Source organism: Bos indicus, chromosome 14, assembly GCF_029378745.1.
Source record: "Bos indicus isolate NIAB-ARS_2022 breed Sahiwal x Tharparkar chromosome 14, NIAB-ARS_B.indTharparkar_mat_pri_1.0, whole genome shotgun sequence".
Taxonomy (NCBI): Eukaryota; Metazoa; Chordata; class Mammalia; order Artiodactyla; family Bovidae; genus Bos; species Bos indicus.
Genome location: NC_091773.1, coordinates 38,931,583 through 39,219,940, shown reverse-complemented (window position 1 = coordinate 39,219,940; position 288,358 = coordinate 38,931,583). Strand labels below are relative to the sequence as shown.

The window sequence follows — 288,358 nt, the reverse complement described above, 5'->3', positions numbered from 1 at the left end:
CTTAATTGGGGAATACTTTAAATAATTTGATCAAAGTCAGATTACTAGGTAACCTAGTCACCATTTCAATTCACACAATTCAGGTCATCATCAGAGATTATGAGTGTTCTTGGCTCAGAAAAGGTGTTGAATAACAACAACAAAAAAATGCAGCTTAGTAGTAAAAATTACTCCCCACTCCGATATCCTAAAGAGTGATAGAAATAAAATTTAGTATTAAAACTTGTTTACTATTCTTGCATTTTAAAATATAGTTTGAAAAGAATGGAGAGTCTATATGAGACAAGAGGTCTGTATGCAGCAAAAGGAGGTGGGAAAGATCATTTACAAGTTCATGATAATTTTTGTTTCTTTCCGGTAAATGAGCCACTGTCTTGCATTTATCATTTCTGTAGAAGATGAACACTGATATTAACTGCTGTTTGAAAACCAGTATCAATACCACCTATAATAGTATCAGTATCAAAACAGGTTAGCATTAGTACACAGAAAAATATTTCTGATCATCAAAACTATAAACAAAAATGCACCATCCAATTATTTTCTTTGCTTTTTCTTGCATTTCTTAAAAATACTGCCAAAACATTGAGAAGGAGTGGTAAAAAAAATATGAATTCTTAACATGTGCCTGCCCTTTGAAGCAACAATAGTGATATTGTTATTATTTTTCATTTCTTTATATAAGTGTGAAGATTGACTCTATTTGTGTTTTGATGATTTACTATGTATGATTATAAAAGTGTAACAAGTTCATCATCAGTAACATTTGTCTCTATTTCAATTAGAAACTAAATGAAAAGTCTAAAACCCCCAAACTGTTATTACAACAATACTACCAAATGGAAGCAACTGGAGATTTTGAGACAATAAGTTGCCTTAAATGCTTTGGACTTAAAAAGCTTTTAGAATCTAAGACCAATTATATCACTGATTTTAACAACATGAATAGGTCACTGACTCAAATTGGAAAAGGTGGTATTGCTCCGAGCATGATTTATTTACTTTCCATAGATGAAATGTTATTTTATTTAAAAACATAAGGTTGCTTGAAATCTGGCTAGCTAAAGTTACAGTGAGCATGGTAGCATAGAATTAAGGTTACAGTGAGCAAGGTAATATAGAATTAAAGGATCAGAAGCACAGACAACCCCAGAGAATGAGAGAATAATGTTTCATCAAATCTAAGACACTGGGTGCATTTACATACTATCAAATATATGGGCTTGATGAATCCAGTTCCCTTTGTGTGTGTGTGTATTTCGACATGTCTTTGGTACAGATGCTGTTGCTGGCAAATGCACCTTTGCGTGCTCATGTCACAATAGTTGTGGAGAGGTATTGGCAGAAAGATCCTTAAACATGAGGATTGTATTTCCTGGGAAGAGAGTGAGGGAGGCTATTCTCTAAGCATTAGTTACTGTGCTTGCTAACTCAGAACTTCACTTTAAACTAGCTTTTGAAATTGTCCTCCCACCACCCGCCGTGGATTTAAGGCAGTTAATATAGATCCTTTGTTTTATGTCTAGTTTGTTCTTAAGTGGGGAAGAATATCCTTCAGTCTTCTGCGCGAAGAGTTTAAACTCCCCAGTTACCAGAAAGGTACTTGAACGAGGTTCACAGGAAACACTGCGTCCTCTTGCAAAACAAGGAACTAGGAGAAAACACAGTGCTTTATTTCTAGCAATATATAATTAGCAAACCGTTCTCCATAAAGCAAGCAAACAGAATATGAAATACAGAAACAAATGGAGTCCTCTTAAAAAAGGATACTCCTCTCATTTCTGGGTTTTTTAAACGAAACGCTTAACTGTATTTTTGTAGGTGATGTACAAGTGGCATAAATTGCATTATAAAAACCTCATATAAATGTATATACATATATGTGTACATGTATTTATACCCATCTAGATAGATTTGGATATCCATATGGATAGATACAAATATATATCCACCTAGATGGATAGATAAAAATTTAAATATAAATATACATTAAGAGAAGAAAGAGAACAAAAGAAAGAATAGAAGGAAAGAGCAAGAACGAAGGGGGTGGGGGGGAAGGAGAGAGAGACAGATTTTTATGAAGAGGGGATCTTGCAGGATCTGAGAACCACTTCATTTGCTTTCATACCCTTTGCTTCTTAGCAGCTACAGAGCTGAGTGGAGTATTCTCACCAGGCTTAGAGAAAAAAGGAAAATTTCTTGACTCTTTTTCTCTAACCCCTCCAATTAAATCCCCGCCAACAACCTGTACTTAGTCTCAAAGCATCTCTACATAATGCGGGGGATTACGCGGAACTATACTCTGAAATTGAGAATACCCATTCAATTGTGTATTTCCATATAGAGAAGACATTATAAAAATGAGACCAATTCAATCAATAGTTTGTATTTTAGAGTCTATAATAAAACATAGAACAACAACAGAAAAGGAAATGTAGATTGATACACAAATACTATTCAGGTAAATATAGATTGACATCACGGTATTTATGAAACACCAATTAAAAGATGCATGTTCTAATTGCGACGATGAATATTCCTTTCACAGAACATCATAAATGCTCAAGTTGTCCTCAACCTAAAGAAAAAAAATATAATTATATCGCCACCTAGTGGATACCACTGGCAAAGCAGGTGTAAGAAGTAAAAGTTAAAAAATTCTCACCACATAATAAAAAGCAGCAAATCACGCTTGTTATAAAAATCTCGAAAATGAACCCCAAATTAATTTGTGATGTCTTGGTGGATTTTAGGAATACTAGGGTACTCCTGTTTTCAATGTTTTGTATAGAACAGCGTTATTCTGTCTGGATTTCAGAAAACGGTGTCCGCTTCTCTTTCATAGGCAAGGTGTCTTCACTGAGCAGCATTAAGTCAACTTTATGTTATGCATTTGAACCACGCATTGAAGCTGGTCTTAGAGAAATGTGTACTTTAAATGGAACTGAAGATTAATTTGTTTGATGTGTTTTGGCAGTATATATTTCCTCTTAAATTTTTGTCTGAAGAACAATGAGTTTGATGATTATCACTGGAAGCCAAGGATATTCCAGATAAAGCAAAAAGTTAAAATTATAAAGAGATCTTTGCATTATATTAAGGACCTGGCTATTAGCAATTATTTTGACGTTGATGAGGGAAAAGGTCAGACAAACTCATTCAAAACTAAAGCTTTACAGAGAGGTTATTTGGTGCAACTTAATTTCTTAAAAAAAAAAAAAAAAAAAGCTGTAGCATTTTTTAACCAACACAAAAAATTTTACTGTAGGACCCAATGAAAAATTTTATTTTGTCTCTCTCCCTTAAGTGTTCAAGGGAATGTTATAAATATTTAAAAGCTGTGATTTACAGCTATAAGATCTAAAAGCAGTGGACTGAAATAATCTTCCCCATGTAATATGTTTAGCACAAAAATGTTCATCACAAAGACATATATCTGGTGTATGTTTTGAGGGGAGGGTGAAAATGCACTTACTGGAAAGCCAGTGAATAGATAGCAGTAAAATGCCATGATTTCTCAACATTCAAAAAGTACATTAAAATACATCATTGCTAGTAAACCAAGATCATTGATAGTTTTAAAGAAATTGTTGGATCCAAACTATGGATGACTTTTAAAAAACATAAATTTATTTTTTTTATAAAGAACGCAGGGAAAAAAGAATTGTTTAGAATTAAACAGTAAAAAGTAGTAGAGATTGTATATTCTCCATGGTAGACAGGGATGAAGATGTGTAATTTATGGACTAGATATTCTACATATCTAGAAAGGATATTATTAATCCTAGAAAAAATTATTCAACAATAAAGTTATACCACTAAAAATTATAGTTTTTAATAAAATAGCAGCAGGGAAAATAAAATTTCAAAATAGTCCCTCAACTGATATGCTAAGATTAATTTCATTTGTGCTTTTTTTTTGCTTGTTGTTTCTTTATATTTCTCTTTTGCTTTTGCTTTTACAGTTTCAGATCTGAAATATGTATTTTTAAGTAATGGAACAGCTTTTAGATAATATTTTCACCATGCTAGCACATTTAATATCCTGCTACCTAACACTACCATTTTCAAAACTGATACTAAAAACAATTTTCTAATTTAGTAACAAGTAAAAGAACAAAAACATATAAAAATTGTTTTCATAAAGATTCTCTCTTTAAAATTTGACTGGCATGTTTTTGATCCAAAGATCAGAAATTGAATTATGTATATCAGTATTTGGTATAATATTTTAAGTCTGTATCATGGTAACTGAGAAAGCTAATTTACTAATACAGCTGCTTCCAGCATATAATAACAGAAATGATACTCTTTTCTACAGATACATCCCTGCAAATGTTTTTGAAATTTTTCCCAGACCTTTGTCTCATTTCTTGTGAAACTAAATATAGATCCTATGCCTGCTGTTTTCCTTCTACTAAAGATTTAAATTTAAGAAATAATAGATGCCTGTCTAGACAACCCTAAAATTGTTTTACTTACTGATGTATGGATGACTGATAAATGTCATCTTTTCTGCCTGCAGTGCATTTTGAATCTAGTCTACTGACATTTGTCTGTAGTTGACCTGGGTCTGCATTTTAGATTTACATGAAACATTTAAGTTTTACAACTATAAACCTCTCAGTTTCATTGTTCCTACTCTACATCCAATACAATAAAACAATTAGATCCTCTACCATGTTTCTTCTTCCTCACATGGATGTTTTTAATTAAACCAGCAGGGAAGATTGTAATCAAACGAAAGGCAATGGAATTTACTTCATCCCTTACCTAGTGCAACAATTATTAAATTCCCTAGCTTCATATTTCTCATACCGATAAAATTAAATCTGCAGCTCTGCTAGGAAGAGTGGGGGAAAAAAAGAGCAGTGCCAAGTAATCAAAGCCTATAGGTCTTCAGAACAATAATGCAAAATATATAACTCTGCTGTCTGGAAAATTGTTAGCTTACTCCTGTAGATTTCATATCAGTTTTCCTCATTTTCACTTTATTGGGAAGTGTTCCTATATTTTACACATAATAACAGAACAGTAGCCCTTAGAAATGTGGTTATAAGACCTAATTAGGTTATTTCTGAACAATGTTTTTATAGAATAATGGTTTACCTTGAGTTGACCCACGGTTCTATTGAAAGAAATAGGTTTTTTGCTTATGTTATATTATAAACGTGAAATTACCAAGAACATGAATACGAAGAAGTGCTTTGCAAGCTGTGTGTCTATGAGTCTTTGTTCGACATCTCATTACCCTGATACACTGTGACATGTGACATTCCCACTTTTCACCTTTTACACTGCTTACAATGCTTGGACAAGTTTAAAAATTTATACAGAAAACAATCATCCTTACATTTTTAACATGTAGAGAAAACAATTTACATAATCCCTAGCCGATAAAGAAACAAAGAATTTGAGCAGCTAGAGAAGTGATACTTCAATAATATGAACAATGATTCCTGACAGCATTCCATCTAATTTAGGTTTGCACTAGACATTTAGCTGGCAATAACTGGTGAAAACGTTTTTCCTATGTCCATACTTCGTAGCACTTATCTCAAATATATCAGTCTCCATCACTTGACTATGAGATTAAAAGCAGAAAACATAACATTTGTCACTATCGAATGCTTCACTCATGATAGGCATTCAATCAATGTTAAATGGATTAATGGATTAATTAATATTAAAGGAATGAATAAATATGATGACAGTTGAAATGTTGATATTATGCCACCAAATCCAGACTCCATCCTCTTCAACATCAAAATATTAAAAAGCAATAGTTGTTGACTTTCTCCAGAATCATATAAAGGACCCTGAAAGTCATAGGTGAAGTTAACCAGCAGATAAAAGCATGAAGACCCTGAAAAGAAAAAAATAAATAAATACTGTCTGACTAAATTGTGTATTTGGATAAGAGGAAGAAAAAACAATTAAGATAAACATAATTGCTTAATATTTTAATTGTGAACTTGAAGCTTTAAGCTACATTAACTGAAGCCCCTTAATGAAAATTAGGCTGTAATTCTAACTTCATGATGCTCCTTTATGATTTATTTTGTCTGGTTTCAAAATGAGTCCATGTTCTGTGAGGAATGCAGACTCTAATTTATGAAGTGATTTATATGGACATATGCAGACAACTTTGGCTGAAACTGGTGTTTGGTCAGGGATCCAGGAAATAGAGTTATATCTGTGGCAAATGTGACTTTAGTCAATGCAAATTTTGCAGACAATAAAATTAGTAAGATGATAATGATTTTTGAAAGCAATTTACAAAGATAAAGTATGGTATCTTACACTGTTTTGGACATAGATTTGGATACAGGAAGTCAAGAAGAGAGTACAGGAAAAGTTAAAAAAAAAATCCTTTCAGAATAAAAAGAGAGAGAATATTACCAAAAGGGACATAATGAATGAAATTAGACAAAATGCAGGTGACTGCATTACTACTCTCCTTAAAGAATTATTATCAATTGACTTAACTATTATTGTTCCATCAATTTCTTGTTTATTTGCTGCTAGTTAATGTAAATGGAAAGTAAGAAAAAAGAATTCCTTAAACTTGCAATCAGAGTAGATATTTAATAGATTAGAAGATAGATTTAATGAATTTACCTGAATGCAATACAGAAAAAGAAAAACAAATATGAACCTGACTGAAATTTCAAGGCGAGAAGGCAAAGCCACTAAATACATCTAATAGATGTTGTTAAGTCTCACTTTTGATACAATGGAATAAGTTTGCAATGGACTTGACCTTCTTACAGGTACTTATTGCTTTAAACTCTGGGCAAAATACCATCAGATCAGATCAGATTAGTTGCTCAGTCGTGTCCGACTGCTCGCGACCCCATGAATCGCAGCACGCCAGGCCTCCCTGTCCAGCACCAACTCCCGGAGTTCACTCAGACTCATGTCCAGCGAGTCAGTGATGCCATCCATCCATCTCATCTTCTGGCGTCCCCTTCTCCTCCTGCCCCCAATCCCTCCCAGCATCAGAGTCTTTTCCAATGAGTCAACTCTTCACATGAGGTGGCCAAAGTACTGGAGTTTCAGCTTCAGCATCATTCCTTCCAAAGAAATCCCAGGGCTGATCTCCTTCAGAATGGACTGGTTGGATCTCCTTGCAGTCCAAGGGACTCTCAAGAGTCTTCTCCAACACCACACTTCAAAAGCATCAATTCTTTAGCACTCAGCCTTCTTCACAGTCCAACTCTCACATCCATACATGACCATAGGAAAAACCATAGCCTTGACTAGATGAACCTTTGTTGGCAAAGTAATGTCTCTGCTTTTGAATATGCTATCTAGGTTGGTCATAACTTTCTTTCCAAGGAGTAAGCGTCTTTTAATTCAACAGCTACCTTATGGGTTTGAAAAGTCAACAAAAGAAGGCCTCTTTTGAATGAGACCAGATGATTAGAAATATAAACTCTAAAGAGGTGATACCCTGTGGCTTTAGCCTCAGGGCAGGTTCAGTTTGCAGCAGAGCACAGGTGGACCCAAGCTCCTTTAGAAAACCTACTGTATTTCAGGCCTAAAAACTAGCAAGGCAGGACCCCAGGGAAGTCAGAATGTGAGGGAGATACTTGCACAAAAGAGACAGAAAAGGGGAGCCCAGTCCCTTGTGTAACATCTACCTCATCACAGACACTGACACCAAGCTAACACCAACAAGGGCCAGAAGCAGTCTATAAATAGTCTAGCTAATAAAAACCCTCAAACTGAACTGCCCGCTGCAAAAAGTTTGTAGTTTGCATCATCACCACGTGGATTCAATGCTAGATCAAAAAGCATTATAATTCTTGGAGGAAGCTAACAGAACCCAGAGACTCCACAACGTAATAATCAAAATTCAAGGAATACAGTACAAACTTGCTTGTTGAACAAAGGTCATCAACATCACCAACTGTGAGAGGACACAGACGTTGGTATGAGACAAGGGTTTTAAAGAAGCTATTATAGTTATGCTCAAAGAGTGAAGGAAAATATTTTTGTAATCAAAGAAAAGATAGTAAACTTTCCGTCAGAAATAGAAAATATAAAAAGAATTGTCGATTGAATTAAATCACGCCTCCCTCCCCTCAAGTATGTTGAAGTCTTAATCACTGGTGCTTGTTTCTCCTAATCACTGGTGCTTCCTCATTTGGAAACAGGGCTTTCGTTGATGTGTTGCTGTTCACTTGCCAAACCAAGTTTGATTCTTTGCGACTCCATGGACTGCAGCACACCCGGCTTCCCTGTCCTTCACTATCTCCTGGAGCTTGCTCAATCTCATGTCCATTTGTTGATGTAGCTAGTAAAAATGAGGTCCTCCTGGAATAGGGTAAGCTCTATATCCAGTTATTAGATTTTTATATAAAAATAGACTCAGACACAGAAGAGACAGGTGGCAGGATGCCTTGCAAAGGCAGAAGTCGAGATTGGAGTTTTGCTGCCACAAGCAAAGGAATGCTAGGGATTGCCAGAAGAGGTGAGAAAAAAAACTCTTTCCAAAAGTCCTTAAATGGAGCATGGCCCTGATGACACCTTAATTCCAGACTTCCAGCCTCCAGAACTTGGAGAGAAGACATTTCTATTATTTTAAGTCACCCAGTTTGGGGTAATTAGTTATAGCAGCCCTGAAAAACAAATGCAGTAATCAAATGGAAACTTTTAAACTGCAATTTAAAAATACAATTCACATATATACACTGCTCCTGCTGCTGCTGCTGCTAAGTCGCTTCAGTCGTGTCCAACTCCGTGTGACCCCATAGACGGCAGCCCACCAGGCTTCACAGCCCCTGGGATTCTCCAGACAAGAACACTGGAGTGGGTTGCCATTTCCTTCTCCAATGCATGAAAGTGAAAAGTGAAAATGAAGTTGCATCCGACTCTTAGTGACCCCATGGACTGCAGCCTTCCAGGCTCCTCCATCCATGGGATTTTCCAGCCAAGAGTACTGGAGTTGGGTGCCATTGCCTTCTCTGATACATACACTACCATGTGTGAAATAGACAGCTGGTTGGAATCTGCTATCCACAAGAAGCTCAACTCGGTGCTCTGTGAAGATCTGGATATGCAGGATTGAGAGGAGGGAGGGAGGTCCAAGAGCGAGGGGACGCATGTATGCATGTAGCAGATTCACTTTGATGTGCAGCAGAAACTAACACAACACTGTAAAGCAATTATATTCCAATACAAGATGAAAAATAAAAGAGAAAAAATTTTAAATACAATATAGAAAGTTTCAAAATGCACTAAATGGGCTTAATAGCAGAATGGAGATGATAGAGTAAAAGGTCAATAACTTTGAAACAAACCATTAGAAAGTACACAATCTGAAGAATATATGCTGACTTGCAAGAGTAGTGTAACTATTTTGAAAAAAAAAAACTTAGAGGCATAAAATAATCCAAATGAGTAACTTTTACTCTACCCACATATATGATTTTTAAAGAGACGGTAAGAATGATAAATTAAGAGAAAGTGTGAGAATTTACTTATAAATTTATAAACTTTTTATAGGGGCCAAGAAACCAATGATCTAAAAAGGAATGAAAACATATTTATATAGAAATGAATGTGTGGGAAATGTACCTAGGAAAAGAGGGTGGAGATGACACTTTCTGCACAATAATAAGGTCTCAGTTATGTATGAGCTGACAGATGATTGAAGTAGTTGAGAAAATTCACTGGAATATAAAGATTTTGGAAAATGGAATAGTATTAATAATAAAGCATTAACATAGATATTAAAATCACAGAGTTTATTGAGAGGGAATAGAGTGAAGAAAATAAAATAGATCTGGTTCTAAATTTTCTGAATAAACTCATTTAAGTAACACTTATTGAGCTTCTACTAGGTACTAGTCACTGTGCAAGAGAATGTCTTAGGGATTAAAGTAAATAGCTATGAGGATGTATATTAAACGGATGGGATAAATGTCAACAGAGTTAAGTTGCTGAGGTCTGGTGCAGCCAAAGTTCTGAAAGTGGGAATGGGAGACCTCCCTGGCAGTCCAGTGGTTAAGACTCCACACTTCCACTTCAGGGCCACAGGGTCAATCCCAGATGAGGAAACTAAGATTTCACATATCAGGCAGTGCATTCTAAAATAAAATAATAATTGAAATGGGGAGTGAGGAGTGTTCTCTTCCTGAATTTGAGGATCCAGAGGGAATTGAAGAAGCAAAGACTGCAATATTAAAGCGAAGTCCTAGAGTCAGAAGAACTGCAAATTAGCACTGAGGGACAAAAAGATGGAAGGAACAATTATTAATATTTTATTTCAGAGGTGACAGGAGAGACTGTCAGCAATATGTTAAAGGATGCATAGAATAGAAGGACCAATGGATGCAAGGAATTGGTCAAAGGTAGATTTTTAAAAGGACAAGATTAATCTGATTAAGACTGAGAGAAGTAGGAAGCAGATTTTTTTTAAGTGATGACTCAGTTACCCAATGGGGTATATCAGTCAGTTCAGTTCAGTTCAGTCGCTCAGTCGTGCCCAACTCTTTGCAACCTCATGAATCACAGCACACCAGGCCTCCCTGTCCATCATCAACTACCAGAGTTAACTCAAACTCATGTCCATCGAGTCAGTGATGCCATCCAGCCATCTCATCCTCTGTTGTCCCCTTCTCATCCTTCCCCCAATCCTTCTCAGCATCAGGGTCTTTTCCAATAAGTCAACTCTTTGCATGAGGTGGCTAAAGTATTAGAGTTTCAGCTTCAGAATCAGTCCTTCTAATGAACACCCAGGACTGATCTCTTTTAGGGTGGACTAGTTGGATCTCCTTGCAGTCCAAGGGATGATCAAGAGTCCTTCAACACCACAGTTCAAAAGCATCAATTCTTCTTTGTTCAGCTTTCTTCACAGTCCAACTCTCACATCCATACATGACCACTGGAAAAACCATAGCCTTGACTAGACGGACCTTTGTTGGCAAAGTAATGTCTCTGCTTTTGAATATGCTGTCTAGGTTGGTCATAACTTTTCTTCCAAGAAGTAAGCATCTTGTAATTTCATGGCTGCAGTCACCATCTGCAGTGATTTTGGAGCCCAGAAAAATAAAGTCTGACACTGTTTCCACTGTTTCCGCATCTATTTCCCATGAAGTGATGGGACCAGATGCCATGATCTTAGTTTCTGAATGTTGAGCTTTAAGCCAACTTTTTCACTCTCCTCTTTCACTTTCATCAAAAGGCTTTTTAGTTCCTCTTCACTTTCTGCCACAAGGGTGGTATCATGTGCATATCTGAGGTTATTGATATTTCTCCCGGCAATCTTGATTTCAGCTTGTGCTTCTTCCAGCCCAGCGTTTCTCACGATATACTCTGCATAGAAGTTAAATAAGCAGGGTGACAATATACAGCCTTGATGTACTCCTTTTCCTATTTGGAACCAGTCTGTTGTTCCATGTCCAGTTCTAACTGTTGCTTCCTGACCTGCATACAGATTTCTCAGGATGCAGGTCAGGTGGTCTGGTATTCCCATCTCTTGAAGAACTTTCCACAGTTTATTGTGATCCACACAGTCTAAGGCTTTGGCATAGTCAATAAAGCAGAAATAGATGTTTTTCTGGAACTCTCTTTCCTTTTTCATGATCCAGCAGATGTTGGCAATTTGATCTCTGGTTCCTCTACCTTTTTTAAAACCAGCTTGAACATCTGGAAGTTAATGGTTCACATACTGCTGAGGCCTGGTTTGGAGAATGTTGAGCATTACTTTACTAGCGTGTGAGATAAGTGCAATTGTGCGGTAGTTTGAGCATTCTTTGGCATTGTCTTTCTTTGGGATTGGAATGAAAACTGACTTTTCCAGTCCTGTGGCCACTGCTGAGTTTTCCAAATTTGCTGGCATATTGAGTGCAGCACTTTCACAGCATCATCTTTCAGGATTTGAAATAGCTCAACTGGAATTCCATCACCTCCACTAGCTTTGTTTGTAGTGATGCTTTCTAAGACCCACTTGACTTCACATTCCAGGATGTCTGGCCGTAGATGAGTGATCACACCATCGTGATTATCTTGGTCATGAAGATCTTTTTTGTATAGTTCTGTGTATTCTTGCCACCTCTTCTTAATATCTTCTGCTTCTGTTAGGTCCATATCATTTCTGTCCTTTATCGAGCCCATCTTTGCATGAAATGTTCCCTTGGTATCTCTAATTTTCTTGAAGAGATCTCTAGTCTTTCCCATTTTGTTGGTTTCGTCTATTTCTTTGCATTGATCGCTGAGGAAGGCTTTCTTATCTTTTCTTGCTATTCTTTGGAACTCTGCATTCAGATGCTTATATCTTTCCTTTTCTCCTTTGCTTTTCACTTCTCTTCTTTTCACAGCTATTTGTAAGGCCTCCCCAGACAGCTATTTTGCTTTTTTGCATTTATTTTCCATGGGGATGGGTTTGTTCCCTGTCTCCTGTACAATGTCACAAACCTCCATCCATAGTTCATCAGGCACTCTGTCTATCAGATCTAGGCCCTTAAATCTAGTTCTCACTTCCACTGTATAATCATAAGGGATTTGATTTAGGTCATACCTGAATGGTCTAGTGATTTTCCTTACTTTTTTCAATTTAAGTCTGAATTTGGCAATAAGGAGTTCATATCTGAGCCACAGTCAGCTCCTGGTCTTGTGTTTGCTGACTGTATAGAGCTTCTCCATCTTTGGCTGCAAAGAATATAATCAATCTGATTTCAGTGTTGACCATCTGATGATGTCCATGTGTAGAGTCTGTTCTATACACAATGGGGTATAGATATAAATAAATAGATGAAAAGAATTTTGTTGTAGGTGGGTGTGCATGTGACCATGAGCACGTATATGTTCGTGTGTGTGTGTGTGTGTGCGCGCATGCATAGGTACACACTTACAACTCTGAATAGTGAGACAAAAGTGAGGTTAAGGAATATAAAGACTGGAGAGTTAGTGTAAGAAGTATATTTTTCTTTTAAAAATTGCTTGGGCTTCCTGGTGGCTTAGTGGTGAAGAATCCACTTGCCAGTGCAGGACACATAGGTTCAGTGCCTGGTGCAGGAAGATCCTACACGCCATGGAGCAACTAAGCCCATGCACCACAGCTACTGATCTCTAGAGCCTGGAAGCCACCACTGCTGGGCCCATTTGCTCCAACTACTGAAGCCTGTGCACCCTAGAGCCCGTGCTCCACAACAAGAGAAACCACCGCCAAGAGAAGCCCACACGCTGCAACTAGAGCCTAGCTTCCACTCACTGCAGCTAGAGAAAAAGCCAGTGCAGCAATGAAGACTCAGCACAGCCAAAAATAAAGAAATAAATAAAATTATTTTCTTTTAAAGTGCTTGGATTAATTTAATGAAGTTTGGTTGGTGTGGAATAGAAGGAGGTATATTTCCAAAAAGCGCTGAAGACAATGTAATGTTTGTGTATGATAGAAAGCACTCTTAAAAGTAATTTGATTTTAAGAAGTTTGTGTTTTCAACACTCAGCCAACTATATCCATCTTGTTATTTAGATTCAGTGCTTTTTACTTGTATAGTACCCCTTGAACCAACATAATAACACTTCACAGTTATTTATATATGAACAGTATCTGCTTGGAATAAACTATTGTCTCTGTCTTCAGCAAGTACAATTTCACATGCCATTGTGAACTGAAAGTAAGAGCTGATGCAATGAGATGTAGAAGGGAAGGATAAGAGCAATCTCATAATTCAGTAAGCAATCACTATCAGCACCATTTTTTTTCTAACAATAAGAAGCAAAATACATTATATTTAAATGCAACAAAACTTGTTCTTGTCATTGTTGTAGTTTTTAAATCAAAGGCTACATACACCTCAAATTCAGCAGATCCCGTTTAGACACCTTTCTGCACATGGTGCTGTTGACCCCATTTCAATTACAGTGAATTGGATCCACTCACTCTTACTAACTTAGTATCTAAACTAGTTTCTCAAAGAAATGAAAACTTTTTAAAAAAGTTAATTGATGATTTAGTTGCTAAGTTCGACTCTTGTGATCCCATGGATTGTAGCCATCCAGACTCCTCTGTCCATGGGATTTCCCAAGCAAGAACACTGTAGAGGATATCCAGCCATTTCCTCCTCCAGGGGATCTTCCTGACCCAGGGATTGAACCCAGGTTTCCTGCATTGCAGGCAGATTCTTTACCAAGTGAGCCACTAATGTATACTCACCTAAAAACTGGAAAAAAGAAATTGAAAGAAATGTATCATAATATTATTCCAAAATAAACAGTATCATGATATCTTCTCATATTTTAGACATATTTAACAATGTCTGTCTTACTACATATATGATTGGCAAACTGATGTTTTTCATTTTCTATTGTATTGAAAAGCATTTCTTGGATTTTAGCCATTATCTAAATAATTGTTTCATATACCTGAATGCTCCATTACTTATTTGTAAAGGTATTTTTTTTTTAATTTGGGCCCTTAATGAAAAAATTGACTACAACATACAACACTCTCAATATATGTCGATTTGAGCATAGAGAAAGCAACTTCTATGCACACGATACATATATAAATATGTATGAACTATGGAATAGATCTGGTTCTCTGGTGATAACTGCTAAATCTTTTTCATAAAGATTAATAAATGTATCAGTCAACTGTAGTTCCGGTGAGTGTCTCTGTTCTGATTCTGGGCTGGGTCCTCACATTTTGTTGTTCCAACTTCTGGTCATCTATGTGATGCTGCATGCCTCACTGGTAACAATAGCAGTAAAATACATTTGTAGAGGATAACTTTCTAAGTTTATAAATGTTTAAAGATAGTTCTGTGTAAAATATATGTTATAAACACTATTTTTATTTTTAAAACTCAGCTATTTCTATTTCTGCTCACTACTGAACACGCCTGAGAGGTTCCAAGTTTCAGGATGTCCAGTGCAGCTGACTGGGGTTTTATCTCCCCATGCGACCTGCTGGGTTGTAAACAACTACAGCTGGTGTCATTTGGAAAACCTTTTTCTTCCTTTTTTTAATTAATTTTTATTGGAGTATAGTTGCTTTACAATTTTGTGTTAGCTTCTACTGTATAGCAAAATGAATCAACCACAAACATACATGTATCCATTCCCTTTCGGACTTCCTTCCCATTCAGATCACCACAGTGCATTAAGTAGTGTTCCCTGTGTTACGCAGTAGGTTCTCATGAGTTACCTGTTTTGTACATAATATCAAGAGTGTATTATGTGCATACTCAGTCTTCCAATTCCTTCTACCTCCTTTCTTCCCTGGTATCCATACACTTGTTCTCTAACTCTGTATCCCATTTCTGCTTTGCAAATAGGACATCTATACCATTTTTCTAGATTGAACATATACGTGTTTATATATGATATTTGTGGAAGAACCTTTTTTCAAATCCTGGAAATCTGTTAGTTACAGTCTGTATTGCATCACCAGCATTCTTCCCAGTGACTACAATGATTCTATAAAAGAGTTCAGATGTCACTTATGGGTTTGTGTTTGAACTCTTTAACATTGTGAATGTACAAATTAATTTACTTTGTAGTGCTCAGCAAAAATATTACTAAATGTATTCCCCAGACTACTATATAAGTATTCCCACTGTTATCCAGAATCAGAAGAGTCACATATGAATTGAGCAGCAGTGAATCTTTTAGATATTTAGTTCTCTCTGAAAGGATAACAGGGCTTCCCTGGTGGCTCAGATGGTAAAGAATCTACCTGCAATGCAGGAGACCTGGGTTAGATCCCTGGGCTGGGAAGATTCCTCGGAGGAAGGGATGGCAACCCACTCAAGTATTCCTGCCCGGAGAATCCTCATGAACAGAGGAGCCTGGAGCCATGGGGTTGCAAAGGATAACAAACTTTTTTTTATAGTTTTAGCCTGCAGTCAGTTATGGCTATTAAGGAATATCCAGTACTTAAAGGATGGATAAAATGATATATATAAGAAAGGGAAAATACTGTATAAATTTTTCTTGCTGATTTTGTATTTTTGGTTTGGAGCTTCATTGTCTGCCTGGTCTTATTATAAGAATTATCTGAAACTATAGCGTATTCTTTCAAAGTCTGTCCAGAGTCTGCAGTAAGGAGGGCTAGCTAGTCTGAGACACATGAGCACACTAATAAGGCTCATAATATGATATCCCTTCAAACAAATATTGTCAAACTACAATTTGACATTTTTTAAAATCAAGGAGATGCTGGGATATATTAAGAGGGAGAAGGGAAAACAAAGAATTGCAGATGGCCATATCATGCTGCCTTGAGGAATTCATATCCAAACTCCAAGTTACAAACATACATGTATTTTCCACTTTGCAGAAGACTAGACAGTTATCTCTTAAGTGTTTCACATGACAAGGAGGATCGGGGAAGTAGTCTATCTTCCAATTATTTACAGAACTTTCCCTGAAGACAGTTTTAGGAAACACCACCTTCTTCATCCTTTTACATTTCTGGAGATGTTGCAAGTGTTTAACCATCTAGGCTAGGACATTGAGCAGTTCTCCTTAAAACAGTTCTGATATTTTCAGTTTTATCATAGTTGTCTAATTTTGAGACATTACCTCCATGTATCATAAGCATTATAGACTTGACACATTTTTTTAATGTCTTTACTTCGTCTAAAAATAAATAGGCAAGTCTCATTAGAGACTGAGGAGATATATAAGTAGGACAATTCTAAACATAAGGGGAAATAAAGCTTCTTATACTCATCAGAGGGTTTCCATTTCTCCCTCCTTCCCTTATTCGTTCCCTCCCTTATTTCTCTTTCAGCAATCTTCCTTTTTTTCCTTACACAAAATCCCATATCAAAATTTCTTTTTCTGGCTTCATTTCCACATGCTAATTCTTTCAGCTAGAATTTGTCACAGCCTTATCTATTCCCCTGAAACCTATGTTTTGATGCCACGTCTTCTAAATAATAGCCATGCATATGATGAATGATGACACAAGTGATACAGATAGATTTCTTGGTAATTTGTATTATTGAATTAATTAACATAAATTTAAACTAGGCCAACAGTGAGGTTTTTTTTTTTTTTTCCTCCCAATGGGTAGACCATTTCAAAGCCCTTAAATAAGGTCAGGTAGGAAACTTACAAATACTCTAGGTAATTATTTATTTATGTAATGAATCTAAACACCTGCTCAAACATCTCTATTTAAATCCACGTAGCTTAGGATTCAGAATCACCTGTGAACATCATTTACTGACTGCTCTGGGAAGGTCATGAAGACACTCTAAGTCTCAATCTCCTCACCATAAAATGAAGATATTAATAGTATCTATTAATATAATTCAAACATGAGTTTGAAACATGCCCACAAAGTACTTAGTACAGTGTGTGGGAAATAGAGGCATGTAATAATATTATCTGCTATTATAGATATTATTTATCCAAGTAATCATTAAAATAATTAGGATCCTACTGGTTTACTGGCTTAATTTTATATAGTCTGTGTTCAGACATTACAGAATACAGAAGTAGCAGAGTCTATATATTATATTTAAAGTATCTTTATACCCTGGGGTCTAATAAACTGATTCATACAACTATGAATTATACTTTTCAATGTGTTCAGTAATATATAATTCTAAAATACCATATTATCAATGTACTTTTCAGCTGTCCCTTTTTTATTTTGTAGATTTTTAAACAGCAAACTGGTAGAACGAAAAGCAATTCTAGTGGCAATTTTCTTAATTTTTTTTTACTTGAATATCCAATATAATAAATGTGGGGGTGACTGTCTTATTGACTGAGTAAGTGAAACTAAAATCATCATTGAAACAAATGGAGGTTGACAATCCTGCCATCACTGTAGATGACATAATTGTTAAAGACCAATTCTTTGAGGGTGTGTTTGCTGTTGAGTCCGATTGACATCATTGAAGATGCCTTCATTATCTGGTTGCCCTGACTAGATGTTCATGCACTGAAACTTAAAAAATGCCAATAAACAGCAACAATTTGATAATTTTAATGTCTGTGCTCTTTCAAAACTCAGATTGTTTTTCTAAATGGCCAAAGGCAGTAATACCAGACAGGCTGTCCGATTATTTGGTTTAAAAATCAAACTGAACTCTTAAGTCCAGTTATCATCTTTTTGACAGATTTTGAAACAGACCACCAGAGCTATACTACAATCTGTCAAAAAACAAAACAAAACAAAAGTTGTGTTTCAATTCTATAGCTTCCCCAAGGCCTGGTTACCATTTGGTATTCTTAACTCACTTATTGAATTTTCACTCAAGTAGTTGATGTTTTCAAGAATTGTCAAGCTATTCCATTAGAAAGAAAAACTTGTTTGTAGAATGTAAATGTGGCTCAACCAGAATTATGTCAGTTCACTAATTTTCACCTCTCACATGAATATATATGAATATAATATTTGAATATAATTGTGACTTGGCTCAGAATAATCAATTTCTGGAGAGTTCTTGGCACAACTGAGTTCAGATAAATGAAAGACGAGTTTTAATTTTATGTTAAATTTAAATATTTTGTTTCAAATGAAAACATGTATGCTAAAAATTGTTTTACAGATTATATAAATAAGATGTCATGTTTCTAAACAGAGGAACCTTTTAGAACACATTTTTTTCTTAAAAAAGTGAGTGACAGTTGCAATTTTGTTTTACACATTCTTGACATATTTCATTTCCATGGTATTATTTATAGTTTCTTATATTCAGTTCAAAATGGAAGCATTATGGAACTACCTATTATTAATGGCCTTATCCCTGGGTCAGGAACATTCCCTGGAGAAAGGCATGGCAACCCACTCCAGTATTCTTGCCTAGAGAATTCTGTGGTCAGAGGAGCCGGGTGGGATACAGTCCACGGGGTCACAAATAGTCAGATACAACTGAGAGACTAACACTTCACACTTCACTTCACTTAGAAATTCAAGTAATGTATAGTTTATGAATAATCTAGATATGAATAAAAAACAAGCCACACTTCCACGTATGTGGCTAAGCATTTGATTAAAACTTTGAAATGCATTTTAGAGACTGAATGGCATAGTCTTCCCATTTTACAGATATAAGGAAACTGCACAGCAGAAGGTAATTATCCTATGCTTACTCTTGCCTGTGCCTATAGCATTATAGCCACAGTTATCCTGATTTCCAATCCTGTATGGTTTGCCATGCACTCATGCTACCAGCATGTAATCATTTATTAATCCTCCAGGGCAGGGGAAAATAGGATGACATATTCAAAAGGCTGAAGTAAAAATGGGTTAACTAAGAATATATTAACAAGGCTGTCATTCAGAAATGAAGGAGAGATATCAACTTTCCCAGACAAACAAAGCTGAAGGAGTTCATCCCCATTAGATCCATATTAATAGAAATGCTGAAAGTAATTCATTGAAGCTGAAAAGAAATGAAGCTAGTTAGTACCATAAAGGCTTATGAAAGCATAAAACATATTGATAAAGGTTAAATATGTAGTCTCATTCAGAATACTTTCTCATTTTAATACAGTGGTATGTTAATTGTTTAACTCTAATATAAATCTTAAAGGATAAATGAATTAAAGCATAACTATAGCTATAAATAATTTGCTAATGTAAACAATTCTAAAAACATATAAGTTATAATGTCAAAAGCAAAAAAAATAACAGGTAAAGTAGTAAAGGGGTAGAATTTTTGTAGGTGATTTCAGTTATCAGCTTAAAATACCCTATTATTACTGTAAGATGCTTTATGTAAGAATCATGGAAACCACAAAGAACAAACCTTTAGTAGATTAAAAGAGAAAGAAAAGGGAATCAAAACCACAGCACACAGAAAACCATCTATTTACAAGGGAAGACAACAAAGGAGGAAGAAAGAAACTATAAAATAGCCAGAAAATAATCAAGATGGCATTAGTAAGTCACTATCAGTAATTTGTTACTCTAAATATAAATAGGTTAAACTCTCCAATCAAAAGACATAGAGTAGTGAAATGGGTTTTAAAAAAAACAAGGCTCAAGTAACATTGTATGTAAGAGAACCACCTGAGACTTAAAGCAAACAGGCTCAAAGTGAAGGGATAGTAGAAGATATTTAATGCAAATCAAAACAAAAAAAGCAGGAGTAGCTATGGTTATATGACAAAAAAAGGCTTTAGGTCAAAAACTGTAACAAAAGACAAAGTCAATACATAATGATGAAAAAGTTAATCCATTCAAAGATCATAACAATTATAAATATATATGCACTCAACACAGGAACAACTAAATACTAACAGATGTCAGGAGAAATGGACAATAATACAATAGTAACAGGGGATGTCAATATTCTGCTTATAACAATGGAGAGATCATAGAGACTAAAAAGCAGTAAGGAAATACTGGACTTGAACTCTGCTGCTAAGTCGCCTCAGTCGTGTCCGACTCTGTGTGACCCCACAGATGGCAGCCCACCAGGCTCCGCCATCCCTGGGATCCTCCAGGCAAGAACACTGGAGTGGGTTGCCATTTCCTTCTCCAAAGCATGAAAGTGAAAGTGAAGTCCTTCAGTCATGTCCGATTCTTAGCGACCCCACGGACTGAAGCCTACCAGGCTCCTCCATCCATGGGATTTTCCAGGCAAGAGTACTGGAGTGGGGTGCCATTGCCTTCTCCAGGACTTGAACTCTACTTTAGTACAAACAGACATAGTAGAAATGTATAGAACATTGTATTCAACAGCAGCAGAATGCATATTCTTCTAAAGTGCACCCAGAACATCTTTAAAGAAAGATTATATGTTAGATCACAAAACAAGTCTTAGAAAATTTAGGAAGATTAACATCATAAAAAGTTGTGTATGATGTACACAATGTGGAAACCACATATCAATAACAGAAGTAAAACTGGAAAATTCACAAATAGGTAAAAATTAAATAACACCCTCCTGAACAACCAATGAGTCAAAGGAAAAAATGAAGAGAGAAATTTAAAAGCATCTTGAGGCAAATGAAAATGAAAACACAACAAACTAAAACCTACTAAATGAGACACAGCAAAACAGTTCTAAAGGAAGTTTATAGCAATAAACACCCATATTACAAAAAAAAAAAAAAAAACCCTCAAGCAAATGACCTAACTATATATATGAAGGAACCAGGCGAAAAAAATGGAGAAGGCAATAGCAACCCACTCCAGTACTCTTGCCTGGAAAATCCCACAGACGGAGGAGCCTGGTAGGCTGCAGTCCATGGGGTCACAAAGAGTCAGACACGACTGAGCGACTTCACTTTCACTTTTCACTTTCATGCATTGGAGAAGGAAATGGCAACCCACTCCAGTGTTCTTGCCTGGAGAATCCCAGGGACGGGGGAGCCTGGTGGGCTGCCATCTATGGGGTCGCACAGAGTCGAACACGACTGAAGCGACTTAGCAGCAGCAGCAGCAAGGGAAAAGAAGAAACTAAGACTAACGATTGCAGAAGGAAGGACATAACAAATATCAGAAATACAGACCAGAAAAACAGAGAAAAAAAAAATATATCAGTGAAACTAAAAGCTGGCTTTCTGAAGATATTTTTTAAAAACTGAAAAAAATTTTTACTAGATTTATCTCATTTACTAGACTAATTAATAAAAATAAGACTGAATAAAATAAGACATTAAAGAGGAAACATTATAACTGAAAACAAAAATACAAAGGATGATAAGAAAATACTATGAACAAATTGGATAACTTGGAAGAAATGGATAAATTGCTTGAAACTTAAAATCTATCAAGATTGGATCATGAAAAAATAGAAAGCCTGAACAGACCAAAAATGAATAAGGAGATTGAATCAGCAATCACAAACTTTCCAACAAAGAAAACTCTAGGATATGAATGTTTTACTAGTAAATTATACCAAACATTTAAAGAATTAAGTCCAATCATTCTAAATGTTTTCAAACATTTGAAGAGAAGGCAATAATACCAAATTCATTTTATGAAGCCAGCGTTACCAAAGTCAGAAAAAGACACTACAAGAAACTAAAATTATGAGCCAATATCCCTAATGAATATATGATCAGATGCAAATATCCTTAACTAAATACTAGCAAACAGAATTCGACAGCATTACTCAATACTGGTCTTGGCAATTTTTTTTTTGTATATGACAGCAAAAGCACAGGAAGCAAAAAAAGAAAAAGAAAAAACTAGTAGGACTACATCAAATTAAAAAGCTTCCGCAAAACAAAGGAGATAATAAAATGAAAATACAACCTATGGAATGGGTGAAAATATTTGCAAAAATATATCTGAAAGGGGTTAAATCTGAAATATACATATGGAAATCACACAACATAAGGCCAAAAAAGATCAAATAATCCCTTTTTGTAATGGACAAAAGACCTGAATAGACCTTTTCCCAAAAAAGACATGTAAAAGACCAATAGGTACATCAGAAGGTGTTCAACATCATTACTCATCAGGGAAATGCAAATCAAAACTATTAAAACCATGAGATATCACCTAGCATCCATCAGGATTGCTTTTATCAAAAAGACAACAGATAATAAGTGCTGGCAAGAATGTTGAATAAAAGAAAACTTTGTATATTGGTGGTGGTAATGTAAAATGAAGCAGCCATTATGGACAATAGTACTGAGATTTCCCAAAAAGTTAAAGTGGAACTACCATATGATCCAGCAATCCTCTTCTAAATATATATCCAAAGGAAACAAAATCAGTATTTTAAAAATGTGTTTGCACTTCCATATCCATTGCAACATAATTCACAATAACCAGATATGAAATCATAATAACCATATATGGAAATAAGTTTTCATTCATGCATAAATAGATTAAGAATTGTGATATATAAATGTACATATTATATATATGTGTGTGTATATATAAATTTATTTATCACGTATTTTTATACATATATTCCACTATAGTATATATACTATTTACTGTTTGTGTTTTTTTTTTTTTTTATTCTTGCCACAAGTTTTAGTTATACTCTCAAAAAGTCATTTAATAGTCTTAGCACATTTATTCCTCTATAGAAATGCAGCTACTCTTTGCTTTCATTTAAAAAAATTTTTTTTCAACAAAGTTTGGAAACATCTATGAGGGAGACAGTTAACCTATTTCAGTAAGCTATTATCAAAAACAGCATCTGCATTTCCAAGATTCCCTGAAAAAATCTCTCTCTCTGAAGTATATGTTACATTAGGATGTAAGAGGTTTCTATGACTAATTTAGAATGTTCTTTATTTATTTTGGCTTCCCTGGTAACTCAGCTGGTAAAGAATCTGCCTGCAATGCAGGAGACCCTGGTTCGATTACTGGGTGGGGAACATGCACTATTTGTTTCTCAAATAGTATTCTAAAAATAAGATAATAAATATTTAAAACATTTCTTTGATTAGTGCTTTGCATCATGTAGCTCTTCAGGGGATGTTTAATATCTAAGGATCACAAACTGACATAAATCCTTATAATGGAAAATTCAAATTAGATACAGTAACACGTACCTATTAAGACTGAGACAGAGTTAACTCCCAAGATGTTTTTTCTCTCCTTCCTTATGTTTGACTTGTCACATTTAATTATTTTCATTGATATACTCCTTAATTTGCCTAATTGTTTTTGAAGGACAATAACACTATGGCAAACTCATTGAAACCAGCTGATAGACCACTCTACAGAGCTGATACATAGCTCATCAGGCACTTGAACATATATTGAAATAGAATTGAAATGAAGTAGGATTGAAAATAATTTTCTATTTTATAATTTTCCATTGTCTGTCTCCTCTTATTAGGCATTCTAACATTACTTTTTGTTTCCCTTCCCATTAGCAAACGCTCTTTCTTTCTCTCTCATAAAATAATCAAAATTCCATTTATACCTTGACAAAACTGAATTTATTTACAAATTTGCTGTTGTTGCTTAGTTGCTAAGTCATGTCTGATTCTTTTGCAACCCCATGGACTGTAACCCAACAGGATCCTTTGTTCATGGGATTTCCCAGGCAAGAATACTAGAGTGGGTTACCATTTCATTCTCAAGAGGATCTTCCTGACCCAGGGATGGAGCCTGCCTATCCTGTATTGGCAAGCAGATTCTTTAACACTGAGCCACCTGGGAAGCCCTTATTTCAAAATATCAAATTAATATTATATCCTAGCCTTTTGAGTTCTCATGCTTTTTTCTCTGCTAGGATCAATTGCCACACTTAAAATGAGTTCTGTTTTCATTTGATCAAATAAAATATTAACTCTACCTATCATTTCATTGTTATCATTCCCTCTATTTACTTTATGACATGATAGCTTAAACCAAGTGTTTTTATCAAATATTTTCAAATTTCCTTTTATCACCTAAATTATAGACAAAATTTGGGCTTATGAGGATATATACATTAATATGAGTTCATGAATCATAGGATTTTCAAAGATTTTATGGTCTTCGATGAATATTTTATGTAACAGGGACTTGTCTTGTTAGGTCACTCAGTCATGTCTGACTCTTTGAGACCCCGTGAACTGCAGCATGCCAGGCTTCCCTGTCCTACACCATCTCCCAGAGCTTGCTCAAATTCATGTCCATTGAGTTGGTGATGCCATCCAACCATCTCATCCTCTGTTGTCCCCTTCTCCTCCTGCCTTCAATCTTTCCCACATCAGGGTCTTTTCCAATGAGTCAGTTTTTCGCATCAGGTGGCCAAAGTGTTGGAGCTTCAGCTTCAGCATCAGTCCTTCCAATGAATGTTCAGGGTTGATTTCCTTTAGGGTTGACTGGTTTGATCTCCTTGCAGTCCAAAGTACTCTCAAGAGTCTTCTCCAACACCACAGTTCAAAAGCATCAATCCTTCAGCACTCAGCCTTGAAAAACCAAAGCTTTGACTAGATGGACCTCTGTCGGCAAAGTAATGTCTGTAATTTTTTAATATACTGTCTAGATTGGTCATAGCTTTTCTTCCAAGGAACAAGCATCTTTTAATTTCATAGCTGCAGTCACCATCTGCAGTGATTTGGAGCCCCCCAAAATAAAATCTGTCACTGTTTCCATTGATTCCCCATCTATTTGCCGTGAAGTTATGGGACGAGATGTATTGATCTTCATTTCTTGAATGCTGAGATTTAAGCCAATTTTTTCACGCTCCTCTTTCACTTTCGTCTTTAGTTCCTCTTTGCTTTCTGCCATTAAGGGTGGTGTCATCTGGATACCTGAGGTTATTGATATTTCTCCCTGCAATCTTGATCCCAGTTTAAGCTTCATCCAGCCTGGCATTTCACAAGATGTACTCTTCATATAAGTTAAATAAACAGGGTGACAATATACAACCTTGACACACTCACACACTCCTTTCCCAATTTGGAACCAGTCCATTGTTCCATGTCCAGTTCTAACTGTTGCTTCTTGACCTGCATACAGGTTTCTCAGGAGGCAGGGAAGGTGGTCTGCAATCTGTCTCTTTGTTTTGTTTCTATGAACGCCACAATGAAAAATTGAATCTGTTCTCTATGTTAGTCTCTAACCTCTGTTATTATTTAAAGAGAGTTTAATGCTTGGAAACTTGTTCTGGGACAAATAACAAAATTTTGAACTGAAATGTCCCTTGATTAGCCATCTGATCATCCACTGATTCTACCAGTTTTCATCATATGCATCTACCAAAATTATTCCACAAATTATTTTTCTGACATGGAAATTACCTTCTTATTGGTATTTTTATTTTAAAAAATTAAAAATCACAAGTGAAAATTCAATACAGCAAATCTTACTATCAATGATATTGAGTATATAAGAAATCCCTAAGAATATAAATAATGAAAATAATAAAAAAAGGAACCAGAAATATTTTTCACCTTAATTTTGCTGAAAAATTTTAATGATTTATATAATGCCATATAAGTTTTTTTTTTTTTTGGTCCATGTAGGAACTATTAATGGGTAGCCACATTTTTTAGAAATATGACAATCTCATAGAGAATGTTAGTTTTTCCATTAGAACTCAAGCCATTAAATCCATTATCCATTTTTGTTTCCTTGTCAATGCAATCTGTCTCTTTGCTTTGTTCCTATTAACGCCACATTGAAAAATTGAATCTGTTCCCTAAGTTAGTCTCTAACCTCTTTTATTATTTGAAAGAGAGTTTAGTGCTTGGAAACTTGCTCAGGGAAATAGAATTCCCTTCTGAAAATTTTCCACAGTACAAACATCAGTATTGCAAGCATGCTCACTAGTGAGTCCCTTGCCTGCTCTTGAAGAACGGCTGAACAAAACGACTGAGGTCATTATAAGGCTTTGCAGAGGCTCAGCTAAATTATACATTCCAGGTAATACTGATCCCTTCAGATTAAGAGAAAAGCTATTGCATTCTAAAGCCCACTGTACATGAGGAATATAGGAGTCAGGGGATTGCTTGTCTGGTCCATGTGCTTTGGAACCTAAAGAGAAAAATCTTAATATACTTACTTGCCAGTTTTAGATACCTTAAAACACATTCCTTTTTTAGTCCAAGGTAAATAAAAATTTTCCAAGTTAAATTATTGTATTTATTGTTTGATAAAAGTATTGATGTTTATGAAATATAATTTGCCTATATTGATATGGATCAGCTAGAATAATTTGAGTGCTCAGCATTGAACGTGTACTGCAAATGAGGTCATCGAAAACACAAGTCAAGTTTTGTTTTCTAAAAATGTATGGGAAAATAGAACACACTAATCAGCAAATTTTAGCTACCTTGGCCATGCTGATCTCTGATCTCTGTCTCCTGGTTTCCAACTCAGTGAGACCACTCTGCCTGCTCTATGGATTTCTCTACTCTTCATCCATACAAAGAGACAGGTGGGTTGTAAGACACCGTGTCCTTTCAAAGTGATCACAGTCCTGCACTTTGATCCTCCAATGAAACTTCTAAAAGCAGTAGTTTGATGTATTTTGCCCAGTTTGCTGTTTTTGGTTTGTTTGTTTGTTTTACAGTGAAAGAATAAGTCTGTTCTCATTGACTCCTCATAGCAAGAAGCAGAAATCTTTTTTTATGCTGTGAGTTTATTACCAAATTGAAGTAGCTAGACTCGATGGACCTGAGTCTCAGTGAACTCCGGGAGTTGATGATGGACAGGGAGGCCTGGAGTGCTGCGATTCATGGGGTCGCAAAGAGTCGTACATGACTGAGCGACTGATCTGATCTGATCTGAGAGCTATTATAGTTATTATATAAAAATTTCCCTTTAACTTTCATGCTTTAATTATTTAACAACTTATTCTGATATAGAGGTGCAATCTTCTGATTCTACTTGTCACCCTACTCAAAATTCTGTACATTTTCTTTTTCTTTAGATAGAAGAGTGCTTTTTAACAGTTATTGTAAGTCAGGTCTACTGGTGATGAATTCCCTCTGCTTTTGTTTAATAGGGAAAAACATTTATTTCATCTACATATCTGAAGGATAACTGCTGGATTCTTGCCTGAAAGTTTTCATTTTTCAAAATTTTGAATGTGTCAACAAATTTTTTTGAATGTGTCATTCTACTCTTTCCTGGCCTATATATAGAGTTTCTGCAGAGAAATCTGCTGATAGAATGATGGGGGAGACCTTTGCAGGTTACCATCATTTCTTCCCAGACAGCATTTACAATTCTTTCTTTGTTATTGATTTTTTGACAGTTTTAATATAATATATCTTGAAGAAGGTCTTTTTGCATTAAGGTAATTAGGTGTTCTCTTAGCTTCATGGACTTGTATACCCAGTTTCTTTCCCATATATGGAAGTTGTCAGCTACTATTTCTTTAAATAAACTCTGTTTCCTTCTTTTCTTCTCCTCTGGGATAACCATTATCCTTATGTTGCTTTGCCTAAGGCAGTTAGATAGTCCTCGCAGAATTGCTTCGTTTTTTTAGATCTTATTTGTCTCCTCTCTTCTACCTGTATTACTTCTAGATTCTTATCTTCAAGCTCACATATTCTGTCTTCCATATTGTCTCTTCTATTTCTAATGCTTTCTAATGCATTCTTCATCTTATTTATTGGGTTCTTCAGCTCCAGAAGAGCTGGAGCTGTTTGGTTCATTTTTAGAGTTTCAATCATTTTAGTAGAGTATTTCTTTTATTCATAAAATCTGGAGAGACAAGTTCATCTGAGAAATATAGCAATTGAGATTGATTTACATGGAACAGAAGCTGCTAGAGCCATAAACTGGTAGGTGTATCAAAAATAAAATTTGATGAATTTTTGGAGGCTGATTATGGACCTGTTGATTTGTTAGAATCAAGTTTAAAAAGCTTTACTTACAGAAGACAAGTGTCAATGCCTAGATGTGCCAACAATGAAACAACATATGGAGCAAAAAAAAGAAAAAAAAAAGGTAGCATATTATCATAAAAGAAAACGATGGTTATCCAGAAACCAAGGTTAAAGTAACAGAAACTGTGATCTGACAGAGAATTTAAAATAGCTGTCACAGTGAAACAGTGAGCTACAAGAAAACTCAGAAACACATTTCAGTGAGCTCAGGAATAAAATTGCAAGTCAACAGGTTAGTAATTACTTTCTTTTGTTTTTCAGTAGGTGGTGCTATAGCACAAGTTTTGGTTTCTCTTACCGGGCTGTCTTGGAGAATCAGCACTTGGAGAATCAGCCTATGGAGTATCCGCCACAGGCTCTGCCAGAGGTATTATTGCTCAGTGTGCCTTTGTTACTTTTTATGCATCACTGGTTCCTTACTGCTGCTGGTGTTACTGCTGTTGTTGACGCTGTCGCGGGGCAAACACGTTTGCCATGTCCAGCGTCATTGAGTTTAGGGCTCTGCTTCCATGTAGGGTGGGGACGTCAGGACAGGGTCGGGGGTGGTTCTGCTGCCTCTGAGGTTGCTGGATTGGCAGGTGCTGCCACTGCAAGTGGTGGAGGCAACGTTGCAGGTGACTCGACGGCTGGAGAGCAGTCATTGCTGGCCCTGCTGTAGCCCGGAGGCCAGAGTTGTGCGTATTACCTCTCTTGCTTCAACCATGTTCTCTGGGGCCACAGGCTCAGCCATTGTTAGGGGCTAGGATCACAGGTGCCATCTCCGCTGTTACCCAGCTTCTGCCTCTGCAGTGTGATGCAGTCCACTCACCTTTAGAGCAAAAGGTGTGTGGGAGTCTACAGCATCCTGGAATGTTGGGCAGAGAAACTTTTGTTAACTTATGGACTGATTTTATGGTGTCCATGATTTTATACATTCTTCCTCTGATGAGTCCAGGAAAAGTTGTTGATAACTCAGTTTGCCCAGTTTTTTCTTGTGAGAGGAGTGATGACTTCCAATCTCTTTTTATATAATGAGATGAAGCTGAAAGTCCTTCTGTTTTCAGTCTTGCTGTAAGACAGTTTTGGGGGGTGAAATAAACATAAATCTATTTCTATTTCAGATAATTCTAGATTCAAATTCTGTTCCTCCACTTAATGAGTGACTTGAAAAATCCATATGCGAGTCAAGAAGCAACAGTGAGAACCAGATATGGAACAATGGCTGTACATTGTCATCCTGCTTATTTAACTTATATGCAGAGTACAGCATATGAAATGCTGGGCTGCATAAGTACAAGCTGGAATCAAGATTGTTGGGAGAAATGTCAATAACCTCAGATATGCAGAGGACACCACCCTTATGGCAGAAAGCAAAGAGAAACTAAAGAGCCTCTTGATGAAAGTGAAAGAGGAGAGTGAAAAAGCTGACTTAAAACTCAACATTCAAAAAACTAAGATCATGGCATCCGGTCCCATCACTTCATGGCAAATAGATGGGGAACCAATGGAAACAGTGACAGATTTTATTTTATTGGGCTCCAAAATCACTGCATATGGTGACTGCAACCATGAAATTAAAAGATGCTTGATCCTTGAAAGAAAAGCTATGACTAATCTAGACAGCATATTGAAAAGCAGAGATTTTACTTTGCTGACAAAGGTCCACTCATCAAAGCTATGGTTTTTCTAGTAGTCATGTATGGATGTCAGATCTGGAACCATAAAGAAATCTGAGCACTGAAGGATTGATGCTTTTGAACTGTGGTGTTGGAGAACACGCTTGAGTGTCCCTTGGACTTCGAGGAGATCAAACCAGTCAATCCTAAAGGAAATCAACCTGGATATTCATTGGAAGGACTGATGCTGAAGATGAAGCTCCAACACTTTGGCCACCTGATGCGAAGAACTGACTCATTGGAAAAGACCCTGATGCTGGGAAAGACTGAAGGCAGGAGAAGGGAACGACAGAGTATAAGATGGTTGGATGGCATCACTGACTTGATGGACATGAGTTTGAGCAACCTCCGGAAGTTGGTGATGGACAAGGAAGCCTGGACTCTTCAGTCTTCTTTCAGCCTCTACTCTCTCTTCTCTCTCTCTTCTCTCTCTCTTCTCTTCAGCCTGGACTTAGTCACAAAGAGTTGGGCACAGCTGAGCAACTGAACCAAACTGAAACAAATTACTCTACCTAGCATCAGTTTCCTCATTTGAAATTAGGCTAAAAATATGTATCTAGAGTGTCTATTGTTGGCAGTATTGCACTAGACATTTTCAAACTAAATCTTCCACTGACAACACTAGGGAAGAGAGGGAAAAGAGATACACTTTAAAAGTTTTATTTTAAGGCAATGAAGTAGTGAGGAATTGTATGCATACAAGCTGAGAAAGGAAGCCAAAGAGGGACTACTTTTTCCTTCCAGGTAATTACTAATTCCAGAGGTGGTAGCTGAGAAGCTAAGCAGAATTTTTGTTGGATTTGTAGATGGTGGGGCTGAACATTGAGTTCAAGGCCCTACAAGCAAAAGGGGCCAGGAAAATACTCTAGGAGTTCTGTTGAGACCTTGAAGTTTATTCACTACAGCAGGAAGGGTAACTGGATATAAACTAGGCTTCTTTAGGCCTTCATCTTCCATTGGATTAGTGTTATGTTGGGATTCATTCGTGTGGCTTTGAGTTAGCAGGACTTGTTAATTTTTATCAATTTTGCTTGAAGGTTATAAATTAAATTCTTGTACTTGTTAAGAGGCTAATAAAGGGGCATGTATATTATAGGGATGAGGAATCTCAAAAAGTTGTAATCTCATATTTCAGTGGGCAAAAGTAAAAAAGATTTTATCACACAGTGGTTTTGAAACTGGTGATTAATATGCAACTTTTTGCATATTTGACTCAGTCATTCTTCCTAATATAATTCAAGGTAACAGAATTATGAACAACACTGGTATGAAGCTTAAAGATTAACTGAACTGCAGGATTTTATTAGTGGGATCTAAATGCCTAACACTTGTTATGGAAGAAAATGTTCAGAAAGTTGAATTTGAGACATCCAGATCTCTAATGGAGATCATTTCTACTCTTAAACTTTTCCCTTTACTCCATAGCATCCAGGATCTAACTTCAACTCTCATTTTTATTTTGTTCTTCCTGTATGCATATTACCTCTGTGCTTGGAATATAATCTATATAGTTATTTTGTAAATAATCATAATGCATGTATAATACATACTTATATCTATAAACTTTTATAAATAAAGTAATATATATAGTTATTTATATAATCATACATATGACTTATAGATATCTCACATGTTTAGTCTCATAAATAAAACTTTAACTTAATTGAACACGATGTAACCCAAAGGTTTCACGATTGGGCACTCCCAAGTCCAAAGTCCAAACCCAACACATGAGTCAAACCGAATACCAAGAAATATCATTGGAAGTCTGTTAGTAAGCCGGTGATCCTTTTTTTGTTCTAAAACAGTAAATGCACTTCTTAAACTGGATTATGTCTATACATTAAACTAAGGCAAGCGTCTGATTAATAAAGGAAAATATTTTTATTATTGTAGATATTTTCAATGAAATCAATTAGAAGTTTTCATTGCTGCAGTGATTATCTAGGTTTTCTAATTGGTTTATGTAATCAGACATCCAGCTCCTACTCTAGAGCCCCCCTCACCCATCTCAGTCCATTTCCATTCCTGTTCTTAGTTTCTGTTATATTTTACCCTCCAAATTAGAAAATCCTCTACTGGGCATTAGTTCCTAAAGGAAACTCTGTCACCATGCAGTTTTATAAGAACAAACATTGATAACTCTCTTGATCAGACTATTGGTATGATACGTTTAGCCTCAAGCTAAAAAAAAAAAGATTTATGTAGAAGTATAAAGAGCTTGAAAACATCTTACTAGAGCTACAGAAGACCTATACTGTACTTCAACAGTCAGTTGGATTCAAGTGTATGACTCTGTACGTCATTCAGTGATGGAAATACAAGATATATCTGAAAGTGAAAGCTGGATAATAGTACAAGAGAGAAAATTATAGATTTAAAAAATAGTCTTGGAAAAACAAAAAGATAATATTTAACAAATTCTTCAGTTCAGTTTAGTTCAGTTCAGTCTCTCAGTCGTGTCCGACTCTTGTGACCCCATGAATCACAGCATGCCAGGCCTCCCTGTCCGTCACCAACTCCCAGAGCTTGCTCAAACTCATGTCCATTGAGTTGGTGATGCCATCCAGCCATCTCATCCTCTGTCGTCCCCTTCTCCTCCTGCCCCCAATCCCTCCCAGCATCAGAGACTTTTCCAATGAGTCAACTCTTTGCATGAGGTGGCCAAAGGATTGGAGTTTCAGCTTCAGCATCAGTCCTTCCAATGAACACCCAGGACTGATCTCCTTTAGGATGGACTGGTTGGATCTCCTTGCAGTCCAAGGGACTCTCAAGAGTCTTCTCCAACACCTCAGTTCAAAAGCATCAATTCTTCGGTGCTCAGCTTTCTTCACAGTCCAACTCTCTCATCCATACATGACCACTGGAAAAACCATAGCCTTGACTAGACGGACCTTTGTTGGCAAAGTAATGTCTTAATTAGCTAAAAATGAACTACTGTTAGTCAATATCTTCAGATATTATATTTTAGAATATGCTATTAAGAATAAATTTTCTTTCTTGTAAATCTTCTTTCTTTCCTAATTGTAACATCCCTAGCTTTTTCAGTTAGATACAGTTCAGCATTTGCAGTTACTTCAAGCCATTATGATTTCATTGTTTGCTAATTTCAATTTATATCCACTGTCCTTCAGTTAAACTCACACTGATGTTGAAAGTATCAAACATTTCTAAGTTGAAAGACAGCCAGTTTCAGAGACTATAGTTTTTTGGTTTTTTTTTTCCCTCTCCTCTAGGCTTGAGTACCAGTTTTACTGTGATTTATTAGATACCATCACAGTTTTGAGGATGTGTATCCAAGATTGTTGTGGCAAATTCTGTGTCTGCCAACACTGAAATAGTGTTATAGGCACATTGCTTATGTGGAATTAAACTTCCTTAAGATGGAAGGAAGCTGACCTGATACATTTTCTGAGCATTATGCTTCTTTGTAATATGTTCATTTGAGAAATACAATTCTATGACAGTAAGAAATAAATTAACTGTTAATGAAATTCCCTGAACATTAGACTTAAATTTACTAGTATTCCTAAATTCTTTACAGTAGTTTTCCCTATAGTTAATAAAAGAACAAAGAATCACAGAATATGAATCTGATTTTGAATATGTTTCATCAGATTTATTTAAGAAGTTTCTAAAATTTTCACATTTGAACTAACAAGATTTCCTGTTTGTGTATATTTGCCATAATAAAGCAATCAAAAGAATATTTTTAAAATTAATTGCAATTGAATGATAATAGAGTTAGTATTTACATAAAATAGCTATCAAAAAGAAGGAGAGATTGACAATGTCAAGTTTTGATGTTTATTAAAAAGTAGTATTTGCAGAAATAAAAACATAGATGTAGAGAACAAATATGTGGACACCAATGGGAAAAAGGGGAGGTTAGGATGAATTGGGAGAATGAGATTGACATATACACTACTGATACTATATATAAAATAAACAACTAATGAGAACCTACTATAGGCCTCAGGAAACTAGTGCTGTGTGATGTGATGGCCTAAATGGGAAGGAAATCTAGAAAAGAGGGGATATATGTATACACATAGCTGATTCACTTTACTGTACAGTAGAAACTAAGGCAACATTATACAGCAACTATACTCCAATAAAAATTAAATAATAAAAAGTAGTTCAGTTCAGTCACTCAGTCGTGTCCGACTGTTTGCGACCCCATGAACCGTAGCACACCAGGCCTCCCTGTCCATCACCAACTCCCAGAGTTCACCCAAACCCATGACCATTGAGTTGGTGATGCCATCCAACCATCTCATCCTCTGTCGTCCCCTTCTCCTCCTGCCCCCAATCCCTTCCAGCATCAGGGTCTCTTCTAATGCATCAACTCTTCGCATGAGGTGGCCAAAGTATTGGAGTTTCAGCTTCAGCATCAGTCCTTCCAATGAACACCCAGGACTAATTGTTGGTAAAAACCTACAAAATAACATTTTAAAAGACAATGTCAATAAATCAGCTTTTATAATTAATATTTTTGTCATAAGCATTACTGTGATGAAGACCACGAAACTGGACAAGATTTTTTGTCCATTTCAGCTGATATTTTTCAAAACTCTCTTGTCAGTGATGACACATCATATATGAAGAACTCAAATTAAACTACAGATAGGAGTACAGTGGGAATTAAGATATTGCCTTGCTATGGTCTTAAACTGAGTTACTGGAAGCACTCTGGCAGAAAATTATCAATTAGTATTTGCCTTTTTACCTGCATAGTTCCCTCATGGACACCTTCATTGTTATACATTTTTAAAAAGTTTTTGTTATATTGTATTTTAAAGCAGGATTAAGTCAACTTTATTTTTTAGTGCAATTTTAGATTCACAGAAAGATGGAACAGAAAGTTGAGAATTCCTACGTTCATCTTATCCCCATAATGAGCAATTTCCCTGCACTTTCACCATCTCCCACTACAGTGGTTCAATACTTTGATACAATTAGTGAACCTGTATTGATACATTGTTATCACCCAAAGTCCATATTTTACCTTAGGGGTCACTTTTGGTGTATTCTATGGGTTTTCACAAATGTGAAATGAAATGTATCCACACTCATAGTATCATGCAGAATAGTTTCATTGCCCTAAAAATCCTCCCTGCTCCAAAATCCTCCATGCTTTGCTTATTCATCCCTTTCTCCTACCAACCCCTGGCACCACTCATCTTTGTACTATTTCCATCGTATGTATTGCCTTTTCCAGAATATCATATAGTTGGAACTCTACAGTATGCAGCCTTTTTAGATTGGTTTCTTGCACATGGTAATATGCATTTAAAATTCCTGCATGTCCTTTCATGGCTTGATAACTCATTTCTTCTTGCTGTTAAGTCACTTCAGTCATGTCCGACTCTGTGCGACCCCAGAGATGGCAGCCCACCAGGCGCCCCCGTCCCTGGGACTCTCCAGGCAAGAACACTGGAGCGGGTTGCCATTTCCTTCTCCAATGCATGAAAGGGAAAAGTGAAAGGGAAGTCGCTCAGTCGTGTCCGACTCTTAGCGACCCCATGGACTGCAGCCTACCAGGCTCCTCCATCCATGGGATTTTCCAGGCAAGAGTACTGGAGTAGGGTGCCATTGCCTTCTCCCATTTCTTCTTAGTGCTGAATAATATTCCATTGCTTGGATGTATCAAAGTGTGGGACTTCCCAGGTGGTGTTAGTGGTAAAGAAACCACCTCCAATGCAGGAGATGTAAGAGAGGCAAGTTCAATCCCTAAGTTGGGAAGAACCCCTTGAAGAGGGCATGGCAACCCACTCCAGTATTCTTGCCTGGAGAATCCCAAGGATGGAGGAGCCTAATGGGCTACAGCCTATAGTGTTACAGATTCAGACACAACTGAAGTGACTTAGCATGCACACGTACAGGCTCACCAAAGTTTATTCATTTACCAACTTGAAGGATAGCTTGGTTGCTTCCAAATTTTGGAAATTATGAATAAAGTTGCTGTAAATATCTTTGTGCAAATTGCTGTGTGGACAAAAATTTTCAGCTTCTTTGGATACATACCAGGAGCAAGATTGCTGGATCATATGGTAAGAGTATGTTTAGTTTCGTAAGAATCTGCCAAACTGTAAAACTGGCTGTCCAGATTTATATATTACCACAATGAATGAGCAGTCCCTTTACATTATGTTCTTGTCAGTATTTGGTATTGTCAGTGAGCCAGATTTTGGCTACTCTAATAGGTGTATAATGATATCCAATTGTTGTTTTAAAATGCCTTTCCCTAATGACATATAAATGATATATCATTAAGAAAAGACATCATATGCTTATCTGTCATTTGTGTATTTTCTTTGGTAAGATGTCTCTCCAGGACTTTTGCTCACTTTTAGTTGGGTTTGATGGAGGGTGAATTTTAAGAATCTTTGTCTATATTCTTGGTGAGTCTTTTGTTACCATGTTTTACAAATATTTTCTCCTTGTTTGTAATTTTTCTTTCTAGTCTCTTGGCAGTGTCTCTCACATAACAGAAGTTTAGAAATTCAATTAAATCCAGTTTATCAATTACTTCTTTCATGAATTATGCTATTTGTTTTGTATTTAAAAAGTCACTAAAATATCCAAATTTATCTAGATGTTCTCCTACATTCGATCTCTGGGTTGGGAAGATCCCCTGGAAAAGAAAAAGGCTACCCACTCCAGTATTCTGGCCTGGAGAATTCCATGGACTATATAGTCCATAGGGTTGCAAAGAGTCGGACACAACTGAGCAACTTTCACTTTCACTTTCTCCTACATTACCATCTCAAAATTTATAGTTTTGAGTTTAACATATAGGTCTATGATCCATTTTGAATTGATTTTTGTGAAGGGTGTGCTATCTATATCTAAATTCATATTTTTGCATGTGGATGCCCTATTGTTCTAGCATCGTTTGTTGAAAAGACTATCTTTTCTCCATTATACTGGCTTTGGCTCCTTTGTCAAAGACCAGTTGACTATATTTATTTGGATTTTTTCCTAAGATCTCTATCCTGTTTTTCTGATCTGTCAGTTTTTTCACCAATATGACACTCCCTCCCTGGATTACTGTAGCTTTGTAGCAAGTCTTGTAGGATAGTGTCATTCCTCCAACTTTGGTTTTTTCCTTCAATATTGTGTTGGTTCAGAATGTATCTATCGTAGTGAATGTTCTATGCGAGCTTGAGAAGAATATGTATTCTACTGCAATTGGTGAAGTGCTCTATAGATATCATCCAGCTGATCGATGATGCTATTGAATTCAATTATATCCTTACTGATTTTCTGCCTGCTGGATCTGTCCACATCAGATAGAGGAATATCGAAAGTTTCCGACTATAACAGTACATTCATTCATTTCCTCTTGCAGGTCTAGAGGTCTTTATCGTGTGTGTTTTGATGCTCTGCATTCTAAGTTGCTTCAGTCATGTTGACTCTGCAAGCCCACGGACTATCGCCTGCCAGTTTCCTCTGTCCATGGGATTCTCCAGGCAAGAATACTGGAGTGGGTTGCCATGCCCTTCCTCCACGGATGCTCTCTTGTTAGGTACATACACATTAAGGATTGTTTTATTTTCATGGAAAACTGTCTCAATTTTCATGTATGTAGTGCCTCTTTTTATGCCCTATCATTTCCCTTGCTCTGTAGTATATATAATCCAAAATTAATATAGCTATTCTTGCTTTATTTCAATTAGCATCAGCATGGTATATGTTTCTCCATCCCTTTACTTTTGATCTATGTGAGACTTTATATTTAACATAGTTTTGTTGAAGGCAACATATACTTGAGTTTTGTTCTTTGATCTACTCTAATGATTTCTGTCTTAATTGGCTTATTTAGACCACTGATATTTAAAATGGCTATTGATATAATTGGATTAATAACTACCATCTTCATTATTGTTTTCTCGCTATTGCCCTTATTTTTATTTCTACTTTTGCCTTCTTTTTTTGCATTTTGTGGGCTTGATGAGCAATTTATATGATTCCATTTTCTCTCAGCATATTGTTCATACTTTCATTTTTTACTTTTTTCAGAAATTGTCTTAGTGTTTTCAGTATGCATTTAAAATGAATCTAAGTCAACTCTTAAGTAATACTAACGCCATTGCACAAGTAGTACAAGTACTTTGTAGGAACCCCAAAATTCCTAATTCCTCCCTTCCGTCTCTTATATCATTGTTCTCAATTCATTTAACTTATCAATTAGCTATAATAATGGAATAAAGCATTGTTATTATTTTCTTGAACAAACTGTTAATTATTATATCAACTGAACTGAACTAAGAATAAAAAGAATTAAGTTTTTAACTTACTTTCATTTATTACTTCTCTGATTCTCATCCTTCTTTATGTAAATCTGAGTTTCTGACTTACATCATTTTCCTTCTTTCCAAATAACTTCTCTTTTACACATTTTGCAAAGTAGGTATACAGATTTGTCTCTGATTTTGAAAGTCTGTCTTTTAATTAATTAATTCAAGTAAACTACATTCTATGTTATTCTATTAGGGCTACAATGATAATGAATTTGACATGGTTTCTTATCCCAATAGCTTAAATTCTAAATGATTGGTGGGGAGAGAAAGAGTTGGCAAATGAACAAAAAAATAATAATAAAATAATTGCTAGTTGAGGTATATGTTTAAAGGCTCTCATTATGGTAATGAGAAAAAAGATAACTCGAAAAACAAAGTAAAGTTTCTCTGAAGAGGTGATATACTAGCTGAAGCATAAACTTAATAATGTGATAACCATGTGAAGAGTATTCTAAATAGGAAAACAGCATGGTCAAAAGTGCTGGTTTACACTCAAGTAAATGATAATGATGATGATGGTGGTGATGGTGATGCAAGTCCAGCATAGTGAGTAAAGAGGACTGAATGGGAAATGATTATATTGGAGAAATAGGGTGTATATATTGGGTTTGGTGGAGCATGATATGGAATTGAATTTTTACTCAAAGAGTAATGGGAAACCATCAGAGGTTTAAAAGGACACTGCTATGATTATTTATTGTTAATTATGGCACACAAATCCAAACTTCCAACATAACACCTTTCTCATTCTAACCTAACATTTGTGCTCAATTTTACAATTTACTGGACACCTTTCTGTGCTAAATTATTAGAGGAAAAAATGACTATCTCCTTCAAAAGATATTTTTGAACAAACCAAAATATTTTCATGTCTTAATTGTAATTTCATTCATTGAAATATACCTTTAAGTAAATAGCTTTTTAAATATTTATTGGTATTAAAGTTTTATTGTTTTTTAGCTCTTAAAAAGTATGAGTTGAAGAAATTATTTTGTATGTTTTCAAAGATTTTTCTAAGGAAGACTTTTTTTGTATCTGGTTTTATCTGAATCCACCTGGAAGTTAGGAGACAGTCTTGGCCCCAGAATGAATTGCTGTGAATACTTGACCATGTCTCCAAATCCATGTGTGACTAGCACTTTGAGCCTTCTCTAATTACAGAAAATTCTCAACCTATAGGAACTAGAGTGATTCTCATTTACAGCACTCTTGCAATTGCACCTGTGTAATTATTGATGGCATATAGAGGAACAGGAGCACAGACTATCACTCAGGCTGTCTAGATCTTTTGTCTAGCTGTATTGCCACATAAAACTTGAATTTCTGGGTTATGTCCTTGGGGCCATTCTAGATATCTGGTTCAGATGCACCATCACTTCCTGGCAAAGAATTAACCACTTCCTTGCAAGTTATCATTTCCTTTCCAACCAGGTATTTCTTATCTAAAAATAAAAATATATATTATGGCTTCCCAGGTAGCACTAGTGGTAAAGAATCCACCTGCCAGTGCAGGAGATGCAAGAGACACGGGTTTGATCCCTGGGTTGGGAAGATCACCTGGAGGAGGAAACTAGGCAACCTGTTCTGGTATTTTCTTGCCAGGAAAATCCCATGGACAGAGGAGTTTGATGGGCAACTGTCCATGAGGCTGCAAAGAGTCAGACATGACTGAGCATGATAAAAATATATATCTAAGTAGATATTGTATATTCCCTTTAAATTATTGTTTATAAATTCAAAAAGCTTTCTGATACTATATATATAGGTATTGTTGGATCTTTTTCATAGTTCAATAATTATAATGTTTGTAGTCATGTTGATAAAATGTTAGTCAGTAGATCCTTGAGTAGTCTGTGTAACTCTCTACTGCAATGCTTTATCTGAATGAAAGAAGTAATATGCAATATTAAAATTTTAATTAAAAGTTTAAAATTTTCTGTACATATTCAAGTTATGGTTAATACAAGATCATGTGGATCACTTTTTAAAGGAGGACTATATCCTGTGTTGTTCACTGCAGCACTGTTTACAACAGCCAGGCCATGGAAGAAATCTAGATGTCCATTGACAGATAAAAGGATAAGGAAGTTGTGGTACATATACACAAGGGAGTATTACTCAGACGTAAAAGGAATGCATTTGCGTCAGTTCTAATGAGATGGATGAGCCTAGAGCCTATTATACAGAGTGAAGGAAGTCAGAAAGATAAAGACAAATCTCGTATATTAACACATGTATATGGGATCTAGAAAGATAGTACTGATGATCCTACATGCAGGCAGCAAAGGAGACACAGACATAAAGAACAGACTTTGGATATAGTGGGAAAAGGCAAGGGTGGGATGATTTGAGAAAACAGCATTGAAACATACACATTACCATATATAAAACAGATAGCTAGTGGGAGTTTGTTGTATGACACAGGGAACCCAAAGCCAGTGCTCTGAGACAATCTACAGGAATGGGGTGGGGAGGGAAGTGGGACAGGGGGTTCAAGAGGGAGGGGATATACCTATACCTGTGGTCGATTCATGACAATATATGGCAAAAACCATAAAAATATTATAATTATCCTCCAATTAAAAATAAATTAAAAAATTCTGTCATAAACCATAATGGAAAGAAAAGTCTATGTTTTACAAATGCTGATGGATTTTGAACTTTTGTGACTAGATCCAAAATAAGAACAAAACTCTTGAAACAATATACTTGATAAATATGATTCATTCTTCTATTTAAAAAAAAAAAGAAATGTGGATTATTCACCTAAGCTCCTAATAGAATTATTTAGATGATTCATCATAAATAGCCTGGATAAGAATCTCATGTTTTTCAAGAAGATATTTGAAAGTTTAATTCCTCCAAAATATATTTTAAGAAATGAAGGGAAGGGATATGCTGTGATGTGCTAAGTCACTTCAGTCATGTCCAACTCTTTGCAAACTTATGAATGCTAGCCTGTCAGGCTCCTCTGTCCATGGGATTTTCCAGGCAATCTTCCCAACCCAGGGTTGGAACCCCAGTCTCTTACATCTCTTGCACTGGCAGGTGGGCTCCTTAACACTAGTGCCACCTGGAAAGCTCTGGAAGAAAGGAATATGTCAATGTTAAAATATACTTAAAACAAATATCTAATATTTCCATTAGATCATAATTTTGCATCAGCTTTTGAAAATAAACTCTCAGAAATATTTCATAGTATTCAGTGTTTCAGTGCAAATATTTTTCAAGTTAGATTCCCTAGTGTTGGGAGAGTGTGTAATTTCCTTGGTTCTGTCTCGCCGCAGCAAAGATTTGAAACGGCAGACCAGTGTTACAGTTCAGTTACAGCTCAGTTTTATTTGACAAGCAAAGGATAGTACACCTCGAGGCATGAGGGTGGGCTGATCCCAAAGGAGAGGCTCAATCTTGGCTCCTCTTTTTATATATTTTGTCTCCTCCCCCTGAGCCTGCCCTATGTAAATTGGGCTAGCCAGGAGGGCTGTTTGTTTTACCTGAATTTCTCACTCCAGTCCTCAGATTTTCTTTTGTTCCATCTTCGTGGGCTTTTCCCTTTCTCTGTCTTTTAGCCACCACCATTTTGGACTCCTTTTTCCTATTCTAACTACACAACACTAAAAATTAGACTGAAATTAGCATGTCGAGTGTTTATTAGGAAAGGCTTTAAGGATCCCCTTTTCTGGGAGAAAATTAAGAAAGAAAGATAAGGGATTTTCCTGGTGGTCCAGTGGCTAAGACTCCACTCTCCCAAGGCAGGGGCCTGAGTTTGGTCCCTGGAGAAGGAACTAGGTCACACATGCCACAGCTGGGAGTTCACGTGTTACAACTAAAGATCCTGCACGCCAGGACCCAGCATAGCCAAATATATAAAAATAGATATTAAATGTAAATATTAAAAAAATTTTAAAGAAACATAAGTGGAATTGACTTGATAATGATACTGAACAGAACCCTGTGGGGTTCCTGGCACTAAAGCCTTTTGGGTCCCCTATTTTTTGATTACAGGAAACAGGCTTCATTCAGCCCCCTTGTTTCTGAGTTCCAAAGAGTGCATTCAAATAGTTGCTAATTAGGGAAAGGAGGGGAAATAGTCAAAAAAAAAAAAAAACAAGGGAGGAACAATTAAAAAAAACAAAAACAAAAGCAGACCTATAGTTCAGCCTTGGTCTAAGGTCCTGGTTCCCCCTCAAGTGATACATGTAATAATGACTTTAAGCTATTTTGAAGATACTGAAACCCTCATCAGGTGGGAAAAGTTAACAGCAGCTTGCATGTTGGCATGGTCCAGATCTTCATCTCAGGGATCTGAAGCTTTAGTTACCAAGCTCTTTTTAGGTGTTAGCTGATGCTTTTGTCCATTTTTCTTCACAATTGGGCGATAGAGTACTAAGAGATGGCCAATAGATCACCTGCTCTCTGGTCCCCCATGTAGCAGCAGCTCTATCTCCTCCTGATAATTAGGGGCAACTACCCAGGTTAGATTTCTCTAGTGGCTCAGATGGTATAGAATCTGTCTGCTGTGCAGGAGACCCGGGTTTGATCCCTGAGTCAGAAAGAACCCCTGGAGAAGGGAATGGCAACCCACTCCAGTGTTCTTGCCTGGAGAACCCATGGACAGAGGAGCTTGGTGGGCTAAAGTCCATGGGGTTGCAAAGAGTCAGAAATGACTGAGTGACTAACACTTTCACTTTTGAACCCTATCAGGATAGTGATTCTTCTTTTATATATCCTGATCTCTTTCCATATAAAATGGAAAATATTTGAAGTCTTATTCAGAATTATCTCTTTAGAACCAATACTTCTAATCACCAAGGACCTAGAGTTGTGGAGACAAAGAGTACAAACTACTTAAATGGGCTATGCTGCTGCTGCTAAGTCGCTTCAGTCGTGTCCGACTCTGTGCGACCCCATAGACGGCAGCCCCCCAGGCTTTCCCCTCCCTGGGATTCTCCAGGCAAGAACACTGGAGTGGGTTGCCATTTTCTTCTTCAATGCTGGAAAGTGAAAAGTGAAAGTGAAGTTGCTCAGTCGTGCCGGACTCTAGCGACCCCATGGACTGCAGCCTACCAGGCTCCTCTGTCCATGGGATTTTCCAGGCAAAAGTACTAGAGTGGGGTGCTGTTGCCTTCTCCAAAATGGGCTATAAATGACGGTAAATAGGACCATTTTTTCCACCATTTGATTTCCAGACCTAATTATTTTACATTTTGGGGTGAAGTTAGAATATATAATGTGTCCTAAAGAAATCTATCTTCAAAATTTAGTATCTGCAAGCTAGTTCCTCTTATGGGCCTTCAAGGAGTAATTTCTTCTGTCTATAAAGACAATTGCTTCTGACTGAATAGGAATCATTATGATACTTGACAAGTGGTGATGCTGATCTAGCTATCTTCAGAAAATATTATGGCAAAAAGCAATAAAGTCTACATAGGCTTGGATCAACTCTTTCAATGTAGAGCTTTGTCTGTTCCAGATGATAGGAAATTGTTTCCAATTCTGGGAGCCATGGAGCCAAGCCACCTGGGGGGCAGGGCAGAGCCAGGAAGCTAGGCAGACCCACAGACCCACAGACCAGTGGATCACAGCACCATCTCCTCCCAGGCTTCCCAGATGGTGCAGCAGTAAGAATCCACCTGCCAAGGAAGGAGACACAAGAGATGTGGGTTCCATCCCTGGGTCAAGAAGATCTCCTGGAGTAGTAAATGGCAACCCACTCCAGTATTCTTGCCTGAAAAATTCCCTGAACAGAGGAGCCTGGGAGGCTACAGTCCATGAAGTCACAAAGATCAACTGTGACTGAGCACGCACATCACCTCCTCCCTCCCCTGAGTCTTCTTTTGGACAAGAATGAAAAAGAATGCATTCATTAGATCAGTAGCCACATACCTCATACGTGTAGCCATGTTAATCCACTGTTATTGAGATTGTTATTTCACTGAAATTTGTGGTGAAAGTGAAGTTGCCCAGTCGTGTCCAACTCTTTGCGACCCCATGGACGGTAGCCTACCAGGCCCCGTGGTCCATAGGATTTTCCAGGCAAGAATACTGGAGTGAGCTGCCATTTCCTTATCCAGGGGATTGGTCTCCAGGATTTCACTGTCTTTATAGGATCCATTATTGATTAATCAAATGAAGATATATATAACAAGGACCACTATTCTTGCCGTTTATAGATTTTTAAAGGATAATACTTGCTTTCTCCCCATCTCCCATACCTGCTTCAAATAAGATATTCTTATAGTTACTTATGCTTTCTGCACAGTGGGAACATTTTCCTAGGTTTACTTCTGGCTTTGCCCCCTAAGATAGTTTTTATCCATCAGGACAAGGAACAGATGGTTGGATTCCAACAACCTCAAAGTATGTCCAATCTACTGAGGGACTAGAAAAATGATTATCAGATGGACTTTTGGACTCACTGTATCAGTCAAGATGCAATCATAGAAACAGAAACACCATAGTTTATATTCAATCATGAATTTATCTTCAGGATCAGCTATTACATGGTTTTAGGGCTGGTTTAGTACTCTGTTGCTTCTGTAAATAGTTCTATGGCCTGAAGTCAACAGGATATTAGTTGGAAAGGAAATATGGACACAAATATGGTAAAAGCATCGATAGACTAAAGTGCGTGAAGATGAGTTGGAATCCACGAGGGAGATCAGCATTCTTACTGATCACTCATTGCCTCCAAGAACCCCACTTCAATCAAGTAAATGACCTGCCTGAGGATCTGGTGTCATTTCTCCAGGAACTAACCTTGCTCAAGGCCTGGGAGTCAGAGAAACAATGGCAGCAAAATTAGCCAGAACTAAGGGAAGTAGAATGGCTACTTCTCCACACCAAGGTCAGCCAGTAATTAGATGACAGATGTATAAGCTGCAAATGCATCTGGCGCCTGTACTAATCTTTTGAGCATAGACAGACATGGATGCTTCTTCACTTATATTTTCCCAGTTCATACAAACAAATTTTCTCTTGTAGCCTAAACTAATCCAGAAATCCAGGGAAGGGAATATCTGTAACAGAATCCCAGTGAGTTATGTTGAAACCAATCCACTCCACTCATGGTGAGCTGATCTTAGGCCATGGCTCTATTTATTATCTAGCTTCCCTTTGCTACCAAAATTCTAACCAGGGTCTATGAAGATGTTTCAGGTTTCCAGGTATCAGTATCAAGCAAGAGTCTCTTGCAACAATTCCAAAAAGCTTATCTTTTCTCCTTCCTCCGGTGAACGTTTGAGTAAAGGGCCATAGGTCTGTTTGGAAAAGGACTGAGGGAATGCTTAAAATACACACCTGCTATAGAGATACAGGGCCTTTTTGTCTTGGGGATTCTTTTTCAGTCCATGGATTCTGGATTAGAAAATAGACCCAAGTCTGGGAACATGGCAAGACACTGCAGTTTTTAAAATCTATTGGGCAACGCTCAGCTCATTTTTTTTTTCTTCCTTCCTCTCTCCCTTCTTCTATCTCATTTTTCTTTTCTTTCTCTCCCCTCGTTCTTTTTTCCCCCGTTCTCCCTTTCTTCCTCCATTCCTTCCTTTCTTTCTGGCTGCATAGATTGAAAAATACCTTTGTTGGCTATGCATCTTGTGAGTCTGGTGGCCTCTTTGGGTCTAGTCACCATCCCCATAGCTCTTTGCAGGTCAAACCTCTTTAGCTACTATAACCTTGATGCTCATTAAAATGCTTATGCTTTTCTGCAACACCGCTCAGCCTCCATGATTTTAGGATTCTTGCCAAGAGGCTAAATTCTGTATACTAGTAGATTGTTTCCTTAATATAATTTCCCTTACCCAACTTTTTGTTATGTCCCTCCTTGATCCTATTCCCTGGAGTCTAGTTCTAACAGAACCAGCCTCCTGACTGCTGACATCTTATCTCATTTTGTTGGAGATTTAGATCCTTATTCTCTTAGCAAGCCTAGCAATTCCATGACCTGGCAGTATTGTGACTTAACCCTAGATATTGGTTTAACCAATGGGAGCGCAGGAGGGTACATGTCCTAAGGGACACATGTCTTGTCTGGAGAAAAGGCCTTTGCTTGTCCTCAAGCAGTGAGTCCTTATTATCAGAAAGTGTCTTACCCTCACTTTTTTTTTTTTTTTTTTGCAAGTAATTTATTTTCAGAACTCCCAATGCAAACATAATACACTGAATAGTGAAGCAAAATTATCTAAGATCATTATAAACAGGGGTCAATCAAGCTCAACTTCAATCAAGATGGATTTTAGAATTGTCTTTATTTTCTTTGGGGTAGTTAAGAGTATGACCCGACTTGGCAACTGAATAAAAATAAAACAAAAGGCCATTTCTACATAGTGAATTCCAGAGAATTTGAGATTTTCTATAGAAGTTCCTATCTCAATTTCCAGGTTCCATTTTCCCCCATCAGTACTCTAACCCTGGTGTAGCTGTCTTGTCTCACTTGAGAATTTAACCTTTCTGGGAATTCTTTCTCCACTTCTGACTAAATTATGGGCATGAATTAAGGCTTCTCTGTCTTCCTGATTGTTGTAGTGTTCTGAAGTTAGGCTCTTTCCATCCTTCCTGTAACCAAATGCAGCTCCTCTCATTTGGAAATTGCTGTGTCCCGGACCCTCCTTCATTGATCAGCCTGTCTGCCTCATGGAGATCAGATGAATCTCACTAGGAGCCCTCTACACTGGGTCACTTACCATAGTCCCTGCTGTTCTTTGACTCGACCTTCATTGACTGCTGCGTGCTCTTCCTTGGTCTCAGTCTCTCCTGTTACATCATTGAAGATTTTGTAGTCTCTATTTGCGGAATTTCGTATTGGTTTCTTTCTTTCCCAGAAACATCATTAAGCCTGTGCTGAATCATAGACTAGTGTGCATTTCCTTTACTCTGATGTCATCTGCTCCACATTTTGCAGGAAAGAAAAAAGGTTTCAATACCTGTATAGATTTTTCTTATTTTCAAGAAGTCTTTCTCTGGGCAATTCAGAGGGATTGGAGGGAAGGGAGGAACATAAGTTAAAATCACCATTTCAAATTACCAGGTTATAAAGGAGGCCAAATCATACTTAGGTATAGGGATAGGATAAACATTATTATTAATATACTTCATGTGTTTTCTTTATTCTAAGACACATTCCTTTTGTGATTTGGAGTGAGGACTATTCTTTCTCTTCTCATTTTCTCTGTAGGATTAGGATGTATTTCTTCTATTCTTCAGAGTATAAAATTTACTTATTTCATATTTTAAATGGTGGTTTGACAAATTATTTAAATAGTAACTACTATGTAAATAATATTGATTTATTAAGAAATTGAGAGAATGTGGTGGGGATGGAGTGGTTGTATATAAATAAGCTCTAAAAATGAAAAAAAAAATTGCAAAATGTGATAGAAAATATGCTTTTAATCCTTGCTGGAAAATATCAGCTAAACAGTTGCAGTATTTGAATATAGTTACTAAAGAGCAGAACATGGAGAGCAGGGGTGTGATGGGATGCAGGACTGCAGGTTTTCTTGTTATACCTGCAAAAAGAAACTATCTCCTGCCATATCAATAAACAAGAAATGTCACAGCCACCATCAATTTCTGGCCTCCAAATGTGAATGAGGGCTCCCAAAACTGTGATCCAATAGATGCTGCCACCTCCCATGGTGATCGCTGAGGAGTTGGGGGAATGCAAGGAGCAGCCATCTGCCACTCTTTAAGGTGAACAAGAAAACAATATTTGGCCCCTGAGGTGCATGTGAAAGGAATGAAATCAGTGAGCCCAGAGGCTTGCATCTTCCCATACATTGAGTGCTAAATTCCGTAACTTGATACCTGATCTTTAATGTTCAGATTGCCTGCTCCCTGTTTTAAACTTCTGTATAGCCTGACTTTTCCTCCTGCCTCCTTGGAGCAGTCTCTCAGAACTGAGGAGCTGTGTCCTGAGCTGCAGTCCTTATTTTGTCCCCAAAAAACTTAAATCACAACTCTCAAAGTTGTGTATACTTTTTACTCAGCACACCTTCAGTATAATTTGTGTTGTAAATGGGGTACAGGATACCCTGATAAGAGTGAAAATAAAAATAAAAGCTAGTAGAATTCTAAGCAGATCAGTCAGAGCCCACCCTTGGAGTCAAGTAGAAAATCAAAATGGTATTTTTGTTTTAGGAGGTTTTTCATAGGGTTCAACGTCATAGGAATATTAGTTCTCTTTCAGTGGAGGTATTGGTTTATAGCCTCTTTTTTCTTTATAGAAAGCTGGACTGGCTTTTTGGGATGTAAACATGTTCAGAGGCACTAAGGTTTAAAAGTGGGACAGCCTCCCTGACCCAGTGGCATGAAAATCATTACAGACTTCATAATTCTCCTATTTCTACAATGTGCCAAAAGTCTGTTAGGGAAGCACACTGACTGAAACCACCCATCCTGGCCAGGCGCCATAGTAACCCTTTGCATGAGTTGTTTTATGACAGGAGGTCCTGGTAAGGAACATGGAACTAATAAGCCACCACCAACCAGAAGAGTTCAGGAAAGGTCAAAGGAGACACTACATGTCCGACCACCTCCCAGAATCCTTCTCTCTGGCATCCATCTTGGCTGAACGAGGTGTGCAACACCAGGAAGGACTCTGAGTCAGAATGATTCGCTAAAGACAATCTGGAAACTAATCCCATCACCATAAAACCTGAGACTGCAAACCACATGGCAGAGCTGTTCACCTGGGTTCCCTTACCCTCCTGCTCTCCACCTGGGTGCCCTTTCCCAATAAAAGCTCTTGCTTTGTCAGCACTTGTGTCTCCTCAGACAATTCATTCCCAAGCGTTAGCCAAGAGCCCAGTTTCGGACCCAGGAAGTGGTCCCCCTTCCTGCAACAAGTCCATATCCCAGCATTTTGTTCATAAGAGAACTGATGCCATTCCTGAGAACTGGGTTCCTTGTTTCCCTTCATCACAAGGATAAAGAGTCCAGACTTTAATCACTCCATTGTCTGTTCCGTTAGATATAAAACAGTGGAAAATTTTGCAGCCACAGTTCACTTAAAACAGTTTCAGGCTCACTTGAAGTAATGTGAGTCTGGAATTCTAGGTGGTCATGAAGACAAACCCTTGCTACTATGCAGCAACACAACCAGACCTTTTTGGAGGAACAGGACTGAGTCTGGACCCAGGGGGACATCAATAAGAAGCCCTTCTCATACATATAGAAATCCAGGAGACCATCTGAGGGCAACACATGTTCTCAGTAATTGGAGGGTCCTCTCAAAATTCCGTGGCCTTACTTCGATTTTGACACCTGCACTGTGCCATTCCTGATGATTCCATTCAGGATCTGTATCATCAGGATGGGGCATGAGCCCCAGGACAACTCTTCCTGGATTTAAAAAAAAAAAAAAAGCCAGGTGAAAAAAATAAAATCACTGGTCTTGGTAGTATAAGAAATGTTACAAAAAAAGCCTTAAATGTGAATGACGGATACCATGAATTAAAACATTTAGGTTAAAATTTTACATCCAAATTTATATATGAAAAGTGAAAGTGTCAGTCCATCAGTCATGTCCAAGTCTTTGTGACCCCATGGACTGTAGCCCACCAGGCTCCTCTGTCCATGGGATTCTCCAGGCAAGAGTACTGGAGTGGGCTGCCGTTTCCTCCTCCAGGGGATCCCTCCAACCCAGGGATGGAACCTGGGTCTCCTGCATTGGCAGGCAGATTCTTTGCAGACTGAGCCACCAGGGAAGCCAACTTCAGGTAGTGTAGTAGTATCAAACCTTGTTTTAATCACATAAATTTATGTGTACAGTGTTTAATTCAATCTAGGGCATCTATTTTAATTATTGTGACAAAAATTTCAAGCAAAACTATATAATTAAAGTGCAAATGAGAAGCTCCCCCTTCAATCAGTGTCTAACTCTATGATTATTTGAAGATGTGCTAGTCAATTTTGCTCTAGACTCTAAAGACCAGTATTTGTAAACTCTATGTGAATTTAATTAAGTGACCATATAAAAGACATTATCAGTATCTCTCAAATTATGAAATCATTTTTGAACAATAATGAAGGACCACACTATATTTTTTTTTTCTCTCAATTTTTATTTAGAAAGTTCAGTGAAACAACATGGTATCACAGCTTAGAAATATTTTAATCTCATTATAATTTATCAATAAAAAATCTAACAATTTTTGATTTTAAACAATGAAATTTATAAAAATAATTGTACATTTATAAAATGAATCATTATTTCACAATAAATTATTTTTTTATTACCTGAAAAAAAGTGTTACATAAGTGTTTTTGTGTTATATAAAAGCAATAACTTCCCTTATCAATATATTGAAGATATGCTGAAAACTTCAGTTCCTCTTTGTCCAGCGTTCTTGGCAGTTAAGTATACAAAAATATTATATTACACATTCCCTGACCATGGTTATTAAAACAAATTTGCTAGCAATAATTTCTAAAACATGACTGTTTTAGTAAATAGATGTAGATAAGTTAGAAGTGTCACTAAAAATGAATTATATGTTTTATATTTTAAAGGTTTTTTTTTTTTTTTTTAGTATCTTTAAGAGCATAACAGAAAACTAAAAGACGTATTTCCATCTTAAAAAATCAAAAGCATTCTTATTTGTGAACTAGAGATACTAGCATAAATCTTTTTAAAAATGAGTTAAATTTTTTTTCTGTTCTCTCTCTCAAAGATATATTTTACAGTTTCCAGGTACCAGCTGTTAAAGGGATTTTATTGATTCTATTAAATCAATGCTAGCTTCTAAGTAATCATTTTTCCATTTTAAGAGTTAAGAAGTTAGAGTTAACAAAAGCTTTTTATTTGTAGGGTAAGTGGGGGCTATGAAATCAAAATCTTAGAAATTTTGAAAAGTTCTGTGAAGATCATTTAATTCAGTCTCTTGCAGCGTGGGGAACCCTTTTTATATCATTAATAAGTACTAAACCAGTTTTTCTCTGCTTCAGCAAACACAGTGTGTATATTTATTTGACAGAGAGAGAGAGAGAAAGAGAGACATCACTGTTTTTTGAGGCAGACTGTTAATTGTTTTAAAATAAGCTCCAGCTTTAGATAATATCAAATAATTTGGAGCTCCAAAGAACTATATTCCTCAGTCCACTGGATTTTTGAAACTATGCTGTCAGTGATTTTTAATTTGTCTGCACTTTCATCATAATCTACCTGCTATACATTTTATTTTCTTTGTTCAAAAGTTTTTAAAATCTTTTTATTTTAGGAAGAAGACTCATTAAAGTTAGAAGATTCATTAAAGATACAAAAGTGGTTTCTTATTCATGTTGCAACAAATTTACACTCATTTATATGTAAATATGTGTTAACAGGTAACACGATGGATAATATCCAATTATCACTCAATTGCATTTATTTAAAAAGCACAGTAAGAAGCTCACATTTTCATACCAAAAATTTATCCTCCTTAAAGTCCATTAGACCTGGGCTAGAGTGCGGCTTTCCTCCTCTTTAGGTTTAATGATCTTTGGTTATGTTATTTAAATCCTCTAAGCTAAAGGTTTCTTAATTTATAAGAAAAAAATAATAATACCTCTTTTACAGGAGGGCTAAATGAGACAATATGTGGGTGACAGATGGCTAATTTGTCTCCTGATATCAGAATCCCAGGGATGGACAGTTTTGTTGGCACGAGGCTTTCTGTCTAAAGACTACACTCCCAGTGTCCCTGAGAACCAGATGTGGGCATGTGCTAAGTTCTAGTCAAAGAATGGCTACTTCTAGATTTGTTTTCTGAGAGGGAAATAAATGCCTGTCTTGCTTGAGCCTCTTTTTAAGGGTTTCTTTAATACAATTTAGCCTGTATCCTAACTGATAAAGCTAACGTTTTATTTAACATACATCTTCAAATATAGGCAGATTTCAAGGAATACCCAGTCATCTTTGGAATGCCTATTTATAATTTTCTTATCTTTTATAGGCATATTTAACTATGGGCCAAAAAGATGCTTGTAAGTGATTCTTCAAAGAAATATACCCTATTCTACAGCAACTGCTTTAATTTTCGAATCTGCAAGTTTAAAACTTATTTAAAAAAAAAAAGAACTTGGCTCATTTAATATTAATCTGGGATTTCTGATCTACTGTTCTCAAAGAAGAACATTTAGTTCTTCATCACATCACCATAAAGCAATTATTTACAGATTTAAATTAATAATAAGACAACACAGGAAAGTAGTACATGAGATTCAGCTGGTTCAGGCACAGTACAGGTTTATACTATACAAACACATTGAAACTCAGTGATACATTGGTTGCATCGAAAGGTTTTAAACAATAGCAACAACAAACAAAATGAACATATAAACAAGAAAACAGGATACTGTCTTTATAACAGCACCATGAAGAAGCCTTGGCCAAGAGTCTGCCAAAAGTGCTATCCTGAGATATTTTAAGACCAACAACTTTTCACATTTATACAGTGCCATTCAAAAGTAAACATACTCTCACAATTGCTTTTGTTTGGAAAGAGACTGGTGTGAAATGACTGAAGCTTGATTTGCAGCTATTTTGTATGGTTCTTGTCCAGAGCCTTGAGGTGGAGAAGGAAGTGGGGTTTCAGGAGTTGCTAAAAAAGAAACAGAGAATTGTATGTGATGCTGGCAGTTACCCTGGCCCATCTCATTAAGTTTTACATGACACCAATATGCATTACTTTATTTTATATATGTTTTTAAAAGATCATATATAAGTAGTGCTTATAATACATAATCAGGTCACTGACATACTACTGGAGATGTACTCCCCTATTAGCATTAAACTAAGTCATACTTTAAAATGTTGATAGTCACTTTAAGATATCATCTGCTTTTATATAATAGCATTTATGGGCATTCAATTCTCTCATAAACTCAGCAGAAAAAAATTTTTAATGAAAATAATTAACAGAAAATTTTTTCCAAGTCTCACAATTCAAGTTTTACAATATTTGCAATCAAAAAACACATAATATAAAACATATTTGGTTTAGATTTCACTAACTCAAACGTTGTTGTTTAGTCGCTTAGGTGTGTCTGACTCTTTGTGACCCCATGGACTATAGCTCACCAAGTTCCTCTGTCCATGGGATTGTCCAGGCAAGGATATTGGAGTGGGTTGCCATTTCCTTTTCCAGGGGATCTCCCCAACCCAGGGACTGAACTATGTATGTCTCCTGCATTGGCAGGTAGATTCTTTACTGTGTGAGCCACCAGGAAAGCCAACTCAAACATTAGATGACATTAACAAAAATAATAACAAGGTAAGGTAACTCTTAAGTGCTTTGAAATCTATGTTGTTGTTGCTTAGTCATTAAGTCACATTTGACTCTTGTGAGACCCTCCATGGACTGTAGGCTGCCAGGCTCCTCTTTTCAAGGCATTTCCCAGGCAAGCACACTGGAGTGGGTTGCCATTTCCTTCTCCAGGGGATCTTCCTGACCCAGGCGGGTTCTTTACTACCGAGCCACCAGGGAAGCTCTTGTAGTTAAAAGCATCTGAAAAATACTGACTTTGTCACTTCAAAATTATTGTTACAATGATACTTAGCTGTTCCTTACCCATCAATACAAAGAACACTGAGTAATTTAAAAAATCAGTTATAGTTTGAATATTTCATTGTCTATGATAGTATTTCTATTGGCAAATTTTAACCATATTACAAAGTAGTCCAGGAGCCATTCTACAATTTTTAAAACTTGAAATATTTTAGTATTCACATTTATTATTAACCCATGAATAACCCAGAATAAATAGAAAATGTTTGATGATCAGACTAAGATATTGCAGACTTTATTGATTTTTTTTCTGGAATAGTTTTCAAAAATACAAAAAAGAACAGCCCCTTTTTGCCTAGTTTTCTTTAATATATTATCACATGGGAATTAGCAATGACTCAAAAACAATATTTTTAGATACAATTCAAGTGACAAAAAATTTACCAAACTTGCCTCAAAAATTATTTCTGGATATTTAGGATGGATCTAATACTGCAGTAGCCTGCTGTAAAAGACCAAGGAAATATGCATAAACTTTAATTTTTACGTGTGCTTGAGTGTAATGCTTTGCTTTGTGTCAAATATAAACTGTTTCAAATGACCATAAGCAAAGCAAAGTTTTCCTTTACAAATGAATCTCTTAAATAGTGTGCTGGAAGAGGGAAAATAAAAATGAAAAGTGTGATGATGTGATTCTAAAAAGATTAGGGTCAGCAAGTATGCTTTTAAAATACTAGAAAACTAGCATTTAAAAAGTAAAGGATTTAACCACCAGCAAAATTGTTAAACTTTCTTGCAAGTTGTTAGCTACAGCGTTCAATGTTTTGTTAATGAGTTTTATTTTCCAAGTTTATAAATAACTGATTTCTAAGAGAAACAACTTCATAGACTCTTTGGTATGGTATTGGGTTTGCCTCTCTCTGTTCTTGACTGTTAATTAAATGAACATGGTAACATGTGCTTTGCAAGACGGTCCCAGTATGGAAGTTCCTCAACTAATAAAAACTAGAACTACCACAGTATCCAGCAATTCCACTTCTGAGCATATATTTGAAGAAAACAAAAACACTAATTTGGAAAGATACATGCACCTCAATGTTCATAGCAGCTTTATTTACAATAGCCAAGATATGGAAGCCACCAAGTGTCCATCAACAGAGGAATGGATAAAGAAGACATGATACATACACACACACATACACACACACATATGAATATTACTCAGCCATGAATGAAATTTTGCCATTTGAAATAACATGGCTGGATCTGCAGGATATTACCCTTAGTGAAATAAGTTAAACAGAGAGACAAATACTGTATATTTTCACTTATATGTTAAATTCAAATAATAAATAAATATAATAAAGCAGAAACAGAGAACAAACCAGTCACTACCAGTGAGAAGAGGGGGAGAGGGAGAGAAAGCCATGGAAAGGAGAATGAGAGGCACAAATGATATGGTAGAAAATAAACAAGATATAGGATGTAATTTACAATACAGGGAATATAAGAAATATTTTATAATAACTTTAAATGAAGTATAACCTCTAAATCTGGATCATTACATTGTATACCTGAAACAAGATACTACTGTAAGTCAACTGTACTTCAAGGAAAGATAGAATGGTCCCAAATTAATGTCTTTAAATTACATGGGGACCCACAGATTAAATGTACTATATTGTACATTTGTATTTTTTCTAACAATTTCATTTCTGCTCTGTCATACACTCAAAGAACTTTGTGTTACAGACATTATTTACACATATATCTATTGCATCTGAAGGACAGCAGTGATAGCAGGCATTTTTGTGGTTTCTACTCTCCCTACCACTAGGGAGCAGTTAGATGGTACTCACTAAATTATGGTCACATTGCATTGAACTTTGGGATAAAACAACACTGCAGCTAGTTACTAAGGGCTATCGTAGATTCTGCAGGCAATACAGGTATGCATAATGATATCACAATAACTTAAGGAATCTGTGACACAGCTGGTTTAGTGTTTAGAGGCAGTAGATCAAAACTCAATTTAAATTAGTATAAATTCAGGAGCAATTAATTCTTGATATTTTTTCTTGTCAAGATTTTTTAAATCTCTGAGTTGACTTGTAAAAAGATAATGTGTTATATCTGCAATAATATCAGATCATCTACTATCAATCCCTTCAGTTCCGTTCAGTCGCTCAGTCATGTCTGACTCTTTGCGACCCCATGAATCACAGCACACCAGGCCTCCCTGTCCATCACTAACTCCCGGAGTTCACCCAAACTCACGTCCATAGAGTCCGTGATGCCATCCAGCCCTCTCATCCTCTGTTGTCCCCTTCTCCTCCTGCCCGCAATCCCTCCCAGCATCAGGGTCTTTTCCAATGAGTCAACTCTTCTCATGAGGTGGCCAAAGTATTGGAGTTTCAGCCTCAGCATCAGTCATCTCTAGTATATATATATAATCATTTTTGCTCCAAAGAACTAAAGAAAACCTAAACAACCCACAGTTTGCCCAATTATGATACACATAAATTCCACTCATCACTGCTTAGTTAAATAGCACTAGTCTTTCAAAAACCTGGTTCACATTTCAGTTAGTATGTTAACTCAGATTAACAGTGAGTGTTGCATAAACTCACAAACTTTACTGTATTGCAAACTTTACAAACTTCACAGCTAACTTTTTCAGTCTACAAATAATTACCTAAATAATAGATGTGCATTTTGATCAGTAACCAATCACACCACATCCTTCAGTCTGTTCAAGACTGTGTTTGGTCAACGAACATATTTCCTTCAGTTCACACACTGACAACAAAGTGTGTAGTTGTGTTGCCTCCTGTTTCCCTCCCAGTGATAAATTCACATGACATTTTGAAAACATGGACAACTGAAAGAGAATTGGCCAGAAGGGGAGAGTGGGCAGTAAAGAAACAAAAAATGATAATGCTGGAAGTGAAATTCAAATGGAACGTAAATGTAGTTAATAGAAGAAAACACTGACCATGGAAATGTTCACATTGTCATTGTTTGAGTCCCTAAAAGTACAGCCAAGAGCTTAAGCTGAAGGAAAACTTGTCAACATTAATAAGGAGCCCAATTCTTTGAAAGGATGGAGAGGTTCCAGAGGAAGTGAAACTGACAAAAAACTTCCTATCAAATGGTTTCTGAGAGATATTTCATGACATTGAAAATACAAAGGATAAAATATTGGAAAACAATCCAGACTTCCAAAAGAGTAAATTTCATCATAAATGCTCACTTCCTCTTGTAAGTCCTTGAAAAAGAACATGGCAAGCACTGCCCAAACTACTCTTCATATTTTTCTCAGTGTTTTTAATATTTTAAATTATGGTGTACTAAACATTAAAAATACTATTTTTAATTTCCCTATACATTTATAACTTATAGTTAAAAGAGCTCTTAATGTTTTGATAAACATGTTTAAGGGTCATCACTAATCTTAATTTTTCTCTTAATTATTAAGATTCCTTTGCGTGGTTCCAGTTTGTATGCAATTTTTATGGTCCTGCACTACCAGGCAAAGTGGAGCATCCTATATGTCCTTTTGCACTACCAAACCGATGAAGTAGAAAGATTTAGGCACTCATATCTCCATTTTAGGGAGAAAACTCATACATGAGAAGAACAAGTGACTTGTTTCACAATCTCCCACAATCAAATCCTGGAGAAGAAATTATATCCAATTTTTACAATTTCTGGGCACTAATAGATTCTTTCCCCAAATTTCACATTTTCTCAACTAGTTAAGTTTAAGAAATACTGTGTTTCACAAGTGGTCCAGATACTTACATATCTGGTCTGTATGCACCAGTGTTGACATTGAACCCAGAAGTATAGTCTGTCCAGTTAATGGATCTTGAGACAAATGTGGGTGCATTGGATGATGGAGATGGTTAGGCTCAGTGGAAGCACCTACAGAAGATAAAAAGATGCTTGTGTAAGGGATATTTAATCAGGAACAGCAAGTTTACCTTAAAACAAGTGTTTTGATTGACAGCTTAAATATTGCTATTTTTGCAAAGTGCTTTTTGGGAATTCAGAAATAAATTAATAGAGTCACTGCTACATTAAAGACAATGTCAGCTTTCACTGTACACTGGCTAGATTAATGTTGTATCATATTATGTTGTATATTAATAATGGACCTTCCGTGCAGTTTCCTGGAATCATTATGTTTGCTGCCTGTTGTTAAGGCAATTCCAAGAATCACTTACCTCAAGTTTATAGTATTTGGGATCACCCTAATAGCATAAACAACTTTTATTTCAGAAAGATATCATTAGAAACACATTAACCACTAGAAAACTAAAACTAAAATAAAATAAAATAGATTTTACAAGGAAATTTAATCTAGATCAGAACACAAAATAAATGATTCCTTAAGTTATTCCCGACATCTACTGCAGCAAAGAAATCTCATTTTCCCCTTCTCATTGTGTTGTGTCAGTTAATTTATTTCAGGAGCAGAATGTTTATTTTTAAGCTATTTACTCTATGTATTTTTGTTGTTGTTGTTTTATTTTGCCATCGGTGAGCTTTTAGAGGAGGAAAGACATAGAAAAAATATAATATACTCCAAGAAGTACCAACAATAAGAAATATATTTCCATTTACCATATTTGGGAGGATCTGAAAATTGAGGTAAGAGGGATGGGTGGAGTAAAGGCGGTGGAGGTTGAGTATGAAGAGGAGGGGAGGTTTGAATATGTTCAAGTATTTTTGTTCCCAGCCAATAGGTTTTATAGATTTTTCTAAATGCAAAATAAAAATTGAGTTCATTACATCATGGACAAAAAGTAAAAAGGTCAAACTTGCTCTAAGCACTGTAATATGATGCTAAGAAATAAAATAGAAATTCTTAAATAAACTCACCACCTAGTAACATCTCCTGAAGTAAGTTGTCAATTTTAACCATTCCAAAAAGTTTAACAAATTGTATTTGCTCAATCATTTGCCACGTGATGCTCTGCAGCGTGGGCAGAAGCAGAAGCAGCTCCCCAAATCTGCCCCGGGAGTCATACTGCCGGTCGTTGATGTAGTCCTCCAAACTCAGCTGCACTTGGAACCGCATGTTCTTAATCTTCACTGGATCACTTAGCCCTTTTGCATCTAGTGCAGGAATAAAAAGAGCAACCTAAATATTCTGTCTTACCAGAGTGTGAGAGTAAATATTCTAATATTTTAAAAGTTGGTGACTTTTAAACCACTTGGTGGTTTAGTGGTAAAGAATCCACCTGCCAAGGCAGGAGATGTGGGTTCGATCCCTGATCTGGGAAGATCCTTGCATGCCACCAGACAACTAAGTGTGTGCACTACAGCTACTGAACCTGTGCTCAAGAGCCTGGGGCCACAACTACTGAGCCCACGTGCTGTAGCTACTAAAGCCTGTGTGTCCTAGAACCACTGCTCCTCAATAAGAGAAGACACCACAGTGAGAAGCCTGTGTGGCAACTGGAGAGTAGCCTCGCTCACTGCAACTAGAGAAAAGTCTGCACAGCAAGGGAGATCCAGTGCAGCCAAAAATAAACAAACAGATAAAATTATTAACAAATAAAATAAAAGGAAGTTTAATTTTCACTGCAATCATTTTTACTGAAACTTTGGAAACAAACCTGGATCAAAAAACACAATTGCCTTCAAACAGGCATATTCATTATCATCAATCTGAATTTCTTGAAATGGTCGGACCAGCTCATCTAGAACCCGGTTGGCCACACGGCTAATCTCGACTTCACAGCTGTTGCGGTGAATAACATAATTGTTCCCTACATTAAAAAAATAATAATAGTTAAACCATCAACCCTCTCACACATGCAACATTGTCAGATTTTGTTTAAACTTTTATAAACAAATATTTTAAATCATTTTCCCTTGAAGAAACACGAATAGTATTTCCTCTCTCAGTAGTGTTGTTAATTATGTTAGGAAAAACTTAAGAACACTTACAGGATCAATAACATTGATAATATGATCACATGCATTTTAACAGCCTCGGTCACTGGTGATAATACTAAAGTACAGACTAATAACAAGCTAATTATTGACAAAGGAGAAACAAGATATAATGATTAGCTTTCCACTATGTCAGTTATCTGTTAGTGCCTTACTCATTAATGAGCATGATACAAAACCTAAAGAATCTCTCTTGCTTCTAGTGAAGTAAACTAGCATTCCTTCAGTGGTATAGGTATTTATACATATAACAACTACTGAGACACAATTTTAATAAGCTTAAGTAGACAAGGCTAATTTTTTTAAACTATCAGCTATACTCTTATGAGTTGCCTCATTAAACAGTAAATTCTCTCATCCTGGGCTTCTTTAAGAAGAGATGGGAAGATCATCTAATCACAAGGCTAACATCTGCAGCAGAATTCAAAAGAATTCAGAAATTGGATAGAAATCTGGACCACCTAATCTTTAAATATGTTCTACCTTAGAAAGTCTTGGGCTATAATATAACAATATTATAGCTTCTAAAATATTAGGAAATTGGAAGCTTATTTGAGCGCCTAAAATAACTGCTAAATTTTTATTTTCTGGTTTTATAAAAAGCAGAGTATTCTGAATTCTTTCACCAGGCAAAGACAATCTTCAGTATAACAACACATGCAAAAGTATTTTAAAAAGTGTAGCCCTGCTCCTCTTATGAAAAGTTGAATTATCTAATTATTTAGGATAAGACTACTTAGAACTATGTGGTAAGATTGTTTTGTTTTCTACGCTTATTATATTCACATTTATAAGGAGAACAGTATTGTAGGAGCGCTAAAATTGTAAGAGAAAATTTAGCAGAATTTAAAAGCAGTCATATTATGTGGTTTAGAATCTTGGCTCAATCCCTTACTTGCTTTGTGACCTCAGACAAACTTACTCTGCCTTCATTTCTTTACCGACAAAACAGGTTGAAAATAATAGTACATATCCCTCAGGGTTATTCTGAGGATTAAATGAGAGAGTGTATATATAGAGATATGTTAAAGCACTTAAAGGCATATATCTTAAACAGTAAGTTCTCAGTTACTATTGGCTATTGTGATATTATTTGGGACAAATATTTGGGACAAATATTTGGGACAAACTATTTGGGACAAAATATCTGTCTAAAAAATGGAATAAGACAATTTAGTTATCATTTTACTCAGCCAGAGGGAGAAAGAGCTTCTAGAGAGATTAGAGAGATTAGAGAGATCTCAAAAGCATTAGAGAGATCTCAACTCTCTCAACAGGAAGCCTAATTTTATAAGGTAAGTAAAGGGGAAGAATTGTTGCTTTTGAACTGTGGTGTTGGAGAAGACTCTTAAGAGTCCCTTGGACTGCAAGGAGATCCAACTAGTCCATCCTAAAGGAGATCAGTCCTGATTGTTCATTGGAAGGACTGATGTTGAAGCTGAAACTCCAATACTTTGGCCACCTGATACAGAGAGCTGACTCATTTGAAAAGACCCTGATGCTGGGAAAGATTGAGAGCAGGAGGAGAAGGGGATGACAGAGGATGAGATGGTTGGATGCATCATCAACTCGATAGACATGGGTTTTGGTAGATTTCAGGAGGCCTGGCATGCTGCGGTTCTTGGGGTTGCAAAGAGCCGGACACAACTGAGAGATTGAACTGAACTGAACTGAAGAGGGGGTGGATCAGAGTACTTCCTAAATGAAGACACACGCTTTTCCTTTGTGCCTTATCCCACTTGCTGTCATAATTTTGCCTGATTCAGCACTGCTATTTAACTATGAGAATTTTTCAGACATTGTTATGAAATTTTTTTTTAACTTGGGATTTTATAGCATATAATAGGCAATGAGATCCTAGGAGATAAACTAATCTTTAGAAGATTAGAAAATGATATATAGTATAATTATTAGGTAGACACTTAAAATGTATGGAATTCCATAAGATGGTGACACAAATCACTAATTCTTTGTCCTGAAATAAACATATCTTGATATTTTGTTTATTGAGCAACATTTCTCTTTTATTTAATGCATACTGAACATCTCTTCTGAACTTCCTTGCAATAAAGGAAAGGAAAAACAGAGCCTCTGACCACCTAAATCCACTGTGAAGTGATAGCATCATTTGACAGTATCTATGAGTGCCTGGTACATATAGAATAAACCCCCTGTAAGTATCAAGCAAGCATAATTTTTTAAAATTAAAATAAAATTAAAATTATTCTACCCATAGAAAGAGGCCCAAGTGATTTTGGACAAAGTTTATATAAAATTCAATGGAGTCTTATAAATAAGGCTGCTAGAGCAATTGGGCCATTGGACATGCATAGACAAAACAAATAAGCACAAATCTTATAGAAAAACATTATCTTCAAGAACTATGGTGAGGCAAAGAGTTCTTAAATTTGAAGAAAAAAAAAATTAAGATGAAAAAAAAAAACTTACCCAAAAGCAAAATATCTTTATACATCATGGATCTCTTTGTAGCTCCAAGCAGTAAATGTTCCCCTGCGTGAGCTCTCAACAGTGCCACCTTAATGAAAAATACCAAGTTTAACAATTGATTATAAAACATAATGATGAAAGGATTTATAATAAAGTCTGATTAACTTAGTGTTCTTTAAGCCTGGAACATTTTTTTGTTGTTGTTTGTTTTAACAAACTACAATATTCATAGATTCTTATTATTAAGCCTTCTATTTTAAGCACATCAATAGAGTTTTACTTTCAAAATTTCTAAAACTAATCAGGCAATAGGATGGCAGCAAGAAAAGAAAAAAAAAAAAAGAATAATTTAGTGTTTGGGAGTGAATGATATTTGAGAACAGAGTCTAACAAACTATAGTTCAAATTCTGGTTTCTCCACTTACTACATGTTTAAGCTTGGGTCAGTTAACCAGTATGTTTGGGACTCATTTGTTTTCATTTATCAAATGGAGATAGTGATGAAAATCTCAAAGTGCAGTCATGAGGACTAAAGAAGAAAAATATATGTCAAACACAATCTGTTACACATAATTAAACTGAACAAACAAAAGCAAAGGGTTTCCCACGTGGCACTGGTGGTTAAAGAACCCATCTGCCAATGCAGAAGACATAGGAGAGGAGGGTTTGATCCCTGGTTCAGGAAGATCCCCTGGAGGAGGACATGGCAACCCACTCCAGTATTCTTGCCTGGAGAATCCCATGGACAGAGGAGACTGGTGGGTTACAGTCCATGGGGTTGCACAGAGTCAGACATGACTAAAGTGACTTAGCACGCACCCACAAACAAAAGTAAAGCAAAGAGGGGTGATACTGTGAAATGAGTATGCGGGATCTGGGTTCTGACGCTTTCTAGACTGAACCTTTAACTCTGAACTAAACTCTCAGAGCAGTTGGATTCCCTGCTGAACATCACTATTAGAACAAATAGGAAGCATTTCAAGTTTAATTCATCAAAGTGAATGCTTCTCCAGCATCTTCATCTCCTCAGTTAAAGGTACAGCCATCCAAAATGCTTTTTCACATCAAAACCAAGGGTCCATTTGGATCCCTCTCTAATTGCACAGCACATCCTAGCAGGGCTTCTCCATTGCTACCACCAATGTCCAAACCTTGGTCATTCTTCACCTGGCCTACCAAAATACATTCCAAAGATCTACTAAGTATTCCTGCTTCCTTTCTGGTTCCTCCATCTTAAGTCCTTCTTGACAAACCTTCTAAAATGATATCTTGTACAATATTCATCAATTAATATCACTCCTCTGCTGAAATCTTTTTAACTATTTCTTACTGTCTTTAGAGCGAAATCCGAACACCTCAACCGTGGCCTCACCTGAGGTGATGGCTCAGTGCTTTGTCCCTCCCCATTGCTACCACCCACTCTGGTTTCTTCTCGCAACATCCTTTGCTCACTTTTCTCTAGACATTTTGCCTGCCCTGCCTCAGAGCCTTGGAATTCGCTCTTCCAGAAGCCAGAATGCCTTTTTCTCGGATCTTGACAGACTTAGTCCCTTGCTACTCAGGTCTCAAGAAAAATCTCTAAATCCCAATTTACTGGATCTGTTACCACTCCACCCATGACTATTCCCCAACAACTCATCCTATTTCAATTTATAGAACTGATCCCCACCTAGAATTATCTTACTCAGAATGTGGACATTTTTATTGTCTGTCTCTCCCCAAAAGAATGCAAGTTTTATGAGAATACTGATGCAATCTGTATTTTTCCTGCCATATAGTCACAGTTCTTAACACTGAGCAGTAGTCCTAATAACTATTTGTGTGATGAATATATTGAGTGGACTTAACTGATTTATGTCTCAGTTTTAGAAATTGTTAAGTGGATATTATAAAACATGCCACAGAGCTCCTGAGACTATTAAATAATGTAACATATAATGTAACTGAAAACTAATATCAAAATCCCTTATCCATAGTAGACTCTGCCAATCCACGGCTATTAATGGTATACTGTTAATATTAAACAGTTAGTAAATAAAAACTATTATTGACAAGTTACTGGATTTCAATCTCCCAATTTTTAAATCACTGTCTGCATATATGTCAGCAACTTTAAAGAGTGATAATAAAAATATAAAACTGATAAATAACATAATCCTACTTATATGGCTTGGGGTGAGACAAGTAAGTTTTAGCAATTTAGCATTATTCACTGTGAAATAGCCTTCTGAGCCAAGCTATCTTTATGATATGTCCATAACCATGACTCATACCAGGAAGGGAGTTACAGAACATTTAAAGAATGATTTCAGATTTCACAGTATTTTCTTTCTGTAACCAGGTGAAATGCTCTTCTAGAAATATAACTGCTAACTTCCTGTGATCACTTTTATTTTCTGGTGTGTAAATATTTTGCCCTTCTTTGATTTTTAGACAATCATACACATTTCCCTTTTATTGTTTCTTTATTTTTGTGTATCAATGATAAAAAGCTCTGGTAAGAGGGTACAAAAATAGACCCTGGTTATATTACATACTATTACATACTGTGCTTTATCTGGAGGAATTGGAAATTTTCAAATTATTTACATCTATAGAATATTATATACTACTTAGAAGAGTTAAAAATGAATTTGAAACTAATAATCCAATCTTCATAGACATTAGAAAATTAAACTTCTTAATTATTAACTAAAATATCTTAATATAAATATGACAAAGTATGAAATATATATTCAGAAAAGATCACTATATCTGAAATCTATTTTCTGTAGATTTCAGAGCACAATTCTACAGACATTTTTTTTTTACTAAATATATAATTTTTATATAGTAATTACCAGAATAAAATTGACAACATGAAAGGCACAATTTTATATGTTAATTGCATAAAAGTGCCTACAGAGACACCAACACAACCTGTGTGTTTTCTCTCTAAAAGAGGTCTGGTATATCTGAAGAATTTTCTATGTACTTTTAGTAAACACCAAGACATAATGGGTACCATCTGCCTCTGAGACAAAAGTATTCCAATACTATGTCTTACAATAGCAGTTACCTGCTATCTGTTTTTCTCCCATCCTTAAATATTTTATTCTATTAATATTATTTTTAAAAATTTTGGTCACACCCCATGGCATGTGGGACCTTAACCAGGTATTGAACCCACAACCCGTGCATTGGAAGGCAGAGTCTTAACCACTGGACCATTGGGGAAGTCCTTATTATAAGCTTTTTAAACTTCTAGAAGGAAGAACATAGGCTTGATCAACTCTTATCCAGTCAATAAATTTCTAAGACCCTTAAAGTAGAAGTTTAACAGTCTGCCTCTTAATAGAACAGGATAAGTGAAGAAGAAAACCAATTTTCTCTCATAAGACCATTTAACCTTTGTCACATATAGAAAATAAACTACAAATATAACTAAAAGAACACACAAACTTAGCAAAGTTCAAAAAACACTTTTTAAAGTTTTGTAATCTCTTATATACCTGATCGTCCAGTGGTAACTCACAAAAGGCAGGGATATATTTAGCCCATTCCACCAAGACTAGGAGCTGCTGTTTCATGGATTCACAGACATCACCAATGCTGGCAATTTTCTTAACATTTATGTCAGCGCTCGCACCAGGGCTTGAGACTGAGATCTATTATTAAAAACATTATATTAATCTGTCATTGAAAATAACACAAGTCCAATATATCTCTTTTTTCTGCCCCTGCAATAAGTAAACACCATTGTAGTGGACACTCTTATTATCACACTATCTTGAAATATACCAAACATTTTAAAATTGATAAATCAAATACCTATCAGTTCAAGTTAGACTGAGAACATTCACTGCCACAGTCTGGGAGCAGTATCTTATTTTTACTGGCCAAATCTGTAAAACAAGTTACCACAACTTTGGGGGAGTTTTTAATAATTCAAAATTATAATACAAAGAGCTGTGGAGTATCCACATTGAACTAATGCTGTGTGATTTTGTTTTTAATTAAAGATGATAGTTCCGGCCAGAAAGTCCACCTTTAATTTGTTATAATTTATGAAGGAAAGTTTCCATTGGTAAAGTTTACCAACTGAGGAGAATAGATTTAGATGAGAAGCCAGACTATGTTGCTGCATTCAATGGAAGCCCATTCAAATAAAGTTAAGACACCACCAATCTTTGACTCAGCAACTTGAAAAGCTTAACATATAATGATTAATTTTTAAATGATATACAATTTTGAACTATCTAAGATACAAGTAGTGTCCAAATGCCTTTCTTCTGGAAAAAAATCACTTTTTAAAAGTTCTTCTAAGCGTCATTTTTGAACATGTCTGTGTGTGTGTGTACGTGTCTTTCTGCTGTTATGTGCATTTCCTCACAGTTCCTTTAAGGCCATTCTCAAAATGCTTTATAGGACCATCAAGTAATCTTCAAGTAATGAGGATGATAATGGTGAAGTTAACCTCATCATATTACCCTTGTGTTATCAAAAACGAAAGTAGTTGCACTGACTCATTATAAGACCCGATTAATAGTTAGCTATTTCATAATTTGCTTTACAAGAGAAAAATATCATTAACATTTCTAATAGGGACACTGCTAAAATAAACTTTCTTCAAAAGGTTTATTTATTTGATTCTTAAGTGATTTACTTTTATTTATATAACTGGTCACTTACATATTTAACTCTAGAACTGGTGTTCTCGTTCAAGAAATTTCAAACAATAAACTTTTTCTTGTATTTTCTGAATTCTGGCTGTTCCCTGAAGTACCTGTTTCCAAAGCAGGTGCTAAGGTGAGTTCTTGAATCTAGGCATCATTTTCAAGAAAGAAAACTTTAATGATAGTTTTCAACTAAACACCCTAAAAGCTGTGGTAATTGATTTCCAGATTCAACCAACATAACAAGATACTGCCCCAGGGCATTGTGCTAAGCATTAAGTATTTTAAATCAACCTTGTAAACAAACTTTTAACAATCTTAGATTGAAATGTATCTCATTTTTTTTTTTCCACTCAAAAAATGGGGAATTGCCCAGGAAAAGTAAAAACGAAGTCAATAGTCCACTAATATTTTCAAAGTGAAACTTGAAGTTGCATTAAGTGGAGTTTATTATAGTAATAAGCACATGTGAATGAACTTAAATCAGTTTTGCATTATTCTTAAGTAAGCATCTGATCCTATTAAATAGGGCAGGATGCTGGAGCAGCAGTACCTGGCGAGACCGAACTTCCGCTTGTGCCAAGGTGTTGATGGAGGGGATGTTGCTGCCATCAAACGTGCTTCTTCTGGTGCTTATTCTATCACGTTCATTTTGTACAGCTAGGGGAGAAAATCACAGTATTTACTGGTTGGTTTTCTTCAACATAAGTCAGAATATATACTCTTTGAAGTAAAAAAAAAAAAAAAGTATAAAAGGAGAGAAGGAATATTTCTGAAAGACCTGGTGCGGGGTGCAGAGATAAGTCTGACTAAAGATATTTTTTTATTTGGTACCATTTTAAAAGTAGGAAGAGCCAAGCTTGTCACTAGAGCACATAAAATACTGCCTTTGGGGACCTCATGATGGTACACATGTTGCAAAGCGGTAGGTCAGCCGGTTCAGCCATGTTGTATTTTCAAAGGTTGGTTTTCCATTGTCTCAAGGTTAATAAAGCCATAAGATATCTAAGGGAAGAGTATCACCTATGAGATTGACCAGGTTAAAGATAAGAGTGTATTCACTGTCAGAAAATATGAGTCATATGCTCTGAAACTCCCATTTTTCTTTTTCTTCTAAAACAGCTGCAAAAACGGAAAGTACATTTATTTTGGTTAAGGTGATCACAATCCTATGATCTCTTATGAAGCAATATCTTTGGGACAGTTTAGAGACATTAACAAGGCAGGGGTTGCAGCAGGTAGGGGTCTTTCTTCAGAAAACAGATTTGAATATCAGCATTTTGGAACAATGAAGAAATATTAAGTATCATATGAAAGTCTTCTAAGAAAGAGCTAGATCTCTTTGTTTCAGAAGCAAACAAACAAAAAGAATAATGCTTATACCCAAATTTTAAATATAAGGAAGCAAAAGTGGGGTGGTACAGATTTGTATGTTTGTTATGTAGAGAATAATATAAATCAGAAGTCAAAGTTGGATTTCAAAACATAAAAGGTAAAATTGTCTTCTCTTAACCAAAAAGAATGGAAACAAAGTCTGTACCCTCTGAATTATGTACCCTAATGCTTTACCCAATTTTGCTGGAAAGATAAGACATTAAACTATCAGAGTTTATTTCTATAATTATTCTTTTTAAAAGAAATTCACCAATGTGTAACTAAACAAACTATTACCTATCAATTCCATTAATTTGAAAGAAAAAAACTAAACTTTTTGCCTTTAAGAGCATGCTGCAGTCCATGAGGTCACAAAGAGTCAGACATGACTGAGCGACTGAACTGAATCTTTAGTTGGAGTGAATCATTAATATTTTATTTTAAAATCATATTTACTGGTAGCTTACTTCCTCTTTCTTAAATACTGTCATTGACTTTCAGCCTAAACTGACTCATTTGGAAATGTGTATGTGGAGATAAAACATTAAAATGTAAGCTATGTTTTATGGATTTCATTATATGATCAATCTTTAGAAAATGCTAAAAGATATTGTGACATTTGTAATCTTCTTGCTGATACTATTTTTGACATAAAACCATATTTATGTATGTTTCCATTTAACTAACCTTTAAATTATGCTATTACTGTAAATAAGAAGTATATCTACTTTGAAAGCAAACAATTACTTCCTAATCTATTTAGGAAAAATTAAGAATGCTCAAACTACCGCACAATTGCACTAATCTCACATGCTAGTAAAGTAATGCTCAAAATTCTCCAAGCCAGGTTTCAGCAGTATGTGAACCATGAACTTCCAGATGTTCAAGCTGGTTGTAGAAAAGGCAGAGGAACCAGAGATCAAATTGCCAACATCTGCTGGATCATCAAAAAAGCAAGAGAATTCCAGAAAAACATCTATTTCTGCTTTATTGACTATGCCAAAGCCTTTGACTGTGTGGATCACAATAAACTGTGGAAAATTGTGAAAGAGATGGGAATACCAGACCACCTGACCTGCCTCTTGAGAAACCTATATGCAGGTCAGAAAGCAACAGTTAGAACTGGACATGGAACAACAGACTGGTTCCAAATAGGAAAAGGAGTACGTCAAGGCTGTATATTGTCACCCTGCTTATTTAACTTATATGCAGAGTACATCATGAGAAATGCTGGACTGGAAGAAACACAAGCTGGAATCAAGATTGCTGGAAGAAATATCAATAACCTCAGATATGCAGATGACACCACCCTTATGGCAGAAAGTGAAGAGGAACTCAAAAGCCTCTTGATGAAAGTGAAAGAGGAGAGTGAAAAAGTTGGCTTAAAGCTCAACATTCAGAAAACGAAGATCATGGATGGCATCTGGTCCCATCACTTCATGGGAAATAGATGGGAAAAGAGTGGAAACAGTGTCAGACTTTATTTTTTGGGGCTCCAAAATCACTGCAGATGGTGACTGCAGCCATGAAACTAAAAGACGCTTACTCCTTGGAAGGAAAGTTATGACCAACCTAGATAGCATATTGAAAAGCAGAGACATTACTTTGCCAGCAAAAGTCCGTCTAGTCAAGGCTATGGTTTTTCCAGTGGTCATGTACGAATGTGAGAGTTGGACTGTGAAGAAAGCTGAGTGCCGAAGAATTGATGCTTTTGAACTGTGGTGTTGGAGAAGACTCTTGAGAGTCCCTTGGATTGCAAGGAGATCCAACCAGTCCATTCTGAAGAAGATCAACCCTGGGATTTCTTTGGAAGGAATGATGCTAAAGCTGAAACTCTAGTACTTTGGCCACCTCATGCAAAGAGTTGACACATTGGAAAAGACCCTGATGCTGGGAGGGATTGGGGGCAGGAGGAAAAGGGGATGACAGAGGATGAGATGGTTGGATGGCATCACTGACTTGATGGACATGAGTCTGAGTGAACTCCAGGAGTTGGTGATGGACAGGGAGGCCTGGCCTGCTGCGATTTATGGGGTCGCAAAGAGTTGGACACAACTGAGTGACTGAACTGAACTGAATGCATTATTCAATGAGCAGCATAAGATATGCTTTAACTATTTAAAAAATAATTTTATTTAACAAATTGTAAAATTATTAATGGAAATGTAGAAGTGTTATTTGCTTTTCATATGGTAGGAACGAAGCAGAGATTCAAGTAAAAATGAATGAAGATAATTGATAATGTATATAATGAATGCCATAAACAACCAAATATGTCACTAGAAATAAGTCATGTTGAAATGAAAGTGTTATAACTTTAATTTTGTGAACTTTATTTTGCCTTCTTTTTTGAGACTAGCAACTAGTAAAACTAATGGAATTTTTTTTTATGTATTTGTACTATACAGATATGATTTGATTTAATTTTCTAATAGTATGTGAAATAGTTTTGAAAAATATCTCCTTGTATACGATAGTGAAAGGCACAAGCATATCGCAAAATGACAAGCACAAAATCTTATAGCAGCTTGTTGTTTAGTGACTAAGTTGTGTCGGACACTTTTGTGACCCCATGGACTGTGGCCCACCAGTCTCCTCTGCCCATGGGATTCTCCAGGCAAGAACACTGGAGTGGGTTGTCATTTCCTTCTCCAGGGCATCTTCCCAACCAGGGATCAAACCCTACCCTGTCTCCTGCATTGCAGGCAGATTCTTTACTGCTGAGCCACAGGGGAAACCCCCTTATAGGAGCTGCTGCTGCTGCTGCTGCTGATGCTAAGTCGCTTCAGTCGTGTCCGATTCTGTGTGACCCCATAGACGGCAGCCCACCAGGTTCCATACCTGGGATTCTTCAGGCAAGAACACTGCAGTGGGTTGCCATTTCCTTTTCCAATGCATGAAAGTGAAAAGCTAAAGTGAAGTCGCTCAGTCATGTCTGACTCTTGGCGACCCCATGGACTGCAGCCTACCCGGCTCCTCTGTCCATGGAATTTTCCAGTCAAGAGTACTGGAGTGGGGTGCCATTGCCTTCTCCGCTTATAGGATCTATTCCCTGCCAAATATTTAGATGTGCTAAACACATCTATTGCTAAATTAGCTGTAGTTAGAACATAGGATAGTATAATTAGATTATTTAATATGTTCAAAATGAAATTACTTCACATTGAAATACAGCATCTAGTCTATTGTCTCTGTTCTTAAAGAGAATATAAGCTCCCTGAAAGGGGGGATCATTTTGTCTATTATGTTCACTACATAATAGTGAACACTATTATGTACACTAAACCTTGGCACCAACAACAGTGTTTGGAGAGCAGCAGTGCACGATAAATTTGTTAGATAAATAAATTAATATGTGAAAAGTCAGTCAGTGTTCAGTGGATGTTTATGAAACAGATATTAAATTGTTATTGCGATTAAAAATGCACTTAAAATACATTAAAATGCATCCTATTAGTATATTTTGCCATTTATCTTTTGAAAAAGACACTGGAATGTTTGTTAGACAATAATTTTGTTGCCAGGGGTAATGCAGTAGTGGACAGAATGTGTCAAGTCCGTCACCAGGTAAAAAGACTGGTTCCATCACTTACCAGTAAGTATCAGTGTCCTTGAGTAAATTCTTAAACTCAAGGAATTGCAGATCCTTCATTGAGGAAAATCAGAACTCATGTAAAGATTATTGTGATTAAATGAGAACATGTGTGTATAGCATTTTTCATCAATAATTAATTATCATTATATTATATATTATTACCTTCTTTTTTCATTCCTGCTCTAAAGCATTTTCTTAATCGACAGTATCTACATTGATTCCTTTTGTCTTTGTCAACAACACATTGCCGACTGAACCTACAATGCCAAAAAAAAAAGATATATTTGCAGACAGTTATCATTTATCAAAAAAGCAAACAGACAGACTTTTAAAAGTATAGTTAAATTTAGATCAACAGAAAAAATGTATAAGGATAATTACGAATTTTCGAATCTCATGATCAGCATGAAAATACAAGCCTAACTTCTCATGCAATATTTCTAATAAAACAAAACTGAATGGTATCTCACTTTTGGCCAGTATCCATGGTCATTTCTAACTTGTGCCATGAAAGCCAAAGTCAGATGAAAAACTTTAGTATACAAATTCTAACGCTTACTACTAATGGTTTCAGTGTGATGGGGAACTTCACTCCTCTGCCCTTCCATGATTTTTCTATGTAAATATTCTTCTGGTAGTTTTACCTCATATCTAATTGGAGTTTACTCTAAATTCGAAATTATATATCAAAAGGCAGTTGAATAAAGCATTAAGAATACAGTCGCTGTACAATTAGGTACCACTTCACACCCACTACCATGGCTAAGATCAGGAAAAAAACAGATAATAACAAATGTTGATTAGGACATTGAAAAATTGGATGGCTCACACATTGTTGGCTATAATATAAAATGATGTGGCTGCTTAGGAAGAAAGTTTGGCAGTTTTCAAAAGGTACACAAGAGTTATCCTATGACTCAGCAATTCTTCTCCTAGGTATACCCAAGAGAAAGGAAAACATATGTTCACACAGACTGTTGTACATAAATGTGCATAGCAGCATTATTCACAATAGCCAAAAAGTGGGGACAACCCAAATGCCACCAGATGATAAACATATAATGTAAACAAAACGTTGTGTACTCACAGAATGGAATATTATACACTTGGCAATAAATAAGAATGAACTGATGATACATGCTATAACATGGATGAACCTTGAAAATACTATCCTAAGAGAAAGCAGTCAGACACAAAATGTCACATATTGGGTAATTTCACTTATATCAAATGTGCAAAAGATGCAAATCTATGGAAATAGAAAGTAGACTAGTAGTTATCCCACATTGGTGCGGAGGGAGCTGGGGGAAATGGGGAGTAACTACTAAACGGTACTAGAGGTTTCTTTATAGGATGCTGACATATTCTAAATTAATTATAGTGATGATTGTACAACTCTGTGAAAATACTAATAAACTAAATTGTGCACTTAAAAAAAAAAAGGACAGTCTCTGGAGTTGGACCTGAACTTGATTCCCAGTTCCACCATACATTGTCCATAGAACTTGGGAAGGTCATTTGACATCCCAAGTCAACCCACAATTATAAAACAGGGAGGACTTGCCAGCACAGGTTGTTATCTGAACATACTTAAAAGACTTTGAGATTAGCAAAGCCTAAACTTTAAAAAACATTTTTGCCCCTAAACTTACATCAATATAAAATTTTCCAAATGGAAAAATTCATAGCATTTGCTTAATATCGGTGTACGTAAAGAAGGCTAAGTTGGCAGCAGTATTCATGATGGTGTGTTGGGAGGAGTAAGGTTGTATGTGTTGTTGGCGTATTTTTTAAATTTCCAAAAGTTGTATGGAAACATTCCTTTCTCACTTTTCCCACACAGGAAGGGTAAAAATCTTGAAACCTATTTGTGTTCAAGAGTCATTCTCTGACTCTTAGAATTTGTTGTTGGAGTGCTCAACTCCATATTCTGTAATAATCTATCTGGGAAAAGAATCTGAAAAAGAATAGATATATGTATATGGATCACTTTGTTGTACACTTGAAACTAACACAATATTGCAAATCAACTACACTCCAAAATAAAAGAAAAAAATTAAATGGAAAAAAAGTCACTGTTTTTAGTTGCTTGGATAGCCTGTATACATATATATATATATATATATATATACACACACACACAACATATATATACATATACATATGTATACATACACATATACACACATATACGTTTTATCTTTGACAGCATATATGACTTAAAAATTGTAAAAATATTGTTTACATGTTATTTTGTATTTATTTCACTATTAATCTTTTAGAAGCATTCAATATTTGAGGGAATCATACAGAAAATGCTTTTGATGGAGTAAATCCACTTGATTTCCTTATACCTCTCAAGTTTGGCTGTATATAAAAGCAAGAAATACTTTTCTTTTGCTTACCAAGAAGGTTTTAAAAATAGTTAATTTACATTGTTAAACCTACTTTAAACTCTCTTATAAAAATTACTAGAGAACACTAGTTAGATATTTGTGAGTTATATATTAACTTTTCCACATCCCTAGAAGTCAAATGTCATCATAATGTGAGAGAGTTAACTTCTTCCTAAATATTCAACTTGTGCCAAAAACACTTTAACAATCCTACACATGACTTTCAAAGACAGAGCAAACAGATTTCTCCTGTTAAAATCAGTCACCTTTGAATAGCCCATACTTAATAGACCGTATCTGCATTCAAGAACTGTTATTCTGAACATTAAAGGCGAAATAGCTAAACCGAAATTGTGATGTGATGTTTACCTAGATATTATTTTTTTGAAAAAACCTACTAGAAATGTGACACATATAATTAAATAAATTTTAGACAAAACATTAAAATTAATGGCAAAATTGTCATGAGAAATATATTTAACATTTTAGAGCTGAAAATTTCATTTTATTTATGAACATCAAGAAGCTGCCAAAATCATCTGCACTTTTACAATTTTGTTTTAAAGATCAGGATGTGATGATGCTAAAATGATAAGCAATGTGCAGAAAAACACACAACCTGTGAAAGCATTTAAATATGGATTTACCTATGTCTACTGGTATACAATAAAAAACACAAGGAAAAGACAACACCAAATTTCAGATAGTAGTTACCTCTAGGAAAGGGGGGAGGAAGAAAAAGGGAGAGGGGAGGTGTCCACAGGAGGCTTCAACTGTATTGGTTTGAACTGGGTGAAAAGTATGTGGATGTTTTAATATATATTTTATAAGTCTAAAATGTTTCATAAAAAAACCACCCGTGTGAATGCATCGTATACACATCCACACGCACTCACTTTTTTCCATTGTTTTTTTTCCCCTTGTGCTATACACTAGTTATTACTAATAACTAATAGGCGTCATTGCTGCTGCTGCTGCTGTTGCTAAGTCGCTTCAGTCGTGTCCGACTCTATGCGACCCCACAGACGGCAGCCCACCAGGCTCCGCCGTCCCTGGGATTCTCCAGGCAAGAACACTGGAGTGGGTTGCCATTTCCTTCTCCAATGCATGAAAGTGAAAAGTGAAAGTGAAGTCGCTCAGTCATGTCCGACTCTTAGCGACCCCATGGACTGCAGCCTACCAGGCTCCTCTGTCCATGGGATTTTCCAGGCAAGAGTGCTGGAGTGGGGTGCCATTGCCTTCTCCAATATACAGTAGTATACGTTTGTCAATCCCGATTTCCCAACATATCCCTCCTCCCTGTCCAGGTGTCCGTATGTTTGCTCTGTACGTCTGAGTCTCTACTTCTGCTTTGTAAATAAGTTCACGTGTACTGTTTTCTTCTAGATTTCATGTATGTGTGTTAATATGCAATATTTGTTTTTTATGATCTACTTCACCCTCTATGACAATCTCTAGGTCCATCCACATCTCTGCAAATGTGACACAAATGCACAATTCTGTTCTTTTATAATGGCTGAGCAATATTCCATTGTTTATATGTACCACACATACTCACTTTTAATGGAGCTTATAAATTTTGTTCTTAGAGTTATAGAACTTCGAAAGCTCTTTATTCCCTTACTTTTTGCATGGCATTTTGAAACATCGCTAAAGATCACCTTTCTGGAAGGAGCATTTCAAGTACCTGCAGGAATAAACGTGACTCTTGCGGATGCTGCGTCTGAAGAAACCCTTGCACCCATCACAGCTGGAGGCACCATAGTGCTTTCCTGTTGCTCTGTCCCCACATATGGCACACAGACAGTTGACACCGTTGTCTGCGGTATTCATACTTGTTGTCTCTGGGACAGAACTATCTGTTAAAGAAAGAGGAGAATGCAAGTTAGCACTGAGTATTTCATATAGGAATGGTCCTGCTAAATATTCAGGGCTTCCCTGATGGCTGAGTGGTAAAGAATCAGCCTGCGATGCAGGAGACACAGGAGACTCGGGTTCAATCCCTGCGTGGGGAAGATCCCCTGGAGGAGGGCATGACAACGCACTCCAGTATTCTTGCTGGGAGAATTCCATGGATGGAGGAGCCTGGCAGGCTACAATCCATGGGGTCACAGAGAGTCAGACACGACTGAGTAACCAAGCAGGTGCACTAGTTATTCATGGGCATGAAATAGTCCATTCCTCAGCTTCTGGGATGCTCCACCCCAGTGCTCTCTCTTTAACCACTAGCTGCTTCTGCCAAGTCTCCATTACAATCTCCCCACTCCTATTTCTGAGGGTTAGACTTTGGGATACCACAGGTCTCAGCCCCTCAATCATACCCTTTCCCTAGAGAAGTTCATCCAGTCCCATGTCATTAAAAATCATCTGTATGATGAAAAATCCCCACATCTTATCTTTAGTTCTGATGTTTCCTATGGGTTTCAGTCTGAAATACCCACATAGCTCTTGAATAACTTCACTTTTGAGTTTAATAAGAACTGCAAATTAATGTATCAAAAATAGAACTCATTTTTTTTTCTTCTAGAACTCATTCTTCCATTAGTCTTCCCTAGTCAGTTAATGGTACCATCTGGTACCTACTGCCAGTAATCTTGGCCTCTTCACTGAATTATTTCCTTCACTGCTCATATCCAATCAACAAATAATATTTGAAATATATATTGCATTCACAAATTTTCACCCTTTCACTATAGCCACCCTTATTCAATTAAACATAACCTTTCCCCTGGATTATTGCAACAGCTTCCTATCTAATTTCTCAAATACTTCCAGCTTTGTTCCCCTACTGTTTATTGCCCCAAAGCCTCTAATGTGCTCTTGGCATAAGAAATTCACATCATCTTAGTCTTCTGCATCCAATCCTTAGGTATAGAATAAGCCTACACATCTTCCCATGGCCTGCAGAGCCCTGAGTGTAAAGGTCCCCCCTCCACCTCTCTGATCCCATTATTTCACACTATTTTTTATCCTGTTCCTTAGTCCTCAGTAATGTTGCCTGTTCCCCTGCCCAAGCCTTGAAGTCTGTTCCCATCTCAGAGCCTTTACACTTGCTGTTTGCTCTGCCTGAAAGGAAGCTCTTTCTCAAGAATTTCTATGACCTGGCTATTCAGTTTCTGCTCAAATTTTACATTTGCTGAGAAACAGTCTGCAAACGTACATCTAAAAGAGTCATCTACCATCTGCCCTCAAGTAGAACCCAGAATTCTGCTTATTCTTTAAACTAACCACTTCACTGTCTAAAATTATATTATGTTTTGGTATGTTCATTTATTACCTATTTTTCCCCACAGAATAAAAACTTCATGATGTCAGAGGATTTATCTTAGTTGCCCCTCTGTCTTCCAGCTCTAGAACTATGCCTGACATAAAGTGATAACTAATTGTTTTAAAGAAAGAGGCTTTTAAAAATATACATAGATATTTTTACTTATTTCTTAAATTAGTTAATATTGTTAACTACACAAGATGGTTGGATGGCATCACTGACTCAATGGACATGAGTTTGAGTAAGCTCTGGGAGATGGTGAAGGACAGGGAAGCCTGGCATGCTGCAGTCCATGGGGTCGCAAAGAGTTGGACATGACTGACTAACAACACATCTTTATGGGCTTCCCAAGTGGCGCTGGTGGTAAAGAATCCACCTGCCAATGCAGGTGACACAAGAGATGCAGGTTTGATCCCTGGGTTGGGAAGGTCCCTTGGAGGAGGGACTGGCCATGCACTCCAGTATTCTTGCCTATAAAATCCTGTGGACAGAGAAACCTGGCAAGCTACAGTCCATGGGGTCGCAAGAGTCAGACACGACTGACAACTGAGCACACATCTTAACACATCTCTATGTACTCAAAAGATATTGAATATATAAGAATATAAACTTAAATTGATCATAACATTATATAATAATATAAATATAATTCATTACTATATTCCCATTTTAAAAAGATAAAAAACTGTCATGTCCCAACTACATTCTGCGACAATATATGTATTCTACTTACTAATACTCCTGAGTTATGACATATATAACTTCATAAAACTAAAAAATATCTTCAATGAGAATATATTTAAGGCTAATCATGTGACATTTTAGAATTTAAATGCTAGGAATTTTTCTTTTCTTAACATAAATAGAATAGATATTAGAAATACGGCAAAAGTATTAAGAATTTATTGTGTTCTGGAAGATTATATGGAAATACAAAAAAATATTCAACTCTTGATTCCAGTTTATTGTCATATTTACATATTACTAACAAGAAACTTACACATTAATACAAGAAAACAAGTTAGACAACACTTTAGAAATAACCAAAAAAGTCAATTGTTTTAGTAAATATGGTAAGTCATTCCCTATTATTTAGTGATCTATAGCCTTTAAAAAATTCATGAGTCAACTGAAGTAAATACTTTATTAAATACTTCTAATCAAGTCTAAACATAAAGTTTCAAAATAGTGACTTCCTAATAGTTGTACTGAAAATTGATTTTAACTCTTTTGTGCTGCTGCTGCTGCTAAGTTGCTTCAGTCGTGTCCGACTCTGTGCGACCCCATAGACGGCAGCCCACCAGGCTCCCCCGTCCCTGGGATTCTCCAGGCAAGAACACTGGAGTGGGTTGCCATTTCCTTCTCTTTTGTGCTAAAATTTCATAATTCATCTTCTGAATATTTCTAGAAATCTTCCTACTAATAAATTATTGTTGTTTATTGTTAATAATACAGCTGTCACAGTCATCGAAATTGTACACCACAGTATAACCTCAAGGTATCCTGAGTACAAGATACATTTTCATTTCTGAGCTCAGCATACACATAAATACACACATACACACATTTTTCCAAAGCATACATAATTAGCACATTTTAGGAATTCTAACAATTATAACTGATCTTGGACAAGATTTTTACTTGAAAAATATACCTAAATTCAAAGTCAATGGTAAACTGTATTCTATTATATAAAGACATGAGCTCTAAACAAGTCATGTCTTATTTAAAGTTAAAATGTTACAGTAGATAAATACCAAGAGCTTTGTGAGGCTAAACATTAGCTTGTCAAGTACGGTTATAATATAAACTCTTCTTTCTTTACATATTTGTGTTCAAGGCAAAAACTTGATAGTAATTTTAAATACAGTTTCTCATCAGCAGTCATCAAGAACTAGAATAATAAAAGGAGGAAGCAACCAGTAAAACTCTCCAGGGTTCTAAGGAAACTTTTCTATATGTCATTTAAAATGTTGCATAGAAAATACACTTTACAGGCAATCTGCCAATATAACTCATTACTGTGATTTACAATAAATAAAATAACTGCTGAAACTACTCTTTTTACCTGGATGGCCCATGACAGAATCCCAAGGTTACTTTATGACGCATAACTAAGCTTTTTCTATCTCAAACATAAAATAGCCGTAGCAGTATTCATTTAAATTTTGTGATGAAGGGCAAAAGCCTCAAATTTGTGCACTGAAAAAGCAAACCCTGAATTCTCTAGCAGTAAAACGCAGAGCTGCCCCCTAGGAATCTCAGTTTTAATTCTCTCATTATACTTACTTTTCTTTTTATCGGCAAGCAGATGAGAACTTACCATTTGAATTATACAGAATCTGCATAGTGTCAAACTCCAAAGTTGTGTAAGTGGGGTCCAAGACTTCACTGTAATTTGCCATCTCCATGTCCAGTATCGGTTCCGATACCCTCATCATTGATTTAGAAACACACATACAAGTGGCACCACAGGCCCAGACTGCGTGATGGCTGTTGGGCTTCCAATCCGTGAGTGATAATCCAAAGTTAACTGTAACTGAGTGACTTATGTGCTGCAGTGGGAGGGGCTGTAAAACTGTAAACTCCTTCAGCAGGCCATATTCTGCTTACTTCTTTTTCTTTTATGGCAAGCAATTCCTTGTGATAATGTTGGAATGCTTCATGGAATAACCTTATCTGAAGTGCTTAGTGGACTAACATGATTTCCTAAATTGATTTCCAGTAGACAATAAATGATGTCACTAAGAGGATTAAAAATAGAAAAGAGAGTATCTCCAGTTTTGAACCATCATTAGAGCCTGATTTATCCCATTTAAGTGGCTGAAAATGCATGCCACAAGTTCTGGAAAAAAAAAAGGGGGGGGGGCTGATTTGTCATAAATTTGGTAAGTCAAAGACTACAAGTTAACACTTAACATAAGCACTTGATAATTTTAAGTTTTCTTACCCATCCAGCAAAGCTGACTTTATGTTGAGGAAAAACAAATTTGTGGTTTGAAATGATAAGGGATTTATTTATGATACATTCTAGTAGAAGCCTGGACATAGCCCTAATATGGCCTGAAACTATCAACTTATGATTCAGTGTCCCTTGAAGGTTTGTAAATGGGCAGAATTAGTACAGTTGCGAGTATCTTGCAGGCTTTCAATAAATAATTGTTAGACAACCCAGAGATGTTCAGAAGCTTGCCTCGGTGTGCCACCTGCATGTGTGCTAAATCGCTTCAGTTGTGCCTCTTTGTGACCCTATGGACCGTAGCCCGCCAGGCTCCTCTGTCCATGGGATTCTCCAGGCAAGAATACTGGAGTGGGCTGCCATTTCCTCCTTCAGGGGATCTTCCCAACTCAGAGACAGAACTCACATCTCTTACCTCTCCTGCACTGGCAGGCCACCTGAGAGCCCTTAAAAACTGCTTTCAGGAGACCCCTTGGAAAAGATGTGCTCGAGGCTGAATACTAGTATGCAATGAAGACAGGGAAGGAAAGAAAACTGGTTCCTCCTTCTCCATAGTGGAGAGTCCATGGATAACACTAAAACTAAAAACTCATGAAGCAGTATGTCACTTAAAGTCATGGGCTGCTGCTGCTGCTGCTAGGTCACTTCAGTCGTGTCCGACTCTGTGTGACCCCATAGATGGCAGCCCACCAGGCTCCCCCGTCCCTGGGATTCTCCAGGCAAGAACACTGGAGTGGGTTGCCATTGCCTTTTCCAATGCGTGAAAGTGAAAAGTGAAAGTGAAGTCGCTCAGTCGTGTCTGACTCGTAGCGACCCCATGGACTGCAGCCTACCAGGCTCCTCTGCCCGTGGGACCTTCCAGGCTAGAGTCATGGGCTAGTAGTGGGCAAAACAAAAAGAAAAAGGAAGGAGGCTAAAAGAAGCCCCTCTGAGAATGATGCCCACTAGGTTTTTTTGTTTGTTTTTTCTTTTGTAGAATTCTTGGGAGAAACATTGTAGAATTAGTTGATTCTTAAATGTGTGCTTCTATAACTTCAATAAAAATAAAAATAACAAAAAGTCATAAGTAAACAGTTATTCATGCATGAATATGGTTTCATTTCTTTTCACTTTAAATGGCAATTACATTCTCACAATCTAAGTAAGATTATCCCTAACGTGGGGATTTACACATTCCCGTCACCAACTTTCTCACATCTAACATCTCTACAGTACACTGTATCGTTTATGTGTATATGTGACAAGGAGAATTTAGAGAGTGGGAACACTGAGAAGACAATATTGAGATAGTGTCATACGGAGTGAAGTAAGGCAGAAAGAGAAAAACAAATATCGTATATTAACGCATATATGTGGAATCTAGAAAAATGGTATAGATGATCTTATGTTGCAAAGCAGAAATAGAGACACAGATGTAGAACCAATATATGGATACCAAAGGGGGAAATGGGGTAGGAGGAGTTGGGAGATTGAGATTGATATCTATACACTACTGAAATTACATATACAATAGATAACTAATGAGAACATACTTTACTCAGTGCACTGTGGTGACCTAAATGGGAAGGAACTCCAAAGCGGAGGGGATGTATGTACATGTATGGCTGACTCATTTTGCTGCACACTAGAAACTAACACAACATTATAAAGCAACTATGTTCCAATAAAAAAAATTTTTTTTAATGAAGTTACTGGAGAGCTAAAAAAAGATTATATTTCTATGTATATAAATATATTTTTTATTAAAAAAACATATTTTGAGAAGATGTTTACTAATTTTATCTTCTAAGAAAGAATTTCAGTCACATTTACATTATAAAAGAATTTTATTTTCCACATTTTAAAAAGATTACTGCCAAATAGTATTTCTTATTCAATTTCTCAATACCATAAACCTTGTGACTATTACATCTCAGAAATTATTATATTTTTCATTTGAGAAGACTGGCTTCTGAAATTCAAAGCTATGTGAAGAACTGTGAAGAAAAGAGCAGAGTCATTTTAGCAGTCTGAATCACTATATCAAACAGTGATCACTGGAATAGCCCTCTTGCCTTCATAGTCTGTAGCACTCGTAATTGTGAAGATAATATTTGGGGGAGGGAAAAATTTTAGGGGCTGATTTTGTTTACAAGTTTAACTGTAGTAATTCAGTTTTTGAAGGGAACAGCATGCAAATCCTGTGGTTTTCATTTGCATGAAGTAGTTCTCATTTGTGCTGAGGCAGCACAAACCTGTTGTGTTACCTGTAAACCCAAAGAGTGTATGGCACATTGCCCACATTCTTTCCCATGCATGCAGTGACTGACCAATGCTGAGGTATGTCACCAATGGAAGGGCACCAATAGAAGGAAAAGAGGAAAAGAAAAAGGTAGAGAACCATTCGTTTATAAGACTGCAAAATACTTAAGAGAAATGTGATAAAAAGAAACGTGAGGACATTTCTCACAGGAGAACAGGGTTGTCATAGTTCATTCAGATTTTGTTTTCCGTCTGCTCCATCCTGTGCTCATGGGTAGCATCATCATGGATCAGGGCATTGTCGTCAAAAGTGGAAGGAGCTTTAAATTCATCTCAGCACAAATCCTCAAATTTGGCTTTCAAGATGAAACCCATTTCCCATCTACATTATTGTAAATTATCTTTCTTATTTTGTGGAGTAAAAACTTGAGAATTTCCAGAAGATATAGTAGATCTAAATAGGAAGCATATCTCCTCAAGAGGGGGCAGTCTTTCTCCTAATGATATTCAGATGTGGAAATTCCTACAGCATTCAGCCAGCCTCACTCTAGGGAAGGAAAGACTCTTTCTTTTCTTTATTTCTTCAAAGAAATTACAAAGTAGAGTAGAATTCCTCTTTACTTAAGTTCTAGAATTAGTAATTTACTGAATTAGTTAGACAAATAAAGTAATTGAACACAGAATCATAAAAATGGTATATCCACACTTAATATGTGTAATTGCTACTGTTTTGTTAGATACCTAAGACCTTTTATTTGAGTAAAAATCCACTCTTTGGAGTTCTTTTTTTAAAATTCAAGTACAGCTGGTTTACTCATGTTCTGTTAGTTTCTATACACACCAAAGTAATTCAGCTTTATATATATATATATATATATATATATATATATATATATATATATATATAATTCAGTTATATATTATATATAATATATATATATCCTTTTTCAGATTTTTTCCATTATGGGTTATTACAAGATATTGAATATAGTTCCCTGTCCTCTACAATAGGACCTTATTATTTATCTATTTTATATAAAGTACTGTGTATTTGTTAATCCCAAGCTCCTAATTTACCTCTTCCCACCTCCCTTTCTCCTTTGGTAACCACAAATTTGTTTTCTATGTCTAGGAGTGTGTTTCTGTTTTGCAAATAAGTTCATTTGTATCATTTTCTCAAAAGTCCATATATAAGTGAAATCATATGATATTTGTCTTTCTCTGATTGGCTTACATCTCTTAGTATGATGATCTCTAGGTCCACCCATTTGCTGCAAACGGTATTAGCTCCTTCTTTGTCTTGGCTGAGTAATATTCCATTTTATGGATGTACCACTCTACTTTTTCCATTTACCTGTCAATGGATACTTAGTTTTCTTCTGTCTTGGCTGTTGTTAACAATGCTGCTATCATCATTAGAGTGCATTTATCTTTTCTCTCTTTTTTAAAATATTTTTTGATGTGGAACATTTTTAAAGTCTTTATTGAATTTGTTACAATATTGCTTCCATTTTATGTTTTGGTCTTTTGGTCCCAAGGCGTGTGGGATCCTAGCTCCCCACTCAGGGATCAAACCTGCACCCCCTGCATTGGAAGGCAAAGTCTTAACCACTGAACCATCAGGGAAGTCCCAAGGGTGCATATATCTTTTTGAATTAGAGTTTTCTCAGGATATATGTCCAGGAGTAAGATTGTTGGATCATGATATTTCTATTTTTAGTTTTTTAAGGGACCTCCATACCATTCTCCTTGGTGGCTATACCAATTTACATTTGAATTCTTTATTATTTGTTTTTTTATAAATCCCATACACTGCCTTTGATCTCTCATATTTTTTTGGAAGTGGAGAAAGAAGTCAAAGCTACTTATAAAGCAATCAGAATATGGAGGACTTCTAGAATTTTGTAGTTTTTGAAATACTTAATATATTTTGATCAACTTGCTTTTATTCACTTTCAAAGTATTTCCCGTAGTGTTCATAGGGAAATCTTTTTCTTTTTCCACTCATGTTTCGTTAAGTTATGCAAATTTAATTAAATTATAGAATTAAAAAATAAGAATAAATGACACTAACACACTAAGTAACAAATACAAGTAACACTTGATAACTATACAGAGTTGATGAGATGGTCAGAGGACACTACAGGACTATTCACAATAACCACAGTGGAAACGGTATAAATGTCCATCAGTGAATGAATGGATTAAAAAAAAAAGGTGTGGTATATAATGGAATACTATTCGGCCTTAAAAAAGGAATGAACTGATGATACATATGACAAAACGGATGAACCTTAAAAATATTAGGATAAGTAAAATAAGCCCATCACAGAAAGACAAATACTGCATGATTCCACTAATAGAAGATATCTAAAGTAGTCATCCCTGTAGATTCAAAGAGAGGAATAGTGGTTGCCTGGAGTCAACAGGACAGAGAAAGAAGGAGTTACCAATTAATGGATTTAAAATGTTAGTGAAGCAAGATCAATAAGCTCTAGAAATCTGCCATACAACATTGTAATAATGTATCACACAACTTGAAAATTTGTTAAAAAGGTACACACTCAGATGTTCTTAGCACAATAAGATAAAAAGATTTATGATGAAGAACTGAACTACAGCATGGGAAAATGACAAACCACACTAGTAAACAGAGAAATGTAAAATAAAACAATCAATATTCTTTAAAACAAAAAAGATACCTTTTCCTTAAGGAAAGTAACTTACCCTAGAAACTATTAATAATTAACATCTTCCACAAAGGAAGTTGAGAACCTGAGTCAATACAGAGAGCTGGCTAAGTAGATACCAGTTAGATTTTTTTCTTGAATTGATTTTAACATTAAATAATTTATACTTAAAAATAAATCTCTATTCTTCCATATGAAAAATCTTTCTACTTTTAAAATTCATCAGGCTTAATTCAAATATTTTTATTTGCTTAAAGAGGAGTAGGGAAGGACAATGAGGAGAATGAGAAAGAAAGGAAACAAAGAGATAATGTAAAAAAAGGTCACACAGAAATAATTTTAGTCATGGTTACGTTTGGATTTTTGATTATGCATCATAATCAAGCAAGTGTCACACTCTTTGATATTTTGTGTTTTCCCATTCAATACTGATTATGGCATTTTCATAATTTAGTAACTGATTTTGGGAAACATGTCACTAGGCACAATTGAACAAAATAAAATTATACAAATTAATTGTATAGAATGTAGATGCATAAAACAGTTATGGCATTTGCTTATATATTTTCATATTAAAATTCATTCATTTTCAAGAAAGGGACAGATGAAAAGTTCAGGGAGCTTTTCATAATTGCTTCATCAGGCACTTCTTTTGGATAAGTTCATTAAGGCTACATTTAAGTAGCTGTAAGAAAAAAAGTATTAATTTTATGCTTCGGTGATAAAGAAATAATTGTCCTTAATAAATGGGACTTATGTTATTAAACATTCAACACAAATTTATGAGCAATTTTAAATTTACTTCTTATGGTTTAATTGGGAGAGTCACCAAATATTCATGCTAATTTCTGACAGTAATTTGTAATAACATTTTCTAAAATAGAGATATATGAACTTAATCTACATGCACAAATATAAATATACATGGTAAACTATGATCTACTGAAAACTCTTTAAACAAAGGTCACTTTGCAATATCTATTTTGTACACTGAACAAAATGTTATGGTTTTTTAGTGTGATCTCATAGTTTGCAAACTAAAATGTACCTTCTTAGGCCTAGTCAGCTCAAGTACCTCAGAGAGAAAGAACATTATTTGTAGATAAAGGGTTGATTTTAAATAGCACAACTAACATTCTAGAAAAAGTTTAAAGCAAGTTTCGTAAACTGGCATGTGAAATATGGTATTTAAACTTCTTTAGAGCAATATAACAAGAGATGAAAATAGCATAGTATTTAAAGAAGACAACTCAATTTACTACTGACTAACTACTCAAGATAATAGCTGAAACATTTCTATCTTATCTGCAAGACTATTGAGCCTGTTAAACTGTTCTATACTTTATATTTAATTGAATCATTCCTTCTGACCATGATTTAACATAGAAAACAGGCTAATAAAAATTACAGTTATTTTTATAAAATAATTTTCATGAAAATAATTTGGAATATTAATATTAAAACATTTTATTTTAAAGTGAAAGTTGCTCAGTCATGTCTGACTCTTTGCAACCCCATGAACTATACATTCCACGGAATTCTCCAGGCCAGAATACTGGAGTGGGTGGCCTTTCCCTTCTCCAGGGGCTCTTCCCAACCCAGGAATTGAACCCAGGTCTCCCACATTGCAGGCGGATTCTTTGCCAGCTGAGCTACAAGGGAAGCCCTTTTATTTTAAAGTTTTGTTTAATAAAATTTGTTCTGTAAATGTATTCCTTTAAGATGATTTTTCATTACCCAAAGTACTATACTGATCCCAAAAGCACATTAATCGTTTTTTTTTTGTTTCCATGTTCTACTTTTCCAAGTATGAAGATCACTAAAAGTTACATGAAGAGTAGCAACCCAAATCAACCCAGTCTATTTTTCAATCTAAACAAGAAGCAAAGAGGAGAATGCTACTCAATAAAATGCCTTATTAATTCAAAGCAAAGCCACCTTTTGTGTCTCAAAAAAAGTCAATTAAAACATCATTATTTTCCTTGCTGCCACTGTCTTAACCTGACCAACATTCCTTTTCTGAAATAGAAATCTTGTCTCTTATCATTTCTGCTGTGGATGAGGGAAAACAAACATACCTAAAAATTAAAACAAATCAAAATATGTATTTTAATCTTCAAAGTAAGTTGCTATCACTGACCTGCAAAGAAGTTTGAAATGGGATGGGATTTTAGGTTTCAAAGAGCTTAATAAGTAAGTCCTTTCTTAAAGCCCAGACTATACATAATTTTTAGATAACCAAAAACAATTTTTCCTTGTCTTTCCCCTCCCCCCCCCCCCCACTACTTTGATCCAGCTGATGGTCATGCAATGACCAGGAAAATCATATAACTCATTAGGTATTTTAAACCAAAGTCATTACCAACATTAAAAATATCTATTATTATTATTGATATATACTCCTAACTTAGAATTGCTGGACAACATTTAAAATTTAACTGAACTTTCATAAATTTTGCTTACAAAGTTTTCTAATTCCCTTTAAATAATTAAATTATTCCATAGCTCACTGCTTAAGTCATAGTTTTTCAATTCCTGAAGGAAACAATTTTAAACCCTTATTTTAGATCCACTTTCAATGTGATCAATGCAAATAACTCACATCACTACTAAAAAAAAGGTTAAATAAATAAGCAAATTAGAGAAAGATACATAGTACCTTGTTAATAGGGAAATTAGATTAAAAAAATATTATTATTTTTATAATATTTACAGCTTATGTCAGCTATTCATTTTTTTCTATTTGCTCATTAAAACATCATATTTTTATTTAAAACTAGTTACACAATAAATGTAAAACTCCAAACTAAAGGAGAGTGAAAAATAATGTAATTAAATCAGTTACTGTTAGGATAGACAAAAGGAGGGCTGCATAGCTGAGACCTAAATTAACCAAGAAAATACTCTGAGTAAAGCTTAGAGGTGATATGAGAAATCTGCATATATTAAACCTACCTTCAAGGTCAGTTGCCTTGTGATTCAAAACAGACTCTCCTTTTCAGAAGATAAGGAGCTGATTATTACTAAATTATTAACTGGAATATAGATTATGCTAGTTAGGAAAATTTAAAAAATCAGTCTGGCTATAAGGAACATGTTAGGATTTATTTGACAGTCACTACTCTGCACTTGCATTTTACAGTCAGTGTTATCATTGTTGCCACTGCAAACTCAGCAAAGTCAGTCAGAATGTTTAAGATAGTGGTGGCACTCCGATACCAAAGATGCTGCATTATGCAAAATGATCTGGAGAAAGTTATCAGTTTGGGCCAGTACCTATCTCAAATATGTTCTAAAGAGGAATAATGTTTAATAAAAATAGCAGCAGCTCTACTATGCCGAGTACACTGTTAAACTTGAACATTTTGAATAAATGTATTATATTGACAGTAAACATGCATCTGGGAGCCCAATGCATACATACTCACACATACACATACATAAAAGTTTTACTGTTTCTTCATTTAAAAATGCAGTAATAGATTATGTGGGTGTATGGGCTCAGTTGGGTCTGACTCTTTGCCACCCTATGGACTGTAGCCTGTCAGGCTCCTCTGTCCATAGGATTTCCCAGGCAAGAATACTGAAACGGGTTGGGTTGGCATTTCCTCCTCCAGGGGATCTTCCCCACCCAGGGATCAAACCCACATCTCCTGTTTCTCCTTCATTGCAGGTGGATTCTTTACCACTAAGTCACTGGGAAGCCCCATAATAGATTATATACACAGTCATAGCATCAAGAATCACTCAACATTTCTCCTTAAAGCTTGTTTATATACAAAGGGAGAACAACAACAACATATTAATGTGATATTTGATTTAGATAAAACTAATTAAGATTTGCATCTCTATTTGATATAGTTTGGTATTTGGTCAACTCAACTGAAATGTTAAATATTTCATCATGTTTTATGTAAATTTCCTTTTGAAAAAAGCAATATTGAATTTTTTTTAAATACCAAAATGAAGTATATCTTTTGGAATAAAAATACAGACAACTAAAATGATATTAAAAGCAAACAAATATTAATTTGTTTTGAACCAAACATCATAGGTAAAGTCATGGCTTTTGGTAATGTGCTAATTTTCAAAATTGAAGTATCAGAAGCTATCATCACTCAAGTAATTTGGAATTGCTTAATATATTAGACCAGTGATTCACAAATCCTGCTGCATATTAGAATCATATGGGGAATTTTTAAAGATCCCAAGGCTAAAATTGTAGCAGATACCAGTTACATTAGAATGTCCAGGGTGGGAGTCAGGTATCAGTGTATTAAAGGCTTTAGGAGATTCAATGTGCAGTAAACACACATTTGTCCATTTTTGTTGAGCCAACCTCCAAATGTTTACGAGTCATCTTGTTGTTGTTGTTACAGGAAATTATATATTAACTTCAGTTCCAGGGCCCTAAAAGTAAAAACCCCATTTCCAAATCTTTAATTAAAAAATAAACAAACAAAAAACCCCTAAAAAGCCCTAAGCCAGTAATTGCATTGTGATTTTGGGTTATAATAGTAAATGAAATGCTTGTTCAGCTAAGCAGTGTTGCATTCACTTTGTTGTTGAGCCCCTAAGTCATGTCTGACTTGTTGCGACCCCATGGACTGTAGTCCGCCAGTCTCTTCTGTCCATGGGATTCTCCAGGCAAGAATACTGGAGAATTTTGCCATTTCCTCCTCCAGGGGATTTTCCCAACCCAGGGATCAAACCCACATCTCCTACACTGGCAGGTGGATTCTTCACCACTGAGCCACCAGGGAAGTTATATTCACATTAATCACAGAAATTTAATTAAAAAATAGGCATTATGATAACAGATATAATACTTTTCTAACTGTTCTCCCTTCAGTCATAGTAGAAAAGAAAAAAAGAAAAAACAACTTAAGTCAGGAAATGGACCTCTAGAAAAGTTTAGGTTAGTCATGAATGTGTAGAATTTAAATAAATTCAATACATATTTGTATCAAAATGCTAGGAGCAAAAATATTATGTCTTACTTAAGTGTTAAGAACTTAGAATAATTTTTATAGCATTACTACTATTTTTAAAATGAAATGAGTAAAAATAAATACCAAATAAAACCAAGTAAATATATATATATATATATGATAAAACTGTATGGTAATCAATCTGTTTTTTTCGTGGAAATGAAGCTTATACAATTTTGAGGGCTCTTAAGAAAGAACTGGGTCAGAAAGATCCCCTGGAGATCTGGACAGGCTACCCACTCCAGTATTCTTGGGCTTCACCTGTGACTCAGCTGGTAAAGAATCTGCCTGCAATGTGGGAGACCAGAGTTTGATTCCTGGGTTGGGAAGATCCCCTGGAGAAGGGAAAGGCTACCCACTTCAGTGTCCTGGCCTGGAGAATTCCATGGACTGTATAGTCCATGGGGTCGCAGAGTCAGACATGAAAGAGTGGTTTTCACTTTCACTTTCACTTTCAAGGAAGAATAAATTACTAGACACACTGCCCTAACCAGGGCTTTAGAAGGGGCTCAGGCAACTGATGAGTCTTGAAATTTAAGTTTCATTAGCTTCACTTGAAATTTACCTCTGACTTACCAAACACAATAACTGGTTTTATTTAAAATTCTGTTATCGTGATTCCATCTTTACCTGTGTGGCAACTCCTTTTTGTCCTTCTTCATCCATCTCATAAATGCTCATTCTTTATCTTGTTGCTATTTTCTTTTGGAATCTCATGCATTTAAAATTACTATCACTATTTAGAAACATAAATCCAAATTTTTATTATAGCAATTAGTCCATTGCAAAGTGTAATTTTATATCCCCAATTTCTGATTAACCTTTTTCTCTCTGGAATTCATTTTTGTCATATACAGTAAAACCTCACTGCAATAATGTAATGAGTGAAAGTCGTTCAGTCATGTCAGACTCTGCAACCCCAAGGACTATATATAGTCCATGGAATTCTCCAAGCCAGAAGCAGGAACCAAAAATAGCCAGAATTACTGGTTTCTGATGACTTACAGTCAGCCTACGTTTTAAGGAAATGTCTTGGTAATCTTTTAACTAAATTTCATATTCTCTTCTTATGGACTTTAGAAAGATTTTTTAAAAGTTACTGGATCTCTTTAGTCTAAAATACTTGCAACAGTTCATTAGTTACATCTGCCTTCTTACAGACTACTTTCTACAAGCTTGCTGGTACATTCAACATACCCAAACTAAGATTTACACAGATACTTTCCACTTTTTCATTTATTGTTCATTATTAGAGTCCAATATATTGGAAAATTAGTGTATTATACATCTAGCAGGGAGGTCAATGTGTCTGTATGAATGAGGAAAGAAGAAAATGAACTCAATGATTAAAATTTTTTCTACATGAAGTCATTGCAGCAACAGGGAGTTCTTAGATAGTCCATGTGATAATGATAGAATGTTCAAATGCCCTGATTATAGAAATTGAATTAGAATCTAGGTAAAGCATGAAGGATAAGAAATTAATTATCCTGTGGTTTCAAGGCTTATTCCCTTGTATTATCTACATAGAGCAGAGATTTCAAAACAAGCTTTTCTGGTTCCAAAAACTTTGCTTCTTCTCTTACACACTGTTTGGAGTTATGTTTCAACTCACTTTGTTAAGAAAGCGAAGTCGCTCAGTCGTGTCCAACTCTTTGTGACCTCATGGGCAGTAGCCTGCACCAGGCTCCTCCGTCCATGGGATTTTCTAGGCAAGAGTACTGGAGTGTGTTGCCATTTCCTTCTCCAGGGAATCTTTCCAACCCAGGGATCGAACCCAGGTCTCCCGCATTGTAGACAGATGCTCTACCATCTGAGCCACCGGGGAAGTCCTTACTTTGTTAAGACAAGTAACCATATTCCAGTGAAAGTATTTATATTACATAGGCATGACATAATTCTATATTTACACTAACTTGTATGAAATACTGCTTCACCAAAATTTAGGTGGCATATTAAGAAAGTAACCAAGCTTATAGCAATGGTCCTCAGTGAAGGGTAATTTCCCCTCAGCACAGAAATTTACAAATGTCTGGAGACCTTTTTGGTTGTGACAACTGAGAAACAGTGGTAATGCTGATATATAGTGGGTACAGGCCAGGAATGCTATAAACAAATAGAGTCATTATGTCAAATATCAATAATGCTCTGCCTGAGAAACTTTGACCTACATATAGTAGACCTAGTTCATGTGTCCTCATTTAAAATTCAACATATTTTAAATGAGGATCAATTGTGAAAATGATCATTCTTTTTGAAAATTATAAGGCTCAATTGTGATAACATGTTTCAGCCTTTTGGAGATTAAAAAGAACGGCTTAATCTTTACTTACTTAAAACTTTACTTATTGAAATGTTTTTATAAAAATAATGTTCATCAAATACATTCTGGTATAATCTAAGTATGCAGACACAATCTTTTATACTTCATCATAACCCCAGTATTTCCATAGTCAACTAATAATATGCACATTTTAAAAAGTTTGTTTAATTAATGAACTAATATACTAGCATAACAACTGTAATTCATGGGGCAGAATCTTTTACTCAGGATAAAAAGAAATTAGTGAAAATTAACACCAAGTAGAAAAAAACTGGGCTTCCCAGGTGGCCTAGTGGTAAAGAATCTGCCTGCCAATGCAGGAGACACAGGTTTGATCAAACCCAGGTCTCCTGTATTATAGGCAGATTCTTTATCTTCTGAGCCACCAAGGAAGAACCCAACACTTGTATAATAATAAAAGGGTCATTTTTCAAGAAGGCATAACAATTCTAAATATATAAGCTCTAAAAGATCTCCAAAATATGTAAGGCAAAATTCATAAATCTGAATAAAGAAATAGCTAAATCCACAACAGCACTCCTTTCAGTAACTTATTGAACATGGGACATCAGCTTAATAAAACATAGATGACTTAAACTACACAATCAACCAACTATCTAATTGAATTTATTGAATATACTCCCATCCAACATCAGTGGAAAACACATTCTCTTCAAGTGCACATGGAGTATTCACCAGGATGGACAATTTTCTGGATCACAAAATAAACTTTAACACATCTAGAGAGTAGAAATCATACAGAGCATGCTTTAGAAATATAACAGAATTAAACTAGAAATCAATCATAGAAAGATACCTGGAAAGAATACTCTATAATGTTTGGAAATTAAACAACACATTCCTAAATAACCCAAGGTCAAAAAAGAAGGTGTAGTGAAAAAAAATTTTTTTGAACTAAATGAAAATACAACATATCAAAATTGTGGAATGAAGCTAAGGTAGAACTTAAAGGAAAGTTTATGATATTAAGTACTTATATTAGAAAAGAAGAAAGATCTAAAATCAGTAACCTTAGTCTTCATTTAGATATTGAGAAACTAAAAACTGTAGAAAAAAGATCAAAGTTCAAACAAACAACAGCAATGAAATAAGAAAGGTGCAAGAAGTCATAGAGTTATAGAATCAAGGCAGTATGGCTCTAGAATCTGTGTGCTTAACTAGAATTGGAACACTGAAAAGACCAGTAAGCAAAGTTATACATAAACACTGATAAGCATGAACTAAGATAAATTAACTAAAGTAATAACCAGCAATAACATTTAAGTTAAGAAGGAGGCAATCCTTAAAGAATTTTAAAGGCTTATACAATTTAGATGACAGGCACATTTATTAATTTCAAACTTAAGTCGAGTAAATAAGTTGTTTTTAATTTAATAAGAAAAATAATATAAATATAATAATAGTTTATAGAAAGCTAAGGTTAAAAAGTGGGGAATGGTAGAATAGAAAGTAATTAATCAAAAAGAAAGCAGAAATAATTTGGAATAAAAGACTAAACAATCACAAAATACAATAAAATGTATATGTAATCATTATAAATGTCAGTCATTTATAGAAAATCAACAAGTTGATAAATTTTCTAAAAAAAACAGTAACAAAATTTTGCTTTAAGCTGTCTAAAAGAGGCAATTCTAATCATAGAAAATTTGAAAGTGAAAGAATGAAAAAATATAGTAGGCAAATAAGACAAAAGAGAGGGCTATGCTAATATTAAATAAGATGAAATTTAAGAGGAAAAAAAAGGCATATGAAGATGAAAGAGGACACTATGCAATAGTAAAATGCTAGAATTCATCAAGAAGATGCAAAATTTCTAAGCCTATATAGAGCTAATGGCATAGTCTTGAATATATAAGGCAAAAGGAGCAAGAAATAATTATAAAATATTATATATGCATCATTTTGCAGTTGATAGATGAAGCATGAAACATTTAACAAACTAATTGACATGAATAAATAGAAGTCCAACAATAAAAAATGTGCATTCCTGTCACTCATTCATGAATGTTTATAAAATTTACCATATAAAAAGTGTTAAAAATAAAAGTAATATTAAATAGATCATATTTCCTGAGAAATATGCAATAAAACTAGATATCAGAAACACAGAAATAATAAAGAAAACCTCACTTTACTTCAGAAATTTATTTCAGAAATTTTAAAAATATTCTAAGTAACTCAGAATTTGAGTTCAATATTATGAAGCAAATTAGGGGAGGATATCTACTTCATATGAAACTAAGCTATAGTCAGGGGACAATTTAGAGCTTTGGTGTCCCATTTAAAAAGTCAGAAAACAAGCAGCTGGAAAAAAATTAGTAATATTAAATAGTGAATGAAGCATTTATTGCTATTAAAATAAAACAAAGATTAAACAAATAGGTTCAAAACAGTCATTTGTTTTTTGAGTAGATACTAAGCTGGAAATGAACATCTGCCAAGTCTTATGAAGAAAAGAAAAGATACAAAGTATATTAGGAACTAAAGAAAGCAATAAAGTAGTTACATCAGATATTTTAAAATAATATGTGAACAATTTTATGGCATTGATCAGAAAATCTAGACCATACAAGCATTTCCTAAACAAATCCAACTTAGTAAATTTGATCAGAGGAAATAGAAAAGCTGAATAAAGTCATTATTATCTTGAAAATTATATCAATTTATTAAAATCCACAAATAATAAAACTTCAGACTCCAGAAGTTTTTCAAGGAAATTATGTCAAACACTTAAAAAGCACAAAACCTAAATGTTTAGTACACTATTTTAGAACATAAATAAAGAACCTCCACTAATATATTCTTAATTCTGAAATCAGGCCACAACAGGTTGCTAAGTCTCTTCAGTCGTGTCCGACTCTGTGTGACCCCATAGACGGCAGCCCACCAGGCTTCCCCATCCCTGGGATTCTCCAGGCAAGAACACTGCAGTGGGTTGCCATTTCCTTCTCCCATGCATGAAAGTGAAAAGTGAAAAGTGAAAGTGAAGTCACTTAGTCGTGTCTGACTCTAGCGACCCCATGGACTGCAGCCTACCAGGCTCCTCCGTCCATGGGATGTTCTAGGCAAAAGTACTGGAGTGGGGTGCCACTGCCTTCTCCGCTATATTATTCTGTGTAAGATTATACTGTAAGATTAATTTTTTTCATTCTTTTGTTTGTTTTTTATGTATTATTTGTATGAAAAGTATCATAAGCCTATTACAATACAGTATTATATAGTCAATTGTGTTAGTTGATTACTGAACTAAATTTGTTGGACTTATGAACAAATTGGACTTACGAATGTGGTCTCAGAATGGAACTCATTCATATGTAGTGGACTTACTGTTAATATTTGAAAATCTATTGATGTTATTCAAATTTAATTTGAAGATTAAATTAATAAAGATTATAAAGTGAAGTAGAAGTCATTTAATAATATGCAGTATTCATAAACAATAAAAAGTCTTAAAAACTACAAATACTAGTGAACTTTTAAAATAAAAACCTTACATCAAATATTATTCTTAACAGTTATTAAGATCATTACTTTTAAATTCATGAAAGAGATGAGATGGCAACTATCATTCCTTTTTCTTAAATTAGAGGATAATTGCTTTACAATATTGTGTTGGTTTCTGCTCTACAACATGAAAGTGAAAGTGAAATTGCTTAGTCATGTCCACCTCTTTGCAACCCCATGGACTATACAGTTCATGGAATTCTCCAGGCCAGAATACTGGAGTGAGTAGCCTTTCCCTTCTCCAGGGGATCTTCCCAACCGTGGGATCAAACCCAGGTCTCCCGCACTGCAGGCAGATTCTTTACCAGCTGAGCCACAAGGGAAACCCAAGAATACTGGAGTGGGTAGCCAGCCTATCCCTTCTCTAGCGGTTCTTCCTGACCCAAGAATCCAACCAGGGTCTCCTGCATTGCAGGCGGATTCTTTACCAACTGAGCTATCAATCAGCTATAAATATACATATATCCTTTCCCTTTTTACTGCCCCCATCTCACCTCTCTAGGCTATCGCAGAGCACCAAGCTGAGCTCCCTGGTTGTACAGCAGTATCTCACTAGCTATCTATTTTACGTATGGTAGTGTACATATGTCAGTGCTACTCTCTTAGTTCGTCCCACCCTCTCCTTCCCCTGCTGTGTTCAGAAGTCCATTCCCTATATCTGCATTTCTACTCCTGCCTTGCAAATAGGTTCATGAGTACCATTTTTCTAGATACCATATATGTGTGTTAAAATATGATATTTATTTTTCTCTTTCTGACTTACCTTACTCCATATAGCAGGCTTTAGATTCATCCACCTCACTACAACTGACTCATTCATTACTTTAAATGGCTGATATGTACCACAACTTCTTTATCCCTTCACCTGTCAATGGATATCTCTGTTGCTTCCATGTCCTGACTATTACAAACAGAGCTCCTATGAACATGGGGGCACATGTGTCTTTTTCAATTATGGTCTTCTCAGGGTATATGACCAGTAGGAGAATTGCACTTCTGATATCTCCTATATTGGCAGGCAGGTTCCTTACCACTAGTACAACCTGGAAAGCCCACATGGTACTTTTATTACCAGTTTTTAAAGAAATCTCCATACTGTTCTCCATAGTGGCTGTATCAAGATCGTTACTTTTATTTGATCTTGTACTAGAGGCTCTAATCAGGAGAGGAATATAAGAAAAAAACACCATAAAAAAGTCCAAACAACTTAATTGTCCAAATAGAAAACCCAAAAGAATTTATAAATACATTATTACTTTTAATACAGTCATTCAAAAAGTTTGCTTATACAAGTATTAATTGCATTAATATATACTATACTGGCAAAAACTGATAAAAGAAAAAAAAAATTGGGTTCTGAAAGAAAAAAGAAAATTCTCATGCACCAGAGCAACAAAAATGTTAGTGAACTTAGGAATGATGAAAGAATATTATAAAACTTTAGAAACTCATTAAGACATATACCATGTTCATGGATATGAACACTGCTCATTAATCCACAACTTTAAACAATTTTAACACAACTTTCACCCATAGCCAATGCGATTTTTATAGTATTTGAACAAATGATTATATAATAAATGTAGAAGAGGAAAAGGTCCAAGAAAGCCCAGATATTTGAAGAAGAACAAGTAGAAAGGACTTCCCCAATTAAACATAAAGGCGTACTTGCATATTAAAAAAGGAGTATATGATATTATTACAGAACAGTTAACATACAAGTAGAATAGAATAAAACACTGAAATTAGAGCTATGTCTGGATGAGAAGTTGATATCTGAATGCCATTCTGGACCAATGGGTAAATGATGGATTACTTAATAAATGATCCTAAGCCAACTAATTATACCTATGGAAATCATACAGTCAAATCCCAAACACAGTATATACATAAAGTAGATAAATGACTTAAATATAAAAGCAAATCCTTTAGAAAAATAAGAAACAGTAATATCAAATAAAAGACAGAAATGGTAGGGACCCAACTGAACCAGAAGATATTAAAAAGAGATGGCAAGAATACACAGAACTGTATAAAAAAAGATCTTCATGACCCAGATAATCATGATGGTGTGATCACTCACCTAGAGCCAGACATCCTGGAATGTGAAGTCAAGTGGGCCTTAGGAAGCATCACTACAAACAAAGCTAGTGGATGTGATGGAATTCCAGCTGAGCTATTTCAAATCCTGAAAGATGATGCTGTGAAAGTGCGGCACTCAATAGGCCAGCAAATTTGGAAAACTCAGCAGTGGCCACAGGACTGGAAAAGGTCAGTTTTCATTCCAATCCCAAAGAAAGGCAATGCCAAAGATTGCTCAAACTACTGCACAATTGCACTAATCTCACATGCTAGTAAAGTAATGCTCAAAATTCTCCAAGCTAGGCTTCAGCAATATGTGAACCGTGAACTTCCAGCTGTTCAAGCTGATTGTAGAAAAGGCAGAGGAACCAGAGATCAAATTGCCAACATCTGCTGGATCATCAAAAAAGTAAGAGAGTTCCAGAAAAACATCTACTTCTGTTTTATTGACTATGCCAAAGCCTTTGACTGTGTGGATCACAAGAAACTGTGGAAAATTCTGAAAGATGGGAATACCAGACCACCTGACCTGCCTCTTGAGAAACCCGTATGCAGGTCAAGAAACAACAGTTAGAACTGGACATGGAACAACAGACTGGTTCTAAATAGGAAAAGGAGTACATCAAGGCTGTATATTGTCACCCTGCTTATTTAACTTATATGCAGAGTACATCATGAGAAAGGCTGGGCTGGAAGAAGCACAAGCTGGAATCAAGATTGCTGGGAGAAATATCAATAACCTCAGATATGCAGATGACACCACCCTTATGGCAGAAAGTGAAGAAGAACTAAAGAGCCTCTTGAAGAAAGGGAAAGAGGAGAGTGAAAAAGTTGGCTTAAAGCTTAAATTCAGAAAACGAAGATCATGGTATCCGGTCCCATCACTTCATGGGAAATAGATGGGGAAACAGTGGAAACAGTGGCTGACTTTATTTTTCTGGGCTCCAAAATCACCACACATGTTGATTGAAGCCATGAAATTAAAAGATGCTTACTCCTTGGAAAGAAAGTTATGACCAACCTATCTAAGCAGAGACATTACTTTGCCAAAAAAGGTCCATCTAGTCAAGGCTATGATTTTCCCAGTGGTCATGTATGGATGTGGGAGTTGGACTATAAAGAAAGCTGAGCGCCGAAGAACAGATGCTTTTGAACTGTGGTGTTGGAGAAAACTCTTGAGAGTCCCTTGAACTGCAAGGAGATCCAACCAGTCCATCCTAAAGGAGACCCGTCCTGGGTGTTCATTGGAAGGACTGATGTTGAAGCTGAAACTCCAATACTTTGGCCACCTGATATGAAGAGCTGACTCATTGGAAAAGACCCTGATGCTGGGAAAGATTGAGGGCAGGAGGAGAAGGGGACGACAGAGGATGAGATGGCTGGATGGCATCACAACTCGATGGACATGAGTTTGGGTGAACTCCGGGAGTTGGTGATGGACAGGGAGGCCTGGCGTGCTGCAGTTCATGGGGTCGCAAAGATTTGGACAAGACTGAGCGACTGAACTGAACTGAACTGAATATTAAATATGTTTATTGTCTTAGTACAGGAAATGGAATCATAATAAAAGATTAAAAAAAAACACAAACCATAAGGAATTATACATCTGATTATATTAAATAAAAAAAAACTTTTTGTTTGTTTTATAATATCAAAAGATATCATAAGCAAAGCAAAAAGACAAAGTGCTAACTGGAGGAAACATTAAACAGCAATATAAGATGATGATTATGTGAAAATGTAAGAATACTGTGATGAAGTATTAATTTCAAATTATATTTAGGTACATAGACTTCAATTATATAAAACACACACAAATACACACATATAGATGATATATGTAGACAGATGAGAAACAGGAAGAGAGAGACTCACACAGAAAGAAAGAGAGATACTCACTAATGGGGCTTATCTTTCAATTTTATCTTGCCACCATTTCCAAATGAATCATGATAATACATGTCAATATATCAGTCTCTTATGGCATCACTGTATGATAGGCGATAGAATGTTCAGGTTTTTCACCCTTAACCTCAATTGCTGAATTCCTGTTAGTCTACTCAAACCTGACTAAACACCTCTACTTAACCACAGCCCATATATGGAACCCAGTGTGACTCCCAAACTTTGGCAGTTTTTACTTCTTTCTCATGTAGTTTCAGAGAAGGCAACGGCAACCCACTCCAGTACTCTTGTTTGGAGAATCCCATGGACGGAGGAGCCTGGTAGGCTATAGTCCATGGGGTTGCTAAGAGTCGGACATGACTGAGCGACTTCACTTTCACTTTTCACTTTCCACTTTCATGCATTGGAGAAGGAAATGGCAACCCACTCCAGTGTTCTTGCCTGGAGAATCCCAGGGAGAGAGGAGCCTGTTGGGCTGCCGTCTATGGGGTCGCACAGAGTCGGACACGACTGATGCGACTTAGCAGCAGCAGCAGCAGCATATAGCTTCAGTCCTTTGCTCTTCTCAGTGAAAATTTTCTCATTACACAGAACTCACTAAAACTGCAAGTAAGACCCTAAAACCCTAGCTACAAATATCTCATGCTGCTTCTTTTTTGATGCTCTCTCACCTGATTTATATGTGAGCAGATTCCTGGAACAATGTCTGCCTCCACAGTACCTTGTAATCACCCTCTAGTAAGAGTTAATATACTCTCTCTTTTTGGTGGGTGGGGGGTGGGGACAAGGCTGCATGGTTCTGCATTTGGGATTCTAGTTCCCTGACCCAGGATTGAACCTGTGTCCCCTGCACTAGAAACATGGAGTCTTAATCACTGGAACTTCAGGGAAGTCCCTTAACATACTCCTTATGAATTTTCTGTCTGTGTATCTTTTCAACTTGACTTTCAGCCCTATAGCCTCTTTTGCTCAGTTCTGTTTGGGAGAATATTTTGCTTTTTAGCTATCAGTTATTATGCTCTGTAGTTTGGCAATCTTATCTTCTCTCTTGATTGCAATTATATATATATATGAAAATTATTCATATGAATAATTTTCATATATATATATATATATATACACACACACACATACATATAAACACACAGATGTATATAAGACAGAGAGATTGGGTTAGGTACAAAGAAAGAGACAGGGAGAAATGGAGCCAGGCCAACCCAGACCCACTCTCTCATCTATCATTATCTTAGTATCTCAAACTTAATGTGTTCTAATGGAAATTATCCCCTTCACAACATTCTCACTATACTCCTGAGTAAAATCTGCTTCTCCAGCACTCTCTTACTCCATAACTGGCACCATCATCAGCCCAGGAGCCCAACATAAAATCCTAAAATTTATCATTTCTCTCTCTCCTATCTTCTCATCTATTCAATAATCAGTTCTTGGCACATCAATTTCACTTTTATCCTTTTTCAAAATGAATGCTTTACTCTGTTTATCATATCAAAATTAACTTTAGAATCCTTTTGACAAGCTTTTCTCAAACTATTAATTAATTAAAAACCTTCTGAATTATTTACTTAGGTTCATTTTCTTACTCAGGAACCTGGCAATTCCATTCATTCATTTTTGTTTTCTTTTAAATCACTTAAATTTATAATTACCTTGAAATTGACACACCTCTGCTTCAATTATTTCTAAACATCATGTATTTTCAAAAATACATAATAATTTTGACGGAATTAGTTAATACATTTTGAATCCCAGTTTTGTAACTTTATTATAAATGTTAGTTTTGTAAAATATATTCTTTCTAAAGAGAATAATAATGCTTTCCATCACCACTTCCCTAGCACATTTAATTATAGAGCTCATATAAGCTTGATTGAAAAAAAAGCGGTTTATAGTGTAAATAAATGACAATTTAAAAGTCAATTCTTCCCCTTCTCAGTGTCAGTCTCCACTGATAGGGATATAGACACTGTAAGAAATAGGAAGGTAAGTAAATAAGGTATATTAAAAATACATAATTACCTACCTATAATTTCTATATATGATATATACAGAAATATATACAAAATATGTTTCACAAACATTCATACATACAATATACATACACACGTAAAATTTTCTATACACATAACCTTTTCAAATGCCTATAGAGATTTTCAGCCCAAATAAAATGGTAGTGGTCAACCATTAGGACATGAATAGTATTCTACCTTTATATATGAAGATCTATCTCAATTTTAGTCACTGCCTGAAATATATATATACATATATATGTATATATATTTGTTTGTTTTGTTTGGTCAAAAGACATTTCAGTGGTTTCCACCTAGATCACAAGAATTTGGAATGGGGAAGTAAACCTTACAGATTATCTTTTGGTTTTATATAGGAGAAGAAAAATGGAATTTAGGAACAGCCAGTGCATAAACAACATATTTGGGGCTTGCCTGGTGGCTCAGATGGTGAAAAATCTACCTGCAATGCAGGATACTCAGTTTCAATCCCTGGGTCAGGAAGATCCCCCAGAGAAGGAAATGGCAACCCACTCCAGTATTCTTGCCTGGATAATTCCATGGACAAAGCAGCCTGGCAGGCTATACAGTCCATGGGGCCACAAGGAGTCAGACATGACTGAGTGACTAACACTTTCACTTTCAAACAACATATTCAGAAAATATTTAGGAATGGTAATTAACTGGTAGTGAGCCAGTTCAATCATGAAATCTACTAAGCTGTGAATTAGAAAGAAGGTCAAAGGGAATGATATTCTATTAATCAAGGCACACTACCTTGTAGGAACTAAGGAATACAAGAATGAGGTTGTTAATTATTTTCTCTGATTAGGTAACCTATTTCTCCTCATGTGCATTTAAATATTAATCAGAGATTCACTTTAGTACAGGATTGTTCAAAAGGATAAAATGAGGGAAGAGTTCAAGTATAAGATAAAGAGCCACTTAAAGAGGATGATGAGTCACCTGCTTACTAAACCTAGCATTTAATAACTACTAAAGCTCCTTGTAAACTTTATGATAGATTTCATTTTTGCTGTCTTATAAACAGAACTTTTATGCTAGTGAAATTAGTTTAGTGTTTGACTTTCAAACTCTTATAAAAATTGTTAAATCTTCTACTTTGAAACCTATTATTACTTAAGTTTTAGGCTCCACAGTTTCTAATATACTAGAAGATTGGTATGCATTGGTAGAAAGAACAGGCACAATTCTCTATGATAAATGTCTGATCTTCAATTTACATAATCACTTTTAAAAGCACATCCAGGTTTTTAAAATGCAAAACACTTTCTTTTTCATTAAGAGATAAAGTCACTAAACTAACCAATTTTAAAAGGGTAATTTTACCTCCAAGAATCTTAAACTCTGGAGATGTCTTTCCCAAATCAAAAAAATTAATTAGAGTGGACTGTGTTAGTTATTACAAGCAGACTGTCAAGGGTCATTCCACTTAAATCATTGAGTAGTAAGCTGAGTTAATTATTCAGAGTTCTTGTATGTAGAAAATATTTAAAATGTAACTGGGAGTTAAATGGATTCATCACATTCTTTCTCAGATGATTTTTTAAAGTAGATGAAAAAGTGGCAAGAACTCACAAATGTATATATTAATATTTGCAGCTCATATTATGTGCTTTTTGTAACTCATATTAAGGAAATTGCAAACACACACACAATATAACTATCTCTAGTGTAAAGGCCAGAGAAGGCGATGGCACCCCACTCCAGTACTCTTGCCTGGAAAATCCCATGGACGGAGGAGCCTGGTGGGCTACAGTCCATGGGGTCGCTAAGAGACAGACACGACTGAATGACTTCACTTTCACTTTTCACTTTCATGCATTGGAGAAGGAAATGGCGACCCACTCCAGTGTTCTTGTCTGGAGAATCCCAGGGACGGCGGAGCCTGGTGGGCTGCCGTCTATGGGGTTGCACAGAGTCAGACACGACTGATGCGACTTAGCAGCAGTAGCAGCAGTGTAAAGGCACCCTTATATTTGCATATAAGAGACAGGAGAGTGAAACGGACTCAAAAAGATTGCAAGACAAATGTTTTTAAATTGTATTTTGATAGTTTGCTTTATCTTTGTCCATAATTTAATAAATAAATATAATTTCAAAACACTAAGATTTTGAGTTTCAAACATGTAAGAACTTTGTTCTGTTTATCTTGTGCTTGAAAAGGATTAAAGAATAAGACAGGGAGAAAATCCAACTCAGTGTAGACCACAAACAATCTTACATTCACTTGGGAATTTCAAAGGGGTATTTGAAGGCAAGAAATGATTAGTATTAATGAATAAGCATGCACAGCCAGTATGGAGGCTAATTCTTCATTTGCAGTTGAGGAAACAAAGAGGTTAAATGACTTCTCAAAGGTTCACCAAGTTAGCAGAAGTATCAGATTTACAAATCAGTAACTAATTCAAACATTTAGTGGGTAAAAATCCATGCCCGCACTTAAAAACTAACATATTTTTAGAGAATATCAGCATAGAAAAACAGAAACTTTTTCTCTCTAAATCACTAATAAACTACTTATAAAATCCTCTGAGAAGAAAAAACTTTTCCTAGTGATAAGTCATAAAAATTGTCAAGAGTTGAATGTATCCCAGATTCTGGTAGACATTTCTATAACTACTTACATGAGTGAGGGGATATATACCCCCCTTTTCACTCATGGATCACCAAATATACCTGGTATAATTCAAACTCACAAATTCTAGAGTCAGATAAGAGGCTCAAACTAGTTTTCATTGTTCATAATTCACTCAATAAGATCCCAGAGTACTTATATACAAACAAGAGATCATGTTAATTTATAATAAAAACATCATGAACCTAATAAATCATTTAAGTGGAACATAAATATACAATTTAGACAACGGGAAATATAAATAGAATATAAATATAAATATGGGAAAATATCCACATTTGGTAATAACCAAAGGGCTTCCCTGGTGGCTCAGTTGGTAGGGTCTTCCTGCAATACAGGAGACCTGGGTTCGATTCCTGGGTTGGGAAGATCCCTTGGAGAAGGAAATGGCAATCCACTCCACCATTCCTGCCTGGGAAATCCCATGGATGGAGGAGCCTGGCAGGCTACAGTCCATGGGGCCGCAAAGAGTAGGATACCACTGAGCGACTAACACTTGCACTTGCACTTTTCAGAGGACATTCATTCATTTGAAAACATAATTTTATGCCTAGGAAGTTCATTTCATAAATGATAACATTATATACTGCAGATAATTGATATGATTCACATAATGCTGATAATAATATAAATTGCCCTCCTCTTAAGTGTATATATACATATACGAATATGTATATATCAAGAGCTATTAAAATGCTTGTAAATTTTGACCTAGTTCTAAATTTTGGCCAGTTCTAAGATGTCTTTCTTGAGATTTAATACACAGAGAGGCATTGTAAAAGCAGAAACACTACTGTTTAATATAAACAGTAAAACTGTTTTCTTTCCTGATCGTGCCCAGAATTTTACTGACTTTTAGGATTATGAGAGCAACTTTAGGCATATGTATTCTGAAAATAGTCTATAGTGATTCCTAGGTCCTTAGGTCACCTAGAACTTTGTGTTTACTGACTTTAAAGTAGTTCCCATCTGTAGCAGAGGATTATAACTTGTGATGATATCATTTTCTCATATGTGGCATACTCCCATGGGCGCACCCTGAGTTGTCAACAATTCGTTATGACTGAAAGCAACACCACCCCTTTCTATTCAAAAAATCATTTCACAATTCCAGAGAATGAGACAGTTTTTTATAGGCATAGCACTGATTCAGGTCTAACATAAAGAAGCAATCCTCAATATTTGATAAAGTATTACTCACAAGAAACACAACATTGACTGTCACACGTCAGCTTGTCATGGCACCACGTACAGGAAGTTCTGACTTAGATCAACAGCCATCGTGAGAATATCTCGACAATATCTGTCACTGGAAGCCAAAAACTGTACACTGAATTTTGATGAGTTACTCTTACTATTATAATAAAACAATATATGGCATTTATTAGATGATTACTCTTTATTAGGACCTATGGCATCCCCGATGGCTCAGCAGTAAAGAATCTACCTGCAATGCAGGAGATGTGGGTTCCATCCCTGGAGTAGGAGAGATCCCCAAAGTAGGAAATGGCAACCCACTCCAGTATTCTTGCCTGGGAAATCTCACGGACAGAGGAGCCTGGCAGGCTCTAGTCCATGGGGCGGAAAAGAGTAGGACTGAGTGACAGCAACAACAAAAATGTTACTTTACATACTTTATCTTGTTTAACACTTACAATAGTTCTGTAGGTGGCCATCATTTTAATCTTTATTTTACAGAGAGGAAAATTGTACTTATGTGTAAGTAATTGCCCAAAATATAATAACAAAACCCAATACAAATATAGGGCTACCAGATGTCAAAGTAGTCCATGGAGTCACAAAAGAGTTGGCCACAACTTAGCGACTAAACAACGTCAAAGTCTGTTCTCATAACCAGTGCTTTTTATTTTTCCCACATGAAATTTCTTCAAGTATTGAGAATTACTTGCTATGCAGTCTTCTGTATGGCAAATAATGTGCTTCTCCCTCTAGATTCCAAACTGTGCATTCTAGCCACAACTATTTTGGAATTATTAGGAATCTGTGTGGAGAAAATCTACATATTTTTAAAATTATGTGTGTGTGTGTTTGTGTGCTTTTAAAATATAAACAAATTGAAACCTACATTATGTTTCTCAAATGTTTTCGTTTTCTTAAGAACCTACCAGGAAATGTCCCATAGCATCACACACTCTCAGTGGACAGGTAACCTGTCTCTAGGTGTTTGCTGCTACAGTCTCATCAGAAAGAGTCTGCAAACAGCTTTGCCATTAATGTGTCAGTCGTTCTAGAGACAATATCCCTGAGGCAACAGGTACGGATTTTTTTTTTTTTTCTTTTTGAGAGAAAAGGTCAAATTACTTCAAAGTCATTGTAATCATTTATGCACACACCAACACTATATGGCAATAAAAGGCCTGTTTTCCCACCATCTCACTGATAACAATATTAACAGAAATTTCTATTTTGGCTAAAATGAAGAGTAGAAATATTACCTTATTGTTTTTACTTGCATTTCTTTAACTATTGGTAGAGAGCAGGCATTTTACCATATGTTTAAAAGTTTATTTTTTTCTTTGAACTACATGCAACTATATATTTGCCTGCAAAGCTATTTGCTATTATCTTGATTCATAAAAGTTATTTATGTATTAAAATTAATATTCATTTAAAATATGTTAAAAACTACTATTTATGACATGCATATTTTTTAAAAATTTCATATAGTCAAATTACATTATTTGCTGCATTGTATACTTTACTGTATTTATTGTATACAGGAGTTCTTACTAGTTTAAAGAAAAAAATATTCTTTATTTCTCACTTCTTCCTTTGTACAAATTTTGTAACTATTATTTTTCATTTACAAATGTATTTCATCTGAGATAAACAACAAGGTTCTACTGTATAGCACAGATAACAATATTCAATATCATATGATAAACTATAATGGAAATAGTATTAAAAATATATATATGCATAACTGAATCACTTTGCTGTATAGTAGAAATTAAAATTGTAAATCAAGTATAATAAAAATTGTTGTTTAAAAAAATATATAAAAAAAAAACAGATGCCCAGGCTCAAAGCCTATGTCCATCTGAGAGTTTACCATATATATAGATGTATATTTATTTGAATAGTACTTCTGACTCTGCAATGCTTCTTCATTTTCTTGATACCGTTCTTTGAAACACAAAGATTTTTTATTTTGATAAGTCAATTTTTTTTCTTCTGATGTTTATGCTTTTAGCATTGTATCTAAAAACTCATTGTTTAATCCAACTTTATGAAGATGTAAAACTATGCTTTATTCTAAGGATTGTATAGTTTAAGCTCTTAGATTTAAGCTACTGATCATTTCGAGCATATTTTTGATTATTTTGTTAGGTAGGGGTCCAATCTCACCTTCTTGAAAATGAATTTCCAGATGCTACAACACAATTCATTGAAGAAACCATTCTCTTCCCATTGAACAGTCTTAGTACTCTCATCAATATCAATTGACTATAAATGTATGGGCTTATATCTGGACTCTCAGTGCTATGTACCTCATTTTGATTCCAGTACCATACAATTTTAATTACTGTAGACTTGTGATAAGTTGTGGTATGTTTTCAAGTCAGGAAGAATGGGTCATCTAACATTTATTCAAGCTGGTTTCAAAAAAGGTAGAGGAACCAGAGACCAAATTGCCAACATCCACTGGATCATCAAAAAAGCAAGAGCGCTCCAGAAAAACATCTACTTCTATTTATTGACTATGCCAAAGCCTTTGACTGTGTGGATCACGATAAACTGTGGAAAATTCTGAAAGAGATGGAAATACCAGACCACCTGACCTGCCTCTTGAGAAACCTGTATGCAGATCGGGAAGCAATAGTTAGGACTGGACATGGAACAACAGATTGGTTCCAAACAGGAAAAGGAGTACGTCAAGGCTGTCACCCTGCTTATTTAACTTATATGCAGAGCACATCATGAGAAACGTTAGGCTGGAGGAAGCACAAGCTGGAATCAAGATTGCTGGGAGAAGTATCAATAACCTCAGATATGCAGATGACACCACCCTATGGCAGAAAGTGAACAAGAGCTAAAGAGCCTCTTGATGAAAGTGAAAAAGGAGAGTGAAAAAATTGACTTAAAGCTCAAATTCAGAAAACTAAGATCATGGCATCTGGTCCCATTGCTTCATGGCAGATAGATGAGGAAACAGTTGAAACAGAAGCTGACTTTATTTTTCTGGGCTCCAAAATCACTGCAGATGGTGATTGTGGCCATGAAATTAAAAGATGGTTACTCCTTGGAAGGAAAGTTATGACCAATCTAGACAGCATATTAAAAAGCAGAGATGTTACTTTGCCAACAAAGGTCCGTCTAGTCAAGGCTATGATTTTTCCAGTGGTCATGTATTGATGTGAGAGTTGGACTATAAAGAAAGCTGAGCGCCAAAGAATTGATGCTTTTGAACTGTGGTGTGGGAGAAGACTCTTGAGAGTCCCTTGGACTGCAAGGAGATCCAACCAGTCCATCCTAAAGGAGATCAGTCCTGGGTGTTCATTGGAAGGACTGATGTTGAAGCTGAAGCTCCAATACTTTGCCCACTTGATGTGAAGAGCTGACTCATTGGAAAAGACCCTGATGCTGGGAAAGATTGAGGGCAGGAGGAGATGGGAACGACAGAGGATGAGATGGCTGGATGGCATCACCGACTCGATAAACGTGAGTCTGAGTGAACTCCGGGAGTTGGTGATGGACAGGGAGGCCTGGCGTGCTGCAATTCACGGGGCCGCAAAGAGCTGGACACGACTGAGTGACTGACTACTGAACTGAACTATTTTTGAAAATTTTATAACTGAAAACTGAGACACCAAGATAATATTAAATGCAATTTAAGTTTAGATTCTAAATCGATTTTGTATATCATAGCATAAGACTCTTCCTTTAATAAAAAAAAAAATCCAAGAAATCCTATGAATAAATTCATAGAGTAACAAAAGCAAGGAACAGAGAAATACCTAGAGTTTCTTTCATTACTGTAAAGAAAACAAATACACCTAGGAAAGATCAGGGAGCAACCAGGAAGGAAGTAGGTTTGATAATAGGATTTAAGATGAAATAAAGATTTTCTGCCCTGAATTTATAATGATGTGCTCCTCTTCAATAGCTATAAGAAATAATGTTATCTTTTTTCTCTGTAAGTTATTTACTAGGTATATAACTTACCAGGATTTTTATCTTTTAATTTCTCTATTATGTCCAGTAGTTAGGAATCCCTTCTGCAAGGACTCAGATGTGATATCCTCTGCCTAATGAAGTTAAATTTGCTTTAACAATGCACAAATACAAACACATTTCTTTCTGCCAGTAGAGAGAATAGACTTTGCTTTAAAACTGCTGTTCTGTGTACCTAAGGGCCTTTAAAGTAGATCCACATCCAAATACACAGCTCTGTTTGGTTCCCAGTCATTAAACTCTTCTCATCTATACAGCATTTATATACTCAGTGAAATCTAGTGGGAAACAAAGGGTTGTGGACACTACTTAACCAAGCTATTCTGTATCACAGGTCAATGGAACTGAGAACACACACTTCCTATAGTAAAATTTGTACTTGCTTGATAAGGTAATGTTTCTAAATCTAGTAAACACTGCTGCATTCCATTTTCCTACTGTAAATCTCATAATCACAAAATTTTATGCTGGTCATCTGAGACACAGCAAGCCTTCTTTTAAAACTTATTTTAATACTATTTACTTGGATAGTGATAATGTATTTGATGTTGCTCCACTGTAATATAATTTTCACCTACAACATCATTTTTGTTTTCTGTATTTTTTTCCCCTCTTTCAACTGTGGTAACAGTCCTGTTGATTGTCATGGAACAAAAGCCAAAATTTGTATGAACTTTTCAGAAGAAAACTGTTATATGTTATTGAATGTTGCAGGAGAGGGTCTCTGTATAAATTAAGCAGTATGAACAAGTGCAGGGGTCTTTAAGAATTCTAACATTTGACAGTAAATCCCCTCCTAATGTTATAAGAGAATTCTAGTGCAAGCTGCCTAAAATAATTAGGAGGCTGAAAAATATCTTAAAAAAAAACTATAGTCATATCAAACTTTTGTTTGACTATTAATAGTTAAAAGTTGAAGGCTGCATGAAACATAAATCAAAATAGCTCAAGTCTTATGAAGGCAATGAAACATGTATACAGTTGAAAAAATTAAAATATTAAGATATATTCAGGAAGCTATCAGAAACCTGTAAATAGGTGTCAGGTAGAGTTCATGACAAAAAAGAAAAAGACTAACAGTGACCAGAATAATATTTTTAAAATATTAGCTACCTTAAAAAGTAGATGTTATTGTAGTTTTGCTTTATTTTGTAATAATTTTTGTACTGTCCACATTTTATTCATATAATTACAATATTAAAAATAGATTTAAAGATAAATTATTTTTGAAGAAGTAACAGAATTTTACATACTAGTTTGATATTAAGTTCTTCTTCCCATGGAATTTCATACATCTTTCAATTATACATTACTAATAGTACATTCTTATAAAAATAAATACAAAGGCTTTATTGAGGAGGCAGGGAATGTTTATTGATAAATTTTTTAAAAGGGCAAAGAGAAAATATTGTTATTGATAATATTTCTTAAGCAGGGAGGTGGCTATGGCTTCCCAGGTATCTCAGTGCTCTCCTGCCAAAGCAGGAGATGCAGGAGACATGGGTTCGATCCTTGGGTTAGGAAGATCCCCTGGAGAAGGAAATGGTGATGCACATCAGTATTCTTGCCTGGAAAATCCCATGGACCTAGGAGCCTGGTAGACTGTAGTCGATGGGTTACAAAGAGTCAGACACGACTGAGTACCCATGCACACCCATGAACGGCTTCCCAAGTGGCAATAGTGGTAAAGAACCTGCCTGCCAGTGCAGGAGATGGAAGAGACGTGGGTTTGATCCCTGGACGGGGAAGATTCCCTGGAGGTGGGCACGGCAACCCACTCCAGTACTCTTGCCTGGAGAACCCCATGGACAGCAGAGCCTGGTCAGCTACAGTCCATAGGGTCTCAAAGAGTCGGACACAACTGAAGCGACTTAGTACACAGGCACTGGGAGGTGGCTATACCTTTTTAGTGTTATTCTTTATGCTTCATATATTACATGTTTATGTGTCAAATAGTTCATTCTAAAAATGTAAAATGTTATGTCTTTATGGAAGTTATTGTATCTCCCTTATACAAGTTCCAAAGTTGACAAATGCTCAAGTAGAAACATTTAAAAATCAAGAAACTGCCAGCTCCTCAGCCTAGTGAATTCTGAGGCCTACTGTAATATTACTGGTTGAAGTCCTGTTTAAGAACAACCTCACATCCTTAACAACGTTAATAAAAGTGATAATAGTGAATGCCATCACAAGGGGATATTACAACTGTAGATTTCTGAGATATGACAATTTATTAAAATTTTCTTTTATCTTTAGATGTTCACACAAACAAATATGCACACACTGCAGTCCAACACCACATGAGGAGGAGACTAAGGAAAAACCATGTGGTAGAAGGGAAGATTTATTTGATAGCATTTCATATCAAGGAAGAGGACATGATTAGAGGGGTTGGAGGGAACTATTTCATCTTTAAATATTAAAACACATAATCTGTGAGTCAATTGCCAAAGCACAAATAAAATAAGCAAAAATTCATTTTACTCCAAAATCACAATGTTATTTGGTAACATATACAGGCTTACTGGGCTCTCCTGGTGGATCAGACAGTAAAGAATCTGCCTGCAATGCTGGAGACTGGTGTTTGATCCCTGGGTTGGGAAGACTCCCTGGAGAAGGGAATGGCAACCCACTCTTGGATTCTTGCCTGGAAAACCCCATGGACAAAGGAGCCTGGTAGGCTAAAATCCATGGAGTCACAAAGAATTGGACACAACTGAGGGACTAATACTTTCACTTTCACAGGCTTACTACTGGATCTTAATTACTCATTAATGGAGACCAAACTTCATGAAACTATACAATTTCTTTAACACTGAAAACACTGCCTAGCACGTAGCTGAGAGGCCATAATTTACAATCAATTGAAGTTAAAATTGCTATTGTCATCTTTTTAAAGTAGTTTGTTGTTACACTAAAATATATTTTTTTCATGTATTTGAGTGCATGTTTATTTATACATACTTTGAGTTAATGACATTATCTAAAATTTGGCCCTTTCAAACATTACATTTTACTACTATTCATATATTAAAAAAAATAATGACCATTTTTATGTTCTAGGCACTAATCTAGGCAATAACTTCAAGGATTAATAAGTCATAGTATCTGCACTTGATAAAATTGTTTCTAAATACATATGATTTATAATATTTTAATATGTAATCTTTATTTATTACATTATTCAGTAGAAACAAATTTAATCTCTAGTCAGTGGCAGTATTCTCACTGGTCACAAATTAAAGACCAATGTATGCAACTATAAAAATGCCTTATTAATGTTTGTCTTATTATTTTAGGCAATAAAAATGACTTAAATTTTCAGTTATCTGCCACATAATGTTTCCTTAGTCTCCCTCTACATTGTCAGCCCTGTGGGGGGATGAATGTGTGTGTGTGTGTACGTATGTGTGTGTGTGTGTGTACGTATGTGTGTGTGTGTGTGTGTGTGCATGTGTGCATATATTGGAAGGGTGAAAGAGAGGGAGAATGCTTTTTAACCACTCCCTGCAAAAACACTTTTTCTGACTTTATTATGTTATTTATTTCATGTTGTCTGTTAATTTATTGAATAACCTCATTGCACTCTGTTTTTTCACAAAGGTTAAATATTTTATAAAACTCAGATTTTCCCAGTTTTTCCAACAAAGTATGAACTTGATAAATTTTCATAAATGAACTCAAAAGTTTATAACTGTTTAGTCAGCAGTCCTAAAATATACTATTACTTAAATATCAATACAGTGCTGCTCAGAGACCTCAGTCACATTTTTAAAATATCAATATAGTGATCGTAGATTATATTATTTAGCATTGATGACTATTCTGCATATTTGTTTAGAGTGGAAAATACAGCAATAGAGAAAATTAAAGAAAATGTACCTCCAATTACTTGGGACAAATTTTCAACTATTTCTTTTGGAAACAAATCACAATAAAAACATAATCGGGCTTCAAGAAATTAGTAGGCACAGTAAAGAATTTTTCTAATTTTTATTAACATCAGTGGGAAGTATATATGCTTCTTAAATGTTGTTTAAACAGGTGAAAAACACCATGAGGCTTATATAAATGGATTTTAAAGCCACTGTCGTTAAAATAGACATTACAAAATGTTAAGAATATATACAATTTTGAAAAATAGGAAACACAATTACTAAACAAAGATGAAGAAAATTTCACCCTAAACTGAAAATTATAAAGAGCAATTGTTTTTTACATTTCAAATCAGCCTTTTTTTTTTTTAAATTACAATACTCAGTGTTAATAAAGATGTAGCAGAATGGACAATCTCTTATACTTCTGTTGGATATGCTCATTGATACAAACATTTTGCAAAGCTGCCTTTATAACATTTCTCTTAAATGACTCATTTTATGAGAAAGAAGGCCATTTCTAGAAACTCTTCAGGGTGGAGAAAACACAGCCTTCCTCTTTCTTCATGGGACATGAAAGAGTTCCCCTCGTACAGTTCAGTCCAACAGCTCCTTTCCCTTCAGATATTTACATTGCTTTCTCCTCTAAAATTTTTCAACATAAGTCTTCTGGCCTATTCCAATGATGAGATTTCTCATTCAATCTCAAATTTCACTAAATACGTATTGTTTAAATAGTTAAACAAGGAAGCTGGCAGACTGAAGTGGCTCTACTGCTTGGATGACTTATCAAATCCTGTAAATGCCTCAATATGAAGAAATAAGAAACCTAAGGACAACCGATCACAAACAGCTATAGCTATAAAGCTTGGCTAAAAGCTATAGCCAAGCAAATGGCTGCCTTTATTTGCATCTTCTCTCCCCATTATCTCTGTCTTTCCCTAGCTCTCGCCTGTGTAGTGCTTCCAACCACTTCCGATCTGTTTTATTAGAGAACTGATTTTTGCTCAAATAAACTTAAATTTTTATTATGCCTTAGTTTATCTTTTAACAATATAAGCAGAGGTAGATACACATTTTTCACACATTTTAATAATATATATATGAACATATATGTGTATATGTGTTTGAACATATACACATAAATATATATATATATATATATAAATCATATTCCAACTCTGTTCCCTCATGCATCTCTTGCAGGCACTAAGTCAGACCGGTTTTTTGTGTCAAACCAGTCTTGTTCCAAGAACCATCCCTTTCCTCACCTCCAAAAGCAAGAGGCAGAGACTACTTAGGATGGGTGGTTCTTCTCTTTTTTCCAGAGAATTCACCTTCATTGCTTATGAGTTGAAGCTAGAAATGTCTTTGTGGCCTTCCTCATATGGTTCCTGTGAGGATAGGTCAGACCATTCTGAAAGTCAGCTGGGGTTGGCAGAAAAGTAACAAACTTCAGGGGGACTCTGACAAATCATAAAATCTCTTGCAGACTTTGGTTCTTCTCTACAAAATGAGACTCATCTCATAAGATTGTTTTGAAGAATTAGCAAAATAAATTATGTGAAAGTTTTATGTACTCTATGAAGTAGCATGGTAAAGTGAAAGTGAAGTTGCTCAGTCGTGTCCAACTCTTTGCTACCCTGTGGACTGTAGCCTACCAGGCTCCTCCATCCATGGGATTCTCTAGCCAAGAATACTGGAGTGCGTTGCCATTTCCTTTTCCAGGTGATCTTCCCGACCCAGGGATCAAACCTGGGTCTCCTGCATTGCAAGCAGACGCTTTACCCTCTGAGACACCAGGGAAGGCCTGTTATTATTAGGTGAGAACACACACACATATATAATGAAGGGACAATAAAAGAATCTTCTTGACCCTGTGTGTTTTCAGCTGGGACAGAGATTAGCATCTAATCTCAGATGTTAGTGATTCAAACTATCAATGCTGTAAAAATTTAGAAAGAGAAGAAACAAGTAGGTGGGAACAATAGGGACAGATTGAGGGGGAGGTGACACTCCAGATAGGTCTTGAAACATTGGAAATAACATTAAGTGAGCATTTCAAACCAAAAGTAGAGTATGAAAATAAGTACACAAAACTCCTTTGAAAGGCGAGTTCCTTCAGTGGGCAGGAAAAGAATGAAACCAGTTCATAACAATACATGTTGGTATAACGCAGGTGGTTTTATACCAATGTTGAATATTCATTGAAAGGACTGATATGCCAAAGCTGAAGCTCCAAAACTTTGGCCACCTGATGAAAAGAACTGACTCACTGGAAAAGACCCTGATGCTGGGAAAGATTGAAGGCAGAAGAGGAAATGGTGAAGGACAGGGAAGCCTGGTGTGCTTCAGTCCATAGCGTCACAGAGAGTGGAACACAACGCAGTGACTGAACAATAACAGCAAATAAAGCAATGGACAAGAAAATCAGCACTGCCCTGGGGCAAACCTTCCTTGGAGAGGATGTCATTGAAACAGGTTTAAATGTCTGGCCATATGACTTCATTTGTCTAAAGCTGCTCACGGGTTTCCAACTTTGCTCTTCCTGGGCCATCTCTTTCCCATTGCTGCCTTCCTCTGCTTGGAAATCCTCAGAATGGATCTAAACATTTGTCTCCTAACAGATTTACATTGAGAATTACAGTTATCTTAGAAGTATTTTTTCACACTCCTCAAATCTCTATAATTAGGAGCAACTGCCTAAAAGATGTTATGGTCTTTATGTACAGTTGTAAACTGCATATTTTCTATATTCTCAACACATATCTATTGGGGTTATATAAAAATGTAAACATCATAAAATTAAGTTCTTTAGCAAAGCTTATATATCAGTAATGTCACAACCATTAGAGAACCATTCAAATGTGCTCATGCTAAGACTCTATGTTGTCATTTATTGTTTCAATAACCCTTTGATGATGTTATTTTTTATTATTTGTTTTGTAGTAGAAGAAATTGTTATTCACAAGGACTAAGATACTTTCCTCAGTCACAGAACTCATCAGTGGCAAAGATATGATTGAAAAGCTTATACTCTTTAAACATAAATGAATTTTAAAGAAGGGATGAAATGAGTAGCATTTGGATTTCCAAATTATAAATGGTGCTATAATAACTCCATCCTTAATTTACGAAGTGTAAACTGGTCCTGTGTCCACTAATGTAGAAAGCCGGGGGAGGAAAGGGAGAAACTCATTAAGTACAGACCTCTTTCTGTTGAGTATTTTCACACGTGTCTGTGTGTAGTTTCAGTCAGCTTGTGACTGTAGACAGTCACAATCTTCAAATTCCTTTGTTTGCTGGACACAGAAGTGTCTCTTATTATCTAAATTATAATCATTAACAATCTTACAGTTCACAAACTCACAAAAGAAAATCTAAGAGAGAAGAGTTAAGAAAAAGAAAGCATTGGCAATTTTTTTCAGAACACTGAAATGTACTCTACTACATTAGTGCAAGTGAATTAAATATGTGCATGTGCTCTGATAAGCAATTTTTATGAAAGGAACCTGTTTCCTCCATCATTAAACAAACATTCTTCCAATACTTTATAAACTTTTTAGCTTGAAAAAGTGCTAATTAATCGTTCAGTGCCGGGCTCCAAACTGCCATCCTGTCTAGTGCTCAGTATGGAACACGGGTTTATAAGCTTTTAAGATACTTTGCAGGGACTGTATAAGAAACAGGAATGACAAAAGGCGTAATTGTAATATGGGTAGAAAAAATCAGGTTTGCAGTATAAGACAGGAAGAAAAGGAGTGTGGTGAGAAGGTTGTGGTCAGTATATACATTGAGACTTTCCAATATATACGAGACCTTAGGAATCAAAAGCAAGTCAGGCAAGAAGAAAAGGGGTCTTTACAAAATGTCCAAGCAATAAATAATTTACAAAGCAATTTAGAAACCTCAGCAGTCACCACTTACAAGGCAGCGGTAGGGAATGGAGTCTATATTTGTAAAGAGTGGAATCAATACAAAGAGTACGCTGTCAGTTTTTCTATAGTGTCAAAATCTCAGACTGGCTGCATCCGTGGGTGCTCCCATGGAAACAATTTCCAAAAGTGTAACTATTGAGTGACATGCTGCATGGATTAAACGATTTACTTTAATTTCTGAACCGGATATTGAAAGACTGATAGCCCAAAAGGAATGCTAGACATCCTTAGGACAAAGCAACCTATAATAACAGTGTGATTTTGGAATGTTTTATACTTAAGAAAACCCCAGTGCCACAGCAAGTTCCATTGAGAACAAGAAGTAAAAATGAGAAGTGTCCATGACAGACTTTAAATATCTGGTTACCAGGAGGATCATTCACAATGTTGAGAGGTCTGATTAAACAGATTTATTGGTCAACTTTCCAGTTTGTAAGTCATCAGATAAAATGGTGATTAGATCTCAGAACTGCAATGAGCTGTCTTAACTGTTCCCTTTCCGTTTGCACTTATGTGATAAAGATCTAGTAAAAATTTTTGGAGAGTCTTATCAAGCTCAAACAGCATCCTAGCACTAAATAATTAGGTATAAGAAGGACTAATTTCATTAAGTCGGAAGGCAATAAAATGAAATTGACTGTAAGTATAAAGCAATGGAAAGCTTCAGAGAGTAGTGTAGCAGGAAAACACTTCATCTCTAGCAATGAAGTAGGTTTAAAAGAGATGACTCTCCCAACCTCACTACTGAGTGACTTTGATTTTTTTTAATGAGAACGTGAGTTCAGTTTACCTCTAGTCCCTTCCAGCTCTAACAATTCATTATTATTAACGTCAATTACAGATACCACACATATCTCTGTGAGGTATGTGTAAATGTTTGATCTTAAATTGAAAGGCACTGAATTATTGGGATTAAAAAACTAAGACGTAAATAAAAGAATGGGCTTCCCTGGTGGCTTAGACAGTAAAGAAACTGCCGGCAATGCAGGAGACCTGGGTGCGATCCCTGCGTTGGGAAGATCCTCTGGAGGAGGGCATGGCAACCCACTCCAGTATTCTTGTCTGAAGAATCCCTGTGGACAGAGGAGCCTGGTGGGCTATAGTCTAAGGGGTCACAAAGAATAGGACACGAATGAATGACTGAGCACACAAAAATATAAGAATAAGTTTTGTTATTATTTTTTTTTTTAGCTTTTCCAGATCAGATTCTATCACTTAGGAACAGTCATATACATTTATAAGGTGAAAGAGACTCAGAAGCTTCACTGTTTCTGCAGCAGTAGCAGGTAAATAAATGCTTAGGCATCACCATATAGGAGGTAGTTTTGTGAGCCCTTTGTTCTTTGCATGAAATACCTTTCCGCTTCAAATTCATAAAGTGGTTTCTCATTTTCTGACCGAAGCACAGATGACAATGTCTTTTATATTTTGTTAACACACAGAAAATGTCATAACACCTATGTTCATTTTAACGTTTGAGGAAGCAGAATCAGAAAGGATATCAAAGACATTGAGGTAAAGACTATTAAGCTTGTCTGATCTGGGACTTCCCTAGTAGTGGTCCAGTGGTTAAGATTCTGTCCTTCCAATGCAGGGGGCATGAGTTTGATCCCTGGTCTGGGATCTAAGATCCACATGCCAAGCAGCGAAAAAAAGAAAAACTGGCTTATCCATACTGCTCTCATTTGAATCTCAGTTTTCTCATCTGTAAAATTAAAAATTTTGTATATTAATCCCAAAGACCCTTAATGTTTCAAAACACTAAGATTGTGTGATTTTTAAGTTTACTGTTCAAAATGTCCAATTGTATTATATGACAGTGGCAATTTGATACATGGCTTCTATTCTTAAGGAATCAATCTATCAATACTTGTAGAGAGAAAAATTGGTAAGGATAATTAGCATGAATAGTGAGAAATGAAATTATTCTAACTCCAGTCACTTCTGAAATTCAGAGGAAAATTCCTAATTAAAGATTTGGATGATCATGATATTAATAGTAGATCTAAGCTGGGCTTTACAGAGTAAATAGATTCTGATTGGTGGACAAAAGAGGACTTTGGGGTTGAAAGGATGTGTGGGCCATGTGATTGGATTTGAAAAATGGGACTATATTATAGAGAGTTTAGATGTTAAGACAGAAATTTTCAGACTTGTTTCCAGGCATGATTGGAAGCCATGAAAGATTTTTTTTTAAGTAGATAAGTGATATGTCTACAAATCAAATGGCACATAAAAATATATATCAATCCTGGATGTCTTAAATGTAGCAGGTCCTGAAAGCAAGAACATGTTATAAATTTTAATAATATAACAAAATTTTTAAAAATGGGTGATCCACACATACAATTATATGTAAAAGGACAATCCATCTGTGAGTTGGCAAAAGGAGACTGTCCCACCCAAGGTTAAGTATTATCGTGAAGGAAATTAAAGTTTGTAAAAGTGTGAGATGTAAAAAGTGTGAAAATTATTATTCAGGAAAGAGTGAGTAAACAAAACAAAACAAAACAAAAATGGGATATCAGGTTTTTCCATTTGTTAAATTGTTGAGATGTTAAGTGGGATTATGAAATTACTCACTTTTGAATTCACTTTCAGAGAGTGAATTTTCAAAATCAACTTTAAAATTTTAAGCCACAAAAGGTTTTTAAAGTTTTGTTTGTTGTTTGCTTGACTTGGGTCAGGTTCTATTCACAACGGTATGGATAAGCTGTATGGTTGATTCTGCAAATGAACCACAGTAAATTATCACTAATTTAACTAAAGTAAAAATGCTATTAGACAAGGATGACTATTTTCATGTATTTTGTCTTCCATCTCAAGGCTTAGCTCTACTATATACTTAACAAAAGTTCAATATACATATGATCAATGACGGAAAAAAAGATGGTCAAAGTAGGTTATTAAAATATAATAAGATGTATTGTCAAGGCTCAGGGAGAAAGCATGTTGGAATCTTTGCAAAAGGGACAATGGAAGTTACACTTAATGACATGTAGAGAATTTTAGGAAAAATAATGGAGCAAAGGCTGGTCCTAGAGAGAATATCAAAAAAAAAAAAAAGGATCATCAGATTCATTTGTAACATCAAGGCCAAGAAGTCCAATGTGACGGTGAAGAAACAACAGCTAGATATTAGGAATCCAGTTAAAATAGAGGCTGTCCATTCTTTCGTTTATTCATAAGATTGGCAATAAGCCATGAAAAAAATAGGTCCTGTATAATCACTTTGTGTCATATCTGATGCTTTTGATCTAAGGCATGATGGGCAGCTGGAGCAGATCTATGGGGAGGTAGCTGTGACAACTTTTAGAATCTACGTGTAGGCAGCATGACTTAATTCTATGCCTATCAAATGTTGCATCCCAATAAAGAAGATGTGGTACATAAATATAATGGAATACTGCTGCTGCTGCTGCTAAGTCACTTCAGTTGTGTCCGAATACTACTCAGCTATAAAAAGAAAGAAAGAATGCCATTTTCAGAAACATGGATGCAACTAGAGATTATCATACTGAGTGAAGTAAGTCAGAAAGAAAGACAAATTCCATATGATATCACTTACATGTGGAATCCAAAATATGGCACAAATTAACATATCTAAAAAACAGAAATAGACCCACAGACCTAGAGAACTGACTTGTGATGATCAAGGGATGGGGGTGGGGCAGGGGAGGGAGATGGAGAGGGATGGACTGGGAGTTTGGGATTAGTAGATGCAATCTATTAATATTACATTTAGAATAGATAATTAACAAGTTCCTACTGTATAGCACAGGGAACCCTACCCAAGTAGGGTTGACTTGGGTCAGGTTCTATTCACAATGGTATGGATAAGCTGTATGGTTGATTCTGCAAATGAACCACAGTAAATTATCACTAATTTAGCTATAAACCATAACAGAAAAGAATGTATATATGTGTATAACTGAATCACTTTGTTTTTCAGCAGAAATCAGCACAACATTGTAAATCAACTATAATAAAAAATAAATTAAAAGTTGTTGTTTTTTTTTAATGTTTCATCCTAAGGTACTTGACACTGTTCTATCAAAAGTATGTAATAAACTAGGTTGTCTGAGCCTAGTGTTATTCAGAGTCCTGGCTCATTTGTACCAACTTCAAAGGCAGGGATAATCAAGGGAGCAATCAGAAGAGAATTTTTTTTCAAAATGTACAATGAAAACTACAGAGATAAGTGTTACCTTGGTGAATTTCAGGAAAAATAATTCACTTTTGAAAACCAAGTTTATCTTAAATACAAACGTTGGTAAGAAATAAAACATGTATCTTTAAAACTGGATGCTATAAATTTGATAGCTGGCAGTATCTGTGATAGAAAACAATAGAAAGAATGAAAGACATATATAGAAAGAAATATGCCCAACCAGCTCAAAACCTGAATAGTTCTATGATATAGACCTAATGTGGCTTCCTGTTTTGCAGTCATGGATTTTTACAAAGAATTTCTAATTAAAATTTTAAAACAGTATTTTAGAGATTTGACTTTGTATTAAATTATCTGGAAAAGTTAATCAATTGCTAATTATATGCCAATTCACAACATGGTTATAACTTTGTAGTGCAGAGAACTCTGATCCTTCTCTTTCACGGTCTGTTTATCCAATGAAAACTCTTTGGGATTGAATGTCAAAAGATCTTGACTTGAGAACTATCTCCACCATTCAGGGATGAGTGGATTTTAATAACTGCTTTCCTTTTTACAGAAAATGATAAAAACAGTGTAGAAAATCTGAAAAATGTAAGACTGCAAAACAAAAACTTCTGCAGTTCTAATGCTGTATTTATTTTTATATATTTTTTAAAATTTAAAATGCTTATAAATTCATTATTATTAATAAGTTAATATAAAGTTGGTGATATTTCACTATCTTTGACCTACAAGTATGAACATTTAATACTGTTCAACAAGATACAGTAGACTTATTAGTTATATTAAGCGCAACATTTTCATCATCTGTGTCTAAGAGCGTGGGCACTATATTCCAAGACATCAGGTTTTGATTTGAGCTGTTCACTGACTTACTATACAACTTTGGACAATTTTCTCTAAGATTTAGTTTCCTTATTCATAAAATGTGATAGAGATGGCCGTCACTTTGTAAGTTTTGTGAAGAATCTTACAGGGATTAGGTAAACATTCCTTAGCACTGTACCTTGCATTCCTTCCTTCATTCATTCACTCATTTCTTCAACAAATGTCTGCTGAGTTCATACCATGTCCCAGTCGCTGTACTAGGCATTGAGAAACAAGGCTGATGCAGTTCCTGCTCAAATGAATCTTCTAGTCTATTAAGGAAGACATTCAAAAGATTCTACAAAGTGATTGTCACCATAATAAGCATTAAAGTGTTAGGAGAAGATATAACTGGGGTACACATCTGGTCTGAAGTGACCCTGAGGATCAGCAAATGCTTTCCTGAGAAAATAACATTTAATCCAGAACCTGAAGGAACAGTAGTCAAGCAGAGAGATGAATCAGGACAATTCAGAGAGGGCCCTGAGATGGATAGAAGCTTTGTGCAGTGGAGTATTCAGGTTTGGGATTCAGAGATATGTTTCTATAATTACAGTCATACATATTATGCCTTTGTATATCTTGCTTTTATTCACATTATTAACCTGTGAACATTCTCTATGTTATTAGAAAACATGATTTGTAATAGTTGTTTAATGCTTATCATGAAGATAATAAACTTAACTATTTTCCTATTAATCATCTGATTTAAGTTCCTTGTATTTTTTAAAGAAACGTTAAGCTAAAAGCTCCTATTTACTTCAGATTATTTTCTAACAATGACATATCGGGTCAAAGGGAAAATACTGTCATTTTTGCCAAAATTTAATTTCTTTAAAAGAGTAAACATTCACATATTGAAAAGTAGCCATTCACTTGGTTTCCTTAACTTGACTCTTTGTTAACGTTAGTTTTGAGTCTTTAATAATATCTGTATAACAATAATATTAATAATAGGGTTATGATAATCCATTGAAGTATTTCATATGAAAGTGTCATCTGTATAGAAATGTGTACTAAGAGGTTAGTTATTCTGTTCATCAGTGTTGTTAATTATTATTGAACAAGTATATTAACACAGAAATAATCATTCTAAGCAACTATGACTAATAATACTTATTAAGATCTTCGACTATTTAATCCTGCAATAGATATCATTAAGATAAAATTTTAATGCAAATATCTGATCTATACTTAGTTTTAAAAATGTTATCTACTTTCTATTTAAATACAATCACTTTCCTTAGTTTTAAAGAAAGTAGATCTATCATTGATAAACCCAGCTTTACATCAATGATATTGAACTTTAGTGAAAAGCAGCAGACTACGTGCTTTTTAGAGAGAATAAAAGATGAGTGACCTGAACGGTTTAGACTGTGAGGCCACTTGGTGAGACGCAGGGGGCAGTGTAACAAAAGCTGAGGAAGGAAATGGGTGAACCGAAAGTGTCTGAGCAGGGAGGGGGCCTCGCACCAGCCAGAACTTCCGTGGGCAAAAGAGGTGTAGTTTTAACAAGAGAACACCTCTGCTTACTTTGTTAACAAGAGTGTTCAAAGGAAAGGTGCTAAACTCTGAGCCATCAAAACCACTTCAAGAATTACATTTGTGTCGGAAAGAGAAAATGAACTTGTCTTGACTAAGAATTAGGGAAATTTGTATCTGTTCTAATTGAAATAAAGGAATAAATATTTTAATCCCTTAACACACTATGTTTAGAAACATAATCAATTTCATACTTATTCTAGTAAAATGTTAACATGATAAACAATTGAAATGTTATCATTTTATCATAACATAGCATTTCAAATTTGGGGTTATAACAGCCTGTGCCTGTTTGGTTCACATGTCATTGAGTCAGAAGTGTTCTGTCATCCCTCCTGAATTCCCAGTCACTACTGAACACTCTGCTACTTAGTCAAAAACAGAAAAAGCAATCAGATTAAAATTATAACTAGAATATGAAAAATCAATTGGGAATAACTTCACACAGGAAATAATAATAAAATGATGATCTAAATCTATTAGAAATACTGTCACTCTTACAGAGAGAATTAAAATATGAGCGTTTCAAACCGTATAGTTTAAAATTCAAACGTTTTTGATGGGAGACAGAAAGAAGGATCACTAGCACAGCAATATCTAAAAGAATATAAACTTACCAGAATTCTCATGTATTTAGCAAGCACATAAGGCGCTCAGAAAAAGCAGCAAAAAGGAAAACAGCTCTAATATATATTATCTCTTTCAAGATTAACACAAGAAGGTCACTTTAAAACCCTCCCAAATTTCCAGATGAGACTTCTGATTTCCTCTAGGCAAGTGGCTAATTTGTCTGCTTTTTAATAACTACAGTACAACTGTGAAATTTCCCCTAATCTCTTTGTTCTGGAAGGCATTTACATCACACTGTAGAGCATCAAATAGGGAATTCTGAGGTTAGGATTTTACCTTTGAAGGTACCCGCTTACAAATTGATCATCTTGAAAATATTGTCACATTGATTGCTCTTTGAGAGTCCAGTTTGTTCTAGTTTTTAATCAATATCATATTTTTAGTCAAGTCTATATAAAAAGGCTGTCTGAACATGTCCAACTAGATTCACTAAACTTTACTCAAAAATTTAGTGATTTTATTCAAAAATTACATGAACAAAGGTGCAAGTAAACAGACCGGGTTCATGTTAGGCGGTGAAAACCCGAGTATGTGTGCGATTCAGAGGCATAGAAAGTGGATATCACATGCTTTTTGTGGTTCTGGCACTTTTTGGTTTTTATTTTTGGATGTTTCCAAAAGTTAAAATTTTCATGAAAAATTCAGAGGTACAATTTTTATCAAAAAATAAATAACATGGAGCTTACATTTCCCTGCGGACAGTCTCCGGGAAATCCCATTAAGGCTGTGTGTTGTGTGTGTGTGTTTAGTCTCAGTCATATCCGACTCTTTCGTCACTTCATGGACTGTAGCTCAGCAGGCTCCTTTCCATGGGATTTTTCAGGCAGGAATGCTGGAGTGGGTTGCCGCTTCCCTCTCCAGGGGATATTCCCGACTCACAGATCAAACCCACATCTCCTGTGTCTCCAGCATTGCAGACGGATTCTTTACCTGCTGAGCCATAAGGCTATGCTCCCATAATGGTACATGTGCTCTCCAGAGGTGCTCTCTCATTGCGTCATTAGCTTCTACCCACTCCCGTACTCCAGCTAGTCCCTATCGGAATAAGAGATGGCAACTCTTCAAATATATAAAAATCATGATATAATGAGGAACAGGTATATACCTCAATAACAATGCTAACATACTGTTATTGAAATTCCAAGGAAGGAGAGCTTTTCCTGGCTATCACAGAGACATCCATGGAGTTGGACCTTGAAGAAAGTGGAATTGTGACTGTGGGAAGGGGGCAGATGGGCATTCCCTCTGCAAAAGCCTGGAATGCAAGGCAGTGGTGATCTTGTGTTTGATTCTAGCAGAGGAATTGAAACAAATGAATCATAAAATATGTTACAGGTGGGAGGAATTCCAGATGTAATCTAATCCAGGAGCTTTTCAAATCTTTACCTTCTGGAAATACTTTCCAAGGTAATTTCAAGCATGTAACCATAGGTAAAATACAGTTTTTAGGAGACTTTAGGAGACTAAAGCACTTTAGGAGACTAAAGCACTCCTGATTTGTAGAACTTGGCAGAACATGGAAAATCAACAGCCTAATTCCATTCCCCATGAGAAAGGAGATCCAGAGAAATGAAGTAACTCAATCAAGTTCATTACAAGGTTTTGAGAACAAGAGTCCTTAACTTACTTTGCAGTGATGTGTATAACTCGACGAATTACCTCAGCTATATTTTCCGGCAGAGTTCAGGAAAAATAAGGTAAAATATTATTCAAATATCATACTTCAATACAAAAAGATTAATAACGATGGACAGTTTTTACATTCACCTGAATTTTGTTTTATTTTATTTTATTTTTTTTAATTTTATTTTATTTTTAAACTTTACATAATTGTATTAGTTTTGCCAAATATCAAAATGAATCCATCACAGGTATACATGTGCTCCCCATCCTGAACCCTCCTCCCTCCTCCCTCCCCAAACCATCCCTCTGGGTCGTCCCAGTGCACTAGCCCCAAGCATCCAGTATCGTGCATTGAACCTGGACTGGCATCTCGTTTCATACATGATATTTTACATGTTTCAATGCCATTCTCCCAAATCTTCCCACCCTCTCCCTCTCCCACAGAGTCCATAAGACTGTTCCATACATCAGTGTCTCTTTTGCTGTCTCGTACACAGGGTTATTGTTATCATCTTTCTAAATTCCATATATATGCATTAGTATACTGTATTGGTGCTTTTCCTTCTGGCTTACTTCACTCTGTATAATAGGCTCCAGTTTCATCCACCTCATTAGAACTGATTCAAATGAATTCTTTTTAATGGCTGAGTAATACTCCATTGTATATATGTACCACAGCTTTCTTATCCATTCATCTGCTGATGGACATCTAGGTTGCTTCCATGTCCTGGCTATTATAAACAGTGCTGCGATGAACATTGGGGTACACATGTCTCTTTCCCTTCTGGTTTCCTCAGTGTGTATGCCCAGCAGTGGGATTGCTGAATCATAAGGCAGTTCTATTTCCAGTTTTTTAAGGAATCTCCACACTGTTCTCCATAGTGGCTGTACTAGTTTGCATTCCCACCAACAGTGTAAGAGGGTTCCCTTTTCTCCACACCCTCTCCAACATTTATTATTTGTAGACTTTTGGATCGCAGCCATTCTGACTGGTGTGAAATGGTACCTCATAGTGGTCTTGATTTGCATTTCTCTAATAATGAGTGACCTGAATTTTGTTTTATTTTAAATCTACCTTTATAATCCACTCTTGATTTGATTGCTGAAAATGATTTTTTAATGTAAAAGTGAAAATCAGACAGAAGACCTATACTTGCTTTCACGCTGCAGGATTTGGCCTGTTTTGCTGTCTGAAATTTTCAACATTCATTCTAGGAGGCTCCATCATGGTTGCACAGCTGAGTAATCAAAATGTGGCGCTGTGCTCAAAGAAGTAGAGATTATTTTCCCCAAACTTAAATTTAATTTCACTATACATATATGATACTTATCAATTAACCTAGGAAAGCATTGTGTTGTCATTAATTGTGGAAAATCACTTTTTATTATTTAGATTAATAAAGTAAAAAATGCCTTATTTATTACTTAGATCAATGGACAGCAAGGAGATCAAACCAGTCAATCCTCAAGGAAATCAACTCTGAATATTCATTGGAAGGATTGATGCTGAAGCTGAAGCTCCAACACTGTGGGCACCTAATAAGAGACAACTCATGAGAAAAGACCCTGATGCTGGGAAAGATTAAGGACAGGGAGGAGAAGGGGGAGACAGAGGATGAGATGGTTGGATGGCATCAGCGAATTAACGGACATGAGTTTGAGCAAGCTCCGGGAGTCGGTGATGGATAGAGAAGCCTGCTATGCTGCAGTCCACAGGGTTGCAAAGAGTCAGACAGGACTGAGTGACTGAACAACAAGGCAGTTAAGCATGCGTTCACTAGAAATTACACTGTTTTCAAATTCCACAGTATTTTTGCAAAACTAAAACTCTTATCTAAGCACACACACACAAAAAAAACCTAAAAAGAATATTAGGAATTGAAAAGAGTATTTTAATGTTTTTCAGTTTATTATAATATGTTCTTTTACATCTGCATCCATGATAGTTAAGCAAATATAGACCATTTGTCATATTTTTTTTTGTTATCCAGTTTCTGAATCAAAATATTCATTCAACAAAAAAGTACTCATACACGTACAAATGTTTCTTTACACAAAACATACACATACCTAAAGTCATTAAAAACAAGTGATGGAGCCTCGTTGATGACATAGGCTGGTAATATTTTTTAGACCAATCTTATCTCTACTATTTACTGTGGGGTCAATAAATGTACAGCTCTAAACAATCTCCTGAAGTTCAAATTCTGGTTCCACCACTTGCGTGACTCAGGGAAATATACCCAAATTCTTTTTGCCTCTATCTCCCCCTGTATACGAAAGGAACAACAACCAAATATAACTAAGCAGTAATATGTTAACACATGTGTACTGCTTAGTACGGTGGCTGACATCTTTAAAACAGGGTGAGTTATTACTATTAGTCTGAAACTATAGACAATGAAAAATTTGTACATGTTCTTTCAAAGGTTCTTCTTTCTGGATGTTTAGAAGAACATCCAGACAGTCTACATGAATTACAAAACTGTAAAGAATGTAGATTAAAAAAAATCTTAAATGCTTAAACCACGATACAATGCTGTTTTCCCCCTCCTTGCTTTCTTAGAGGAGGAAAATCTGCTGAATTCTGACACCTCTTGAAATATAATCTTTAGGTTACAGTAGAATTGTGTTATCTGGATAAAAGAGACAGAAAGTATCAGAAACTGCTGGAAAGTCTCCACAGAAGAGACTACTAAAACATTATCCTCTTCTAAAGACAGAGCACCTGATTCTATACAGTTTGCATTTGAAAACTGCATCATCAGTGAAATATGCAAGGAAAAAAACGGCTTGACTTCATCCAACGTAGCCTGCTTTTTAGGTGCATGAATCTGCTGACTGTTCAATCATTTCTATTTCTTTTAGGTAAAAACAATCATTTACCTTCATTCATGAGAAAAGCTGGGAGATATAATCTAAGAGGTGGACTTATCTGCTAATAGGGGTTGTAGCTTGGAAAGAGACAATTTAGAGAGTTGCATTTGAGAGGAGAATATTGTGCTTAACAGACACTGAGGGATAATTCTGTGCTGTGCATTTTGCAAGGCCTTTTTCTTATTTAATCCTAACCAGATTTTATACAGTGATGGGTTATTGTCCATTGTTTTACAAATAAGAAAACAGACTCAAAAAGGTACAGTAACTTGAGGAAAGACATAGACTATTCACAATACTAAGATCCTAACCTAAATTTATCTGGTACCAAAATGGATTCTCACATCACCACACCACATTTGGAAATCCTAGAGTCTAATAAGCCACATTCTTTAATTTTTAGAGTGAATTCATAGCTCCTGCATTCCCAGACTCAGCATCCAGCTCTTGCTTAGCTATGAGTTTCACTGTCTTCATTGAAAGAAACATATATGTTAGAAACTCCACTGTGTAAGACCTGGATTTTGGAATCCATACCACAACAAGTTTTAAAACCTTAGAATGCCTGGGGAAGTCTCAGTGGACCTCTAATATCCATGAATCCCTTAAAAGATTTTCATCCTTTGTCCTCAGAATCATTTGAATTTCAATATATATTTATGTAAACTCATGAACCATCAGAACATCTTTTAATAATTTTTATAGCAGTGCAAATGGTTATACAAATCAAAATGCAAGGTCTAATGGAATCATGAACCCTCAGTTTGGTTTCATTTAACTTGGATATTGATCATATTTTGAACATTTATATACTCAGAAAATTATTTTTCTTTCTTGAATATCCATTGCCTTTCTGCCCCATGTACATTATGTTTCCAAATTCAGTCAAGTGGATTAACTGTTTTTCAATTTTTACACATACAAAGAGACTTGACTTGAAGGATTTGATTCTAAATATATATAATGCAATAGGACATCCCCTGGTGGCACAGTGATAAAAAAAAACCCACCTGGCAACACATCTCAATGCAGGAGATGCAAGAGATGTGGGTTCGATTACTGGGTTGGGAAGGTCCTCTGGAGGAGGAATCCACCCTGGTATTCTTGCCTGGGAAATCTCATGGCAGAGGAGCCTGACAGGCTACAGTCCATGGAATAGCAAAGAATTGCCCATGACTGAGCAACTGAACATTCACATGTGCATACATAAAGAAATTTACAATAGTAATAGTACTTCTCCTCTCCACAGTGTGATTTTAACAAACGTTTTAGCACTGAAAGTCCCCGGTTCAAATCATTAACCTAAAAATCTTTTCAAAATGTAAAGGCTGGCTTTGACCTCAAGGAACATATGCACATATCAAGTCAGGTGGCTTCCTTTTCAATTTCAGGACAATCTAAAAAGACAAAATCTATGAGATTCTTGAAGTTTAACCTGGCAAACAGTTCTGTTTTACCTTACAAACCCTAAAAAGGTGTTATCAGCAAAACTGACAAGGTGTTGATAAAGCCAGTAGATTTGAGGAGGGGCGCACAGAGTCAGACACAACTAACGTGACTTAGCAGCAGCAGCAGCAGCAGCAGCAGCAATTAACTTTATAGCTAAATACAAAGTCTTTAATTTCATTTTGAAATAGATAGGTCAAATCATCAAGCACTACATTAAATAAAACTTTTATGTTTAGTTTTCAAACTAAATCGGCTCATGAATATTAGAAATATTAATACTTTGGTGAAAAAGGTTAAAGTGTTAGTTGCTCAGTCGTGTTACTTGTGACATGCCACTTGTGTTATGTATTAACACTTTGGTGGGGGTCACTTACTCCTCGCCCATTATGTTTCTGTGAAACTGAATTTGTCTCTTTATCGCAGGCCAGGAGAAGAGGTGAAGGGACTTAACTGGTAGGCAAATTTGGGAAGAATAATCAGGGGTGTATAGCCCCAATCATGCCCTCTTTTGGGGGGAGCAAGCTGCCTACAAGTTTCCATAGAGGGTCACACAGAAAGGAATTCCTACTATCTGAATTCTTGATAAATTATGACATGAATAAATTACAGTATATATAAAACAGCAAAGACAAATTTAAAAAATTATGCTTCAATATGTTATCTTCTCACAAATCCTAAAACACATAACCAGGTTAATTTTGCCAATGAGTTCAGCCTAACAAGTGTAAAAAATCCATAAGCCCAATATTGATGTTGATAGTAAGATATATACTCAAACTCAGAAGCTGAAAAATTTGCATTAGAAACTAAAAGTAAATTAGAAAGTCGCACACAAAGCACCAGCTATATATGCTTAACACATATTTTAGTTTCTAGTCTACAGTTTATTGTAAATGAAAAATAAGACTGGGAACTGGGTATTACCTTCTTGGCACTTTACAATAAAAACAATAAATGAATAAATAAAAAACCTCATTGAAGCTGTAGGCTTCCAGTGCTCATCAATATAACTGATCCATGAGCCATTAGTGGGTCATAAAATATGAAAGCTCAATAAAATAATCATAATCTCATATGTTTATTTAGTTCTGAGACTTAAATGATGGACCTTTGTACCTGACCATGCCTAGAGACAGTTTCATTATATATACACACACACACAAATGCACACACAAACATGCTTATGCTCATGTCTCTCTTTCTCTTAATTGTGTAAACTCACATACACACATCTTCATGGGACATCTATAAATACATCATAGCTTTTCTTTCATAAACAACAAAGGGATGTTGTTTAGTTTTCTTTTAAAAATAAATGGTTTAATTTTTATGGATTTTATTTGTTTAATTTTATGGATTTAATTTTTAAATGGATGCTATTTAAATCATAATGTATAATTCTTGACCTCTGAATTGACTCTGAATGGCAGATAAACCCACATGAAAAAGAAAGGTTCATCTTAGGTGAACACACTTTGACGCCTTACATTTCTAGTACCTGAACTTGTTTCAACATTATCAAGTTCTTTTAACTAGGTTTTCAGGACATGAAATTCAAGATTTTCATATGATAACTCAGTCTTCTTTCTACCGTCCTGACACACAGCATGGTATATATAATTATAATTTCTCAAGTAACAGAAGAGTTTAAGACAAGTTGAGGATGAATCAGGACATGCTTCTTACAAAGAAAATTAAATATCTTTACACACTTAAAAGATGTCTCTTTTTAGTAACACAAAATTAATAGGCTAATGCCACATCGTGATTTAAACTGTTTTCCCTGGCTAATCTTCAACTCATAAAAAGCAATGTTTATTGACTGTCTTTCTTCAAGTTTCTCTTATCCACAAGCAGTAACTGCTCCCATCCCTTCTGGTCTTAATCATTAGATTTCAGAAAAAAAGAATTATCTTCCTTCACAGGTAATCTCTTTCACTAGAATTTTGGTTCTTCTTTGGATTCATTTCTAATCTATATCTAGAAGCCTTCTCTGTTGACTCACCCTAGTTGACCACAAAGATTTTCATCTCCTCCCTACCTTAACAAAAACTTTGTAACTCTATTATCCTACCTTTTTGTCCTTAATATTTTTTTTTCCTCAGACAGAGGTTCTAAGAAATTGTTTACTATTTGGGTTCCATTTAATCGTCACCCACTCACTCGTTTTTAACCTCTTTCCACCCTAGTCATGCCAAGAAACTTTTCCTTTACGGTTGTGCCACAATTTCCTTAGCCTGTGCTGACTTTTTTACACAGTCCTCAATCTGGTCTTCCCAATTGCAATTCAATTTATTCTTATCTGATAGATTAATCTTTCTAATGTATAGTTTGGTAAAATCTTCTTAATGTTGAGACAGTGGAGGACAGAAGATTCTTAATGATTTTTCAATAGCTAAAGATCCAGGAATTCATGCTTTTGAACTGATCATGTTGGAGAAAACTCTTGAGAGTCCCTTGGACTACAAGGAGCTCAAACCAATCAACCCTAAAGGAGATCAGCCCTCAACCCTGAATATTCACTGGAAGGACTGATGCTGAAGCTGAAACTCTAATACTTTGGCCACCCGATGCAAGGAACTGACTCCATGGAAAAAGCCCTGATCCTGGGGAAGATTGAAGGCAGAAGGAGAAGGGGACGACAGAGGATCAGATAGTTGGATGACATCACTGACTCGATGGATATGAATTTGAGCAAAGCTCCGGTGATTGGTGATGGACAGGGAAGCCTGGTGTGCTGCAGTCCATGGGGTCGCAAAGAATCAGACACAACTGAGCAACTGAACTGAACTGAACTGAAAGAACCAGGTGTATGTTTCTTCCCCTAAATAAGCTTTATCATGATTAACTATTCTTAACACTTCTGTTTAGCAAAACCATTAAAATTCTATAAAGCATTCACGTATCTTCCTCAAACTTTACCATCCCTTTTGTGTAAGACAGTATCTTTCAAACATCTTTAACTATGATCTACAGTGAGACATACATTTTAAGTTGTGACCAAGTATCCACAAAATTATACACATGTACTTTATATCAGTATCACATAAATCTACACGATTTTCAGGACATAATGACACTCTGTAACTTTGTATAGGTAAATCATGATCCATTAAACTTATTTCATCACCCAGTAATGAAGTGCAACCCACTGTTTAAACACCCTGGTCTAGATCATCTAAATCTGTTCTCTTTTTCTAGATTTGATTCAGTTGTATACTTCATTAAGCCACTCATTCATTCCATTTAAGAAGACAAGTAGTAATCCCAGTTGGAAGTCAGGCATTTCTGTATGCACTGGAAACAAAATGACAATGACTTTCAAACAAGCCCCCCTCACCCCACCTCAGGGAGTTGGCCATGTCCACCCTCAAAGGATAACAAAGTATTATCTATTCTAACCATTTCACAGCTATATCATGTGCCTTTATATTTCCTCATCTTTTATTTCTAAATTCCATCTCCACAAGTAGACAGTGATATCCTCCAAGAGAAGAATTTTAATTATGAATATTGCCTTCTGGACCATCACAAGGTAAGGGGAACAATACAGTAAGGGCAAAAAAACCACTGAGTGCAATCCTTAGCTTATCACTTACCAATCTGCAAGTTCAGGCCAGTCACTCAACTTCTCTCAAATGCAGTTTTCTCATCTGTAAAATGAGAGGGTGGAGCCACATAAGCAGTTTTCAAATTTTACTGCACAAAATCTCCAGGACTCAGTGGAGATTCCAAAGTGTGACAATAAAGGGTCTTTACTCAGAAGAGAGGATCCCTGTCTCCTGCCTCAAGTAGAGCTTACAATTTTGTTTTAAAAAGAGTCTTAATGCTTTAAAAGAAAAGTCAGTTTGCTAAACCCCAAGATTTTGCAATCACGTGCTCATCTTGTCCATAGTTCAAGGAAGAATAAGGTAGGAAGAAAAGAGGGACTGCAGGAGGGAGAGAGGAAAGAAGAGAAAATAGTTTTAACAGAGGGTGAACTACTATGTTTCAGGAACTATGTTAGGATTGGCATAAATGCTACCTTATTTTTTTCTATTCAACAATTTCACAAGGTAGGGATTTACTAGGCCCCTTTTGCACACAAGGAAAATGAAGTTCAGAAAGGTCAGAAAACTTGATCAGGTACCTAATATAGAAACAGTGAGGCCAGAATCTATTCTTCTTCCATCATTTCAAGTTTCCGTTAAAGGAAGCTAACACAGATATTACATTTGTTTTTTAAGTGTTTTAAAAACTTTCTTTAGATTTCATCTGACTGGATCCTCACAACTTTGAGGAATATACTTCAGCATTATCCTTATTTTGCCAATTAGGAAATCATGCTTCAGAGGAATGAAAGTGATCTGCTTAAAACTGAATTCAACAGGGGCGAAGATGGAATGAAATAGCTGAATTCATATTCTGTGCTCTTTCCATACACCAAATTGCCTCCTTTAAAAGAAACAGAAATAGGGAAACAATAAGAGGGAAGGAGGCAGAAAGGATGGGACAGGTGGAGAATTACAATTCCACTGCTTACTTAAGATGGCTAGTGAATCAGATAATTTAATGGAAAGCACCTTGAAAAATCTGAATCACTGTATCAATGTGTCATCTTTATTAACTATTCGTACAATGTGCATTAAAGATGACATTTTATATGTTGGTAAAACTCCATGTGGTAATTGCAAATATATAAGAGCTATGTAATGAATTAATTACTTAGACATACAATAGAAACTCATATAAAAGAGGGACAATCTGACACTCTCGAGATTATGATACAAGAATTGGTTACCTATGCTTGCTTTCTGTTCATGATATACAGTCCATACTGGCAGTAGAATAATTCAAATTTTCAATTTTTCTTGGATTTCATCACAAACTCAATCAAAGCATGAAAGTCAGTATTTTAATATCCTTGCACCATGTGAAAAATAATAGCATGCTCTACTACCTGAACTCTTAGAGCATTTTTTATTTTGATTGTCTTCCCATTATACTGAGAGACTGTCAGGACTTTATCAGGAAGATCATCCAAACAAACTAGAACATTATTAAGGTTCCAGCAGCGCAGTAACTCACTGAATGTATGAGTGATTAAAAGCCATACAGTTGTGACAAGGACCATAAGGAGATCAGACAAAGACGCTACATGTCTTTAAAAGGGAAAAAAAAAAAAAAAGAGGACTAGAATGATTTAACCCCTTGTCTCGTCTACCAGTACTAAAGCTGCAGTATTATTTGATCAATATTTAAAGCCTTGTGTGACTTGATTCCTTACAGCAAACAATTTCCAAAGGTCAAAACAGGAAAATACAATTAGCACAGAATCACAGCATACCTACTGGCTTGTCGAGTTGCCAGCATTCCAAAAATCATATTTAACATATAACATGATGCTGTGACATTAGTAAAACATTACTGCCTTTGTAATTTATCACTGACTATAGTTACACTTTTTTATTTCATTGAATTATTTGTACTTAGAAATATATTCCCATTTCATTTGACATTCAGAAAACTATGAACTAAATACTTCCTACTTGCCAGACATTGCATTGTTCATGGGAAATACGGTGGAAACTGAGAATAGATGCTCTTTGGAGGAATGAACAATTCAGGGTAAGGGAGAAAGAGCTAAATTAATTTTTAAAATAGAATATAATTGAAAAAATGCCTATGCCATATAGTTAAGTAAACCAATCTTTAAAAACAAACACAGTACCAAAATGTTAACTGTATTTTCTTAAGCAGAGAATGGTGATTGTTATAGACTTTATTTTTTTCTTTACATTATATATGTCACTTTATTTTTATAGAGTCTTTTTTCTTAATACTTTTATAATCTAAAGTAAAGAATCCAAGAAAGAAATTCTTTAATGGATATTTGGGTAGAATGCTATGAAAACCCCAGAAGACCCGTGACTGTGAGTCAGGCAAAGCCTGAGGGCAGAAGTGACATATAAACTGGTTCTGGAAGGTGAATTGGGGTCTACTAAGTAGAGGAGACAGTAGATGATGGTCAAGGACATGAGAGAATCATCCAGAAGGTTTAGAAGTCAGTATTCCACATAGTTTGAGTGGCAGATAGAGAGGAGGTGGAAGCTGGAGGTTCCCCAGGTAAGAGATCAAATTCTAAAGAGCTGTATGTATGCAGATGCTATCCTAGAAACTTTCAGATTTCGGTCAATGCAGAGCCAGGGTCCTAGCAGTTGAGGCCTCCAAATGTGGGACACTCCCAGATTCTTTTCTGTAAGGTGCTTTGGGCACCAAACATCTGTGAGGAAAAACTCTTGATTAAAGATGAAAACTTCGAATGGAGTAAAAATGGAGTGAGGGGATTTGAAAGGTGCACTGAGTTGGAACCAACAGGATCTGTTCACCAGGGATGCTAAAGAAGAAAAACTTGAAGATCACAGAGAGATCTGGTGATGGGAAATTAAAGAGCAACATAATTAATATAAGTGAAGAACTGATGAAATAATAGCACATACTGAGGATAAGGTCTCTGAAGAATATTGGCTGGACAATTTGAAACACAGATCTTATATTCATGAGGCAGTCTGAAGACCTTTCCCATTTAATTTTCACCACTACTAAGGTAAAGTGACTAACTAAGGGCTTCCCTGGTGGCTCAGCAGTAAAGAATCCACCTGCCAAGGCAGGAGACACGGGTTCAGTCTCTGGGTTGGAAAGATACCCTGGATAAGGAAATGGCAACCCATTCCAGTATTCTTGCCTGGAAAATTACACGGTCAGAGAACACTGGCGGGCTATAGTCCACAGGGTTTACAAAAGAGTCGGACACGATTTAGTTACTAAACCACAAAAGAAAATAAGTAACACTTTTAATCTTGTAAGTGAAACTCTTTAAAAATTCTTGTGAAGTTTCTGATAACAGCAAAACAAACAAACAAAAAGGCATATGCATCAAGAATACTTGTATTTCTATTCATATACTTGCCTCCTGATATAAATTGGATTATTGTCCCAATTATTCGGTTTCTTACACTAGGATCTTACACCCTGTGCTGTTTAATTTTACAGTGCCTCCCACTGTGGGGGAGATATACTTCCTCACCCCACTCATGTTGGACTTGGCCATGCAATTGCTTTGACTAATAGAATGTTAGTGGACATAGTGTAACAGAAACTTTAACTGATGGCATGGCTTGGCTTGCTCTCTCTTGCACCTATGATCTTCCACAAAAAGAAAACATGCCACTCTTCTACTGCTCCTTCAGCCTGGACCTCAGGCCTGAAACCTAACCAGAAGCCCGAAGTGTAGACTTAACCCAAGGGAGCCTCGCCTAGATCAGCCACTTTACACCCCCGGGAGTGTAAAAATATATAAAACAAGAATAAGTCACTGAGCATTTTCTGATTTTGTACTGTAATAATAGCTGATTAGTACAGCTTTTCCTTTACCTCCACGTAAAGAAAACGAAGGTTTTGTTTTTTTTTTCTCCCCTTAATATTTTGGTAAAGACTCTGCCTCCAATGTAGGAGACCTGGATTCAATCCCTGGATCAGGAAGATCCCCTGGAGAAGGGAATGGCAACCTACTCTAGAATTTTTGCCTGGAAAATCCCATGGAAGGAGGAGCCTGGTGGGCTACAGTCCAAAATGTAGTTTGGATATGACTAAGTGACTAACACACATGTAAAATCATAATATACCTGTTAAGATATATATTATGTGAAACAATCCCATGCAGAAAACCCCGAAAGTTTGAAGATAATCCCAGCAGATAAAGGTATACGTCATGTTCATGAATAAGATTATTCAAAAATCAGGGCTTTCACCTCTTTGCAAATTAATCAACAAAGTTATAACATTTACAATGAAAATGCAAGCATGATATTTTTGTGAATATCAATAAGGTCATTCTAAGTATTTTTAAGTTCATTCTAAGTATACAGTATTGAAAAGAATAAGATTAGCTAAGACAGTCTTGAAGACAATATCTTATTGATTTTATGCATAAATAGTATTTTTATAGTTTAAAAATTAATATAAATTTAAAAATATAAATAATTACAGAACTAGAAAGAGACCTTAAAGATTAAACATACAATAACCAAAACATAAAATGCACCTGAAGACTAAAAAGTAAGCAACAAAATATTTTTTATGCAAAGATTAAAAGTGGAAAAGGAATAAAAGACAGGAGATGAAAACTAATCTAGGACATCCAACTAATAGAGATGAGAATGAGAAAATAAAAACAAAGAAATGGGAAAAAAGAAATCATTAAAGAAAAAACTAGAAAATATCCCCAGATTAAAACAAGACAATAAGTTTCAAAATTCAACAGGCCTATGGGGATTCAAATGCCATGAGTGAGAAAAGGCCCACATCCATATCCTTTTGAAATTTTGGGCTATTGCATTCTGAGACTGATAGAAAAACATGTAGAGCTTCACATGGGAAATTTTCAGGGGGGGAAAAAAACCTCTGAGACTTTAAGGGGAAAAATGAAATAAGGATAAGGTAACAAAATTGGAGAAGGAAATGGCAACCCACTCCAGTGTTCTTGCCTGGAGAATCCCAGGGACCGGGGAGCCTGGTGAGCTGCCGTCTATGGGGTCGCACAGAGTCAGACACGACTGAAGCGACTTAGCAGCAGCAGCAACAGCAAATTAAGAAAAACAAAACACAATTCAGGATTAAAAATAAACCTGTAGGGAAAAGTTAAGGCCCAAATGTAAATTTGGAATGATGTCAAGCAATGGACTTAAAAAATAGACAGAAAAGAGAGTCTATGTGGACACGGTGAACTTTTTTCCAAGTGTGTCCTGGGCTTCCTGGCACTGGCCTCTATCTAAGAACACAGCACACCAGTTGTGACTTGGTGTTACACAATGTTTATGGAGTGCCAACACTGTTTAAAGGGCTTCCCTGATGGCTCAGTTGGTAAAGAATCCACCTGCAAAGCAGAAGACCCCAATTTGATTCCTGGGTGGGGAAGATCATTAGAGAAGGGATAGGCTACCACTCCAGTATTTCGGGCTTCCCTTGTGGCTCAGCTGGTAAAGAATCCACCTGCAATGCAGGAGGCCTGGGTTCAATCCCTGGGTTGGGAAGATCCCCTGGAGAAGGGAAAGGCTAGCCACTCCAGTATTCTGCCTGAAGAATCCCAGGGTTGCAAAGAGTCAGGGAAGCCCAAGAATACTGGAGTGGGTACCCTATCCCTTCTCCAGCAGATCTTCCCCATCCAGGAATGGAATTGGGGTATACCAACTGAGCTACCAGAGAAACCCAGAAAGACAGGACTGATCAACTTTCACTTTCAACACTGTTTACACATTTATACATTTCCATCATTTAGTCAACATGTTTTTTAAAAAAAGACAGTCATAGAAAGAATATAAATATAAACACCTTGACAATATAAAAGTCAAGCTGACTAAAAACATTAGCCTGAGGGGAAAGGAGAAGTGGAGAGCTGGGTAGGAAGTGAACAGTATAGATTTGTTGGGAAAAAAAAGAAATAAACGTTTACCTACATTATTTTGAGTTATAAATTAATTGATAGAAAAACAAAACTAAAAATATAAATGTCAAATATTGAGAGGAAGGACAAAGAAAGGTGGGATAAGCGAAGTGAGACAGATCCTCAAGTTTCACATCAGAAGTCAAGAATATCAGTTCAAAGTTGATGGTCATGTGATCAAGAATTGTGGAGTAGCAGTCCAGAGGAAAACAACTTAAAATCCACAGGTAGGAATTAACCTCTGAGAACATGATTAGAGTGAGGGAATGATAAGGCAAAAACAGTACTTGCCTTATAACTCTCCTAAAACATGAGATTGTGATTTATCTTAATAAAATATTTTTAAAAGACTGACACATTTCCTCTGAAACTACTAGCTATACACTTACAATAACAAACAATAAGAAAACTTCATCTTAAAAAGCTAAGTACCTAAAATGGGATGAGATAAAGCTAACATCAGGTTAATGAATTAATTCAAAATGCCCAAATTTAATATTATAGTAAAAAAACAAAGCAGGCTTCAATACTAAAAAAAAGAGAGAGAGAGAATATCGAGCAGCAGCAAATTATTTGTAGACCATCTACCAGCTAACTGTTTAAATAGGCTTTCAGTTGTTATAAGGGCTTCTCTGGTGGCTCAGATGGTAAAGAGTCTGCCTGCAATGCAGGAGACCTGGTTCCATCCCAGGGTAGGGAAGATCCCCTGGAGAAGAAAATGGCAACCCACTCCAGTATTCTTGCCTGGAGAAATCCATGGACAAAGGAGCCTGGCAGGCTACAGCCCATGGGATCACAAAGAGTCAGACACGACTGAGAGACTAACACACACACCCACACCAGTTGTTATAAGGATAAACTTTGGTATAATTTCAGTTCAGTTCAGTTCAGACACTCAGTCATGTCCAACTCTTTGCGACCCCATGAATCGCAGCACGCCAGGCCTCCCTGTCCATCACCAACTCCCGGAGTTCACTCAGACTCACGTCCATGGAGTCAGTGATGCCATCCAGCCATCTCATCCTCTGTCGTCCCCTTCTCCTCCTGCCCCCAGGGACTGAACCCAAGTTTCCTGCACTGCAGGAGATTCTTTACCATCTGAACCACCAGGGAAGCCCTTGTGAAGCAGAAATGATGAGGAATCTTTAAATAAGGAGATTATCCTAGATAATCTGGGTGGGCCTAATGTAGTTATAAGAGTTCTTTTTTAAAAAGTCTTTATTTTATATTGGAATATAGCCAGTTAACAGTGTTGTTTCAGGTGGACAACAAAGTGACTCAGCCATACATGTATCCATTCTCCCCCAAACTCCCCTCCCATCCAGGCTGCCACCTACCACTGAGCAGAATTCCCTGTCCTATATAGGTAGGACCTTGCTGGTTACCCATTCTAAATATAGCAGAGTGTACATGTTGATCCCAAACTCCCTAAATATCCCTTCTCCCTATTCTTCCCCCCAGCAACCATAAGTTTGTTCTCTGAGTCTGCTTCTATTTCATAAATAAGTGTATTTGTATCATTTCTTTTTAGATTCCACATATAAGGGGTATCATATGGTATTTCTGTTCTGTCTGACTTCATTCACCATGACATTCTCTATGTGCATCCATTTTGCTTCAAATGGCATTATTTCATCTTTTTAATGCCAGAGTAATATTCCAAGAGTTATTAAAACATGGGACAGGGAGACAAGAGAGTCCAAAAAGAAGATGTAATGACAGGAATAAAGGTTAGAGTTATGGGGTTGTTGGTTTTGAAGATGGAAGAAGGGACCATGAGCCAAGGAATGGAGGAGGGCCGTAGAAGCAGAAAAAGGCATGAGAATGTGTTTTCCCCTAGAGCCTCCAGAGGAATGCAGCCTTACTGACACCTCAAATCTGGTTTAGCCCCTTATGGGACTTCTGACCTCCAGAGCTGTAAAATAATAAACCTGTGCTATTTCAAGCCACTCAGATTGTGTTAACTTGTTACAACAGAATTAAGACGCTAATACAGAATCTGCTCCAGAATCAGAAAAGATCTGGGCTTAAGCCTTTTCTCTGCTATGTGATTTTGAGCAAGATTCCTAACCTCTATAAACCTCTGGCTTCTTTATCTGCAAAGGTGAATTTATAAAAGACACGTATTCAAGCAAGTTTGGTGACCATTAGTCTACAGTTAGAGTTCATTAAAATATTAGTATTAAGTACTAATTGTAGAAGAAAAAAGTAAATTTTTAAGAAAAAAATAGTTGATTGCTTTTTGCTTCCAAACCCCCAAAGTTAGCTAGCTAGTGAGTCTTCATAACATATTGTCTACAAGTTGAAATATGAAGAGGGAAATCTCCTCCAATATTGAAACCACTTCATGATTTGAGCTCATTCAGTCTACTCCTTTAATATCCAGCCTCTTTGGGGAAGAGGCAATATCCTTGACTGGCTATAAATTTATGAGTGTAGTTGTTTTTATGGCTCTGAATGTAATAGAACCTAAGTAAATACTGATAAGTTCTCTATTCTTCTGAGAAGTTTCCACCCACACAATATTGTCCTATCATTGGAAATCCCCACAGTTTTGATAAGAATGAAGGTAAGAACTCTTTTATATATAACACTTGTCAATTAGAATCAGAACAACATTCATCACTTTACTTGGAAAGGCTATGGGGTTTTTAAAAACCCACTTGAAGGCTATATAATGAAATTTTGCCCTTATTGTCTTTTGAGCGACTTCAGCTGGTTTGGGAGGTTAAGGCTGGTTTTCAAGTTTATTTTTTTTCAAGCATCCTTTAACATGGTTTGCATTTATAGATTAAGTGGTAAACTGAATTAAAGGAAATAAGCATTTCCATCACCACAATCTCCCCACGTAAATAGACTAAATTTGAAACCACATTCATTTTCCAATATAAGGCTAGGTACTGTCTTCATGAACTAGGCCTGTAGGGAACTATATTAACTTCTTTCAAACCACTTAGTTACCAGTCATTTCAGGAATTCACAGTGTTCCTGTGAATTGGAACACAGTGTTTTTAAAGAGATTTTTTTTTTTCTCAGATGCAATGTATTGATTTAACCTTTCCGTGTACAGGATCATAACAAGGCACAAGTTAATTAGTATCCAGGAGACCTCACAAAGAGGTGAATTCTCACTGAAAATCATGATCACTCTAAAAAGTACAAAATATGACTAAGGAAAAATTATTACAAAATTCCCCCAATTTTTCATAGCATATGGCTTTTTAGTTGCAAGACACCACCTATGTCATCTGTAAAACAACTCTTTAGGGAACCATTATTGATATTGACCAAAAGATCTTTCAGATCTTACATGGTTATTTTGCTGCAGCTCTAAAAAAATTTCTGCTTTGGGTGTTTCTTATCTAGGATGTGAGGATGAATTTCATACATCACCAAACAGAAAAGTCCCTGTATCCTGTATGAAGCCAATAGGTGCTCAATAAATAGTTACAGAGTTTCATACACTTATGCGGCCATATACATGTAAACACACACACACACATTTACTAATTTAGAGATGGGGAACTTACTCTAGACTGCTAGCACTCTGAAGACAAGTGCCGGTCAATCTCACCATCAGTATCTGGATCACTCCAATGGATAGGAGGTGTTATAGACTGAATGTTCATGCTCCTGAAATTCAGATGTTGAAACCATAATCTCCATATAATGGTATTGACAGGCAAAATCTTTTGGAAGTTATTAGGTCATGAAAGTGTAATATTTATGAATGGGATTAGTGTCCTTCTAAGAAGAGGCCAGAAAACTGGCTAGTTGTCTTTCTGCCATGTAAGGATACAGCAAGAAGTCAGTTGTCTGCAACCCTGAAGAGGGTTGCCATATGCTGGACTTTCAGCCTCCAGAACTGTGAGAAATAAACGTTCATTGTTCAGTCACCCAGTCTACAATAATTTGTTAGAGCAGCCAGGAGGCTAAGACAGGAGGTTATGAATAAACAGCATATGATTAAATGTATAAATGAACAAACATTTCCTGAATGAAGATATACATGAATTAGTTACTTGATTTTTAAACAAGGACACAGCAGAATTTATTTTTCTTTGCTAATATGAAGCCAAAGTACACAGTTCATTTATAAACACTACTACATAAGCAACATTATGAAGTAAAGACTAGAATAAATATTTTATTATCCAGAATCCCAACAAAGCAGCTATTTTTTCACACTCCCATTGATTTCCTGATCATATTTTATATTGTTTATTTGTTTAGTGCAGGGAAATTAGAATTTTCTACATAATGAGGAAAATTCAGACACAAGTTTAAAATTTTGCACATAAATTAGGTCTTAAATTCTTGACAGGCTGCAGTGATCTCTCCTTCCTAAGAACTCATGACACTCATGAATATTATACTAGTGAGGGATGCAGTCACATACATACTGCTACAAGACACATTTGATACTATTTAGCCTACATTCTTGGAGAAGGTGATGGCACCCCACTCCAGTACTCTTGCCTGGAAAACCCCATGGACAGAGGAGCCTGGTAGGCTGCAGTCCATGGGGTCGCTAAGAGTCGGACACGACTGAGCGACTTCACTTTCACTTTTCATTTTCCTGCACTGGAGAAGGAAATGGCAACCCACTCCAGTGTTCTTGCCTGGAGAATCCCAGGGACAGGGGAGCCTGTTGGGCTGCCATCTATGCGGTCACACAGAGTCAGACACAACTGAAGCGACTTAGCAGCAGCAGCAGCAGTAGCAGCAGCCTACATTCTATTCAATTTTATGTTATTCACCGAGCTATTGGGCTGGCTAAAATGTTCACTCTGGTTTTTCAGAAAAACACAAACTAACTTTTTGGCCAACCCAATACTATGAAGCTCCTTCTCATTAAAGAACAGGAATTATGTATCTATTTATAATGCCACCCTGCCTAGAAGTATGTGAATGATAGGCAGATGGGTAGGCAGATAGATGACAGATAGGCATATACATAGATAAACATTTGTTGAATGAACATCAAATGAATGTAGTCATTGTAAGTGGCTACAAAAAAATAATGGTAAAAATTAAAAATATGTAATATTTTATATTGTTGTATTTTGAATATAATTACTACAGCTTGTTTCATAATTTTAAGATAAAAAAATCATTACTGTTCCTTAAAGTTATACATTTTAATATAATCAGAATTTTTACATTCATATTTTATTGAGTCATAATAGCTTCAAATACCAAAAAGTTATTAGGAAAATAAAATCAAGTAAGAGAGATTATTATTATTCTCTGTAACTTTTGCTTTTGACTTAAAAACATAGGTGAAATAAAAACTGTTCTTAACTTTGACCCACTTACTACGCTGAAGCAACATGAACTCTGCCCCCGAATGCCAACCAGTAAGTGGAGGTTATTGCCTCTTCCCATGAGGGTGTAAATTCAATCAAATAAATGTAACACATATAATGGGCATTTAGGAAACAAATAAATAATGAACAAACAAACAAACAAATGAAGAAGATATAATTCCTGCCTTCAAGGAGCTTACAGGATACTGGAGACATTCATATATTAATATATCTGAATGGTCAAAGTTAGAATAGGTTTTTGTTTTGTGTTTCAGTAGAAATCACCAAAATTTGATCCCTGCTTCCTTTGGAAAAATGAAGCCTTTGAAAAACAGTCTCTCTTTTCTTCTCTGTGTTTCCCTTATTTTGACGACTATCTCTCCAAAAGTAGGTAAAGGGTAGTTTATTAAATATACACAGTGGCCTTCTTTATCCTGATTATTTCCTTCCTTCCTTTTTAATTATTTTAAAATTAGGACATTTGAGTTTAATCATGTTTTCCTAATAATATAGGGCTTCCGTGGTGATTCAGAGAACCAACTTGCCAATGCAGGAGATGTAGATTCTATCCCTACCCCTGGAGGAGGAAATGGAAACCCACTCCAGTATTCTTGCCTGTGAAATCCCATGGACTAGGGAGCCTGGTGGGCTGTAGTCCATGAGGTTGCAAAGAACTGGACATGACTGAGTGACAGAGCATGCACACACGAACACACAGGCACGCACACATGTGTATACATACATACGTGTATATATATACACACACATATAATGCATACATATGTATATGTACACACATACATCTATATGCATATATGCTTTTAAAAACATAGCCATTCTTTCATTTTATATACTGCATCTGGCACAAACTCATTTTGATCATTACTCAGGAAGGAGAAACTAATTTCTGCTGCAGTAATATCAGTAATGGCAAGTGTTTATTTTCTTAAATATTTCTACTGTCTAATGGGCTTCCCTGATGGCTCAGATGGTAAAGAATCCGCCTACAATGCAGGAGACCCAGGTTCGATTCCTGGGTCAAGAAGATCCTCTGGAGAAGGAAATTATAACTCACTCCACTATCCTTGCCTGGGAAATCACATGGACAGAGAAGCCTGGCAGGCTACAGTCCATGGGGTCACAGAGAGTCAAACATGACTCAGCTACTAACATGAGTAACACTACTTGGTAATTCTATCACTAGATTAATAATCCCATCCTGAGGCTTTTGAATCCTGCCTAGAGATGATGCCAATCTCTCCAACAACTCCTGAGGGCCCATGACCTAAAGGCCCACCTGTTCAGCTCTCATCTTAGTTCTCTTCAAGTCAAGGTGACCTGATTGTGCTAAAAAAGGGTGGAGTGGCAGGGGGTTAATGCACATCCTTTTCTTCTCACTTTCTCTTAGATCAAGGGGCAGGTAAGAGATACAGTTCTGCATCATGAAAACCAATGCAACATGTATTCTCTTTATAACTGGCCAGCAGAACAGTTCATCACTATAATATAGGGCCTTGAAATCCACTCTGAATACTTCAGATACTTGGTAAATGGCTAAATTAATTAATTAGTCAGTGGATCTCTTCTGGAAATATCAGAGACTTGGTAAATATTTAAATTAGTTAAAATCTAAGATATTTAAATTAACTGATTCTTTATCCTATGTGCCTTTTATAAAGGGTGTTAATTTTATCATTTCAGAATAGCAAGAATGGATTGAAGTTATCATCCCAGTAAGAACTATATTTCCTGTACTTTCTAAGGAAATATTGGAATCAATTCTTTATGTTCCGTTTTCTAAAAAAGGAATTAGGCTTAAAGATGGCCCAGATAAGATATACCATCAAGTAAAAACTTGAAATGAAAGCTAAGCAATCCAAGAAAACTCAGAAAGTGTTACATTTTTCAGAGGACTGTGCTTTATGGAAAATAGAAATAGGTTTAAAAAAATCTCAAGCATACGAATCATCAAATGCTATCACAGTCCTGTAAGTCTCTCCTTGAACTACATTACATCTCTGTGCTCATACCACCCTCAAACTTGGGAGTTTGGGAGGTGCTCAATGCATTCAAAATTAACCTTCTACTTTTTGTTTCGTCCCTTAGTAATAATATGAATGTTTTCTGAATAATTCAATTAAGGTCTTAGAATAAGAACTCAAAAATGTAGAAAATGAGTCTTGTAGGTATATGAGGTTATGGGCAGGTTTATAAAATATTGTGTCCTTCAGGACAAAGAAATGTCAAATAAAAATACATTTTATAGTTTCCACAACCACTTGGTCAATTATGTTCAGAAAACAGAAAAGTTTGTATAACTTTCTACAAACCAGTTCTGATTTAGAATACCTAATTCCACAGACTTATTACTCTATTCAATTAGGACTTTTTGTTTTTGGTTTTGGTTTGGTATCAGTTTTTTAGGGAGATGAGATTAAATCTGTTTTCATAGAGAAAATATGCAAATATTGCAACTGCTAGTGTTTTAAAAGCAGCTGAAGTAACTTACAGATGAAACTGTGTTAACAGTGCATGCTGGTCACTTTTAAAAATCATCTTAACATCCAACCAGAAAATATAGAGGCAATTACCACCTCTGTGCGCTTTTTCAGTTACTTCAATGATAACCGAGTCACATGGTGGATATGTCTGCAAAAATCAAACACAGAACTGAAATAATTTATCAAGATAAATGTTAGTAGAACATTTTCTCAAATTACTTGTACATTTCATTTTGCTATAGTTTAAACTGACTTATCCAGAAAATTATAGTTCAATGTTCCTACATAACAGGAAACTCCAAGTTGTAGCAATTGATTTAATTGTTCTCTGGAGCATACATTACTTGAACATTAATCACTGCTTTGTTGGCACTGTTGAGTATGTGTGTGACTAAAGATACTAATATTTCATGAAACATTTTTTAAGTATCAATCATTTCCTATCTGTCTAGAACAATGTGATTACCTAAATACAAATAAACAATATATCTCTAATTAGAGACATATGGAAGAGTTATATGCGATATAACACCTAGGTTAAAAAAAAAGTTCATAAATTTTCTGTTCTCAAAAACTACATTTTGTAACAGAAACAGATGCACAGACTTTGAAAATGACCTTATGGTTGCTGGGGGGATGATTGGAGAGAAGGGATAGTGAGCTTGCGATGGACATGTATACACTGCTACATTTAAAATGAATAACCAACAAGGACCTACTAGAGCACAGGGAACTCAGTTCAATAATGTTATGTGGCAGCCTGGATGGGAGGGGAGTTTGGGGGAGAATGGATACATGTATATGTAAGGCTGAGTCCCTTCCCTCTTCACCTGAAAGTATCACAACATCATCTGCTATTTGGTTATGCTCTGATACAAAATAAAAAGCTTACAAAAAAGAAACAAACTATATTTTGGGTTCTCACAAATAGTATAGTTAGCTGGTATTAATTTTTTTGGAAGTCTCTTACTGTCAGTGTTTTATTACTCTGACGGTTGATATACTTAATTTGGAAGATGAATTATTTGTTTTTTGATGAAATAGAAAATGCATTTGAGGCATATGTTATTTGCACAAAACAGACAGGTGTGGGAGTTAAATAGGGAAGGAGGGACTCAATACCAGTATTTCATTTTTCACATATGATTGACAATCTTATGTTGTTCCTTCCAAAATCCTAATGTTTATACTAACATACATATGTACGAGTGTTTCTAAGTAGTTCACTTTTTGATAGCGGTACGTTCTTATATGATTCCTTTCATTCAGGCAGAAAATAGGTGTTTCAAGATGCCATGGGCAAGGTTCTCCTCAAAGTGCTGTGGACAGAGCAGTGAATAAGGAGGACAAAGCACCTGCTCTCATGGACCTCATTTTTGTGAGCAAGAAAGTGAAAATGTTAGTTTCTCAGTTGTGTCTCACTCTTTGTGACTCCATGGACTCTAGACCACCAGGATTCTCTGTCCCTGGAATTGTCCAGGCAAGAATGCTAGAGTAAGGTGTCATTCCCTTCTCCAGGGGATCTTCCTGACCTGGGATAGAACTCTGCTGAGGCTTCTGTGTTAGCTCAGTAGGTAAAGAATCCGCCTGTAATGCAGGAGACCCTGGTTTGATCCCTGGGTGGGAAAGATCCGCTGGAGAAGGGATAGGCTACCCACTCCAGTATCCTTGAGCTTCCCTGGTGGCTCAGCTGGTAAAGAATCCACCTGCAATGAAGGAGGCCTGGATTCGATCCCTGGGTTGGGAAGATCCCCTGGAGAAGGGAAAGGCTACCCACTCCAGTATTCTGGCCTGGAGAATTCCAAGGACTGAATAGTCCATGGGGTCACAAAGAGTCAGAAATGACTGAGTGACTTTCACTTTCTCCTGCATTGCAGGCAGATTCTTTACTATCAGGGAAGCCCCGTGAACAAGAGGGGTACTATAAAATCCATATCAAAATATTAGTGCCTACATGGCTTCCCTGGTTGTTCAGTCTGTAAAGAGTCTGCCTGAAATGCAGGAGACCCTAGTTCAATCCCTGGGTCGGGAGGATGCCCTGAAGAAGGACATGGTAACCCATTCTGGGAAAGCCCATGGACAGTGAAGCCTGGTGGGCTACAGTCCGTGGGGTCGCAAGAGTCGGACACAACTAAGCAACTAAAGCTACCTACCTAAATACAACAAAGAGAAATGAAACAATGACATGATAACATGATGAAGGCTATTTTCAATGTAACTAGAGAAAAATTTTAAGAATTTTATAATTGGCAAGAGATCTCTGCAAATAACTGGGGAGCAAAGGGCTCCTGGGGAGAACTCTTTCCATGGTATGCAGCAGCTGCACTGAAGCAGTGGGAACTTCAGGTAGGCCAAAGTGACTGAAGAACAAGAGGGTCGTCAGCTGGAGTTCTTAGGATGTCCTAGGAAATGTACCAACCATTTTACATTTATCTGAACCTCAGTACCATCCTAGGTGGCATACATTATGTTCCTCTTTTTACAAACTAAAACATGAAACACATAGATTAGAAATATGAAATAACTTGCCCATGATTGAGGTAGAACAAGGAACAATTCTAGGAAGTTGAAATTAATCGTATTAGTTCCTATGCTATTCTGCTTCTAGCAAAGAGTAAACGCAGTCAGAATCGACAGTTCTGGAACAAGGAGTTGACTGCAAGTATTAGAACAGCTAGAGTAGAGAAGAGAAAGCTTAAATTGAGGGGGCCTGACATTCTTGCCATCCTGCTGCATGATAGCAAGCCATCATTTCATCTCTAAAATTTAATCTGTATAATCATTCATTTCCTTGTTAACTCATTCTAAATGTATCTATTAAAGGGCTAATATAAATTAGGTAATATGGTCAAGAATTATAATGAATGATAATCAAATGTGCCTTCAAGAATCCTCATTCAAGTGGAAGACAAATCTATGAATGTATCCTTCAAGATAAAAGTCCAATAAGCAGTTATAAAAAAAGTGCAATGAAAATGTCAAGCCAGGAACAACGTTGTCTGGCTGTCAGTTTTCTGTAAAATCTTGAAATGAAGCTGTGTGATCACACTAGGCCTTCCTCACCTTTAATATTTTATTCTGTCTGTGATTGAGCAACATTCTATGCGTTCTGTAAGAAAGCAATATTATATAAATTCCCATCATAAAGTTTAAAGATTTTTTTGGCAGACATAAGCCTATACTGGGTTCCTCTTTCTCTCCTGCCTATAACAACTATAATTCTAAATGATTTTTCTAAAAAATATGCTTAGAAATCTTCACAAGTCATGAGTTTCTTCGCTGGTAACAATAACAAGTGGAAAGAATACCACCTAAGTATATAAGTACTGCTGCTGCTGCAGCTGCTAAGTCGCTTCAGTCATGTCTGACTCTATGTGACCGCATAGACGGAAGTCCACCAGGCTCCCCTGTCCCTGGGTTTCTCCAGGCATGAACACTGGAGTGGGTTGCCATTTCCTTCTCCAATGCACGAAAGTGAAAAGTGAAAGGGAAGTCTCTCAGTCGTGTACAACTCTTAGCGACCCCATGGACTGCAGCCCACCAGGCTCCTCTGTCCGTGGGATTTTCCAGGCAAGAATACTGGAGTGGGGTGCCATTGCCTTCTCTGATATAAGTACTGGTCACCACTCAAAAATGAAACATGTGCAAAGGGAAACATTCTGCATATATGACTTTGCTTTAATACTTAAAAAGTAAAGTCAGGTTTTCACAATATAATTTTAGAGGAAATAAACTTGAGCTCAAACTTAAATAATTGTTGACATGCATTTCTATTAAAAACAACTGTATATATTGTATATCCACATAGCTTTTAAAGGTTTGAAAAAGTCCAAGAATAATCAAGGAGCTGACCTGGGAATAGGTATATGCTGGGGCTGACATAATAAAACTCTTGATAAGTTGTAGGAACAAGTCATTGAACCAGAGGGTGAACTAAGCTGAACCCAGTAACTCTGTCTTGAAACAGCTTTGTCTTTCTAAAGTATGACATCCCTCTTGAGGAATTAAAATCTCATTTCTCTACTACAGTGCTTGAAAAACAAAGAGAACATGCAAAACTCTAAGAAATGGATAATCTTGAGCCAGAAAATTTAAAAATTTAGATCAATTAGGAAGTAAAATGTTAAATTTCAAGTTGGACTTTTGACATAAACTTACTAATGCTCCAAATGGAAACAAGAAAAATCACTTTGTGCAACCTCCACCTACTTCAAAATAGGACAGAATATTACCATTCTAATAGAAAGAATCAGTAAAATCAAATATTTTAATAGAAATGCTATTAAAAGGGGGTTGTGATTACTTATTAATTGAATAACATATCTTCCATTTGAACATTAAAATTGACTGCTCATACCAACACTTATGTTGACCAAGAGTCTAAGTTTGCACAAGAAAATGACAGTTTTTGCAAAAAGGAAAAAAAGTTAAATTTTATATCTTTTGAAATAATATTTGGTGAGCCATTGTGCAGATGACACCACCCTTATGACAGAAAGCAAAGAACTAAAGAGCTCCTTGATGGAAGTGAAAGAGGAGAGTGAAAAAGTTGGCTTAAAACTCAACATTCAAAAAACTAAGATCATGGCATCCAGTCTCATCACTTCATGGCAAATAGATGGGGAAACAGTGGAAACAGTGACAGACTTTATTTTCTTGCGCTCCATAGTTTTCCATAGATGTATTATAATGTCTATATATTATATCTACATATTAAGATTTATATCTACATATTAAGATTTATATCATATAAAATATATGGCCTGGCGTGCTACAGTCCACGGGGTCACAAAGAGTCAGACACAACTGAGCAACTGAACTGAATGAATTTTTAAACATTAAGGTCTGTTTCAAAGCTCTTATATTGTTCCACTGCTCTAGCCTTCTTTTCTCAATCAGTATCACAGAGCTTTAATTATTATAATTGTAAAATTCAATGAATATCCAATATGGCAAGTCATCTACTCATTCATACTTTTCTAACTTTTGCAGGGGATGGAAAGAAGGATGCTTTGTAAAATTTTATCATGTGATATATATAAAATAAATTTTCATTATTTAAATATATTACAGCTACAAGGAAAGACTGACATAGATATTCACAACACAGATGGAAAAAAATCACACTACAATATTATGAATGTCATATTCAAAAGAAAACCTGCAAAAAAACCTTATTTCATAGGATCTTTTACTAGCATAAGGGTAAGACAAATACTTTTTGTCTACTAATGTATAATATAAAACATGTTTTCTCTCAGAGTTTTGGCAATAATTCTGGGAAGTTTTTAATATGATTGTTCTCTTAATTTTAGATACTAGAAAACCAGATAATGCAGTTAAGTGTTCTGATTAAAATCAGGAGGTCTTACTAAGTAGCAGGGTGGAGCTTTGGCATCCCTGTGTACAAGCGCAATTTTCAGTCACATGGATCACAGCATTCACTCTACAAGTGTCTAGCCAAGTCACTGAATGTAGACATTATATTACATATTTTTTTAATCTCTAAACAGTTTAAGAACAAGGTTTTTATGTTGCTGCAATTAAATCCATACACTGAAACTCAGCATAGAATAATGACCTCCTGTCTCTCACATGCCTTTGGGTATTTGTGGGTATTACTTTTTGAATTTTATTACTTTTCTGATTGGAATTGGGTCAATGTACATATGCACATGGACTCAAAGCTTTATAATTCTGAGCCTTCCCATTCAGGAATATCTTCCTATTTACATGGTTTATAGGTCTCTCAGAAAAGTCCTAATTTAAATCTTGCATATTTATAATTTTAGTAATTTTATACCAAATCTCAATACATACAAAATAAAATTTAAGATATATTCCTTTTAATAATAATAATAAAATAAATATATATTTGTCCAGTACTGTTTATGATGTAGAACATAAATAGTGACTTTGAAGGCCCTTGGGTATATTTCTTTATGGAATCCCCACCCCTAGAGTTAATTACTAGGCTATCTTAATATTTCCTCACTTTTCCTTGACTTTTATCACATATATTTGAATTAATAATAATGATATACTATTGTTTCTGTTTCAGTCTTTATATAAATGAAACATGACTATAGCATATTCTTTGATGATTTTTTTCTGAATATTGTATTTATGAGATTTATCTATGTTGATAGATAGAGGAGTGATTGATTTACATTCCTTCTAATCGTTGCAAAAAAATACCAATCAAGTTGATTACTCATAAGACAGGTCTAATGAGAAAGATAAATAGATACAGAAGACAGTGTTGCTTCTGTAACTCATCTCTCTCTCTCTCTCTCTCTATCTATATATATATATGTACATATATATACATATATATGTACATAGTTTTCACTTTTGAAAGCATAATACACATACTGAAAAAAATCAAAGTAAATAAGAATGAAAAGTAGGGAAAAAATGAAAAATAAGATGAAACAAATGAAGTTAAACTATTTCTAAGGAATATAATAACCATGTTGAAGGACGAAGAAGGAAGGAAGGAGAGGAAGAGAAAGAAGCAAGGGAGGGAAGGAAGAAGGGAAATTTTAAAAACATGGTTTCTTTGTCCTGGTCAGCTTGAGTAGCTTTCTCAGGTCTAATCAGCAGTTGAACTGCTGGCTGCATGCTATTGCTTAATTTTATCATTAATTTCAAACAGTCTTCTAAAGCATTGTACAATGATACACTTCACCTGTCACAATGTATGCTAGTTCCTGCTGCTCACTAATGCTGATGTGGTTATTTATTCCTGGAAATATGGTGAGGTGTAATAGTCAATGCAGTTTAAATTTGCCTTTCCATTATTAGAGATTAGTGCCAATGTGTATACAAATATTTATTGGTTATTTTTATTTATTTTTTATGAAATGTTATCCATGCCTTATTCCTGCTTGTCTACTGGTAATCTTTTACTTATTAACTGATATAACTTGTATATATTCTAGATTCTAAGTTGAATTGATTATGAGCAGAACAAACATTTCCTTCCAGCTTTTAGACAACAGTTTTTATAAAATCAGTGCCTTGCCATGGACAAAGCTCATAATTTGAATGAAGTGAAATTTATCAACCTATCTCTTTATGGTTGTGATTCTTTCTAAAAGTAATCCTTTTCATGGAGAAGAAGATCAGAAAGATATTCTATTTCTTTTCAAAAGTTAATTTATTAACCCAACTGAAATTGATTTTTATGTTAAGTATGAGGTGGGATTCACTTTTAAGTATGAGGTGGGATTCACTTTCATCTTTCCCATATGAATTGCCAGTTTCCCTAACTCTTGTCCAGAAGACTAAACTTTCACCACTGGTCCACAATGCTGACTAAAAGAAAAAGTTTCTATATATGTGTGGGTCGTTTATGAGCAAAGCATTCTGTTCCAGCAATCTATTCTTGAACTAACACACTGTAATAATTATAACAGGTTTAAAGTAGATCTTGATGTCTGATAGAGCAAGAGGCCATTCCTTGTACTTTTTCAGAAATGAATTAGCATTTTTGTCCATTTGATCTACCATATATGTTAAGATGAGCTAGTCAGTCTTCATGAAAAGTCTTGTCGATACTTGGTAGAATTCCATGAAATCATAAACCAATTATGGAAAATTATCATTTTAAAAATAGTGTTTTCATGTCCATAATGTGATTCTCCATTTATTTGAGTGTCTTTTAAGGTTTTTCAATACAATTTTATAATTTCAATGAAAAGAGCTTTTTTTTCATTATTCTGAACTGTCTTATAATTCATGTCACTATTAGAACATTTTTCCAAAATAAACTATTAACCAATTATTAATATATAGAAATGTACTTAACTTTGTTTTTTGTTGAAAATGATTAATAACTTTTAGATTTTTTCTAAATAGGAAATCATATCATCTATATAACAAATTAAATTTTGTTTTTTTTGGTCTTAAAGTTTACTAAATTTTATTCCTTCTGTCTTATTTTTGCCCTGGCTATAATGGGCAGTACAATATTGAACTGATGTGAAAATAGGCATTATTGACTTCACTCTGGACTTTAATGATTCACCACAGAGTGAGATGTTTATTAAAAACTTTTGGTAGCTTCACTTTATAGCTGACTTTTTCTGTACTTATAAGATGATATTGATTAATTAATATGATTAATACATTAACAGATTTCTAACCAGTCCATTCTAAAGGAGATCAGCCCTGAGTGTTCTTTGGAAGGAATGATGCTAAAGCTGAAACTCCAGTACTTTGGCCACCTCATGCAAAGAGTTGACTCATTGGAAAAGACTCTGATGCTGGGAGGGATTGGGGGCAGGAGGAAAAGGGGACGACAGAGGATGAGATGCCTGGATGGCATCACCGACTCTATGGACGTGAGTCTGAGTGAACTCCAGGAGATGGTGATGGACAGGGAGGCCTGGCGTGCTGCGATTCATGGGGTCGCAAAGAGTCGGACACGACTGAGTGACTGAACTGAACTGAACTGAATGTTGAGTCAACTTTGCATTTCTATAATAAACCCAAGATTGCTACAATGTGTTATATTTTGTAATCATTATTTGGCTGCATGACATTAGTCTTTTAAAATCTGAAAATTTTCCATATACTTACTGTTTTAGTGACTGGTCAACAGAAGAATTACTAAGACAGTTATGTTAACTCTCTCCCTATAATAGTATATTAAAATGCCTATAAATTAGGACATAGTTTATTCTGAAAATATAGTAGGAATCATGAAAGCTTAAAGTTATATTAACTTGTTTAGTCGAAATTCTATCTTAGTGTGTAAGTTATATGTTGTTGCATAATAAATTACTTCCAGGTTTAATAGCTTAAGACAACACTGAAAATTATTAGTTCACAGTTTTTCTCGGTCAGGAATTTAGGAGCAGGTTAGGTTGGAGGTTCTGTCTCAGAATCTCTCATGGTTACATTCAAGTTGTCAAGGATGCAAACAACTGAAGGCTTGACTAGGGAAGAGGATTTGCTTTGAGAATAGCTCACTCGATTGGCTGGTAAATTGGTACTGTCTATTGGAAAAAGGCCACAATTGTTTAAATATCTACTTCTCCACAGGGCTGTGTGAATGTCCACAAAGCATTGCAGTTGATTTCCCCAGAGCAGTGCTCCAAGACAGCAAAGCATAGAGGCGACATTGTTTTTCATAACCTAATCTCAGAAGTGCTATATTGCGGTTTCTATTAAATAGAATACCTTACTAGTTAAACAGAGCATGCCTATACATTCTTGGATGAGACTAAACAAAACCATGAATATCCCCACAAGGACCAGTGGGGGCCACATCAGATGCTATCTACTATATAGAGCAATACTTTTTGCTTTAAAATTTCCTTTCTCTGTTATTTTTAACAGTTTCTGTATTCTTTAGTTTAGGAATATCTCCATAAACAATAGAACTGAGATTTCCTCCCATGGGTTTTATTTTGTGCCTGATAATTTCTCTTAACTAGAAATTTTAATCCATTTATATTTATTGTGACATCGATACATTTGGATCTGTTTCTACCATCTGCCCTATGTTTTTCTCTTAACGTTTTTTCTCCTTTTCTCACCTTGCACAAAGTTTGGTGATTTCACCACAATATATCAAGGTGGTCTGTGGTTATAATACTATAGTGTATAATTGGCTTGATGTATGTTTTACTTTGTGAATATGAAAACTGATGACTTTCATTAATTCAAAAATCATTTCATCCATTATCCCTTTGAATATTGTTTCACCCCTATTTTTTCCATTCCCTCTTTCTGATTCTCCAATTAGATGTGTTATACTTTCTCTTTCTATCCTCCTTATCTTTTAAAGTCTCTTTTATATTTTCTAGCTTTGTCTCTCTGTCCTATATTCTATGTAACATTTTCAGATCTATCTTCTATTTTAAACATAATTAACTTTATCATTAATTTATATTCTATAAATAAAAGTTCCAATAGCTACCATCTTTTTGGATTTGTTGCTTCTAATTACTTAATGATTATATTTTAATGCAATCTCAAGCTCTTTGAAATTTTATCTGTGGGAATTAAAGCTTTGTTTTAAATTGTTTTCTTTTCCTCCTCACATTTTTGCTTGCTTCTGCCAAGTATACGGGGCTATGACCAACCTTAAAACTGAAATTTTATCTGTAGATGTTTTTACATTACATGTGAACCTGAATTACATAAGGGTAAGGTTAGGAATTTCATTCTGTTGAAACTTTATGTTTCTTCCACTTTACTTAGAACCAAGACTAAAAAAGTTATCTATTCTCACTCTCTCGATAGTGTTTGCTTGCTCACAGTCCCTATGTCTTCTCTTTCTCTCTTTCACTCTATTTTATTTGCTTAATATAACTCACAGTAAGAGTTACCTTCTAAAGATCCTATTTATGCAGAGGATTTCCAGTCTAACCTACCAATTTTTGCCAGCCAAAATTTTTTGCTTATCAAAAAATGCTCCCTTAAATCCTGAAATTCCATGAGGAATTGCCAAATATCCCCAAGAAAAATGCCTGTTTTAATGCTTGCTTACTTTTCCTGATTTGTGATTTCATGCTGTTCATGAACTCTGAGAAGTCCCCTTACTTTCCCACCAACTCAGCTATGCAATTAAATAATTTAAATATACATATATTTTTTCTGAACTATATATCTATGTAAACTTCTAGCTGTAAGATAAATAAGTTACTAGGGATATAATGTACAAAATAATTAATATAAGTGATACTTCTGCATGTTATAATAAAAGTTGTTACAAGAGCTCTCATCATAGGGAAAAAACAGCTTTTTCTTTTCCTCTTATTTTATATCTATATGAGATAATACATGGTCACTAAATGTTTAGTGGTCATCATTTCATGATGTATGTAAGCTATAGCTCAATAAAAATTGAAGAGAAAATAAAACAATAAAAATAAATTTAAAAAATTAAAAATTTATATATAGAAAGCATATAATACAGTGTATACATATAGTAGCCAGTTAATTAAATGGTGACTCTATATTTATAATTTAAAAAATCAAAGAAAGAAAGAAAAATATATTCTGTCTGGCAGTTTTTGGTTTTTACCAATGAGAAGGTTTCTCTGGACATATAATCTACCATATTGTCAGAAATTAAAGAATAACCATTGGATTTCTGGTTGAAAATCAGAACAATGAAGTTTTATGATTGTAGCTTTCTTTCTTAAACTCATACTTTTGGTCCTGATCGCCCTCTGCTCTTCAAAACAACATAGAGCTACCCTTCAAATTACCACACTTCTATGAAATGCTGAGAGATTCCTCAATACTGGGACAAGCCTAACATTAGACACTACTACCTTCAGTATCAAGAGAGGGTATTATTTTAATCATGGTGAGCAGCAAAGAACCAATAATCCTCTCCTATATTGAATCTAAGTCTGAGATCCCTATGGGTGATGGTTGGAAATTAAAATGAAAGAAAGGAGATAATAAAGACTTCTTTTATATTAATATATTTCTGTTGTCTAAAAAAGAAGAGAGAAAAAAATGGTCTTACACCATACTGAAAATTCAGTTCAAGACAATACAAATATAGAAACATACTTTCAAAAGTCTAAATTAGATCACTATCTGCTCTCAGAGGTCTAAAATGCACACATTTAATATGTACAAATCTGAATAAACAATGTAGCCTATGGCTTCTTCCTATATTCCTTCTCACAGTTAAGGGTACCACCAGCCATTCATTTAGGCAATCTAGAAACTCAGCAATCATTTTCAAAGTATCACACCCCCATATCCAATCCATTACCAAATCCCTTACATTTGTCCTTAAAAATTTTCTGAAATCAATTTTTATCTTCTCATCTTCCCTACCAGCACTTTCATCCAAGCTATGTGTTATTGGGACCACCACATTTCTGGGCTGATCTACTCATATCTGGGCTTCCCTAGTGGTTCAGATCGTAAAGAATATGCCTGCAATGCAGAAGACCAGGGTTCGATTTCTAGGTCAGAAAGATCTCCTGGAGAAAGGAATGGCAATCCACTCCAGCATTCTTATCTGGGAAATCCCTTGGACAGGGGAGCTTGATGCTCTACTGTCCATGGGGTCTCAAAGAGTCAGGCATGACTGGGCAACTAACACACACTCGTATCTACCTTTGCTCCCAACCAATCAGACATCACTGACTCAATGGATGTAAATTTGAGCAAGCTCCAGGAGATGGTGAGGACAGGGAAGGCTGGCATGCTGCAGTCCATGGGGTCACAAAGAGTCAGACATGACTGGGCAACTGAACAACAACAGTCATTCAACTGCAGCCAGTGACATATTCAAAATGTAAAACTGTTCACATCATCTTTCTACTTAAAAATCTCAACTTCCTCACTCTGAGGAAAAACAAAAGCCTTAATATTATCTACAAGATGCCGGTTTGACACCTACATACCTCTTGAGTGATATTCTTCACAATATTCATTTTTCCCTTTGCAACACTTACAATGATTATGCTTTCTATCTTCATATGCACAGTGCTTCTTCCTGCACCCAAAAGCCTTTGCTTATATCAGTTTCCCTACAAGGATACTTTTACCTTCCTTCCTTCCTTCTTTTCCAAGTTAACTTTGACTTAGTATTTAGATATTAGCTCAATTCTCTCTTTCTCAATGAATCCCTTTCTGCACTTCCTTGATTAGATCACATCACCTATTTCAGTCTTTTAGCACCACATACTTCTCATTCAGGAAGCCTAGAGTAACTGCAATTATTGAATTAATGTCTACCTTTACTCTAGCTGAGGCTCCAGAATACAAGGATATTGCCTAACACACTACAGTCTCTAAGAAACAGTTTATTTTATTTTGATTGTAAAATGTATTAGAAAAGGAAGCATGTATATAATTCATGCATTAACAACAAATCAATGCTATTAATAATTATGTATATAATCCATTCATTAATATTAATAAATGAAACCCTGAGAAACAATACACAAATGAAGAAAGAGAACACTGACAGTCTGAAAACCTGATTTGTGCTTCTTTCCAAACATACACCCACCTGCCTAGTATATACTGAATAACTAAGCACTAACTGGAATTCTGATCACTATTCTAACTCTTCCCTTTACAGAATACAATTAATAATATTAACATTTATGTGTTATGTAGAAAGTGTTTATATTTTCTAGCTTTTGAAATCATGTGAAAGGAACCACACTCAATACATCCTTCTCGGATTTGCTTCTTTGTTATGATTCTGAGATTTAACCATGTTGATGGTGTACCTCTAATTCATTCATTCTTACTAAAATATAGCATTCCACTGTATAAGGCAGTGCTTTATTTGTTGTACTAGTGATGGACATTGACACTGTTTGTTGATTTCTGCTATTAAGCATTGCCGTACATGACTCTTCATTTACATGGGCAAAAGCTTGTCTGGAGTACATGGGTAGGAAAAGAACTGCTGGCTTAAAGTGCTACATAAACCTTCAGAGTTCACCTAAATTGGTGAAGTGTGAGTTACACGCCATACTATGCATCCACTGGAGTGTTATATAAGTTTTACTTATTTTCTACATTCTTTTCAATATAGCCCTGCTATTATCTAAATGGTCAACCTTCCAAAAATTTTCTTATATCCCAAATATAGTCATTCATTAATCAAATATTTATTGAGACATCCACTATGTGTTAGGTACTATACTAAATGATAAAATATTCTTAATTTCATACATCCTTATCCAATAGTGAGAATCTGAATGCTTTTTAGATGCTCAGCAGCACAACCCACTCATTGATCAGAAGGAAAGGTTCTTTCTGATACTAAGAAACAGAGTGTGAGCATGAGTACAGAAATACCTGCAAACAGCCAGTATGTGGCATGTTGTAAATTGCTGATAAAACTGTCCTAAAATAATTACTTTTTATTGCCTCACTTCTCATGTAATAGCAATATCTTAAAACATTAACTCTAAAGCTTTTTTTTCCCAACAATAAAATCACTTAACAGTTTGGAAAAAGAAAACAGATTTTAAAATGTTTATATCTGATTTTTGTCTTATTTTAAAAATAAATCATTGCATTTCTCTCCTATCAGCTCCCCTCCCCCTAAAGATGACCCTCCCCTTCCCCACAAGCCTGGAAATAGCTTTACATGACAGAGTTTGAACAAGAGACTGTAATACTCCCGAGTACTAAAATAAACATTAACACAGTTCGATCAGTGTCAGAGTTTTCCACAGTACTTAATCTTTATCACTTCCCATCTACTGTTTTCTCTTCACATTCTTTTACCTTCCAATAAATAAGAAGCGCAATAATGGAAACATTGTGTGACCTGCACCTCAACGATGTTATTAAGTTCTAAACCGTCACTGTAATTTGGGTGTCACAGAGAGAAGATATTCATGGCTGACACACCCTAACAAATAAAAGCTGCTTAATAACAATGCATAAAGCCTGTGTTGAAGGAGTTTTTTTGCACTGACTTCCTGATTCAGAGGTCTAAGAGACGATATAAAAGAATCATCAGAATCATTTCGAGAAAATCTGACTATAAGATGAGCAGAACATAAAATTTGTAAGAATAGTTTAAGTTCTTTAAAACTTATTGTTCTCATAACCCTACTTAAATAAAAAGTATGTTTTCAAAATCATGCTCACTGCTGCTACTGCTGCTAAGTCACTTCAGTTGTGTCCGACTCTGTGCGACTCCATAGACAGCAGCCCACCAGGCTCCCCCGTCCCTGGGATTCTCCAGGCAAGAACACTGGAGCGGGTTGCCATTTCCTTCTCCAATGCATGAAAGTGAAAAGTGAAAGTGAAGTCACTCAGTCGTGTCCGACTCTTCGTGACCCCATGGACTGCAGCCTACCAGGCTCCTCTGTCCATGGGAGTTTCCAGGCAAGAGTACGGGAGTGGGGTGCCATTGCCTTCTCCACAGCTCACTAATACCCAATAAAACTCAGGATTTGTGTGTGGCAGTCTCCATGTATGCTGCGTCTACCTGAACAATTCATGTGAACTCTACATTAAACAAAGTGCATGGGTATGGTTTCATTGGGTTCATTAACATAGACAAATACTTACCCGTCAATTTCTGCTGTGCAGTCAGTACTCACTAAGTGTGAAGTGATACACAGAGCACAATGGAGAAACAAACAGAATACTGATGGTGTGATTCTGGGTAGACACAATGGCACGAGAAAAATCCAAGAACGGAAGAAAAGGGTATTTACAGCCAATATAGTAATGATAGTTATACATCAATTACATCTCAATAAAAACAGTAACAAAAATAAGTCTAACACTTTAAGGACTTCCCTGGTAGTCCAGGAGTAAGACTCAACCCTTCCACAGCAGGGGCCATAGATTTCATCCCTGGTCAGAGAACTAAGATCCCACATGCTGCACAGCAGGAAAAAAAAATTAACAGTTTAGAAATTCATTTCATGAGCTAACAGATACACAGTTTCATGCATGATTAAATTAATACAGGAAGAAAAGGAATCACCAAAGGTAAGTGAAACTTGCTAAGTTTTGCCATCAATGAAAGATGGTGGCAAACCATCTAGACTCAGTTCTGTTACTGCTTTCCTAAATAATTCTTTCCTTTTGTATGACAATATAATATTCTGATCAATTTATAATCTAGAAATAGTTTACTAGTATTTTAAATAAATTTTAAACTTTAAGAAGTTAATATCCTTGATGATCAGTAATTTCACTCTTGGGAATATACCCTTCAGAAATGAAGGCTCAGGTCCCACAAAAGGCATATAAAGTGTGTTTTAAGGCAGCTTTATTGTAGTAACCCAGAAACATTTGAAAAGAACCCAAATGCCCATCAATAATAGACTTAGGAAACTGCTATGTACTCATCCAAAGGCATACAATAGAAAAGCAAAGAACAAGCGACATACGCAGTACACAGGAAAACAGGCACAATTAATCTATGCCTGAGTAGAAGCCTAATGACAGTTTTTAAAAACTGGAAAAATTCTATTTTAGATGGTAATGGTTATAGTTGACATATGTAAAAAAACTGAGCTTACACTTTAAGATTTGCTACAACTCAATAAAAAAATCTTCAGTTAAAAGCAAAAGCAATTTAACAGTATGTATCAAAAACTAGAAAAAGGCTGACTCGTTGACTTAACTTATATAAATTAATAGTACAAAAATAAATCATTTGTTTAAAAAGCTGTGTTCATGCACAAACATTCATTACAAGAGTGCAAACAAGAAATAATTAAAATCAACCTTTCAACAGTAGGAAAACGGCTAGGTAGATTTGTGTTATTTCAAAGTAACAATATTTATGAGATACTACAAAGGTAATTCTAAGGACTGCTCTAAAAAGAAGAAATAATGTAATCCACTAATCAGTGAAAAAATCCAAACACAATTCACTCATGGTGGGTAAATACAAAATGTATGTGTCCCCACAAACAAACACGTACAAGAGACTGGACACTAATATGCAAAAAAGGAATGTGCATGCATTGAAAAGTGGGTGGGTGATTTGAATTTCATTTTAAAAATTCCTTGAATGTAGTTATTATTCTGTTTTGATAATTAAGAGCGAGTAGAAAAATATTGAAGAGTTTCCAGAACTAATTAAGGTAAAATGTTACTAAAGGACAGACATAAGGAAAAAGAAGAGGACTTATACTTTCGGAAAAGCTGAATGGCATAGAGGAGACACAAAGGGAAGTAAAAGTACTGAATGATGTGAAAGAGAAAAAATTCCAGGAAAAAAATTCAAATGGATGTGTAGCTGGATATAAATTTGGATGTGTAATTGAATATAAATAGAATGGGGGAAGATCAAGGAAGAGAGGATCATGTCTCAAAAGAACAAATTAAGACAGCTGAATCTCAAAAGAGAGGACATAATACATCAGTTAAGAATTTCAGAATATCATCCGTACTAACTGACTGTGTAACATCTATCTGTAAAATAAGATCAATAATAACAGAATCATTAGGTCGTTACAAGAACTAAATGAGTTAATGCAGGCAAAGCATTTAGATCAATGCATGCCAATAAAAACAGCTCAGTAAGGATTAAATAATGCAACAGAAAATTTTAAGTTTTCAGAGAATAGAGACAAGATTAATTTCACTTCATTTTTAAAATAAATTTAGCCTTTAAATTATTTTTCAAATTCATAGCTTTATCAAGGTTATATTTAGTTTGATAATAATTTTTCTCATCACACAGAAATTTCACACTAATTTTACCTGGAATTCACAGAGGTCTGAGTCACAAAATTGCAGCTTTGTAGAAAGTCAACATAACACAGTACAAGCATTATTCTTTTCATATAAACAACTTAGAATGACTAGAAAAACAGTGGGGAAAATATTTGACTTTGGGTTAAGTATTCGTTTAACAGAATTATTATTGCTTCAGTAAAAGTCTATCATCTCGACATAGAAGACAGATACTGTTCCCCACCTCTCAAAGCAAAAGAGGTAAATAAAAATAATAGTCACAGATAGATTGTGCTGCTCCCTGATCTTTTTTTTTTTTTTTAGTTCTTAATTTTAGTATTTTATTTTATTTTTTTGATGACTCTTGCCTCTTACACTTTTTTTTAAATTTTTATTTTATTTTTTAACTTTACAATATTGTATTGGTTTTGCCATATATCAAAATGAATCCGCCACAGGTATACATGTGTTCCCCATCCTGAACCCTCCTCCCTCCTCCCTCCCCATACCATCCCTCTGGGTCGTCCTCCCTGATCTTAGTGCTGTTTCATTAAGAGTTTCCTTTTTGAAATCTGTCTTTGGTTCTCTCCTGCCTCCCCTCTAGGGCTCTTTTTGCCCCTTGTTTCTTCAAATGGAATACAGCATTATTATGAATGGATAGGTGACCTCCTCCATCCACCATCACCCCCAGGCCCTTCCCTACCACCTCCACACAAACAGAAACAAACAGTTTTCAGGGTTGGCATCACCAGCCTAGGAAGAAATGAAAAGTGTTGCTCCGGGCAATTGTGGGGCAGGATGGGTAAGGGGAGAGGATGGGGGGAGGGTAAGGTGATCTCTGCCAGTAACAGCTTCCACCAGCTGCAGCAGCAGCAGCACCTGGAAATGGAGATTTTCAACCCCATCCTGGACCTACTGAGCCACAGTCTCTGCGTTGCAGCCCAGTACTCTGTTGACCACTGGCTCTTAGGTGAAAATGATGCCTCCTCCACTTGGACAATCCCTGACATGTGCCATTCTCATATCAACTGCTTCACAATTAAATCTTACAAGTAGCAGAGCATCTGGCAGCATCATCAGCTCTCCAGTGTAAACTAACCCTCGTCAACTGTACTTCTCTTCAAACACGATGAAGAGAGAAGTGATAGGTTTTGTGTTTCCAGAAAGGTGAGACAATATTTTTCTCATAAATTTATTAAGAAGTCTTTGAAAACAGAAAGCTGATGTATCTAACCTAAAAACAAAAAAAACCCAACAATTCAAAGTTAGATTGTCACAAAATTAAATTAAAAAATCCTCCCACATGATGAAACAGGAGTATGGATGGTAATCTCTTTCGAATAACCTTTAAATACACACTGAGCATCCACAGAGCATGCGGCCACTGAGCACTTGAACTGTGACTACTGGGAACTGAGATGTGCTACAAGCTTAAAGAATACACCAGAAACCAATGGCTTACTATGAAAAACGATGCAAACTATACCTCTTAACTTTTACGTTTATATTGATCATATATTGAAATTATTATACTTTGGATGTATGCGTGCGTGCTCTGTCGTTTCAGTCGTGTTCAACTCTTTGCGACCCCATAGCCTGTAGCCCACCAGGCTCCTCTGTCCATGGGACTCTCCAGGCAAGAATACTGGGGTGGGTTGCCACACCCTCCTCCAGGGGATCTTTCCGACCCAGGGATGCATCCCTTGTTGCCTGTGTCTCTTGTATTGCAGGCGGATTCTTTACCCACTGGGCCACCTGGGAAATTGGGTTTAATAAAAGAGGTTATTAAAATTACTCTCCCTTATTTCTATTTACTTGTAATATGGCAAGGTGAAACTTTTAATAATACACATAGGGTTGCATTATCTTTCTACACAGAGTGTTGTTTAGAGTTCTAAACTCTAGCAGTTAGTAATAATTATATCTTAATACAAATAAAAAAATTATGTGATGAAATATGTTTTCAAGTTATATATAGAATAATGTCAGACTTCTTTTTTAACCTCATTTCTTTTTTAACCTTTCTTCTCTTGCTCTCTTAGCCTTTTGTCTTACCCTTTATTTCAGTGTCTACTCAGGCTTCTGCTGCTAAGACCTCCCATCCAGCTGAACTGATTGATTATCCCCAGTCAACAATAAATATGAAAGAAGGCACATTTACAAATCAGAGGAAACTCCAAGAAATCTCTCTGTGGAGGCAAAATTTAAACTGAAAAGTAAAGATGAAGACAGTCATGTGATGTTAATGTGTGGGAGGTGGATGTGAGTTTGGAATGAGTATTGAATGCAAAAGGCAAAGGCCCTGAGATGAAAAATAACTTGACATTTTTTGAAAACTGAGAAAATCTGGATGTGGCTAGAACCCAAGGAGTAAGAGAGAGTTGCAAGAGGTAAGAATGAGAGAGACAGGAGGAGCCCAGAACTTCAAAAGCCTCAAAGGGACAAAAAAGAGCCTGCATATTATTTCTGATACAATGGAAAACCAACTGGATGGGTTTAAGCAGGGAGATGACGTGTTGTCATTTACATTTTAAGAAGATTACCTATGACAGTCCACTCACAAAGAGTTGGACATGACTGAAGCAACCTAGCACCCACGCATGTCCATTTATTAAGTCACTCACAAATACCAGAAAATGGTGCTGGGTGGTATCTTATATATGTTGTCTGATTTAAGATTCTCAGGAACCCGATGATAGTTGAACTATTATCCCAGATTAGAAATGTGCAAAATAAAGCACAAAAAGTTTAACTTGTCAAGTGTTACTCAGTAGCTCAGTCTACTATCAACTCCCTCTGACAGAAGTGCTTTATACACATCATACCATGCGAGGACAGATAATTTTCTGTAAATCAATGAAATGACTATCCCTAAGATATTTATTGCGAGACAGCTAAAGACATAGTACAACTAATCTTTCACAATTTTAAAATAGGCTCACCGTAGTGAACACACTGTTCTAAACGCCCATGATTTGCAGGTATAACTGCAGTGAAATTAAAGTTTTGCGAGAGTGAATCATAGAGCTTTTACTGCAATCTGAGTTGTTCGGACTCTATCTGAGAAGTTCTGAAACAATCTGTTTAATGCATAACTTCAAATGCAGAAACTGCCCCTTTGAACCTGAAAGGCTGAATGTGTTTATCTCTTTCAACCAGGGAAGAGGAGACTAACCATTGAGAGCATCCCTCAAAATTAGTTTGACATTCTGGCACTTTTGCTATCAGCATGAATAGTGCTTTGCTGTATGTCTCTTTTCCATTAACTCAAGAGATACACAGCTTAGCAGTCTCTGAATTATTGTATATACTTCTGTATAATTTCCACACTTTTATATGACCAAATTAAGGTGAGGCATAAATGCCTACACAATGTCCTAGACCCAGCAGGGAGTAATAAGTTTGAAGGAAAGATATATTTAAAATATTTTTCCAAAATTGCAAACATATCTGCCCTGCTTTGGAATTCAGCTTAATTTGGCTTTGTTCTTTGACTTCTGATAGTCTCAGTGACATAGACATGCACACCCAGAGGACTTCCTTCTATGGCTACTTAACCCAAACATACCCATTATTCAAAGGCCAAGATGTGGAAATACTATGAACATATGAAACAGATATAGGAATGTATTTTTTAATATCAAACATATCTCTAGATTATTCAGAGATTTTCTTTCTATATATTATTCACTGAATCTAGATACTACCTCAGGTCACACCAATATGTGCCATTTGTCCTGGCCAGAGGGACTGCTCAAAAGGGAGGAAACATCAAGGGACCAGAGCATAGATGAGAGGAAGTGTAGAGAGAGGAAGGCTTTTTAGAGACCAACATAAATGATTTGGGTTTTGGACTCAGTTGACTTAATTTAGAGACTAAAACAAAAATATACATGAGCCTTAAGGAAGATCTGAATATCTAAGATTATAATAAACTAAATACTTTGTTACCCTGCTGCTTCAAACTGAATTGCATCTCCCCAACCCTCAAAGTTTATAAGTCCCAACTTCCAGTACCTCAGAATATAACTGTATTTGGGGATGGAGCTTTAAAGAGTGAAAGTGAAAGTGTCAGTCACTCAGTCCTGTCGAACTCTTTGTGACCCCATGGACTGTTGCCTGCCAGGTTCCTCTGTCCATGGAATTTTTCAGTCAAGAATACTAGAGTGGGTTCCCATTCCCCTCTCCAGGGGATCTTCTTGACCCAGGCATGGAACCTGGGCCTCCCTCATTACAGGCAGATTCTTTACTGTCTGAGCCACCAAGGAAGCCCCTTTAAAGAGTAGTTAAGATAAAATGAGTTCCCATGGGTGCATCCTCCATTAATCCAATACGACTGGTGTCCTCATGAGAAGAGATTAAGATACCATCACTCAGGAAGGGAAGACCATGTGATGACACAGTGAGAAGATGGACATCTACAAGGCAGAAGAAGAAGAAACCAGAGTGGCAGAGAGAAAGACGGCAAAGCCTTGAGCAGGACAATGGGAAGAGACTATATGGAATGAGAGGATTATGTTTGAGAGCTTTCCATTATCTTTGAACTTCTCATGAGAAACTAAACAATTAAAATTCAAAAATGAAGAACTTGATTATACTGTTTTCTTCTCCCTTGGCAAATTAACTTATATGCATGTAAGACAAATGCAATACCTTATTCACTTAGAATCAGGACAACTAAAAGAATATTCACAGAATCTAGAAAATCCTCTGAGATTTTGGCAATTTTGTCAAATCATTCTATGGTAACTGTGAAAGGTCATTTCCCCAACCTCTTTCAGGGTCTATTGGACCATCTACGGGAGCTCAGCAGGACCTTGTCCCTCCCTATCCGAACAATGAACACTGTAAGTGTTCGCCTGTCCCTGCAGATCAACCCAGCTATCATTTCACACAGTAAATGTACATACACACACAAGCCAAAAAACATTTGCTCAAAACCCCCAAACCCGTATTTAACATTGTGTACACTTATCTCCCAGTCTCAGTGTCTTCTCATGCTTGTCACAAGACAAATATGTAGAGGGACACATTATAAATTCTGCATATGAAAGAATTTTATAAACTGTGAAGCCTCAAGTATCATCAACATTGTTATTGTACAGATATTAATGTTATTGCTCACACACCACACACACACAGAGACACAGAATCTGAATTCCAGAGTAGGACATCAAAAAGCCTCTATATTCAGGTTTCCTCTTACTTTCGTGAGCTCACTTTCTACCATCTTTTTCTGTTTTACACTGGAGCCTCATGAAACCACAAAATCAATGCTATTCCTATTTAAGACTAAAATATCCTTTATTCTTCTCTTCTTTCAGTCAAATCCTACCCCTTGTATAAAAGTAAATTCATATAGGGAGACAATATTTTAAAATCTCATATCTGAAAAAGGACTTATAATATACATATAACTCTTACAACTCAATAATAATAAGACAAACTGCTCAATTTTAAAAAGATGGGTGGGGGAGAAATTCCCTGGTGGTCCAGTGGTTGGGACTCCATGCTTTTACTCCCAAGAGTCAGGGTTGCTTCCTGGTAGGGGACCTAATATCCCACAAGCCATGCAGCACTGTCAAAATAAATAAATAAAATAACAAAAAGATGGCGGGGGGGGGGGGGGGGGGGCACAGATGCATACGTTTGAACCACCAAAGAAAGCAGCTTAATAGTACCTAAGCTCATGAAAAGATGCTCAGCATCCTAGTCATCAGGGAAATGTAAATTGAAATCACAGTGAAATCTCATCACATACTGTTCAGAATACCTAAAATTAAAAGACCGATCATACCAGGTGTTCTTAAGGATGTGAGGACACTGGAACTCAAGCATTACTGATGGGAACATAAAATGGTACAACTACTGTGGAAACCTGTTTTTTCCATAAGATCTACCCATTATACTGCCATGTTATTACATAAAACAAATGAAAGCATTTATCCCCACAGACTCTTTTTAAAAGAAGGTTCAGAGCAGCTCTATTTGTAAGAATCAAAAACCAGAAACACTCCAGATGTTTAGCATTAGGTGAATGGATAAACAAATTGTGGCACAGCCATACAATATAATGCCATTCAGTTAAAAATATTTTTTTTAAAGAATGAACAGCTGATAGATGCAACAAAATGTACAAATATCAAAATAATAAAGTTGAGTGAAAGAAGGCAGACAAAAAAGAATGCTCCATGATCACATAGATGAGAAAGTCTAGAAAATGAAAACTAATTTTCAAAGGCAGAAAGTAGATCAGTGGTTGTTTCAGGACAGAGGACAGGGAGGAACAGGAGGGAAGGAACTCAAAGAAACCTTTGGTGATGTTGGCTGTATTCACTGTCTTTACTGAGGTGATTATTTCATGGGTAGACACACATATCAAAACTTTTTAAATTCTGCACTTTAAATATGTACAGTTTATTATATGCCAATTGTACCTCATAAATCTGTTTCTTTAAAGAGGAAAAAGCTTTACTCCTTTATTCCTGGATATGCACAACAAGATGGAACACTCGCAAAATTATTACATGAAGTGAAAAAAAAGACACAAAAAGCCACATACTATATGATTCCATTTATATATTCTGGAAAAGGCAACCCTAAGAAAAGAAATAACATGGGTAGTTGCTGGGGGAAGGTGGACGGGGCTGACTGCAAAAGGGATAAGGGAATTGGGAAGAGGGGCTTGCAGAAAGGTTTTACATTCTCAGGTCAGTTGGCAGCGATTTTATGATTGCATACATTTGCCGAAACTCATTGAAGTGTATGGTTCAAAAGGATGGATTTTACTGAATGTAAATTAAATCTCAATACACTTTCAGTTCAGTTCAGTTGAGTCGCTCAGTCGTGTCCGACTCTTTGCGACCCCATGAATTGCAGCACGCCAGGCCTCCCTGTCCATCAGCAACTCCCGGAGTTCACCCAAACTCATGTCCATCAAATCAGTAATGCCATCCAGCCATCTCATCCTCTGTCATCCCCTTCTCCTCCTGCCCACAATCCCTCCCAGGATCAGAGTCTTTTCCAATGAGTCAACTATTCGCATCAGGTGGCCAAAGTATTGGAGTTTCAGCTTCAGCATCAGTCCTTCAAATGAACACCCAGGACTGATCTCCTTTAGGATGGACTGGTTGGATCTCCTTGCAGTCCAAGGAACTCTCAAGAGTCTTCTCCAACACCACAGTTCAAAGGCATCAATTCTTCGGCACTCTTCTTTCTTCACAGTCCAACTTTCACATCCATATATGACCACTGGAAAAACCATAGCCTTGACTAGATGGACCTTTGTTGGCAAAGTAATGTCTCTGCTTTTCAATATGCTAGATAGGTTGCTCATAACTTTCCTTCCAAGGAGTAAGTAAGTGTCTTTTAATTTCCTGGCTGCAGTTACCATCTGCATTGATTCTGGAGACCCTCAAAATAAAGTCTGACACTGTTTCCCCATCTATTTGCCACGAAGTGATGGGACCAGATGCCATGATCTTTGTTTTCTGAATGTTGAGCTTTAAGCCAACTTTTTCACTCTCCTCTTTCACTTTCATCAAGAGGCTTTTTAGTTCCTCTTCACTTTCTGCCATAAAGGTGGTATCATCTGCATATCTGAGGTTATTGATATTTCTCCCGGCAATCTTGATTCCAGCTTGTGCTTCTTCCAGCCCAGCACTTCTTATGAGGTACTCTGCATATAAGTTGAATAAGCAAGGTTACAATATGCAGCCTTGACGTACTCCTTTTCCTATTTGGAAGCAGTCTGTTGTTCCATGTCCAGTTCTAACTGTTGCTTCCTGACCTCCATATAGGTTTCTCAAGAGGCCGGTCAGGTGGGCTGGTATTCCCATCTCTTAGAGAATTTTCCACAGTTTATTATGATCCACACAGTCAAAGGCTTTGGCATTGTCGATAAAGCAGAAATAGAAGTTTTTCTGGAACTCTCTTGCTTTTCCCATGATCCAGTGGATGTTGGCAATTTGATCTCTGATTCCTCTGCCTTTTCTAAGACCAGCTTGAACATCTGGAAGTTCACAGTTCACGTATTGCTGAAGCCTGGCTTGGAGAATTTTGAGCATTACTTTACTAGCATGTGAGATGAGTGCAATTGTTCAGTAGTTTTAGCATTCTTTGGCATTGCCTTTCTTTGGGATTGGAATGAAAACTGACCTTTTCCAGTCCTGTGGCCACTGCTGAGTTTTCCAAATTTGCTGGCATATTGAGTGCAGCACTTTCACAGCATCATCTTCCAGGATTTGAAATAGGTCAACTGGAATTCCATCACCTCTACTAGCTTTGTTTGTAGTGATGCTTTCTAAGGCCCACTTGACTTCACATTCCAGGATGTCTGGCTCTAGGTCAGTGATCACACCATCGTGATTATCTTGGTCGTGAAGATATTTTTTGTACAGTTCTTCTGTGTATTCTTGCCACCTCTTCTTAATATCTTCTGCTTCTGTTAGGTCCATACCATTTCTGTCCTTTATCAAGCCCATCTTTGCATGAAATGTTCCCTTGGTATCTCTAATTTTTCTTGAAGAGATCTCTAGTCTTTCCCATTCTGTTGTTTTCCTCTATTTCTTTGCATTGATCACTGAGGAAGGCTTTCTTATCTCTTCTTGCTATTCTTTGGAACTCTGCATTCAGATGCTTATATCTTTCCTTTTCTCCTTTGCTTTTCACTCCTCTTCTTTTCACAGCTATTTGTAAGGCCTCCCCAGACAGCCATTTTGCTTTTTTGCATTTCTTTTCCATGGTGATGGTCTTGATCCCTGTCTCCTGTACAATGTTACGAACCTCATTCCATAGTTCATAAGGCACTCTATCTATCAGATCTAGTCCCTTAAATCTATTTCTCACTTCCACTGTATAATCATAAGGGATTTGATTTAGGTCATACCTAAATGGTCTAGTGGTTTTTCCTACTGTCTTCAGTTTAAGTCTGAATTTGGCAATAAGGAGCTCACGATCTGAGCCACCGTCAGCTCCCGGTCTTGTTTTTGCTGACTGTATAGAGCTTCTCCATTTTTGGCTGCAAAGAATATAATCAATCTGATTTCAGTGTTGACCATCTGGTGATGTCCATGTGTAGAGTCTTCTCTTGTGTTGTTGGAAGAGGGTGTTTTCTATGACCAGTGTGTTCTCTTGGCAAAACTCTATTAGCCTTTGCCCTGTTTCATTCCGTATTCCAAGGCCAAATTTGCCTGTTACTCCAGGTGTTTCTTGACTTCCTACTTTTGCATTCCAGTCCCCTATAATGAAAAGGACATCTTTTTTGGGTGTTAGTTCTAAAAGGTCTTGTAGGTCTTCATAGAACCATTCAACTTCAGCTTCTTCAGTGTTACTGGTTGGGGCATAGACTTGGATTACTGTGATATTGAATGGTTTGCCTTGGAAACAAACAGAGATGATTCTGTCGTTTTTGAGATCGCATCCAAGTACTGCATTTCGGACTCTTTTGTTGACCACGATGGCTACTCCATTTCTTCTAAGGGATTCCTGCCCACAGTAGTACACTTATCTCAATGCAATTATACCTCAATATCAATAAATTATATCCCTTGACTTAAAAATAAATAATTCATACATCCTGTGTAACCTAATCCAGGAAAAATTAGTGGGCCTTCTGCTAGGTTACTACAATACTTCTCCAGCACTCAAAACTTGCCCTTATAATAGTGGGCACTGCAAGGAGATCCAACCAGTCCATTCTGAAGGAGATCAGCCCTGGGATTTCTTTGGAAGGAATGATGCTAAAGCTGAAACTCCAGTACTTTGGCCACCTCATGCGAAGAGTTGACTCATTGGAAAAGACTCTGATCCTGGGAGGGATTGTGGGCAGGAGGAGAAGGGGATGACAGAGGATGAGATGGCTGGATGGCATCACTGACTCGATGGACATGAGTCTGAGTGAACTTCGGGAGTTGGTGATGGACAGGGAGACCTGGCATGCTGCGATTCACGGGGTCGCAAAGAGTCAGACACGACTGAACAACTGATCTGATCTGATCTGATCTGATTCTTTAATGCATATCCATAACCAGACATGAAAATTTTAGGAGAGAATTTCCAATCATTGCTTAATACCCAAAATAGAATCTAGCTTGAAAATTAGGTTCTCAACAAATATTTTAATTCTACTATTGATATTTCACTTTCCTTCTTAAAGCGGGATACCAGACCACCTTACCTGCCTCCTGAGAAACCTATATGCAGGTCAAGAAGCAACAGCTAGACTGAACATGGAAAAACTGACTGGTTCAAAATTGGGAAAGGAGTACGTCAAGGCTGTATATTGCCACCCTGCTTATTTAACTTGCAGAGTAAATCATGCAAAATGCTAGACTGGATGAATCACAAACTGCAATCAAGACTGCTGGGAGAAATATCAACAACCTGATATACACTGCTGACACCACTCTAATTGCACAAAGTGAAGAGGAACTGAACAACCTGTTGATGAAGGTGAAAGAGGAGAGTGAATAAGCTGGTTTGAAACTCAACATTCAAAAAACAAAGATCATGGCATCCAGTCTCATCAGTTAATAGCAAATAGATGACGAAAAAATGAAAACAGCAGCAAATTTTATTTTCTTGGGCTCCAACATCACTGTGGACAGTGACTGCAGCCATGAAATTAAAAGACACTTGCTCCATGGAAGAAAAGCTATGACAAACCTAGACAATGTATTTAAAAAGCAGAGACATCACTTTGCCAACAAAGGTCTGTATAGTCAAAGCTATGGTTTTTCCCATGGTCATGTACGGATGTGAGAATTGGACCATAAAGAAGGCTGAGGGCTGAAGAACTGATGCTTCTGAATTGTGGTGCTACAGAAGACTCTTAAGAGTCTCTTGGACTACAAGGAGATCACACCAGTCAATCCTAAAGGAAATCAACCCTGAGTATTCATTGGAAGAACTGATGCTGAAGGTGAAGAACTAATACTTTGGCCACCTGATGTGAAGAACCAACTCACTGAAAAGACCCTGATGCTGGGAAAGATTTAAGGCAAAAGGAGAAGGGGGCAGTAGAGAATGAGCTAGTTAGATAGCATCACTGACTCAATGGCCATGAATTTAAGCAAACTCCAGGAGATATTGAAGGACAGGGAAGACTGGCATGCTGCAGTCCATGGGATCACAAAGAGTCGGACATGACTTAGCAACCGAACAATAATCTCCATTAAAGCTACTCATTCATTCAGTGAACACAAGCTCACTGAACCTCAACTAAATGCCCAAATAAAGAAGTGAGCAAGAATAACATATTTCTTATTCTCAGAGGTCTAACGCTCGAGCCTAAGAGAATCATCATCGAACATGCAACCACAGTGTGTGATGAAGGTGGTAAATATGACAGGGAAAGAACAAGATAGAATTAAATTGGTATATTGGGGCAGGAGGTCAGGAAAGGTGGTATTTAAGCAAAGACCCACAAGAAAGGTGAAAGGTGACTAGAAGGCAGGGAGGGAAATGATGATGACAATGGCAGAGAGTTTTCCAAACAATTGATACAGCACTTTTGAAGGTGCAGAGCATGGTGCCTTTGAGGAAATAGAAGAGATTTCAGCTAAAAACTAAAGTAAGAGATGTCAAGAAAAGAGAGATGAAGCTTGGAGTGGAAATCACAGACCAAGTCACACAGAGTCTAGTGATGTCAACACACTTGGAGTTCATGATAAGGGTATTAGGAAGTGAATGAATGGTTTTAAGTAGAAGAAAGAAGACCATGTCAGACCTGTTTCCTCTATATCATTCTAACTGCTATCATGAGAAATGATTGGAGTTAAGACTAACCAGGAAGGGAGAACAGTTGGTTGCTGCAAAAATTCACATTGAAAATAGTAATGCCTTTGCTAGAGAAACAAATCTTCTAGACAAGAGAACAAACTAGAGAAACAATCTTCTTCCTAAGTACTTGACAATCTGGCTCAAATGGCCAAATGAGGTCTAGTTTTGCCATACAAGCTAGCTTTTAAAATATGGACAATTTTTAGGACTATAATAGTTGAAAAATTACAAATCTATAATGACCATGATCAAATCAAAACTTCCTGTACTATCCTAGAGATTTAAGGTCTGCTTCAATCCTTCCTACTGTCTCATCTTCCTTATTCTACAGTTCTTAAAGTCAACTGAAAGAGCTTCAAAAGATCTCTCAAGTCTACCTTATCCTCTTCATATCTCCTTTCCATTGGGCAATTGAGGAAGTTTCCTACAATTCTCCTGTCTCTTATCTGTGCCTCTGTGATCCAGCCTCCAAAATGTTGCCAATCAATTTTAAAAAAGAAAAAGGAGACAGAAAGCTTTCCTAACTCAACCTACTTATAGACTTTTAATGCTCCCCCTTACCTACAGGACGTAGCTCAAACTTTTGTTATCCACATTCAGGATTGTCAGAATGGCCCAGGGCTCCTTCCCCCAGTTCATTTCTTGCCATTCCACTTATTTCAAATGTAATCTCTGCCCCAAACCCCTTTCTGATTCTTCTCTCTTCAGCAAGAGCTAATCGGAAAATCACTTATTCTTCCATGAAATCTCTCTAGGACATTCAAGCTAAATGTATCTTTTGTGTTTCCCTTTTCCATGGTATTTCTATTTACTGTACTAATACAAGAGTTATCACCCTATGTTACAGATGGTTATATGTGTTTGTCTTCCAAGTAGATTATCTGTGTTTAAGAGTGGGGACACTGATTTATTTATGCCCCTATTCCAGGTATCTAGTACAGTGCATATAATTCCATTCCATTTAAATTAAAATACAAACTTTATTTGCAACCTATATCCATAATATCAGAAACAAGAAAAGCAAAAGCAAAAAAAATAAAATAAAAATACTGGGACAGATTCCATAATCTGACCAAGAACACACACAAAGTACAACACACTATGCAAGCCAAGAGGGATAATAGTCAAAGATTAAAAATATTTTAAAAAATACTAAATTACCAGACCCAGATGGTGGTATCAGTAGATACTTTTAAATGAGATGGTAATTCACTATCTAGATGTCTGTAACAATTTTTCACTATCATCTATAAATGTGATTTTTCTATATTGAAATAGAGTGCAGAGAAAGGGTCAAATGTTCAACAAATAAAATGCTTGACTTAAGTAATACAAGAATTAATCCACATATACTTTAAGAATAAACTGTTATTTTTACTTTAAAACTATTTAAACTGAGGCACAGAAATGTTAAGCAAGCTGGCAAAGGGCAAAACTGAGGTTTGCATTAAAGTTTTGATTCCTCAGCCCATGTTCTAACCACTGAACTATATACTCGGGATGTTCCTTGTCTACACTGTTTACCTAAACACTTCATGAATTCAGGGACTATGTCTCTTACTCATCACTGATCTCTGAGGCCTATTAGAAGGGTTGGCCAGGGGTGCAGGGGCCACCATAAAACTCTCGAAGTCTTATGCAATTTGTGTGAGTGCTCAGTCACTGATGTTGTGTCTGACTCTTTGCAACTCCATGGACTGTAGCCCGCCAGGCTTCTCTGTCCATGAAATTTTCCCAGCAGGAATACTGGAGTGGGTTGTCATTTCCTCCTCTGTGGGATCTTCCCAACCCAGGGATTGAACCCACATTTCCTGTGGCTCCTGCATTGACAGGTAGATTCTTTCCTGCTAAGCCACCTCGGAAGCCCCTATGTATAATTCCTTTAGAGAGAGGGTCAATAAAAGCGGGTGACACTTATTAACTTATTCACAACAATCAAGTAGCATTGTAGATGAATTATCTCATTCTATCACAACAATAACAGCAATGCAGAATACATGTCAGGTACCTAGTATATTCCAGGCATTGGTCTAAATGTTTACATGTATTACTAACATATATAATCATTATATTAATTTTATGAGACAGATGTTATAGTCACATATACTTCAAAAATGAGGAAACTAGGTTTCAAAGAGGTTAACTTGCCCAAGTGCCCCAGCTTTTGTCCCCGTTTTAGTAAACAGCTGGGCAGGAATAGAAGCATCCCTATGTGACAACAAAGCAGTCTCTCTAGGCTTACATCCCATGAGGTGGTCATCCTCAAAGACCTTCATGTCCCCCACAATGTTAAGAGAATCACAAAAAAAGAAAAAAAATTAATTCCATATGCATTTTCCATAGGGTCATCTTGAAAAAAACCAAAGGTTTTCACAGCAACACAATATCAGAAGCCATGAGCTAATTCTCCCATATAGAGAGCATTCTGTCCCCTTATGTATTAAATACAAGGTAGGAAGTACAAGTATAGCAGAGGATAAGGTGGTTGGATGGCATCACTGACTCAGTGGACATGAATTTGAGCAAACTGGGAGATAGTGAAGGACAAGGAAGCCTAGGGTCTCAAAGAATCAGGCATAACTTAGCCACTAAACAATAGGAAGTCCATATCGTAAAGGGAAAGTTTTCCTTAAGGGTTATCCATGATGAATGGGTAAGATAGTTCTGAATTTCAAAGTTACTTATATAAACATGCAAATATGCATACATGGAGCAGGGTTGTTGCTGTTCCTTACAGACTTTTGTGACCTAGAAGTGCTTTCTCCCAGGAATACTTGGTCAAGAACGGGAGACATGGCAAGGCCTGTGGGGTCTGATCAAGGTATCATTCCTCATGTCTGCTTCAGCTGGGCAGTCCTGTGCAGTGAACAATCGAGGACTTCTTGAAGGTGCCAAGGTCACTCCTATGGCTTAGATTCACAGTGCCTGGACTTGAATCCCCAGTTTTATCCTCTGTAGATGTGTGACCTTAGTCAAGTTTTTACATTTCTCTGCCTCATTTTTCCCATCTGAATATGGGGAGAATATTAGTATTAGCTGCATAGATTTGTTTAAAGAATGTAAGAGAATAAATTCATAAGAATGGCTTAGAACAATATGTAACACATATTAAGGATTCAGTAAGTTTCAGCAAAAAACATATGTATTAAGATTCCTAAATAGTTCTCCCAAGTGTAAGAGGAAGCCATATTTGAAGCACTTTATGAGTCTATGTATGAGCTGATTGATACCAATAGGGGAAAATTTCTATGGGGAGAGTAGACAGAGCAATTCTGCAAGGATGTATGTATGTACGTACAATGACGTATCACTGTATACTCAGTTGTTCTGTTTACATGTATAGTTTCCTAAGGATTCCAAACTGCAATATCTCACTTAAAATTATGTTTCATTTCTAGGGATGTGAATCCTCTTACAAAGGTAGCAAACACATAAGTCAAGAGCCACACAATCATAACAGCAACTATTAGGCTCACCAGAGTCACATGTTTGTAACATCAAAATTCTCACTTAGCATGCACCAGTATCTCTAGCCATTCAGTAAACGGATAGTGACGAATAGAGTCAAATAGAGTCTTTTACAAGCTCAAAATAAGAGTGATATTTTAAAAAGTATTTAATTCCTTTTCCACTTTATTACTATATTCTCAAAGCAAAATTCTCAAGCTCTTCAAGTTAGATGTTACAGGGCTGGTTATATAATTTCCAAATATCCAACTCTGTCAATGAGAAATCCACGTTTCAACAATCACACTGACAACATTTTAAATAGATCATTACTATTCAGTGTTGGCAAGAGTAAGGTAAGGACACTGTGGGTACTTAGGAAGGGTCTTTACAATATCCATCGAATTTAAAGTGAACGTCCCCCTGGAACTGGTAATTCTCTTCTCAGAATAAATCTTCTGTAGTATTCTTGCAGAGACAATGTACACAGATAACCACTGCATCACTCTTTGTAATAGTAAGAAACTGGAAAATCCAAGTGAATATTCTGGGGGATGTTGGTTGGATGGTTACATTAGGCACATATGTTTAAAAAGAAATCTTCACATACTGACAGAGAAATATTTGAGAAATATTAAAAGAAAGCAAATTTCAGAACACTGATAAATGAACTATTATCCAATTATTTGAAATAATGAAAGATTCTTGTGGTTATACATGGGAAGGAATCCCTGAAGGCTCAGAGGTAAAAAATACACCTGTCAATGCAGGAGACCAGGGCTCGATTCCTGGGTTGGGAAGAGCCTCGGGAGAAGGAAATGGCAACCCACTCCAGTATTCTTGCCTGGGAAATCCCATGGACAGAGGAGACTGCGGGCTACAGTCCACAGGGTTGCAAGAGTCGGACACAACTTTGCAACCAAACCACCACTACCATACACATGAAGGAACACAAGTCCAAATCAACAGCAGTTACACGTACGGAATGGAATAGGAAAGGGGGTTCACTTTATATTTTACTATAATTTTCTTGCTGCTTTATAAGCAAGTCATACTTTTAGAATTCAAAGAAAATAACAAGAATTTTCAAAAGAAACAGGGAACGAAAAGTTATTATTTGCATTATTATTTGCAAGTGTAAAAAAAAAAAACTTAGTCATCCCCCAAATTAATTTCTGCTGTCCCATATGCTTAAAATGACAGCTGAAGAATAAAATGCTTATGAGATCTTAATAGACACACTCTAGTTAAAAAGGGCTTCCCTGGTAGCTCAGACGGTAAAGAATCTGCTGGTAATGCAGGAAACCAGGGTTTGATTCTAGAGAAGGGAATGGCAAACCACTCCAGTATTCTTGCCTGGAGAATTCATGGACAGAGGAGCCTGGCCAATTAATGCATGGGTTCACAAAGAGTCAGACATGACTAAGTGACTAACACACACATACCTTTATAAAGCATGATGAGAAACATTCCCTATTTGTAGGCCTATGAATGGAGCTGAGGAGGAATGGGAAGAAGAGAACAGCCTTCCACCTACACTTTTGAAAAGTGAAAAATAAGTAGTTTACCACCACTGGTCACCTTCTTTCTCCACCTTCTCACCCAAATGGTACCAGAGAGGAGCCCAACTCTTCTAGGCCACTGACTTCAAACTCACACTAAATAAATAGATCAGGTGACTTGACTGATAGTACTGAGCACAACAGATGAAAACAGAGGGAAGTGTGCTGAGAGGGTGGGGACAACAAGGTTATTATGAAAAAACTGGTGCTAGCTGGAAGGGAAGAATATTGTACCAATGAAGAGAATATACATATGAAATGAACGGAAAAGCAGGAGAAAGTAACAAAACAAAAGCAGAAAATGTTACTATTTATGAGGTGTTTAGTTTTCAGGACATCCCATGAAGTGGACAGCGCTGTAGTCTGCATTCTCTAGGGCTGCCCTCATAGGAAAGCTGACTGAAGGCAGGTTGCTTGTTGGAGAGGGGTCCTGTAATTGTTTAGAACAAGTCTCAGAAGAGCAGCACATCAGGTATGAAGCCCATTACATTCAATTCGAAGATCTTATCACGTGCTGGGCTATTCCCGTTAGACATGGAATGATTATTGCTTAAACTGTCCATTGTTTAAACAAGCTTCCAAAGGACATTTCTTCCCAAAGGAAGCTAAGGTGATTTAAATTGAATTATGTATTATATAATTCTATATAAAGATTATATATATACATATATGCACATACATGTATAGACAGAAAGAATGACATAGACCTACATTCTTCATATAATCGCCCCAGAGGCATCACCTGAAGATACCTACTCTCAAAATGTGTCTAACAGAGAACTGGTAGAGGCTGAGACGGGAGCAAAGGCCTCGGGTGATGATCTAGGGCCAAACACCTCCCTACAAACCTCCGAGGTCCATAGAATATCCCAAAGCCCTGGCCTGGCCCCAGGCCACAAAAAAAAAAAAAAACTCCACCGAAGCCCCCAGAGACCAGGCAACCACGTGACTCGCCGACAGACACCGAAAGTTCCTCTGCCAAACATATCCAACTTTTATTTTCTCCTTTTCCTGAGTGACCGGCTGGCGCATGCCCCCGCTGCCTCACCTCCGGCCCTTTCTTCTTTCCAGCACTTCGGGCTATGGGAGGCCTCGGGGTATCTGCTTTCAAGCTCGACTGGCCTAGGGGGTCCTAAGGCTCAGCCCCTCCCGGGCGCGCGTCCCCGGTGCAGCCGCGGGAGGGGAACCGAGCGTCCTTCGCTCCTACCCCGGCCGGAGCTCGGCAGGCTGGGACTCAGCCGCTGGGCTCGTGGGGCGCGGCGGGGAGACTTACCTGCGCGGAGCGGCTCCCGGAGCTCCCGCGTCGCCGTAGCCGCACGGCCGCCGCCGCATGTCCCGACGACAGGTCCCCCCCTACCCGCCCCGGCTGCGGGGGTCCCGGGCCGCACTTTTCCCAGCCTGGGAAGGAGGTTTGCGAGCGCCGAGGTGGAAGATGGGGGTGGGGCGGGGTGATCGGGGAGACGAGGCGTAAGGATGTTGTTTTGTTGTTGTTTTGTTTGTTTGTTTGTTTTTCCGGATCCCTAGCAGAGACTTTAGACCATATGCTGGGAGGGTATTAGCCCGGCTCAATGGCGACAGAACAGCGGCCTGACTCTCACCGTCCGATCGATTTACTAAACAAACTGAAACGTGGGTGGGGATGTTAAACAGTAACCAGCTGCCTCAATGAAAACTGAAAGCTGCGAGGCCGCCACCGCCTCGGCGCGCTCGTTTCCCGGTTCCCAAGGCCCCGGGGCGAGCGGCGGGCGGGCTGGCGAGTCCCGGAGCCCTGCCTGCGTGGACCCGAGCGGCACTCCCCGGGCCTCCCGGAGGCCTCCATCGCGCAAGGCGCACGGCGGCTGGACCATCGGAGCCGGGTTCCCTCTCTCCGCCTCCAGCCTCCTGAGGACCTCCCGGCCTGAGGCCAAGCGCGGCCCCCGGGACCGCCGACACAGTCCCCCTCCCAGCCCCGGGTCACGCCTCGCCCAGGGCGGTGTCAGCCCTGGGCCAGTGACTCTGCACAGGCGGTAGCGCGGAGAAGCCTGCTGACCCGAGAATGCTCCTCTCATTCCGAGCCAATGAGGTCCAGAAAAGGGCCGGAAGTATTATTAAAGGGAATTAAGGAGGTTCCTAGGGACAGCACTGCGGCCGCACCACTAGGGGAAGCCTCATCGATTTCGTTAAACTGCATCTTGGGCCGCTGGGATTAACTTCTGCCCTGCGGCTTGTGACCACCTTGCTCGGCCAGAGTTCTGGGAAGTAGAGGGAGCCCGGTTTTCCATTCCCGGTTAACCTCGCCACCTGTGGCTTCGGTCACTTAGTACCTCTTTACAGATGTATCTGATGGAAAACTTCCTTTCTTCCTCCCACACACTAGGAACCGTCACAAACTTGAGACTTGGAGTAGTGATGCCCAGACCCATCCGAGATGCGATGGTCATCCGGATCAGGTTTTTGTTAACCAAGCGATATAGCCAGAAGCAGTGGCTCTTAAAAACATCTCAGCAATTTAACTTCGTGGTTTCAGGAATGAATGACTTCGGGTCAAACAAGTAATTATCTTCATGAGATAAATAGTTACTTAATCCCTAAGGTTTTTCTTTTCCGACCAGGGGGGTGGTGGTTATTTTAAGACTGTAATAACAATGCCATGGAGATCAAAGGGCTAGGTATTTTTTCTTTTTCTTTTTAGATCGGGTTTACTAAACTTTCTGGGTTTCCTCCTTCTGAATCTCTTGCTGAAAGGCTCCTTTAAAAACGAGTAGTTGGTGTTTCACAAATCAGAACAAAGAAGAGAGATCATATACTACTTTCTTTAGGTCTACCTTCTTGAGCAAAACACATTCTTTTGGTCTCATTGCCCACGTGGTCTGCAAACCAGGTCTCCAAAGTGGCCTCCCTCTGTCCAAATCCGCTCCAGGAAACCCTCCGGAGACAGCCCAGGCATGAGAATAACAATTAACTGGCTGTATTTATTATGCAAATATTTCAACGATGTGTTGTTTAAAGATCATCCATGGTCATTCTCAAAAAATATTTCCACATACTTGGATAATGAGTGTAGGTTGTCTTACTCTTGCCAAAACAGAAATATACAGTTCCCGTAAAAGGCTGAAAAGTCTGAAGTTAGAAACTGTCCATATCTGTTCTCAGAAATTTTGATGCCATTTGACACCTGTAGTTCCCAGCAGAGAAACCAGAGTCTCCGTTTATTTCGCTCCTAACAATCCCTAATGTCAGTGGGTTCGATTTGGGATGATCAATTTCTCATCCCTGTGTAGTAGAATCGCTAATCTACCAGGAAGTGATCATCATATATTCTGTATCAAAAATTATTTTGATACAATATGTAAAACCTTTGCCAGAGAATTTTATTGTCACAAGGATTTTAACTAATAAGAAGGGAAATGACAGTACATTCAAGGAAGTATATAAACTCTTAAGACTTAGTTATTATCTAAAGGAAGTATTGGGGCTTCCCAGGTGGCTTAGTGGTAAAGAATCTGCCTACCAAGGAAGAGAGGAGGGTTCCATCCCTGGGTGGCGAAGATCTCCTGGAGGAGGAAATGACAACCCCCTCTAGTATTCTTGCCTGGAGATTCCTGTGGACAGAGGAGCCTGGCGGGCTACAGTCGAGTCACAAAGAGTTGGAGGTGACTGAGCACGCACAGAGGAAGCATTGCATCTGTTCAACTTAGAAAAATCCCTCAGAGTGTAACACTGCCAGTCCTCTCTCACTCGCAGCAAGTAGGGAGTGGTTTCAGGTAACTAAATAAATAGACAAATAAGTGACTCTGTGAACTAAAGGAAAGTATGAGAGGTTGACTCAGCTACAGCTTTGGCAGTTTTTACTAAATCAACCAATGTCAACTGACCCAGCTTTAGAGCATCACTTACATTGGTCCTGAAACTAATTTATTACGATTCTCCATGGCATGGGTTTATGATGCTGAGAATGAAAAATGTGCTCCATGGAGAGTAGTCTCCCCTGACCGTAGGGGTGGACGGAACAACAGGAGAAGAGATCGGAATAATTTTTTAGGGCAACGTTTTCCGAAAATACAAAGTTCTGTTTCATTAGTCAGTATTTAGGGAGAAATCACACACATATGTGTTTATGCCATATCTGCTTTTAATCTGAAATTAAACACCGCAAAGTGGCGTCATAAAATACTTTGCCTGGCTTTCCTGTTAAATGTCTCTTTTAACCTGGGCTTTTCCTTTTCGCTTTGATCAACTTTTTTATACGATTTGTCCCCCCTTCCCAATGCCACCAAACCGTCTGGATAAAAATTCCGGGTTTTCCCAGGAGCGCTTCTGATACTATGAATGGAAAGCTGTGGCCTCTGGCAGAGCTGTGGGGAGGGCGCGTGCTGGCGCGCGGAACCTGCGGGGAAAAGGTCTTGCAGATCTCAGCTCCTAGAGGCCCTGTTTCCGAGGGCAGCTCCACGCCCTCCGCCTGCACAGAAACCTTCCCCAGACGGGAGGTGTCCACTTCCTGCCCAGGTGCTCCACCTCTGTTGACCCGGTGTCACAGCCGTCGCACCCACATTGGAGCCGGCCACCGCCTGGGAGGGCGCAGTTAGCGGCGACGACCGCCCACCCGCACGCACGCTTCCCCGCCGGGGGTTAAAATTAAAAAGGAAAACTAAAAAACTCGCACAGTTCTCCACCTGCCGATCCTTTCTAGATTGGGCAAAGCTCACAGACCCCTTCTAAGCCACTCAGATGTAAAGGACCGCGGGCGGGATATGGCCACGGGGGTTTCAGGGGCAATTCAAAGCCTGGAGCTGAGCTCAGCGCATCCCCCACCTCAACCTTTGGGGCGAATCAACGGATAAAGCAGCCTCCGCCAGAATTTCAAAAACTCCCTGGACTCCACTGAATGTTTTTTGCATCAGAAGTGAAGGATTCCAGTCACTGGGACTGGCGTGGGGGTCGGGGGTTGGGGAGAAGAGGGTGCTGCCGGTGGAGGTGGGGTGTGTGTGTGTGTGAGAGGAACATTCTAAAGCCATCCTGTCTTGGAGTGTAGGGCCCGGGGCTTTTTCTCCCGCCGCCGCTCACTGCCCTGTAACCCAGTCTCTCTCCGGAAAAGCACAGCCCTTTGGTCCCTAGCGCAGTCCAAAGCGAGGCACTGCCGAAGCTTTAAAGCTGCGAGGCCCCCGACTGTGGGAAAGGGGATGCTAAGCCATTTCATAGCCGCCGACTCTACATAGTAGCTTCAATGAGGTCTGCCCCTCCGGGCTGGAGCAGTAGCGGAGTTTGTCTCCGAATCCCGGGCTTTGGTACCCTCGTCTGTATTTGGTTTGTCGGACTTTTCACCGGGCACTCATCTTTAATGCCTTGAATTTCAAGTGGTAAAACACTCTCCCCTTCCCTAAATCCGCAGAATGGGCAGATTAAACACGGAGGAGGGGGCTGATTAGTGTTCCCCCCAGCCGCAGCATCACCAACACGGTGTAGATCCTAAAAAGCAACCTCCAGACCCTTGCCTGGCTCTTTGGAGAGCTAGGCTCTTAAAAACAGACTTCAGAAAAGCTACTGGCAAGGCCTCCACAGCTAGGCACCCTACTTGCCCACACATTGGCCCACATAAAAATTAGCCTTTCTTTTATGGCCTCATCACAGATGAGCACCTAGAGTAAACCCATGTAAATAAGGCCACAGGGGTGTTTCCATTACCTGTTAATCTAAATGAAAAAACCAACATTTCAGATTAAGTGGCTCTGTGGACACCTCTGGCTGAGACACTGTCAAAAATCGAACATTCACTAATTCTCAATGTCAACCTAGGGTTCCTGTGCCAAAAAAAAAGTAAAACTGCTAGGCTGGATCTCTTCCCCAGCTCCTCTCTTTGTAGATTTCCTGCGAAGTATTGACTGCCAAGGTCTCTGCATGATTTGCAAACTTTTACAGTCATTTATGGTACATGCAATAAAAAAGAGGTGATATGAACACGCTAGTTCAAGGTGTAATGCAAAGATGTATTCCGTGCCCTTGGCAACTATCTGTGGGACCTATTTGTCTTTGCAGAACACACCCTTCTCTGAAATGAACCCCTCTGGAACAAAGATTGGCCCTTTACATTTCCAGGGCCTTGGCCCCTCCATGGAAAGGCATGTGTTCAAACCAGAAAATTTGATTCTTTCTACTCATTTTAAACCGGGGGGGGGGGGGGGGGGGGGGGGGTAGATTCCAATAAAAACTGGGGGGAAAAAAAAGAAAAAGAATCTTCAAGTTCTCTACTTCCCTACTCTCTCTTATCATAAAGAAGATAGGGAGGGAAAAAAGAAAGAAAGAAAATTGATTGCCAAGTTATAATGTAATCTCCAACTGCCCCTTCCATAACAGGATCCACAGGAACTTCCTTGTTGAGAAAATAAAAGGATTTAGATTATTCAGAGAAAACACACCATTTTAGACTGTAGGTGCCCAAAAGAGAAAAAAATTGTAAATGTTTTTGCAAAAATACATAACCAGTCAAAAACAGATTTGTTGCTGGATTTTAGTTATACAGTTTTCAATAAAGAAAATAAATTTGCAAGCGTTCTGTTCTACTCTGTAACTGTAGATAAAGACATAAAAGCCTTATTAGAAACTCTACACCCTTTTACCAGTTTTACCAGTCCTTTTTTTTTTTTTTTAAGGCTATGTGTGGGAGATTGAGGAGGGTGAAAGAAAAAGAGACTCATTTCCAAAATGTCCTACTTTGAACCAAATCGGTTTTCTCATCAAGTGTTGCAAATGAGAACAGCTTACACATAGCTTCTGAAAGGTATTCTGAATCCTCTACCTGCCATCTAGTGGACAGAAGATAAAATGCTGATTCTAGACATCCTTAAAAGTTTTAAGGGTCTTTAGCTGTTTTCTTATTTATAAACCAAAACAAGTCTAAGAAGTGAAAAAGAAAATATAACTTTAAAACTTAAAGGAAATAAAGCAAATAGTTGTGTTAGGGATATATAAAATAGCCACTCAATTGTGTTCCATTTCCTTCTGTTTTTAATAATCAGTGGGGTTATCAATCTTAGCTGAGACAATCAATTTATTATTATACTTGCTTTTCTTCTGCATATCCTCTGCACATAGATTTTATGCTGTTTGTCTTCTTTTCAATTAAACTCATTATCAGTTTTTCACCTAGTTGATATTAAAATTTTTTAAAATTCAAAAAGAACTTAATAATATTCCATTTCTATTTGGACTCTTAAAATAGAATATCCACAAAAAGGATTCTCCATTTTGTAAGACACAGTGAAAGAGAGAGAGGAAAGAAAGGGATAAATGAAGGAAGAAAAAAGAGAGAGAAAAAAGATTGAGTTAATTGTACACTTGCTTTTGACACTGTGGTAAGTATTATACTCCTTCAAAACTTAACTTTATCCAGTACCAAAAAATAAGTAGGTTAAAATCTAGTTGCTTTATGGCAACTTACATTTCCTTGAGGTTCACATTATAAAATATTGAGCATATGTAGGAGGTTTGCTGTATGAAATGTTCATTAAATATTAATATCATCACCATGTTTTCATAATAGCTGACTTTGGGGGAATGTTTGCACTATACTATGCATTGTCTTATGGGCTTTTAGTCAGTTTACACATTGAGTACTTTACAAAAACTCTAAAAGATTTGTATTATTAATATCACTATAGGTGAGGAAGATGAGGAACGGAATTATGAAGCTGGTAAATTCAGAGCTAACCTGGTTCCAAAGTCAAGGCCAGTATCTTCCTTGTCATCCTGACTCTCACAGAGAAAAGAAGCAAAAAGAGACCACTGCAATTCACATTATAAGATAAAATAGATATAACATACATATATGAGGGAAGCCCTTATATGTGTATATGTATATATCTTATATAAAATAAAGATACATTTGTTTGAATATTTAAATTTGGTATGCAAAATATCAGACATTCATATGAGAAGAAAAAACTTAATTACCACTCATAAAACTCAAGTACTAAGAATAATATATACTTATAAGTAAATAGCATGTTCATTTACCTCATCCGTTTAGTATAATTTAGTATAATTTGTGACAGATATCATGCAAACCGTTATTTCAGCTTTGTCCTACAGTCCATGCCTACTTGTACTTTAAGTAATGAAGTCAAACAGTCCTCGCAAAGCCCTCCAAGCATACTACCAAAGATAGAGCCTTGAATTTAATTGGCTCTGTCAGCCCAATTATATTTGCTCCTTGTCTCATTATAATTTCAACTTCCATTTCCTAAACAAAAATGTATGTACTTTCTAAAAGTATATTTTCCTCTCCTATACTTTTGCAATATATTCTGCTCTTTTCAGAACAGCCATTTTACAAATGAACTAGTTCAAGAGTCAAGAATCTTAAATCATCACAATTAAATGTATTCCCATTCTCTCCATAACAACTCTATGTCATGCGATCAAGCTTTCTCTTCTGGAAGCATATTGATCATTTCAGAAACTGTAAGTGAATGATCTGTCTGACCCACAGGGTCTTCTGTTTGTTTTTTTCAATCCACGACATTTGAAATACTAAGTAGCATTCTATCATGTAGGTATGGCTTTAAGATTAGTAAATGTTTTCGGGCTTCCCTTGTGGCTCAGTAGTAAAGAATCTGCCTGCCAGTGCAGGAGACACGGGTTGGATCCCTGATCCAGGAAGATTCCAGATACCTCGCAGCAACTAAGCCCATGCGTCACAACTGTTGAGCCTTTGCTCTGGAGCCTGGATACCTGAACTATTGAAGCCCATGCTCCCCAACAATAAAAGCCACAGCAATGAGAAGCCTGAGCACCGAGCACAGCAATGAGAAGCCTGAGCACTGAAAATAGAGAGCAGGCCTCACTCGCCACAACTAGAGAAAGACCAGTGCAACAACAAAGATCCAGCACAACCAAAAATAAAACAAATTAATTTCTTTTTTTAAAAAAAAGTACTGAATGCTTTCAAAATCTGACAGCAGGTGCTCAGGATTCCTGCCCTGGTTTCATACTCACAAGTGAAGTCACCAGTTCTGCCTTCCTGATCTCTTACATACCTCCAATCAAGACCAGATATCAGATAAAAGCTGGAGACTACAGTAGTCAGACACTTTGTGTCTCTCTTGTGTATCCACGTAGATCTAAGTGCATCTTCCCCGTGATGCTATCACAGGAAGAAGAAATTCAGCTCCCATTTAAGATTAATCCCTCCACCTGTGTTCTTGATCCCATCCCTTCCTGCCTATGCCTGGCCTTGTTCTATCAATTATTTCTCCTTATAACTTTAAATTCTCTCTCACCAATGGCTTCTTCCCTGCAGGCTATACACACATTCAGATCTTACTAATAAAGTAAAAAAAAAAAAAAAAAGAAGAAGAAGAAGCCAAATTTGTTCTCTATTCTGTTCCCTTCAGGTGTTGCCTTATTTTTTGTCCTTTGCAGCCAGGAATCACTAGCCAAGACAATTGACAGTCTCTTTATCAACACCTTCAATTCACTCCTCTGCCTGCTATAACCTGGCTTTCACTGGTTCCATTCTATAGACTGTTCTTTGGAAAGGCCTTACGACTTCTGGCTGATAATCCAATAAGGACATGTTCAATCCTTACATTAAGTTCACCAGAGTCTATGTCTAACCTTCTTGAACATTCTTTTATCTGCATTTCTTACCCCTTTGCTCCAATCATCCTGTAACTAATTTCCCAAGATTTTCCCTTTAGCGTTCTTGTGTTCTTACTCTGTATACTTCTCCTGGGCAATGCCAGGCACTCTAACAGTCTTCCCTATCACAAAACTGGCTATTGGTTCTTTAAATTATATTCAAACTCAAATCTTTCTCCTAAGTAACAGCACTATAGCAGCTTCGGGTGTTCCAAATACCTCCTAAACAGTAGCTATTAGATTTCTCACATGCATTTCAAACTCAGTATTTCCAAAACTTTCCTATCTCCCATTTTTTTTTTTTTTTGAATACACATACACACAAAATGGACATAAGTTCCTCCCATTCCTGTAAGCACTGGGACTGCACCATGCTTTCATGAGGAAGTAGACTCTGGAATGCAGATAAAGTGAAGGAAGTATACTGCAACCAGGAGGATGAGAGTCCCACACTGAGGATGGTGGGATAGGAATACACAAAGAGCTGGAGCCCTGGAGGCACTGCCTTCCCAACTGGAAACTACTTACCTTCAGACTTTTCATTACATGTGAAAAACAAAACCTTGATTTTAATTCACTGGAGCAGATTAACTGAAATACTAACTCAAGGTAATGAAACAGCAGAATCACTAATGGTCTTTATGTCACTGGCTTAGGCAACTGGGGGAATAATGGTTTCATTAATTAATGCAAAAAGAAAAGCAGGTTTGGGAAGAATATACCTTAGGAGTGTTTTGGAAATAGTGAGTTTGAAGGGCATCTGGAATATCCCCTCCTTTCTTATCTTTCTGGTGAACATTTACTCATTTTTTGAATATTGCTCTTTCTGTAAACAATCTTTCCCTGTAGTCCTCTTATTAAGCTCCTTCCAACAGAGTTTATCAGTTTTTCCTTCTATGCTATCTCAGTCTTCTTATATATACATACTTGTCTTATTTCTGTGTCACTTGAAAGTAATTGTTGATATGCATGTAATCCTCGATAATACATTTTGTGACTACAAATTAATAAATTTGGCTTTCACTATCAGAATATTTTATTCTTCCATTTTTAGAAGATATACTTGAAGTTCTTCGTACATTTCTTTTCAACAGAATTTTGTGATATGTAGTAGAGGTTGTTCGCCTTTTGACTGCTAAAGCCTTCCTTTCAGAAAGTACCTCGTGCTCTCAAATTTATTGGTTCACCTTAGTTCATAGATAAACTGTTGACAGAAAGGAGAAATTCACTTATAATTACAAATCTTTTAATGCTTCATTTCTTCCAAAGATATCTGCATTTTAATAAGGTCAGGAAAAGATGTTAAATGGAGCAAATAAATCTTGAATGGTGGAAATACAGGTATCATCAAGAGTGAGGGCAATGGTGAGACTACATTTGTGTCTCACTCTTTCTTCTCTCACCAAAGTTATCAATAGTCCCATTTATACACTGCTGACATGGTAGATTTAAAAAAAAAACTTAAGGGACCAGTGAATATTCACAGGGCTAACTGTCAATTCTTACAGATGCATTTGTGGTACCCCCAAAATAGTATTCCTGCTATTACTACATCTCCACATTTCATAATGTTAATAACTATCAATCAAAAACGTTTATGGTTCAGACACTGATTAAGCACTTTATATATTATTTCATTTAATCCTCATAAGAGCACTATGAGGTTGTGTTAAAGATGCAAAAGCAGAACTATCAAGGATTAAACGACAGGCACACGTGAATATAGTCAAGGTTTGAACCCAGCAATCACACTTCGTTTCTTGTAAACAGGGTTGTTAATGTGACTTGTTCCTGTAAAGATTGGATCTGACCATGCAGGACATGATAAAACAAATCAGATTCTCTCCAACCCCTGGCTACATCAGTGGAGACAATGCTCTATGGCCCTCATCATGCTTGGCCAACATTTTATGTAGTTCAGAAGAATCTTCAAGCTGGTAGAAGTGTCTTTTCACTTCCACTATGGCTTTAGATTCCTGATGCTCGCTTCTCTCCCAATTTAGTAGCCATGTTATTCTGCTACATTTGACTCCACAGTGAGTCTTCTGGGGATCGTTCTCACCAGAACCTTAATCTTCTTACTTCTTGGCCTTTGGTACTGACATTTATACCAGTTTAGTCTCTTCTACTCTCTGTACATTTCCTTCCTGGCCTCAGAACTAAAGGTTCTTTCACAAAAGCAAGCTTCACTTCCATACCATAAATGGAGGATTCAACAGAGCCTCTGAAGGTATGCATTTCTGTATTTTTCCTTTGTGGTCACTCCAGGTCCCCACCAACCTATTGAAATGTACAGCCTCAACCTCTGACACAGTGATTCATTCATACAAACATTTTTATTTACCATTTGTGCCTCAGTCACCTTGAACCATGTCCCATATTTCTTTGGCCTGACTTTCTTTGTAAAAAAAAAAAAAATTTAATATTTATTTTATTTGGCTGCATTGGGTCTTAGTTGTGGCATGCAGGATCTCTGCTGCGTCATGCAGGATCCTATGTTGTGGCCTACAGAGAGTTGCGGCACATGGAAACTCTAGTTGTGGCCTTTGGGCTCAGTAGTAGCAGCGTTTGTGTTCTCTAGTTGTGGCTTGAAGGCTCCAGATCATGCAGGCTTCAGGAGTTGTGGCATTCAGGCTTAGTTGCTCCACAACATGTGGTATCTTAATTCCCTGATCAGGAACTGAGTCCCTGCATTGCAGGGCAGGTTCTTAACCATTGGACCACCAGGGAAGTCCTCAACCTGACTTTCTTGAATTCCAACTTTATATTGCTATCTACTTGGGAACATCTTCATCTGATTGCTCTCTAGCATCACCTAGGGAGAACTCTGAAATAGTCTCTCTCCACAAAATTCCTACTTCTAAGAAAGTTACCGTTGTTCTCCTTACCATTCTTGCATGAAATCTCACGGTGGTTGCTGTTGTAGTTTAGTCCCAAGTTGTGGCTGACTCTTTTTTCAACCCCATGGACTGTAGCCCGTCAAGCTCCTCTGTCTATGGGATTTCCCAGGCAAGGATACCGGAGTGGGTTGCCATTCCTTCTCCAAGAGATCTTCCTGATCCATGGATTGAACCAGCATCTCCTGCATTGGCAGTGGGTTCTTTATCACTAAAACCTCAGAATAATCTTAAATATTTCCCTATTCCTGGCTTTTCATGGCCACTAACTCACAAACTTGCAGTGTTTTTCTACACAAAAGCTCTTACATCTGGTTTATCCTTTCCATTAAATCAATGGAGGCCATGGCAACCCACTCCAGTATTCTTGCCTGGAGAAACCCATGGCCAGAGGAGCCTGACAGGCTATGGTTCATAGGGTTGCAAAGACCCTATGGTTCAAAGGGTTGAACCCTATGGTTCAAAGGGTTGGACACGGCTGAAGCAACTCAGCATGCATGGACTGGTTTCTTTGCTCTGTTTCTTCCTTTCCCAAATCAACCAATATATGGCTAGTTTATTTTGTCCTAAAACAAAAATATACTTTGTTTCACTTTGTGGTTTCAGTATTTTAAATGACATCCAGAATTTTAATGACTAAAGACAAATATTACAATATATAAGAAGAAACATACATGAATATCCACATTTGGCCCCAACCTATTTCTACAGCTTTTCACCCTATATGAATTAGGGTAGGCTGAACCTGTTGAAGTAAAGTGAAGTGAAAGTTGCTCAGTCTGGTCCAACTCTTTGCAACCCCATGGACTATACAGTCCATTGGAATTCTCCAGGTCAGAATACTGGAGTGGTTACTATTCTGACCAATGTAGCTCTGAGAGCTTGCTATTTCCTGTGAATTTTTATAGAAACTTTTTTTCTGTGTCATTCTTTCTGTGCCAAGCTAGTTATTGATGATATTCTCTGAATATCTCTAATTCTCTGTCTTCTGTACTTCCTGTATGTCTTTAGGTAGATAGGACTGTGTGACTAGCTGTGAGCAGAAGTGGTGTCATTTGTGGGCTGAAGCATTTAATTGATGCTATGAAACCCTTAAGGGCTCTCTTTCTACTTTAGTTCATTAGGTGTGATCTAGACAGTGGATACTCCATCAGCCTTGGTTGTAAAAGTGAGTGCAGTATGGACTATAGTGTCTAGTTGCTCTACCAGAGATTTTTATATAAATGAGGAAAATAAAACCTTTGTGTTTAAGCGGAAATCTGTGAATTTGTTAACACAGTCTAATCTAGCCAATTTGAACTGAGACAATTGGTAACAGAAGTGAGATGCTACTGTGTTGCGGTTGTTTAGTTGTCAAGTCCTGTCTGATTCTATGGGACCCCATGGACTACAGCCCTCAAGGCTCCCCTGTCCATGGGGTTTTCCAGGCAAGAATACTGGAGTGGGTTGCCATTTCCTTCTCCAGGGCATCTTCCCAAACCAGGGATTGAACCCACATCTCCTGCATTGGCAGGCAGATTCTTTACCATTGAGTCACCTGGGAAGCCCGGGATGCTGCCTTACAGGTAAAGCCTGTGGAAAAGTTAGAGGGCTGGGCATTCATGTGTGGTAAGGTTCCAAAAACGGAAATCCATCAACTGTGTCAGTGATACATGTGGTGAACTGTTGATTCCATTAACTAGGAAGTTAATTTGATCACCAAGAAGCACAATCAGAAAGTAGATGTTAGAAACAATGTTTGTTGCCATTGGCTATGTTTGACAAGCTATTGCAAGAAAAAGATAAGAAAAATGATTTTGCTGATTGCAAAAGTGAAAGGAAAAATATTTAGGGGACTTGTAGTGTTGGAAAATTCAGATACTTCTTAACTCCAAAGAGTGAAAAATAAAACTAGTTCACCTGGCATCTGGCAGGTGAGGACACCAGGCTGGCTGGTAGATGTGTGTGTGTGTGTGCACACGCATGTGTGCTCAGCTGTGTCTGACTCTTTGTGACCCCATTGACTGCAGCCCACTGGGCTCCTCTATCCATGGGATTTTCCAGGCAAGAACAGAAGAGTAGGTTGCCATTTCCTACTTCAGGGGATCTTCCCAACCCAGGGATTGAACTTGCATCTCTTGCATCTCCTGCATTGGCAGGTGGATTCTTTATCACTGTGCCACCTGGGACGCTGGTAGACACAGTTGAGGTAATGCTTGGCACAAAGCAGGAGAAGAATTGCTCAAGATTTCACCAGCAGTGACTGGGGAATTCCTTCGTGGCTCAGATGGTAAAGCATCTGCCCGCAATGTGGGAGACTCGGGTTCAATCCCCAGGTCGGGAAGATCCCCTAGAGAAGGAAATGGCAACCCACTCCAGTATTCTTGCCTAGAAAACTCCATAGATGGAGGAGCCTAGCAGGCTACAGTCCATGGGGTCACAAAGAGTCGGACATGACTGAGTGATTTCACTTTCCTTTCACTTTCACCAGCAGTGACTAGGGAAAGGTCCCAGTGGAAGGAAATCTTATGAAAGATATGATAATGATACAGGTATTTGTAAAAATAAGGGGGGGGGCAATGTTTGCAAGGACAGCTGAGGTTACTTCCTTCTGTTAAGCTGTGTCCATACCCTGCAGAAGAGTGATGAGGCCCTGAGGGCTGATATCAAGCAGTTAGTACCAAAGAGCCTCGATCTTAGCTTATGAAAAGGCCCTTATCACCTGTAGTGAAAGGGCAGATACAGTTCAGGGAGGCCTGAAGACCTGCTAAAATTATAGGGCTGCAGAAATATCTGACAGCTTAGTCATGGCAGGTCTGCTACACAGAGGTCAGGACACCAGCGAGGGTAATGTGGAATCCTGAACATGGTGCACACGATACTTGGTACACATGGAATAGCAAGATGCATGGCCTTCAGAATGCTGACTCCGTAACCACGCTGAACTCTTTGGGGTTCAGTGATTTTTGTAGTTGAGCGTTATTATTATTTTTAATCTAGCAACCAGGTATTTGAAACCTGACTGATTAAGGCAGAAGGATTTAATGAAAGATCACTGTCATTAGGTCCATTTTTAAGCTGCAATAGACTGATAGATAAGGAAAGCATACATTTTCTTAACCTTTATGTGAGTAAACCTGTTCAGGAAAATGTCACATACTACCAATTACTGTTCTTCTATCAGCCAGCATTCAGTACACACAATGCCAGCACTCTTTCATTCCCTGTTAACATCAGTAGAGCATAAATTAGTAATTGTGTGGTAACTATGCAATTCACTCGAATCACCACTGTACCTTTTCATTAGCATCACCAAGAGTAGTATTACCCTCGCAGTGACCTCAGCAAAAGTGATAACATCCTTAGCTGTTAAAGTGAAAAAAAAAACTTAAGTGAGTTTAGTGTTGTGAAGGGTGATGGAGTGACAGCCTTAGAGACTGGAGCCCCTTTTATTTATCACATGGCACAAATAGTGAAAATGTAAGCCTGTCTAAGTAGCCTCATTAGTACATCTCACCTCTTTTCTCTAAGAACAGAATGTTTCTTACTTATCCTTTTACTTGTGGAGTTACCTATAGTGTTCATGATTTTTCCCATGAAGGGTGATGGCTGTGAGAGCTCTGCTAGAGTCATCGGTTTCATTTGCCCCACTTCAGACAAGACTCAGGTGAACAGCTACACGTGGTATATACATTCTTTTTTTTTTTTTTTTTTTTTGTCCCTGGAAGTGAAGAGAAAAAAAAAACAGTATATTTTGGACTTAAAACTCTCCTGTGAAATTACAAATGTGTGAACTTTTTATTATTCCAAATAATTGCAATCTTCCCTCTTCCCTCCTCCCTCCCCATACCATCCCTCTGGGTCGTCCCAGTGCACTAGCCCCAAGCATCCAGTATCGTGCATTGAACCTGGACTGGCATCTCGTTTCATACATGATATTTTACATGTTTCAATGCTATTCTCCCAAATCTTGCCACTCTCTCCCTCTCCCACAGAGTCCATAAGACTGTTCTATACATCACTGTCTCTTTTGCTGTTGCGTACACAGGGTTATTGTTATCATCTTTCTAAATTCCATATATATGCGTTAGTATACTGTATTGGTGTTTTTCCTTCTGGCTTACTTCACTCTGTATAATAGGCTCCAGTTTCATCCACCTCATTAGAACTGATTCAAATGTATTCTTTTTAATGGCTGAGTAATACTCCATTGTGTATGTGTACCACAGCTTTCTTATCCATTCATCTGCTGATGGACATCTAGGTTGCTTCCATGTCCTGGCTACTATAAACAGTGCTGCGATGAACATTGGGGTACACGTGTCTCTTTCCCTTCTGGTTTCCTCAGTGTGTATGCCCAGCAGTGGGATTGCTGGATCATAAGGCAGTTCTATTTCCAGTTTTTTAAGGAATCTCCACACTGTTCTCCTAAAGCACAACTTTGGAAATCCTTATCACTGATTCTCATTTGTTAAATGTGTACTTGGGGTATAAAAAAACCTATTCAAAGTTAAATCGCTTTTACAGAAAATTCATTTTTACATTAACCATTGGCCAGGTTTTTGATCTTAAGGTTCCTGTTCTTGCTGAAAATTAAATTGAGAACAGATTAGTATATATTCAATAGGGTAGCCTTTCTTGAAGCATGAGGCATAGGAGAAGGAAACTTAAGTTTGAGGCTGGTGGGTATCCTATGATTAAAAGCACAAGTTTGGGAATCAGATTCACCTGTATTTGGACTGGGGTGTCAACCTCAGTCTTCAGTGAAAGCATGTTAGAATGCTGAGGTATTAAGAAATGCTTCCCTTAGAAAACGTTCTTATTTAACCTGTGACAGAAGAGAATTGGGCATGAAAGAGATCTAGGCACAAAGAAGAACATTCTAGGCAAAGGAACTAAGAAACTGGTATGTGAAAAGGCTCTCTTATGAGAGAGAGCCCAGCATTCCCATGGGTTCTAACTGTGCGTGTTGTATATGTATGTGTGTGCATGTATGTGAATATGAAGGAGGAAGTGGGAAATGAAAGGTGCAGCAGAAGATTTTAATAAAATTCGCACTTTTGAACAATTACACTGATTACACAGCATAGATAACAGGACAAGATCTATGTGACAGGGTCAATTTAAATGTTATTGCAAGATTTTAGGCAAGAGATACGGGCGGTCTTTATTAGGGTGCTGGCAGTGAAGACGGAAAGATGGGCACAGATTAAAGAGTGTTTAATAGTTTGGAGGCAAACTGATGGGCCCTGGATATTGGGAAGTGAAAAGAGGGAAGATCATGAGTGATTCTCAGGTTTTAGCTTATGGGACCAGATGGTTCTTTACTCGCATGGGGGACACTGCAATACACCAGATTTGTGTGAGAAGACCTGAGATTTATCAAGGTGAGCTTGAGATCTCTGAGTAGATCGTGAGTTCACAGTGTCTTCCCAGGTAAAGAACAGCCTGCCAGTGCAAGAGACATAAAAGACACGGGCTCCAGCCCTGGGTTGGGAAGATCTCATGGAGAGAAGGAAATGGCAACCCACTCCAGTATTCTTGCCTGGGAAATTCCATGGACAGAGGATCCTGGTGGGTTATAGTCTGCCTGGAGAATTCCATGGACAGAGGAGTCTGGTGGGCTACAGTCCACGGGGTTGGAAAGAGTCAGACACGACTCTTAGGAACTTAGCACCAGTCACCACAGTGTCTTGTACCTACTTTTATAGTACCTTGTATTCACCTTTGTCCTTGCCTATTCATTTTCCACAGTGAGCCTGGAGACATCTTACAGAACACGAAATTTGATTATGACACTTTTCCTGCTGATACCTTTAAATGACTTCTCACTGCACTTCAGATTTTTTTTTTAAAAAGATTTAACAATATGAAGAGTTAACAATACAAAAAGTCTATCTGATCATACATTATTTTATTTTGCATGGCAAAAGGGACTTTGTAGATTTGAATAAGCCAAGGACTATGGGATGGGAAGATAATCCTGGATAATTATCCAAGTATTCTTGTCAAATCTCACAGGTTCTAGAAGTGGATAAGCTTTTCCAGCTATGGTCAGAGAAAGAGATGTGGTAACAGAAGAGGGATCAGAGATGCTACCTTGCTGATGAGAAAGGGGACACAAGCCACGTATGCAGGCAGCTCCTAGAATCTGGAGAAGACAAGAAAACTGATTCTTCCCTACAGTTTGAAGAAGAGAATTCAGCCCTGCTGCACCTTGATTTTAGCTCAGTAAGACTTGTGTTAGATTTCTGACCTACTGAACTATAAGAAAATAAATCTGTGTTATTTTAAGCCAGTGTTTATGGTAATTTGCTACAGCAGGAATAGAAAATTAATAAAGATGCATTGTTGAATTATATTTGTACTACAACTAATTCCAGATATATTTCTGGCCCATAGGTTTCTAATTTAGGAATTATGTTGTTAAATCATGATGAAATTAATCTCCTGAAAATATAGTATTTTGAATTAGCAATATGAAAAATGATCTTCAACTCTGATCTTCTTAATTGAATTCACAGTAGCATTTCAAATAACATCAAATGTTTCACTTCAGAAAAAATAAACTTGCAAGGCTCTGCATTGATTCCATAAATTGTTTCAAGAAATTAATGCATTATTAAAATTAGCTTAAAAAAATAAAATTAGCTTATATGATTATTCCTTTTAGTTCTGATATAAAATTGGCATCATTTAACTCTATCAATGTCTTCTTTTGCTAATGAAGCCAATATACTAACAGCAACCATAAGTCTACAAGAAATCATGACATTGAAAGGAGTAAAATTAATTCATAAGGGCAGTTATTTGATCTATGTGAACAGTTATACATCAAATGTGATAGGTAAATGTACCTTCTGTAGCCACACTTGTTCAGTCTTTGTTTGTAAGCACAGTGTTTTAAAACTGACTGATGCTTTTTTGAAGCAGTTGTTGATGCCTCACTATCAGATCTATTTCTGTTTTTTGCTTGTCTGTTCATTTTGTCAGTGGTATCATTATAGCCCCATAGTAGATGGCAGGGTCAGCACACATTTTAAACCAGTTACATATTCATTATCAATTCTCTTAAGAAACGAACTTTAGAATTAAGTTTTTACAAAAATAATCTTTATTCCTGCTTTTTTGTTGCCAAAAAATGCTTAAAAGAAGTGTATTTTATGACATGATTGTGCATATTCTATTGCACATTTCATGTAGGTATAACCTTAAAATCCCCTTGTTGCCCGCTAGCTCCAATGATGAGAGTCCTATAAAACAACTGGCTGGAACACCAACTGGTGATCAGGGAGACCAGGCATCAAACAGACCCCCACCATCACTAAGATAAGAAGGAATTAGCTGTCCCCAGCCACTTTTGCCCATCTATGAGTTATGTGGACTTTGTACTCAAAATTTCCCTGGGCCTGTCCTTTGACCAAGTTGTGTGGTTATATTCTTTAGGATGAATATCCGAGGAGCTTTTGTCCTTTGTCCCTTTGTCCTTTTGTCCTCTTTCAAAGCTTAGGAATTTTGTTACAAGAATGAGCAAGGCACACCTCTTCATCAGCACTTATTTCCTCCCAGAAAGCATTTCTAACCCTAAACCTGTGCCCCCTTGACAAGAGTTCATTCAAGCCTGGGCATGTCTGTTTTTCACAATTTGAGTGCTTAGAACCCCTGCCGTCTTGCTTTTCCTCAGCACTCTGTGTTCCTAAGTCATTTTCCAGAATAATAGAAACTTCCCAAGTTCAGGGACATTCAATACTTGGAGAAATGTCCATGATTATCTGTTCTCTTGAAATAAATGTGTTTTCCCGATGTATGAATATTAACACCAAAGGTAACAGCCCATAAAACCAGTTGTACCTGAAATGGATGCTTATATCTGATAGTGAACTGAATGTCTGTTTTGTTTTTAATTTTTTGTTCTGTTTGTTTGTTTTAGCTAGCACTCTTAGCTTGTAAGATTTTAGTCCCATGATCAAAAATTGAACTTAGGCCCTCAGGAGTGAGAGCGCAGAGTCCCAACCACTTGACTGCCAGGGAATTCCCTGAATGTCAATTTTGAATCACTGATCTCTCGACAGAAAGGTAACCTTAGTCAATTCCAAGTAATCTTGGTTAATTCAGGATGCCTTCTCATTCCTCTACCCTCAACTCATCAAAGTTCTCAGTAGCTTTCTTAATGCCGAACACTCAGCAATAAAGGGTCTGAGGTGCCCCACCATCCCTGTTGGCTTCTCCCAACATGCACCTGGTGCTGGAAGAATCTTGGTCCTTGGTCCACCCAGGATTTGCTCCACTTTTTCCTGATCCTGCCCCAGGTCTGCTCTAATTCACTCCCTCAGTTATTTCCACATTTCTCTCTGGGCACAGGGTCTATCTGACAGTTACTCTGTGCCACTCTGTGAGGTTGCCACAGGTCCTTATTTTAAACACACTAGACCTTTTCTTCCATCTCTGCTCCCTACTGGCCAAGGGGAGTGGGGGTTTTGACACAATTATAGTAATAATCAGATATGTCCAATCAGTACTTTGTGGTCAAAACAGTGGAAAGGGAAATGACAGAGGCCACGCTTGAAACTCAAAAAGAACCATACTTTTAAGTCATCATGAGGCTAAACTTTCAGTTCAGTTCAGTCACTCAGTAGTGTCTGATTCTTTGTGACCCCATGAATCCCAGCACGCGGGCCTCCCTGTCAATCACCAACTCCCTGAGTTCACTCTAACGCACATCTATCAAGTTGGTGATGCCATCCAGCCATCTCATCCTCTGTCGTCCCCTTCTCCTCCTGCTCCCAGTCCCTCCCAGCATCAGGGTCTTTTCCAATGAGTCAGCTCTTCGCATCAGGTGGCCAAAGTATTGGAGTTTCAGCTTCAGCATCAGTCCTTCCAGTGAACACCCAGGACTGATCTCCTTTAGGATGGACTGGTTGAATCTTCTTGCAGTCCAAGAGACTCTCAAGAGTCTTCTCCAACACCACAGTTCAAAAGCATCAATTCTTTGGCACTCAGCTTTCCTTATAGTCCAACTCTCATATCCATACATGACCACTGGAAAAACCATAGCCTTGACTAGACGGATCTTGTTAGCAAAGTAATGTCTCTGCTTTTCAATATGCTATCTAGGTTGGTCATAACTTTTCTTCCAAGGAGTAAGCATCTTTTAATTTCCTGGCTGCAATCACCATCTGCAGTGATTTTGGAGCCCAGAAAAATAAAGTCCGACAGTTTCCACTGTTTCCCCATCTATTTCCCATGAAGTGATAGGACAGGATGCCATGATCTTACTTTTCTGAATGTTGAGCCTTAAGCCAACTTTTTCACTCTCCTCTTTCACTTTCATCAAGAGGCTTTTTAGTTCCTCTTCACTTCTCCACAAGGTTGGTGTCATCTGCATATGTGAGGTTATTGATATTTCTCCTGGAAATCTTGATTCCAGTTTGTGCTTCCTCCAGCCCAGCGTTTCTCATGATGTACTCTGCATAGAAATTAAATAAGCAGGGTGACAATATACAGCCTTGACGTACTCCTTTTCCTATTTGGAACCAGTCTGTTGTTCCATGTCCAGTTCTAACTGTTGCTTCCTGACCTGCATACAGGTTTCTCAAGAGGCAGGTCAGGTGGTCTGCTATTCCCATCTCTATACTGCATTACAATAAAAGAGCCACTAAATATCTACATGACTCTATTGTTAGTAAACATGTTCTGTGTTGGAATTTCAGTTAAGGCCAATTTTTCTCTCTTGTCACTGCATTCTTGGTTCTCTATATTTGGAATCAGAGATGTTGCATTTTTCTTACTTGGTTTATTTGATTTTTTCAAAAGTGTTTTATAGACAGAAAAGTTATGTGATCTGAATTTGAAAGTATGATAAAATGTCGAAGAAAGCGAACTTGCTCAGTTTGGTTGCACAATGTTATAAATTTATTCAGTGTATTAGCAAAAGCCACAGAAGTAGAGCCCTTGTGAAAAACAAAACAAAACAAAACATATGCCCCATTGTTACCTTAATAACGGCAGACCAGCTAAAATTTCTTTACATTGGGCTGGTATTTGGCTTCCATCTTCAACAGGCACTGCCACCCCAATGATTGGAACCAGCTCTTCTGAGGGTCAGAAAGATCCCCTGGAGAAGGAAATAGCAACCCACTTCAGTATTTTTGCCATTGAAATACCATGGACAGAGGAGCCTGGCAGACTACAGTCCATGGGGTTGCAAACCTAGCCACTAAACAGAAGCAGAAAAGGCAGAGGAACTAGAGATCAAATTGCCAACATCTGATGGATCATTGAAAAAGCAAGAGAGTTCCAGAAAAACATCTATTTTTGCCTTATTGACTATGCCAAAGCCTTTGACTGTGTGGATCACAATAAACTGTGGAAAATTCTGGAATAGATGGGAATAGCAGACCACCTGACCTGCCTCTTGAGAAACCTATATGCAGGTCAGGAAGCAACAGTTAGAACTGGACATGGAACAACAGACTGGTTCCAAATAGGAAAAGGAGTACGTCAAGGCTGTATATTGTCACCCTGCTTATTTAACTTCTATGCAGAGTACATCATGAGAAACGCTGGACTGGAAGAAGCACAAGTTGGAATCAAGATTTCCAGGAGAAATATCAATAACCTCACATGTGCAGATGACACCAACCTTGTGGAGAAGTGAAGAGGAACTAAAAAGCCTCTTGATGAAAGTGAAAGAGGAGAGTGAAAAAGTTGGCTTAAGGCTCAACATTCAGAAAAGTAAGATCATGGCATCCTGTCCTATCACTTCATGGGAAATAGATGGGGAAACAGTGGAAACTGTCAGACTTTATTTTTCTGGGCTCCAAAATCACTGCAGATGGTGATTGCAGCCATGAAATTAAAAGGCGCTTACTCCTTGGAAGAAAAGTTATGACCAACCTAGATAGCATATTGAAAAGCAGAGACATTACTTTGCCAACAAAGGTCCATCTAGTCAAGGCTATGGTTTTTCCAGTGGTCATGTATGGATGTGAGAGTTGGACTATAAGGAAAGCTGAGTGCCAAAGAATTGATGCTTTTGAACTGTGGTGTTGGAGAAGACTCTTGAGAGTCTCTTGGACTGCAAGGAGATCCTACCAGTCCATCCTAAAGGAGATCAGTCCTGGGTGTTCATTGGAAGGACTGATATTGGAGCTGAAACTCCAATACTTTGGTCACCTGATGCAAAGAGCTGACTTACTGGAAAAGACCCTGATGCTGGGAAAGATTGAGGGCAGGAGGAGAAGGGGACGACAGAGGACAAGATGGTTGGATGGCATCACCGGCTCGATGAACATGGGTTTGGGTGAACTCCGGGAGTTGGTGATGGACCGGGAGGCCTAGCATGTTGTGGTTCATGGGGTCGCAAAGAGTCGGACATGACTGAGCAACTGAACTGAACTGAACTGAAACAGAAGCAACAGCTTCTGACCCCATAACTTTCATGAACCGTGAGCCTAAATTTAATTGAGGAAAAAACTGTAACACAAGTGCTGTTTCAAGGAAATATACAGATTCTTTTTCCAATTTCAGCTATATTGGCAAAGTAGATTTTCATTGTATTTTGAAAGAATCCTTTTATTTTATATTATTTGTATCCTGTCATTTTCACCACATAATTTACATTGTTGTTCCAGTCTGAATGGGGAAGAAGAAAATTATCTGGTCCCTTTGCTATCTTAAAGATACATTGATGGAAGTTAGCAGAATTTCTATCCATTCCTCTCTCCTGATTATTACACCCCCTTGTGGCAAAAATTCACCATCTATTGAAGACTCAGGGCCCTGACATTAATCCTCTTCTTTTTCAGATCTCAATGAAGATTGTAAAGACTTGGCAATAAATATAAGAATGCATATTTAGTAGACATTATACTGTTTTCTTAAAGTGGTTTCAAAGCAGTAACAAGATATATCCTGCTGGAAGTTCTTAACATTCCATTCTGATTTTTTACTGTCCACAAACTTTAGCTGAAAAACTGTTCAGAACTGTGATCAGCATTATTTAGATTTAAAGAGAATCAGAAGGCATGTCACTTTCTGTAGAAAAATCTATAAGCTATGTGAGACAGCCAAGACATATTTATAAGAAAAGAGTAGGGAAATAAACATCCCAATATTCTGTGATTTCAAAGGAATGATCAAATTTCTACTTTGTGGCAGTACAAAACAAGTAAGCAGAGTAGGGTCAGTGAAAGGAGAGGTTGATGAGGACTGAAATTTCACAGATTACCAAGACTGAAAGGGAGGAGCATAAGTTAGGCCTGGATTTATGCAAAAGATTTGGGGAGACAGATAAAAGAGGTCTTTTCAATTCATCACTAACATAAATATATTTTCTAATTCTTTGTCACCAACTGATATAAATCTTTAATCAGTTCAATTTAATATCTTTAGATCATACTTCAAACATCCTGTCTTTTTCTGATTATTTAATACCATATCTATTTCATCACTGTTTTAAAAAAAGGAAAACAATATCATTTTAATTCAGCCCAAACATAACTACAAAACAAAACAAAATATATTTTAAAACTACAGCTTTAACCATTAGATTAAAGCCAAAAGACATTTCCTCTCAAGAGAGGCCCTCTGAAATCACCTTTTCCGTTCAGAGGAGAATATAGGGGGAAAAAGACACTAAAGGATACACTACAATTCCTGATTTCCAGGAGGTTGTTTCCAGATCCTTGGGGCTCTGATAGGTTATGACAGGTTACATATCAAAATGCTCTGCCTGAGCCTATCTCATTCTGTAGCCAAAGAGAAGAAATATCTCAGGCTGTGCTAATGACAGTTCTACATCCTCTTGGTCATAGTATCCAAAAGATGGATATGTGATCCAAACTGGGACAATCTGAGTCCTTCTTTGAATTTGTAAATTGGTGTAAAAATAGCTTTTTGCTTTTAAATCATAAGCTGTTGAGATATAAACACAGATGAGTTCCTCACTACACAGAGGTACCTGAGTCAGACACACAAAAACAGAAGTGTAGGCTAGTGATGGTTGTGGTGAGTGAAGAGAGAAAGAAAAATAGAGAGACAGTGCTGATGCTGTTTGAATTCCAAACTCCAGCGTGTGTTACTGAAATGTACCCCAACTCACTTCTGTCTTTTTATGGTTTACTTATACAAGCTGATACATTTACTTTTTAAAAAAATAAAATGGGGTATGTTGCTTTACAATATAGTGTTAGTTTCTGCTGTACAATGAAGTGTTACAATATAGTGTTAGTTTCTCCTGTACAATGAAGTGAATCAGCTACATGTATACATATATCCCCTCCCAGTTAGACCTCCCTCCCACCTGCCATCCCACGGCTCTAAGGTCATCACAGAGCACGGAGCTGAGCTCCCTGTGCTATACAGCAGCTTCCTGCTAGCTATCCATTTTACACACGGCACTGTGAATACGTCAATCCCCATCTTCCAGTTCACCTCTCTCCCCTACTTCATGTCCACCTGTCCATTCTCCACGTCTGCATCTCCATTCCTGCCCTGCAAACCCTAACTCTCCGAATGAGAGAAAGCATATGCCAATGAAACAACTGAAAGGGATTAATTTCCAAAATATACAAACAGCTCACGAAACTCAATATCAAAAAAGCAAACAACCCAATCAAATAAAGGGCAGAGATCTAAGTAGGCATTTCTCCAAAGAAGACATGAAGATGGTCAAGATACATTTTCTTTTCTATTTAACTATTTTAAATTGGATTTCTATCACTTGCATCTGAAAGTTTCATAATACAAGATTTAAGATGTGTGAGTTATAGAATATGATAACATACATAATAAAATTATTCAATTAAATTCAACAAAATTTCATAGAAATGAAGGTTATATGTGGCACAGAATCATAAAAAAAAGAATTATGGAGTAATAAATCTTGATCAGGATTTTGAAGGAGAGATATGATTTTACTGTCAGAGAGGGGAAGAAAAGGTTCTCTTTGCTTATGTAAGTGCCTAAGCAAAGATGTGGAAGAAGAAAGACAATCTGAAATATACATACAGATTTCAACTCTGCTGCTGCTGCTGCTAAGTCTCTTCAGTCGTGTCTGACTCTATGCGACCCCATAGATCGCAGCCCACCAGGCTCCCCCATCCCTGGGATTCTCCAGGCAAGAACACTGGAGTGGGTTGCCATTTCCTTCTCCAATGTATGAAAGTGAAAAGTGAAAGTGAAGTTGCTCAGTCGTGTCCGACTCTTAGCGACCCCATAGACTGCAGCCTACCAGGCTCCTCCATCCATGGGATTTTCCAGGCAAGAGTATGGGGTGCCATTGCCTTCTCCAATTCTACACATGCTCTTTGAAAAGTATTAGTTAATTTTGTCAAATATTCTGAAAACTCATTGATCTGAACTTAACTTGGAATAATAAGTTTTCTAAAAAATATTCAGGCTTTGTTTAGATGGTTATTAGTCATTGCACTATGGTATAAATTAATGTCATTATTTCAATTTAAGATATAACTGATATCAACCAAATTGAAGGAATGGGTGCTTTGATAAAGAGCCAAGATGCCAAGAGAAACTGTGGCACTCTTGAGGAAGAAAAAGAAGGGAACATTGCCCTAAGAATTATTAATACTTACCCTAAAGCTTCAGTAATTGAAATAGTGAATTATTTCTGCAGCAATAGAAAAACAGACACATACACTTAGTATTATCCATTAAGTTAAGCATTATTAAACTATTGATAAGTGGAATTTTCTAAATTTTTATTATAGAGCTATATGAGAAATGTTTGCTTCCATGGCAACAGCAAGGTAGACTCAGACAAAATAAAAACCATAACATGCTACACTACTAGCAAATAGTGAATACAAGGAAGGCTAAATGAACTGAATTCCAGATAGAATAAGTCTTTTATATGTGAGCAGAGAACCATGGTGTCAGCTTCCATCACCGGCACTGTGTATCTAGATGGGGTGAAGACCGAAAAGGCCCATGGTAGAAACAGAATAGGAATAGGAGAGACGGTATGCTGGAGAGATGACATAGACTCTAAAAGAACCCAAAATACAAAACAAATTGCTCCACGTGACAACTCTTTCCTCCTGAAAGGTAAACTTTTACCCCTTACCAGAAAAAAACAAGTGGTTTTGGAGAAAAATGAAAAGATAACAGAGAAAACAATATTTAATCATGGATTGTCACATGTATATCAAGTTTTGGTCCAAAAATATCTGAAACTGCAATTTAACCCATCTTCATCTCAAATATGGATATGATCAAAATGGTAGCAACTTGGAATGCTGGAAGTTCTCCTGATCATAGGCAAATTCAATTGAATTTAAAGCTATAACCCAATCCCAGTTCAAATCAACTTTAGAAGATACTTAAATAATTAGCCCTTCACCCTAAATGCCAGGCAGAAGAGGCTTGAACTTTTTAGAAATAAACAAAACTAAATAAAAGAAAATTATATCTAAATCTTCACCATTCTTCTATACAGAATATCTAGTATACAATTAAAAATAATTACATAGTAAATAAGCAGGAAAATGTGACTCATAAAAAAAGGGAAAAAAAGTCAGTGCAATAGAATTTCTTGATGATATAATTATTAGAAATAGCAGAAGAAATATTTATCAATGCCAATGCAGGAGACATAAGAGATGCAGGTTTGGTCAGAAAGATCCCCTGGAGGGGGAAATGGCAACCCACTCCAGTATCTTGCTTGGGAAATCCCATGGACAGAGGAGTCTGTAGGTTACATTCCATGGGGTCACAAAGAGCTGAACATGACCGAAGCAACTTAGCACACGTAATTAAATCAACTACTTTAAATATGTTAAGAAATTTAGAGGGAAAGATGAATATAGTGAATGAAAAGATGAGGCATTCCAAGAAATGAGAATAGTAAGAGAACAACAAATGTAAATTTGAAAGTGGATATATTTCGAATATAGGGCTTTCCTGGTGGCTTAGATGGTAAAGAATCTGCCTGCAATGTGGGACACCCGGGTTTGATCCCTGGGTTGGGAAGATCTTTCGGAGAAGGAAATGGCAACCCACTCCAATATTCTTGCCTGGAGAATCCTATGGGCAGAGGAGCCTGGTAGGCTGGAGCCCATGGGGTCACAAAGAGTTGGACATGACTGGGAGTCTAACACACATACTTAGAATATATATATTATAAAATAAAAATGCATTCAATAGTTTAATTACTGAAATAGGATAGTACAAATCATCCAAATTGAAACTAAGAAAAAAAATTGAATAAATGAGCAGAGCATCAGTGACCTGTGAGAGTTCATCAAGTAGCCAGTATATTTAATTGAAATTCCAGAGAAAAGAGAGAAAAATGAGATAAAATCAATTTAAAATTTGTGAGCTATTGTATTATTTTTATGGAAAATGCTATTTATACAGATCCAAGAATCTCAATGAATCTAAACAGGATAAATACAAAGAAAATCAACACCAGACCATATCATTGTCAAGTTACTAAAGACTAAGTAAAAATATTTTTAAAATATAAAAAACACAGAGAAAGGGAAAAGACACACTGCATATTTTATGCAGGCCAGAAGACAATTATGTGGCTTCTTTAAAATTTTTAAAGGAAATGAACTATCAGTGTGGAGTTGATAATATTCAGCAAATATTAAAAAATAAAGTCAAAATAGTATCCAAAATATATATGTAATCTGCATAAATCAATAAGAATTAAAAAGACAATATGCAAAAGAGGAAATGTAAATAGTCAACAAGCAAGTAATTGGGAAAGGAGTATGACAAGGATGTATATTGTCACCCTGCTTATTTAATTTATAAGCAGAGTACATAATTCAAAATACTGGGCTGGATGAAGCACAAGCTGGAATCAAGATTGCCAGGAGAAATATCAATAACCTCAGATATGCAGATGATACCACTCTAATGGCAGAAAGTGAAGAGGAACTGAAGAACCTCTTGATGAGGGTGAAAGAGAAGAGTGAAAAAGCTGGCTTAAAACTCAACATTCAAAAAATTAAGATCATGGCATCCGGTCCCATCACTTCATGGCAAAAGAAGAGGAAAAAGTGTAAGCAGTGACAGATTTCATTTTCTTAGCCTCTTACATCACTGCAGACAGTGACTGCAGCCATGAAATTAAATGATGCTTGCTGCTTGGAAGGAAAGTAAACCTGAACAAACCTAGACAGCATATTAAAAAGCAGAGACATCACTTTGCTGACAAAGGTCTGTATAGTCAAAGCTATGGTTTTTCCCATAATAATGTACAGAAGTGAAAGTTGGATCATAAAGAAGGTTGAGCACTAAAGAATTGATGTTTTTGGACTGTGGTATTGGAGAAGACTCCCGAGAGTCCCTTTGACTGCAAGGAAGCTAAGCCAGTCAATCCTAAAGGAGATCAGTCCTGAATATTCATTGGAAGGACTGATGCTGAAGCTGAAGCTCCAATACCTTTTGCCACCTGATGCAAAGAGCCAACTCATTGGAAAAGACTCTGATGCTGGGAAACACTGAAGACCAAAGGAGCAGGAGGTGACAGAGGATGAGATGGTTAGATAGATAGCATCACTGGCTCAATGTACATGAATCTGAGCAAACTCTGGGAGAAAGTGGAGGACAGGGGAGCTAGTGTGCTGCAGTCCAGGGGGTTGCAAAGAGTTGGACATAACAGTGACTGAACAACAACAAGAATCCTGTTTGTGATCAACGAAATGTAAACTTTAACCCACAGTTTTATGTTACCATATTACCTGTATATAGCCAAAAATTGAACATTCTGACTATAATATATTTTGGAGAGGGTGTGTATGCAGCAAAGGGAATTCTCCAATTACTACATATTAGATAACTACTTTGGTATTTCAAAGTCCAGCCTTACAGTGAAGTTGAAGATGAACAAAACCCACACAACAGCAATAGATGTTCTAACAGGCCTATATCTGTCAAAGAAATTCAATCAATCATTAATAATTAATTAATAACCTTCCAAGACAGAAACCATCAAGCTCAGATGTGTTCAAACATTTAAAGAAGCCATTGTACCAATGCCCTAAAAATCTCTTTTAGAGGATAGTAGCAGAAGGAATACTTCCTAACTCATTCTTTGAGGCAAGTATTATCCTATTATTAAAATCAGACAAAGATATTAGAAAAGAAAATTACAAACTAATGCCTATCAGGAGCATAGATGCAAAAATCCTCAAAGAAACATTATCAATTGAATGCATCAATGTATAAAACAATGATACACCACTACCAAGTAAGATTTATCCCAGGCATGCAAGGTTGTTTCAACATTAAAAAAATCAATTAATGTAACCCATCACATCAAAAGGATAAAGAAGAAAAACATCCCTTGATCAAATTGATAGATGAAGAAAAAGCATCTGACAAAACCCAATATCCATTCACAATAAATAGTCTCAGAAAACTGGAAATAGAGGGGAAAGTCCTCAACTTGATAAAGAATATCTACAAAATTTATACAGATAACATAATAGTTTGTGATGAGAAAATGGAATTTTCATATTAAAATCAGGAACAAGGCAAAGATGTCCTCTTGAAGCACTCCTTTTCAACACTGTACTGTAAGTTCTAGCTAATGCACTATGACAAGAAAGAAAATAAAAAAGTATGAAGATTGAGAAAAAAGACATAAACATTTTCATTTACAGAGGATATGATCATTAATGCATAAAATGACAAAATAATTAACCAAAAAATTCCTGGAACTGATAAGCAAGTATAGCAACATTGCAGATAATAAGACTAATATACAAAAGTCAGTCACTGTCATATATTTCAGCAAAGAACAAGTGGAATTTGAAATAAAACACACTATCATTTATATTAGCACCTAAAGAATGAAATACTTTGAAATAAATTTAACAAAATATATATATATGATTATATGAGAAATATATACAAGATTATATGAGAAAAGGTGTAAAACTCTGATAGAAGGAATCAAGAAACTAAATAAATGGAGAGATATTCCAGTTTCATGGATAGAAAGATTCAATATTGTCAAGATGTTAGTTCTTCCTACCTTAATCTATAGGTTCAATGAAATTCCAGTCAAAATCCTAGCCAATTATTTTGAGGATATCAACAAACTTGAATCTAAAGTTTATAAGGTGAGGCAAAAAAAAAAAATCAACAGAATATTGAAGAAGACTAAAGTTGGAAGATAGACACTACCCAACTTCAAGACTTATTAAAAAGCTACAGTCTCAAGACAGTGTGGTATTAGTGAAAGAGCAGACATAAAGACTAATGGAACACAATAAAGATCCTAGAAACTGACCCACATAAACACAGCCAACTGATTTTTAACAAAGAAACAAAGGCAATTTAATGGAGAAATAATGATAATTTTTCCAACAAATGGTATTAGAACAACTGTATTTCCATGTGCAAAGAAAAAAAAATGAATCTAGATACAGACCTAACACCCTTCACAAAATTAACTCAAAATGGATTATAGACCTAGTTGCAAAATGCAAAACTATAAAACCCCTAGAAAATGGTTTTGACCTTGAGTATGATAGTGAATTTTTACAATATCAAAAACATGATTCATGAAAGAAATAAATGATAATCTTCACTTCATTGAAATAAAAAACTTCTGCTCTTTTTTCTCTTTTTTTAAAGTTAATTTATTTATTTTAATTGGAGGCTAATTACTTTTTACCATATTGTAGTGGTTTTTGCCATACACTGACATGAATCAGCCATGGGTGTGCACGTGTCCCCCATTCTGAACCCCCCTGCCACCTCCCTCCCCATACCATCCCTGAGGGTCATCCCAGTGCACTGGCCCTGAGCACCCTGTCTATGCAATGAACCTGGACTGGTGATCCATTTCACATATGATAATATACATGTTTAAATGCTATTCCTTCAAATCATCTCACTCTCACCTTCTCCCACAGAGTCCAAAAGTCTGTTCTTTACGTCTGTGTCTCTTTTGCTGTCTTAAATATAGGGTCATCGTTACCATCTTTCTAAATTCCATATATGCATTAATATACTATATTTGTGTTTTTCTTTGACTTGCTTCGCTCTGCCTACAAAGCCAGAGACCCGGGTTCAATCCCTGGGTTGAGAAGATCTCCTGGAGAAGGAAAACAGCACCCCACTCAAATACTCTTGCCTGGAAAATCCTATGGATGGAGGAGCCTGGGAGGCTACAGTCCGTGGGGTCGCAGAGAGTTGGACACAACTGAGCGACTTCACTTTCACTTTCACTCTCTGTATAATAGGCTCCAGTTTCATCCACCTCATTAGAACTGATTCAAATGTGTTTTTTTAATAGCTGAGTAATATTCCATTGTGTATATGTACCGCAGCTTTCTTATCCATTCTTCTGCTGATGGACGTCTAGGCTGTTTCCATGTGTTGGCTATTATAAACAGTGCTACAATGAACATTGGGGTACACGTTTCTCTTTCAGTTCTGGCTTCCTCAGTGTGTATGCCCAGCAGTGGGATTGCTGGGTTGTATGGTAGTTCTGTTCCCAGTTTTTTAAGGAATCTCCACACTGTTCTGCATAGTGGCTGTACTAGTTTGCATTCCCACCAACAGTGGAAGAGGGTTCCCTTTTCTCTGCACCCTCTCCAGCATTTATTATTTGTAGACTTTTTGATAGCAGCCATTCTGATGGTTTTGATTTGCATTTCTCTGATAATGAATGATGTAGAGCATTTTTTCATGTGTTTGTTAGCCATCTGTGTTTTCTTTGGAGAAATGTCTGTTTAGTTCTTCAGCCCATTTTTTTATTGGGTCATTTATTTTTCTGATATTGAGCTGCATGGGCTGCTTGTATATTTTTGAGATTAATTCTTTGTCAGTTGCTTCATTTGCTAATATTTTCTCCCATCCTGAAGTCTATCTAAAAGACACTGACAAGAGAATGAAAAGGTAAGTCCCATATGGAAGAAAATATTTGCAAAAGGTATATCTGATAAAGAACTAATATCTAAAATATACAAAAAATTCTTAAAGCTTAACAATAATAAACAACTCAGTAAAAAATGGACCAAAGGCCTCAAAAGACACATTACCAAGGAAGACATACAAATAGTATATAAGCATACGAAAAGATATTCCACATCATATGTTTTCAGGGAAATGAAAATTAAAACAACAATGTGATATCACTACCTACTCATTAGAATGGCCAAAATGTGTTTGCAACAGGAACTCTCATTCATTGCTGACAGGAATGAAAAATGATATAACTACTTTGGAAGAGAGTTGGCAGTTTTTCACAAAATCAACCGAACCCTTATATACGATGCATCAATCAAACTCCTTAGTGTTAATATTAACCCAAAGGAAGTAAAAAGTTCAGTTCAGTTCAGTCACTCAGTCGTGTCTGACTCTTTGACACCCCATGAATGGCAGCACGCCAGGCCTCCCTGTCCATCACCAACTCCCGGAGTTCACTCAGACTCACGTCCATCGAGTCCGTGATGCCATCCAGCCATCTCATCCTCTGTCGTCCCCTTCTCCTCCTGCCCCCAATCCCTCCCAGCATCAGAGTCTTTTCCAATGAGTCAACTCTTCGCATGAGGTGGCCAAAGTACTGGAATTTCAGCTTTAGCATCAGTCCTTCCAAAGAAATCCCAGGGCTGATCTCCTTTAGAATGGACTGGTTGGATCTCCTTGCAGTCCAAGGGACTCTCAAGAGCCTTCATGTTCATACAAAAACCTGCACACAGAAGTTTACAGCAGCTTTATTCATAATTACTTAACTTGAAAATAACCAACATGCCTTTCAGTGTGTGCTGTGTGCTTAGTCGCTCAGTTGAGTCTGACTCTTTGCGAGTCCATGGACTGTGGCTCTATCCATGGGATTCTCCAGGCAAGAATACTGGAGTGGGCTGCCATGCCCTCCTCCAGGGGATCTTCCCAAGCCAGGGATCAAACCCAGGTCTCCCACATTGCAGGCTGATTCTTTACTGTTTGAGCCACCAGGAAAGTCCAGCCTTTCGATAGGTGAATTAATTAATAAACTGTGGTACAGCCCACCTATGGGCTTCCTAGGTGGTACTAGTGGTAAAGAATGCCTGCCAATGCAGGAGACACGGGTTCAATCCCTGGGTTGGGAAAAATCCCCTGGAGAAGGAAGTGGCAATGCACTGCAGTATTCTTGCTTGGACAATCCCATAGACAGAGGAGCCCGGCAGGCTCCAGTCCATGGGGTTACAAAGAGTGAGACATGACTGAGCATGCACGTGGTACATCCAGACAATGGAATGTTACTGAGCTCTTAAAAGCAATGAACAGTCAAGTCATGAAAGACATGGAGGAAATTTAAATGTATGTTACTACGTGAAAGAAGCCAATCTGAAAAGGCTACATAGTATATGACATTTCAGAAAAGACAAAACTGTGGAGACAATCAAAAGATCAGTTGTTGAGGGAAAGAGGTAGGGGGATGAAAAGATGCAGCCCAGAGAATTTTTAGGGCAGCGGAAATACTCAGTATGATATTGTAACAATAGATACATGTCATCATAAATTTTTTGGAACCACAGACTGTGTAACACCAAGATTGAACCCTGATGTAAATTAAGGACGCTGGATGATTATGATGCATCAGTGCCGGCCCTTCACCAGCTATTCCACTTTGGGGGAGGATGCTGATAAAGGAGGCTATGCTACTGTGGGGTCAGAGGGTATATGGGAAATCACAGTACCTTCCTCTCAATTTTTCTATGAACCTAAAACCCCCAGTGCTCTATGATAATCTAAGGGTAGGACAGGGAGTGGGTGGGAGAGAGGTTCAGGAGTGAGGGGATATATGTATATTTATTGGAGAAGGAAATGGCAACCCACTTCAGGATTCTTGACCGGAGAATCCCCATGGACAGAGGAGCCTGGTGGGTTACAATTCATGGGATCTCAAAGAGTCAGACACAACCAAGAGACTTTCACTCACTCACTCACTCATGGTTGATTCACGTTGTACGACAGAAACCAACACAACATTGTAAAGCAATTATCCTGCAATTGAAAAGTTAAAAAATTTAAAAATGAAGTCTTTTAAAACATTTCTGTTTTCATATTTTTTTTCTTGGTTTGAGGAGAACAAAATCACACTTAAGAAGTCAGGAATTGAGAAAACTAGCCTTAATCATCTTAGCTATGCATTACTTCCACCTGAATGATTTTAAAACTTGCAATTTTTAATAAGGACATTATTCACATTAATATTACTAAAATAAAATGTTGGCATTGAAAAGCAACTGTTGATGTGTTTTAAAGTTTTCCTTGGTTTTCAGATGACTGTCTCCTAAACTTGCATCTTCTCCTGACTAAAACATTGTATATTTCTTCTTCAAAGCTTTATTTACTGAAAACTTAACTACAGGCTTACCTTGGAGATATTGTGGGTTGGGTTTCACACCACTGCAATGAAGTGAATATCACAAAAAAGTGAGTCACACAAAATTTTTGGTTTTCAAATGCACAGAAAAGTTATGTTTAAACTATATTAGCATTATGTCTAAAAAAATACAACATACATACCTTAATTAAAAATATTCTATTGCTAAAAAATGCCAAAACAATGACAATAGTAACATCAAAGATTACTAATCACAGATTACATCACAAATAAAATAATAATGAAAAAGTTCTGAAATACTGCAAGAACTACCTGGGGTGTGACACAGAGACATGAAAGGAGCAAATGCTGTTGGAAAAAATGATATCAAAAGGCTTACTTAATGCAGGGTTGCCACAAACCTTCAATTTGTAGAAAAAAAATAATAAATAAAGTAAAACACAATAAAATTAGTTAAGGCTTTATTCATAAAATTGGTAATGAAAGCACTCAGGATAAAAACATTACACCTTTGAAAATCAATTCTAAGCAGGATTTTCACCTTGGTAATGTGTGCAGATGAGCCTCTGTATTTAAGTGAATATTACATTAAATCTCATACACTATGAAGCCATGAAAGTCTAGTAAAATGCTCTAAGTGTGCTATTTACAAAATTATGTAAATAACACAGCAACACAATTACTGTGTTATGCAAATGCACTCAATATATTTACTTTTTGAACAAATGTTACATTTTAATACATTGAGAATATGGTTGTCTTTTGGGAAAAACACATCACATGTACTATTTTTCATAACTTTTAATTTGTTTTTCCTTTTTTCTTTTTCATACAGACATATAAAAATTCATCTGGTAAATGTATACATTTGTTTTGTCTCTGACTACAAAACCTAAGAATATAATATTTTTTTTCATTTCATCAAGGCCATATTAAATTATAAAATTGCTTTTATTTCACTGCTTAGGAAGAGCTATATTGAAAAGAAAGTCTCTTTTTCTAAAATACATATTCAGAATTTTTACAAAAGTATGTAAATGATATGCATATAGTGAAAGTAAATTGTGAAAGTGTTAGTTGCTCAGCTGTGTCAGACTCTTTTCAACCCCATGGACTATCTCACACCAAGCTCCTCTGTCCATGGGATTCTCCAGGCAGGAACATTGGAGTGGGTTACCATTTCCTTCTCCAGAGGATCCTCCCAATCCAGGGATCTGAACCTGGGGCTCTGCATTGCAGGCAGATTGTTTACCATCTGAGTCACCAGGGAAATGGATATACAAATAAAAGCAATACAATACATAGGCAGATTTTTTTTTCTGCAAATACCTTTTGTTAGAGGTACACATGACCTTTCTCTGATTTTTTCTTAATACTTTAATGAAATTCAACAAAGTGAGCATATGTTTATGCATTATTACTCGGTTTCTTTTTCATGTTATTTATAAAAGTTGGGCTATGCTTTTCATATTATTATGAAGCCCAGCATTTAATTACATATGTAATATTAGTTGAAAGATTTTATATATAAATATGAGTAATATATATGGGTATTTATAATAAGAGAGTTAATGATTATTCAGCTCTAAGTGCTTAGTCTATGTAGGGCTAATATTTAAGAACAACTATTACCTTGAAAATTAACAATGCCATAATTTACAATAAATAGCAGAAGGCAACAATACATTTACTAGCATCAGAATGGGAAAAGATTTATGCTTTAGAGAAAAAACATAAAAGAAAGTATAAATTCATAAAGAATTAAAATGTTTTAGATGCTTTTTATAAGTATATAAACATTAACTTATTTTATAGGAATGATTTATATTATTTAATGTAACAATTAACAAATAACAGTGATGGGAAGATTCAGATGTATTTCCTTAAGTAACCACCAGATGGCTATATGGGCTCTTTCTTGATCTTGAAGTTTAGTTTTCGTTTTTTACCTACAAAACTAAAGATTTAAGCAATTCTTTACATAATTTTTATGGATTTTTGAAATAACTGAAGTGTGATGATATAAAAGATATGAATGCAATGACATGAGTGTGAGAGTAATTGTTTTTTCTGATTTTACTTAAATATTGAAGACTAATATGGTAAATTTTAAAGAATCCTTTGATCATGGAATTTTAAATATTTAGCTCTCTTTTAGTCCAAATTTTTAATTTTACAGGTTAAGAATCTTATATGTAAAAGATCTGCATCTCTCTATCTTTCGGGCTTTATTTTCACTGGCAAAGTAAAATCTACATGCATTAACCAGATGATTCAAATGCAGGATTGGGGAAAGGACATCAGAACTACCTGTAGGGCTTCTCTGGTGGCTCAGTGGTAAAGAATCCTCCTGCCAATGCAGAAGACAAGGGTTTGATCCCTGGTCCAGGAAGATCCCACATCCCACGGAGCAATTAAGCCCATGCATCACAAGTGAGCCCACGTGCTACATCCTAAAGCTCTCATGCCCTAGAGCCCGTGCATTGCAACTAGACAGCAGCCCTTGCTCTTCTCAACTACAGAAAAGTCTGTGCAGCAGTGAAAATCCAGCATAGCCAAAAATACATAAGTAAATAAACAAAATTATTTTTTAAGTTACCTGTATTTATTATTTTAGTATCAAAAAAAAGCTACCTGTAAAACTACAAAGAAAAAAATATGTTTATTTCTTTAATTATTTAAAAAATAATATTTATCCAATGCTGAAATTTTTACTTTGCCTTCATTCTGTCAGTGTATTTATAGGGAAAAATAGGTAAAATAGAAGGAAGTCTAAAACATTTTGTATGATTACATCTTATCTGTATATGTGTTCTGGATATATTTGTCTTAAAAATAATTAGCTTCAGGTGGCATTAGTGGTAAAGAACCTGACTGCCAATGCAAGATGTAAGTGACATGGGTCAGGAAGATCCCCTAGAGGAGGGCCTGGCAACCCATTCCAGTATTCTTGCCTGGAGAATCCCAGGGAGAAAAGAGCCTGGCGGGCTACAGTCCATAGAGTCACAAAGAGTCAGACATGACTGAAGTGACTTACCATGTATGCATCATAAAAATAACTAAATAAGAGGACTGCTTATCTCTCAAGTATTAGTGTATAATATAATCAATTTTAGAAAGCTTTGCACAATGCACTTTAATTTTGCACATTTTTATTTTCTAAAAATAAAATTCACTTTGATATAATTTTTCTGAACTACTTCAAACCATTTCTATTAGTTTTCTTTGTTTATGGTTTTGAATATATCTTTGCAGGTTTATAAAGCAGGAGGAGAACTGGGCAACAGGTGATGAGATGATTGCATCACATCACTGACTCAATGGACATGAGCTTGAGCAAGCTCCAGGAAATAGTGAAGAACAGGGAAGCCTGGACACTGCAGTCCACGGGGCTGCAAAGTCAGACACGACTTAGCCACCGAACAACAAAGTTGTAACCAATGATACAGAACTGATTTAGCAAAACTGGCCTTTAGTCTCCTCTTCTGTGGGAGAGCAAAGTTGTGCTTGTTCGTTACCAGATTTTACTCCGAATGAAGTATCTTGCTCCTCCACAAATGTGACTATTAGTCTGGAATTTTGGTACTACCTTGCTACAGTCCCACAGTAAGGAATGAAAGCAGAGCCTGGGGAGTGCTGAGGAATGTCTGGGTAATGTCACTTCAGTGGGGTCAGGATTTACATATTACATCTTAGACGTGTTAAAATGTGGCGTCATCTTGCTTTTAAGTTTCCTTTCTCACTGATTAAAGAGAGGAAAACAACAACAACAAAAAAACCTTAATCTTGGTATGCCAATATTTATTCCCGGTATTAGTGTCTTTCAGATGGCCATTTCTAATTTTTTTCCCATCTGGCAGGGCTTTCTCCTCCCTTTTTCCTTACCTAGATGATGTGATATGATGAGGATAAAGAATAGCTATCCTTGTGGCTGGGGAGGAGAGATTATCTGATTGGCTATTGTTTTCTCAGTCCATGCTGTCTCCATGGTGATGTCCTTGCAGCCTTCATGTCACTGTATGTCCTGCAATGGTGTCATTCTAAAAATCTCATCATCTTGGCATCCCCTCTCAAGGTCCTCAAGAACTACCACTGTGTGTCACTTAGACAATGAGAACCTGGTTACACAATACTTTGGCTGAACCATGATGTTATAATGTGCCCTAAGTCAAGGCTGCTTATTTAACTTATATGCAGAATACATCATGAGAAATGCTGGGCTGGAAGAAGCACAAGCACTTCCGGCTGGAATCAAGATTGCTGGAAGAAATATCAATAACCTCAGATATGCAGATGACACCACCCTTATGGCAGAAAGTGAAGAGGAACTATGAAGCCTCTTGATGAAAGTGAAAGAGGAGAGTGTAAAGTTGGCTTAAAGCTCAATCTTCTGAAAACTAAGATCATGGCATCTGGTCCCATCACTTCATGGCAAATAGATGGGGAAACAGTGGAAATAGTGTCAGACTTTATTTTTGGGGGCTCCAAAATCACTGCAGATGGTGATTGCAGCCAGGAAATTAAAAGATGCTTACTCCTTGGAAAGAAAGTTATGACCAACCTATCTAAGCAGAGACATTACTTTGCCAACAAAGGTCCATCTAGTCAAGGCTATGGTTTTTCCAGTAGTCATGTATGGATGTGAGAGTTGGACTGTGAAGAGAGTTGAGCGCCGAAGAATTGATGCTTTTGAACTGTGGTGTTGGAGAAGACTCTTGAGAGTCCCTTGGACTGCAAGGAGATCCAACCAGTCCATTCTAAAGGAGATCAGTCTTGGGTATTCTTTGGAAGGAATGATGCTAAAGCTGAAACTCCAGTACTTTGGCCACCTCATGCAAAGAGTTGACTCATTAGAAAAGACTCTGATGCTGGGAGGGATTGGGGGCAGGAGGATAAGGGGACAACAGAGAATGAGATGGCTGGATGGCATCACTGACTCGATGGACATGAGTCTGAGTGAACTCTGGGAGTTGGTGTTGGACAGGGAGGCCTGGAGTGCTGCAATTCATGGGGTCGCAAAGAGTCGGACATGACTGAGCGACTGAACTGAACTGAACTGAAGTATAGATAATCTCCTCTTATCTTTCAAACAAGAAGCCAGACAGACACAAAAAGAATCTTTTTTTTCAGTTTCCCCATCACCTTCCTTGTGTTTCATCTCATCAGTGCATCCTCTCTCCTCTTTCAGGGTTGATTTGAGGGGTTGAGTTAAGGAAAAGTTGCTTCTGTGTCATGATGTCATCTTCAGATCTTTCCAAACTTGATCCAACATTGAAGGATTATCCTTTCCATCTGAATTGCAGGGACTTTTCACATATCCTTCCATCTTCTATGGCTTTTATAGGAAAACCCTAAGCTTAGACTCTCAAGCTTTGTTCTGCCTTTACACTGGGAAAGTTTGGGAACTGACAAAGTATTTATTTAAAAAAACTTTCTTTCAATAAAACCTAGTATTAGAAACCCTCATTTCTCTATGAAAGTATATTAGAAAAGTTTAAGACTCAAAATTGAGGAATAACTACCTTGTTTTAGGCTATGTTTACCTTCCCTCTGTGAAACAAGGAATTAAAGAATGAAGTAGCTAGAAAAACATGGAAAATTAGAATCTTAAAGGGAAAAACCCACAGATTTAATATCTCAAATAAACTTCCACTGTTTCATCATTAAGACTAGTAAAAATTCTCATGCTTAGTCACTGTGTTCCTGATGTTGGTCCATAATTCTCAGCAGAAAGCACAGATGTGGCACAAACTTTGTATTTGACTGCCACTGTTTTTTGCTGCCCACCCATCTGGCAGGCCAGGAGAAGATAAAAGCCTGTCTCACGTAAAAGCTCATTCACTTATTCATTCATATGCTCATTCATTCATTCATTGAGTGCCAGATGAATATGAAGAAGAACTACAACAGAAATAACAGTAACAACACAATCCCACTTTTAGCCCAAACATAGTCTGTCTGTACCACTGTAGTGTTTAAAGAAGTCTTCAAGACTTCTCTCAGGGCCAAAGCAGGGCATTAGTTTATGTTTTTTTTCGTGGTGCAGTTAACTTGAGAGAATGCTCTGGGGAAGCACTGGTTCTGTCACATTTGCTATTACTTTTATAATCAGGAAAAAGAGCATCATAAAAAGACATGATTTTGACCTCACCCTGGCCTTGAGTTTGGCAGCTCTAATTAAAAAGTGAATGTACCCAATGTCTTACAGAATAAAGCCCTTTTATAACAAATAACCTTTTGATGGAGAAACCACACTGTTTGTACACCAAAAAGTAATTTTAAGGCTTATCTTGAGCTAATGCCAGGGTAAATAGAAGCTGAAGCTTCTTGCCCTTCTTCTCTCTTTACCAAGGAATCAAAGCAGATCTATTTCAGCTTTCTGCTTTACAAATATTCTACTGTAAATTTTATGCAATTTGCAAGGACAAAATCCTTTCCAGTGACATTTTGGAACAAAAATGAAAATTCTGGATCTATGGATGTGTGGTGACCAGATTTTAACAATCTGTACAGAAGAAGCCTTATTGTGAGGGAAGCCAAATTTAATACTGAAATGTTCCAAAGAGTTGTCAACAGTTCATTTAAGGAAACATTAAGGAAAGATCTCACTCTTGAAATTTAATTTTGACCCAGTTTATAAAAGTTGGAAAGCCAGAGTATTTATGCTTTCATTAAGGAAGTTTTTTTGGAAACCTGAGTTCATCTCCATAACTTAATGTATGGAACTGAAACTATATTAAAGGCACATTTGTTTGGAGAGGAATTTCAAACTAGGCAGTTTTAAAAAACCCTCGGTAACAAGTTAACAGATAAAAGGAATTTCAGCAATTACCAAAAAGAAAAAATCAGTTCTAAAAGTGCAGGCTCTAATCTTTTAAGCTCTTTTAAACACTATATCATTTATTGTGATAATTAAATGCCAAAAAGATGGGTGATTTATAGCTGTACTTCTTGTCACAATAAACACTTCAAATAAACCAGCACCAATTAGTGTTTACAGATTAAGTTCAAGAGCTTAAGCAGTTCTTCATAAAGTACTTTGTTTAATAATGTCAGATAATAACCCCATGCCCTATATAGTTTGCAAAATCCTTTCAGCATTTTTTTTATTGAAGTATAGTTGTTTTAAATTTTGTGTTAGTTTCTGGTGTACAGCAAAATGGTGCAGATGCTCATTTGTTTTCTCAGGTTCTTTATTCATTTTGCTTATTTGGCCTTCTTATAATTGTAGCAGTCTAGGTGGCCTTTTAAAATTTTATATTTAGTCTTATGTACAGAAGTAAACTCTGAGAATTAAGTATTGAAAAAGTTTATGTAACTAAATAGTGAAAGAACCAGGATACACTGAAACGTGGGATTTCTGATTTAAAATTCTTTGCAAATACTTAATTTTCTCTTTGGTGTAAACATTTACTTATAAACATGTGTTATTTCTTCTTCCACAGTATTTTCAACACCATGACATCACATCAATTTGATGAATTAGTTGTTTTAATGTACTTCTTCTTCTTGGCTCTTAACCATTCTCACTAATCTCCTATTAGTTGTCTCATAAAAGATGTCTCCAGCTATACACAGCAAACTCTAGAAGATAGGAAATGTATCTGGAAGATTTCTGGGTTTTGTTTCAGATGTAAGGAGCTTGGAAGTCACCACTTCATCCTAACAATAAATCAAAACTCAACAAACTGAAGAAACATCAGTAACTCTTCTTGATATGTAAGGGAGCAGAGGACATAGGACAAATCACTGCTCCTGACACTGGAGACAAGTGAACAGAGGGAATCACAACTTACCAGAGTAGAGATGGACAGAAACTGCTGATTTTACCAGTACACAGATATGAAGATCCAAACTATAATTGATAAATTGCTAGAGGCTCAATGCAGACAACGTTGACAGGTGAAAACTCCAGAGAACTCAGTCATTTGTGAGTTTTAGTTCCAGGAGCCTGATGAGGTTCTCACAGTCATTATCAGAGAAAAATCCCCTCATGCTGCAAGTAAGAGGAAGGGAAAAGGAACCATTTTTATATCTGCCAAAGCATTTTGATTTCATCAAGGCCTTTCCTCAGCAGGAACAGAGTCTAAACTGTCCAGGTATTATCAGAGCCTAACTGACCTGGGTGAAGGGAAATATCCAACTCCAGCCTACTCTGTCCATCCTACTCTAAGTGGAGAAAAAACCTGAGCAGCACTTATGAAGTTCACAGTCCCTCTGGACTTAGACCTGTAGAACACTTTCCTCCCCGACACTTTACAATCACATTACTAGAGATCTACTTACAAGAGTTCCTTATGTGTGTCAGTCAAGGAAAAAATTGCAAGGCATACTAAAAGGCAAAAAACATAAGTGAAGAGGCAGAGCAAGCAACAGAACCAGACGTAAGATGAATGTCCGAATTATCATAACAGGGATATAAGACAATTATGATTTATATGTTAAGGGCCTAACTGATAAAGTAGACAGCATTCAAGAATAGATGGGGATTGTAAGCAGATGGGAATTTTAAGAAAGTATCAAAAATAAATGTTAGAAATAAAAAACATTGTAACAGAAATGAAGAATGTCTTTGATAGGCTTACTAGTATGCTGGACATGTCTGAGGAAAAAAATCTCTGAGATTGAGGCTATCTCAACAGAAACCCCAAAGCTGAAAATCAAAGAGAAGAAAAACTGGAAAAAAATAATAGAATATTCAAGAACTGTGGGAAAATCATAAAAGATGTAACACATACTTAATGGGAATACCAGAAGGAGAAGAAAAAGAAAGAGACAGACAAGATATTTGAAACAATAATAAGTGAGAATTTCTCCAAATTAATCTCAGACACCAAACCACAAATCCAGGAAGCTCAAAGAAAACCAAGCAGGATTAATGCCAAGAAAATACACCCAGGCAGATCATATTCAAGCTACAAAAGATCAAAGATAAGGGAAAAAATCCTGAAAAGAGTCAAATGAAAAAATCTTCTTACCTATAGAGGAATGTAGATAAGAATGACATCCAACTTCTCAGAAATCATTCAAGCAAGAAGACAGCAGAGTGAAATATTCAAAGTGTTGAGAGAAAAACACCACCAACCAAGCCTTGTAACTCTGAAATTATCCTTCAAAACTGAAGGAGATTAAAGACTTTTTCAGGCAAACAAAAAATTGAGAAAATTTTTTGCAAGTAACTTATCTTGCAAGAAATGTTAAAAGTTCTTTAAAGAAAAGATCAATAGTAAAGATCAGAAACTCCAATCTATGTTAAGAAAGAAAGAGCATCAGAGAGGGAATAACTGAAGATATAACAAAAAACTTTTATTTTTCTTATTCTTAATTGACCTAGCTAAGAGTTTATTCAAAATAATAATGGCAACAATTGTTTTGATTATGTATGCTTATGTGTATATCTTCTGCATAAATCTAGAAAGCATATTAAAAAGAAAAGACATCATTTTGCCAACAAAGTTCCATATAGTCAAAGCTATAGTTTTTCTAGTAGTCATGTATGGAAGTGAGAGTTGGACCATAAAGAAGACTGAATTCTGAAGAACTGATGCTTTTGAATTGCAACAGTACGTGAACTGAGAAATTCCAGATGTACAAGTTGGATTTAGAAAAGGCAGAGGAACCAGAGATCAAATTGCTAACATCTGTTGGATCATAGAAAAAGCTAGAGAATTCCAGAAAAACATCTACTTCTGCTTCACTGACTATGCTAAAGCCTTTGACTGGGTGGATCACAATAAACTGTGGAAAATTTTTCAAAAGCTGGGAATACCAGACCACCTTACCTGCCTCCTGAAAGCTGTATGCAGACCAAGAAGCAACAGTTAGAACCAGACATGGAACAACGGACTGGTTCAAAATCGGGAAAGGAGTACGTCAAGGCTGTATATTGTCACCCTGCTTGTTTAACTTGTATGCAGAGTACATCGTGTGAAATGCTGGGCTGGATGAAGCTCAAGCTGGAATCAAGATTGCTGGGAGAAATATCAATAACCTCAAAACATGCAGATGACACCACCCTTATGGCAGAAAGCAAAGTGGAACTAAAGAGTCTCTTGATGAAGGTGAAAGAGGAGAGTGAAGAAGCTGGCTTAAAACTCAACATTCAGAAAACAAAGATCATGGCATCTGGTCCCACCGCTTCACAGAAAATAGATGGGGGAAAAATGGAAACAGTGAGAGACTTTATTTCCTTGCTCTCCAAAATCATTCAGATGATAACTGCAGCCATGAAATTAATAGACGCTTCCTCCTTGAAAGAAAAGCTATGACAAACCTAGACAGTGTATCAAAAAGCAGAGACATCACTTTGCCGACAAAGATCTGTTTAGGCAAAGCTATGGTTTTTCCAGTAGTTATGTATGGATGTGAGAGTTGGACCATCAAGAAGACTGAGCGGCAAAGAATTGATGTCTTAGAATTCTGGTGCTGGAGAAGACTCTTGAAAGTCCCTTGGGCAGCAAGGAGATGAAAGCAGTTAATCCTAAAGGAAATCAGTCCTGAATATTCATTAGAAGGGCTGATGTTGAAGCTTCAATACTTTCACTATCTGATGGGAAGAGCCAACTCATGGAAAAGATTCTGATGAAGGCGGGGTCGGGGGGGTGTGGATTACAGAGGATGAGATATTTGGATGGCACCATCAACTCAATGGACATAAATTTGAGCAAACTCTGGGAGATAGCAGAAGACATAATAGCCTGGCATGCTGCACTCCATGGGACTGCAAACAGTCGGACACGCCTTAGTGACTGAACAAAAATAACAACAAAGTATGTAGGGATCCCAAATATCACATTAAGATTTTCTATTTTTTATATTTATTTTTTCTATTTATTTTTTATACTATCAATACACCCATTTTTCCCTTTCACTGCCTTAATATTTGTTACAACAATGTTGGTATTATTTCTTTTAGAACCTGTCAATATTGCTGGAGTCTCCACTCAGTCTTCTTTATTAAAGACAAATACTCATTAATTTAGTAAGTGTTCTTTGAGCATCCACCATGTGCTGATACCCATGGAGTATCCAAAGACTTCATATGTAGCCATGAGTTTTCTGTTCTCATGAAGCTAATAACATAGTATAGAAGAGGATTAACTAAATGATTAGATTCTGAGAAGGATTATAATAATAGAGAAATTATGCAGCATTTTGTCCTTACTCAAACTTTGTAAGATTATTTTTCCCAACATTTACCACCTTTCTACTGCTCCTCAAATCTTTTAAAATCTCCATGATTTTCCAATTTTAAACTCCTTTTGACACTTCTCTAGTTCCAAAATATATAACCATATCTTATATTGAAAGGTAAATCTATCTTTTATATTTTTATGATGTTTCTTAAGATTTTGAACATAATAACTCCTTTTTGTTGTTTAAGAAATAGCAGTATGCTATATTTCAACTGGGTGCTCTTAACAGGGTAATAATTTCAGTACATATGAGATATAGTCTGGCTCAGGCTGACTGGAAAATCATCTTATATATCAGGAACTGGGCCTGGTGACCATGGGCAGAGACCAACACAACATTGTAAAGCAATTATCCTCCAATTAAAAATAAATTTCAAAAAAATCCTAAAAGTTTATGTCCTTCGAAGAAATAAGTATGATAACATACTGCCTTTCCTCATTCTATTGCTTGAATTGCCTGTGGTTACAGTATACACTTTGGGGCATTTCTGAATTTAGAAAAAAATTTTCACCTCTAAGGGATTAAAATGAGATTAGGGGTTACTATCTTATTTCCAAGGAGTCATCCATGTTTCAGAACCATAGTTTAATTTTCATATATTACTAGACAGAGCAGGCAGTATCTTCAGAAATATGCATGTCAGTGAAATCTGCAAGTAAACACAGGTAGCAAGTGTTTTAGTACCCTCCACATCTTTATATGAAATTGCTTTTCAGAATATATTGAATGTTAAAACCTGATGCCTTATTATCATGATGAGACAAGAATAGAAAATGGCAGAGGACTATAGGCAATTTATTTTCATGACAAGCCTGCAATATCATGAAGAATTGTGAACATAAACCATCCTCACTGCCATTTCAAGACTGTAATCTTGTCCTCCAAAGATGATACACCTGGCCCCAGTTGTTTTAAATGACTCACTTCATATTTCTAGATCTTCTTGACCAGACTAGTTATCAGATCCAACCATCTCTAAAATAAATGAATATTATTCTTGTCTAGTCTATTGAAGCAAATTATATCAACATGTAATGCTAGGTTTGAATATTTATGAAACATTCAGGCAACTTGAAAAGAATTTAAGTGATCTTGTTAACAGCATCGCTTTTGAGTTCCCTTTTTGATGCATATATAAACACATTCTAAAGAAGATATTATTAAATCTGCTTTTTAAAAATAAGAAATGTGTGTGTATGTATGTGTGTGTTTGCATGCTTCTATCTGTGGCATAATTAGAGCTTTTAAGACCTCAAGTACCTAAATTATATTTGCTGACATACCAACATAAGGCCAAATTAAAAGAAGCTAAAATAACCCCACATCAGAGACTCAAATATATTTTTAACTCAAAACAAATATATATGTACACTTACCATATGTATTTGATAGGAATTGTAGAAAAATCTTCAATTTTAACAAGGTAAAGGGTGATCTTAGTAAAACTACTGTTATGATGTTTGGCTAAAAAGATTCACATATTTTGTTTTGGTAAGTCCTTTGACAAGCATAATTTTAATATCATACTGAGATAACTCCTTTACACCTATACATTTCAATATTCTATTTATTATTACAAGTTAGTGGGGACAATTAATAAATGAACTATGATTTCATTTATTTCCACTTGGTTAATTTACTCTCTCTCTTATCACCAACTCAAATGCTTCTCCTAACTTAAGACAAATGTTTTGTCAAATCAAAAATATTTATTGGACTTCTAATAAACACCATGAAGAAATCTGAAAAAGTAAACTTTTAGATTAAGTAGAGAACAACATCAGGCTTCCCTGGTGGCTCAATGGTAAAGAATTCCACCTGCAATGCAGGAGACATGGGTTCAATCCCTGGGTCAGGAAGATCTCCTGGAGGAGGACATGGCAACCCACTCCAGTGTTCTTCCCAGCAGAATCCCATGGACAGAGGAGCCTGGCAGACTACAGTCCATGAGGTCGCAAAGAGTCAGACACAACTGAAGTGACTGAGCACGCACACAGAGAAGACTGCATTCTCCTTAGCATAGCTCATAACTTTTTTTTGGAACACAGACTACTTTTAAAATCTGGTATAAAAATAGAGATTTACTCTCTAGACAAATATTTGAATATTTAACCAATGTTTTTTCATGGAATTTTATGGGGGTCATCAACTCAGTTCAGTTCAGTCTCTCAGTTGTGTCCAACTCTTTGCAACCCCATGAACCACAGTACGCCAGGCTTCCCTGTCCATCGCCAACTCCTGGAGTTCACTCAAGCTCATGTCCGTTGAGTTGGTGATGGCCATCCAACCATCTCATCCTCTGTCATCCCCTTCTCTTCTGTCCCCAAACCAGGGTCTTTCAAATGAGTCAGCTCTTCGCATCAGGTGGCCAAAGTACTGGAGTTTCAGCTCCAACATCAGTCCTTCCAATGAACACCCAGGACTGATCTCCTTTAGGGATGGACTGGTTAATCTTGCAGTCCAAGGGACTCTCGAGTCTTCTCCAACACCACAGTTCAAAAGCATCAATTCTTCAGTACTCAGCTTTCTTTATAGTGCAACTCACATCCATACATGACTACTGGAAAAACCATAGCCTTGACTAGACAGACCTTTGTTGACAAAGTAATGTCTCTGCATTACTGCTGAGTAATGTCTTTGCTGTCTAGGTTGGTCATAACTTTTCTCTCAAGGAGTAAGCGTCTTTTAATTTGATGGCTGCAATCACCATCTGCAGTGATTTTGGAGCCCCAAAAAATAAAGTCAGCCACTGTTTCCACTGTTTCCCCATCTAGTTGCCATGAAGTGATGGGACTGGATGCCATGATCTTAGTTTTCTGAATGTTGAGCTTTAAGCCAACTTTTTCACTCTCCTCTTTCATTTTCATCAAGAGGCTCTTTATTTCTTCTTTGCTTTTTGCCATGGGGGTCATAGAAAATTTGAGGCATGTTCTGGTTATAAAATCCTACAAAAGTCATCTTGGGCTAGCTGTATGACTTTTGGTAAATTAAATTTACCGTCTATATGTTTGGGGATTGTTACAAGGATTAAATGAATTAATATATGTTAAGAACTAGGTTTAATGCCAGACTCAAAGTAACACTATATACAGGTTTGTTCTTGTTATATTGTGATTGTTATTCTTTGTGTGTGCATGCTAAGTCACTTCAGTTGTGTCAGACCCTTTGTGACCTTATAGACTATAGCCCTCCAGGCTCCTCTGTCCAAGGGATTCTCCCGACAAGAATACTGGAATGGGTTGTCATTCCCATCTCCAGGGGATCTTCCCAACCCAGGGTTTGAACCCACATTTCCTGTGCCTCCTGCATTGGCAGGTGGTTTCTTTACCCCTAGCACCACCTGGGAAGCCCATGTATAAAGCACTTTAGGTAAGTCAAAGGGAAGGGTAAGACCAGCTTTCATAAACCCTACTTTATGAAGATTTGAATTTAGGCTTGGTCTTAAGACTTAGTTTCAGAATGGCAGAGAGGGCAACCAAGTGTTTTCTAAAACTGAATAGTGAATATACTTTTAGAAGTACGAAAACAGTGGCATGAGTCAGTAAAGTACTGTGAAAAGCGGAAGTCTTCATTATTGCAAGTGGAGCAGCCAGCAGAATGGGTGAGGTGCCCCCAGAGAGTTAAGGGCATTTGATAACATGTTCAGTTCAGTTCAGTTCAGTCGCTCAGTCGTGTCTGACTCTTTGTGACCCCAGGAATCGCAGCACGCCAGGCCTCCTTGTCCATCACCAACTCCCGGAGTTCACTCAGACTCACGTCCATGGAGTCAGTGATGCCATCCAGCCATCTCATCCTCTGTCGTCCCCTTCTCCTCCTGCCCTCAATCCCTCCCAGCATCAGAGTCTTTTCCAATGAGTCAACTCTTCGCATGAGGTGGCCAAAGTACTGGAGTTTCAGCTTTAGCATCATTCCTTCCAAAGAAATCCCAGGGCTGATCTCCTTCAGAATGGACTGGTTGGATCTCCTTGCAGTCCAAGGGACTCTCAAGAGTCTTCTCCAACACCACAATTCAAAAACATCAATTCCTCGGCGCTCAGCTTTCTTCACAGTCCAACTCTCACATCCATACGTGACCACTGGAAAAACCATAGCCTTGACTAGACGGACCTTTGTTGTTAAGAAAGTTCAAATGGATGAGTCAAAGAGGATCTAGTTTTGCATCGTACACCCTCCTATCTTCAGCCCCTTTTAGTTTTTACTTTGCACAAGTTAAACAGACTGTAACAATGAGAAACAGAATACTTAAGCTCAAAGTGGTTAAACACGGCTAAAACTAAATGGTAAAGGGATAACACTTTCAAAGCAGCATTCAGTGAACCCATGGAAATTTTTTTGCTTAAAATGGTGACATTAAACAAAAGAAGGCATGGACAACAAAAGAAGGAAAAGGAAAAGTTAAACATTTTAAAAATTATTTGGTACTATAAATGATTTGGTGTTAAAAGTAGACATATGTGAAGAGTAAAATAGTTTGAAGATACCATGTGCAGACTTTCGAACACTAACAGAATGTGTTGCATTTCCATGCATTCCATTGTAATAAGGTAATATTTTGAAAAAAGCATTACTGCCTATTTCTCTTTTTCCCTTGAGATCACTTTCATCCTGGCAAGTAAAGATGTTTGTCAAACTACCCAGTAGAGGTGAGTTGGAGGTGAGAGATGGAGGAGAGCTATAGTCTGCAACAGAAGGAATGAAGTTATATTCAGCTTTTAATATGCAAAATAGAAATATCTAGCCAGAATACAGCCTAGAAAGAAAATTTCTCGTGGCTTCTTTTTTTCTCTCCTCCCTCATTTAGCTTATTGGTAGGGAACCAGAGGAAGCATCTCTTAGAGCTGCCCCACACGGTGAAGAAGATGGATCTTCTGTCCATGGTAGCTGGGTTTGTTCCAAAAGACTCAAGAGGGCTTGACAGAAAGGAAGAGAAAGAACATCTCACCTGCAGTTTTGGTCTTAAGAATGGCAAGAAACGAGAATTCACTCTCCTCCATGAGGTGATCAGCTCCTCAGCCTATTGATGTGTACCTGAAGAAGCCTGAAATATGGTCATTTTGTAGGAACCCCAACAAGAAGTTAGAAATGAGGGACATCGAGAACACGGAGATCCTGTCTTAGCATGTCAATAGGCTGAGGAGCTGATTTGATCACTTCATGGAGGAGAGTGAATTCTTCCCAGGACTATTTTAATGATCAGATCAGAGTAGGATTTGGATTACATTAGCCTTTTTTTTCCCCCTGCTAGTGTGGGGAAGAAACCCCCGTGACACTTAGAGACTAAATAAGACTAAGCCCCATTACTTAGAGAATAAATAAAATGTATTTCATTAGCTTCCTGCATATTGCTGTGAGCTAAGTTTTTTACCCAATCTATTTTATATGCTTAATTTGAATTATAAAGTTGAGGAGAGTCAAAGAAAATTCAATGACATCTGTTAAAGCATGGTAAGGAAGACTTAATTAAAGGGGATGGGAGGTATATGGACCACTACAAAATCATTTTGTAGTAGAGGAGAGAGATTGGGTTCTACTCTGAATACCACACAGGCAACTGGAAATTTAAAGCCAGGGAGTGCAACAAGGGGTCAGAGAACAGGAAATTACTATGAGTGGATATAAGATTCTGCCTTTTCTCATAAGACAGGCCACAGTGATCAGACATCACCAGGGGGATGATGGAGAGTGAGAAACCCAAGGTGATGGGTCAAGGGTGATGAGATACCAAGGGTGCTATGTGCTGTACTAAGTCTTTTCAGTTGTGTCCAACTCTTTGCAACCCTATCGACCATAGCTCACCAGGCTCCTCTGTCCATGGGACGCTCCAGGCAAGAATACTGGAGTGGGTTACCATGCCCTCATTCAAGGGATTTTTCCCAACATAGGGATCAAATCCCTGTCTCTTCCGTCTCCTGCATTGGCAGGCGAGCTCTTTACTACTAGCGCTACCTGCGAAGCCCAAAACTTTGCCCAGTGTGGGGCAAGAACCCCTGACTCTGGTAGTCTCATGCTCTACCAAATGAGCTAGCTGGGCGAGGATGGAGGTTCCAACTACATTGACTTAGCAGGGTTCTTGCTAAAACTGGGTCTTATAAGTACCTGCACAAATGTGCCCAAAAAATGCTTCAGGCGCTTGATAAAAGTTTGGTCAAACAAATATCTGTCAGGAACCTATATCATACATATTACAATTATGAAGCTACTACACTGTTTCACTTCCAAGGCACTGAAATGAAACAAGTTCTAAAAGCTAAATGCCATCTGTTCTAAGAATTTCTTTTAGTACAATAAATGTAAGCAACAAGTTAGCAATAATAACAAAATATCTTTAGTTCTTTCAACTTCAAAAGTACTCTGTTTCAGCTATGTTAATTATTTCCCTGTAGTCACAAAACACCGAGGATAAAGCATAATACTATGTTCTTGGGTTTACTTATTTTCCAGATTGTGGGCTTGTCTCCTTCCACAAACAATGTATTGAAATGAAATTTGCTCTTAGTAATTGTATAATGATTTATCTTACAGTTTCTCTACGTAAAATCTGGAAAATTCTCTGTAGAAAAAAAGTAAAGCCCAAACCATTTTAAACATACGAACTTGTCCACAAATAATAACAGAGTAAATTTACTGAGGAACAGGGGAGAAAACCTCTGAGGTAAAGTGTAAATGGGCTTCCCTGGTGGCTCAGACGGTAAAGAATCCATCTGCAATGCCGGAGAATTGGGTTCGATCCCTGGGTTGGGAAGATCCCATGCAGGAGGGCACGGTAACCCACTCCAGTATTCTTGCCTGGAGAATCCCATGGGCACAGGAGCCTGGCAAGCTACAGTCCATGGGGTCGCAAAGAGTCGGACAGGACTGAGCGACTAAGCTCAGCACAAAGTGTCAGATAATAAACAGACAGAAAATTGGATATCCACCTCCTAGATTCTTAACCAATAATTACAAGGGAGAAAATTCTGATTTTGTAAATGTATAAAAATTTAAAAACTGAGGATTTAAATTGGGAAGAATTCAAAAAATGAATAAAGGCTGTTCACGCTTTCTTTTTCATAGCGCTGCTTTTTCACATAGTAGGTACTTAAAAAGTGTTTGCTGAATCAGTTATCCTCAAGAACACCTGGAATCAGTTAACCTAATACATTTACCTGGAATACAGAGTGCATTTTTCCAATTTGTCTGTAGCGCATTTGAATAATACAGCCGTTTCATTTCCTCCATCTCATTTCCCTTCACCTTCAATCTTGGCTTTCCCGTAAATACCTTCAACTGTGCTGACAATTTCAGTGCTGAGTACTCTGTGCCAGTGTAGAGGCCCGAGTGGTGGTCCAGGCCCAGGTCAATTGCCCCTGGGCATTTCCCTTAAGTAGCTCGAACACTCTGTTCTGGAGTTTGGATTTAAAAATATCTGCCAACAATATGCCAAGAGTACAATGGGCCTTTGGATTTTTCTTTCTTTTTTATTGAAGTGATTTTTTTTCATACACTGGTTATATTGTTTTTAAGACTCTGCACTCTTTTCCTAAATTGAAATTATTTTATTGGATGCAACTCAGTAGGAACTCAGTGTTAGGATGGTTATAATATTTTATTTTGTATCTCCTTTTATTCCTCAGGATGAGATTCTAATTTAGTTGTTTATGTCTGAATAATTGTACTGAAATTTTAATTAGGGTGTGTGTGTGTATGTGTGTGTGCTGAGTCATTCAGTCATGTCTGACTCTTTGCAATCCCATGAACTGCATCCTACCAGGCTCCTCTGTCCATGGGATTCTCCAGGCAAGAATCCTGGAGTGGGTTGCCATGCCCTCCTCCAGGGGATCTTCCCAACCAGGGATCAAACCCAGGTCTCCCGCATTGCAGGCAGACTGTACCATGTGAGCCACTGGGGAAGCCCCCTCCATTTATTAACTGGAGACAATTTACAGTTTCGAGTAAAGCAAAACAAATCAAAACATAAACCTATTTCTGATTCCTGGCACTCTTCTATAAAACTCATGGTTTAGGCAGGACACAGGACCTAAGTTTTTGTTTCCTTATCTTTAAAAGGAGAATAATATGATTAAATGAAATGTTGTATCCAGCATACTGTGAATAAAGGCTAGTTTCCATTTCTCCTTCAGCTTCTCATTTCCCACTAAGAGAACCCAGGTTACTCTTTATGGTTTTCTTAACTCCCTAGATTCCACAACTCAGTTCTCACAAATTACTCCATCATCTCTTATAGCTCAGCAGACCTACTGTCAGAAGCGAAGCTTCCTAGGGAACAGAATCAGAGGCAAGGATGCAAGTGGTGATGCTTTATTGGAGGGAGCGAGCAGAAAACCAGAAGGGCAAGAGTGAGTGAAAAAGAAGGAGGCGAGGAAAGATGAGAAGGTGGGTGAGGCGCATCCTCGGGCTGGCTGCTGGTTGATGACGGCAGTGGAGGAGTCTCTGTGCTGCTCCAGCATGCAGGACTTCTCTCTATGGGCTTTACAGACATGCACTACATTGGAGTAAATCATCATGGGAGGTCAGATAAAGAGGTAATTTATCTGTATGTATTTATCTAATTCCTCCTTTCCCATTGGTCAAAATTGAACCCACAGGAGTGAACACCTTCACTCACTTCTGGGCTGAGATATCTGGCTTCTCTGGATGCCTTTTGTAAGCCAGATCTCGTGACCTGTGGTGGTGTAGTGTTTGCTTCTGGTCTACATGTGGTGACAGGGGCTGGCTGACTGGGCAACAGATGACCTTGAAGAGGAAAGGGTCCACCACCCAGTTGGGCCCAGAAAGTCTCTAAGAATGTACATATGAATCAAAGGAATTACTCAAGTAATGTTTACTCTATGAAGATTCTGTGTGCTGGAGAAGATTCTTGAGATCCCTTGGACTGCAAGGAGATCAAACCAGCCAGTCCTAAAGGAAATTAGTCCTGAATATTCATTGGAAGGACTGATGCTGAAGCTGAAGCTCCAATATTTTGGCCACCTGAAGTGAAAACCCAGCTAATTTTCCTGATGCTTGGAAAGATTCAGGGCAGGAGGAGAAGAGGGCAGCAGAGGATGAGATGGTTAGACAGCATCACTGACTCAATGGACATGAGTTTGAGCAAACTCTGGGAGACAGTGAAGGACAGGGAAGCCTGGTGTGCTGCAGTCCATGGGATGCACAGTTGGACATGACTGAGCAACTGAACAGCAACATGAGGATTGTATTCATGGAAATTTTCTCTAATTTTAATTTAGGTGCAAAACTCAAATGAGATACAAGGTTATCTATTTATGACTTGTCAGCAATAGTGTTCATATGAAGGGCAAGGAGTCTGGACATCTCCACTCCCTTTCACCATCACCTCGAGGGACAGTTCTGCATCACCTCTGTGATGCCGGCACAGAGTGCTGTTACTGCAAATTCAGTTCCTCTCTCCCTCCATCATTATTACAAGGAGTAAGCAATTATCTGCAAACATAATATACCATCTGAAAACAACTGTGGCCACGTGCCACTTGGAGTGGATTTATTTAAGTATGCTAGTGACAGGGGTAGTAATTTTCTGAATTTCAGTATTTGTATCTTCACAGCAACATTGGTACACCCTTTTTGAGGCTGAGGGAAACTATTTGTTTGCGGCAGCCTTCAGTAATGGTTTTCTTCTACTGTGTATTGCAGAATTTTGTTTTGTTTTGTTTTGTTTTGTTTTCCTCAGGAAAGACAATAAGGATGAATGCACTTGTTTCTTATTCCTTTTATAGGATTAATAAAGTGTCAGCTCAAAGATGGATAGGAGATAGCACTAGTCAAAAGTAATAAACATAAATAAGGGAATAAAATGAGTTTTTGAGACTAAGAGGCAGATTCAAATCTTGATTCTACAACTAACCAGCCATCCTGACTGTGAGTAGGTTATTTAAAGTGAAAATGTTAGTCACTCAGTCGTTTGACTCTGCAACTCTGTGGACTGTAGCCTCTGTCCATGGAATTATCCTGGCAAGAATACTGGAGTGGGTAGCCATTTCTTTCTCTAGGGGGTCTTCCTGACTCAGGGACTGAACCTGGGTCTTCTACATTGCAGGCAGATCCTGAGCCACCAGGGAAGCTTCAAGTTCCCCCTTGTCCATTGGGTGGAGAGGGGTTTCATTCCAAGACCCTTAGCGGATGCCTGAAGTTGCAGACAGTACCGAACCCTATATATACACTGCTTTTTCCTATTCACATATATCTATGATAAAGTTTAATTTACAAATTAGGCACAATAAGACATGAACAATAATAATAATAATAAAATAGAACAATTACATATTTTAATTAAAGTTGTGTGAATTTGGTCACTTTCACTCTCTCTCAAAATATCTTCTGGTACAAATTTAATGTTTTTTCCATCTTAACTAAGCACTTATTACACCTTATGGCCCTAACTTCTGCAGTTTCAGTTGTGACAGGAAAACTATCAGATATTTCTTTTTCGTTCTTCACAGTTTCACAGATAGAAGATTCATTCTTACTGTCTATCTTAGCGACCTCAGCATATGATAGTTTTCTTATTAAGTTAGGAACTTTCACGGCTTCATTTAAATAAAATGCTTTATGCTTTCTTTGGCATATCCAAATTGCCAGCATCACTGCTTTTGCACTTTGGGGCCCTTATTAAGTGAAATAGGGTGACTTGAACACAAGCACTGAAATACCTCAAGGGTCTGTCTAATAAGGAAATGGCCACTAAGTATCTAACAGGCAGGATGTGCTGGACAAAAGAATGGTTCAGGTCCCAGGCAGGACCTAGTTGGACACTGTGAGACACACCATGTTACTCAGAATGGTGCACAACTCAAAACTTATGGATTATATCTGGAATTTTCCATATAATACTTTTGGACTGCAGTTGACAGCCAGTAACTGAAAGCATAACTATTGATAAGAGTGTGAGAATGCTCAGTTGTGTCCAACTCTTTGCAATACTCTGGACTATAGCCCAGCATGAAGTCCACGGTGTCTCAAAGAGTTGGACACATGACTGAGCAACTGAACTGAACTGAACTGATAGCCCACCAGGCTCCTCTGTCCATGGAATTTTCCAGGCAAGACTACTGGAGTGGGTTGCCATTTCCTCCACCAGGGGATCTTCCCAACTCAGTAAGAGAAGGACTATTGTACTTAACCTCCCTGAATTTCCTGCTTTTAACCTGTAAAATGATAGTAATACCTCTTTTATAGATTATGAACAAAAATTAAAAGGTTTAAAAATTGTTTAGCACATGGTAAGCTCTTTCATGGTACTTAATATTAGACACAGAAATCTGAGAGTTAGTATATGTAATTCTCTTTTTCCAGTCAGGAAACTGAGTGGCCTGGCAAAGGCAGATGACAATCCCAAAATTGTATATATTAATACAACAAGTCATAAAGACTGATGTATAATTCACTTCTTTAAAAAATTGAATGCCTTTTTTACTGTATAATAATGCCATATTTGAGCTATTTCAAATCCTGAAAGATGATGCTGTGAAAGTGCCGCACTCAATATGCCAGCAAATTTGGAAAACTCAGCAGTGGCCACAGGACTGGAAAAGGTCAGTTTTCATTCCAATCCAAAAAAAAGGCAATGCCAAAGAATGCTCAAGTCAATTCAGTTCAGTCGCTCAGTCATGTCCGACTCTTTGCGACCCCATGAATCGCAGCACACCAGGCCTCCCTGTCCATCACCAACTCCCGGAGTTCACTCAGACGCACGTCCATCGAGTCAGTGATGTCATCCAGCCATCTCATCCTCTGTTGTCCCCTTTTCCTCCTGCCCTCAATCCCTCCCAGCATCAGAGTCTTTTCCAATGAGTCAGCTCTTCGCATGAGGTGGCCAAAGTACTGGGGTTTCAGCTTCAGCATCACTCCCTCCAAAGAAATCCCAGGGCTGATCTCCTTCAGAATGGACTGGTTGGATCTCCTTGCAGTCCAAGGGGCTCTCAAGAGTCTTCTCCAACACCACAGTTCAAAAGCATCAACTCTTCAGCACTCAGCTTTCTTCACAGTCCAACTCTCACATCCATACATGACTGCTGGAAAAACCATAGCCTTGACTAGACAGACCTTTGTTGGCAAAGTAATGTCTCTGCTTTTCAATATGCTATCTAGGTTGATCATAACTTTTCTTCCAAGGAGTAAGCGTCTTTTAATTTCATGGCTGCAGTCACCATCTGCAGTGACTTTGGAGCGCCCCAAAATAAAGTCTGACACTGTTTCCACTGTTTCTCCATCTATATACTACCACACAATTGCACTCATCTCATACGCTAGTAAAGTAATGCTCAAAATTCTCCAAGCCGTGCCTCAGCAGTACATGAACTGTGAACTTTCAGATGCTCAAGCTGGGTTTAGAAAAGGCAGAGGAACCAGAGATCAAATTGCCAACATCTGCTGGATCATGGAAAAAGCAAGAGAGTTTCAGAAAAACATCTATTTCTGCTTTATTGACTATGCCAAAGCCTTTGACTGTGTGGATCACAATAAACTGTGGACAATTCTGAAAGAGATGGGAATACCAGACCACCTGACCTGCCTCTTGAGAAACCTGTATGCAGGTCAGGAAGCAACAGTTAGAACTGGACATGGAACAACAGACTGGTTCCAATAGGAAAAAGAGTACATCAAGGCTGTATATTTTCACCCTGCTTATTTAACTTCTATGCAGAGTACATCATGAGAAATGCTGGGCTGGATGAAGCACAAGCTGGAATCAAGATTGCCAGGAGAAATATCAATAACCTCAGATATGCAGATGACACCACCCTTATGGCAGAAAGTGAGGAGGAACTCAAAAGCCTCTTGATGAAAGTGAAAGAGGAGAGTGAAAAAGTTGGCTTAAAGCTCAACATTCAAAAAATGAAGATCATGGCATCCGGTCCCATTACTTCATGGGAAATAGATGCGGAAACAGTGGAAACAGTGGCAGACTTTATTTTGGGGGGCTCTAAAATCAATGCAGATGGTGATGCAGCCATGAAATTAAAAGATGCTTACTCCTTGGAAGGAAAGTCATGAGCAACCTAGATAGCATATTGAATAGCAAAGACATTACTTTGCCAACAAAGGTCAGTCTAGTCAAGGCTATGGGTTTTCCGGTGGTCATGTACAGATGCAAGAGTTGGACTGTGAAGAAAGCTGAGCGCCGAAGAATTGATGCTTTTGAACTGTGGTGTTGGAGAAGACTCTTGAGAGTCCCTTGGACTGCAAGGAGATCCAACCAGTCCATTCTGAAGGAGATCAGCCCTGGGATTTCTTTGGAAAGAATGATGCTGAAGCTGAAACTCCAGTACTTTGGCCACCTGATGCGAATAGTTGACTCATTGGAAAAGACTCTGATGCTGGGAGGGATTGAGGGCAAGAGGAGAAGGGGATGGCAGAGGATAAGATGGCTGGATGACATCACTGACTTGATGGACAAGAGTCTGAGTGAACTCTGGGAGTTGGTAATGACAGGGAGGCCTGGCGTGCTGCGATTCATGGGGTCGCAAAGAGTCAGACACAACTGAGCGACTGAACTGAACCAAACCGAATGCCATATTTATTAAGAATACTTCCAAGACTAGATTTTTTTGTGGAGAACAACTACACTTCTCGTTCTGATAGGAGAAAATTGGGTAGTCTTATACTTGGGGGGGGATTTACAGAGGCACACCTTGGAGACAGTGTCGGTTTGGTTCCAGACCACCACAATAAAACCAATGTCACAGTAAAGTGAGTCATACAAATTTTTTGGTTTCACAGTGCATATAAAAGTTATGTTTACACTATGTTGTAGTCTATTAAAGTGTGAAAGAGCATAGAATGATGTCTAAAAAAAACTATATGCCTTAATTTTTAAATACCTTATTGGTGAAAAATGCTAACCATCATCTGAGCTTTCAGTGAGATGTAGTCTTTTTGCAATAGTAACATCATAGAACACAGATCACCGTAACAAACATAAAAATAATTTAAAAGTTGGAAATATTGTGAGAATTACCAAAATGTGACACAGAGACACGAACTGAGCAAATGCTGTTGGAAAAATGATGCCAACTGACTTGCTGCACACAGGGTTGCCACAAACCTTCAATTAAAACAAGCAAACAAACAAAAAAGCAGTATCTATAAAGCACAATAAAGCAAAAACACACATACAAAAATATGGTATGCCTATATCAGAATTTTCTTTGGTCTAGAATAAATTTCTGTGCAAAAGAAAATGCATTAGCAAGGCACAATTTATTTAGGACTATATAGCCATATAGCTAGTCAAAAACAACTTGATTTCTCTGGTGTACCCTCTGAGCTTCCTTCTAGCCATCAAGAATAGGATATTTAAATGTGACTTACTGGTACCTAGTTGATATATTATTTAATTGATTGCATCGTGTGTCTGCACAATCTCATCATTATACAGTACACATAAAGCAAGTGTACTGAAGAAGTACTATGGTTTAAAATACTCCTTTAGTTTTAGAGTAGTTTTCTCATGATTCATATCTATTTCACTTTATACCATGATAATTTTGACATAAAATGCCATTCCTTACTTTCCTGTGTGTTAAATGTATATTTATATTATGTCTAAAATAATCAAGATGAAATGGAGCTTAGTATAAAAGTCCTTTTATGTTCAGGAGAAATGGTTTTGTAGAATGAAGGCCCAAACTGAAACCATAGCACTAGGCATGTGATGGCCTAATGGCTTTCTTAAAAATATTTCTGACAGAGTCAATTTTGTTAGAAACAACCCTGTAAGACTAACTTCATTTCTGAAAAAAACAGTAGTGTTCTAAGGTACAGACCTCATAGTGAATGGAGCTTTTAGGCATAATGTGTCTGTGGCATGGTAAACTATTTAAAATGGAATTCTGATGGTCCCTGATATATCTGATACATAAAAACTTCTTACACTAATTGGACATTGTAATTTTGTGTATGTCACTTAACCTCTCTGAGCCTCTGATTTCTTTTTTTTCCTAATCATAAACAGGAATCTCTGCCTAAGGAAAATGAGATATTTAAGCCTCCATCATCCTTAGACGGGACTTGTGTTAAAATTCATTTGTTATTCCTAAGCCTTGTTGCATCAGTTACTTTTTCAACCCAGGAACATCAACATCCCTCTTGCTCTTCAGTCAATTCACCAAATCATGACTCTTGTCTCATCATTATTTCTCCACTAGCTATAACTCTTTTCCTTTTAAAAGCTAATTTTCTTGAAAAGAGTTTTCTCATCTCTAATGTGACCATGTAAGAGAGCAGAGAACATTAGAAAAACTGCAACTTGGTTAGTGGTCCTGGAATAGTATAGACAGATCAAGTGAAATTAAAAGCATAATCAGGGTGATTTCCTGTTTCTGGTCCAGCTTGTAAGGAGACTGCAAGTTGTCATTCCATCCTAACAACAAATAGAAAGTTGAAAATAAACTGAAAAAAACAACTCTTCTTAAATCCATTAGAAAAGTGCTGCCCTCATAATTAGAAAGACACACAGGAAATTACACAGTTATAACAACTTTCCAAAGCAGAAACGCTCTGAGCAAGAGCCTCCACAGGTACCGGTGCCAGGGTAGGACAACACGTGTCATAACTGACAAACTGCTAGAGGCTCAAAGTGGACAAGCCTGAGAGTTAAAAACTCCAGGGATGTGTATGTGTGTGAGGCGGGGTGAGCCACTGGGGGTTCCCACACTTAACGTGGATTTGACTCCAGGAGTTTAACCAGATTCTCCAAGTTAAATACTAGAAGCAAATCCCCTTTTGCTTCTGCGAAAAGGAATTGCTCTGAAATATGCCATAGCATTTCGGATTTTTAAAAATGACAGAAATGTATTTCCTGTTGTTCACAAAACAACCCCCAAATCAGTGTCCCAGAGTTGACACCCACCATCACCCTTGGCTTCTGTGTCTGTTACCAAAGTGGATGCTCCAGCTCCCACCATCATATCTGTATCCCAATCGAGCAGGGAGAATACACATTCATTCCTTTTCCCCTCAGTTGTATTGAGGTATAAATGGCAAACAAAAATTCTATCAATTTGGGATATATAACATGATGTTTTCATATATGTGTACATTGTAAAATGATTACTAAAATCAGACTAATTAATATATCCATCACCTTATACAATCACCACTTTTTTTTTTTTTGGTGCTATATGACTGGCTAGATTTTAACTCCCCAACCAGGGACTGAACCCAGGACTTGGCACTAAAAATGCTGGAATCCTAACCACTGGATTGTCAAGAAATTCTCCATCGTTTGTTTGTTTGTTAAGAACAGTTGAGATCTACTCTCTTCGCAAATTTCAAACATGTTGTAGTTGTTCAGTCACTCAGTTGTGTCAGGCTCTTTGCGACCCCATGGACTGCAGCACACCAGGCTTCCCTGTCCTTCACTATCTCCTGGAGCTTGCTCAGACTCATGTCCATTGAGTCGGTGATGCCATCCCACCATCTTATTCTCTGTCATCCCCTTTTCCTCCTGCTTTCCATCCTTCTATTCACATCAGGTGGCCAAAGCATAGAGCTTCAGCTTCAGCATTAGTCCTTCCAATGAATATTTTGGGTTGATTTCCTTTAGGGTTGACTGCGTTGATCTCCTTACTATCCAAGGGATTCTGAAGAGTCTTCTCCAGCACCACAGTTTGAAGGCATCAATTCTTTGGCCCTCAGCCTTTTTTACTGTTCAGCTCTGACAACTGTACATGACTACTGGAAAACATTATTATTATTGTAAAAGGTATACTGTATATAGTATAACATATATTTTATTTTGCGTGTGTGCTGAGAACAAGAGATCTATTCTTAGGAAATTTCCAACATACAATACATAATTGAATATTATATATTGCACACAGTATATAATATGCTGTGTATTGTATATAGTCAACAAACTGTACATTAGGTCTCCAGAATTTATTCATCCTATAACTAAAATTTTGTCCCCTCTGACCAACATCTCTGCACTTCCCCAATTGTCAGCTTCTAGTAGTCACCCTCCTACTCTCTGTAACTAATTTTACTTTTCAGATTCTACATATAATACTGACATCATGCAGTATGTATCTTTCTGTTCTGGCTTATTTCACTTAGCATAATGGCTAAGAGGATTTTAACAAACCTTACACTCAGGAGAACTCATTTTACCATAGTCTAAACTGCTGGAGTATTATCACAGCCTAGCCTAGCACTCATTTCACATTCTAACAAGGTTATGCTCAAAATCCTTCAAGTTAGTCTTCAGCAGTACTTGAATCAAGAACTTCCAGATGTACAAGCTGGGTTTTGAAGAGGCAGAGGAACCAGAGATCAAATTGCCAACATTCTTTGCTCATGGAGAAAGCAAGAGAATTCCAGAAAAACATCTCCTTCTGCTTCATTGACTACACGAAAGCCTTTGACTTTAGTGTGGATCACAACAAACTGGAAAATTCTTAAAGAGCTGGAAATACCAGACCACCTCACCTGCCTCCTAAAAAACCTGTATGAGGCTCAAGAAGCAACAGTTAGAACCTTACATGAAGCAACTGACTGGTTCCAAACTGAGAAAGAAGTATGGCAAAGCTTCATATTGTCACCCTCCTTATTTAATTTAAATGCAGAGTGAATCATGCAAAATGCTGGGCTGGATGAATCATAAGCTGGAATCAAGACTGTCAGGAGAAATATCAATAACCTCAGATATGCATATGATACCACTCTAATAGCAGAAAGTGAAGAGGAACTAAAGAGCCTCTTGATGAGGGTGAAAAAGGAGAGTGAAAAAGCTGGCTTGAAACTTAACATTCAAAAAACTAAGATCATGGCATATGATCCCATCACTTTATGCCAAATAGAAGGGGTAAAAGTGGAAGCAGTGACAGATTTTCTTTCCCTTGGCTCCAAAATCACTGTGGCCAGTGACTGCAGCCATGAAATTAAAAGACACTTGCTCATTGGAAGGAAAGCTATGACAAACGAAAGCAGAGACATAATTTTGTCAACAAATGTCTATATAGTAACAGCTTGGAAATATCAGCAGTGGCCACAGGACTGGAAAAGGTTAGTTTTCATTGCAATCCCAAAGAAAGGCAATCCCAAAGAATGCTCAAACTACAGCATAATTGCACTCATCTCACATGCTAGTAAAGTAATGCTCAAAATTCTCCAAGCCAGGCTTCAACAATATGTGAACTGTGAACTTCCAGACGTTCAACTTGGATTTAGAAAAGGCAGAGGAACCAGAGATCAAATTGTCAACATCCGTTGGATCATCAAAAAAGCAAGAGAATTCAAAAACAACATCTACTTCTTCTTTATTGACTATGCCAAAGCCTTAGACTGTGTGGACCACAAAAAACTCTGGAAAATTCTTAAAGAGATCAGAATACCAGACGCCCTGACCTGCCTCTTAAGAAATCCGTATGCAGGTCAAGAAGCAACAGTTAGAACTGGACATGGAACAACAGACTGGTTCCAAATAAGGAAAGGAATATGTCAAGGCTGTATATTGTCACCCTACTTACTTAACTTATATGCAGAGTACATCATGAGAAATGCTGGACTGGATGAAGCACAAGCTGGAATCAAGATTGCCAGGAGAAATATCAATAACCTCAGATATGCAGATGCCACCACCCTTATGGCAGAAAGTGAAGAAGACCTAAAGTGACCTAGAGTGAAAAAGTTGGCTTAAAACTCAACATTCAGAAAACTAAGATCATGGCATCCGGTCCCATCATTTCATGGCAAATAGATGGGGAAACAGTGGAAACAGTGACAGACTTTATCTTTTGGGGCTCGCTCCAAAATCACTGCAGATGGTGACTGCAGCCATGAAATTAAAAGACACTCGCTCCTTGGAAGAAAAGTTATGACCGGCATAGACAGCATATTAAAAAGCAGAGACATTACTTTGCCAGCAAAGGTCCATCTAGTCAAAGCTATGGTTTTTCTGGTAGTCAGGTATGGATGTGAGAGTTGTACTATAAAGAAAGCTGAGCACCGAAGAATTGATGCTTTTGAACTGTGGTGTTGGAGAAGACTCTTGATCATCCCTTGGACTGCAAGGAGATCCAACCAGTCCATCCTAAAGGAAATCAGTCCTGAATATTCATTGGAAAGACTGATGCTGAAGCTGAAACGCCAATACTTTGGCCACATGATGCAAAGAACTGACTTGTTTGAAAATACCCTGATGCTGGGAAAGGTTGAGGGTGGGAGGGGAAGGGGATGACAGAGGATGAGATGGTGGATGGCACCACCGACTCAATGGACATGAGTTTGAGCAAGCTCCGGGAGTGCTGCTGTCCATGGGGTGGCAAAGAGCCAGACACAACTGAGAGACTAAACAACAATAACTAATGCTCTGTTTCTTGATATTGGTGGCACTTACCCAAATGTATGTATCTGAAAAGTTAAGATTTGTGTGCTTTATTATGTGTGCTGTACATTATTTCAAAACTAAAAATTAAGAATCAGATGATTTGAACAACACAATACAAAGCTTTAGCTCCTGTGTACTTATGACACCATATTTAATAATTGTGAAAGGTGAAAGTGTTAGTTGTTCAGTCATGTCCGACTCTCTCCCACCCCATGGACTGTAACCTGCCAGGCTCCTTTGTCCATGGAATTCTCTGGGCAAGAATACTAGAGTGGGTTGCCATTTCCTCCTGCAGGGGATCTTCCCTACCCAGGGATGGAATCCGGGTCTCCTGCATTGCAGGCAGATTCTTTACCATCTGAGCCACCACTGTAGAACACATATTATTTAAAAGCATATATAGTAGACAAACTAAAAAATGGTCCTATGGAGAGGTTTGTGAGGCAAGGTAGTGAGGCCTCCTGTCAACAACTAGCATGATACTGCTGGGCATGTGACTGAGCTACTTTGAGCTACATTCAATCTCAACAACTGTACCCCACTCCAACATCCTGCCTGTAAACTTAGTGAAAACCTTAGAAATTTTATATATATCTTTAACTTAACAAGTTCCAAAATCAACCTTTATTCTTTTCTTTTCCAATCAATACAAATGATAGTAAGCTAGAATTCTCAGCAACCTCTTCCAATTTACAGTATGCTCTTGTCTGGTGTTTTAATCTTACTCCAACAATTTGAACTATACTAAAATCATTTTACATAATCAGTGTTTATTTAGATTCACCCATATGTTCACATTGAATCTCTTCTTGCATCTAAGTGCTTATGATGGTTGGCAAATGGTAATTTTCTACTCTTCTCATTTCTTCTACATTTATGAGTTAGCAAGAAGATGCCCTCTTCTTGCTTTCATTCACCATTCATATTCCCTATATCAATGTCGACTCATGAGTCTTAATTTTTCCAGTTGGTTATAATACCATTATTTATTTTGATCTATAAATTAACTCAGATTTTGCAGATTGCCCCTTCAAGGTGGCGTCTATCACCTTCACACGTAGCCCCATAATTTTTTGAATGCTTCTTCATGTTTCAACACAAAAAGAAGTTTCAGGCACACTTTTTTTTTCCTCTTCTTTTCTTTCCTTTCATGTCTCAGCTATGTAAGTGTACTGGACTTAGCACAGAACCAGATTCCTTTTGAGTCTGACTGATTTTGAACAACTCCTTTGACATATTTCTAGGTCCTAGGTTAAGGTGTGCTTGGGTTTCTTCCTCGGTCTTTTGCTGGTCGACTACCTCTACACAATCACCATATTAAAGACTATACATGTATAACTGCTCTATTCCACAAATATTAAAGTGACATGATGTGCCAATCATTGCTATAGAAACACGAGATACAGCAATGGGAAAAAAAGACAATATTCCATTAGGAAACATGTCATTTGTAGAAGACAGAGATGAAGTTAACATAAAATATAGGTATATAGATGGTGATAATTTTGCCTTATAAGAATGGCTCCTAATTCTTGTTCTCTTTTTCAAACTATCTAGGCTACTTCTGATTCAATGCAAATCTTAGAATCAGTTTTCAAACTTGATTAACATTCTGTAAGAATTTCTTCAGTTTCTTTAACTGCACACATTAAATTTTAGAGGATTAACAGCTTAATGATATCCAGCCTTCATTTACATATCAAGTATATAGCTAGATTATTTAGAAGTATAGATGAACCACATTTCAATTGTTTTATAATAAATTGCTTTGCTGAAAGTCTGTTGTGTTATAATTTATAACTTTCTAAATAATATATGTGTAATCATTGTCTCACACACAACCAAAATTTCTATCTTGCTCAATGATTGAAGAGTATTTTATAGCATAAGTTTAAATACTGAGACAGGTAACAGAGAATCTGAGATATCAATGGGAAGGAGAAAAAAAATGAGGAAATGAGAAAGGATCAGCAGGAGAATGAGTTAACTCCAGCAGTCTATGTGTAGGAAAAAAATTTAGGAATCTTCATATGGAATAGTAAAGAATCTCTAGACAGTTAAATGTGAGATACTAAGCAAAAAGGAAAGAAAAATGTTAAATTTTAATCATTTTGGCATGTATAACGAATGGAATTTTTGATGTCTTTAAGAGCAATTTCAATGTAATTTGCTTTAAAAATTATATTAGATAATTTTACACTTAAAAAGTAGTTACAAATGTACTAAAGACATACTCCCCACCAAGTTTCCCTTCTTGCTAATGTCTTACATTACTATGGTACATTTGTTTCATCTAATTAACCAATATTTATATGGAATTATTAACTAAACTCCAAACTAAATTCAAGTTTGATTAGTTTCTTGGCAATGTGTATTTTCTGTTCTAGGATCCAACAAAGGACCACTAGACAATTTATTTTAAATTAATCTGTTGCTATTGCTGGACTCTCAGTTCTTTTGATAAAACACTATCCTGAGGCTGATTTCCAGGTATGCACTTTGTATGTATTATGCGAGGACACAATAACTGAATCCTCTTTGTGATATTCTTGCTTTATGGTCAAACTAAAAAACATTACATTTAGATTTTATTTTTTTTAGAAGAAAATAAATTTGTTTAAAGTTGTTAAAAAGGTCACCTAAAACTATTGAATATAGACAACTAAAGCTAAGGCAAAGAATACAATAGGAAAGTCACTCCCACTGACCCTGAAGCTATTGTGTTTGCTTTCAACCTGTATTTGCCCAAGAACCTTGGAAAAAGCTAAGTATGGGCAAAACTTCTGCTGCTTTCAGACTTTTGGTGAATAATGTGAGATGCTCATGGATCACAAATGTCATGGTTTGAGGACTAAAACTTCCCAGGTGACTGTAGTGGTAAAGAACCCATCTGCCAATGCAGGAAATGTAAGAGACATGTGTTCGATCCCTGGGTCAGGAAGATCCCCTAGAGTAGGAAATGGCACCCCACTCCAATCTTCTTGCCTGGAGAATCCCCATGGACAGAGGAGCCTGGTGGGCTATAGTTCACAGGGCCACAAGGAGTTAAATATGACTGAAGTGACTTAGCATGCACGCATGAGGACTAAAACTAAGAATGAGAAAAATACGAAATCTGCCTTGGCACAATGAATCATGACACTCTATATGCCTGTACACAGCTGTGAGGAACTGGCAGGACTTGTCCTGACACTTGTAAAGTATTAAACAGCCTCCTCAGCAACACAGAGTGGCTGAACTGTTCAATTAGTTTTTCAACATGGATTCAATTCACCCATGGTCATGTAGCCTATACCTAGGAAAACATTTCCATGTAGATGGATGTTCAAGGTAATAGAATAGTTTTTTTAATTTTTAAAATAAATTTCCATTAAAATCATTTTTGAAAATTCTTCAAATATTTTATTAATTTTGATTTTAACAACATATTTTGGAATATAACAGAAAGTAAGCTACAGGGGTATTAAAATACTTGGTGAGACCTTAAGATTTTTTCTATTCACTCATTCAAATACATATTGAGCTCTTAATATGTGTTGGACTTTGGAGATACAGTGGATGAATTGTCACAGGGGAAAAAAGACAAGGGTATCTGCCCTTACGGAGCATGTGTTCTGGTGAGCGCCAGTCTTCTGTCAAACAGACAGATGCATATAGCATCAGTATGTCTGCAAAAGCATTAAAGAACTTTGAGAGGAAATGTTTGTCCTTCTTGACTCAAATCCAGGTAATTACAATTGCTGCTGCTGCTGCTGCTAAGTCGCTTCAGTCGTGTCCAACTCTGTGCGACCCCATAGACGGCAGCCCACCAGGCTCCCCCGTCCCTGGAATTCTCCAGGTAAGAACACTGGAGTGGGTTGCCATTTCCTTCTCCAACGCATGAAAGTGAAAAGTGAAAGTGAAGTTGCTCAGTCATGTCCGACTCTTAGCAACCCCGTGGACTGCAGCCCACCAGGCCCCTCCGTCCATGGGATTTTCCAGGCAAAGGTACTGGAGTGGGGTGCCATTGCCTTCTCCGAATTACAGTTACATTGCATCTATTTTAAAAATTCCTTTGTTGATTCCGTTCCTTCCTTCTTTTTTCCCAGGTGTCACTGACTCCTGTTTGGGGATCTACGTGGTTCTAAAGAAAACGTGAATTTATATGAATATGGCTAAGCATTTTGTTTGCCTTGTGACAGTGATTGGTTACACATAGGTGACTTAGAGTCATCCAATCAAAGTTTTACCTAAGGATTTTTCGGGCAATGCTGAGAAACATCGGGCCCCTCCCATTCCTTCTCCCTCACCCTCCCTTTCTTGGTCTCGGTCTCTCTCTCTCTTTTCACACACGCATCTAATTCTCCATCGATGTCAAGGAATATTTCTTAAACAATGTTTGCTGAACATCTTCTATGTGAAAAATAAAAATTTACAAAAACTTCTCTTGTGACAATGAGCTTCTTTACATTAACATGAACATTTTTTACATGAACTGCCATATTTTTCAAAGATGCTTCATAGTTACAATGTGGGGAGTATAATGAGGAAGTCAACAGTTTACCCTCCAGAGAAGTACTATATTCTAGTAGAACACCTTCCTAAACCTCAAAGGAAATATTAGGGTGAGGAAATATTAGGTGATATTATAGGTCATAGTGCAGATACATAAATAATTAGACTAGTCACAGTCAAAGCAAGTCAAATTTTACATATGTATACTGGCTAGGTACACTTTGGCATACTATTTAGATTCCTTCATCGATAAAGAAAGTACTTTTAAAAGCATTATGGATACTATATATAAAATAGGCAACTAATGAGAACCTGCTTATTTAACTTATATGCAGAGAACATCGCGAGAAATGCTGGACTGCTTGAAGCACAAGCTGGAATTAAGATTGTGGGAAGAAATATCAAAAACCTCAGATATACAGAGGACACCACCCTTATGGCAGAAAGTGAAGAGGAACTAAAGAACCTCTTGATGAAAGTGAAAGAGGAGAGTGAAAAGTTGGCTTAAAACAACATTCAGAAAACTAAGATCATGGCATCTGGTCCCATCACTTCATGGCAAATAAATGGGGAAACAGTGGAAATAGTGACAGACTTTATTTTTGGGGCTCCAAAATCACATGCAGATGAGTCAAAACTCATGGTCAATGGACATGAGTTTGAGTAAACTCTGGGAGTTGGTGTTGACCAGGGAGGCCTGGCATGCTGCAGTCCATGGGGTTGCAAAGAGTCAGACATGACTGAGCAACTAAACTCACTGAATGAGAACCCATTGTATAATTCAGTGAACCCTACTCAGTGATTTGTGCTAAATGGGAAGGAAATCCAAAAAAGACGGAATATATATAGCTGATTCACTTTGTTATAGAGTAGAAATTTACACAACATTTGTAAAGCAACTATCAGTTCTGTTCAGTTCAGTCGCTCAGTCATGTCTGACTCTTTGCAACCCCATGAATTGCAGCACGCCAGGCTTCCCTGTCCATGACTAACTTTTGGAGTTCACTCAAACTCATGTCCATCAAGTCGATGATGCCATCCAGCCATCTCATCCTCTGTCGTCCCCTTCTCTTCCTGCCCCCAATCCCTCCCAGCATCAGTCTTTTCCAATGAGTCAACTCTTCACATGAGGTGGCCAAAGTACTGGAGTTTCAGCTTTAGCATCAGTCCTTCCAAAGAACACCCAGGACTGATCTCCTTTAGAATGGACTGGTTGGATCTTCTTGCAGTCCAAGGGACTCTCAGGAGTCTTCTCCAACACCACAGTTCAAAAGCATCAATTCTTTGGCACTCAGCTTTCTTCACAGTCCAACTCTAACTTCCACACATAACTACTGGAAAAACCATAGCCTTGACTAGACAGATCTTTGTTGGCAAAGTAATGTCTCTGCTTTTGAATATGCTATCTAGGTTGGTCATAACTTTCCTTCCAAGGAGTAAGCATCTTTTAATTTCATGGCTGCAGTCACCATCTGCAGTGATTTTGGAGCCCAGAAAAATAAAGTCTGACACTGTTTCCACTGTTTCCCCATCTATTTCCCATGAAGTGATGGGACCAGATACCATGATCTTCATTTTCTTAATGTTGAGCTTTAAGCCAATTTTTTCACTCTCCTCTTTCACTTTCATCAAGAGGCTTTTGAGTTCCTCTTCACTTTCTGCCATAAGGGTGGTGTCATCTTCATATCTGAGGTTATTGATATTTCTCTCAGCAATCTTGATTCCAGCTTGTGCTTCTTCCAGCCCAGTATTTCTCATGATGTACTCTGCATATAAGTTAAATAAGCAGGGTGACAATATACAGCCTTGACATACTCCTTTTCCTATTTGGAAGCAGTCTGTTGTTCCATGTCCAGTTCTAACTGCTGCTTCCTGACCTGCATACAGGTTTCTCAAGAGGCAGGTCAGGTGGTCTGGTATCCCCATCTCTTTCAGAACTGTCCACAGTTTATTGTGATCCACACAGTCAAAGGCTTTGGCATTGTCAATAAAGCAGAAATAGATGTTTTTCTGGAACTCTCTTGCTTTTTCCATGATCCAGCGGATGTTGGCAATTTGATCTCTGGTTCCTCTGCCTTTTCTAAACCCAGCTTGAACATCTGGAAGTTCACAGTTCACGTACTCCAATATAAATTAATTTTTTAAAATAAAAGCATTGTGGGGCTGGTTTGCAAGTTGAGTACATTTTTGAAAAGGATGTGTTTTCATGTATAAAATTCTATTAATAGAAAGCTGTGGTTGATGGATTGATAGTATAAATTCGCTATTTTAGAAATGTTTGAATCTAGAACAGTCTACAGAAGGACATGTGCCTGAACTAAGAGGTGGTTTATATGTATATTTCATCTTATGTCCGAGCTGTGCTGCGCTTAGTCTTCAGTTGTGTCTGACTCTTAGTGACCCCATGGATTTTAGCCTGCCATGCTCCTCTGTCCATGGGTATTCTTCAGACAAGAATACTGAAGTGGGTTGCCATGCCCTCCTCCAGGGGATCTTCCCAACACAGGGATTGAAAGCAGGTCTCCTGTATTGCAGGCAGATTCTTTACTGTCTGAGCCAGCAGGGAAGCCCAAGAATACTGGTGTGGGTAGCCTATCCCTTCTCCAGAGGATCTTCCCAACCCAGGAATTGAACCAGGTCTTCAGCATTGGAGGCAGATTCTTTACCAGCTGAGCTACGAGAGAAGCCCATTAAGTCCAGTAGGTTTAGCAAATATGAATATTTTTGTTGTCAAATGAAGCGTAGGGACTTTTGTACTCCATTAGTGTTTATGAAGATTTTAAAATCCTTTTGACATTTTCCATTTAATTCCAAAATGTGAATGAATTACAATAGGGAGATCATTTTAAAAACTAAAAATATAAAAATTAACTAGATTTTCAATTGTCGTTGCTGTTGTTTAGTTACTAAGTCATGTTCGACTATTTGCAACCCCAAGGGCTGAAGCCCACCACGCTCCTTTGTTCATGGAATTTTCCTGGCCAGAATAGAGGAGTGGGTTGCCATTTTCCTGTCCAGGTGAAATTCCCAACCCAGGGATCTAACCCACATCTCCTGCACTGGCAGGGGCATTCTTTACCACTGAATCACCAGAGAAGCCCAGTTTCTCAATTACACATTATTAAATTTGTACTTAATTACCATGATAAGGAAGGATGGTTTGCATAATTTATAGCTATTCAAAACTAAAAGCCTTCTGGGCATTGTTAATTTTTAAGGTATGAGCTCTTCATAGATGACATAACACCCCAAGCATTGGTTGGTTTCAAGTGTTTTGTACTTCGTACCCATTTGAAGGCTGTATTTCTAGAATTTTCACTTTCTGTGAACTTAATTAGATCAAAAGAAATGGAGATACCATAATGCTAGGCATAATCTAATGTTATCAGTCAAATAAATAGCATGACTAAAATATTAAAGATGTGAGAGTTAACCAAACCAGGATAATGCAAAGCTACAGAAAACAACTAGTATAAGCATACAGTGACTTGAAAAATTCAGTTTTTATAATAATTTTTTAAAAACTGTTTCTTATCAACAGTTCTTAATTATACTCATCTTAAAAGTTGTATACTCTTAGTCTATAAAGTGACAAACTACATTTTATTTTTTAAACTTTATTTTGAAGAAACTGAAATGGCATAAATGAGAAAGTTAAATGTACTAGTTGCTATTCCGTCTTCCGGTTGCATCCAACTCCCTGTGACCCCATGGACTGCAGTGTGCCAAGCCTCCTTGTCCTTCACCATCTCCTGAAGTTTGTCCAGGTTCATGCCCACTGCATCAGTGATGCATATTATTAGTTTATCTTAGTCGCATGTTTAAAATACTAGGAAATTTAGTGCCCCAAAGTACTCAGAATTTGATGCAAAAATAAAAACTGAAAGGACATCTGATAAAGAATCAGGGGATTTATATAGACACTAATTTCTCTATTCAGTTTTTGGTATACCAACATTGGTTTAATCTCCTTAAATATTATATATACCACAAATCTCAGGAGCCCAAGTACTTCAATAATGTTTGTAAAGAATTTTAAATCTGTGTTTGAAAGCAATCAATAGATATATGATCACATAAATATGTACTTTAATTAATGCATTTCCTACAGAAAAAAAAAAGAGAGAGAGAGAGAGACAGTAATAGACTGGTACCTTGGCAGCGTCCCTTGAGTTTTACAGAATCACTTGCTTGTCTCACAAGCTCAACTGTGGAGGGAATGTAGGGACTACTAAGGTCAAACATGAGAATCACCACACTGAACAAACATATCATCTGAATGCACCACTTTGAGGTCAATTTTTCCCTAAGTTCTCTGAAGACTACTCATGAAAGACTTGCTTTCTTCTTCATGTGATACCTCACTAACCATCCCAGAAGACCGACTTCAACTACACTACACTCATTAATTTTCCTTAATGCGACTTTCTGTTTCCAATTCTCTCTGCTGGCTGGCCATCTATCTCTTTCCACTGTATGCTTTGGTGGTATGAGTTGGCTTCAGCTGAAGGGACCTCTCCTACATTATTAATGTTGTTGCAAATGTCCTTTCTACCACTTACATTAAATGAAAGCTAGGTCTTCCCTACCACACATCCTGCATTCCTCAAAAACCTAAGCAAATGATAAGTATTCTCTTTCCTTCCTTCTCACTTTCTACTTGCCAAGTCCTAGAGAGAAGCTCAAATCAACACTGGCTTTGTGTCTACCAGTTGCTCTCAGATCATTGCCATCTGTTCAAATCTGAAGCAATGTTGACAAATGCAAATATCCTTCCTGTAATCCTGTACTTGCCCTGGGAAATGCTGCTGCAGGAAAAAGTTGAGGAACCATGTGAATGTTGCTCCCCCACCACCTCAGAGGGCAGGACGGGAGTTCTGGGCACTCATGGTTCTCACTTGCTGGGGCCCTCATTCTGACCCTGCTGCTGCTACAGAACATTTGTTCTTTCTCGTTCTGATCAGGTGGTATAACTAGATGACTCAACTTTCTAAGTCATTCAGAGGCATTCTGATACTTTCCTCTTAGCCTGGAAAAAAAATTTTCACCTCCACTTTCCTGCTTTTCTTCCAGTTTCAGAGGACAGTGAGATTTTACTTTTTTTAATTTATTTTTTAATTGGAGGATAATTGCTTTACGATGTTGTGTTGCTTTCTGTCATGTAACAACACAAATCAGCCATACTTTTATATATATATATATGTAAACACACACACACACACACACACACACACACACACACATATATATATATCCCTCCCTCTTGAGCCTCCCCAACTCCATGGGTTTTTATTTTTGAAGCCTAACCATGTTATTTAGGCTCACAATCAATTGCCTTATTTTCCCTCAAAAATGTGTTTTAAAAACTATCAAATTCTTGTTTTGTGTTACTCCTCAACCTAAAAATAGTCCCACATTCTCGTCTTCAAAAATTAATAGCTTTTCCCCATGTCTTTCTGTACATTCAAGGAATAACATCTTTGAAAGGAAAAAGACCACGTTCATTGCCTTAACACCCACTCTCTCCTCAGGCTTTTAAAATATGATTTCTATTTCCTGTTAAAACTACCTTTCGATAGCCATCAGTGATCACAAACTCACTAAATCCACCAGCCTCTTTATTGCTTTCATGCTTCATTACCTTTCTTTAGCAGCTAACATTTTTCAGCACCCCAGTGTTTTGCAGTTTCTTATTTTGTCCCAGTTCATTCATTCAACAATATTTTCTGAGATCTACCATGTGGCTGACCAGGTGCTATGGACATTAACAAAACAGACCAAAAACTTGCCCTTGTGGAGCAGACATTATAAGTTATATAGTATATTAGAGAGTGGTAAGAACTAGGTAAACAAATAAAGCAAGGAAAAAGATACAGAGTGAGGGACAGATGAGTTTGCAATAGAGAATTCTCTTAACCACGGTTAGGAAAACCTCATTGGGAAGATGCCGTTGGAACAAATGTTTAAAGGAACTGAGGGGTGAGCCATATGGGAATCTGGAGAAAGAGGTTTCCAATGAGGGCAAAAGCCAGTGTCGAATCCTGAGACAAGAACACAGAGGCAAGTGTGACTGATGCTGGGTGAGCGAGAGAGAGGGAAGCATAACAAGAGGTCAGCCACAGATTAGAGCAGGGTGTGGAACATTCATGTCAGGGGTAACTGGTAACAATTTCCACCTTCTCTTTTTTTGGTTTGTTTTACATCCTAACTAGCCATATCAGAGATATTAGCACCAGCCAACTGGTGCCCAGTTCCTCAGAGGTGTGAGTTCAGAGTTCCTCTTCAGTTTCTGAGGTCCCAGCATCACTGACAACAGCTTTCCTTAGAGTTTTGGGTCTCAGCCTCATGAGACGCCTTTCCAAACTTCAAGCGTCTAATGACCAGTTGTTCCCTCCTGTTTCACTTGCCCTAAAGATGAAGGCTGTCACTCGAAATCACTATTTCTGTGTCACCGCAGTTCGTTTTTTGCTTTTGTAGTCTTTCCGTATTGGTTTAATTTCCTGTATTAAGCTCTTTCCATTAAAATAGCTGGCATAATCACTGCTTCCTGAATGGACCCTGATGAATATATTTCCTTATTTTCCTTCTCACTCTGAACATTCAGCAGGAAACAGTTCATAGACTTTTGTTCCTATTGAATCATTAGTAAATTCTTCTGTTTATGTATATGTATTGACACACACACACACATTTTATACTCAAAAACTCACTTCAGACCAACTGAACAAGGATCTGAGAGCCTGCAATGTTTCAGACACTGTACTAGACACCCTGAAGGGTATATAATGTTAGTGGTGGAGCAATAGTGTTCTCTTTTGATAGACAGATATGTAACTGGATAGGTAAATGGGGGCTCCCCATGGGTAAAGAATCCACCTGCCAATTCAGGAGATGCAGGAGACGCAGGTTCCATCCCTGAGCTGGGAAGGTCCCCTGGAGGAGGAAATGGCAATTTGCTCCAGAATTCTTGCTTGGAAAACTCCATAGACAGAGGAACCTGGTGGGCTACAGTCCATGGGGTTGCAAAGAGTCAGATGACAGAGTGACTGAGCATGCACACACAGATAGATAAATACCTAGATAGATCAGATAGATAAATAGAAAGATAGGTATAGGTATGTACCTACAGTATAGACATAGATAGAGAAATATTTGAGCTAAGTAATTATAGAAGACCTCCCATGTAATACAAGCTCCTCTATTCTACTTTTTGAGTAAACCCTGGGAGATAGTAAAGGACAGGGAAGCCTGGCGTGCTGTAGTCCATGGGGTCGCAAAGTCAGACACAACTAAGCGACTGAACAATAGCATTCTACTTTGTCAAACAAGAAAATATTTATATGATTTCAACAATTGGTAAATTTTATTAAACACCATTCTTGTTGGTAAGTTTCTTATTTCATTGTAAGACTGACATCTTTTTACTCATTATATGAGGATAGTTCAACTCTCTCATTCATACACTGGCACAGAAAACACTTAATAAATATTAAACTGGATCATTTATAGCCATTCTCTTCCTGCAAATGGGCTCTAGAACCCACAGGTTTCTCTACCTCCTTCTTCCATGGCTTTCCCTGTTGATCAGGCTGTTCAAAGAAACAGGAGGGGAGAAAGAAAGAGCTGGTAGGGGATTGCTACCTTGTGTAAATGAAGCAATAGCAGTTTAAAAACTGCAGGGGGAAATGTGCATGACCAGAAGGCAAAAAGAGAAAAGGCTAAAACTGAGGAGTCAGCAACATTGTAAAGAAGGAACTCTGACACTAGTGAGAAGCCTGGAAAATCAAATACCAGTTTAAAGGCAGTTGGTACATTAGGCCTTTTAGGATGTAAAGACCATTTCACATCCTTTGTTTGAGATGTATTCTCAAGCTGCTAGATTTCAATGAACTGAAAGATACATTATTTGTGGAGTATGTTTAAGAATTCCTAAGGGTGCCAGATGAACAGGAACTGGCATAATTTATTTTATTCCAGCTGACAGAGTGAAGAATAAAGACAATTCTGTGTAAGGGTCATATGAAAAAGGAAGTCAAGTGTAAAAGAAATCGGATCTTATTTTTTCCTGATCTCTAGCCAAACATTCAGTTAAGAGGTGAACTTTTCTTCCAGCAAAGAAATGTTGCTTGCCAGGAATGTGGAGGTAAGCTATCTTATTCCAGGCCAAACTGGAAATGAATTATGAAAGCTAAACTTATATCTTTTGGGAAACCAGATCAACTAAAGATCTGATGCAAAATGAACTGAGTTCAGGGAGACCTGGATTCTAACTTAACCTCAGAGGGAATTCAGGACTTTGTGGTTTCCTCCCTTTTCTTCTGGAATCAAGTTTTCTACCTTTATTTGCAGCAAAACTTTGTTTCCTGAAGTTCCTATATGTTTTGCGGAGCTTTCAAATCATTATTTTATTTAAACAGCACCAGATGGTGCATTTAATTTATGACAGTTCTGTGTATCATGTGGGGCAATACTGTTTTTGAAATATTTCTGTAGCATCACCAACAATTCCTTTGGCCTTGCAATTGACCATGGAAAGTCATCAATGGTTAAAATCAACAACAATGGGGCTTCACTTTGATGCTAGTAGTAAAAATTATAGAAATAATATACTTATAACTAGCATGCATAACTGTTTAAATGCACTTCATTGTTTTTAGAAGAAATGAATAAAGCAGAGTGTTGTAAGAAGAAAATAATAATCACTGTCATTTAATAGGCCTATGATAGGCATTCAATTTTGACTGGCCACTATTGGATTCTCTTAAAGCAAGTCAAGCATTTCTGGTAAGAGCATATGACTTATGTAGACAATGTATCTGGAAACTATTTAAAAAGACATTAAATTTTACAGCAGAATTTATAGAAATAAATAATGTATAGTGTTAGTTGACTAATGTGTGAAAAATAATGATTACCCACTTTCCCCATATTTTATGAGGTGAGGATGCTAATATCAGTTCATTATTTGGCTATTTTTATGAAATTATTACACTATATTTTATGAGATTATTGTCTAGATTTAGATTTCAATAAGATGGATTGGATATAACTTATAAACCAATCCTCTTAGGTTGAGTTTCAGATTAATTTTTCAGCATACAAATCTCGAACAATATATGGCAGAAGATAGAAATTCTGTGTACTTATCTCAAGGTGATGGGTTAATCAGCAATTTCTAGATGCTTTTTGTAGAAAATGATATGAATACAGATGAAATGCCATTAGGACTATTTTTTTAATAGATTTCTTTTTTTAATTAATTTATTTCAATTGGAGACAAATTACTTTACAATATTGTGGTGGGTTATGCCATACATTGACATGAATCAGCCATGTGTGTGCATGTGCTCCACCATCTTGAACAACCCTCCCAACTCCCTCCCTATCCTATCCCTCTTGGTTCAGAACAGCAGCTTTGGGTGCCCTGCTTCATGCATCAAATTTGCACTTTTATAGATTTCTAAATGATTCTTACTTTATCTTAGTCTTTCATATATTCAAGTATTTGTATATCACCATGTTCAAAGCAATGTGGCAGTTAGAATTGTGTCTTGATCTCAAGAATATTTTGTTATAGTTAATATTTGTTCAAAAATATTGCACCATTAAAAACCACAATGGCCTTATGCCTTGAGTCCAGAAAGGGAAAATAAAGGTTGGACCATTTTACAAGTTTCTTCCACTGGGTATTTTGCAAGTTTATGTTGGTCTTTCTGGTTGGAGTGTTCATGAAATTAGAGGTAAGGGTTTATATAGGAAGGAACCAAGAAACTGCTTCTCCAATTAGGAGACATTGTGACAGAAATGGAAACAATTAAGCAATATTTAGTCAGAAAATACTACATGCATAATGTAGTGGTACATAGAAATATGTTGTTGTTGTTTAGCCTCTAAGTCGTGTCCAGCTCTTTGCAACTCCATGGACTGTAGCCCACCAGGCTCCTCTGTCCATGGGGTTTCCCAAGGAAGAATACTGGAGTGCGTTACCATTTCCTCCTCCAGGGGATCTTCTCAACCCAAGGATCAAACCTATGTCTCCTGCACTGGCAAGAGATTCTTTTCTTTTTATTTATTTATTTTTAAATGAAGAATAATTGCTTTACAATACTGTGTTGGTTTCTGCCAAACATCAACATGAATCAGCCATATGTCTACATATGTCCCCTCCCTCTTGAACCTTCCTCCAACCTCCCACCCCATCCCACTCTCCTAGCTTGTCACAGAGCCCTGGTTTGAGTCCCCTGAGTCGTACAGCAAACTCCCATTGGGAAGCTACTTCACACATGGTGGTATATATGTTCCCATGCACCTCTCCCCATTTGTCCCACCCCCTCCTCCCCCCACACTGTGTCCACAAGTCTGCACTCTCTGTCTGTGTCTCCACTGCTGCCTGCAAATAGGTTCATCAGCACCATCTTTCTAGATTCCAGATTATGCTTTAATATAGGCTATTTGTTTTTCTCTTTCTGACCTACTTCCCTCTGTGTAACATCTACCTCATTAGAATTGACTCCACAATTCCTTGACTCCAGTTTCTTTTTATGGCTGGGTAGTATTCCACAACTTCTTTATCCATTCATCCATTGATGGACAGCTAGGTTGCTTCCATTTCCTAGCTATTGTAAATAGTGCTGGCAGGCGATTCTTTACCACTGAGCCACTGGGGAAGCCTATGGAATGTACTACGATGGTCATAGCATCAGTTTAATGGCGGACAGTTGGTTACCTGGAGAAGCCAGGTTGGCTACAGAGGAGCCTGGCTGGCTACAGTCCAAGGGGTTGCAAAAGAGTTAGACACAACTTAAAAGACTGAACAAGAACAGACAGAAATATACTTCGAATTCAATTTATTAGAGTCAATAGCTAGTATGTATGAAGTATTCTAAGAAAAAAGAGAAAAGTGATTAGAGGTAAAAAGCCAAAGCCAATCAACTAGTATAGGATTCAACAGAGATTTATATTTCCTGTGAGAACCAAGGAAGGGATGGCAATTGAAGAGTGTGGTTGGTAGACAGCATCTAAGTTGGCTCCCAAAGATCCCTGACTCCCAATACATTCACATCCTTATGTTATCCTTTGAGACACTAAATTCATGGAGAGAATACTACAAAGGTGACCAGATGTCACTTCTGAGGTGACATGACAAAGCTATCCTGGTTTCCATCTGCCTTGGTCTCTGTGTTCTCTTTCCTACTCAGGTGAAGCAAATGCCCACACGGGGAGCTGCACTGTGCAGTGGCAAAGGATTGAGGGCAGCCTGTAATCACAAGCGGGGAACAGCTTCAGTCAGTAATCTACAATAATCACAAGCCAGGAACAGCTTCAGTCAGTAATCTGCAATGGGCTGTATCTTGCCAGAAGCCATATAGATGAGTCTAGAAGTAGACTCTCTTCCTGGTCAAGCCTTAAGATAACTGCAGCCCTGACTGACACTTGATTGAAACTTAGGGAAAGAGTGAGATGGAGGCATCTAGTCAAATTATACTCAGACTCCTGAAGCAAAGAAATTATGAGATAATAAATGTTAGTTGTTTTAAACCACTAAATTTTGGAGCACAACCATAATTGACTATTGCCACAAGGAGAGCCATGAAAGAGAAGAAAATTTCAGGTAGTAGACTTAAATAGAAATGCGTGCTTAGTCATGTCTGACTCTTTGCAATCCCATGGACTGTAGCCTGTCAGGCTCCTCTGTCGATGGAATTTTCCAGGCAAGAATATTGGAGTGGGTGGCCATTTATTCCTCCTGGGGATCTTCCCAACTCAGGGATTGAATCTGAGTTTCTTGAGTTTCTTGCATTGGCAGGCAGATTCTTTACTACTATGTCACCTGGAAAGCCATAATAAAAGGAAAAAAGGAGGTTAAAGTACATTCTTAGTTGAAGGAAGAGCCTAAAAAATGCACAGAGCTAGGAAATGTCATGGTATATTTGTGGAAAAGCAATTAGTTGAGTTTTCTGGAGTATAATGTACATGAATATTTTGTAGAGGTTAGAATTTAAAATAGTACACTAAAAGTTTAACATAGGTGGTCTGGAAAGTCAAGTTTGGGATTTATATCTTATTTAGTTGAATTAGGTACATAAAGTAAGCAAAGCAGTACTTTTTCATTTGCTGAATGCAATGTAGACGATTAATTGAAAGAAAAAGACATACAGTGCACTACTGGAAGAGTATGTAATAGTTACAGTGCTGTGCTGCGCTCAGTCAGGTCCAACTCTGCAATCCCATGGACTGGAGCCTGCCAGACTCCTCTGTCCATGGAATCTTCCAGGCAAGAATACTGGAGTGGGTTGCCATTTCCTCCTCCAGGGCATCTTCCTGACCCACGGATCAACCTGGGTCTTCTGCATCTCCTGCACTGGCAGGCAAATTCTTTACCAACTGTACCACCTGGGAAGCCCAACAGTAATGGTGCAGGAGGAAAATGAGTCAATGTGATAGAATAAAGATGTGAAAGATGAAGGTAAAGAAAGTACTGATGGGATTTTTTTTTTTTTAAGCAACCGACTTTATTTGAGAGTCTTGAGGAGAGAGATAAGATGTGTATAAGGATTCAGTTTAAGACTACTGGGAAAACAGTAAAACAGTATAAGAAATATGGAATTCAAGAGAAGCACAATTAGGAATGGGGGAAAAAAGGCTTGTTTTTTGACCTTTCAAGGCAAAGTAACAATAAAAACATTGCGGTGACAAATAAAAGCTACTGGTGACATTTTAGGATACAATTTGTATGTGAGTTATATTTAAAGATGTGTGAAATGATCTAAGTTAGAGTCCAGACAGAACCTTGGAAAAGGTCCACATTTAGGACTTGAATGAAAATGTACAAAGAACCAGAGAAAACATAGCATTAGCAGAAGAAAGTAGTTGGTAGAAATAGATGCAGATACACTCTTATACAAATAGAAGATCAAAAGCCAGTGTTTTGGGCCAAAAACTGTAATCAAACTTACTTCTAGCTATTCAAAAAGAAAATTAACAAAAGCTGCCATATGATCCCATTTTGACATAGATCTGCATGTGTGTTATACCTAATTTTTATTTTGCTTTCTAAAACAAACCAATTATTAATGAACCTTAGTAGGGCTAATGCTGAAGCTCCAATTTAGTTTGGCCACCTGATGCAAAGAGCCAACTCACTGAAAAAAACCCTGATGCTGGGCCAGATTGAAGGCAAAAGGAGAAGGGGACAGCAGAGTATGAGATGATCAGACAGCATCACCAACTCAATGGACATGAATTTGAGCAAACTCCGGGACAGTGAAGGACAGGGAAGCCTGGCATGCTGCAGTCCATGGAGTGGCAAAGAGTCAGACATGACTTAGTGACTGAATAACAACAAAAACTTGTTACATGGCATTTTCAAAAAGGAAGTATCTTTGCAAGACAGTTCCATAGATTTTACAGTCCTTCTTTGTGGTAAACAGATATAAATGTCAGCTATAGATTTACTCACTTGCTTAAATCTGTATTTCTCACCTTCTTCATGCAAAGCAAAGCTCCAGATATTGAGAGCATAACAATAAATAAGACAATTACCATTCTTACTTACATTTCAAAAAGTCATTTCAAGTCTAACCTAATTATGACACTTCCATAAAAGGGAATGCTTAATTGTAATATTCACTTGTGAAGAAAGCCATGGGGCTAGTGGTAGCAAATATAATATCAGGGCTTACTACTATACAAGAGCCACTTTAATGTACTATTTTGTCGGGAGGTTGGGAAGATGGAGGAGAGTAGTTTGAAATCCAGTTTGGTATTATTCACTTGATAATTTATCAGTGGGTAATTCCTCTAAAAATTCCTCTAAGTTATCAGCACTGCCTATTCCACTGTTTTCTTTACTCATTGGTGTTTAATTCGTGTTTCTACATGTATGACTGAAGTTGAAAAATATATGACAATGGTAGTTGTAGTGAAAGTCACTCAGTTGAGTCCAACTCTTTGTGACCCCATGGACTATAAGTCCATGAAATTCTCCTGGCAAGAATACTAGAATGGGTAGCCTATCCCTTCTCCAGCAGATCTTCCCAACCCAGGGATTGAACCCAGGTCCCCCACATTGCAGGGGGATTCTTTACCAGCTGAGCCACCGGGGAAGCCCAGTTGTAGTGAGTTGTAGTGAGGTAGGGGGTTAGTCAGAGAGAGAGGCCTGATCCAAGCAGGCCAAATCAGGGTAGCTTTGCAAATTTAAGAACTGTCTAGGTTTGTTATTGACACTCTTGTAAGTGTAAACAATTGAAGTGTGATACAAATAAGCTAAAATATAAATGGAGATTGAAAGTCAGTGTAATACCAGTTAAGATCTTCCCATCAATATATAAGAAAAACAGAACAGATACATGTATATGTATGATTGAATTCCTTTGCAGTCCTCCTGAGACTGTCACAACATCATTAATCAGCTTTATTTAAATATAAAATAAAAAGTTTGATATATATATATATGCAAAACAAAATTTTAGATATTTATATGCTTAGTGACATAGCCAATCATTTAAAGCAATATGTAGCACAAGTGAACAATAAATATTATAAATAAATGTATGGGTATGTAAGGTATCAGTTCAGTTCAGTTCAGTCACTCAGTCGTGTCCAATTTTATGCGACACCATGAATCGCAGCACACTGGGCCTCCCTGTCCATCACCAACTCCTGGAGTTCACTCAAACCCATGTCCATCAAGTCGGTGATGCCATCCAGCTATCTCATCCACTGTCGTCCCCTTCTCCTCTTGCCCCCAATCCCTCCCAGCATCAGAGTCTTTTCCAATGAGTCAACTCTTTGCATGAGGTGGCCAAAGTATTGGAGTTTCAGCTTCAACATCAGTCCTTCCAATGAACACCCAGGACTGATCTCCTTTAGAATGGACTGGTTGTATCTCCTTGCAGTCCAAGGGACTCTCAAGAGTCTTCTCCAACACCACAGTTCAAAAGCATCAGTTCTTCAGTACTGAGCTTTCTTCACAGTCCAACTCTCACATCCATACATGACCACTGGAATAACCACAGCTTGACTAAACGGACCTTTGTTGACAAAGTAATGTCTCTGCTTTTGAATATGCTATCTAGGTTGGTCATAACTTTCCTTCCAAGGATTAAGTGTCTTTTAATTTCATGGCTGCAATCACCATCTGCAGTGATTTTGGAGCCCCCAAAAATAAAGTCTGACACTGTTTCCACTGTATAGTTATGTTCAGTTTTTCAAAACACCTATGCATACCCCTCTTGGGCTTCCCTGATAGCTCAGTTGGTAAAGAAAAAAAAAAAGAGCCTGCAATGCAGGAGACCCTGATTCGATTCCTGAGTTGTGAAGATCCCTTGGAGAAAGAAAAGGCTACTCACTCCAGTATTCTGGCCTGGAGAAATCCATGGACTGTATAATCCATGGGGTCGCAAAGAGTTGGACACAACTGAGCAACTTTCACTTTTTTCACTTTTCATAAATATTCCTGTTAGTTCTCTTTGTTAAACACACACATGTTGTTGTTCTGTTTCTAAGTCATGTCTGATTCTTTGTGACCCCATGGACTGCAGCACACCAGGCTCCTCTGTCCTCCACTATCTCCCAGAGTTTGCTCAAGTTCATTTCAATTGAGTTGGTGATGCCATCCAATCATTTCATCCTCTGCCACCCCCATCTCCTTTTGCCCACAATCTTTCCAGCATCAGGCCTTTTCCAGTGAGTTGGCTCTTCGCATCAGGAGTCCAAACTACTGTAGCTTCGGCTTCAGCATCCATCTTTCCAATGAGTATTCAGGGTTGATTTCCTTTAGGATTGACTGGTTTGATCTTCCTGCAGTCCAAGGGACTCACACACACTAAAGCCATTGACTACCTTAATTTTCAGACACAGCATAGAAATCAATAAGAAGAAAGAGAAATATTTTCCTGTTTTATTAAATATACTTTAAAAGAATATTTCTTTGTGTGATGAATTCCATATTTGTATTACGCAGCACAATGGTACTTTTTTCCTAATAAAATTTTACACTAAATTTCACCTTTCTTTTAAAAGATGACTCTGGGAAAAAGCAGTATCTTGTTAGGCTCATGGTATAGAGTGGGGTTCTCTGAAGACCTACAAGACCCTTTAGAACTAACGCCCCAAAAAGATGTCCTTTTCACTATAGGGGACTGGAATGCAAAAGTAGGAAGTCAAGAAACACCTGGAGTAACAGGCAAATTTGGTCTTGGAGTACAGAATGAAGCAGGGCAAAGGCTAATAGAGTTTCGCCAAGAAAACACACTGGTCATAGAAAACACCCTCTTTCACCAACAGAAGAGAAGACTCTACACATAGACATCACCAGATGGTCAACACCAAAATCAGATAGATTATATTCTTTGCAGCCAAAGATGGAGAAGCTCTATACAGTCAGCAAAAACAAGACTGGGAACTGACTGTGGCTCAGATCATGAACTCCTTATTGCCAAATTCAGACTTAAATTGAAGAAAGTAGGGAAAACCACTAGACCATTCAGGTATGACTTAAATCAAATCCCTTATGATTATACAGTGGAAGTGAGAAATAGATTTAAGGGACTAGATCTGATAGATAGAGTGCCTGATGAACTACGGACAGAGGATCGTGACATTCTACAGGAGACAGGGATCAAGACCATCTCCATGGAAAAGAAATGCAAAAAAGCAAAATGGCTGTCTGAAGAGGCCTTAAAAATAGCTGTGGAAAGAAGAGAAGTGAAAAGCAAAGGAGAAAAGGAAAGATATAAGCATCTGAATGCAGTGTTCCAAAGAATAGCAAGGAGAGAGAAGAAAGCCTTCTTCAGCAATCAATGCAAAGAAACAGAGGAAAACAACAGAATGGGAAAGACTGGAGATCTCTTCAAGAAAATTAGAGATACTAAGGGAACATTTCATGCAAAGATGGGCTCAATAAAGGACAGAAATGGTATGGACCTAACAGAAGCAGAAGATATTAAGAAGCAGCAGCAAGAATACACAGAAGAACTGTACAAAAAAGAGTTTCACGACCCAGATAATCATGATGGTGTGATCACTCACCTAGAGCAGACATCCTGGAATGTGAAGTCAAGTGGGCCTTAGGAAGTATCACTACGAACAAAGCTAGTGGAGGTGATGGAATTCCAGTTGAGCTTTTTCAAATCCTGAAGGATGATGCTGTGGAAGTGCTGCACTCAATATGTCACCAAATTTGGAAAACTCAGCAGTGGCCACAGGACTGGAAAAGGTCAGTTTTCCTTTCAATCCCAAAGAAAAGCAATGCCAAAAAATGCTCAAACTACCGCACAACTGCACTCATCCACTTTCACACAATTTCACATGGTAGTAAAGTAATGCTCAAAATTCTCCAAGCCAGGCTTCAGCAATATGTGAACCGTGAACTTCCTGATGTTCAAGCTGGTTTTAGAAAAGGCAGAGGAATCAGCGATCAAATTGCCAACATCCGTTGGATCATGGAAAAAGCAAGAGAGTTCCAGAAAAACATCTATTTCTGCTTTATTGACTATGCCAAAGCCTTTGACTGTGTGGATCACAATAAACTGTGGAACATTCTGCAAGAGATAGGAATACCAGACCACCTGATCTGCCCCTTGAGAAATTTGTATGCAAGTCAGGAAGCAACAGTTAGAACTGGACATGAAACAACAGACTGGTTCCAAATAGGAAAAGGAATATGTCAAGGCTGTATATTGACACCCTGCTTATTTAATTTATATGCAGAATACATCATAAGAAACGCTGGACTGGAAGAAGCACAAGCTGGAATCAAGACTGCTGAGACAACTATCAATAACCTCAGATATGCAGATGACACCACCTTTATGGCAGAAATTGAAGAGGTACTAAAAAGCCTCTTGATGAAAGTGAAAGAGGAGAGTGAAAAAATTGGCTTAAAGCTCAGCATTCAGAAAAGGAAGATCATGGTTCTGGTCCCATCACTTCATGGGAAATAGATGGGGAAACAGTGATAGACTTTATTTTTGGGGGCTCTAAAATCACTGCAGATGGTGATTGCAGCCATGAAATGAAAAGACACTTACTCCTTGGAAGGAAAATTATGACCAACCTAGATAGCATATTAAAAAGCAGAGATATTACTTTGCCAACAAAGGTCCATGTAGTCAAGACTATGGTTTTTGCGGTGGTCATGTATGGATATGAGAGTTGGACTGTGAAGAAAGCTGAGCGTTGAAGAATTGATGCTTTTGAACTGTGGTGTTGGAGAAGACTCTTGAGAGTCCCTTGGACTGCAAGGAGATCCAACCACTCCATTCTAAAGGAGATCAGTCCTGGGTGTTCTTTGGAAGGACTGATGCTAAAGCTGAAACTCCAATACTTTCGCCACCTCATGCAAAGAGTTGACTTATTGGTAAAGACCCTGATGCTGGGAGGGATTGGGGGCAGGGGAAGGGGATGACAGTGGATGAGATGGCTGGATGGCATCACTGACTCATTGGACATGAGTTTGAGTGAGCTCCAGGATTTGGTGATGGACAGGGAGGACTGGCTTACTGTGATTCATGGGGTCACAAAGAGTCAGACATGACTGAGGGACTGAACTGAACTGAACTGATAAAGTGTTTTTTCTAGAAAACATCTGCCCTCAATAATGAATTTTATCCCTGCTCAAGAGTATCTCATAATCTTCTCAACACCAAACTGAATGTCTGTGTCTCATACCCACCCCAAATCCAGAGGTTGAAGCCCTAATCCCCCATATGATGTTATTTCATGGTGGGGCTTTTGGGAGATAATTAGGTTTAGATGAGGTGATGAGAGTGGAGCCCCCATAAGGGGATTAGTGCCTTTAAAAAGAAGAAAGGGGTACTTGCCTGGTGGTCCAGTGGTTAGGACTCTGCGTTTAAGAAGCAGAGGGCATGGGTTCATCCCTGGTTGAGGAACTAGGATCCTGCAGGCCCCATGGAGTGGCTGATAAGTAAACACATAAAAATAAAAAGAAGAAGCCAGTACTTTCTCTTTCTCTCTGCCAAGTCCTCACCAGACATGGAGGCTGCCTGTACCTTGATCTTAGACATGTCAGCCTCCAGAACTGTGAGAAATAAATGTTCGCTGTTCAAGCTATGATTAACCATCTATGACTCTTTTTAGAATCCCAATCTCACAAGTGCAATGGTATAGATATTCTATTTACTTAAATATATCTGAACATTGTTGTTGCTTGGATGATACATATGTTTACATGTTTTTGCTATTCTATATTATATATTTGGTAAAAGAGGCCAGATGGAATTGTGCTTTTGGGAATATATATCTTTCTCTTGTGAAAAATATATCTTTTCCTTATGAATGTCACTGCATCTATATATTTGTGATAATCAAGTAGCATTTCTATGGAAATTGATGATATTTAAAAATTCCATTAGTGTCATAAACAAATAGAACAATACCTGAATACTAACAATATTACAATTGCTTGAATGAACAGAACTAACTGATGCTTAGTATGTGAGTGTGAGTGATAGTCACTCAGTCAAGTCTGACTCCCTGCAACCCCATGAACTGGAGCTTGACAGGCTCCTCTATCCATGGAATTCTCCAGGCAAGAATACTGGAGTGAGTGATATTTAGCATATTTAACAATAATGTATATAACATTTTGTGTTCTTTGGTTTTGAACATCTTACAGGAAGTTGAAGACATAAAATAGAGAATATCTGAATGACATTAATGAACACCCCCAAGAATTATTTCTTTCACTGTTATGGGAATTCTTTATTACTTTCACATGACAATATAGTTGAATATCAAGGAAAGAGCTTTATTAATCTAGTCATTTCCTTTGTTCTGTGAATCTACAGAGTTACAGATGGTGACTGCAGCCATGAAATTAAAAGACGCTTACTCCTTGGAAGGAAAGTTATGACAAACCTAGATAGCATATTCAAAAACAGACACATTACTTTGCCAACAAAGGTCTGTCTTGTCAAGGCTATGGTTTTTCCTGTGGTCATGTATGGATGCGAGAGTTGGACTGTGAAGAAGGCTGAGCGCCGAAGAATTGATGCTTTTGAACTGTGGTGTTGGAGAAGACTCTTGATCATCCTTTGGACTGCAAGGAGATCCAACCAGTCCATTGTGAAGGAGATCAGCCCTGGGATTTCTTTGGATGGACTGATGCTAAAGCTGAAACTCCAGTACTTTGGCCACCTCATGCGAAGTGTTGACTCATTGGAAAAGACTCTGATGCTGGGAGGGATTGGGGGCAGGAGGAGAAGGGGATGACAGAGGATGAGATGGCTGGATGGCATCACGGACTCGATGGACGTGAGTCTGAGTGAACTCCGGGAGTTGGTGACAGACAGGGAGGCCTGGCGTGTTGCGATTCATGGGGTCGCAAAGAGTCGGACACGACTGAGTGACTGATCTGATCTGATCTGACAGAGTTACAAACATGCTAACTCACATTTCTAAAAAAATCCATGGACAAAGATGAGCTAATATTATCAGTGCCATCTATCCCAAGTACAATATTGCTTGTCCTATGAATTTATAGTGCAGATACCTGACTCTGATTTCAATCTGAAATATTACAGGTTAATTTATACTTCCTTGTATTAGACCATATGAGCTTAGAGGCTGTATAAAGTGTAGTTAACACACTCAATAAATTTATTAATGAAATTGTTTAGTAGGCTTTGTTTTTTCTGAACTCTCTTAATTTATGTTTGTCTGTTGTCTGGTTAACTTGGTTCATTAGAAAATGATACCACAGAATAGGTACTAAGTTTTTCCCATCAGGACTGATTGCTTTGCTTTGTTCAGTTAACCACACCTCAACTGTGGTCAGCAATATTAACAGTTAACCAATCAATGAACAGAGTCTTACTGAAAACCTACTATCCTGTATTCAAAATTGAAGCTTCTGTAGTTCTGAGCAGATGACACTTCTTAATGGAGCCACACTAGGAGAAACAAAAACGATAGGGAGTAGAGCAAAAGAGCTGACTGAGCAAAATTAGTACTTCACTACATGGAGGAAAAATCAAGTTAGTGAGCTGGAAGTTCCATTTTTACAAAATGACAGATTGTTATCTTTTACAGCTAATTCTACCTAAGTGGTTAACATATGAACTTCATAATGATCAACAATAATTGAAGCAGAGCATTGGAAAACTTCCAGCAAGTTGGGAAATTAGGAAGGATGGGCAGCACATTTTGATCTACTTTGGTTAAATTAAGAAATTTTCCTTTTGCATGCCCACTATGTTTCTTCCACATATAAGCAAAAGCTGCTGTAGAGTAATAACCTTGCACAGAAACAATGTCATTAATATTTACTCTTGCCACTACCATCTGTTACTCATTTCTGAAAAAATTAACAGTGATGATAGTAAAGAAACCTATGAGTTCCTCTCTCTGTCTCTTTCTCTATGGTTCATACCTAATCACCTTTCCCCATCTGGAACAAATTAACTCCTGGGATGGAGATATTCCTAGAACTTTCAGATAGCTGTTTCCCAGGAAACATCATTTTTTTTTTTCCATATACATCCTGCAGTTCAGACAGTAGATTGCTTTGTATCATGAGACAAGAGTCTAGAGTAGCTAATTTATATATACGGTAGAGTATTAAAATCAAATTAAAAATCTCACTGTCATCAGTTTTGGATCACCATTTAAAAAGTCTCCAGGGCTTCCCTGGTGGCTCAGTGATAAAGAATCAGCCTGCTAAACACAAGAGACACGGGTTTGATCCCTGATCTGGGAAGATCCCACATGGCACTGAACAACGAAGTCCATGCACCACAACTATTGAGCCTGTGCTCTGGAGCCCAGGGGCCGCAACCTCCAAAGCCCACATGCTCCAGAGCCCATGCTGTGCAATAAGAGAAGCCATTGCAATGAGAAACCCAGAGCACTGCAACAGAGTAGCCTCCACTCACGGCAACTAGAGAAAAGGCCATGCAACACAGACGACCCCAAAATAAATAAATAAAAAAAATTTTAAAGAGTCCATCTACTGAAGGGAGTTGTGGAAAATGCTATGGGTGGAGTTTCAAAATACTATTTACTATGTTGGGTTTTTAAGATGGCTTCTCAAGAGAAACCCTCTCACGTCTGTGGAATATAATATCCTTCAGTCCTGTGGAGCCCTCTACTGGAAGGCTCTGTGTACCAAACTCAGAAACAAGACATTTGTTTTCCAAAATCTATCAACAGTGTGACTTGTAGTATTCATGAATATTATGTAACTCCTTCATATAAACAATCTTGATTTCAATAAATATCGTTACTTCATCTAGACAGTTGTTCTTATTTCCTGTTGTTTCTTGTTTGGACAAAACAGTGTTGTTATAGGGACTTAATCTAATTCTCCATGTTGACATACACCATCCTTCTAATTTAATCCCTTTAATGTGAAGCATTGAGTAAGCTCTTTATGACTGTGAAGGCTTCAAAACAAGCAAAATCAAAGTCTTTATATGTTTAATCATGTTATTAATTATTCTGCTCTACACTTTAGAAAACCCTTTTATCAATATCATTTTAAAATATATGAAAAGGACAGAATAAGAAAAAGGATAATAGCATCTTTAACATGACATGATAAAACTTCAAGTATTACAAGGTTAGAATTGTATTGCCTTAGGCAAGAGAAATTACAATATTCACCATACGGAGAATAGTACCAAGGGAAATTTCAAAATTCAGTGGAAAGATAAAGTCAAACAAAGTAATTTTCTGACCGAAAAAAAAAATTATTTTATAACATGTATCACTGGGACAGGTTACCCCACGTGGCAGGCAGATTCTTTACCGCTATGCCACCTGGGAAACCCAGGTTAGCACAGGTAACTCCATATTAACTATGTAGTAAAAAATTAATGGTAATGACATTTAGAATGGTAAAGATATTATATTTAAATGATATCTATATAATAATATAGGGATATGAATCAATGTTCCTTATAATTTATGGTTACTACTATTTTTCCAGTTAAAATTAGCCTAAGTACCTATTAAAAGTGTTGAAGAATATAGGGAGCATTTTATAAATGCATATCATATTCAGAGGACAGACACTCACTTTGAGACTGAACTGAATACATGAGTAGACGCAGAAGCAATGGTAGTATCGCACCTACAGTATCTCACTGTAGGTTTAGTGAGGAACACCAAAGTCGGTATACATACACTTCACTGTCCAAACTAGGAAACTTTTGAGAGTTAAAAGATAATACTTAAAAGATTACATCATGGCAATATTACAAATCAAACTGTCTTGGGCCACCTAGTTCCTGTACAAGGAAAGGAAGAGTGAAGAAAATAAGTAACTAATTAGTTTAGATGTACAACTAGACTAAAATTTTTTCAAAGATGTTTGAGTATTTAAACTCATCTTTGAAGAAGAGACTATCAGTTCAGTTCAGTCGCTCAGTCGTGTCCGACTCTTTGCGACCCCATGAATCGCAGCACACCAGGCCTCCCTGTCCATCACCAACACCCAGAGTTTACCCAGACTCATGTCCATCGAGTCCGTGATGCCATCCAGCCATCTCATCCTCTGTCATCCCCTTCTCCTCCTGCCCCCAATCCCTCCCAGCATCAGAGTCTTTTCCAATGAGTCAACTCTTCACATGAGGTGGCCAAAGTACTGGAGTTTCAGCTTTAGCATCAGTCCTTCCAAAGAAATCCCAGGGCTGATCTCCTTCAGAATGGACTGGTTGGATCTCCTTGCAGTCCAAGGGACTCTCAAGAGTCTTCTCCAACACCACAGTTCAAAAGCATCAATTCTTCAGTGCTCAGCCTTCTTCACAGTCCAACTCTCACATCCATACATGACCACAGGAAAAACCATAGCCTTGACAAGACGGACCTTTGTTGGCAAAGTAATGTCTCTGCTTTTGAATATGCTTTCTAGGTTGGTCATAACTTTCCTTCCAAGGAGTAAGCGTCTTTTAATTTCATGAATGCAGTCACCATCTGCAGTGATTTTGGAGCCCAGAAAAATAAAGTCTGACACTGTTTCCACTGTTTCCCCATTTATTCCCCATGAAGTGATGGGACCAATGCCATGATCTTCGTTTTCTTAATGCTGGGCTTTAAGCCAACTTTTTCACTCTCCACTTCACTTTCATCAAGAGGCTTTTTAGTTCCTCTTCACTTTCTGCCATAAGGGTGGTGTCATCTGCATATCTGAGGTTACTGATAATTCTCCCGGGAATCTTGATTCCAGCTTGTTCTTCCAGTCCAGCGTTTCTCATGATGTACTCTTCATATAAGTTAAATAAGCAGGGTGACAATATACAGCCTTGACGTACTCCTTTTCCTATTTGGAACCAGTCTGTTGTTCCATGTCCAGTTCTAACCGCTGCTTCCTGACCTGCATACAAATTTCTCAAGAGGCAGATCAGGTGGTCTGGTATTCCCATCTCTTTCAGAATTTTCCAGTTTATTGTGATCCACACAGTCAAAGGCTTTGGCATAGTCAATAAAGCAGAAATAGATGTTTTTCTGGAAATCTCTTGCTTTTTCTATGATCCAGCGGATGTTGGCAATTTTATCTCTGGTTCCTCTGCCTTTTCTAAAACCAGCTTGAACATCAGGAAGTTCATGGTTCACATATTGCTGAAGCCTGGCTTGGAGAATTTTGAGCATTACTTTACTAGCGTGTGAGATGAGTGCAATTGTGTGGTAGTTTGAGCATTCTTTGGCATTGCCTTTCTTTGGGATTGGAATGAAAACTGACCTTTTCCAGTCCTGTGGCCACTGCTGAGTTTTCCAAATTTGCTGGCATATTGAGTGCAGCACTTTCACAACATCATCTTTCAAGATTTGGAATAGCTCAACTGGAATTCCATCACCTTCACTAGCTTTGTTCATAGTGATGCTTTCTAAGGCCCACTTGACTTCACATTCCAGGATGTCTGGCTCTAGGTGAGTGATCACTCCATTGTGATTATCTGGGTCGTGAAGATCTTTTTTGTACAGTTCTTTTGTGTATTCTTGCTGCTGCTTCTTAATATCTTCTGCTTCTGTTAGGTCCATACCATTTCTGTCCTTTACCAAGCTCATCTTTGCATGAAATGTTCCTCTGGTATCTCTGATTTTCTTGAAGAGATCTCTAGTCTTTCCCATTCTGTTGTTTTCCTCTATTTCTTTGCATTGATCACTGAAGAAGGCTTTCTTATCTCTTCTTGCTAGTCTTTGGAACTCTGCATTCAGATGTTTATATCTTTCCTTTTCTCCTTTGCTTTTCGCTTCTCTTCTTTTTGCGACCCCATGGACTGTAGCCTGCCATGCTCCTCTGTCCATGGAATTTTCCAGTCAAGAAAACTGGAGTGGGTTGTCATTTTCTCCTCCAGGGGATTGTACCAACCCAGGGATCAAACTCACATCCTGCCTGGCAGGTAGATTCTTTACCACTGAGCCACCTGGGAAACCCATTGTAATCTGTACTACTGGCCAAAATGGAGATTTCAGTCTTCCTTTCACTTCCAAAAACTGAGTTCTTAAACTTATCATCATCTTCTCTTTCCTAACCTTCATATTTCCATCATTATAACATAATGGTGAAGAGTATGCCCAGGTATCAGACCTGGCTTGAAACACTGGTTTTACCTCTCTCTACCTAAAGAGCTTACATAGGTTGCTTAAGCCTTTGATCCTCTATTAATGGAGAAATAGGCAAAATAATACATATCTGCTGAGTTCTTGTGATGATTAAAAATGAGATAACATTACATATAAGATGCTTGGAAGTGTCCGAATCATAGGGAGGATCCAAAAATACTAATTTTAATTATTATTTTTATACTCTTTTCACCTTCCAATAATTTACTGATATGATCCCATTGCACCTGAGCCAGATAATTCACTTCCATGGTAAAGAAACCTCTGACTAATCTAAACCTTCAGTCTCTTATTAAGATCAAAACCCAGTTCTCTGAAGAATTCTGTTTCTTTTCTTATGCCTTTAAATGGAGATTGCTTATTGTCCAAAATTCCATACTTTGCGGGCTAAGAAGAAAGAGTGTTAGATTCCACTTCTTTGCCTCCTAACACATTTTTCCACCTCACTCAAATAAAAAAGTCTTTTTTAGATTGTATTGTTATGCTATTCCACCTTTCAATGATGGTATCTAATAGCTTCATGGTCAGACACTGTTTACCGCATCTGGCTTGCAGGCTTCCCACTCATAAATCCCACTAGCGTCCTACATGGCTTCAGTATCCATATTGATGTATCAATAACTGTGTATCACAATTTGTTGCTTTTCTTAATGCCACCAACTTACATTTCAATTCTAATTCAGCCAATCACACCCACAGCCATCCCCTGGAATTGATCATTACTAATAATTACCCAACATTCTTAAACATAATCTCTAATGTTCCACTCCCTAATGCAAATTTATCCCCATGAAGATCCTTCATATCTTCACGTTTACACTTCTTTTCCTTTGACCTCTTGGGGACATTTAGCTCACAGTTCTCCTCTCTCTACTCCATTCTTCTCTCTCTCCCCCTCTTTCTCAGTATCCTAAAAACCTTATTACTTAAACTACTAGATTGCTAATATGCCATTGCTTTGTCTATGAGTTTTTCTACACAAACTTAAAATTCTATAGTACCCCCTAAAAACATTGTAACACGGAATTAGTCCACTTATTAAGGCTTTCTCTTACAGCCTGTCTGCCAAGAATTCAGGTAATGATTTGGACTGGCACCAAAATAGATTCATGCTCTATACTCTCAGCCAGAAACCTAATGCTATCTTACCGAAGTATCTGAAGATGACATAGAGAGCCAGCTACCATTTCTCAAAACAACCACTTTTAACCTTCTTTACTTTCATTACAATTCTTCTTTTATGTAACATTGCCACAGTCTCAGGCTTGTGGCACTCTTTCCGGGTGGCTCAGTGGTAAAGAATCTGCCTGCCAATGCAAGAGATGCAGGAGACCCAGGTTTGATCCCTGAGTGGGGAAGATCCCCTGGAGGAGGAAATGGCAACCCACTCCAGCATTCTTGCCAGGAAAACCCCATGAACAGAGGGGCTTGGTGGGCTACAGTCCATAGTGCTCCAAAGAGTCAGGCACGGCTGAACACACATGCATGCACATGCCACAGTCACAGTCAGCAAAAACCTTTCTTCCTAACTCCATAACTAAACAGAGGGTATTCAGCAAGAATTCTTTCAATTCTTGTCCCCCTCTCACTAACAAATTCACCTACATTGTAACACGTTACTTAAGCAAGGGATGAAGTTTCAGATATTTACCTGCACAAATGTGTTCTTTGTTGCTGAAATTTAATAACAGGCCCCTTACTGTTCCCCAGACCACAGATGACTGTATTAGCATAACTACTCAAGTTGGGATAATTAGATTAACTCTTTTGAGCATTTAATATTTGCTTTCAAAAGTAGTCACAGGCAGTCTTTGATGACGGCTTAAACTGCCTTATGTAAATTCAGGAGCCACGTGCACATGGAAAAGCAGAGAAAGTAACACTGAAGTGACGATTCCAAGGAAAGCTGGGATGGGAGACCCACAGCTCTGCCCTGGAGAGAGTAATTTTGGATCTTGATGAGGTTCTGGTTCCTGTTTCTACTCCTAGTAAGGTGGATCTCCTGCTTTGAGATCCCAGCAGATACTTCTAAAGCTTATATCCTCTACCCACTTGCTTAAATCTATTCAAATGAGTTGTAGTAACTTGCAACACTCTCCTCCCCCAGCTAAAAAATCCACTTAGGCAAGTTGTTTACAATCATTCTTTCTCCTTCTCTCCAATTTCAGTAAAATACTTTCTCTTCTATCTCTGCTCTTTTATTACATCTCCCTTTGTTTATGTGCTCTGGATCCAGTCTTCTTTTGTGCTATTGATCATCAACACTCTTCCCTTTTCTTTGGCCTCACTTTCTATCCCTTTCCACTTGGAATATAAACACCCTGAGGGGTTCCCTGGTAGCTCAGATGGTAAAGAGTTTGCCTGCAATGTAGGAGACACAGGTTTGATCCCTGGGTTGGGAAGATCCCCTGGAGAAGGAAATGGCAACCCACTCTGGTATTCTTGTCTGGAAAATCCCATGGACGGAGAAGCCTGGTGGGCTACCGTCCATGGGGTAGCAAAGACTCGGACATGATTGAGTGTCTAACCCGCACCACTCCAAGCTTGAAAAACAATACATCTTCCTTGAACTTGTGCTTCTCACAAACATTGCTATATTGTCACAATTATGCTCAGCAGATAACCTTTTCCCTCTATGGTCAAACTTCTGAGAAAGACAGTTTAATCTCACAGTCTCCAATTATCTATCTCTTAACTTATGACTCAGTCACTGCAATTTGCTTCTTTGCTCTCAGTACCTTTCATTCATAATTTTCAATTCTTAACTTTTTTTGGTATATCTCAGCATTTGACATACTCTGACTTCTTCTCCTTTAAAACTAGCTCTTTCCTATGTTTCTGACATACCACACTGTATACTATACACATTCTTCCTTATGAAACTGATTCTTATTCATCTTAATGACCCACAATTATAAATGTAGAGCTCAGACCATTGTTTTAAACTCCAGTCCCACATATTAATATGCACACACACATATGTGTATACTATACATCATATATATATATGCATATTTTTGGTATACAAGCCGGAAATCTCAAAGTCATACATGAGCTTCAGTTCAGTTCAGTCACTCAGTCGTGTCCGACTCTTTGCAACACCATGAATTGCAGCACGCCAGGCCTCCCTGTCCACCACCAACTCCTGGAGTTCACTCAAACTCACGTCCATCGAGCCAGTGATGCCACCCAGCCATCTCATCCTCTGTTGTGCCCTTCTCCTCCTGTCCCCGATCACTCCCAGCATCAGAGTCTTTTCCAATGAGTCAACTCTTCGCATGAGGTGGCCAAAGTACTGGAGTTTCAGCTTTAGCATCATTCTTTCCAAAGAACACCCAGAGCTGATCTCCTTTAGAATGGACTGGTTAGGGTTGCTAAAAAATTTAACTGATCTCTGTGTTTTTACTACCATTCCTTCAATCTAGGATTTACACTGTTTGCAAATGATCTTTCCAAAATATATATTTAACCACCTCTGCCCAGGCCTGCTGACAAAAGTAGCGGGCTTGGAACAAGAGTGCAAATAGGTTCTCACATACAGTATGTCTAATATTTTAAAACTATATGTGAATGTAACAAGCTGTTAAATAAAATCAATTATATACTTCTACCTTAAATATATTTTTATAATAACAAAATCATAACACACAGCTACATTTTATGTAACTAATATTTGACAGATTATCAGATAAATGAATAAATCATTTTTACCACTCAACTAGATTTTCTGTTGTTGGGATGATAATATTTACATACGTAATCAAATAAAGGTATTTTATAGTTTTCAATAAATTTTATGCTTCTTGACTTTATTTTAGAAAAATCATAAATTATACTATTAAAACTTTCTTATAATTCAAGTTTTATTCCTAGCAATACCAAGTTAGAAAGTTTTCCTTAAATTGCTGTAGTTCTTAAACAGCTTTCTGTTAATGGCAATTTGGAGAAACTTTTCTACTGCCAAAGCAGTAGTAATTGGAATTGTCAATAAAAGTCTTCAAGAAATACTTAAATGAGAGACGAGCAATAAATTTTATATATAATATTCAAACTGTGAAATGGGGCTGCACATGATAAAGTATTATTATTTTAGTAAATATTACAAATTATTTTAATTTTGTTATATAAACTAAACATATCACTGTTTTAGTCTTCTCTTAAAGCAATATCTAAATCCACTTATTAATATAAAGCCTTGGTATCACATTTATACTGTACCTCTTTTATAATATGCTTACTTCTCATAATTTTTAGAACTATAAATTCCTTAATAACAGAAAATACTTCCCATTGCCATATGTAATACTGGATGTACCATATTATTTTATGAGCACCTCCATACTTTGAACTGAAATACAGTAAGGACCAAGAAAATGGATGCTTGGCCCAACTGAAAAACAACAAAATAATTTTAAATATCCATTATCTTTATGATAGCGTAAGGGAAGTATTTGACAAGTTGAAAAAAAATTTCTTTTTTTCTTACCTCAATATTTCTGTACCATAAATTCTGCCCATAATTCAAAATGCTGTTTATTGGCAATATCCATAGTGGTACAACCTACAATCCTGCATGACTTTTAGGTGTGGTCATCTCTTGTTTTGAGAAAGTGTGGGAAAAATATGTGAAGAAGCATTTCTCTGGAACCTGAACGGGTTCAGTCATGAGAGTGGGTTTAGGCTAGATTACAAATAACAGAAGTGAACATCCTTTCTGGTTTGCATGGGACTGAGGACTTCTGTGGGATGCAAAATTTTCAGTGTTAAAACTGAGAAAGTCCCAGGCAAATTCAAACATGTTGATCGTTCTAAAATTCATATTAAAAAAAAAATTGTGTGTACATTTTTGATATGTGTGGCTCCAGGGCTCAGGGATCCCTCCTCCCCATGTCTAAGAGTGGTACTGTCTATGCCACTCCTTTGTTTAAATTACTTTACCTTCTATCATTGATATCATGACAAAATCCAAACAGCTGAGACATTAGACGCGGCTGTTCTTGTTCCTTCCTTTTTTTCTAGAGTTATCTGTTATTGCTTCTTTAATCTACACCTTTGCTCTGTGCTAAATTTCTTATATTTCCCAAACCAGTTATATACTCTAATACTCCTCCATTTCTACATGTGGTCTTTGGAGATTGCTGTCTCCCCAGTTCATTGCCTGAGTCATTCTAATTACTCTTGAAATCTCATTTCAAATATCATGTCTCCAGGAAGCAATATATAATCCATCCCCGCCCCGCCTCTTTGTCTCAGTATAGCAGAGCACTTAAGAGCACAGGTTCTGAAATCAGCCTATCTGATTCAAGTGTGTACCTTGGCAAGGAACTTAACTTCTCTTTGCCTCAGTTTCCATCTGTAAAATGAAAATTGGAATATTACCTATTCACAAGGTTGTTGTGAGGGTAAAGGAAACAATGAGAACAACTCGAATACACAGCACATATTAATGTTAGCTCATTATAATTCTACCCAGACACATAGTGGATGATTGATACATGTTTTTGAATGCCTGGGAGGGATGTCTGCTTTCTAGGAATTTACAAATCAAAATGAAAAGAGATAAGTTAATTCATCTGGCTTTAAATTTTTATTTCATAGTTTCCAGTGCCTAGGCCATTGGTGTCCAGATGACCTGAAATTCTAAACTAGGACTCTGAAAATGGTAAGATCCAGATATTTCCATTTGGAGTGCAACTTCAGGGAATTTAAAACAGTTGTCAAATGATGCCTGTCATTTAAAGGATACATCTTGTAAGTTAGGAACGCAGATTCCAATTTATGAGGGAAAACAGTCAGTCTCAGAGACGAGGACGGGAAGGGGAGGAAGAGAAAAACAGAGGGTCCCGTTATTGTTCACAAAGTGTTTGTTGCCTACCGAATTCCAAAGACTATTCCAGAAATGACCAGAACTCCAGACCTGCATGGGAACTATACTACTCACTCAGGAGAGTTTGGGCTTGATAAAACTATGGCTCAACCCACATGCCCTGGCTATCCTAAGAGTAATCTTGCTTCCTGGACCTTATTCGTGAGGAGGTAGACAAACTGAATAACGTAGGAGTCCAGCACACATCTAAGAGTCACTGGAGCTGGGGGGTACTATAGTCTTCGGCTGTTAGAATGCTCTAGACCTCAACCTAGAGACAATCTCTTAGCTTTAGGCTAAGGTGGAAGAGAGTTAGTGAGTCCAGATACATGGAGCGAGGCATGGCCACGTTCCTGGAAATGAAGCAGAGATCTTTGAAGTAGCTGTGGCAGAACTTCAATCCCAGTTCTGAAGTTTGAATCTTGTGCTTTTACCATTTTAAAACATACCAGGCATCACTATTTGATGGAATAAATGTGTTCCAAGAGAGTAAAAGTGGAGTGTATTATTTTTCTTCTAAATCCGTTTTCAGCAATTTTTTTTCTTATAAATATGGCAATGTATTTCTACCACAACAGAAGGGAAGGGCATTTCAACATCACATGTCAAAATAGAAAGTAAACAATTAGTTATTTCATTTGAACCTTACAAAATCCTGTAAGGTAGGGCAGGAAGCTATATATTATTACTTCCACATTCCCTGTGTAGAAAGGAAAATGAAGCATATTGGGGTCAAGTAATTTGTCAAAGGTCACATAGCAAGTTGGTGAGACAAATACTCTTCCAATACCCTTTCCACCAGACCATGTTAGCCCTAAAAGGTCATGACTACACACTTGTTTCCAAGTCTGAATTGCATTTTGGAGTGCAGAACCAGGTGACTAATGGAGAAAGTGTCTGGATACCACGTTGTTAAGCTTGGAAGAAACAGTCCTGTTTAAGCCAATGACTGAAGCTGAGGGAATAACCTGATGGAAGACTGAATGTTCCAAAGCCAAGTGCTGCCTGCCTGTGTCAAGATACATGCAGTTTTGCCTCAACACTAAGGAGGGAAACATCTGTTAAAATGGAGCTACTCCAACGCAAGAGAGATGAGAAAAAAGCTTGATTATAACACTAACAATATCCACCTAACTTCATAAGAATGCGCTATTGCACAAGAACAATTTGCTGGGTTATAAAAACTGCTGGGTTAACCAGGCGGCATTGTTGGGTGTGAATCTTGCTTTCCACTTTGCCAAGTAGATATTTAAATGTCAACAGGTGAGTCCTCCAAGTGCCATTCAGTTATATGGTTAGTGGAAATGTTTAATTAACTTTATCAACACTATAATCCAACTTGCAAAAAGTGGAACTTGAAACATAATAAATTTACTGGGTGATACTATATATATATATATATATATATATATTGGAGAAGGAAATGGCAGCCCACTCCAGTACTCTTGCCTGGGAAATCCAACTGACACAGGAGCCTGGTGGGCTAAAGTCCATGCGGTCACAAAAGAGTCAGATATGACTGAGCAACTAAATAGCAACATTATATATGTACATATACACATACATATGTACATATAATAATATAAATTATATATAATAATAATAATAATATATAATAGCTATATGAAGAATTATAATGGATATGCTCTTTCTATTTTTTCTTTTGATTCAAGTATATTGTCCCATTGCTGTTTGCTTGAATCAGCAGATAAATAGCTGATCTACATAAAGGGAGAGAGGTCATGAGAATGTCACAGCTCTTTCCCGGTTTGGTGTCCTGCTCCTCATTCATGCCCGCACCATTGTCTGCCTCAAGACACCAGGGTGGTAAACACTATGACAACTCTGGTTTAATATGTGTCTTTTTGCTACATTCCTCCCCACAACAAGATACTACATACTGTCAGGGAACCTGATCCTTGTCCCAGTGTCATATTGCCACACTTGAGCTCTAGCAAAGAGTAAGAAGTAGCATGAATCCTGAGTTTCTAGAGCTTCACAGTTATTGTTTGTTAATAAGTTGGAAATAAAGTACGATGACATCTCAGTTTTTTAAAAAGTGTATGTTTGCACATTAAATAAAGGAAATGCATTCCAAACTAAACAGAAATTACTCCTGTGTTTTTATATCATTATCTACCTCCATCAGAGAATTGAGAGATAATTTAGGGGTTAGCATGTATTTGGGAGAAGGCAATGGCACCCCACTCCAGTACCCCTGCCTGGAAAATCCCATGGGTGGAGGAGTCTGGTAGGCTGCAGTCCATGGGGTCTCTGAGGGTGGGACACGACTGAGCAACTTCACTTTCACTTTTCACTTTCATGCATTGGAGAAGGAAATGGCAACCCACTCCAGTGTTCTTGCCTGGAGAATCCCAGGGACGGGGGAGCCTGGTGAGCTGCCGTCTATGGGGTCGCACAGAGTCGGACACGACTGAAGCGACTTAGCAGCAGCAGCAGCATGTATTTGTGGTCTAATCTAGTAAGTCGTGCTTTTTACTGATCCTCAAGTCAACTATTAGGATCCATCAAAATAGATTACATGTGTAAATAGGAAGGAAATGAGATTAGATGAAAATGATTTTACTAATGCTCATAGTGACAGTGACACATTCTGACATGCCATTAAGGTAATGTATACACAGACTTCACAAACAAATATTTGCATGAGCATATGCAGGTATGAATACAAATACATACTGGGGAAGACAGGCTGGGAAACTGGAAGGAGACATAGTGTTCAAGATTAGTTGGGCCTGATTCTTAATCCCCTTCCCATCTCATTAGAACAAGACCTTTTTGATGCTGTGCTTGTTTCAAAACCTAAAAGAGTTCAGAATAAATGTTTCCCTAAACAGAAACACTCAATTTATTACATGCATTCTTTCACAATAATGGGATAAGCTCACAGTGTGATGAAAGAACAATATAGGGGCATGTGCTGACCTTTCCAGATGTGGTATGACCTTGCCTCTCCATGAATAGTGCGGACAATGGAATGACCCATTAAGGACTCGAGGGCCTAAGGGAGGCTCTGATGATTTTAGATTCTGTTTTCCTGGCTATATGAATCTTAACCTCAACCTGATACTCTTCAGTCAAACTTGAGATGCATGGATCATATCTGCAGGTAGGTTGCTTATAGCAGTCAATGAGGCGGCACAAAAGAATCTCACCTCATACTTCAATCAAGTTTCTTCCACTAACTCACATTCAAACTCTAAAAAGCTGAGTGCACACATGTGCTTCTAGTTATCACTGAACACTAAAAGGACAATCATACTAGTTTTTCATATCTTTATCACCTTATCCAGGCAAGAACACTGGAGTGGGGTGCCATTTCCTACTCCGGGGGATCCTCCCAACCCAGGGACTGAACCTGCATCAGTCGCACTTGCAAATGGACTCACCACCACTGGGCCACCCGGGAAGCCCAATACCAAACAACCATCCCCCAGATACCGTCAGTTCTTAGACCATCAATAAGATACATACCTTCAGTATAGAGCTAACATAAATGTAGAGAATGTGTGCTTTAATTCAGCTGTTTACTTATTTATATATTCAAGATAAGCAGGGCTTCTCTGGTGGCTCAGACAGTATAGAGTCAGTCGCAGTGCAGGAGACCTGGGTTCGATCCCTAGGTCAGGAAGATTCCCTGTAGGAGGGCATGGCAACCCACTCCAGTACTCTTGCTTGAAGAATCCCATGGACAGAGGAGCCTGGTGGGCCTACAGTGCATGGGGTCTCAGAGTTGAACACAACTGTGTGACTAACACTTAACTTAAAGATAGGCATATAACTATAAGTTGCTTAAGTGAAGTCGCTCAGTCGTGTCTGACTCTTTGCAACCCCATGGA

The 288,358-nt window shown here is 37.2% G+C and overlaps 1 protein-coding gene across 3 annotated transcripts; it reads right to left on the bottom strand.

Annotated features, from left to right (window-relative positions):
* Positions 1–50,284: 50,284 nt before the first annotated feature.
* HNF4G (hepatocyte nuclear factor 4 gamma) lies at positions 50,285–183,766 on the bottom strand. Of its 3 annotated transcripts, XM_019974067.2 has the most exons (11): positions 183,470–183,766; positions 134,552–134,605; positions 75,799–75,970; positions 71,878–71,972; positions 67,300–67,406; positions 65,583–65,738; positions 62,092–62,179; positions 59,304–59,456; positions 58,564–58,800; positions 57,481–57,603; positions 50,285–52,770 (listed from the first exon to the last, which is right to left on the bottom strand). In XM_019974067.2, the coding sequence occupies exons 3-11, from the start codon at positions 75,942–75,944 to the stop codon at positions 52,649–52,651; spliced, it is 1,227 nt and encodes a 408-aa protein (XP_019829626.2). In that variant the 5' UTR covers positions 75,945–75,970; positions 134,552–134,605; positions 183,470–183,766; the 3' UTR covers positions 50,285–52,648. The 3 variants fall into 3 exon arrangements, with proteins under 3 accessions (XP_019829626.2, XP_070658832.1, XP_019829627.2); XM_070802731.1 differs by lacking the exon at positions 134,552–134,605; XM_019974068.2 differs by lacking the exons at positions 134,552–134,605; positions 183,470–183,766 and adding an exon at positions 79,703–83,431.
* Positions 183,767–288,358: the final 104,592 nt, after the last annotated feature.

Bases quoted from the DNA above. Each gene is read 5' to 3' on its own strand.
- HNF4G (XM_019974068.2), bottom strand. From the start codon at position 79,838: ATGTGTGTTTCTAAATCAATGATGAGGGTATCGGAACCGATACTGGAC. The intron at 71,973-75,798 runs GTACTTGAAATG...TTGGCATTGTAG, and splicing joins AGTCACGTTTATTCCTGCAG to GTTCAGTCGGCAATGTGTTG. The intron at 57,604-58,563 runs GTGAGTTTATTT...TATCTTCTGTAG, and splicing joins TCAGGAGATGTTACTAGGTG to GTGCTTCCACTGAGCCTAAC.